Raw genomic sequence first — 288,358 nt, 5'->3', positions numbered from 1 at the left:
CAAAGCTGCAATGAACATTGGAGCACACGTGTCTTTATGTATAAATGTTTTCAGATTTTTTGGGTAGATACCCAGGAGAGGGATTGCTGGGTCATATGGTAATTCTATTCGTAATTTTTTGAGGAACCTCCACACTGCCTTCCATAACGGCTGCACCAGTCTGCATTCCCACCAACAGTGTATGAGGGTTCCTTTTTCTCCACAGCCTCTCCAACACTTGTTACTATTTGTCTTGTTGATGATAGCCATTCTGACTGGGGTGAGGTGATATCTCATTGTGGTTTTGATTTGCATTTCTCTGATGATTAGTGATGTTGAGCATTTTTCATATGTCTATTTACCATTTGTGTATCCTCTTTGGAGAAATGTCTCTTCAGGTCCTCTGCCCATTTTTCAATTGGGTTGTTTGTTTTTTGTTGTTGAGTTGCATGAGTTCCTTGTATATTTTGGATATTAGCCCTTATCGGAGGCACTGTTTGCAAAAATCTTCTCCCATTCAGTTGGTGGCCTCTTTATTTTGTCGATGGTTTCTTTTGCTGTGCAGAAGCTTTTAAGTTTCATATAGTCCCATTCGTTTATTTTAGCTTTTACTTCCATTGCCTTTGGAGTCAAATTCATAAAATGCTCTTTGAACCCAAGGTCCATAAGTTTAGTACCTATGTTTTCTTCTATGCAGTTTATTGTGTCAGGTCTTATGCTTAAGTCTTTGATCCATTTTGAATTAATTTTGGTACATGGTGACAGATAGCAGTCCAGTTTCATTCTTTTGCACGTGGCTATCCAATTCTCCCAGCACCATTTATTGAAGAGGCTGTCTTTGCTCCATTGTATGTTTTTAGCTTCTTTGTCAAAAATTATCTGTCCATATTTATGTGGTTTTATTTCTGGGTTCTCAATTCTATTCCATTGGTCTATGTGTCTGTTTTTCTGCCAATACCATGCTGTTTTGATTATTGTAGCCCTGTAGTACAAGCTAAAGTCAGGGAGTGTGATACCTCCAGTATTGTTCTTTTTTCTTAAGATTGCTTTGGCTATTCAGGGTCTTTTGTGGTTCCAAACAAATCTGATGATTTTTTGTTCTATTTCTTTAAAAATGCCATTGGGATTTTGATGGGGATTGCATTAAATCTGTATATTGCTTTGGGTAATATGGCCATTTTAACTATGTTGATTCTTCCAATCCATGAGCACGGAATGTCTTTCCATTTCTTTGTGTCTTCTTCAATTTCTTTCAAAAATGTCTTATAGTTTTCAGCATATAGGTCCTTCACATCCTTGGTTAAGTTTATTCCTAGGTATTTTATTCTTTTGCTGCAATTGCAAAAGGAATTGTTTTTTGTATTTCTTTTTCTGAGATTTCATTGTTAGTATATAGGAATGCAATGGACTTTTGTATGTTGATTTTGTAGCCAGCAACTTTACTGTATTCATTGATTGTTTCTAATAGCTTTTTGGTGGAGTCTTTAGGGTTTTCTATATATAGCATCATGTCATCTGCAAAGAGTGACAATTTAACTTCTTCATTCCCAATTTGGATGCTTTTTATTTCTTTCTCTTGCCTGATTCGTTTGGCAAGGACTTCCAACACTATGTTGAAAAGCAGAGGTGATAGGGGACAGCCCTGTCGTGTTCCTGAACGTAGAGCAAAGGGCTTCAGTTTTTCACCATTAATTATGAGATTAGCTGAGGGCTTGTCATATATGGCCTTTATTATGTTAAGGTATTTTCCTTCTACACCTATTTTATTAAGTGTTTTAATCGTAAATGGATGTTGTATCTTGTCAAATGCTTTTTCTGCATCAATTGATATAATCATATGATTTTTGTCCTTTATTTTGTTTATGTGATGTATCACATTGATGGATTTGCGGATGTTGAACCATCCTTGTGCCCCCGGGATGAACCCCACTTGGTCGTGATGAATAATCTTTTTAATGCATTGTTGTATTCGATTTGCTAGAATTTTGTTTAGGATTTTTGCATCTGTATTCATCAGAGATATTGGTCTGTAGTTTTCTTTTTTGTGTTGTCCTTACCAGGTTTTGGTATCAGGGTAATGTTGGCCTCATAAAATGAGTTAGGGAGTACTGTCTCTTCTTCAATTTTTGGAAGAGTTTGAGCAGGATTGGTATTAGATCCTGTTTGAAGGTTTGGTAGAATTCACTAGTGAAGCCATCTGGTCCCGGACTTTTGCTTTTGGGAAGGTTTTGGATGACTGATTCAATTTCCTTACTGGTGATCGGTCTGTTTAGATTTTCCAGTTCTTCATGGTTCAGCCTTGGAAGGCTATATGTTTCTAAGAACTTGTCCATTTCTTCTAGGTTATTGAATTTGGTAGCGTATAGTCCTTCATAGTATTCTTGGATGATCCTTTGTATTTCTGTGGTGTCCGTGATAACTTCCCCTTTTTCATTTCTGATTTTGTTAATTAGTGTCTTCTTCGTTTTTATCGTAGTTAGTCTAGCCAAAGGTTTGTCAACTTTGTTAATCTTTTCAAAGAACCAGCTCTTTGTCACATTAATTTTTTCTATTGTCTTTCTGTTCTCCATTTCATTTAGTTCTGCTCTGATTTTTGTTATTTCCTTTCTTCTGCTCACCTTGGGTTTCACTTGTTCTTCTTTTTCTAGTTCTTTAAGGTGTAACATGAGGTTATTTATTTGGGAGTTTTCTTGTTTCTTGAGATAGGCCTGTAATGATATAAATTTCCCTCTTAAAACTGCTTTCGCTGCATCCCAAAAATTTTGGTAGGATGTATTTTCATTGTCATTCGTTTCTATGTATCTTTTGATCTCTCCTCTAATTTCTTCTTTGACCCAGTCCTTCTTTAAAAGTATGTTGTTTAATCTCCATGTATTTGTGTTTTTTCCTGCTTTCTTTTTGCAGTTGATATCCAATTTCAAAGCCTTGTGATCAGAGAATATGCTTGATATGATTTCAATCTTCTTAAATTTGTTGAGACTGATTTTATGTCCCAATATATGGTCTATCCTTGAGAATGTTCCATGTACACTAGAAAAGAATGTATAGTCTGATGTTTTAGGATGAAGTGCTCTATAAATGTCAATTATGTCCATTTCATCTAATGTGTCATTTAGGGCTGCTATTTCGTTATTTATTTTCTGTTTGGATGATCTATCCATAGCTGTCAATGATGTATTTAAGTCCCCTAGTATAATTGTGTTTTGGTCAATTTCTCCCTTTAGTTCTGTTAGTAGTTGCTTGGTATATTTCGGTGCTCCCTGATTGGGGCATAAATATTGATGACTGTTATGTCTTCTTGTTGTACAGTCCCCTTCACTATTATGAAATGTCCATCTTTGTCTCTTGTTATCTTTTTCACCTTGAAGTCTGTTTCATCTGATATCATTATGGCTACACCTGATTTTCTCTGGGTACCATTTGCTTGGAGTGTCAATTTCCACCCTTTCACTTTGAGTCTATGCTTGTCCTTGTAGCTGAGATGTGTCTCTTGGAGACAGCATACGGTTGGGTTTAGTTTTTTGATCCAATCTGCTACTCTGTGCCTTTTTATTGGTGAGTTCAGTCCATTTACATTTAGGGTGATTATTGATATGTGAGGATTTCCTGTCATTCTATCTTTAGTTTTCTGGTAAGGCTGTGTCTCCACTGTTTCTTTGCCTTTTTGTTGTTGTCTATTATTTCTATGTGGCAGTATTCTATGATGTTTCCCTCTGTTTCTTCTTTTATTTCAGTGTATATTTCAGTTCTGGATTTATTTTGAGTGGTTACCCTTAAGTTTATGTAAAAGAAAGTTTGATATTTAGAGTATTCCATTTTCTTCATCACGCTTACTTTCTCCATTCCCATATTCCGGTTCAGGCCTTTACTCTCCCCTTTTTTATGTTTTGGTTGCCACAAATTATCCCTGTTGATGGTGGTCGAATATTTCTTTCAGAAAGAAAGAAATAAAAGTATATGCAGGATCCATTTAACATTACTATATAAGAACAGTAAAATAGTAGAAAGTGTGTTCTCAGCATTTTAACAATAAAAAGCAGTGGACAATATTTTAGTAGTCACTCTAAACAGCAACCCACTGGATTGTAATTCTTCATAGTTGTTTATAGGGCACAACAGAATACAGAATAGACTATTCTTGTAGAGAGATTTCTGTGAGTCCATTTCCAAAACCAATCTGGGGTGCAAAGTAAATCTTGCTGGGCTATGGTGGAAATAGAATAAGCAGGTGTTGTAGGCACTGGTTTAAAGAAGACCAAGGCATATCTCTACAGAGGCTTTAAGGATGGTCACACTTGTCCATGTGTGGTGGGAGAAGAGAAGATTGGTTCTTAGAGGTAAAGTGTCTACACTCTGAGATCTGTGGGTCCAAAATATTGAGAGACAACTTACTTCAGGATGATTGAGCCCCAAATAACTGACAGACTATTCCAAATCTTAACTGCACCAAAATCCAAGCCTGAACTGCCTGTTTTCTATATAGGTTACCTCCTTGGCTGGGAAATCCATTCAGAGAAAGAAGTTACTGGATAGATTTGGTATCACAGTGTAATTTAGTGATATAAAATCAGAATAAATAAAGTAAGGTAGCTCTAAGAGGTCTTGTCATCTCCGTAATCAAGCAACCTCTACCACCTAAATATTTCTTGCCAGAGCTGTGCCCAGTTATCTAAAGTCAGAACATCCTCTCCCTGGAAAGTGCTGAAGATACTTAATATAAACAGACATACTAGTAACCGAGAAAAGATGGGTCCCCTTTTGAACTTATACTTGCCTCAACTTCAGAAGTAGGCAAAGATGAAAGGACTACTAGTAGGAAAATCTAAGAGAGCAACAGCTTTATAAGGGGAGCTGGAATTTTCTGGTCCATCTCAGTGCTGTGTATGCAACAGGTCTTTCCTTTTTTTTTTTTTTTTTAAAGATTGTATTGGGGAAGGGGAACCGGACTTTATTGGGGAACAGTGTGTACTTCCGGGATTTTTTCCAATTCAAGTTGTTGTCCTTTCAATCGTAGTTGTGGAGGGCGTAGCTCAGCTCCAGGTCCAGTTGCCGTTGTTAGTTGCTGGGGGCGCAGCCCACCATCCCTTATGGGATTCGAGGAGTCGAACCGGCAGCCTTGTGGTTGACAGCCTACTGGCCCATTGGGAATCGAACAGGCAGCCTTCAGCATTAGGAGCATCGAGCTCCAACCGCCTGAGCCACCAGGCCGGCCCCAGGTCTTTCTTTAACTTTGGGTGGACTGGTCAATCAGTTGACTTACTAATTCCTTTTCTAAATCATTTACATACCCACCACACATTATTCATAACTTCTTTTCACACCCCTCCTTCTTAAGGTATTTATTGGCAATAATATTAGACACTATTAGTTACTAATTTATGAATGCAGAGGTCTGTAAGCGTCTTTTTTTCTTACTATTTCCAACTCTGTTTATAGCTTTTTAAGCCAATGTCTGAATTGGGCTCTTTTCCAAGAGACATCAGTCTTTTCACATCACAGAGGAACCTTTTCCTCAAAGATGATTGAAGCGAACTTACTTGTATTTTATTTCAGCTTCTCAAAATGTCTAATTTACTTTCCAATGTTCCTCACAATTGCTAATATGGCTACCTCGATATTATGAAAATGTGAATTTCAAATCATTGGAGTATAAAATGTATTACGCTAAAACATCAAGACCTTAAAACAGCATTGTCAAATAAGGAGCCCAAATAAAATTATTAAATCAGAAAGACAAGCATAATTTATGTAATTCATATGAAGGAGGAGCTACTTTCTTCCACGTAAGTAGCCAGATGTGATGAAAGGAGGACTAAAAGAAGAAATTGGGAAGGGAAAGAGACATAAATATAATTTATTATATATCTATTATGTTCCATGTCATTTAATTTTTTTCCTACATGAAGGCTGATATTTGGCTGTGTAGCAATTATGCATCACTATGTTCAAGCCAATTGTTTCCAGCAGCTGTTGCTCTGATTGTTCAGTGCCCGCAACCTACCAGTTGTTAAATGCTTGCAATATCATTTAAAACCTCTCCAAGCTTACAAAATAGGTATTAATCCTACAAAATGGTTAGTTTTGTCTACATTTAAAAGAAAGCCTCAGAGAAATTAAGTGAATCTGCAGCAAGCAGTGGAGCTTTATGTGAATTATCTCATTAACCCCCTTTAAAATATCCCTTATGAGGTATTATCCCAATTTTATAGATGAGGGAGTTGAGCCTCAGAGAGATTAAGTAAATTGCCCCCAGGCTGCACAGGTGGAAGAGCAAGAGCTCCAATTCAAATGTAGATTTTTCTGATTCAGAGGTCCATTCATGCCGTTATATGACACTGCCTTCCAAGGACTTTGTCCTAAATTGCCACTGAGCCAGCTCTATGTTCGTAGGTAAAATGTCCAGTGTTCTTAGCTTTTTTTGTATTTGTCTCAAGAATCTCTAAGTTTCCTTACAGTCATAACCATCTATATAAACATCTAAGTTAAGATCTTTGTTTAAGGATTCAACAAGACATTTGTGTACACTCTGGTAATTTTCATACAGAGAGTAGTTTCATTAGATGATCAGTTGTATCATCTTCCTTACCAAGCTTTCTCTTGTACAAAGAGAGAAAGAACAGTTCAACAACTCTGTCTCTGTACTTACAAGTGTGGCCTTCAGGAATCGAGCTTATTGAATTTCCCAGGATGCAAAAGAACTTTCTGACTTCAGTGTCTGTGGTGCCCAACCAACATTGCTTCTGAGGAACTTTTCATTATTTTGCAGTAGAACGAAATTTTGAGAAACATTGTAATATAGTAGAGTGGAGACTGGATAAGCAAGCAACATCAGAAGACCTGGGTTCCAGTCATGGTTCTTCCATTCCCTAGTTGCAGATGCTTAGGCAAGGGGTTCCCCTTTTCTTGATCTCTCATTCTTTAACCCTCAAAGGGTCATTTTGGGTATCAAATTATATAATCATGTCAAAGTGATTTTTAAGCTATTTTCCTTTAGAAATACATTATTACATTCAATATTTTACTAGTTACAGAATTCATTTAAAACCATGGAATTGTAGCATGAAAATAAGTCTTAGATATCTACTTCAGTGGTTAGAAAAATATTTAATAAATAAAACCATTATTTCAATAGCAGTCTATGAGAAAGCAAGAAACAAAAGATGGAAGCAGGCTTTAGTTGCTTTGGTCAAAGCAAAGGTGGGTGTTCTCAATTGCCTGCCATTTCTGCTCTTCTTGACCCTCATAAATCCCCATGAGGCCCCTGCTCAGAAACCACAGAAACTGCATTTGAAAATCACTTATATAATCCACACACTCATGTTCAGATGGGCCTGAAATTCAGAGAAGGAAAAGGACTTGCCTAGTATCTTCCAACTCACACAAAGGAAAGCTTGGACTAGAAACATATACCACACATATAATATGACAATGTATTTTTCTTATGTAGTAGTGATTTCAATCTGGAGATAGGCAAGGATATTGTATTGGACATAAAGTCTCTGAATTAGGATAAATGTATTTTAAGTAGGTTGTTTTGATTCAGATATGTTTATGCAAAATATTTTGGCCATAAGAACAAATGAACAAAAAACTTTTCAATTCAAATAAAATATTGTCAAGCAGACAATATCTTTTGCCCAATATGTCTTCCCACTCTATATCCTCTTTTCCAAGGCTTACCTCTCTCAAACACTAGTTTGTATCAAATGGCTGGTCAAAATGGAAATTGAAAGTGATACATTCTCATTTTTGAAATCAGTTTCATATTTTGTTAATTTTTCTATAAACTTTATCATAGTAAGTTCAAAGTAGTATATGCATGCGGTAATAAATCAAGGCATGTGGAATAATTTGTGATGAAAAGCAAGTATCTCTTCCCATTCCCCAGTGCCACTCTTAGATGGAGCCAAGGACAGTGTCAAACTACCTTGGATCACAACAATCATTGGGCGTTGAATTAGAAGGGCTTACAAGCAACAGTCACTGGCTGTAGTTACCATAATGTTCTTCCTATTTACATCTGTCTCTGGTAGCCCAAGATAGAAACCCTTGAGGATAAAGCTGTGGACCTCTATAATACACAAAGAAGAGTCATACTTTAATCCTTGGGAGGCAACAGTTGAACTAGAACCTAGACTGTCTTATTTATTCTTAGATTCTGGGGATTTAGCACACAGTGCTCAATAAATGTTTGTTCAGTATTTAATTAATTAGTTAACCAGGAAAAGTGTTAAACCAATACAATATCACTTTACTAAATGATGTTCCTCAATTTCAAGACTGCAGCACTGTTGGCAATCACTAGGAGTGACCAAGACAGCCTACTCATGTATTAGAATTCTATGGCCCTAAGCAGCTAACCTGTAAGGAAAGACAGAAACCTGCGCATGGAGGTAGGTCCTGACACTGATCATGTCTCAAACCAGGAATCAGTCAACAATTAATAGCTGCCATAACAACACTCATTTATTGAGTACCTAATACAGCACATATAGGATCTGTGATAAGCACTTTACATGTGTTATTAAGTGAGTCCTGTACACAACTCTGAGATAGTTACAATTATTATCCACATCACTGATGAGGAAACTAGATTCAGAGAGAAAATGCATCCTGACCAAGGTAATATGGTTAGTATAAAGTGATGGAGGGTAAAGGGTAGCTTAAAATCTAAACCATCTGACTCCAGAGCCTATGAGGTCGGACAATTAAGTTTGTGAACTCAACCTAGAAAAAGTGCTACATACCTCATTGCTGAATATCACTATGGTCACCTTCGAAGTACTCCCCTTGGGAAGCTATGCACTGACACCAGCACCTAGTCTACCCTTCAAAGCAATTTTGGAACTCTTTTTCTGGAATGGCCATCAGCGCTGTCGTCGTATTGCCCTTGATGTCCTCAATGTCATCAAAATGTCTTCCTTTCAGTATTTCCTTTCTCTTCGGGTAAAGAAAGAAGTCATTGGGGTCCAGATCAGGTGAGTAGGGAGAATGTTCCAATACAGTTATTTGTTTACTGGCTAAAAACTCCCTCACAGACAGTGCCGTGTGAGCTAGTGCATTGTCATCATGCAAGAGCCATGAATTGTTGCCAAAAAGTTCAGGTTGTCTAAATTTTTTACACAGCCTTTTCAGCACTTCCAAATAGTAAATTTGGTTAACTGTTTGTCCAGTTGGTGCAAATTCATGATGAATAATCCCTCTGATATCCAAAAAGGTTAGCAACATCATTGCAACAAGTTCACGAACTTAATTGTCAGATCTCGTATGTTCTTTATATTTTCAAAGCACATACATGTTTTAAAAACACATATCATAGTGTCTTTCACATCGTAGATGTAATATTTGTTAATTATCTTCTGGTCTTATTGGAAACAGAAAATATTTGGATAACCATAAGTCAGGGAGGTAAAGAAAGGACAGGAACTCAAACACTTAAACAATCAAATAATATTGAGAGGCAAACATGAAGTTAATATTACTGTTCTTAATCACCTTCCCGATTTCCCACTCTCCTTAGCATCCCCCCTCCAGCCTTGAAAGTTATTCAGGTTGATCTTCAAGTCAGTGTATTAGAGCTGGCTATCTTCCTGTTTTAGGACTTCATCCAAACCTACACCCACAAAAGCCATGTGTCTACTCCCTTCTGCATCTTATTAAAGGCCATGCTGATGATCCAAACAGAAGGGGGAAATTATGTTTGGGGAGAGGACTATATGCCTGGATACACTTGGCTAGGGCAGAACTTGCACATCTTCAGAAGTTTTCTGAGGTTCCCTCCAACAAAAGAGTGAATTCTGCTTCCTAGTCTCTCAGTATATAGTCTGTAACAAAGTTGCATTTTGTTGCACTTTATACTCTCCAAAGAACTTTTGCAGATGTTATCTCATGTGACACTCACAACAAACTTGTTAGCTAGGCAGAACATCCATTCAGTAAGTATTTATTTAATGCATCCTACTGTGGGCCAGGCCTTGTGCTAGGCCTTGGCTTGAGCATATGAATAACATTAACTCCTATTCATCCTTTCAGTCTCAACACAAATACCATTTTTTTCAGAGAGAACTTTGCTTCCTCCCCCATCATATCCTGCTTGTATCCATCATAGGACTTATCACAATTTAATTATAGATTTATTTATTTTTTGTCTGGCTTCCCTATTTGCACTATAAGCTTAAAGAGGGTTGAGACTGTCATGTTCCCCACTGAATTCCCCACACATAGCACAGCAGAGATGAGTTCAGAGCCTGGTAAAGGGAAACAGACAAGTTTATTCTTATGAGCACAATAAGTGCTGATGTCTTGGAAAATGTCTGTTTAGAGTAGGGGCCTAAAAACAGGAGGAACATACTCTATTTCTATGTATCAGAAAAAGCTTCTGTATTAGAAAAGCTATGTATCAGAAAAACCCCTGATGGCGTTACACTTGAGTTGAATGTTGAAATATTATAAGGGAACAAAGATGGATAAATACTCCCCAAAAGAGAAAGCAATATAGACAGTAGCTTAGAGGCATAAAACAGCATGCCTCATTCCAGGAACTGTATTTTGGTAATTTCTTTTTTTTTTTTTTTTTTTTTAATTAAATTTATTGGGGTGACAATTGTTAGTAAAATTACATAGATTTCAGGTGTACAATTCTGTATTACATCATTTATAAATCCCATTGTGTGTTCATCACCCAGAGTCAGTTCTTCCATCACCATATATTCGATCCCCCTTACCCTCACCTCCCCCCCCACCCCCCTTAACCTCTGGCAACCACTAAACTATTGTCCGTGTCTATGAGTTTCTGTTTCTCATTTGTTTGTCTTGTTCTTTTGTTGTTTTTGGTTTATATACCACATATCAGTGAAATCACATGGTTCTCTGCTTTTTCTGTCTGACTTGTTTCGCTCAGCATTACTCTCTCAAGATCCATCCATGTTGTCACAAATGTTCCTATATCATCTTTTCTCACTGCCGAATAGTATTCCATTGTGTATATGTACCACAACTTCTTTATCCATTCATCTATCGAAGGACATTTTGGTTGTTTCCATGTCTTGGCCACCGTAAACAAAGCTGCATGTAAGAATGAAGCGAAGGGTGTGAGTTGGTGATAAATGAGCTTGAAGAAGTAAGCAGGAGCCAGGTTAGCAAGAGGACTTTGAATGCTGTGCTACCCAATTTGAACTTTATTCCATTCACAATAACAACAGCTACTGTTTGTTGACTACTTCCATTCACAATAAAAAACTATTATTTATTGACTACTAATTTTGAGCTGAATACTTTATATACATTTTCTTTTAAAACAAACTATTATGGAAAATTTTACACATATAAGAGTAGAAAGAATGATATAGTGAACTTCCATTACCCAGCTTCAACAATTACCAGTGCATGCCAATTGTTTCAGTTATCTATTGCTGCATAAAAAACTACTCTCCAAACTTAGCAGTATTAAAAAAAAACTAGCCATTTTATTATATCCCATTATTTTGGGGGCCAGATTGGGCAGGGCAATTCTGCTTCTTATAGCACTGAGTCCACTCAGTAGTACTCAACTGGTGGATACATTGGTATGGAGGGTCCAAGACAGTTTCACACCTATGTTTGGTGGCTTTATGGGAAACGCTGGAAGGCTAAGATGAGCTCGGACATGGACTGGAATACATACAAATGTAAGCTCTCTGGCACGGCCGTCTCAGGGTAATCAGACTTCTTGCTGGTTTCTCTCTGAGCAAGTGTTCCAAAAGAACTAGGTGGAAGCGTCATGACCTTTACTGACCTCATCTTAAAAGTCACACAGCATCACTTCTGACACTCATTAGTTATGAGTGAGTTACAAGGCTTGCTAAGATTTAAAGGAAGTGGAATTAGATTCAGTTGCTTAAACGTTGCCTCTGGCAACTACCAATCTGCTTTCTGTTTCTATGGTTTTATTTATTCTAGATATTTCATTTAAATGGAATCATGTGACGCTTTCTGTGTGACTTCTTTCACTTAGAATAATGTTTTCAAGATTCATCCATCTTGGGCCAGCCCGGTGGCTCAGGAGGTTAGAGCTCCACGCTCCTAACTCCAAAGGCTGCCGGTTCAATTCCCACATGGGCCAGTGGGCTCTCAACCACAAGGTTGTCGGTTAAACTCCTCGAGTCCCGCAAGGGATGGTGGGCAGCGCCCCCTGCAACTAAGATTGAACACGGCACCTTGAGCTGAGCTGCCGCTGAGCTCCCGGATGGCGCAGTTGGTTGGAGCATGTCCTCTCAACCCCAAGGTTGCCAGTTCGACTCCCACAAGGGATGGTGGGCTGTGCCCCCTGCAATTAGAAAATGGCAACTGGACCTGGAGCTGAGCTGCGCCCTCCACAACTAAGACTGAAAGGACAACAATTTGAAGCTGAATGGCACCTTCCACAACTAAGATTGAAAGGACAACAACTTGACTTGGAAAAAAGGCCTGGAAGTACACACTGTTCCCCAATAAAGTCCTGTTCCCCTTCCCCAATAAAAATTCTAAAAAAAAAAAAAAAGATTCATCCATCTTGCAGCATATATCAGTTCTCCATTCCTTTTCATGACTAAATAATATTCCATTGTGTGGATATACCACATACCACATTTTGTTTATCAACTCATCAGTTGATGGACATTTGAGTGTTTTGGGGTATTTTTTTTCCACTTTTTGGTTGTGAATAATGCTACTATGAATATTCCTGTATACTTTTTTTGTGACCTTTTATGTCTGGCTTCTTTCACTTAGCATAACACTTTTTATAGTCAACAAGTGTTTGTTCAGTTTCTCATCTTAAAGTAGGAAGGTGGCAAGGTCACACTGTAGAAGAGCACGTGGGATGGGAGATATTGTTGCAGTCATATTTGGAAAACAAAATCTGTCACACCAATCTTGTTACAGCCCTCCCCACTGCCATGGACTGTTGGGAAGTAAATCTCAGACATCACATTTTCATCTGCAAAAAATTCTGCATATAAGCACTTATTTAATCCTCATCCTGCCTCTATGATGTTAGACATTTTTATTGCCATTTTATGAATGAAGAAACTGAAACCAAGAGAAGTTTGAATCACTTATCAAAAATCACAAAACTAGTAGGTAGTCCGGGCAAACCTTGACCCTAATGTTTGATTGTAGTGCCTATGCTCTTTCTGTATTGCTATTTCATAATAGGGAGCTCCTGAGGGACGTTGTATAGGGAAGTAACAGAATCAGCTTAGCCTTTTGGAAAGCACTTCCTAATCACAATGTAGAAGGTGGATTGGAAGGGGCCACAGTTAAGACAGAGAAATCAGCTAAGAGGCTATGATTAGTCTAGGCCACTGCTTCTCAAGTTTTAATGTTCATAAGAGTCACCTAAAGATCTTGTTAAAATGCAGATTGTGTTTTCATAGATCTGAGGTGGAGTCCAAGATTCTGAATTTCTATCAAGCTGCTCCTTGGCTGCAGACCATATTTTGGTTAGCAAGGGCCTATGCTAAGGATGGTGAGAGCCTGAACTAGGGAAGTGATACTGGAAAAAAAGGGGTAACAGAAAAAACAAAATAGGAAGAACCTGTAAGAATTGTTTATCAACAGGTAAAGCATCCCCATTTTCCAATTGATTCATAGGGAGAGTTAAGGTAGCTCAAAAATTATATACTTATTTAGCAATGAAAACCATGATGAACTCAAACCTGCTGATTTCTCATCCCACTTATTTGACCACCCAAGGGAAGTCAAACAACATAGCTACAAAGCAGTAGTGTTCCAACTAAAATCAAACAATGAAAGTCTTTTACCAATGCATTATGCACAAATTTAGTTCACATTGCTCCATATTAAATTTATATCCCTTAAAATGATTTATTTAACTATACTGTTAAAATACCAAAGCATTGTATGATGTTTAGTTAAGAGTACTATGATATCCAGGAGTTATCCTACTGAGTCACAGGGCACTTCTATCCTGAGTTTGATTAAGGGAAAACTTTACAGAGTGGGTGATATTTGATCTATATCTCACAGGATGGGAAGAATCTAGACAAGATGAAAGAAATGAGGGAAGTCTTTGCAGAGGTAGAATGGAGGGAATAAGATACAGAGGCAGGAAAATACATACTGTGAACTGTACATCTGAGTTACATGGTAAGCTTATGCTAACTCTTCCAAAAAAATCAGTTATCACAAAAAAGGGGAAACCACAGGTGACTTTTTCTGTATTAGCTGTTTGGGAGAGAAGAATTACTATTGCAATAGAATGACTACTATTTGGGGAGATGCGAAGTGGAGGTAGTATTGGGGATGGGATGTGAAAAGACACCAAAGAGATGAATATCATATCCATATATCCATCTGTCTATCTCAATGGGCATTATTTAATGAATGACTAGCCCACCCCTGAGAGAGAGGGGAAGATCTCTAGCTATTCTGTTCAGACCCTGACCACTCCCCACCCCAAGCCCAGAAAACATTCACAACTGTTTAACCACTTGAGGAAGTGCAAGACAGTTTTCCAAAGCATCTGCAGCATTTTACAATCCTACCAACAATGTATGAGGGTTCCCATTTCTCTACATCCTCACCAATACTTGTTATTGACTTTTTAATTATACCCATCCTGGTGGGTGTGAAGTATTATCTCATTGTGGCTTGCATTTGCTCTTGGGGAAGGTAATAAAAAAGACGTGACTGCTGGTTTGGCTGAAGAGCTACATCTGGCAACTGGAGTTTCCCAACCCATTCCCCTATACTTGGAATGTGCACTTCGCTCAACTTCCCTGCTCCCAGAAGCTGCTCCAAGGACACAGACTTGAGAAAGAACCCTGGTTTTGAGATTATCTTGACTGTGTATGTGATTAAACCCGGTTAAGGTATGCTATATGTGAGTTACAGTTAAGGCCTCTGTATGAACTTTTAAGATTTGGCTGGTGGGTGTGGAAAACTACATGTCTTGAAACTGCCCAAGACAAACCTTGTAAATTCCCTTGCTTATCAAAAATGTTACTTACAAATATGCAGTGGTCTGTCTTTTTCTTCAGCTTAGCTTGCCCTCCCTCAGCTATGGGGGTTGCTTTCTGATTGCACCTGGGAAGCTCCCTGCCATGAGGCTGGGATGCAACATTTGTATTTTCCTGATGGATAATGATGTTGAATATCTTTTTATTTTTAATGGGAACTATTTTCTTTAGTTGTCCTTCAATTCTAAATCATAGCTTTCCTGGGTAGAGTAAACTTGATGGTAGGTCCTTACTTTTTCATCACTTTGTATATTTTCTGCCAATCCTTTCTGGCCTGCAAAGATTCTGTTGAGCAATCAGCTGACAGTATTATGGAACCTCCCTTTTAGGTAACTAACAGCTTTTCTCTTGTTACTTTTAAGTTTCTTTCAATTAAATCATAAAAATGGCAGTGTGAGATGAGCCTCTTGAAATCTCCCCTGGAATTTACAACAAATGAACAACTATAATTCCATAAAGGATTCCTTGCGCAGCAGACAGGCAAGACTAAGAGGTGCACAATGGAAATCATCGAAAGGTGGGCAAATTGGGAGAGTGGGGGAGGAGGGAAGTGGGAAGTGCAAAGACTAGGGCTGCGCAGGTGCAAGAAGCAGACTGCAACTCGTAACTTCGAGCTTGCTGCATTCCAGAACTACTGCAGCCACGGGAGAGGAAAGAACTCGAACTGCTAGGGCTCCACTTATGGCCCAAAGACCCGCCTGAGGGATGAGCATATAACACGACTGAGTCCAGCGCTCACAGCAGAGACCTCGGAGCAAAGACTGAGGGAAGAAGGGTGAAAATGGTGATTTAAGCCAGTGCTGCCAAGCAGAGAACAAAAGGTTTAGGCACTGAGCCTAGCGACCCCTTCCCCACCTTCCAAGAGCTCACTCTACCACCACACTTCCAGTACTAGAAGTGGTAGCTAGGAACAGTAGAAGTGTCAGACCAAAAGAATAGAATATTTGCAGTTCTGAGAACTGTGGCCCATAGCAAGGAACTCGCAACAGAACTAGTTCCAGTGAAGGACAGGGAGCCTTGGGTGCAGGACTGGCTGTAGTGGGGATCACTGCCATTGCCCTGGGTCACCTCTCACAACCCACTCCACCCCTGTCCCCACCATTCTGGGTGGATCCCTGCAAGAGTAAACAGAGCCGCTGAACCACACAGGTTTTGAATCTGGTGCACAAAGAACTTTGGAACTTCAGAAGCTCTCCACATCCCCCCCATGGAGGTGGTGCCCTGTGACCCAGGCAAACTGCTGACAGAGGAAAAGCCCGCGCTCCTGGGAATCCCCCCCATTGTGTGATAAGCCAGAACAGTGCAGAGAAAATATAATACTGTCATGTAGGTTGTCATGTGGGGTCTCAGGTCCCACTCCTCATATAAGAACACAGGACACGGTGAGGCCAAAAAGGAACACCCACGGAGCCATGGGTAGGGGAGTCATACCACTATAGGCTCACTGGAGGCTGGATTCACATGACGTTCGACCTGCTGTCCGCTTTTCTGCCAACCAGCCGACTCCCCATTTGCTAGCTGTAATCCGCCTCTCTGCAATCCGCAATCCACACTCCGCTGCTTGCTAGCTCAGCCACGATCTTCTTGCTCGCCCCCATTTTTCTGCTAGTGTAACCACAGGCAGTTATATTAGTGGCCAATGGGTCACTGGTTACAGCTGACGGCCAACTAGCCACAGCTGATGGCCATCCAATCACAGTTGATGGCCATTTCCTACCTGAGTGAGCACCTTTCCACGTGAGGGCCAGAGCCTCGAAACTGCATTCCTGGTTCTGTCCCCACACTCCACCCCTATAGGGTCTTGCCTCACAAGTTACATGACAAGCATCTTCTGCAAGGGGCCCTGTGTGAGGAGCCTGGAGGTGAATGCAATATCCTGGACACAGCCAGGCTCTCTGAGCACAGACATGGTTTCTCAGGGCACCACCAGTCCTTCTGGGCACAGCCAGACTTCCTGGGCTTCTTAGGGTACCACCAGTCTCCCTGAACACAGCCAGGGTTTCTCAGGGCACCGCCACTCTCTCTCTGGGCACAACCAGACTTCCTGGGCACAGCCAGGGCCTCTCAGGGCACCGCCACTCTCTCTCTGGGCACAGCCAGACTTCCTGGGCACAGCGAAGGCTCTCAGGGCACTGCCACTCTCTCTCTGGGCACAGCCAGACTTCCTGGGAACAGCCAGGGCCTCTCAGGGCACTGCCACTCTCTCTGGGCTCAGCCAGACTTCCTGGACTCAGCCAGGGCCTCTCACATAGTCTCAACGGCAGCTGGTCAAGACACAAAAGCAAACATCCACCAGTTCCACTACATGGTGGTACATTCCCAAGCAAACAGTCAAGCGGTCCATTAAATTAGGGATGGAGCCCATTTCACATAGTCCACAGTCATTAGCCAGGGCTCTGACCCTCACAATCTGTGCCCCCTATGCAGGGTGAGGGTTCCAAGTCCTTCCCAACCTGGGGGTGAAGGCCTCAGCAAGCACTTCCCAGCCCACAGGGCCACAATGAGCTTCGCTTTCTTCAAATTCTGCTGGTCAGAGACCGTCCACATCTTCCCATTCCTCCACGGGGGTCCAGCTCTCCAGCAGCTGCTCCTCCTGGTCTTCATGGGACTGAGTGTTCATACGCACAAACTGCTCCACTGCCCTTTGGAGAGCTTTGGCCGGCACCATACCCCGCTTACGAAACTGAGCTTTTATACGTATAAACTGCTCCATTACCTTCCGGAGATTTTCAGCCAACATCACACCTTGCTCGCTGCGCCAAGTGTCATGCGGGGCAGCTGGCAGGGTCTCTGGTCCCGCTCCCCACATAAGAACACAGGACACGGTGAGGCCAAAAGGAACACCCACGGAGCCATAGGTAGGGGAGTCATACAACTGTAGTCTCACTGGAGGCTGGATTCACATGACGTTCGACCTGCTGGCCGCTTTTCTGCCAACCAACCGACTACTCATTTACTTGCTGCAATCCACTTTTCTGCAATCCGAAATCCACACTCTGCTGCTTGCTAGCTCAGCCACCATCTTCTTGCTAGCCCCCATTTTTCTGCTGGTGTAGCCATGGCAGTTATATTAGTGGCCAATGGGTCACTGGTTACAGCTGACGGCCAACAAGCCACAGCTGATGACCATCCAATCACAGTTGATGGCCATTTACTACCCGAGTGACCACCTTTCCACGTGAGGGCCAGAGCCTATAAGCTGCACTCCTGGTTCTGTCCCGACAACACTACAGTGTGAGAAAGAATAAAAGGCTGCAGTTGGAGACAAAGTACAACATTCTACCAACACCTACTGGAAAACAAAAGACCTCTTTCTATCAACCTGTTGCAGAACCCACACCTGCAGATGCCTAGGAAGAGAAATAACAATTCATTAATTACCATGAATAACCAGGGTAACAAGAGAGCTCAGAAAGAAAATGAAAAGTCTCCAGAAAATGAACTTAAAATTTTCAGCAAAACTCTACAAGCCAGGAGGGAGCGGAATCAAATATTCAAACTATTGAAAAAGAGAAATTATGAGCCAAGAATAATATATCCAGCAATGATATCCTTTAGATATAAAGGAGGGATAAAGACCTTTCCAGACATACAGAAGCTGAGGGAATTTTCTAACACGTGACCTGCACTACAAGAAATACTGAAAGAGGCGATTTGACCGGCATAAATAGGGATAATTTGCCACAACAAAAACGAAAAACAGGACAGAGTAATGGCCTGAACCGGAGTAAAGGAATGGAGGATATAAGCATGCTGAAGAAAATAGAATACTCTAAAAATAGGAAACTTTCTTTTACATAAACTTAAGGGTAACCACTCAAAAAAATTGAGAAATGAAACATACAACATAATAAAAGAAGAAATAGAGGGAACTATAATAGGATACCACCACACTGAAATAATAGACAGCAACAAAAAGGCAAAGAAACAATGGAGACACAGCCTTACCAGAAAACTAAAGATAGAATGATAGGAAATCCTCATATATCAATAATCATCCTAACTGTAAATGGACTGAACTCAGCAATAAAAAGGCACAGAGTAGCAGATTGGATCAAAAAACTAAACCCAACCATATGCTACCTCCAAGAGACACATCTCAGCTACAAGGACAAATATAGACTCAAAGTGAAAAGGTGGTAATTGACCCTCCAAGCAAATGGTATCCCGAGAAAGGCAGGAGTAGCCATAATGATATCAGATGAAACAGACTTCAAGGTGAAAAAGATAACAAGAGACAAAAATAGACACTTCATAATGAAAAAGGGGACTACATAACAACAAGACATAACAGTCATCAATATTTAAGCCCCCAATAGGGAGCAATAAAATATACCAAGCAACTACTAACAGAACTAAAGGGAAAAATTGACCAAAACACAATTATAGTAGGGGTCCTAACTATATCATTGACAGCTCTGGGTACATCATCCAGAGAATAAATAAAGAAATATCAGTGCTGAATGACACAATATATGAAATGGACATAATTGACATTTATAGAGCACTTCATTCTAGAAAATCTGACTATACATTCTTTTCCAATCTACATGGAATGTTCTAAAGGATAGACCACATATTGGGACATAAAACTAGCCTCAGCAAATTTAAGAAGATTCAAATAATGCCAAGCATATTCTCTGATCACAAGACTTTGAAATTCGATATCAAGTGCAAAAAAAGCAAGGAAAAGCACAAATATGTGGAGATTAGAAAACATACCATTAAAGAATGACAGGGAGAAAGAAGAGATAAGAGGGGACATCAAAATTTACATAGAAACAAATGAAAATGAAAATATATCCTACCAAAATTTTTGTGATGCAGCAAAAGCAGTTTTAAGAGGGCAATTTATATAATTACAGGCCCATCTCAAGAAAGAAAACAAATCCCAGACAAACAACCCCACGTTACACCTTAAAGAACTAGAAAAAGAAAAACAAATGAAACCCAAGGTCAGCAGAAGAAAGGAAATAATAAAAATCAGAGTAGCACTAAGTGAATTACAGAACAAAAGACAACAGAAAACATTAATGTGACAAAGAGCTGTTTTTTGAAAAGATTATTAAAATTGACAAACGCTTGGCTAGACTCACTAAGACAAAAAGAGAAAAGACACAAATAAACAAAATCAAAAATGAAAGACGGGAGCTATCACGGATATTACAGAAATACAATGAATCATCCAAGACTATTATGAAGGACTTCATGACACCAAATTCAATAACCTAGAAGAAATGGACAAGTACTTAGAAACATATAGCCTTCCTCGGCTGAATCACGAAGAACTGCAAAATCTAACTGGACCGATCAACACTAAGGAAGTTGAATCATTCATCGGAAACCTTCCCCAAAGCAAAATTCCAGGGCCAAGTGGTTTTACTTGCGAATTCTACTGAATATTCAAAGAGGATCTAATACGAGTCCTGCTCAAACTCTTCCAAAAAAATTGAAGAAGAGACAGTACTTCCTAACTCATTTTATGAGGGCAACATTACCCTGAAACCAAAACGTGGTAAGGGTACACACAAAAAAGAAAGTACAGAGCAATACGTCTGATGAATACAGATGCAGAAATCTTAAAAAAAATTCTAATTTATCGAATGCAACAATGCATTAAAAAGATTATTCATCACAACCAAATGGGGTTCATCCCAGGGGCACAAGGATGGTTCAACATATGCAAATCAATCAATATGATACACCACATAAAATAAAGGACAAAAATTATATGACTATGTCAATAGATGCAGAAAAAGGTTTTGATGAGATACAACATCCATTTGTGATTAAAACACTTAACAAAGTGGCTGTAGAAGGAAAATACCTGAGTATATTAAAGGACATATATGACAAATTCTAGCCAATATCATAATTTTTAAAAAAATTTTTATTTTATTAAATTTATTGGGGTGACAATTGTTAGTAAAATTACATAGATTTCAGGTGTACAATTCTGTATTACATCATCTATAAATCCCATTGTGTGTTCATCACCCAGAGTCAGTTCTCCTTCCATCACCATATATTCGATCCCCCTCATCTCCCACCCCCCACCCCCCAGCCCCCTTACCCTCTGGCAACCACTAAACTATTGTCTGTGTCTATGAGTTTCTGTTTCTCATTTGTTTGTCTTGTTCTTTTGTTGCTTTTGGTTTATATACCACATATCAGTGAAATCACATGGTTCTCTGCTTTTTCTGTCTGACTTATTTCGCTCAGCATTACTCTCTCAAGATCCATCCATGTTGTCACAAATGTTCCTATATCATCTTTTCTTACTGCGAATAGTATTCCATTGTGTATATATACCACAACTTCTTTATCCATTCATCTATCGAAGGACATTTTGGTTGTTTCCATGTCTTGGCCACGTAAACAAAGCTGCAATGAACATTGGAGCACACGTGTCTTTATCTCTAAATGTTTTCAGATTTTTGGGTAGATACCCAGGAGAGGGATTGCTGGGTCATATGGCAATTCTATTCGTAATTTTTGAGGAACCTCCACACTGCCTTCCATAATGGCTGCACCAGTCTGCATTCCCACCAACAGTGTATGAGGGTTCCTTTTTCTCCACAGCCTCTCCAACATTTGTTACTATTTGTCTTGTTGATGATAGCCATTCTGACTGGGGTGAGGTGATATCTCATTGTGGTTTTGATTTGCATTTCTCTGATGATTAGTGATGTTGAGCATTTTTCATATGTCTATTTGCCATTTGTATGTCCTCTTTGGAGAAATGTCTCTTCAAGTCCTCTGCCCATTTTTCAATTGGGTTGTTTGTTTTTTGTTGTTGAGTTGCATGAGTTCCTTGTATATTCTGGATACTAGCCCCTTATCGGAGGCACTGTTTGCAAAAATCTTCTCCCATTCAGTTGGTGGCCTCTTTATTTTGTCAATGGTTTCTTTTGCTGTGCAGAAGCTTTTAAGTTTCATATAGTCCCATTCGTTTATTTTAGCTTTTACTTCCATTGCCTTTGGAGTCAAGTTCATAAAATGCTCTTTGAACCCAAGGTCCATAAGTTTAGTACCTATGTTTTCTTCTATGCAGTTTATTGTGTCAGGTCTTATGCTTAAGTCTTTGATCCATTTTGAATTAACTTTGGTACATGGTGACAAATAGCAGTCCAGTTTCATTCTTTTGCACGTGGCTATCCAATTCTCCCAGCACCATTTATTGAAGAGGCTGTCTTTGCTCCATTGTATGTTTTAGCTTCTTTGTCAAAAATTATCTGTCCATATTTATGTGGTTTTATTTCTGGGTTCTCAATTCTATTCCATTGGTCTATGTGTCTGTTTTTCTGCCAATACCATGCTGTTTTGATTATTGTAGCCCTGTAGTACAAGCCAAAGTCAGGAAGTGTGATACCTCCATTATTGTTCTTTTTCTTAAGATTGCTTTGGCTATTCGGGGTCTTTTGTGGTTCCAAACAAATCTGATGATTTTTGTTCTATTTCTTTAAAATATGCCATTGGGATTTTGATGGGGATTGCATTGAATCTGTATATTGCTTTGGGTAATATGGCCATTTTAACTATGTTGATTCTTCCAATCCATGAGCACGGAATGTCTTTCCATTTCTTTGTGTCTTCTTCAATTTCTTTCAAAAATGTCTTATAGTTTTCAGCATATAGGTCTTTCACATCCTTGGTTAAGTTTATTCCTAGGTATTTTATTCTTTTTGCTGCAATTGCAAAAGGAATTGTTTTTTGTATTTCTTTTCTGAGATTTCATTGTTAGTATATAGGAAGGCAATGGACGTTTGTGCGTTGATTTTGTAGCCGGCAACTTTACTGTGTTCGATGATTGTTTCTAATAGCTTTTTGGTGGAGTCTTTAGGGTTTTCTATATATAGCATCATGTCATCTGCAAGAGTGATAATTTAACTTCTTCATTCCCAATTTGGATGCCTTTTATTTCTTTCTCTTGCCTGATTGCTCTGGCAAGGACTTCCAACACTATGTTGAAAAGCAGAGGTGATAGGGGACATCCCTGTCGTGTTCCTGAACTTAGAGCAAAGGGCTTCAGTTTTTCTCCATTAATTATGAGATTAGCAGAGGGCTTGTCATATATGGCCTTTATTATGTTAAGGTATTTTCCTTCTATACCCATTTTATTAAGTGTTTTAATCATAAATGGATGTTGTATCTTGTCAAATGCTTTTCTGCATCAATTGATATAATCATATGATTTTTGTCCTTTATTTTGTTTATGTGATGTATCACATTGATGGATTTGGATGTTGAACCATCCTTGTGCCCGAGGATGAACCCCACTTGGTCGTGATGAATAATCTTTTTAATGCATTGTTGTATTCGATTTGCTAGAATTTTATTTAGGATTTTTGCATCGGTATTCATCAGAGATATTGGTCTGTAGTTTTCTTTTTTGTGCTGTCCTTACCAGGTTTTGGTATCAGGGTAATGTTGGCCTCATAAAATGAGTTAGGGAGTACTGTCTCTTCTTCAATTTTTTGGGAAGAGTTTGTGCAGAATTGGTATTAGATCCTCTTTGAAGGTTTGGTAGAATTCACTAGTGAAGCCATCTGGTCCCGGACTTTTGCTTTTGGGAAGGTTTTGGATGACTGATTCAATTTCGTTACTGGTGATCGGTCTGTTTAGATTTTCCAGTTCTTCATGGTTCAGCCTTGGAAGGCTATATGTTTCTAAGAACTTGTCCATTTCTTCTAGGTTGTTGAATTTGGTGGCATATAGTCCTTCATAGTATTCTTGGATGATCCTTTGTATTTCTGTGGTGTCCGTGATAACTTCCCCTTTTACGTTTCTGATTTTGTTAATCAGTGTCTTCTCTCTTTTTATCTTAGTAAGTCTAGCCAAGGGTTTGTCAATTTTGTTAATCTTTTCAAAGAACCAGCTCTTTGTCACATTAATTTTTTCTATTGTCTTTTTGTTCTCTATTTCATTTAGTTCTGCTCTAATTTTTGTTATTTCCTTTCTTCTGCTGACCTTGGGTTTTACTTGTTCTTCTTTTTCTAGTTCTTTAAGGTGTAACATGAGGTTATTTATTTGGGAGTTTTCTTGTTTCTTGAGATAGGCCTGTAATGAGATAAATTTCCCTCTTAAAACTGCTTTGGCTGCATCCCAAAAATTTTGGTAGGATGTATTTTCATTGTCATTTGTTTCTATGTATCTTTTGATCTCTCCTCTAATTTCTTCTTTGACCCAGTCCTTCTTTAAAAGTATGTTGTTTAATCTCCATGTATTTGTGTTTTTCCGCTTTCTTTTTACAGTTGATATCCAATTTCAAAGCCTTGTGATCAGAGAATATGCATGGTATGATTTCAATCTTCTTAAATTTGTTGAGACTGATTTTATGTCCCAATATATGGTCTATCCTTGAGAATGTTCCATGTACACTAGAAAAGAATGTATAGTCTGATGTTTTAGGATGAAGTGCTCTATAAATGTCAATTATGTCCATTTCATCTAATGTGTCATTTAGGGCTACTATTTCGTTATTTATTTTCTGTTTGGATGATCTATCCATAGCTGTCAATGATGTATTTAAGTCCCCTAGTATAATTGTGTTTTGGTCAATTTCTCCCTTTAGTTCTGTTAGTAGTTGCTTGGTGTATTTCGGTGCTCCCTGATTGGGGGCATAAATATTGATGACTGTTATGTCTTCTTGTTGTACAGTCCCTTCACCATTATGAAATGTCCATCTTTGTCGCTTGTTATCTTTTTCAACTTGAAGTCTGTTTCATCTGATATCATTATGGCTACACCTGATTTTCTCTGGGTACCATTTGCTTGGAGTGTCAATTTCCACCCTTTCACTTTGAGTCTATGCTTGTCCTTGTAGCTGAGATGTGTCTCTTGGAGACAGCATATGGTTGGGTTTAGTTTTTTGATCCAATCTGCTACTCTGTGCCTTTTTATTGGTGAGTTCAGTCCATTTACATTTAGGGTGATTATTGATATGTGAGGATTTCCTGTCATTCTATCTTTAGTTTTCTGGTAAGGCTGTGTCTCCATTGTTTCTTTGCCTTTTTGTTGTTGTCTATTATTTCTGTGTGGTGGTATTCTATGATGTTTCCCTCTGTTTCTTCTTTTATTTCAGTATATATTTCAATTCTGGATTTATTTTGAGTGGTTACCCTTAAGTTTATGTAAAAGAAAGTTTGATATTTAGAGTATTCCATTTTCTTCAGCTTACTTTCTCCATTCCCATATTCGGTTCAGGCCTTTACTCCCCCTTTTTATGTTTTGGTTGCCACAAATTGTCCCTGTTGATGGTGATCGAATAGCCTCCTTTACTATTTCTTGTAGTGCAGGTCGTTAGAAAATTCCCTCAGTTTCTGTATGTCTGGAAAGGTCTTTAGTCCTCCTTCATATCTAAAGGATATCTTTGCTGGATATATTATTCTTGGCTCATGATTTCTCTCTTTCAATAGTTTGAATATTTGGTTCCACTCCCTCCTGGCTTGTAGAGTTTCTGCTGAAAAATCTGATGATAATCTAATGGGCTTTCCTTTGTAAGTTACCGTCTTCTTTTCCCTGGCTGCCTTGAGGATTCTTTCTTTGTCGTTGATTTTAGACAGCTTCAATACAATGTGCCTTGGAGAAGGCCTGTTGGGATTGAGGTAACTAGGTGTTCTATTTGCTTCTTGGATTCGAGGGTCCAGTTCTGTCCACAAATTTGGGAAGTTCTCATCGACAATTTGTTTGAATATATTCTCTGTTCCTTCTCTCTTTCTTCTCCTTCTGGTATGCCCATTATTCTTATATTGCTCTTTCTGATGGAGTCAGAAAGTTCTTGTAAGTTCTTTCATTTCTTTTAAGTCTCAAGTCTCTTTCTTCTTCTCTCTGTGTCATTTCCAGGTTTCTATCTTCGATGTCACTGATTCTTTCCTCCATCTGGTCAACTCTACTACCTAAGCTGGTTATTTCATTCTTAATTTCTTCTATTGAGTTCTTAATCTCCAGAAATTCTATTTGGTTCTTTTTAAGATTTCAATCTCTTTCGTAAAATGCTCATGCTGTTCTTTGATTGAGTTTCTGAGTTCATTTAACTGCCTATCTGTGTTTTCTTGTATCTCGTTGAGTTTTTCAGAACTGCAATCTTGAATTCTCTGTCATTTAAGTCACATATTTCTGTATCTTTAAGTGCCTTCTCTGGAGATTTTTCACTTTCTTTCTGAGCTATCTTGTTGCCTTGGTTATTCATGGCGATTACTGGTTTACTATTTCTCTTCCTAGACATCTACAGGAGTGACTTCTGCAACAGGTTGCTAGAAAGCGGTCTTTCTTTTGTTTGCCAGTACTTGTTGGTAGAATGTTTTATTATTTCTCCAACTGCAACTTATTTTTCTTCTCCCACACGGTAGTGCTGTGTTTTCTCTGCACTATTCCAACTTCTCACACAATGGGGTATTCCCTGGGAGACGGGCTTCTCCTCTATTAATAGTTCGTCTAGGTCACAGGGCGCAGTGTCCCGGTGGGTATGCGGAGAGCTTTTGATGTTCCAAAGCTCTTCCAGCTCCTGATTCAGAGCCCGTATGTTTCAGCAGTTCTGTTTACTCCTGCAGGGATCCGCCCAGATAGGTGGGGTCAGGGGCGGGGTGAGTTGTGAGAGGTGGCCCAGAGCAATCGCGGGGACCACCACCACAGCCGATCCTGCTTCCACAGATCTCTCCCCTTTGCGGGAACTAGTTGGGCTGTGAATTTGTGTCTGCGGTCACAGTTCTCAAAATAGCAAATTTTCTGTTGTTTTGACCTGACACTGCTACTGTTTCGCTTCTAGCACCGGGCAGGTGGGGGCGGGGCGAGCTCTGGGAGGGGAGGGAGGGGGCGGCTAGTCTCAGTGCCTAAGGCTCCGTTCTCTGCTCGGCAGTGCGACTTAAACTACCATTTTCAGCCTTTTTCCCTTAGTCTTTTCTCCGAGGTCTCTGCCATGAGCGTTGGGTTCAGCTGTGTTATATGCTGTCCCCTCAGCCCTGTGGAGCCCTGGCGGAGCCCTAGCAGTCCGAGTTCTTCCCTCTCCCGCAGCTGCGGTAGTTCCGGGAAGCTGCGGGCTCGGCGCACTGAGCTAGGTCTGCATCCTGCACCCTCGCAGCTCTGTCTCTGCTCACTTCTCCCTTTCCTCCTCCCTCCACTCGCGCGAATCTCCCACCTGTAGGTGATTTCAGTCGGTAGTGGGCCTCTTCGTCTTGCCTGTCTGCTGTGCAGGGAGTCCTTTGTGGAGTTTTTGTTGTTCGATTCTTTGTAAATTCCAGGGGAGCTTTACAGAGGCTCACCTCACTCCGCCATTTTTCCGGAAGTGATATATTTGTATGTTTAAGTGCCTTTCTGAGATTTTTCACTTTCTTTCTGAGCTAGCTTGTTGCCTTGGTTATTCATGGCGATTACTGGTTTACTATTTCTCTTCCTGGACACCTACAGCAGTGGCTTCTGCAACAGGTTGATAGGAAGCGGTCTTTCTTTTTTTTCCCAGTACTTGTTGGTAGAATGTTTTATTTTTTCTGCAACTGTAGCTTATTTTTCTTCTCCCACACGGTAGTGCTATGTTTTCTCTGCACTATTCCAGCTTCTCACACAATGGGGGGGGTTCCCTGGGAGATGGGCTTCTCCTCTGTTAATAGTTCATCAAGGTCACAGGGCGCAGTGTCCCGGTGGGTATGCGGAGAGCCTTTGATGTTCCAAAGGTCTTCCAGCTCCTGATTCAGAGCCCGTATATTTCAGCAGTTCTGTTACTCCTGCAGGGATCCGCCCAGATAGGTGGGGCCAGGGGCAGGGTGAGTTGTGAGAGGTGGCCCAGAGCAATGGTGGCGACCACCACCGCAGCCGGTCCTGCTTCCACAGCTCCCTCCCCTTGGCCGGAACTAGTTGGGCTGCAAATTTGTGTCTGTGGTCCACAGTTCCCAGAACAGCAAATGTTCTGTTCTTTTGCTCTGATACTGCTTTTGTTCCATTTCTCGCACCGGGCAGGTGGGGGCAGGGTGAGCTCTGGGAGGGTAGGGAGGGGGTGGCTAGTCTCAGTGCCTAAGGCTCAGTTCTCTGCTCGGCAGTGAGGCCTTCAACCACCGTTTTCAGCCTTCTTCCCCCAGTCTTTTTTCCAAGGTCTGCCGTGAGCGTTGGGTTCAGCCGTGTTTTATGCTGTCCCCTCAGCCCTGTGGGCCATAAGTGGAGCCCTAGCAGTCCGAGTTCTTCCCTCTCCCTTAGCTGCAGTAGTTTCGGGAAGCAGCAAGCTCAGAGCACTGAGCTAGGTCTGCGTCCTCCACCCGCGTGTCTCCGTGTCCACACTTCTCCCTTTCCTCCTTCCCCTGCTCATGCGAATCTCCTACCTGTAGGTAATTTCGGTAGTGGGACTCTTCGTCTTGCCTGTCTGCGTGCAGGGAGTCCTTTGTGGAGTTTTTGTTGTTCGATTCGTTGTAAATTCCAGGGCAGCTTTACAGAGTCTCACCTCACGCCCCCATTTTTCCAGAAATTCCAGGCTGACTTTCATTGTGCACTTTGACGCTTTGTTTCAGGGTCGTATTGGTACACCCATGTTTCACCAGTGATAACATGGGCCAAAACATCATCCTGCGTCTCCAAAGGTCTTGGCAAACTTTGACTCTCCTTTGCTTTTGTTCGTCAGTGAGCTACTTTGGAACGATTTTTGTAGACACCTTTCTCATGCCAATATTTTCAGTGAAGGTTTTCCTCTTTCTCTATCAATGTTTACTTGATCTGTTATGCTTGTCACAGTTAGCAGATGCTTTTGACACACAATTTTATTAATTTTTGGAATGTTTTCATCAGTTCTGCTCATTACTGGTCACCCTGACCTCTCTTCATCAGTGACGTGTTCTCTCCCCTCGTACAAACGTTTAATTCAGTTGTATACTGCCATTTTCTTCATGGCATTATCCCCGCCAACTTGGACTAACATGTCCCTGATTTCACTTCCACTCTTGCCAAGTTTAACAAGAAATTGAATGTTTGTTCGTTGCTCTAATTCAAACTCAGATATTCTCGCAACAGCACACAAAAATACACAACAATAAGGAACGCCACTCAGCAAGACACCACCACAAACACAGCTGTGAGACATTGATATACCAAGTTTATGAAACCTTACCAAGCTGTTTGTACAGTGCTGCCAATGTAAGAGCACAATGGCAAGTTCACAAACTTCATTGTCAGACCTCATATACTATCAGCTGGATGAATCTTGTAAATAATATGCTAAGTGAAAGAAACCAGACAGAAAAGGACACATGATTCCATTTATATGAAATATCCAGAATATGTAAATATATAGAAACAGAAAGCAGATTGGTGGTTGCCAGAAGTTACCATGTTTCCCTGAAAATAAAACTGGGTCTTATATTAATTTTTGCTCCAAAAGACGCATTAGGGCTTATGTTCATCCTGAACAGATATCATCCTGAAAAATCATGCTAGGGCTTATTTTCCATTTAAGTCTTATTTTTGGGATAACATGGTAAGGGTAAGGCAAATAGAGGGTAGCTTCCTAATGAATATAGGGTTTTATTTTGGAATGATGGAAGTGTTTTAGAACTAGATCCATGTCACTGAATTGTTCATGGTAAAATGGTTAATTTTATACTAAGTTCATCTCAAGCAAAATAACAAAGAGCCAGGTAGAACTGACTCCAGCATACTATTGCTTGAATACTTTGTCCCCTCAAAGTCAGGAAGATCCTACTGTTTATGCCTTATAATAGCCACATGTCACTGCCTGAGGAAATAAGTACAGAAATGACTAGCAACTCAAATAGGAAGGGGATGCACCCCTGGAGGGCAACAATTCAATAATATCTCAAAGTATTATTTCATCACTTCTCTGTCTACATTTCTACTCATATTTATTATCTTACTTAATTCTCACAATTTTATATATGGGGAAATTAAGGACTGGAAATAATGTAACCAAGATCACACCCAGCTAAAAAGTGTCAGAGATGCGATTTCAATGTAGGTCTACCACAGCCTTAGCTCTCATATTCAAATGAAAGCCTAGGGGAGCCATGGAAGTGGCACATAGCCATGTTCCTTGGGTAACCCCAGGCCATAGGGAGACATCCACAGAGAGTATGGCTGCTTGCTAAAGACTTCAGTCCCATTCAAGAACTGGTGGCCTTTAGGCCCTCTGAGGAACTGTGAGGCTGTAGAAGTATTTAGCTGTAAGAAATGATCTGGTCAGGACCATGGGGTTTGCTCTGAGGCTTCCTTTGGCATATTTTTCAGAAAATTCAAAGAGGAATTTAAATATTTCAGGGTGTTACAAGTAGCTGAAATATGTATTGCTTGCAGGGACCTAAGAGACTATCTTTTCTAAAGATCTCACCAGATGAAGAAACTGATGATTATAGAAAGAAAATGACTTGCCTAAGATCACACAGCTGGTTCAGTCAAGAACCAAGACTAGATGAGGAAGTAACTGGAAAATGTCCTCATCCTCAACTCTCCATTTTCCGTTCTTCCTTTTCTTATGTTCCTTCCTCAGTTCTCTAATCTGAATATACTTTAATAAGAGAGAGTCTAATATACTTATTCAAAACAAGGTATAATAAGGTATACTTTTAAAAATGCTTTATTATAGAATTTTCATGTATGTTACTTATTTATAAATTTAAGATAGTTATATTTTACTTGTTTATTTATTGCTGGAATATTTAAAGCACGTTCTAGGCTGCAAGGTATACATTCTTAAAGAAAAGCAGCATGATACAGCAAAACAGAAGCAAATGTAAAGCCTACGCTTGGCTGAAGATAAGGGACCTAGGCTTTATTTTACTTAACTTTGCCACTAACTAGCTATATATGATCATGGGAAAGTTATTGAATTCCTTAGTGTCACACCTCTTTTCCTAAGAAAGAAAAAAATCTAGATTTTATAACTTTCTAGCATTAAAATTCTGTGTTTATTAGAATTCCTGTAGTGATAACTGAAATTTAAAAGGGGATAAGTATTTAATGTACCTCAGTTATATGGCAAAGGAAAGTGGTTTGGCAGAGCATTGGTTAGAGCTGTGCGGATGGGAGAGTAATTGTTCAGAGGTCTCCAAGGCAGCTGTCACAGAAGGCTGGTCTTGACTACAACTATGAAGTGTGGCTCTGGGAAATATAAAATTATGCCATCATTCCTTTTTACTAGTGGACTTTCAGGATTATTTGTTTAAATAGCCCGAAGATCCATCTGTCTGAATTAAACTGCGAAACTGCTGTAGGGATAAAGTGTTTTCCAGCTTCAAACAAATGTCCATTTCCTGAAATATCCAAACAATCCACAACTTGGTTAACCATAAAGGTTTCTTCCTCACCTTCCTCCCCTTCTTCCCCTTCCTTCCCTTTTTGACCTTCCCTTTCTTTCCTCCCTTCCTCCCCTTCTCCCTCTCTTCTTCTCTCCCTCCCTCCCGTCCTCCTTTCCTCCCTTCCTTCTTCCTGTTTTCCTTTCTTTGGAATTTGCAGGTTAGTGAAAGGCAATTTTTTAGAAGTTGAATGCTTCCATCTGCTGGTTGAGTAGCAGTACTGAGCTGGAGCAACGAAATTTTTCTGCCAGACCCACAGCAAAAAAATGAATAAAAACTCCCGACAACACTAAAGGCACCAGATTTACAAGCCAAAAAACAATGTAAATACTTTTATGACGTATTATTTTACTCACAACTGTATTTTTACAGGTATAAGTAACGTGATTTTTCCAGAAAATTTGTAAAATCTGAAAAAGTGATGTGGGAAAACACCAATTTCTTATAGTTCCCAAATTTAAACAAATGATGGTACATTTTTGCCAATCTTTGTTTAGTGGACTTTTTGTAATATTCTGATTTTTGTTCAAATGCAATTTTTTCATGACTCTGACTTTCCCTTAACAAATACTTATTACTACCTTCTACATAAAAGGTATTTTGTTAGGTACTGGAGTTAAAACAGACAAAAAAGAATCAAGAAAGCCCCAGCCGGAGAGACGTCATCAAAATGGCGGCATGAGGTGAGCCTCTGTAAATCTCCCCTCGAATTTACAACAAATGGAACAACTATAACTCCACAAAGGACCCCCTGCACAGCACAGAGGCAAGACAAAGAGGCCTACTATTGAATTCACGTAAAGGTGGGCGAATCGCGCGGGTAGGGAAGGTGGGAAGGGAGAAGTGAGGAGATGGAGCTGCGTGGGCTCAGGATGCAGATCTAACTCAGTGTTCCGAGCACACTGCACCCCAGAACTACAACAGCTGTGGGACTTGGAAGAACTCGAACTGCTAGGGCTCCGTTTATGGCCCACAGGGCTGAGGGGACAGCATATAACACGGCTGAACCAATGCTCACGGCAGAGACCTCGGAGCAAAGACTGAGGGAAGAAGGCTGAAAATAGTGGTTTAAGCCCTCACTGCCGAGCAGAGAATGGAAGCCGTGGGCAATGAGACTAGCCGCCCTCTCCCTAACCTCCCAGAGCTCGCCCCACCCCCATCTGCCCAGTGCCAGAAGTAGAAGAGTAGCAGTGTCAGATCAAAAGAACAAAATATTTGCTGTTCTGAGAACTGTGGACCGCAGACACAGATTCAAAGCCCAACTAGTTCCGGCAAGTGGGAGGGAGCTGTGGAAGCAGTACCAGCTATGGTAGTGGTCACCGCCATTGCTCTGGGCCACCTCTAACAAGTCACCCCACCCCAGGCCCTACCAATCTGGGCGGATCCCTGCCGGAGTAAACACAACTGCTGAAACATACGGGCTCTGAATCTGGTGCAGGAAGAGTTTTGGAACTTCAGAAGAACTCCGCATACTAAAACGGACACTGCGCCCTGTGCCCCAGGTGAACTATTAACAGAGGAGAAGCCCATCACCCAGGGAATCTCCCCATTGTGTGAGAAGCTGGAATATTGCAGAGAAAACATAGCTCTACCATGTGAGAGAGGAAAAAAAGGCTGCAGTTGGAGAGAAAATAAAACATTCTACCAACAACTACTGGAAAACAAAAGAAAGACCTCTTCCTATAAACCTGTTGCAGAAGCCACTCCTGCAGAAGTCTGGGAAGAGAAATAATAAATCAGTAATGGCCATGAATAACCAAAGCAAAAAGACAGCTCAGAAAGAAAGGAAAAATTCTCCCGAAAAGGAACTTATAGATATAGAAATATGTGACTTAAGTGACAGAGAATTCAAGATTGCAGTTTTGAAAAAACTCAACGAGATGCAAGATAACACAGAAAGGCAGTTTAATGAACGCAGAAACACAATCAAAAAACAACATCAACATTCTACGAAAGAGCTTGAAATTTTAAAAAAGAACCATATAGAATTTCTGGAGATTAACAACTCAATAGAAGAAATTAAGACTGAAATAGCCAGCTTAGGAAGTAGAGTTGACCAGATGGAGGAAGGAATCAGTGACATCAAAGATAGAAACCTGGAAATGCCATGGAAGGAAGAAGAAAGAGACTTGAGACTTAAAAGAAATGAAAGCACTCTAGAAGAACTTTCTGACTCCATCAGAAAGAGCAATATAAGAATAATGGGCATACCAGAAGGAGAAGAAAGAGAAAAGGGAACAGAGAATATATTAAAATAAATTGTCGATGAGAAATTCCCAAACTTGTGGACAGAACTGGATCCTCGAATCGAAGAAGCAAATAGAACACATAATTACCTCATCCCCAATATGCCTTCTCCAAGGCACATTGTATTGAAGTTGTCTAAAATCAACGACAAAGAATCGTCAAGGCAGCCAGGGAAAAGCAGACGGTAACCTACAAAGGAAAGCCCATTAGATTATCATCAGACTTCTCAACACAAACTCTACAAGCCAGGAGGGAATGGAAACAAATATTCAAACTATTGCAAGACAGAAAATATGAGCAAAGGATAATATATCCAGCAAAATTATCCTTTAGATATAAAGCAGGAATAAAGACATTTCCAGACATACAGAAGCTGAGGGAAATTTCCTCTTTTTTTTTTTTAACCTTATTGGGGTGACAATTGTTCGTAAAATTACATAGATTTCAGGTCTACATTTCTGTATTACATCGTCTATAAATCCCATTGTGTTCACCACCCAGAATCAGTTCTCATTCTTTCACCATATATTTGATCCCCCTTACCCTCATCTCCCAATCCCCACCACCCTTACCCTCTGGTAACCACTAAACTATTGTCTGTGTCTATGAGTTTTTGTTTCTAATTTGTTAGTCTTGTTCTTTTGTTGTTTTGGTTTATATACCACCTATTAGTGAAATCACATGGTTCTCTACTTTTTCTGTCTGACTTATTTCGCTTAGCATCATACTCTCAAGATCCATCCATGTTGTCACAAATGTTCCTATATCATCTTTTCTTACCGCCGAATAGTATTCCATTGTGCATATATACCACAACTTCTTTATCCATTCATCTATCGAAGGACATTTTGGTTGTTTCCATGTCTAACCCACCGTAAACAAAGCTGCATTGAACATTGGAGCACACATGTCTTTATGTATAAATGTTTTCAGATTTTTTGGGTAGATTCCCAGGAGAGGGATTACTGGGTCATATGGCAATTCTTTTTTTTTCTTTTTTTAAAATTTTATTTTATTAAATTTATTGGGGTGACAATTGTTAGTAAAATTACATAGATTTCAGGTGTACAATTCTATTCGTAATTTTCTTTTTCTTTTTTTTAAATTTATTTTTTAAATTTATTGGAGTGACAATTGTGAGTAAAATTACATAGATTTCAGATGTACAATTCTGTATTATGTCATCTATAAATCCCAATGTGTGTTCACCACCCAGAGTCAGTTCTACTTCCATCACCGTATATTTGATCCCCCTTACCCTCTTCTCCTACCCCCCACCCCCCTTACCCTCTGGCAACCACTAAACTATTGTCTGTGTCTATGAGTTTCTGTTTCTCATTTGTTTGTCTTGTTCTTTTGTTGTTTTTGGTTTATATACCACATATCAGTGAAATCACATGGTTCTCTGCTTTTTCTGTCTGACTTATTTCGCTCAGCATTACACTCTCAAGATCCATCGATGTTATCACAGATGTTCCTATATCATCTTTTCTTACCGCCGAATGGTATTCAAATGGACAGTTCTTAGAAACATATAGCCTTCCTAGGCCAAACCATGTATAACTGGAAAATCTAAAGAGACCGATCACCAGTAACAAAATTGAATTAGTCATTCACAACCTTCCCAAAAGCAAAAGTCCGGGAACAGATGGCTTCACTAGTGAATTCTACCACACCTTCAAAGAGGATCTAATAGCAATCCTGCTCAAACTCTTCCAAAAAATTCAAGAAGAAAAAAATGGTGGAGTGAGGTGAGCCTCTGTAAAGCTCCCCTGGAATTTACAAAGAATCGAACAACAAAAACTCCACAAAGGACTCCCTGCACAGCAGACAGGCAACATGAAGAGGCCCACTACCGACTGAAATCACCTACAGGTGGGAGATTCGCGTGATTGGAGGGAGGAGGAAAGGGAGAAGTGCGCAGAGACGGAGCCGCGCGGGCGCAGGACTCAGACCCAGCTCAGTGCGCGGAGCTCGCTGCTTCCCGGAAATACCGCAGCTGCGGGAGATCGGACTGCTAGGGCTCCACCAGGGCTCCACAGGGCTGAGGGGACAGCATATAACACGGCTGAACCCAACGCTCACGGCAGAGACCTCGGAGAAAAGACTGAGGGAAAAAGGCTGAAAACGGTGGTTTAAGCCCACACTGCCGAGCAGAGAACGGAGGCTTAGGCACTGAGACTAGCCGCCCCCTCCCTCCCCTCCCAGAGCTCGCCCCGCCCCCACCTGCCCGGTGCTAGAAGCTAAACAGTAGCAGTGTCAGATCAAAACAACAGAAAATTTGCTATATTTCAGAACTGTGGCCCACAAACACAAATTCACAGCCCAACTAGTTCCGGCAAAGAGGTTGGAGCTGTGGAAGCAGGACCGGCTGTGGTGGTGGTCGCCGACATTGCTCTGGGCCACCTCTCACAGCTCACCGCGCCCCTGACCCCACCTATCTGGGCGGATCCCTACAGGAGTAAACAGAACTGCTGAAACATACCGGCTCTGAATCAGGAGCTGGAAGAGCTTTGGAACATCAAAGGCTCTCCGCATACCCACCGGGACACTGCGCCTTGTGACCTAGATGAACTATTAACAGAGGAGAAGCCCGTCTCCCAGGGAATCCCCCCATTCTGTGAGAAGTTGGAATAGTGCAGAGAAAACATAGCACTACCTTGTGAGAGAGGAAAAAAAAAAAAGCCTGCAGTCGGAGAAAAAGTAAAACCTTCTTCCAACAAGTACTGGAAAACAAAAGAAAGACCTCTTCCTATCACCTTGTTGCAGAAGTCACTCCTGTAGATGTCTAGGAAGAGAAATAGTAAACCAGTAATCGCCATGAATAACCAAGGCAACAAGCTAGCTCAGAAAGAAAGTGAAAAATCTCCAGAAAAGGCACTTAAAGATACAGAAATATGTGACTTAAATGACAGAGAATTCAAGATGGCAGTTCTGAAAAAACTCAACGAGATACAAGAAAACACAGATAGGCAGTTAAATGAACTCAGAAACTCAATCAAAGAACAGCATGAGCATTTTACGAAAGAGATTGAAATTAAAAAAAAAAACCAAATAGAATTTCTGGAGATTAAGAACTCAATAGAAGAAATTAAGAATGAAATAACCAGCTTAGGTAGTAGAGTTGACCAGATGGAGGAAAGAATCAGTGACATCGAAGATAGAAACCTGGAAATGACACAGATAGAAGAAGAAAGAGACTTGAGACTTAAAAGAAATGAAAGAACTTACAAGAACTTTCTGACTCCATCAGAAAGAGCAATATAAGAATAATGGGCATACCAGAAGGAGAAGAAAGAGAGAAGGAACAGAGAATATATTCAAACAAATTGTCGATGAGAACTTCCCAAATTTGTGGACAGAACTGGACCCTCGAATCCAAGAAGCAAATAGAACACCTAGTTACCTCAATCCCAACAGGCCTTCTCCAAGGCACATTGTATTGAAGCTGTCTAAAATCAACGACAAAGAAAGAATCCTCAAGGCAGCCAGGGAAAAGAAGACGGTAACTTACAAAGGAAAGCCCATTAGATTATCATCAGATTTTTCAGCAGAAACTCTACAAGCCAGGAGGGAGTGGAACCAAATATTCAAACTATTGAAAGAGAGAAATCATGAGCCAAGAATAATATATCCAGCAAAGATATCCTTTAGATATGAAGGAGGAATAAAGACCTTTCCAGACATACAGAAGCTGAGGGAATTTTCTAATACACGACCTGCACTACAAGAAATACTAAAGGAGGCTATTCGACCACCATCAACAGGGACAATTTGTGGCAACCAAAACTCAAAAAGGGGAGAGTAAAGGCCTGAACCGAATATGGGAATGGAGAAAGTAAGCGTGCTGAAGAAAATGGAATACTCTAAATATCAAACTTTCTTTTACATAAACTTAAGGGTAACCACTCAAAAAAATCCAGAACTGAAATATATACTGAAATAAAAGAAGAAACAGAGGGAAACATCATAGAATACCACCACACAGAAATAATAGACAACAACAAACAGGCAAAGAAACAATGGAGACACAGCCTTACCAGAAAACTAAAGATAGAATGACAGGAAATCCTCACATATCAATAATCACCCTAAATGTAAATGGACTGAACTCACCAATAAAAAGGCACAGAGTAGCAGATTGGATCAAAAAACTAAACCCAACCATATGCTGTCTCCAAGAGACACATCTCAGCTACAAGGACAAGCATAGACTTAAAAGTGAAAGGGTGGAAATTGACACTCCAAGCAAATGGTACCCAGAGAAAATCAGGTGTAGCCATAATGATATCAGATGAAACAGACTTCAAGGTGAAAAAGATAATAAGAGACAAAGATGGACATTTCATAATGGTGAAGGGGACTGTACAACAAGAAGACATAACAGTCATCAATATTTATGCCCCCAATCAAGGAGCACCGAAATACACCAAGCAACTACTAACAGAACTAAAGGGAGAAATTGACCAAAACACAATTATACTAGGGGACTTAAATACATCATTGACAGCTATGGATAGATCATCCAAACAGAAAATAAATAACGAAATAGTAGCCCTAAATGACACATTAGATGAAATGGACATAATTGACATTTATAGAGCACTTCATCCTAAAACATCAGACTATACATTCTTTTCTAGTGTACATGGAACATTCTCAAGGATAGACCATATATTGGGACATAAAATCAGTCTCAACAAATTTAAGAAGATTGAAATCATACCATGCATATTCTCTGATCACAAGGCTTTGAAATTGGATATCAACTGTAAAAAGAAAGCGGGAAAAAACACAAATACATGGAGATTAAACAACATACTTTTAAAGAAGGACTGGGTCAAAGAAGAAATTAGAGGAGAGATCAAAAGATACATAGAAACAAATGACAATGAAAATACATCCTACCAAAATTTTTGGGATGCAGCGAAAGCAGTTTTAAGAGGGAAATTTATCTCATTACAGGCCTATCTCAAGAAACAAGAAAACTCCCAAATAAATAACCTCATGTTACACCTTAAAGAACTAGAAAAAGAAGAACAAGTAAAACCCAAGGTCAGCAGAAGAAAGGAAATAACAAAAATTAGAGCAGAACTAAATGAAATAGAGAACAAAAAAAAAACAATAGAAAAATTAATGTGACAAAGAGCTGGTTTTCTGAAAAGATTAACAAAATTGACAAACTGTTGGCTAGACTCACTAAGATAAAAAGAGAGAAGACACTAATTAACAAAATCAGAAACGAAAAAGGGAAGTTATCACGGACACCACAGAAATACAAAGGATCATCCAAGAATACTATGAAGGACTATATGCCACCAAATTCAACAACCTAGAAGAAATGGACAAGTTCTTAGAAACATATAGCCTTCCAAGGCTGAACCATGAAGAACTGGAAAATCTAAACAGACCGATCACCAGTAACTAAATTGAATCAGTCATCCAAAACCTTCCCAAAAGCAAAAGTCCGGGACCAGATGGCTTCACTAGTGAATTCTACCAAACCTTCAAAGAGGATCTAATACCAATTCTGCACAAACTCTTCCAAAAATTGAAGAAGAGACAGTACTCCCTAACTCATTTTATGAGGCCAACATTACCCTGATACCAAAACCTGGTAAGGACAGCACAAAAAGAAAACTACAGACCAATATCTCTAATGAATACCGATGCAAAAATCCTAAATAAAATTCTAGCAAATCGAATACAACAATGCATTAAAAAGATTATTCATCACGACCAAGTGGGGTTCATCCCGGGGCACAAGGATGGTTCAACATAGAATCCATCAATGTGATACATCACATAAACAAAATAAAGGACAAAAATCATATGATTATATCAATTGATGCAGAAAAGCATTTGACAAGATACAACATCCATTTATGATTAAAACACTTAATAAAATGGGTATAGAAGGAAAATACCTTAACATAATAAAGGCCATATATGACAAGCCCTCTGCTAATCTCATAATTAATGGAGAAAACTGAAGCCCTTTGCTCTACGTTCAGGAACACGACAGGATGTCCCCTATCACCTCTGCTTTTCAACATAGTGTTAAAGTCCTTGCCAGAGCAATCAGGCAAGAGAAAGAAATAAAAGGCATCCAAATTGGGAATGAAGAAGTTAAATTATCACTCTTTGCAGATGACATGATGCTATATATAGAAAACCCTAAAGACTCCACCAAAAAGCTATTAGAAACAATCAACGAATACAGTAAAGTTGCCGGCTACAAAATCAACGCACAAAAGTCCATTGCCTTCCTATATACTAACAATGAAATCTCCGAAAAGAAATACAAAAAACAATTCCTTTTGCAATTGCAGCAAAAAGAATAAAATACCTAGGAATAAACTTAACCAAGGATGTGAAAGACCTATATGCTGAAAACTATAAGACATTTTTGAAAGAAATTGAAGAAGACACAAAGAAATGGAAAGACATTCCGTGCTCATGGATTGGAAGAATCAACATAGTTAAAATGGCCATATTACCCAAAGCAATATACAGATTCAATGCAATCCCCATCAAAATCCCAATGGCATATTTTAAAGAAATAGAACAAAAATCATCAGATTTGTTTGGAACCACAAAAGACCCCGAATAGCCAAAGCAATCTTAAGAAAAAGAACAATAATGGAGGTATCACACTTCCTGACTTTGGCTTGTACTACAGGGCTACAATAATCAAAACAGCATGGTATTGGCAGAAAACAGACACATAGACCAATGGAATAGAATTGAGAACCCAGAAATAAAACCACATAAATATGGACAGATAATTTTTGACAAAGAAGCTAAAACATACAATGGAGCAAAGACAGCCTCTTCAATAAATGGTGCTGGGAGAATTGGATAGCCACGTGCAAAAGAATGAAACTGGACTGCTATTTGTCACCATGTACCAAAGTTAATTCAAAATGGATCAAAGACTTAAGCATAAGACCTGACACAATAAACTGCATAGAAGAAAACATAGGTACTAAACTTATGGACCTTGGGTTCAAAGAGCATTTTATGAACTTGACTCCAAAGGCAATGGAAGTAAAAGCTAAAATAAACGAATGGGACTATATGAAACTTAAAAGCTTCTGCACAGCAAAAGAAACCATTGACAAAATAAAGAGGCCACCAACTGAATGGGAGAAGATTTTTGCAAACAGTGCCTCTGATAAGGGGCTAATATCCAAAATATACAAGGAACTCATGAAACTCAACAACAAAAAAACAAACAACCCAATTGAAAAATAGTCAGAGGACCTGAAAAGACACTTCTCCAAAGAGGACATACAAATGGGAAATAGACATATGAAAAAATGCTCAACATCACTAATCATCAGAGAAATGCAAATCAAAACCACAATGAGATATCACCTCACCCCAGTCAGAATGGCTATCATCAACAAGACAAATAATAACAAGTGTTGGAGAGGCTGTGGAGAAAAAGGAACCCTCATACACTGTTGGTGGGAATGCAGACTGGTGCAGCCGTTATGGAAGGCAGTGTGGAGGTTCCTCAAAGAATTACGAATAGAATTGCCATATGACCCAGCAATCCCTCTCCTGGGTATCTACCCAAAAAATCTGAAAACATTTAGAGATAAAGACACGTGTGCTCCAATGTTCATTGCAGCTTTGTTTACGGTGGCCAAGACATGGAAACAACCAAAATGTCCTTCGATAGATGAATGGATAAAGAAGTTGTGGTATATATACACAATGGAATACTATTCGGCAGTAAGAAAAGATGATATAGGAACATTTGTGACAACATGGATGGATCTTGAGAGAGTAATGCTGAGCAAAACAAGTCAGACAGAAAGAGCAGAGAACCATGTGATTTCACTGATATGTGGTATATAAACCAAAAACAACAAAAGAACAAGACAAACAAATGAGAAACAGAAACTCATAGACACAGACAATAGTTTAGTGGTGGCCAGAGGGAAGGGGGGGTGGGGGGTGGGAGATGAGGGTAAGGGGGATCGAATATATGGTGATGGAAGGAGAACTGACTCTGGGTAATGAACACACAATGGGATTTATAGATGATGTAATACAGAATTGTACACCTGAAATCTATGTCATTTTACTAACAATTGTCACCCCAATAAATTTAATAAAATAAAATTAAAGAAAAATAAAAGCGTCTTAAAATTTAGAAACTTGGCTAAGAAGTTCAAATTTGGGATTATAATTTTGCTATCATTTTGAAACACCTACTCTCAAATAAATACAAGGTAAAAGAGCATCTAAACAATGAAATTGGGGAAACAATCAGTTAAACGTGTTCCCTTTCTTATCCCTTGTGTTTTATTCTGTGGCATTAAAAAATATACATTTCATAATCATGTTTGCTAAATCAATTCACAAATCTTCACGATGTCACCATAAGGTTTTTAATAAGCAAGATGCTTCACATGTTCTTATCTGTTTAAAGCTATTGTCTTTGCCTCTTTTCTCTCTCCACTACATTGGACATGGCACCTGTCCTCCCCGCCCCCTGCCTTTTTTGTGTGTGTGTAATCTCATTTAGTATTGTAGGTTTATGAGTTCCAACATGTAAGCTCAGACAGAGACAAGAGATGTAACTGAGGTCCTTCCTAAAGAGTAGAGCCCAGAAACTTCATTTTCTTTCTTTCTTTTTTTTTTTTTTTTTTGGTTTGGTTCTTCGTCTTTCCCATGAAATGTGTAGGAATAGTTTGTGGCTGATCCCCCGTGCTCACACACTCTGATACACAGCTGGTGAATTGTTTAGCGCTCAGCATGTAGCCTGACCTATACCAACACCCAGAGTTGGGGCCAGAGCACAGAGCTCCTGTCACAGCTGCATGAAAAAAATGCACAAAGATGAATTTTGAAAGTGAGAAAAAGAATAAAAATGTATAAGTATCAAATATTTGAATCCCTTTCTGTTGATCCACTTTCATTACACATGGGAAATCTTACATTCTTATTAGTCACTTAACTACAACTTCCAGTTCATCAACCAGGGTATTTTGCTATCTTCCACTTGAAATAAAAAATGAAACATCACGATAAACCTGTTGTCAGAGATTTGTTTTTTTGTTGACAAAACAAGTAAACAAACACAAATTCATGTTCTATATCTAGACTCCTGGAGAGTGATTATTGTTCAAAATGGTAATCCAATCATGCACCACATGTTCAAGTATAAAAAAAGCTTAAATTGTGTTTTTTATTAATCCAATTCAATTGAATTTGGTTTTATAAATTCAACAGAAAAATAATATCCTTTAGAATATTTCTATTGAACAAAAATTAGAACAAAACTCAATTTAGCTATATTTCATCAGAAAATCGATTTGGTCAAGACACCTTATTCCCTGAATAAGCATTTTTGTTCAGGTTCCATAATTTTATATCTATCCCTGAAGCTCCTTTCAGACATGGTATTTAAGAAAACTTCATTCCTATAAAATGTAAAGAAACGCATACTGTTTTAAATAGAAAAAATATTTTTCGGGCCGGCCCGGTGGCTCAGGCGGTTGGAGCTCCTTGCTCCTAACTCTGAAGGCTGCCAGTATTGCAGAATCCAAGACCGGAAAGAACCCAAGCAGCACTCAGAGAGTTGGGAGAGTCAGCTTTATTACACAGGCGGGCTCAGCGGGATCCTTCCCAAAATACTGAGCCCCTAGCAAGGTTTTGAGCAGGTTTTTATGGGTTGGGGACCTCCTTGAGTTGGGGAAGGGGTAGGTGTCCTCTGGTGATTGGCTCAAGGTGTGGCTTGGAGGGGGTTATGCAGAAATGGGCTGGGGCTTAGGCTGGGGACTTCTCTTTCTTCTGGGGCCACCATTTTAGCTCAGTTCCACTTGGCAGGGAACCATTTTAAGGTCAGTTTCCCCATCACCGGTTCGAGTCCCACATGGGCCAGTGGACTCTCAACCAAAAGGTTGCCAGTTCCACTCCCTCAAGGGATGGTGGGCTGCGCCCCCTGCAACTAGCAACAGCAACTGGACCTGGAGCTGAGCTGCACCCTCCACAACTAAGACTGAAAGGACAACAACCAGAAGCTGAACAGCATCCGCTACAAGTAAGATTGAAAGGACAACAATTTGACTTGGAAAAAAATCCTGGAAGTACACACTGTTCCCCAATAAAGTCCTATTCCCCTTCCCCAATAAAATCTTTAAAAAAAATATTTTTCAGTTTTGCCATATTTTTCAACTGTGATATCAAACATCTTATATTTTCTTGGTAAAATAATGCATTTAGTAAGAGATCTATACCTCTCATTGATGTGACTGCTTTATTTTTTGGGCTGAATCCTGTCTGTTGCTCTTCTGTATTCAGATATTCAGACAAATCATCTACTTTCACAACTTAGTGAAGTATTACTGAAACGGGTTAGTTAGCATGTTGCTAGGTAGACAGGGTGAAATAAACAAAAAGCAGCCATATCCTGAAATGCCAGGTTCTGGAATGTCTCCTTAACTCCAAGACAAAGATATGAACGCACCTTGAGGTTAGTAGATAATCTCAAATCCCTTCTGGCCAGACAAAGGATCAGATCTAGTAGATAGGAATGGGTTCCTTCGTTAATCCCTTCAGGATGGGCAAACACGACAAACCTGATAGATGAATTCAGTTAGAAGGCTCCCCAGCCCCTTTCCCCAAGCAGGCAAGGGAAGGTATAAAAGAGCTTTTGCGTCAGTCACTTGGCTTCCCAGTTTCGGGTACCTCCCTCCCGCTCGAGAGCTGCAATCTCTTCCCCTGCCTCTAATAAACTATCTTCCTTTACAACTCTTTGCCTCTCCCTGGTCCGTGTGCCCATTCTTGGTCTTCACGAGACACGATCCCGGCCCACACGCAGAAACTGTCGACAGATCCAACATCATTTACATCATTTGGGGACTCACAGAGAAATATTCCTACTTTATTACTAGCTATGTACTTAGGCATGTTCAGCAACTCTGAAATTTTCTTAGGAATATATGAGCTCTTTGTTAAGAACCTTCTGCAAATGAATAGGAGGGAACATTTTGTAGTTTCTCTGCTATTATATAAAATACCACATAATAATCACATTTAGTTTTTTCTTTTATTAAACATTTCACTGAAAATCCATTCATGCTCAAGTACTCTGTTAAGTAGCATTCACCATTTTTTTTTCTGATTTTTAATACAAAAAGTGTTTGCCATAATTGCAACCTTACATACCAAAGTGATGAGGGTAAGGGGGATCGAATATATGGTGATGGAAGGAGAACTGACTCTGGGTGGTAAACACACAATGGGATTTATAGATGATGTAATACAGAATTGTACACCTGAAATCTATGTAATTTTACTAACAATTGTCACCCCAATAAATTTAATAAAATAAAAAAAGATAGTTGCAAGGTCTTCTGGTTTTCTTATTTCACAACACAGAAACAGGTAAAAAAATAAAGGAACTGCACCACCTTTAAAAGATATCAAATCAACACCTTCACCTTTAGCTTTTGTATTTAGCTTTAAAGTCCCTTGGGCTTATTCTTTTGTGGACAGAAAAGGGGCCACATATTAAACCTGTCAAGTTCAGGAGACTGAAAATAACCACATAAGATGGCGTGAGCATAAAAAATTTCAAAACTAAGTGGGCCATGGCGGGAAGTCACATCTTTGGCTTCCTTCACAAAGTTAATCTGTGCCTTTAAGTGGGCCTGTCTGTTGTCTTTTTGCACCTAGATAACATCTTTGGAATGTCAGTAATCCTTTTTCCTGAGCAGAGCTGGAAACTGCAAAATTCCTCATTATTATGCTTGTCTCCTGGTTACCATTCTATGTGCTGTAAAAACCGAACTGTTAACTATCCAGCACCCACCTATATAAAAGAAGTACCTGTCTCTCCAATTTACTTTTATCCAATCCCAGAGATCTCCCCGCTTTGCTTTCTCCCACCCCATTAATCTATCACCAATGGATTTCATGTAACCTTCCTCCTTTGATTTTATGTATAAAATAAGCTGCAAACCACCATTTCGTGGAGTATTTTCTCAATCCGTTGAGATTTTGCTTCCCTGCAATTGTTGACAGTTTGGCTCAAATAAACTCATAAACTTTCTCTTAGGCTGGATGTTTTTCATCGACACTTTGGTATTGATACGAGCCAGTGCTTGCTTTTCAGATGTTGCTATTGCTTTACATTCATGACTCATAATTTTGCAGTAGCATTCGTAATGCTATTTGTGCACATACTTTGGTAATAGTACAACCTAACTAATAAATGAGAATACGGTTTCTAGGACATAGCAAAATACTACCAAGTCCCCATCACCTGCAAAGGTTCTTATAGGCTTGCCTTTTCCCCTAAAAATGGTAGATTGTTTACAGCTACTGTAGGGGAGGAAAAACAATTTTCCCTCTACTTTTCTGATTTCTTGGCTGAGAACCCCTGTAATAAAAAACACATGAACAGGAGGAGAAAAACAAACAACTTTATTAACAGCTTGTTATGCAGATTTAAGTCATTGCTAGAGTCACCCTTCTCTTCCTGGTACAGAGAGACATCCTTACAAATGGAGATTTCCTTTATAAATGTAAATTTCCCTTACAGAAGGGCAACTTTGTTTTCAGAGTTTCTCCTGTGTCTGCTGTTTCTCAGAATAACTAGCTTAAAATAATCCTTAGGCCAAAGAGGCGTACTTGGGGTGTCGATGGAAAAGGGGCCACATGTTAAACTTGACAAGCTCAAGAGACTGAAACTAACCACACAGGATGGCGTGAACATAAAAATTCATGACTAAGGTGGGCCATGGCAGGAAGTCACATGCTTGGCCTGTGGCTTCCTTGACAGAGGTCAATCTTTACCTTAAGTGAGCCCGTCTGTTGTCGTTTTGCATCTAAGGTAACATACCCTTGGAATGTCAGAGTAATTTCTTTTTCCAGACCCCTCAGCGGGCACAACCCACCACACCAGAGCAGGAAACTACAAAATCTCTCATTGTTATCTTGTTCCCCAAATATCATCTCTATGTGCTGTAAAATGCTATTAACTATCCTGTACCCACCAATGTAAAAGAAGTGTGTGTCTCTCCATTTGCTTTTTATCCAATCCCAGAGATTTCCCTGCTTTGCTTCCTCCCACCCCCTTAATCTACAACTAATGGATTTCATGTAACCTTCCTCCTTTAATTCTAATGTATAAAATAAATTGCAAAACGGCCATTTTGCGGAGCATTTTCTCAACGCGTTGAGACTTTGCTTCCCGGCAATTGTTGTCAATTTGGCTCAGATAAACTCTTCTAAGATTTCTCTTAGGCTGGATGTATTTTCAACAACAGGGGTGGCACTTTCTGGTAAGCTAAACTATCTTAGTTCAGTTTGTGTGGTAGAATGTGGACTATATTTAACTCTGTATGAGTTTGACTACCTTATGTGATCTGTATATCAATTTTAAACATGTAACTATAAATGTTCATTTGAACATTTTGCATTCAAATGAAAAGCCTGTACACACAGAATCACTATATGTATACCAGCTTTTTCAGCAAAAAAAAAAAAAAAAAAAAAGAAAGAAAGAAATAGTCAGTGAATGATAGAACTGTACCCCTTGAACAGGAATTCAGCTCCCAGAAATTTCCGTTGTTCTGTATCCGGAAGTAATAGACAGCAGAGTCTCTGGGTGTGTATACTTCAGAATGAGAGGGAATCAGTGGCACAGATTCCCTTAGAGATGGTACAGTTGTAAAACTACAATTGCACATTTTATTTGTTAATATTAATATAGGAAGACAAAATACTATAATGAAAGTGAGGATCCTGATTTAATGTATGATTTTGATTTAACATGTAGCTTCTGCACTCTAATTCAGTATCTTTACAGCATTCCCTCAGCCCTTTCCCTTACATTTATTAATCCCTAAGGCAGCAAGAAATGATGGCCAGGCCCTGACTAATGGTCACAAGGTGTGGGTTTTGTTAAGCTTGAAGATAACATCATGCCCTAAGTTGTACTTCAGCTCCTGAGCCCTAAAGCCAAATGACCCCCTGACCACATTCCCATGAAACCAGACTAAGGGATGCCTGCCACAGCTGACCTTAAACCTGAAATCAGGATTTACTGCCCTTACTTCACTCTTGACCAATCAGTTTCACCCATGAACCCAAACCCCTTACTCATGATGACTTATGATTTTTTTTTTAATTTTTATTGGGTAACTGTTTTTTCCAGGAGCCATCCCATGCGGGAATCCAACCGGCAACCCTGTCACTAAGAGACCTGCTCTAACCAACTGAGCCATCAGGCTGCCCACCGGCAGGCAGCTCAGCAGCAGCTCAGCTCAAGTCGTTGTCTTCATTCTAGTTGTGGAGGGCACAGCCCATTGGCCCATGTGGGAATCCAACCAGCAGACCTGTTGTTAAGAGCAAGCGCTCCAATCAACTGAGGTAACCAGCCTCCCAACTTATCATTTTTGCTCCATAAAACCTCTTGCCTGTAAACCATTGGAGAGTTCATGTTTTTCTAGCACAAGCTGCGCGCTCTCCACTGTGTAACACTATACAATCAACACCACTTTCTTTCACAGCCCCCAGTGTCAGCTTAATTGGGTATTTGCAGCACCAGGTGGACAAACTATTTGGTTACAATAGAGACAGAAATTAGCACCTTGGATTGCCATCAGAAGCAAATATGTGAACAGAGTACATTATAGTTCACAGTTGTTAGATGCTCCACATAGTCAATGTCTAAAAGCAATCAAGGTGCTGTGTCTGGTCTTATTAAACTTTTGGATGATTTTCAGAAATATGCTTAAGAATGCCTAGTGGTAAAGGATGCCTAGTGGTAAAGGGAAAGAAGAACCTAGAGAATGTTATTTCCATATTAAGATATATAGAAAGGAATGTTCTCAGCCAAAAACATCGCTTCATGTGCTTCATTCATTCATTCATTCATTCATTCAACAAATACATATTCAGCCAGATACTGTTATAAGTTGTGTGGATATAGCAGTGAATAAAGAACAAAAAATCCCTGCCCTCATGGAGCTTACATTCAAGTGAGGGCAGATGGGCTATAAGCAAAACAAGTAAATAAAATACATTTATAAGTGAAAAGTGCTATGGGGAAAAATATATATAATGAGGAAGTACAGGAAGCTGTGTGTGTGGGGGGGAGGTTGTAGTATTAAATAGGGTGGTTAGGAAACACCTTGATGAAAAGTGACATTTGAACAAAGGCCTGAAAGAGAAGAAGGCTTCAGCTATGGAGGAATCTGATAGACGAGTGTCACAGGGAAAGTAAATAACCAAAGACAAAGGCCCTGAGGTTGGGAGAGTAGCTAGTGCATTTGGAGAACAGATTAAAGTAGACTGAGTAGAGTGAGAGAGAGGGGAAAGTAAAGGAACATGACATCAGAGTAGACGAGCAGAAAATAGAAACTTGTTTATGGGTCTGAAGGAGCCATCATAAAATTTTTGGCTCCCTTACCTTCATCCCCCCCTTGCCTTCATCTCCCACCCCCCACCCCCACCCCCCTTATCCTCTGGTAAGGGGGATCAAATATATGGTGATGGAAGGAGAACTGACTCTGGCTGATGAACACACAATGGGATTTATAGATGATGTAATACAGAATTGTACACCTGAAATCTATGTAATTTTACTAACAATTGTCACCCCAATAAATTTAATAAAACAAAATTTTTTTTTGGTTTTTTATGTGACTAAGATGGGAAACCATTTGCAGGGTTTTGAACAGAGGAGTAAAGTGGTGATTTGAGTTATGTTTTAAATACGAATCACTCTGGCTACTGTGTCGACAAAGGACTATAGGGGGGAAAACTGGAAACAGGAAATAGGGAGACCTGTTATGTGCTATTGCAATAATCTAGGTCAGAGATGATGGTAGTTTGGAACAGGATAGTGGAACGTTCTTGGATTTGGAGTAAATTTTGAAGGAACAAAATTAGATGTAGAGTGTGAGACAAATGGAGATACCAAGATTGTCAAATGTTCTACATATTTTTACATTATTCTTCACTTTAAGTATTAGAAACATCTTTTAAAAGATGTTATGTAACTAGTTCACATTTAAAATCTATTAGAGTAATTTATTGTTTGCGAGAAACATACAACAAATCTATTATATTTGGCATTATACTTGGTACATAGTTATCCCTTTTAATACTAACAACAGTGGATGCCAGAGTCCCCATTTTATGGATTCACTATTCAATTAACAAATATGAAAGATGGCTGTGAGGTAGTAATCAGAAAGCAGGTGGTAGTCATAAGAAACTTTGCATCAGAGATAAAAGCTAGTTGGACACTAGATAAGCAAGTAGGGTTACAGAACATTGCTGCTGAAAGTCAGAGCAAGAGACTGTTCTGTTTACTAAGGAAATTATCAGAAAACCAATTAGTCAAATGGGATGAGTGCATCTTAATGTACACCATATCATTATTAGAATTCAGTGGCTCACAAAAAGAAATATAAAACAACACAAACAAATGAATAAAAAATCTGGACATTTTCAGGGTTCTTTGCAGGCACTTTTTTTTTCATCTGGTAGGTTAGTTGTTTGTTTTCACAGGGATTTGTCCTAGATTCTCTTCTCACTTAATGTATAGTTGGCCCTCTGTATCCACAGGTTTCACATTCATGGATTCAACCAACCATAGATCAATAATATTCAGGCAAAAAACCCCAGAAAGTTCCCCAAACCAAAATTTGAATTTGCCATTCTATCTCTACAGACAAGCACAGTGTTCAGCATACATTAGTTGTCACAAATGAATGCTAAGTAAAGGAATGATCAAAGAGACCAGATTATCAACTTTGGAGGCCATGGCATAATCTTAAATGGTTTGAAGCTTGTATAAATTCTTTAAATGTACAAGCTAGAACTACAGGGACTCAAGAAATCACTTTGTTAAAACTTCCGCTCAATGTAAGAATCTGCCCCGACCAGCGGGGCATTCAACAGGGACCGAAGGGAGACACCCTGAAAAGAGAAAATAGGAGGCGCGAAGAAATGGAGGCAAGACAAAGTTCTGATCAAGCCTCAAATTTTTTATTGCAGCTACAAGATTATATGGGTTAGGGTAAACTGGGCGGGGAGTGAATGAGGAAGGAGAGAGCGGAATGAGGAAGGAGCTTTACTTATCAGAGACGTGACCTTTTAAGGGCAAACTGACGGTTCCAGGAATTAGGTCATGTGCTGCCGGATAGCATAGTTTCTCTGAGTCAGGCTCCTACATCTCCTCTCTCTTTATCTTTTTAAGAGAGTGAGCCTTAACCAAGACGGGAACTCAGGGGTCTCAGACGGCCCGAATAACGCGCAAGGCGTAGCCTCTGGTGTCTTTTTTGGACCAGGGGTGAGGCAATTGTTTTGACTTAGGCACCAACCCCTAAGTAGTCTGGACATGAGTTCAGGGAGAGCTGAAATTGGGTCAGTTGGGACCCTCCCTTTCAGTACCCAGTCGCTGCAGCCGTCAGGTGCTCAAGCCCTTTAGATCGGGCTGACACGTTTTCAGCCACCGTGTCTGCTACAAGTTTATATAGCTGGAGCCCGTATGATTACCTTCCGAATGGTCATTTGTGGCCAGACGTTGATAATGAATATGGATAGGTTTGGCCAAAATGTTGTCTATTTGTTGTTTGATGAATCCTGTCAGTTTATTAAATGCCCAAGGTCCGAGGGAGACAAGTAGGAGTAATCCTAGAATGGGACCAAGGATGGGGAGGAGGACAGGCAAGAGACCATTAAAACTGGTTAGAAAGGGGTTGTCAAGAAGTTGTTTTTTGCGTTGAAGAAGATCTTCTTGGAGTCTCTTGACCTTGTCTCGCACTATGCTGGATTTGTTGGCATAGAAGCAGCATCGTTCCTGTAAAGCTAAACAGATCCCCCCTTGTTCCGCCGTTAGAAGATCAAGCCCTCGTCTGTTTTGGAGTACCACTTCTGCTAAGGAATCGACCTGGTCTTGAAGGTCATTAATAGTATCTGATAGTGTGGTAACATCATCAATAAGTTGGAGAGAGAGCCGTTGATAAGTGTCTACGGACACTCCTACCCCGGCAGCACCTGTGGCCATAGCGGCGGTTATACCTAGTCCTGCCATAAGGGGAATAAATGCGAGAGCCCGTTTTTGTCATCCAGGGAAAAGATCAAGGGCTGGTATAGGAAGTGACTGATCTCCGGGTAGAATATCTATATCTGGCAAGAGAAAAGCCAGTGCACAGAGGCCAGTCCAATTGGTGGGGAGGGCCATGAAGGCCAGGCCGTTGCCGCAGATGAAAACATGATTAGGAGCGGGGCAGGCAGGAGCAGTGGAATTAACAATAGCCAGCCAAAACGCAAGAAGTTATCAGGAGTAGATATCCAACGGGAATGGTTGGGTGTAACATCTGTAGAAAAAAAGGAAATATCTCAGGGATTAAGTCCCTGGTGGTGATGGATTAGTGATAGGGGGGTTAATGGGTTTAACCAGACGAGCGGTAGCCAACGGGGATTGTTTTCTTGGGTATCATATATGCAGGCAGATCCTCGCGCCCAGATGAGAACTGGGTCGGGCCCGTTCCATTTTGCCGTGAGGGGATCTCTCCACATGACCTTGGCGTATTGATGTTTTGTTTTTTGACGCCAAAGGCGGTCTGCAGCGGAGTTACCCTGGTCATCTAGTTGTAGAAAATTGAGGACGAACAGGGCGTGATTTAGAATATTACGAGGAGAACCTTTAGTGGGGTAGGAAGTGGATGTTTTGAGTTTATTTAAGGTGTTTTTTAAGGTTTGATGAGCTCGTTCAACAATTCCTTGTCCCTGGGGATTGTACGGGATACCAGTGACATGTTGAATCTGAAATTGGCATAAAACTGTTTAAAGGCCTGGGAAGTGTACCCAGGGCCATTATCAGTTTTTATCTTTTGGGGCTTTCCGAGTACAGTTAGACACTGGAGGACATGGGCAATAACATTTTTTGTAGCTTCTCCTGTATGGAGGCTGGAGAAGATAAACCCACTGTAAGTATCGATGGTGACATGAGCATATTTGAGGGACCCGAACTCTGGGATATGGGTAACATCCATTTGCCAGATTTCATTGGCGAGAATTCCCCGAGGGTTGACCCCAAAGTGGGGTGTTGGGAGAAGAGTAACACATCCAGGGCAGCTCTTGACTATTTCTCTGGCCTGATCCCTAGTGATTTTGAACATGAGGCGGAGTGTGCGGGCATTTAAATGATGGAGGGCGTGACACTGTTGAGCTTTGGTTAGGGGGTCGGTGAGAACGGAGAGGACGAGTCGGGTGCCGGCATCCGCAAGGGCGTTACCCTGAGTTAGTGGGCCAGGAAGGTCGGAATGGGCCCGTAAATGGCCGACAAAGAAGGGGTGATGTCTTGAGGTAATGAGCCGTTGAAGGCGGCAGAAAAGAGGGACTGCATTACTGGAGGGTTTGATGTAGGGCACGGTTTCTAGAAGGGGAAGGGAGAAGGCGATATAAGCACTATCTGTATATAGGTTGAATGGAGTATCTGGGAGTTGGATAAAAACCTGTAGGATAGCAAACAGTTCAACTAGCTGTGCAGATTGATAGGGTGAGGGGACTGTAAAGGTTTGGCCATTGATAACATAGGCAGCCTGACTGTTGGAGGAGCCGTCAGTGAAGACTAAGGCAGCCGCTAATAGGGGCTTGGCACTGGTAATTTTTGGAAAAATGAATGGGTGTACTCGTGTAAATTGGAGCAACCTATTGGCAGGATAGTGGTTGTCTATAGTACCCGGAAAGGAAGAAAGTACTACTGTCCAGTTATCATCGTTTTGCATGAGCCAATTAATTTGATTTTTAGTATAAGGGAGGATGATCCGGTTAGGGTCCTTCCCAAAATGCAGTCGACTTTTTTCTCTCCCTATTTGGATGATGTTGGCTGTTAATGTGGGATAGGGAGTAAGAACCTTGGCGGGCGAGGAGGGTAAATGAATCCACAATAGGGGGGCCTCTTGCCATAGTACCGCCGTTGGAGAGTGAGGGGTGGCACATATGATAAGAGAAAAGGGTTGGTGGTAAGATATGTGTTTAATCTGTTGTTGTTCAATGGCTAATTGTATTATTTGAAGGGATTGGTGAGCTTCTGGAGTAAGCGAGCGAGAGAGTAGGATCTCCTGTAAGATATCAAATAATGGTTTTAACTGTCCTGTAGTGAGCCTGAGATATGGCGAGCCAGTTAATGTCTCCCAAGAATTTTTGAAAATCATTGAGCGTCGGAGATGGGATGTTTTTAGCACAATCTTTTGAGTGGTAATAAGATTGGAATTGAGCTCGAAGCCAAGATAATAGTAGGGATCTTGTATTTGAATCTTGTTAGGAGCGATTTGGAGACCAAATTGGGCAAGATTTTTAGTAAGTTCCAGGCAGCATTGGAGAACCTTTTCGGAGGATGGCCCGGCCAAAAGGATGTCATCCATGTAATGGATGATGTAAATAGAGGGCCACCGAGTGCGAAGAGGGTCAACTGCTTGGGCCACAAAATTTTGGCAAAGTGTAGGGCTATTGGCCATGCCTTGTGGAAGGACCTTCCATTGATAGCGAGGCATGGGTCCTTTGAAATTAATGACTGGGAGACTAAAGGCAAATCTCTCTTTGTCTTGGGGATGGAGGGGAATGGTGAAAAAGCAGTCTTTTAGATCAATAATAATTTTGGCGTGATTGGCTGGTATGGCAACAGGGGAGGGGAGGCCAGGTTGAAGAGCCCCCATGGCAAACATAGTTTTATTAATTTCACGGAGGTCTTGGAGAAGTCTCCAGGCTCCACTCTTCTTTTTAATAATATAGGAGTGTTCCACGGGGAGGTAGTAGGCTCAAGATGGCCGGCCGCCAGTTGTTCCTGTACTAACTGTGTGGCGGCTGTGAATTTTTCTGAATTAAGTGGCCATTGGTCTACCCATACAGGCTCATCCGATTTCCATCTAATTTTGTCTGCATGGGGTACAGGGAAGTCAATGGCCGCTAGGAGAAATTTTGGTCGGGATGTCCCAGACCTGTCCGATTATTGTTGGTTATAACAGTTATGGGATGTTTGATGCCTTGTCCCGACTTTCCAAGCCCCTGTCCTGGGACAAAGCCTTGGTTGAGCATTTGTTGTGTGACTACTTCATTGGGGCTACACATGATAAGCTTTAACTGGGAAAGTATATCGCGTCCCCAGAGGTTAACGGGCAGCCCTGGGATGATATAAGGTTGAACGTGGCCGGTATTACCTTCACTGTCTGCCCAAGTGAGAAGTTTTGTACTCTGTCTAGGGTTAGTAGACTGACCAATGCCCTTTAGATGGGTGGAGGCAACAGTGGTAGGCCACGAGGCAGGCCAGAAATGAGAGGCGATGACCGTAGCGTCAGCCCCAGTGTCAATGAGTCCCTCAAAGGGTTTATTGTCTAATTTTAGGGTGAGTAGGGGTCTGTCAGGGGTAATTTGTTGTATCCAGTAGGTATCCGAGGCCCCAAAGGCAGAGTGTAGTCTGGGGTGAGGGAGGTTAGACTTAGTGGAGGAATCTAAGGGAAGTAAAATAAGTTGAGCTATTCTTTGGCCTTGTTGAATAGTAACTGGCCCGTTAGGCGCTGAGGCCAGGAGAGTAATGATCCCGTGTAATCTTGGTCAATTACTCCCGGATAATATTAATCCCGCTAGAGCTGAACTACCGCGCCCAAGGACTAGCCCGAAGGTATTGGGTGGTAGAGGCCCATGGGCATTGGTAGGGAGGAGTTGTATGCCTTGATCAGGGGTTAATAATGTTGGGGTGGGGGACAAGAGGTCCAATCCTGCACTGCCTGGGGTGGCTCTGCAGAGGGAGGTAATGGAGACTGGGACTGAGGAACAAACCGTATTGCCCCTGGTTTGTTCTGGGGACTTGGGGCCAGGGGCTGGCCCCGTTGGGGGTTTCTCAACCTGGGGCGAATTGGGTTACCCATAGCATCTACCTTGGAGTGACAGTCTCTAGCCCAATGTTTGCCGCGTTTACAGCGAGGACAGATAGTGGAAGGTGGCTGACGGGGCTGTTTGTCTATAGGGCATTCCCGGACAAAATGACCAGGTTGTTTACAATTGTAACAGGATTTTTGATTGTCCTGTGGGAAGCTTTTTAGTGCGGCTCCAATGGCTAGACCGATGGCGTGAGATGTCCCGACACCAGAACAAAGTTTAATATAGTCTGAGAGAGAGCCATTGCGATAGGTGCGGATGGCATCTTGGCAGGTGGCATTGGCATTTTCAAATGCAAGATGTTTAATAAAGGCGCTATCTGACTCTTCTTTTCCAATTAAGTGCTCGGCAGCCTCAGTTAGGTGGCTGATGAAATCGCAATAGGATTCGTCAGGCCCTTGATGGATTTTGGCCAAGGAGGTGCTGGCGGGCCCTTTGGGTGGGAGTTTACGCCAGGCCTTGAGGCCGGCATTTTGGACCTGAGCTAACAAGCCTGTGGGGAAGGCGGCCTGAGTCTCATTGGTGTTATAGGGTCCTCGACCGAGAAGTCGATCCCTGGTCCAGGCGCGGGAAGACTGGCTTTGAGTATTTTGTTGAGCCATTTTTCGTGCATTTTCCGCATACTCTGTGCGCCATAAAACAAAATCACCGCCAGACAGGGCAGCGGGAGCTAGAGTGAACCAATCATTTGGTGTTAGCCAACGGTCGGTGAGGCTTTCCAGCAAGGCTACCGTGAAGGGAGCTACAGGACCATAAGCGTGGACCGCAGCCTTTAAGTCTTTTAAATACTTAATGTTTAAAGGGCAGTAGCGCTGTCTGTCTCTTAGGGGCCCCGCCTCTTCCTCTGAGGGGGGGTTATCCTGTTCCTCAGCTTCATTATTGGACCCCTCCGCGGTATCCTCCTCTTCGGGTTCTTAGGGGTCTGAGTATCGGGACCTACCTCTACAGCCTGTCTGCGAGTGACCGGAAAGGCGAGGACAGGTTTTTGTTTAGGAGCTCGTTTTAGGGGTAGACGGGGGGAAAAGGGCAGCCCAGAGAGTGCAGCGAGTTCAGCCTCGAGGGCACGGAGTTCTTTGAGAAGCCTAATGTGTTGGCGTTTTTCCTGGAGGGCCTCTCGAAGAGAGGCAATCTGTTGTGTTAGGGAAGCGGCTGTTTGAGTAGGGGATTGGAGTGAGGAATAGTAGAAGGGGACCGTGGACGATGGGAGCGAGGAATGGAGGGTGTTGAGGGATGATATAAGGAGGTGGCCGGAAGGGTGGAGGAGACGATACAGAGGGGTCCTTCTGATGGTAACGAGCGGCCGCATCCTCAAGGGTAGCCTGGTCCTCGGGAGGGAGGGTTGTGTCTGAATCTTGGGGAAGGTTTTTAAGGCAGGGATAAAGTCTTAATGAGGGATGACTAGGGGTTCAGCCGAATTTTGGGTAGGGCCTTCCTCGAGACAGGGCTTGGGCTTAGGGTCAGTAATAGGGATATCTATAGACACGGAGTCATTTTCTGACGGGGACGGACGATTCCTTTAAGAGGCTCTCCCCTTTTATAACTTCTCTAACATCCGGGTCATGGGAGTGAACCCTGAGGACGTCATTTATGAGATTCCAGTAAGTAAAAGTAGAAACGGGACCTTTTCAGGCCCAAAGGCTTTATAAAAGTCTTGGAACGCATCGCCAACGCGCTTTCAAATTCTAATATCAATCATTCCTTCTTGGGGAACCAGGGACAAATATCTGTCAGAAACTCGAAAAATTCACGGAGATCCTTTTTCTAGCCTTAATTCCACGCACCTTGAGGGAACTCTTTAACCCAGAAATGAACAGTTCATGAGAACTTAATGTCTGACCCATGGTCCCCTTTCGGCCCTTCAATCAACAAGGAAACAATCAGATGCCCATCTGGCCGTGACCCTCATGGGACTAAATCTGTCTTAGCTAAGGCGCTTCGGTATAAACCCCGAACTGGTGGACCGGAGTCCAGTCGCCTTATGCCGTATGACAGAACCGGAACCACAGATTAGGGCCCAAGCAAGCTCCGTGATGAGAAGTCGTGGAACTATCACTCATTCACACATTCATTCGACCGAGGGTAATATTAAATCTAAAATCATCCCAAAACATCTATTTTCGTCTGTCTGCTTACCTCTATCAGATCAGGCTCACGGATCGGCTTGTATCCGCAGAGATCAGGAAACGAGTCAGGCTCGCGCGGTAAAATCGCGCGGAGACTCAGCAACGCGTACGGCCGGACTTAAGGCAGACAGTTTTTCAAGGGGTCTGGGATCTTCGGGCCCCACGTTAGGCGCCAGAAATGCCCTGACCAGCGGGGCATTCAACAGGGACCGAAGGGAGACATCCTGAAAAGAGAAAATAGGAGGCGCGAAGAAATGGAGGCAAGACAAAGTTCTGATCAAGCCTCAAATTTTTTATTGCGGCTACAAGATTATATGGGTTAGGGTAAACTGGGCGGGGAGTGAATGAGGAAGGAGAGAGCGGAATGAGGAAGGAGCTTTACTTATCAGAGACGTGACCTTTTAAGGGCAAACTGACGGTTCCAGGAATTAGGTCATGTGCTGCTGGATAGCATAGTTTCTCTGAGTCAGGCTCCTACAAGAATCCCCACTAGGTTATCCTTTAAAGAGAGCCCTCTAAAAAAAAAAAAAAAAAAAAAAAAAAAAGGCCCTCTATCCTCTTTATAGGAACACTTCCAGGGATGGAAAATTGGTTATTTTGCAAGACAGTTACGTCTACTGATTGCTACTATGTTTTATTGTTTAAAAAATATCTTCCTCATATTTGAACACTTTTTGCTATTGCTTTCATATATAGTTTAAATTCTGCTTTCCTGAGCAACACAAAACAGTTTTTTTCCTTTTTTGAGCAACTCAAAATTACTCTTTTCCTTTTTCCATTTAAAAGCCCTTCCAAACAATTGAAGGCCATTATTAGGTACTTTCTGAATCATTAGTTTCTAAACTTTACTGCAAAACAGAACTGCCTAGAGGGCATGTTAGAAATGTAGATCTACTGGCTCCATACCCAGAACTCTGTTTCAAGAGTGGGATGGAATTTAGGAATCTGAAATTTTAATAAGCATCCTGCATAATTCTGGTGCAGATAACCTATAGATTATTTTTCAAGGAACACTGCCCTTTTATTTATTTATTTCCTTTTATTTATTGGGGTGACAATTGTTAGTAAAACTACATAGATTTCAGGTGTACAATTCTGTATTACATCATCTATAAATCCCACTGTGTGTTCACCACCCAGAGTCAGTTCTCCTTCCGTCACTATATATTTGATCCCCCTTACCCTCATCTCTCACCCCCACCCCCTTTCACCTCTGGTAACCACTAAACTATTGTCTGTGTCTTTGAGTTTTTGTTTCTCATTTATTTGTCTTGTTTTTTTTGCTGTATTTGGTTATATACCACACATCAGTGAAATCACATGGTTCTCTGATTTTTCTGTCTGACTTATTTTGCTTAGGATTATACTCTCAAGATCCACCCATGTTGCCACATTTGTTCCTATATCATCTTTTCTTACCCCCGAGTAGTATTCTGCTTTTTGGAAGGTTTTGGATGACTGATTCAATTTCCTTACTGGTGACCGGTCTGTTTAGATTTTCCAGTTTTTTATGGTTCAGCCTAGGAAGACTATATGTTCTAAGAACTTGTCCATTTCTTCTAGGTTATTGAATTGGTGGCATATAGTCCTTCATAGTATTCTTGGATGATCCTTTGTATTTCTGTGGTGTCCGTGATAACTTTCCTTTTTCCATTTCTGATTTTGTTAATTAGTGTCTTCTCTCTTTTTATATTAGTGAGTCTATCCAAGGGTTTGTCAATTTTGTGAATCTTCTCAAAGAACCAGCTCTTTGTCACATTCAGTTTTTCTATTGTCCTTTTGTTCTCTATTTCATTTAGTTCTGCTCTGATTTTTGTTATTTCCTTTCTTCTGCTGACCTAGGAGTCACTTGTTCTTCTTTTTCTAGTTCTTTAAGGTGTAACATGAGGTTATTTATTTGGGATTTTTTTTGTTTCTTGAGATAGGCCTGTAATGATATATTTTTCCCTTTTAAAACTGCTTTCAATGCATCCCAAAAATTTTGGTAGGATGTATTTTCATTGTCACTTGTTTCTATGTATCTCTCTCTCTCTTTTTTTTTTTTTTTTAAAGATTTTATTGGGGAAGCGGAACAGGACTTTATTGGGGAACAGTGTGTACTTCCAGGCCTTTTTTCCAAGTCAATTTGTTGTCCTTTCAATCTTAGTTGTGGAGGGTGCCGTTCAGCTTCAAGTTGTTGTCCTTTCAGTCTTAGTTGTGGAGGGCGCAGCTCAGCTCCAGGTCCAGTTGCTGTTTCTAGTTGCACGGGGCACAGCCCACCATCCTTTGCAGGAGTCGAACTGGCAACCTTGTGGTAGAGAGGACGCACTCCAACCAACTGAGCAATCAGGGAGGCAGCTGAGCTCAAGGTGCCACGTTCAATCTTAGTTGCAGGGGGCAGATTCCACCATCCCTTTCAGGACTCGAGGAGTTGACAGCCCACTGGCCCATGTAGGAATCGAACCAGCAGCCTTCCGAAACAGGAGCATGGAGCTCGAACCGCCTGAGCCACCGGGCCAGCCCCCTGTTTCTCAGTATCTTTTGATCTCTCCTTTAATTTCTTCTTTGACCTGGTCGTTCTTTAAAAGTATGTTATTTAATCTCCATGTATATGTGTTTTTTTCCTACTTTTTTCTTTGCAGTTCATATCCAATTTCAAAGCCTTGTGATCAGAGAATATGCTTGGTATGATGTCAATCTTCTTAAATTTGCTGAGGCTGATTTTATGTCCCAATATATGGTCTATCCTTGAAAATGTTCCATGTAGACTAGAAAAAAATGTATAGTCTGATGTTTTAGGATGAAGTGCTTTATAAATGTCAATTATGTCCACTTCATCTCATGTGTCATTTAGGGCTGCTATTTCGTTACTTATTTTCTGTTTCGATGATCTATCCATAGCTGTCAACGATGTATTTAAGTCCCCTAGTATAATTGTGTTTTGGTCAATTTCTCCCTTTAGTTCTGTTAGTAGTTGCTTGGTATATTTGGTGGTCCCTGATTCGGGACATAAATATTGATTGTTATGTCTTCTTGTTGTATAGTCCCCTTTACCATTATGAAATGTACACCTTTGTCTCTTGTTATCATTTTCACCCTAAAGTCTGTTTCATCTGATATCAGTATGGGTACACCTGATTTTCTCTGGATACCATTTTCTTGGAGTGTCAATTTCCACCCTTTCACTTTGAGTCTATGCTTGTCCTTGTAGCAGAGATGTGTCTTTTGTAGACAGCATATGTTTGGGTTTAGTATTTTGATCCAATCTGCTACTCTGTGCCTTTTTATTGGTGAGTTCAGTCCATTTACATTTAGGGTGATTATTGATATGTGAGGATTTCCTTTCGTTCTATCTTTAGTTTTCTGGTAAGGCTGTGTCTCCATTGTTTCTTTGCCTTTTTGTTGTTGTCTATTATTTCTGTGTGGTGGTATTCTATGATGTTTCCCTCTGTTTCTTCTTTTATTATGGTGTATATTTCAGTTCTGGATTTTTTTTTGAGTGGTTACCCTTAAGTTAATGTAAAAGAAAGTTTGATATTTAGAGTATTCATTTTCTTCACAACGTTTTCTTTTTCCATTCCCATATTCTGGTTCAGGCCTTTACTCTCCGCCTTTTCATGTTTTGGTTCCCAAAAATTGTCCCTGTTGATGGTGGTCGAATAGCCTCCTTTAGCATTTCTTTTCTTTTTTTTTAATTTATTTGTTGGGGTGACAATTGTTAGTAATATTACATAGATTTCAGGTGTACAATTCTGTATTACATCATCTATAAATCCCATTGTGTGTTCACCACCCAGAGACAATTCTCCTTCCATCACCGTATATTTGATCCCCCTTACCCTCATCTCCCACCCCCACCCCCCTTCCCCTCTGGTAACCAATAATCTATTGCTGTGTCTATGAGTTTCTGTTTCTCATGTTCTTTTGTTGTTTTTGGTTTACATACCACATGTCAGTGCAATCATATGGTTCTCTGCTTTTTCTGTCTGACTTACTTCACTTAGCATTATACTCTCAAGATCCATCCATGTTGTCACAAATGTTCCTATATCATCTTTTCTTACCGCCGAATAGTATTCCATTGTGTATATATACACCACTACTTTTTATTTTATTTTATAAATTTATTAGGGTGACAATTGTTAGTAAAATTACATAGATTTCAGGTGTACAATTCTGTATTACATCATCTATAAATCCCTCTGTGTGTTCACCACCCAGAGTTAGTTGTCCTTCCATCACCATATATTTGATCCCCCTTACCCTCAAACCCACCCCGCACCCACCTTACCCTCTGGTGACCACTAAACTATTGTCTGTGTCTATGAGTTTCTGTTTCTCATTTGTTTGTCTTGTTCTTTTGTTGTTTTTGGTTTATATTCCACATATCAGTGAAATCACATGGTTCTCTGCTTTTTCTGTCTGACTTATTTCGCTCAGCTTTACACTCTCAAGATCCATCCATGTTGTCACAAATGTTCCTATATCATCTTTTCTTACCACCGAATAGTATTCCATTGTGTATACATACCACAACTTCTTTATCCATTCGTCTATTGAAGGACATTTTGGTTGTTTCCATGTCTTGGCCACCGTAAACAAAGCTGCAATGAACATTGGAGCACACGTGTCTTTATGTATAAATGTTTTCAGATTTTTGGGGTAGATACCCAGGAGAGGTATTGCTGGTCATATGGCAATTCTATTCGTAATTTTTTGAGGAACCTCCACACTGCCTTCCATGATGGCTGCACCAGTCTGCATTCCCACCAACAGTGTATGAGGGTTCCTTTTTCTCCACAGCCTCTCCAACACTTGTTACTATTTGTCTTGTTGATGATAGCCATTCTGACTGGGGTGTACTCTCCCCCTTTTTATGTTTTGGTTGCCACAAATTGTCCCTGTTGATGGTGGTCGAATAGCCTCCTTTAGTATTTCTTGTAGTGCAGGTCGTGTATTAGAAAATTCCCTCAGCTTCTGTATGTCTGGAAAGTTCTTTATTCCTCCTTCATAGCTAAAGGATATCTTTGCTGGATATATTATTCTTGGCTCATGATTTCTCTCTTTCAATCGTTTGAATATTTGGTTCCACTCCCTCCTGGCTTGTAGAGTTTCTGCTGAGAAATCTGATCATAATCTAATGGGTTTTCCTTTGTAGGTTACCGTATTCTTTTCCCTGGCTGCCTTGAGGATTCCTTCTTTGTCGTTGATTTCAGAGAGCTTCAATACAATGTGCCCTGGAGAAGGACTGTTTGGGTTGAGGTAATTTGGTGTTCTATTTGTTTCTTGGATTCTAATATCCAGTTTTGTCCACAAGTTTGGGAAGTTGTCATCGACAACTTGTTTGAATATATTCTCTGTTCCCTGCTCTCTCTTCTCCTTCTGGTATGCCCGTTATTCTTATATTGCTTTTTCTGATGGAGTCAGAAAGTTCTTGTAGAGTTCTTTCATTTCTTTTAAGTCTCAAGTCTCTTTCTTCTTCCATGTGTGTCATTTCCAGGTTTCTATCTTTGATGTCACTGATTCTTTCCTCCATCTGGTCAACTCTACTACCTACGCTGATTATTTCATTTTTAATTTCTTCTATTGAGTTCTTAATCTTCAGAAATTCTATTTGTTTCTTTTTAAAAATTGTAATCTTTCGTAAAATGCTCATGGTGTTCTTTGATTGTGTTTCTGAGTTCTTTAAACTTTCTTTCTGTGTTTTCTTGCATCTTGTTGAGTTTTTTCAGAACTGCAATGTTGAATTCTCTGTCATTTAAGTCACATATTTCCATATCTTTAGGTTCCTTTTCTGGAGACTTTTCACTTTCTTTCTGAGTTGTCTTGTTGCCTTGGTTATTCATGGTGATTACTGATTTATTATTTCTCTTCCTGGACATCTACAGGAGTGGCTTCTGCAATAAGTTGATAGGAAGAGGTCTTTCTTTTGTTTTTTAGTACTTGTTGGTGGAATGTTTTGTTTTCTCTCTGACTGAAGCTTTTTTTTCTCTCTCACATGGTAGTGCTATGTTTTCTCTGTAGTATTCCAGCTCCTTACGCAATGGTGGGATTCCCTGGGAGATGGGTTCTCCTCTGTTAATAGTTCGCCTGGGTTACAGTGCGTATTGTCCATGTGAGTATGCAGAGAGCTTTTGAAGTTCCAAAGCTCTTCCTGCACCAGATTCATAGCCCATGTGTTTCAGCAGTTCTTTTACTCCTGCATCGATCCACCCAGGTAGGTGGGGCCAGAGGCAGGGTGAGTTGTGAGAGGTGGCCCAGAGCAATGGTGGAGACCACCATTACAGCTGGTCTTGCTCCATAGCTCTCTCCCCTTCGCTGGTACCAGTTGGGCTGGAAATCTGTGTCTGCGGTACACAGTTCTCAGAACAGCAAATATGCTGTTCTTTTGATTTGACACTGCTACTATTCCACTTCTAGCACTGGGCAGGTGGGGGCGGGGCTTGCTCTGGGAGTTTAGGGATGGGGCGGCTATTCTCAGTTCCTAAGGCTTCCATTCTGTGCTCGGCAGTGAGGGCTTCAACCATCATTTTCAGCCTTCTTCCCTTAGTCTTTTCTCTGAGGTCTCAGCTGTGAGCGTTGGGTTCAGCTGTGTTATATGCTGTCCCCTCAGCCCTGTGGGCCTTAAGCGGAACCCTAGTAGTCTGAGTTCTTCCCTCTCTCTCAGCTGTGGATATTTCAGGGATGCAGCGAGCTCGGAGCACTGAGCTAGTTCTGAGTCCTGCACCTGCGTGGCTCCATCTCTGCACTTGTCCCTTTCCTCCTCTCCTGATCGCGTGATATGCCCCCTTTAGGTGAATTCAGTAGTTGGCCTCTTCATCTTGCCTGTCTGCTGTGCAGGGAGTCCTTTGTGGAGTTATAGTTTTTCGATTAGTTGTAAATTTCAGGGGAGATTTACAGAGGCTCACCTGTGACCGCCATTTAGATAGCAAAATATATTTTTTAATTTTCCCAATAAATGGTGTTCAAAAGTTTTGATCTTCAAAGTCACTGAATATTTGTGGATATTCTCTTCAAATGCAGCCCCAGTGTTGGAAGCAAATAATCAAGTGTATTTTGATTAATAAAAAGTAGAGTGAAGTGATTATCTTCTTTAACATGATTTATGTACTTCTATTGAAATAGTACACAATTGTGCCACCAAATTGTAGTGGACATGTCACATTATTGAGTGTGATTTTTGTTGTTAATTAAAACCTGTTAGGGCAGGAATGCATTACAGGGAATGGATGACCCAGAGGTCACAGATGAGAAACAAAGAGACTGAAAGAGAGAGAGAGAGAGAGAGAGAGAGAGAGAGAGAGAGAGAGAATTGAAGGAAGGATGGAAGGAAGGAAAGAGAGAAGGAAGAGAGGGAATGCGAGGAGATGACAGTAGATGAAGGCATATCCTGAAGAAGGGTAGCAGTATATTGTATTCCCACCAAAGGGACTTCTCAATAATGTCAGTTTCCTTCTCCCACACCCCATGAGATTTCCTACTGCCAGACATTTGCAAGAGCTGCTGTTCACTGTCACCTACTGATCCTCTCTCTGAAGTCAGTGGATTAATAACCTCTTTTTCCCCTTCTTAGACAGCTGGTAGACCTGCTGTCCATCCTCTTAATCCACAATAAGAATTAGCATTCTGTAATCAGCCCTGCCACATCAGAAGGAATTGGAACCTTGGCCCACTTCTTTGGAAACATTTTTGATTTCTAACACTGTTGAGGGTACCTTGGCATATTTGTGGAAGATGAGCTAAAACTCTAAAAATAGCTACGAGCACAGTTCTCCCACATGAATACAATTTGAATAGGTCTGAAAAGATGCTTTTAAGTTCACAGAATGTTATAAATTGGCTTTACATGCTTAAGTATACCCGATGTACAGATTAACAGTTTCTGTTATGATACCCAGGCTCTGTACCCTCTATTCCAAACAGCAGGAAAATTTTATGAGCCATAAAACCTTTCTTGGATTTGGCCTTAGGGCAGTAAGCAGTGGAATTTAGTTGCTCACAGGGATGGAGACTAATGTTCCCAGAAAGCGGGGGGGGGGGGACTCACATTAAATGCAATTAGTTGTTAGTCATTAGTGTCTTCAGATGAAATTGAAAGTCTGAGAAGGGACCCAGGGTTTCAAATAACAAAACTTTGAAACATGACAGCATTGTGTTGAATGCAAAGATAAAGCTGATCCCAACTATGATGTAGAGAGAATTGAGGTTAGCATGTGATTTTGAGAAGAAAAAAAAAGGATCTTTCTATTGCAGATATTAGGATTAAATGATTAAAATTCTCACAGACATATATGTGTGCCTCAACAAGGATTGTGACCAGACTTTTTAAAGTGGTACCCAGGAGCCAAATAAGAGGTGGTAATCCTGAGGCTTATATGGTAGTCATCTTTATGTTCTATTCATGAAACAAAACATTTTTTTCAAGGAATTACAAAGCTAGTTTTAGTACTTGGGATGAGCTCCACAGAAATAAAAAAGCACTGAGCACAGGGGGAGAGAACACCTGAGGGGAAGGAAGCACAAAATGGACCCACTGCAGACTCAGAACAAAGGGCATGCCATCGATGCTGGGACCTGTGAGCAAGACAAGAGGAAACTCGAGCACGTAGTGGGACTGGTTCCAAGCACACAGGCAAAGGGCAAGAGGGTTGACACGAAACCACAAAGCTCCATGGGTTCCTCCTTCTTCTCATTTGCCTTTTTCAGCTTCTGCTGCATGATCCCTGAGTCCCTCTGCTTCCCGGTGGCAGGAGAAAGCGCGTCATCTCAGTGCTTTCCCTTAATCGAGAAGCTCTGCTTTTTCATATTCTGGTAGGCGAGCTCATGCAGGTTATCGCAGGTCATGGCGATTGCAGCAGCTCTGAAACAATATATTTTTGCATATCTACTGTGTGCCAGAACACAGACATAAATTTGACAAAGTCCCTGCCTTTTAGGAGTTCACATTTGAGTGAGAGGAAACAAAACAGAAAGGTGATACTATACTGTAACAACTAATACGATAATGACAAGCACAGAGGGTTTTGAGAACACAGTGAACTGGATAGAATCCAACTGAAGAGAGATTAAAGGAAAGCTTTTTGGAAAAGTGATGCCTGAACTGAATTCTGAAGGATGAGTAGGAGTTACCCAGAAGAAACAGTGTGAGGAGGTCAAACCTGTCAAGGGGAACAGCATGGTATGTTGCAGGAAATGTAAGTAATTCAGTATGGCTACACTAGACCATAAGGTACACAGCAAGTGAGTGGTGAGAGATGAGACTGCAGAAATAGGCAGGAGTCAAATCATGAAAGGTCTTGTATGCCATACTAAGGCAGATGGACTTGCTTCTGTAGGCAGTAGGGAAGTTGGTAAGTGACCATTTTTGGTAAATCACTCTGACAGCAGCATGGAGAGTAGAAAGGACCAGAGGCAAGACCAGAAACAAGGAGACAAGTTAGAAGGCTGTTGTAATAGTCCAAGGGAGAGATGACTAGGGTCTTGACAAAGGGGATATATTGGGGAATGATAGGAAGGGGGTGTGTTTGAGTTTGAGACTGTTGAGGAAGAGTTTTGTTGTTCTTGTTTTGTTTTGTTTTGATCCAAGACAGAGTTTGACCTTAAGGTCAAAGTGGCTGATGTGGTGGCAGTAGAAAGAGGGTAATGGGATGGTGTGATAAAGCATCATAAAGCTTAGACATTTGTTGGAAATTCCTTCTGAAAATGATCTTTTCAAACACTACTCTTTTTTGTGAAGCTTGCAAGAGTAACCATTTGGTGAAGATTGGTTGTTTAGCTTGTTGAGGATTAATAACTCATATGGTTTAGCATGCTCTACGCAATTGTGCACTGGGAATAAATCAAGTTAGGGTCAGAGTGAGAGAGAAATGCCCTGCCAGCTCTCTCATTTTTCCTCTCTCCAAAAGCACAAATACCCTCTAAGCAATCCCACAAAAAAAGAAGGCTTTCTGTGCCAAGAATCACACAATGGGATTTATAGATGATGTAATACAGAATTGTACACCTGAAATTTATGTAATTTTACTAACAATTGTCACCCCAATAAATTTAATTAAAAAAAGAAAAAAAAAAGAAAGAATCTGTTTATTTTGCAAAGGAAGCATCCAGAAGACCATATAAAATGTAATTGATGATGACATTTAGTATAGAATGTACAAGAACAGTAAGAAGAAATAACAAGAATACATGTTAAATTATTAAGGCATAATACAGAGAATTAAAATTTAAATACTAAAGAAAGTTTTTAAAATTACAGATTGACATATCCATTTAAAAATGACTCTTGTATAAAAAGAAAATCAGAATAAACAGTATATCCGATTATGAAATAAGATTATAATAGAACACAATTATACGAAGAACATTAATGAATCCAAACTTTATTCAGAATTCTTAATACTGAATAAATGAATCAGGAAAAATTAGATGATACATTACGCTTGAATAAGAATAGAAAAGATCTATTCTTTATCTTTAAGTTTATTGGGGTGGCAATTGTTAGTAAAATCACATAGGTTTCAGGTGTACAATTCTGTAATACATCATCTGTGTATATCACATTGTGTGTTCACCACCCAGAGTCAGTTCTCTTTCCATTACCATACATTGGATCGAAAAGATCTATCTTTATAGATAAGTGTTTTCAGATTTTTTGGGTAGATGATGTATTATAGAATTTTACACTTGAAACCTATATAATTTTACTAACCAATGTCACCCCAATTAATTTAATAAAAATTAAAAAAAATACAACAGAGAAGATCCCAGGCTTAGATTACATAAATATGACTTTGTATTCTTAAATATGGATGTGAAAGGAGACTTAAATGTTAAATTAGCACTAGATATCAATCAAATGTCAAGGAGACAAGGAATAGAACTAACAATGTGAGGGAAATAAGCGTCTAATCTGTCTCCAAGTCCTGTTGAGTCCTCCTATAAAATCTTTCTTAAATTTGTCTCCTAAACATTTCTAATACCACTACCTTAGTCTACCGTAATAGTTAATCTCTCCCACTCCAGTTTCCCTCAGCTTAATCTCATTGAACTTAATGATGCCAGATCTTCTTTGAGAATTGTCTAATGAATCCAATATAATCACCTCCTTCTGACTTCAAGACCATCCATAACCCAGTTCCATCCTACATATGCAAGCTTATTTTCCATTCCCCCCAACAGGTCCCAATTGCTCTGGTCAGGCCAAATTGAATACTGTCCGCCAAACACTACATGCTCATTTCTGTCTTTGTCCCCTCCTAAGGTGTCATATCCTTTCTGCTCTGTCCGTGCCATCATCCTTCCAGGCTCAGGTCAAGTTCCAAACCCTCCATAAAGATTTCCTTTAGCTGTTACTTCTCTGATTTCCCAATAGAATTATAAGTGGAATTACATACTCTATAGAGAATTTAATTATTATATAATGATTTATTATACACAAGTCTTGTTTCTCCAACTATGTTGTAAACTCCTCAAGGGTATATAACTCAATATTACCTCAATTATCCCAATTGGGTATAGACCCTTTTTATTCTAACATTTTGACCCGTTTTGATAGAGTAGATATTTGGACCTTAAGGACATGTTGATTTCTTGCTTATATGTACAAGCATTAGATTTGAATTATATTTCACTGATTATTTTTGTTGAGAAAGTATATTAAGAGTGACCTCAACTCACCCAATTTAATTATTTGATTGATTTCCTACTAAATAATGTTAAAACATTTAAATATTTTTTGTATTAATTTTTATTTTACTGAAATTTTGATCTTAAACAATCTTCTCCATGTTCATTTTACAATGAATATTTATCAATTTTAACATTTTTATAGTGGAATAATTGACATACAATAAACTGCACACATTGAAAATGTACAATTTGATAAATTTTGGCATATGTAGACACCCATGCAACCATCACCACAATTAAGATAGTGAATATACCCTTCAGCTTCAAAAGTTTCCTTGTGCCTCTTTGTAATTTCTCTCCCCACACTCCCACCACATGACCCCCAGAAAACCACTAATCTGCCCTCTGTCTGTGGAGATTAGTTTGGATTTTTTTAGTTTTATGTAAATGAAATCATACACTATGTACCTTTTTTCTGTCTTTTTTCACTCAGCATGTTTATTTTGAGATTCATCCACATTGTTACATTATCATCAATAGTTCATTCCTTTTATTACTTAAATGTATTCCATTGTATGGACATAACTAATTTGTCCACTCTGCTACTGATGGACATTTAGGTTGTTTTCAGTTTTTGGATATTCCAAATAAGTATGCTAGTAACATTCATGGTTAAGTCTTTGTACGTACATGAGCTTGCATTTCTCTTGAGTAAATACAGTAAATCCTCACTTAACATTGTCAGTAGGCTCTTGGAAACTGCCACTTTAAGCAAAATGGTGTTATAACTAAACAAATTTTACCACAGGCTAATTGATAGAAATAGGAGTTAAGATCCTATGGCATATTTCTGGTCACAAAAACATTGCCAAATTTCTCAATAAAGACCCCAAAACACTTCTAATATTAAATATTGAAGTAAATGTGAGTAATACATACATTTAAGAATAATTAATAAGAACAACTAAGGTAATCATTTTCCAACCCACTGATTCCAGTTCAATGTCGTGGGTGGCTGAAGCCTCTCCTGGCAGCTCAGGATACAAGGCAGGACCCACATTGGACAGGAGAGAGAGAGAGAGAGAGAGAGAGAGAGAGAGAGAGAGAGAGAGAGAGAGAGAGAGAGAGAGAGAGAGAGACACTTACCAAAACTGGGACAATTTAGACATATTAATTCACCTAACCTGCGTGTCTTTGGAATGTCGGAGGACACTGGAGTACATGGAGAAAACCCATGCAGACATGGGGAGAACGAGCAAACTCCACACACAGTGGCTCCAGCCTGGAATTGGTATTTTTTTCTCATCAACATTGTAATGAAACAATGTTGAATGAAACAATGTTATTTGAGGACTTGCTGTACCTAGGAGTGAAATAGGTGAATCATATGGTGGGTGTATGTTGAACATTTAAAGAAATTGACATACTGTTTCCAAAGTGGTTTTACTATTTTACATTTTAAATAGCAATATCTGAATTCTGGTTATTGCACATTCTTGTCAACACTTGGTATGGTTAATCCTTCCAATAATAGCCATTCCAATAGGTGTGTATTAGTATCTCATTGTAGTTTTATTTTTCATTTCTTTTTAAAAAATTTTTTTATTGGGGAATATTGGGGAACAGTGTGTTTTTCCAGGACCCATCAGCTCCATGTCAAGTCGTCATTTTCAATCTAGTTGTGGAGGTTCAACTAGCAGCTCAGCTCCAGGTCAAGTCGTCGTTTTTTCTCAATGTAGTTGTGGAGAGTGCAGCTCACCAGCCCATGTGGGAATCCAACCAGTGACCTTGGTGTCATGAGCACTGTGCTCTAACCACTGAGCAAAGGGGCTACCCTTCATTTCTTAATGACTAATAACATTGAGCATCTTTTCATGTGCTTGTCTGCCATCTATATATCTTTTTTGGTGAAGTGTTCAAATCTTTTGTGATGAGGGAAAAAAGGGGTTAATAAAAGTGAACCTGAAGGGGGACTGTCCAGGCCTGCATCCCCTCCCCAAGCACTGCCCAGGCTCATCCCCTAGAAATAAATCTAAGATGTCTAAACCCTCATAAAAAGAGGAGATAAGACAGAACTGGTTTTAACTGGTTCTTCAGACATGTGCAAACTGCCAAAACCTGCCCATTAATTGAACTCTAGCCTAATTATAATGCAATTAGAATGGAATGAACATTAAAGCTTGGCCTCCCCATGGGTTTTTCCGTATGCATTCTGGGTAAGAGCATGAACAGAAAGAAACTAGTTATATAACCAATATGTCAATCAAATGACTTCAGTCTATACGTCACATCTCCTGCCATAAGGAAATTTGCCTACACTTTCTATATAAGAAAAAGCTAACGTAAAGTTAGGTGCAATCCTCTACCCTGGCAATGTCTAGGCTGGCTTCCTTCTTCTTGAATGAATTTACTTCCTTGCTCTCCTCATTTCAGGTTGTCTGTGAATTCTTTTCACCTTTTGCGAACGACCAGGGGTTAATGCCAATGACACACCATTTTGCACATTTTTTATTGGGTTGTTTGTTTTCTTATTATTACTTGTAACCCATAACTCTGGAAAGTTGTATACACAGTATAGATACAGGTCTTTATCATATATATATGACTTGCAAATATTTTTTCTCATTCTGTGGTTCGTCTTTTCATCCCCTTACAGTGTCTTTCAAAGAAGCAGAGGTTTATAATTTTGATGAAGTCCAACTTACCAATTTTTCTTTTATGGATTGTGCTATAGGTGTCATACATAAGAAATTTTTGCTTAACTCAAGGCCACAGATACTTTCTCCTATGTTTTATTTTAAACTTTAGGTTTACATTTAAGTCTATGATGCATTACTGGTTAATTTTTGTATGTCATGTGAGGTATGGATATAGATATTCAATTGCACTAGCAGCATTTGTTGAAACTCTTTTTTTCACTGGCTTGTATTTACACCTTTGTCAAAAGCCATTTGTCATGTGTATCATTTTATTTCTAGACTTTCTCTTTTGTGCCATCAATCTATTTCTCTATCTTTACACCAGTACCGCACTGTCTTGATTAGTGTCGCTTTGTAGTAAGTCTTGCATTTTGGTAGTCTTAGTCTTCCAACTTCGTTTTCTTTTTCCAAATTGTTTTCACTATTCTAGATCCTTTGCATTTTCATATGAATTTGAAAATTAGCTTGTTAGTTTCTACAAAAATGCCTGCTGTGGCTTAAGGGAACTGACATCATAACCATAATGCTTTCCAACCCATGAAGATGATATATCTTTCCATTTATTTATGTTTTATTTAATTTCTTTTAGCAATAGTTTGCAGTTTTCAATGCACAGTTCTTTCACATCTTTGTCAGATTTTCTATCCTGCAACTTTGTCAAACTCACTTATTTATTCCTGTAGCTTTTTGTTATTGTTGTTCTATTGTATTTTGTGCATAGATGACCATACATATGACCTTGGACAAGTTACTTTATTTCTCTGAACCATGGTTTCCTCAGTTGTAAAATAAGAATAAGAATAATGCCTACCTCACAGAACTCTTGTTCAATTAAAAGGTAATTTATCTTTCAATGCTAAGTATTACTAGCAAGCAGAGTATGTTAATGATAATGACAATGAGAATGATACCAACTAATGTTCTTTGAGTACTTACTATGTGCTAGATACTCTTCTAGGTGCTCTACATATATATCATGAAATTCTAATCCTCACGATAACATTATAAGGTAGTTAGTATTAGCATCCCTATTTTTCAGATGAGAAAATGGAGGCACTAAGAGGCTAAGGTGCTTGCTCAAGGCTACATAATTATTAAGTGGTAGAGTAGTAGAAGCAGAAAGGCCAGTTAGGAGGCTACTGTAGTAGTTCAGACAAAATAGAGACTTGAATTAAGGTTATGGAGTGGGGATGATGCTAGTAGTCAAACAGTATGGTACATTTATGTCTAGTTTTGCCAAACTATCAAAAGGCTACTGCCTATGATCAGTAGGAGAAGCCATCGTCAGCTAAGAACGTTTTAAAGTCCCCTGGAACTATATGCATGTATACTGAAAAAAAAAAGTTTTAATCTAAGTAGAGGTACTAAATAAAGATTTTAAGGAATATTTAAGACATACAAAATGGAAGTGATGAAGTCACCAAGGATAACCTAGTTGTTTACTAATTAGTACCTTTGATTTATCTCTTCCATTATTTAATGACTGTGGTTAGCTGTCTTAATAAACAGACTTTTAAAATTACAACAGAGTGAGAAAGTATGTTATTTCCTACATTAACTACAGCTGTTAGAGCCTGGAAGTATGAAACATGAGGTTATTACAACCCACATATTTTCTCCTGCTTTGTGGAATCATACCATAAATGTAGACAAAATACTTAAGCAGAAATAAATATCTTCTTGAGGGTTAGCATTGCCAACCTAAACCTATAATGTAAGTGAAAGCTGAAATTTCTGACTGCCTCATCAAAACAAAACGCATCTAAAATATCTTACAATATTTGATCACATAGTCTCTTGTTTAGGGAACAAAGCTTTGAACCTTTCTTCTAACAACCTACAAATAGGCTGACTGGGGCCATGATCATGATCATGGTCAAGAAGAAACAATCCTGTTGCCACATAGAGAGAAAAACCAGTCAGACTTTACATGAAATAAATGATATATAATGATGAAGATTTGAGGCAAAATTTAAGGGAAACAAATATAATTAGACATTGGTAGCCGCCCAACTTGATTATTCATCATTGCTTTCCAATCTCCATTTTGTATATAGATTTTGGTCCAAATGTTTTTATGTCATTTCTGTTTAAGGAAATACCGAATCTAAACCCTCTGGGACTTGTGTTTTCTCTGGGGTTTTAATCTAGCTTGATTGTCATAATTTCTTTAATATGCTTTCCTGAAATGCCATTAATGTCTGTTTTTCTCTCTTAAAGGTATAGCTTGTTTAAGGTAGCATATAGTGGCTTAGGTTTTCCTTTTAGGAATTTGGATTTTGTTTGAAAAGGCCCTATTTCATCATTCTCTCTCACATTCTATCTTACTGCTAGAACAGGAAGATAATTAATTATACAAAACAAGCTTACCCAAAAAGCATAAGGCATGTTTCCATGTTTATATATAAAGAGGAGGCTTTCCAAAGTAATACTGAAGACTAAAAAATCTTTCTCAACCTTATGGTTTCTAGCTGTATATAACAGGTTTAATAATTTTATGTGATGTTTTATTTACTTTCTGTGGGGACACAGCCAGAAGTGCAGTTTCTAGGCTCTCAGCCTCACATGGAAAGGTGCTGGCTCAGGTAGTAAATGGCCATCAACTGTGGCTAGTTGGCCGTCAGCTGTAACCAGTGAGCCATTGGCCAGTAATATAACTGTCGGGGCTACGCTAGTAGAAAATGGGGGCTAGCAAGAAGATGGTGGCTGAGCCTGCAAGCGGTGCAGTGAGGGTTGCGAACAGTGTGGCTCCTGCTTCCTGTTTCTCCAACCCAGCCGCCAGCGAGAATATAGTAGTATGACTCCCCTACCTATGGCTCCGTGGATGTTCCTTTTTGGCCTCACTGTGTCCTGCGTTCTTATGTGGGGAGCGGGAGCAGAGACCCCACAGGCCGCCCTGCGCGACAAATGGTGCAGCGAGCAGGGTCTCCTGCATGACGCTCCACATGACAAATGGCGCAGCGAGCAGGGTCTCCCGCATGACACCCCACACGACACTTTCTTTTGGTTAAACTAGCAAAATTCAGCAATCTGTATCTTTTACAAACTTTACTGTATTCGTTTATGTATTTGTTCTCTAATAAGAAAGCTCTTCAGAATTTTTAACTGTCCTTTGTCACTTACACAAAGCAAAGCATTTAAGATCTATTTTTAAGGAGGATTTGGAACAGATATTTAAGTGGATTTCATGATATCAGGTAAACAGGCTAGAAACACAGAGTTCAAAATCTGGGATTGCATTAGAGACAGTACACAGGAATTGAAATCAGGTGATTGGATCAGAGTGAAAATACAAAAGTTAGGAGAGGCAGAAACTTGGGGAAAGTTAATAAGAATGTAACTTCAACAATAGCACAGAGGAAAATATTTATTAGCACTGGTAGCACAATAGTGCAGAGGAATTTAAAAATCGACATGCTGATAATTCATGGTTCACTCAGCTCTATAGGCAAAGTAAACCTAGAAAAAAGTAATAATAAGCATTATAATATGCTAGGTGTTTTGTATAATTATCTCATGTAATCCTCACTACAATCCTATGAGATAGCTAATAATGTTATGATCTCAGGTTTATAGATGAGGAATCTGAGACTTTGAGAAGTTAAATGACTTGTCCATCTCGTATCTTGTAAGTGACATGGCAGAATTCTAACCAAGATAGAACATAATAGTGCTTGTTGACATCAACATTAAAGATTAGATATGTAATCGCTACTTTTAAGTAATAGTAATCATTCATACATTTGTCCAAATCCTTTTTGTGTTAATACATATTAACTTTAGGATTAATGAGTTTGTTAGGATTAGTCAAAGCGGTGCAAAGGATTATCTGTAGGGGTAGAACCAAGGACAAAAAAGGGAAGGAGGATCAAGGCTGTCACACGTAGTGTGCTATAAATTATGCTAAAATAACTTAATGTATAGTCCTCTGAAGTTCCCATGCCAGAACAGGGATTTTGGAAGTGACTGAAGATGAAGTTACTAGAGAGATGAGGGCCAAGTCAGCTTCCTCTTCCCCCATTTCTCTATCATTTTAGTTGTACTACTGAGGATTTTGTTTAATTCAGCACTTGTGCTGAGAACTGGAGTGAGCAGAACTGCACATCTCATTCTAGTGGCAGTTGTGGAACAGTTTAGTGTGGTGTAAATTAATATTTTTTTAGGGTTTCTGATATGTCTTGATGATACCGAACATTTCATTCCCCCCACCCCAAATTTAGCATTTAATTGAGCTGATGTTTTCAGGGAACAAACTGCAGAAACTTCCATGTCCCTTTCCTGAATCCTGATTAGGATTGAAAAAAAATTCACATTACAGTTTGATCTATTTAATCCCCAAGGTCATTGCCTTGTTCTAGATCCAGAGATAAAACATACCTCACTTTTCATTTATTTATATAATAGACAGGTAAGAACATCCTGTAGTTAGCCCAGTAATCTTGATCTATAATAGAAGAATTTGGAGCTTTGAACTATGCCTTTCTTCCTCTACATTATTTATAAATGTTGGGTAACTACCAAAGTGATTGGAATATTGGTAACTATAAACTGGCCTGGAATTTCAGAAGTCCCCTCTAGAGTTCTGAATACCAACTACATTTGTAGTCTGCCAGTGCTTTATTTAATGGAGGCTGTATGTTTTGTTTTCCTTCTTTAATTTTAATATATGTCCTCTAGGCCTCGTGATTTATCAACATTCATTTTGTATGTTTGGCTTGTAATTCTGAGTATTGACTATAATTTAACCAATTACTAACGTGTCCATATCAGGAATAACATTGAAGTGGTAATCATTGTAAAATATCCTCTAGTATAGGCTGAAACAAAAAATTGGTGCAATAAATGATGTTATTTATTTACCTGCAGTTATCAGAGAATTAACTGATTTCTCCTTTGGCTTCCTCCATTTTGTATATTCTTCATTATTTTACTATTTTCTTGACAGGGCAGGGATGTAGTAAATAAAGAGACTAACATTTATTGAACATCTATTAGTTTCTGGAACAGAGTAATTACTCAATAAATATTTACTAAATGAATTAATGAATGCCAGGTATTGTGGCATTCCTTTACATTTGTGATTTTATTTATTGTTACAACAATCTTATATGAAGTATATACTAGTATTCCTCATCCATGAAAAGGAAGAAAAATACTACTTATAGGATTTTTATGAGGATTGAATGAGTTAATATGTAAAGCAGTTAGATTAGTTCTTAGTAAATAGTAAGCACTAATTACCATGTTTCCCCCAAAATAAGACCGGGTCTTATATTAATTTTGCTCCAAAAGATGCATTAGGGTGTATTTTCAGGGGATATCTTATTTTTTCATGTACAACAATCTATATTTATTCAAATACAGTCATGTCATCTTCTGGAATATTGTCATAACGTACTACATACATCTGTCTGGATGACGATCCTAACTGGGGCTTATTTTTGGGGAAACACGGTATTATCATTATTATTATTATTATTATTATTATTATTATTTTCCTCAGTTACCTATGAGGAAACTGAGATTTAAAGTCATTTTTCCATACCTTAATATAATAAAGGCCATATATGACAAATCCTCAGCTAATATTAGGTTGGTGTAAATGTAATTGCGGTTTATGCACTTATTTTTAACTTTTTAAACAGCAATTACTTTTGCACCAAAGTAATATCACAATTAATGGTGAAAAACTGAAGCCCTTTGCTCTACATTCAGGACTGTCCCCTATCACCGCTGCTTTTCAACATAGTATTGGAAGTCCTCGCCAGAGCAATCAGGCAAGACAAAGAAATAAAAGGCATGCGAATTGGGAATGAAGAAGTTAAATTGTCACTTTTTGCAGATGACATGATGCTATATATAGAAAACCCTAAAGAATCCACCAAAAAGCTATGAGAAACCATAAACGAATACAGTAAAGTTGCCAGCTACAAAATCAACGTACAAAAATCCATTGCATTGCTATACACTAATAATGATATCTCAGAAAAAGAAATGAAAAAAAACAAACAAACAATTCCTTTTGCAATTGCAACATAAAGAATAAAATACGTAGGAATAAACTTAACTAAGGATGTGAAAGACCTATATACTGAAAACTATAAGACATTTTTAAAAGAAATTGAAGAAAACACAAAGAAATGGAAAGATATTCCAAGGTCATGGATTGGAAGAATCGACATTGTTAAAATGGCGATATTACCCATAGCAATATACACATTTAATGCAATCCCCATCAAAATCTCAATGGCACTTTTTTTTTTTTTAAGATTTTATTGGGGAAGGGGAACAGGACTTTATTGGGGAGCAGTGTGTTCTTCCAGGCCTTTTTTTTTTTTTTCCAAGTCAAGTTGTTGTCCTTTCAATCTCAGTTTGTGGAGGGTGCTGTTCAGCTTCAAGTTGTTGTTCTTTCAGTCTTAGTTGTGGAGGGCACAGCTCAGCTCCAGGTCCAGTTGCAATTGCTAGTTGCAGGGGGCACAGCCCACCATCCCTTGCAGTAATCGAACCGGCAACCTTGTGGTTGAGAGGATACGCTCCAACCAACTGAGCTATCTTGGGAGCTCAGTGGCAGCTCAGCTCAAGGTGCCGTGTTCAATTTTACTTGCAGGGGGTGCTGCCCACCATCCCTTGCGGGAGTCGAGGAATTGAACTGGCAACCTTGTGGTTGAGAGCCCATGCTCCAACAAACTGAGCCATCCGGGAGGCAGCTCAGCTCAAGGTGCTGTGTTCAACCTTAGTTGCAGGGGCAGAGCCACCATCCCTTGCGGGACTCGAGGAGTTGAACTGGCATACTTGTGGTTGAGAGCCCACTGGCCCATATGGGAATCGAACCGGCAGCCTTCGGAGTTAGGAGCATGGAGCTCTAACCGCCTGAGCCACTGGGCCGGCCCCTCAATGGCATTTTTTAAAGAAATAGAATGAAAAATCATCAGATTTGTATGGAACAACAAAAGACCACAAATAGCCAAACCAATCCTAAGAAAAAAGAATAATGCTGGAGGTATCACACTACCTGACTTCAGCTTGTACACAGGGCAACAATAATCAAAACAGTACTGTATTGGCAGAAAAACAGACACACAGACCAATGGAATGGAATTGAAAACCCAGAAATAAACCCATATAAATATAGACAGACGATTTCTGAAAAGAAGCCAAAAACATACACTGGAGATAACACAGCCTCTTCAATAAATGGAGCTGGGAGAATTGGAAAGCCATGTGCAAAAGAATGAAACTAGAATGCCATTTGTCACCGTGTACCAAAATTAACTCAAAACGGATCAAAGACCTAAACATAAAACCTGAAACAATAAACTGCATAGAAGAAAACATAGGTACTAAACTTAGGGACCTTGGGTTCAAAGAGCATTTTATGAATTTGACTCCAAAGGCAATGGAAGTAAAAGCAAAAATAAACAAACCGGACTATATGAAACTTAAAAGCTTCTGCACGGAAAAAGAAACCATCGACAAAATATAGAGTCTACCAACTGAATGGGAGAAGATTTTTGCAAACAATGCCTCTGATAAGGGGCTAATATCCAGAATATCCAAGAACTCATGCAACTCAACAACCGAAAAAACAAACAACCCAATTGAAAAATGGGCAGAGGACCTGAAGAGACATTTCTCCAAAGAGGACATACAAATGGCAAATAGACATATGAAAAAATGCTCAACATCACTAATCATCGAGAAATGCAAATCAAAACCACAATGAGATATCACCTCACCCCAGTCAGAATGGCTATCATCAACAAGACAAATAGTAACAAGTGTTGGATAGGCTGTGGAGAAAAAGGAACCCTCATACACTGTTGGTGGGAATGCAGACTGGTACAGCCGTTATGGAAGGCAGTGTGGAGGTTCCTCAAAAAATTACGAATAGAATTGCCATATGACCCAGCAATCCCTCTCCTGGGTACCTACCCAAAAAATCTGAAAACGTTTATATATAAAGACACGTGTGCTGCAATTTTCACTGCAGCTTTGTTTACGGTGGCCAAGACATGGAAACAACCAAAATGTCCTTCGATAGATGAATGGATAAAGAAGTTGTGGTATATATGCACAATGGAATACTATTCTGTGGTAAGAAAAGATTATATAGGAACATTTGTGACAACACGGATCGATCTTGAGAGTGTAATGCTAAGTGAAATAAGTCAGACAGAAAAATCAGAGAACCATGTGATTTCATTGATATGTGGTATATAAACTCAAAACAACAAAAGAACAAGACAAACAAATGAGAAACATAAACTCCTAGACACAGACAATAGTTTAGTAGTTACCAGCGGGTAAGGGGATTGGGGTGTGGGAGATGAGGGTAAGGGGGATCGAATATACGGTGATGGAAGGAGAACTGACTCTGGGTGGTGAACACACAATGGGATTTACAGATGATGTAATACAGAATTGTACACCTGAAATATATGTAATTTTACTAACAATTGTCACCCCAATAAATTTAAAAAACAAATTAAAAAAGAAATCTTCTGCACAGCAAAAGAAACAATCGACAAAATAAACAGGCAACCAACTGAATGGGAGAAGATTTTTGCAGACAGTGCCTCCGATAAGGGGTTAATATCCAAAATATACAAGGAACTCATGAAACTCAACAACAAAAACACAAACAACCCAATTGAAAAATGGGCAGAGGACTTGAAGAGACATTTCTCCAAAGAGGACATACAAATGGCAAATAGACATATGAAAAAATGCTTAGCATCACTAATCATCAGAGAAATGCAAATGAAAACCACAATGAGATATCACCTCACCCCAGTCAGAATGGCTATCATCAAAAAGACAAATAGTAACAAGTGTTGGAGAGGCTGTGGAGAAAAAGGAACCCTCATACACTGTTGGTGGGAATGCAGACTGGTGCAGCGATTATGGAAGGCAGTGTGGAGGTTCCTCAAAAAATTATAAATAGAATTACCATATGACCCAGCAATTCCTCTCCTGGGTATCTACCCCAAAAATCTGAAGACATTTATACATAAAGACACGTGTGCTCCAATGTTTATTGCAGCTTTGTTTACAGTGGCCAAGACATGCAAACAACCAAAATGTCCTTCGATAGATGAATGGTTAAAGAAGTTGTGGTATATATACACAATGGAATACTATTCGGCAGTAAGAAAAGATAGTATAGGAACATTTGTGACAACATGGATGGATCTTGAGAGTATAATTCTAAGCCAAATAAGTCAGACATAAAAAGCAGAGTACCATGTGATTTCACTGATATGTGGAATATAAACCAAAAACAACAAAAGAACAAGACAAACAAATGAGAAACATAAACTCCTAGACACAGACAATAGTTTAGTGGTTACCAGAGGGTCAGGGGTTGCGGGTGGGAGATGAGGGTAAGGAGGATCAAATATATGGTGATGGAAGGAGAACTGACTCTGGGTGGTGAACACACAAGGGGATTTATAGATGATATCATACAGAATTGTACATCTGAAATCTATGTAATTTTACTAACAATTGTCACCCCAATAAATTAGAAAAAAAGAAAGAAAAACTCATAGACATAGACAATAGTTTAGTGGTCACCAGAGGTCAAGGGGGGAGGAGGGTGGTAGATTAGGGTGAAGGGAATCAAATATATGTTGATGGAAAGAGAACTGACTCTGGGTGTTGAACACACAATATAATGTATAGATGCCGTAGGACAGAATTGTACACTTGAAAGCTATGAAACTTTACTAACCATTGTCCCCTAATAAACTTTAATTAAAAAAAATGAGTTGCTTTTTTGAATGTTACAAAGGCAATTAAGGGGATGGAACTAATTTCTGAATTTTACGCTCTTTCTTGTAAATCCTTTTCGTACTGTTAATTTGATGAAACAAGGAGGGCATTAGACTGAGGTGGCTCTAATGCTCTGATGTTGTTTGGTACATAAGCCAACCACAATCTAAGCTTGTAGTAAATGCCTCAAGGTTATGTAATCAAATGCTAAGGACAACCAATCATAAACAGACAACTATACTTTAAGTTCTAGCCAATCAAATAATTTCCTTTCATTGCTTCCTTACTTTTTCTGTATGTCTTTCCCCTGGTTACTGTCAGCAGAGCGCTCATAACCACTTCTAGTTTAGCAGTGTCCAATTCCAATAGATAAATGTTGAAATAAATTCTTAAACATTTGAATATGCCTTAGTTTATCTTTTAACACTCCTTATGGCCTTGGTGTTGTTGTCAAATGTGTTATTTTGCCTGATTTTCATGTATACCTAGCTTATTAGTTTTCCTGCTTTTTTACCTATACTGTTTTTTAATTCTTTGAAATATTACTTTCGTTCTTAAATTTGGTTGTATATGGCCTTTTTCACCTCTCAGGTATCCTGATCCCTAGGGCTCATTTTTCCTGGAGTCTAGTGCATTGTTTTAAATAATCACAGAAATTCTTATTTGCTAATTATTAAAACAGTACCTTTCCTAATATTTCTTCTAAGGAATTTAGTTTCCCTTTTCACTCCTCTTGATTCTGGAAGTTCTCAATTAATGTTTGATTTGATTTTTGATATAAGGAAGATGAGATATAAGGTACAACATTTCTTTCTGACACCAGTGGGTTTAAATAATTTGATTTCACTTGCTAATTCATTGTAGAGTCTGGTTTTCTGTTTTGTTCCTTCTGTGTGTCATGCATATGGCAAATGTAATTTTGTAACTGGAGGCCAAACGAGTCCGGGACTCATTGCTCAGCCAATAGACGGACACAGGAGTTGGGTCATAGAATAAGCGTTTATTATCAGTTTATTATCGGAGCACCAGTGGTCTGAGAATGCAGTGGGTTAACACCTCCAAAAACTGCTTTAACATTCTGAGACCAGCCTGGGCTATTTAAGGGAAATCTGGACATTCCTCCAGAGGCCACGTGATGTTCCAAGGGTCTGCATGGAGTCTTCCCTCAGGCGATGTAGCTCTCCAATGTGGTCATCAACCCAGGAGCAGTGATGACAGTAACCTGGAAAGAATCCTAGGCCATAGAGATTGTGATCAGTAAGCAAGGGGTATTGTGATCATAAGCAAGCACAAGTTTCGGGGTAATTGTTTAAAGCAATGAACTGGACAGGGGACAGTTCAAGCTCAAACCGAAAGGAGGGGGTTTTTCAATTGTTAAGCTCTAGGGCAGGGAGAGGCAAGGCCAGAGATATTGCAAGGCCTGTTTTGTGGGGGTCCCAACCCCGCCGGTTCAATTTCTTGCAACATGATCATTTTCATTAACCTGTATGGCCACAAAGCAATTTAGACAAGTCGTAAATCATATATGTGTGTGTGTGTGTGTGTATACACACACACACACACACACACACATATATATAACATATATACATATATATACACATAAAATATACACATATATATAAAATACATACATATATAAAAATGTTTTCCGAAGTAGCATCTATGGCAGATAAACTTTTGTGGAGGTTTTGCTAAAACATGAGATTGTTGACAGCTTTATTCGGCAACTTTACTGGCTATTTGTGAAAATGATTTGGTTGGGTTCAGGTTCTGAGATTGAACTCTTAAAATCCAAGATTGATTAGTGTCATAGCCCCAGTGCTGAATCTTCAGAATTCCACCTAAAACCAAAACCTGTATTTGAAAAATAAATTTTAAGGTTGTTTCATGATCAAAGAGTTTTCCACCAGCTATACCGACATGATGGGAAGAAATTGATGGGAAGAAATTCGAGATATTTTGGAGATTTTGGCACAACTTCAAAGAATGATAGAACAGAATGCAGAGAACTTTTCCAAGGTTTGGAAGGCAGAGACCCAAACACACTGAAACGAGAGGCTTTCTTGACAATATTTAAAAAGTCTTTTCTTATTTTGGAATTCTAAATTATGGCAAAACTTATACATGCTTAAAACTCAGTTCTGCACCAGTTTTCCTCCCAACGTGTTCCCAATCATTTCTCTCCTTATAAACACTGGTAAACGATTCTTGAGGCATTTGCGGTAAGCGTTTCAATAAGGTGGCTGTTAGTCCGAAATGCGGTTTCAATATATTCTGAAACGAACCCCTTTCATCCCTATCTAATGTATTTCCCTTTGTTTCGCAGAACGAAAAAGGGGAAGCAACTCAGAGATTGGGGTACACATCGCTAATGACGTATAGTTAAGCTGGTGTCACTTCGCAAGATGTTGGTACCCAAAGCAGCGGAACCAGGATTCAGCATCCTTCCTCTGATCACAGATTTCTTAAAGCAATCGTTTTGCACATTTCAACATCCTCTCTTTCCTCCCCAACACCTCCTCCAAGCCCGCCCCCTGGTTCCTTCCCCCTCTACCTCGCCCCCGCCACGCTGACCCCAGCCTGCGCATGCGTTCTAGGAATCCCCTACACTCACGGCGCACGCTGAGTATTGTCGGGGGCTATTCTCTCTCTCAGGAACATGGCGGCGAGTCAGGGAGGTGGTGGTTGTAGTGGGGGCGGCGGTTGTGGTGGAGGTGGAAGTAGCGGTGGCGGTGGAGCGGCCGGAGGAGGTGGTGGAGCCGGAGGGGGAGGCGGCGGCGGCGGGACCCTGGTGGTGCCCATCCCGGTACCGACTCTTTTCGGCCAGCCGTTCCCTAACGGGCCGCAGTGGAACCCGGGGAGCCTGCAGCCTCAACACACCGCAAGGAGCCTGGACCGGGCCCTGGAGGAGGCGGGCAACTCCGGCATCCTCAGTCTCAGTGGTAGGAAACTCCGAGACTTTCCCAGCAGCGGCTACGACCTGACCGACACCACCCAAGCAGGTGACAAGGCGGGCACGGGGTGGTGAGGAGACGCTGGGCTGAGAACAAGGAGGTGGAGGGAGTGGGTGAGTGGGTGGCTGCGTGGCTGCGTTGTTGGACTCTGCTGGTCTGGGCGGGTGCGCGGGGGAAGCGAGACTGACGAAGTCGGAGCTGCCTGTTCTGAATGTGGGGGGCAGACAAGGGAATAGGGGAGTCGGGGAAGGAATGCGGATTGAAGGATGTGTGGAAAGCCGGTGGGCTCTGAGGGGTGAAAGAGCATTATTGTTAAAGCTAGGTTGCGCAGTAAGGGGAGGTAATGACACCTTCCTTAACGCAGTTCTTCCAACTCTCCTGAATGTACCCATCTTTCCCGGGGGGTGGGTGGGGGGGAAAGAGTGCATAAAATAAAAATTTATACATATTATATTCTGAAAAGGCATACGTGCCTGCAAGAATGGTATATCGCTTTTCATAGTACAGCAGCAATATTGCCACGGTTTTTCTGTATTCTTATTTTGTGTGTTTTAATCATTTTAGAATATTCTTGCCTTCTTGTCACGTATGCCTTGAAGACTGAGATTTTTCATTTTCCTGATGTTGAGAAGGTAGTGGTGGTTAAATTAGTGTTTGCTGCAGTCAAATTAAATCATCAATCACTTAGGTGTCTCCTTACCCAGGGCAAGAATCCTTGTTTTGAATTATGTTAGAGTCTTAATTTTTATAGCAGAAATAGCCAGAAATTTTAAGGGCATTTTTGAGAAACATAATTAACTCTCTTGTCTATGGAATTGTGGGTTAATGGTTTATCATTTTGGATGAGAAATTGGCTATTGTAATGTTCTTCAAATACTCTCTGGGACTCTTTGTTGTGGATGGCATTTTTTTGTTATGAACACACTCCGCTCTGCCTTATAAACCAATGCTGATTATTTTAGGTATGTTTTGGTGTTACGGAAGGGTTTTTTTGCTTTTTATATCTTTAAATTTGCTATTTATATGTCTGTTTTCATCTGCTTTGCTGAAACAAATCATGGACAAAATTATTTCAATAGATGTAGTAAGTTTCAAACAATATAGTAAGTAAATTCACACATAATGAGAAGTTAATAAAAGGCTTCCTATTTTCAGAATAACACTATTTCAGTATATGCAGTTTCTGGATTTTAAATCAAGGTATGGGTTTGGAGGAGGGTGGGGAGGAAGAAAACCGAAAATTGAAGCCTTCCACCCAATCATTCTTTTAGGAATTATCCTAAGAACTATGAATACATACTTTTTTAAAAAATTTATTGGGGTGATAATTGTTAGTAAAATTACATAGATTTCAGGTGTACAATTCTGTATTACATCATCTATAAATCCCATTGTGTGTTCACCACCCAGAGTCAGTTCTCCTTCCATCACCATATATTTGATCCCCCTTACCCTCATCTCCCACCCCCTATCCCCCTTACCCTCTGGTAACCACTAAACTATTGTCCTGTCTATCACTTTTTGTTTCTCATTTGTTTGTCTTGTTCTCTTGTTGTTTTTGGTTTATATACCACATTATCAGTGAAATCATATGGTTTTCTGCTTTTTCTGTCAGACTTATTTCGCTTAGCATCATACTCTCAAGATCCATCCATGTTGCCACAAATGTTCCTATATAATCTTTTCTTACTGCCGAATAGTATTCCATTGTGTATATATACCACAACTTCTTTATCCATTCATCTATCGAAGGACATTTTGGTTGTTTCCATGCCTTGGCCACCGTAAACAAGCTGCAATGAACATTGGAGCACACGTGTCTTTATGCATAAATGTTTTCAGATTTTTTGGGTAGATACCCAGGAGAGGGATTGCTGGGTCATATGGTAATTATATTTGTAATTTTTTGAGGAACCTCCACACTGCCTTCTATAACACCTGCAGCAATCTGCATTCCCACCAACAGTGTATGAGGGTTCCTTTTTCTCCACAGCCTCTCCAACACTTGTTACTATTTGTCCTGTTGATGACATCCATTCTGACTGGGGTGAGGTGATATCTCATTGTGGTTTTTATTTGCATATCTCTGATAATTAGTGATGTTGAGCATTTTTTCATATGTCTATTTGCCATTTGTATGTCCTCTTTTGAGAAATGTCTCTTCAAGTCCTCTGCTCATTTTTCAATTGGGTTGTTTGTTTTTTTGTTGTTGAGTTGCATGGGTTCCTTGTATATTCTGGATATTAGCCCCTTATCGGAGGTGTTATTTGCAAAAATCTTCTCCCATTCAGTTGGTGGCCTCTATATTTTGTCGATGGTTTCTTTTGCTGTGCAGAAGCTTTTAAGTTTCATATAGTCTCATTCGCTTATTTTAGCTTTTACTTCCATTGCCTTTGGAGTCAAATTCATAAAATGCTCTTTGAACCCAAGGTCCATAAGTTTAGTACCTATGTTTTCTTCTATGCAGTTTATTGTGTCAGGTCTTATGCTTAAGTCTTTGATCCATTTTGAATTAACTTTGGTACATGGTGACAAATAGCAGTCCAGTTTCATTCTTTTGCACGTGGCTATCCAATTCTCCCAGCACCATTTATTGAAGAGGTTGTCTTTCCTCAATTGTATGTTTTTAGCTTCTTTGTCAAAAATTATCTGTCCATATTTATGTGGTTTTATTTCTGGGTTCTCAATTCTATTCCATTGGTCTATGTGTCTGTTTTTCTGCCAATACCATGCTGTTTTGATTATTGTAGCCCTGTAGTACAAGCTAAACTCAGGGAGTGTGATACCTCCAGTATTGTTCTTTTTTCTTAAGATTGCTTTGGCGGGGCCGGCCCGGTGGCTCAGGTGGTTAGAGTTCCATTCTCCTAACTCCGAAGGCTGCCGGTTCGATTCTGACATGGGCCAGTGGGCTCTCAACCACAAAGTTGCCAGTTCAATCCCTCGAATCCCGCAACGGATGGTTGGCTCCGCCCCCTGCACTAAGATTGAACACAGCACCTTGAGCTGAGCTGACTCCTGGATGGCACAGTTGGTTGGAGCGCGTCCTCTCAACCACAGGGTTGCCGGTTCGACTCCCGCAAGGGATGGTGGGCTGTGCCCCCGACAACTAGCAATGCAACTGGACCTGGAGCTGAGCTGCGCACTCCACAACTAAGACTGAAAGGACAACAACTTGAAGCTGAACGGCACCCTCCAAAACTAAGATTGAAAGGACAACAGCTTGACACACTGTTCCCCAATAAAGCCCTGTTCCCCTTCCCCAATTAAAAAAAAAAAAAAAAAAAGATTGCTTTGGCTATTCAGTGTCTTTTGTGGTTCCAAACAAATCTGAAGATTTTTTGTTCTATATCTATAAAAAATGTCTGGGATTTTGATGGGGATTGCATTAAATCTGTATATTGCTTTGGTTAATACGGCCATTTAAAATATGTTGAATCTTCCAATCCTTGAGCACAGAATGTCCTTGCATTTCTTTGTATCTTCTCAATTTCTTTAAAAAATTTTGTATCTTCTCAATTTCTTTTAAAAAATGTCTTACAGTTTTCAGGATATAGGTCTTTCACATCCTTGGTTAGGTTTATTCCTAGGTGTTTTATTCTTTTTGTTGCAAATGCAAAAGGAATTTTTGTGTTTCTTTTTCTGAGATTTCATTGTTAGTATATAGGAAAGCAATGGACTTTTGTACGTTGATTTTGTAGCCAGCAACTTTATTGTATTCGTTGATTGTTTCTAATAGCTTTTTGGTGGAGTCTTTAGGGTTTTCTATATATAGCATCATGTCATCTGCAAAGAGTGATAATTTAACTTCTTCATTCCCAATTTGGATGCCTTTTATTTCTTTCTCTTGCCTGATTGCTCTGGCAAGGACTTCCAACACTATGTTGAAAAGCAGAGGTGATAGGGGACAGCCCTGTCGTGTTCCTGAACGTAGAGCAAAGGGCTTCAGTTTTTCACCATTAATTATGAGATTAGCAGAGGGCTTGTCATATATGGCCTTTATTATGTTAAGGTATTTTCCTTCTATACTTATTTTATTAAGTGTTTTAATCATAAATGGATGTTGTATCTTGTCAAATCCTTTTTCTGCATCAATTGATATAATCATATGATTTTTGTCCTTTATTTTGTTTATGTGATTTATCACATTGATGGATTTGCGGATGTTGAACCATCTTGTGCCCCGGGATGAACCCCACTTGGTCGTGATGAATAATCTTTTTAATGCATTGTTGTGTTAGATTTGCTAGAATTTTGTTTTGGATTTTTGCATTTGTATTCCTCAGAGATATTGGTCTGTAGTTTCCGTTTTTGTGTTGTCCTACCAGGTTTTGGTATTAGGGTAATATTGGCTTCATAAAATGAGTTAGGGAGTACTGTCTCTTCTTCAATTTTTTGGAAGAGTTTGAGCAGGATTGGTATTAGATCCTCTTTGAAGGTTTGGTAGAATTCACTAGTGAAGCCATCTATCTGGTCCTGGACTTTTGCTTTTGGGAAGGTTTTGGATGACTGATTCAATTTCGTTACTGGTGATCAGTCTGTTTAGATTTTTCCAGTTCTTCATGGTTCAGCCTAGGAAGGCTATATGTTTCTAAGAACTTGTCCATTTCTTCTAGGTTATTGAATTTGGTGGCATATAGTCCTTCATAGTATTCTTGGATGTTCCTTTGTAATTTCTGTGGTGTCCGTGATAATTTCCCCTTTTTCATTTCTGATTTTGTTAATTAGTTCTGCTCTCTTTTTATCTTAGTGAGTCTAGCCAAGGATTTGTCAATTTTGTTAATCTTCTCAAAGAACCAGCTCTTTGTCACATTAATTTTTTCTATTATCTTTTTGTTCTCTAGTTCATTTAGTTCTGCTCTGACTTTTGTTATTTCCTTTCTTCTGCTGACCTTGGGTTTCCTTTGTTCTTCTTTTTCTAGTTCTTTAAGGTGTAACATGAGGTTATTTCTTTGGGATTTTTCTTGTTTCTTGAGATAGGCCTGTAATGAGATAAAGTTACCTTAAAACTGGTTTCGCTGCCTCCCAAAAATTTTGGTAGGATTTATTTTCATTGTCATTTGTTTCTATGTATCTTTTGATCTCTCCTCTAATTTCTTACTTATCCAGTAGTTCTTTAAAAGCATGTTGTTTAATCTCCATGTATTTGTGCTTTTTCCTGCTTTCTTTTTGCAGTTGATATCCAATTTCAAAGACTTGTGATCAGAGAATATGCTAGGTATCATTTCCATCTTCTTTAATTTGGTAAGGCTGATTTTATGTCCCAATATATGGTCTATCCTTGAGAATGTTCCGTGTACACTAGAAAAGAATGTATAGTGTGATGTTTTAGGATGAAGTGCTCTATGTATGTCAGTTATGTCCATTTCATCTAATGTGTCCTTTAGGGCTGATATTTCGTTATTTATTTTCTGTTTGGGTGATCTATCCATTGCTGTCAATGATGTATTTAAGTTCCCTAGTATAATTGTGTGTTAGTCCATTTCTCCCTTTAGTTCTGTTAGCAGTTGCTTGGTATATTTCGGTGCTCCCTGATTGGGGGCATAAATATCGATGACTGTTATGTCTTTGTCTTTTATAGTACCCTTCACCATTATGAAATGTCCACTTTGTCTCTTGTTAACTTTTTCACCTTGAAGTCTGTTTCATCTGATATCATTATGGCTACACCTGATTTTCTCTGGGTACCATTTGCTTGGAGTGTCAATTTCCACCCTTTCACTTTCAGTCTATGCTTGTCCTTGTAGCTGAGATGTGTCTCTTGGAGACAGCATATGGTTGGGTTTAGTTTTTAGGTCCAATCTGCTACTCTGCCTTTTTCTTGTTGAGTTGAGTCCATTTACATTTAGGGTGATTATTGATATGTTTGGATTTCCTGTCATTCTATCTTTAGTTTTCTGGTAAGGGTGTGTCTCCATTGTTTCTTTGCCTTTTTGTTTTGTCTGTTATTTCTGTGTGGTGGTATTCTATGATGTTTCCCTCTGTTTCTTCTTTTATTACAGTATATATTTCAGTTCTGGATTTCTTTTGAGTGGTTACCCTTAATTTTATGTAAAACAAAGTTTGATAGAGTATTCCATTTTCTTCTGCACGCTTACTTTCTCCATTCCCATATTCCAGTTTAGGCCTTTACTCTCCCCCTTTTTATATTTTGGTTGCCAGAAATTGTCCCTGTTGATGGTTGTTGAATAGTCTCCTTTAATATTTCTTGTAGTGCAGGTCGTGTATTAGAAAATTCCCTCAGCTTCTGTATGTCTGGAAAGGTCTTTATTCCTCCTTCATATCTAAAGGATATCTTTGCTGGATATATTATTCTTGGCTCATGGTTTCTTTCAATAGTTTGAATATTTGGTTCCACTCCCTCCTGGCTTGTTGAGTTTCTGCTGAAAAATCTGATGATAATCTAATGGTCTTTCCTTTGTAGGTAGCTGTCTTCTTTTCCCTGGCTGCCTTGAAGATTCTTTCTTTGTCGTTGATTTTAGACAGCTTCAATACAATGTGCCTTGGAGAAGGCCTGTTGGGATTGAGGTAGTTAGGTGTTCTATTTGCTTCTTGGATTCGAGGATCCAGTTCTGTCCACAAGTTTGGGAAATTCTCATCAACAATTTTTTTGAATATATTTTCTGTTCCCTTCTCTCTTTCTTCTCCTTCTGGTATGCCCATTATTCTTATATTGCTCTTTCTGATGGAGTCAGAAAGTTCTTGTTGAGTTCTTTCATGTGTTTTAAGTTTCAAGTCTCTTTCTTCTTCCATCTGTGTTATTTCCATGTTTCTATCTTCGATGTCACTGATTCTTTCCTCCATCTGGTCAACTCTACTACCTAAGCTGGTTATTTCATTCTTGATTTCTTCCATTGTGTTCTTATACTCCAGAAATTCTATTTGGTTCTTTTTAAAAATTTCAGTCTGTTTCGTAAAATGTTCATGTTGTTGTTTGATTGTGTTTCTGAGTTCATTAAACTGCCTTTCTGTGTTTTCTTGCGTCTCGTTGAGTTTTTTCAGAAGTGCAATCTTGAATTCTCTGTCATTTAAGTCACATATTTCCATATATTTAAGTGCCTTTTCTGGAGAGTTTTCACTTTCTTTCTGAGTTGTCTTGTTGCGTTGGTTATTCATGGCAATTACTGAATTATTATTTCTCTTCCTAGACATCTACAGGAGTGGCTTCTGCAACAGGTTGATAGGAAGAGGTCTTTCTTTTGTTTTCCAGTACTTGTTGGTAGAATGTTTTCTTTTCTGTCTGACTGCAGCCTTTTTTTTCTGTCTCACACAGTAGTGGTATGTTTTCTCTGCAATATTCCAGCTTCTCATACAATGGTGCAATTCCCTGGGAGACGGACTTCTCCTCTTTTAATAGTTCGCCTGGGTCACAGGGCACAGTGTCCGTGTGGGTATGCAGAGAGCTTTTGAAGTTCCAAAACTCTTCCTTCTCCAGATTCAGAGCCCATATGTTTCAGCATTTCTATTTACTCCTGTTGGGTTCCACTCAGTTAGGTGGGTCCAGGGGCGGGGTGAGTTGTGAGAGTTGGCCCAGAGCAATGTGGGCGACCACCACCACAGCAGGTCATGCTTCCACAGCTCCCCCGCTTTTGCTGGAACTTGTTGGGCTGCAGATCTGTGTCTGCGGTCCACAGTTCTCAGAACAGCAAATATTCTATACTTTTGATCTGACACTGCTACTGTTCTGCTTCCAGCAACGGGCAGGTGGGGGCGGGGCGAACTCTGGGAGGGTAGGGAGTGGGCGGCTAGTCTCAGTGCCTAAGTCTTCTGTTCTCTGCTCGGCAGTGAGGGCTTAAAGCACCGTTTTCAGCCTTCGTGCCTCTGTCTTTTCACCGAGGTCTCTGCCGTGAGCATTGGGTTCAGCCATGTTATATGCTGCCCCCTCAGCCCTGTGGGCCATAAGTAGAGCCCTAGCCATTCGAGTTCTTCCCTTTGCCGCAGCTAGAGCGTTTCCAGGATGCAGCGAGCTCGGAGCACTGAGCTAGGTCTGTGTCCCTCAAGAAAGCATAATTGATCATTGATTTTGTGGTATTTGGAAAGCATGCTTGAGTATTTACTCCTTTACTCTGAACAGATTTCCTAAACAATACGTTTACATGTTTATGAATACATTGGCAAGATATTGTACTACTTTGTATGTCCTTCAAAGGCTTCAAGAAAATTGGTTTCAGACTGCATCATTATTGGGATATATTGTTTTGCTTATTTTCCTTCATAACGTATAATGGATCTGCCTAGGAGAAAGTTCAAGCATCCTGCCTTGGCATTCAGGGCTTTCACTCTTTCTGGCTCCAATTTATCACTGCAACCTTACCTTCCCCAAAGCTCTTACATAGTACCCTCTGTTACAACTAGGTCTACTTCCTGTCCCTCAAATATGTTTTCTGAATTTCTGCCTCATTTTTGTAGAAGGACATCCACATGCTTCCGATTTCCTTCTTTTCTCGACCTGTTCAAGACCCAGCTTTCCAAGTAGCTGTCTCCAACTCCTTTAGTCCATAGCAGTCTCCTGTTTCTTTGAATTTCCATGGTACTTATTGTCTGTAGTCTTTACTTGCTAGTGCTGGCTTTATTTTCTTTTTATGTTTGTCTTACTGTCCCTGAGAAGATGGATAGCTCCGTAAAGGCAGGGAATAAGTCATGTACTTGGTCAGTCTTCTCATTATATATTGTACTTGATAATATTTTTCATAAATACAAATATCATGTGGTTATAATCTTTCATTTTTAAGCCTTCAGTTGGTGTTTGGAGGCAAGCATGAACAGAACGCAGAACCATGTTTGTTCTTGGTAAAGCATTTGTTCATTATAAACTTTATCAGGGTCTACAGTAACACAGGACTTTGTGAGATAAGTCCACTTCATTTTACTTTTTTTCCCCTGTAGAATGTATGTTCCTTGTGGGAACACTTCAAAATTTAAATGAGAAATCTGAGGGACTCATATGCCATTTTTGGACAAACTTCAGGCATGAACTGTTTAGGGGCAATGTTTTGGTATCTAAAGAGAATAGTATCCATTATGTATAAATGAAGGTAGGTACACTGGAATTGAAGAAAAATGGAGCATGTCTGAGATTATACATACGTACAAAGACATACACACAAACATACACATATATACTTTTACATTGCATATCCTTTGATGAAAATAGTTTCTTGTTCATGCTGTTATACTTAAAATGACTCTCATTGCGATAATGTTTCAGATTAGACAACCATATAATGGTTTATTGGCTTGGGAAGAGACTGGAGGAAGGAAAAATAGGTAGGAAGCTATTTTATTAATCTAAGTGTGAGGTGGTGAGAATCCGGGTTAAAACAAAATTGGTAAGAAGGGGAAATTGATAAATTTCAACGGAAGTGGGGAGGGCTTTTTGTATTATTTTGCTGCTCCTTATATATACATAAGATGAAATAGGCCAGTGGTTCTCCACCTTGGCTGCACATTAAAATCTCAAGGGAGTGTTTTTAAAAAACCTGTGCCTGGGCCCCACCCCGGACCAATTAAATCAGAGCCTCGGGGGCCAAGAGTCTTGTTTTATTTTTTTTTTAAATGTCTGCTCAGGTGTTTCTAATGAGGAGTCAGGGTTGAGAAACTAAAAGAGCTCACTTTTAGGCACTCAAGGAATATTTATTGTTTGAGTGATTGAGAATATTGCTAAAAGTCTAGTGACTAACATAAAGCCACTTGTCAAGAGAGTCAAAAACCCAGACTAGGAGCCAAGTATTCAAGTTCTAGTTCAATATTCTTTTTAATAGACTTGTGTGAAGCAGAGACTCATTTTATTTTCCATCATATTATGTCGATAGTGAATAGAAACATACCAGGAAGGTACAGTTTCTTCAGTTCTCCTGTATTACTCTGGTTTACATATAATACTGTTTGATAAGTTTGCATTAAGAAAATAGTGCCTCCAAAACATGTAGCAGCAAAATCTTGTTTTCTCTACTATTAACTGTCTTGCTATGAGTTAAAATGGATAGTAGGTAGCAAATGGATAGATAGCAAAATTTATCTCTTTGGTGTCTTTTACCTCTTTTTGCATTTCTGGTGTCTGTTCTTCACCTGCCCCGTTCCTCCTCCTGCTGCTGTCCTTGTTTCTTTTTTTCTCTTTAGCCTCACTGCCCCTTCCTTTGCTGGGATGGAGCTCACAGATAATTATGGCAATCTTTCTAGGAGATGAACATTTAAAAGAGAGAGTTTGCTAATTTACTTGAATCTCCAGTTGGTGGTTTGTGTTTGTGACCTTTTTGAGTAGATCTGCTTTCCAGATACTTTTTGATTAAAATCCTCACCCATATAAAGACATAAAAACAGAGATTAGAAAGTTGGTAAACCATTTCAGAAAAGTAGCTGACTCTTGCTGTAATGTCTTGTTTTTGATGGTCTGTAAATAAGCTTGGCAAGACGAAGGGAAATTGCCTAGATTTTTTTTTTTTTAGTTTGTCTGGATACTGTGATAATTTGTTGACTTTAAGAAAGCTTGAAAACAATTTTAATGGCTACCCTAACAAATCCTGAAACTTCATATTTGACTTTGTCACCAGTGCTATGAATAAGTATCAACCTACTTGCAGCTGTGCCATCTGCTTCTTCGTACCTTTTTATGTCTATAAACAATAGGTCTGTGAAACAGATTTAGCAATTCTTACATATATCAGATTTTGCTGTGTCCTGGTTAATCACATGTTTTCCTGTAAACCAGGAGTGAACTCTAGTATTTCCTACATGTGCTGGTTCACCTCTTCAACTGTGGGGCATGGTGCATTCATTGTATCAAGTTGTAAAATGGAGCCAGATAAACTTTGCAGCATCAGCTTTGAAAAAAAAATTGACCTTATTTTTTTAGGGCAGTTTTAGGTTCACAGCAAAATTGAGCAGAAAGTACAGAGAGTTCTCATATATTTCCTTTTTCTACACATGTATACCCTTCCCCATTATTAACATCCCCCACCGCAGTGGTACATTTGTTACAATTTATGAACCTATATTCACGCATGATAATCACCCAAAGCTCCTGGTTTACATTAAGGCTCACTCTTGGTGTACATTATATGGGTTTGAACAAATACATGACAACACATATTTCCCATTAAGTGTTATATGAAATATTTTTACTGCCGTCAAAATCCTCCGTGCTCCTCCTGTTGATTCCTTTCTCTCCCCTGGCCCCCAACTCCCGGCAATCACTCATCTTTTTATTGCTGCAGCATCTGATTTCCTTACATAGGTGAAGGCCCTCTCAGTGCATTCAGTGGAATGAGTTTCTGATTGTCATTTTGTGCCCTGATTCAAATATCTGCCTTCCTTTATTTAATAAATGTCTTCTTGAAAAATCTAATGTGAGGCATATTTTTGACAGTTGACTCACATTTTAATTGCTCTAGATTGAGTTTGATTTGATGGACTTTGTAATGATTTTATTCAGTAATTCTTCTGTAGCATAAATACTTGCCCTTTAATTTCTTTCTTTTACAAGTTAACATTTTAAAAGAAAATGTTCTCTTAAATTGGAGGGTACATCCATCATTCAAGTAATAACATTTATACAACTCTTTATAAATTTCGAAGCACTTTTCATGTACCATGTTTCCCCGAAAATAAGACCTACCAGGGCCATCAGCTGTAATGCGTCTTTTGGAGCAAAAATTAATATAAGACACGGTCTTATTTTACTGTAAGACCGGGTCTTATATTATATAAGACACGGTCTGATATTGTACCCAGTATTATATTATACCTGGTCTTATAATAAAATAAGACCGGGTCTTATATTAATTTTTGTTCCAAAAGACACATTAGAGCAGATGGTCTGGCTAGGTCTTACTTTCAGGGAAACGCAGTGTATTATCCTATTGTATCTTAGTAATAACCCTGTAAGCTTGGCAGAGTACATAGTAACTACTCCTAGTTGAGAGGGTTAAGTGATTTGCCCAAAGTTAAATGACTATTGTATGCGGGAGTGCGGGTCAAGCTAGGTTTTCCAATTCTGGCTCTCACCATTCAGTGTTAGTTCCATTGTAACACATTCTCTCCTTATAACAAAGCTATTAAAATAAGCACAGAGATGTGATCAAAATGGTGGCATGAGGTGAGCCTCTGTAAATCTCCCCTAGAATTTACAACGAATTGAACAGCTATGACTCCACAAAGGACTCCCTGCACAGCAGACCGGCAAGACGAAGAGGCCCACTACTGAATTCACCTAAAGATGGGCAAATCGCACCAGCGGGGAAGGAGGGAAGGGAGAAGTACGGAGATGGGGCCGCGCAGGCGCAAGACACAGACCTAGCTCAGTGCTCTGAGCTCGCTGCATCCCAGAACTACTGCAGCTGCGTGGGAGGGAAGAATTCGGACTACTACGGCTCCATTTATGGCCCACAGGGCTGAGGAGACAGCATGTAACACGGCTGAACCCAACGCTCACGGCAGAGACCTTGGAGAAAAGACAGAGGCACGAAGGCTGAAAACAGTGGTTTAAGCCCTCACTGTTGAGCAGAGAACTGAAGCCGTAGGCACTGAGACTAGCTGCCCCCTCCGTACCCTCCCAGAGCTCGCCCTGCCCCCACCTGCCCAGTGCTAGAGGGGAAAAATACCAGTGTCAGATCAGGAGAACAGAATATTTGCTGTTCTGAGAACTGTGTACCGCAGACAGAGATTCGCAGCCCAACTAGTTATGGCAAAGGGGAGGTAGCTGTGGAAGCAGGACTGACTGTGGTGGTGGTCGCCGCCATTGCTCTGGGCCACTTCTCACAACTCAGCCTACTTCTGTCCCCACCTATATGGGTGGATCCCTGCAGGAGTAAACAGAACTGCTGAAACACACGGGCTCTGTATCTGGCGCAGGAAGAGCTTTGGAACTTCAAAAGCTCTCCGCATCCCAACAGGGACGCAGAGCACTATGACCCAGGAGAACTGTTAACAATGGAGAAGCTGATCTTCCAGGGTATCCCCCCATTGTGTGAGAAGTTGGAATAGTGCAGAGAAAACATAACACTACAGAGTGGGAGAGAAAATAAAACAATCTACCAACATGTACTGGAAAACAAAAGAAAGCCCTCTTCCTATCAACCTGTTGCAGAAGCCACTCCTGTAGATGTCTAGGAAGAGAAACAGTAAATCATTAATTGCCACGAAAAACCAAGGCAAAAAGACATCTCAGAAAGACAGTGAAAAGTCTCCAGAAAAGGAACTTAACGATATGGAAATATGTGACTTAAATGATAGAGTATTCAAGATTGCACTTGTGGAAAAACTCAATGAGATGCAAGAAAACACAGAAAGGCAGTTTAATGAACTCAGAAACACAATCAAAGATCAAAATGAGCATTTTACGAAAGAGATTGAGATTTTAAACCAGAACCAAATAGAATTTCTGGAGATTAAGAACTCAATAGAAGAAATGAAGAAGGAAAAAACCAGCTTAGGTAGTAGAGTTGACAAATGGAGGAAAGAATCAGTGACATCGAAGATAGAAACCTGGAAATAACACAGGTGGAAGAATGAAGAGACTTGAGACATAAAACAAATAAACGAACTCTATGAGAACTTTCTGACTCCATCAGAAAGGTCAATATAAGAATAATGGGCATACCAGAAGGAGAAGAAAGAGAGAAGGGAACAGAGAATATATTAAAACAAATTGTTAATGAGAACTTCCTAAGCTTGTGGACAGAACTGGATCCTCGAATCCAAGAAGCACATAGAACACCAAATTACTTCAATCCCAACATGCCTTCTACAAGGCACATTGTATTGAAGCTGTCTAATATCAACGACAAAGAATGAATCCTCAAGGCATACAGGAAAAGGAAGACGGAAACCTACGAACAAAAGCCCATTAGCTTATCATCAGATTTTTCAGCAGACACTCTACAAGCCAGCAGGGAGTGGAACCAAATATTCAAACTATTGAAAGAGAGAAATTATGAGCCAAGAATAATATATCCAGCAAAGATATCCTTTAGATATGAAGGAGGAATAAAGACCTTTCCAGACATACAGAAGCTGAGGGAATTTTCTAATACACGACCTGCACTACAAGAAATACTAAAGGAGGCTATTCGACCACCATCAACAGGGACAATTTGTGGCAACCAAAACATAAAAAGGGGGAGAGTAAAGGCCTGAACTGGAATATGGGAATGGAGAAAGTAAGCATGCTGAAGAAAATGGAATACTCTAAATATCAAACTTTCTTTTACATAAACTTAAGGGTAACCACTCAAAAAAATCCACACTGAAACATACACTGTAATAAAAGAAGAAACAGAGGGAAACATCATAGAATACCACCACACAGAAATAATAGACAACAAAAGAAGGCAAAGAAACAATGGAGACACAGCTTTACCAGAAAACTAAAGATAGAATGACAGGAAATCTTCACGTATCAATAATCACTCTAAATGCAAATGGACTGAACTTACCAATAAAGAGGCACAGAGTAGCAGATGGGATCAAAAAACTAAACCCAACCATATGATGTCTCCAAGACACACATCTCAGCTACAAGGACAAGCATAGACTCAATGTGAAAGGGTGAAAATTGACACTCCAAGCAAATGGTATCCAGAGAAAATCAGGTGTAACCATACTGAAATCAGATGAAACAGACTTCGGGGTGAAAAAGTTAACAATAGACAAAGATGGATATTTCATAATCGTAAAGGGGACTATAAAACATGAAGCCATAATAACAGTCATCAATATTTATACTCCCAATCAGGAACACTGAAATATACCAAGCAACTACTAACAGAACTAAAGGGAGAAGTGGACCAAAGCACAATTATGCTAGGGGACTTAAATACATCATTGACAGCTATGGATGGATCATCCAAACAGAAAATTAATAACGAAATAGCAGCCCTATATGACACATTAGATGAAATGGACATAATTGACATTTATAGAGCACTTCATCCTAAAAGATCAGACTATATATTTTTTCTAGTGTACACGGAACATTCTCAAGGATAAACCATATATTGGGACATAAAATCAGCCTCAGCAAATTTCAGAAGATTGAAATGATACTCAGTATATTCTCTGATCACAAGGCTTTTAAATTGGATATCAACTGCAAAAAGAAAGCAGGAAAAAAGACAAATACATGGAGATTAAACAACATACTTTTAAAGAATGACCCAGTCAAAGAAGTAATTAGGAGAGATCAAGAGATACATAGAAACAAATGACAATGAAAACACATCCTACCAAAATTTTTGGGATGCAGTGAAAGCAGTTTTAAGAGGGAAATTTATATCATTACAGGCCTATCTCAAGAAACAAGAAAATCCCAAATAAATAACCTCATGTTAAACCTTAAATAACTAGAAAAGGAAGAACAAATGAAACCCAAGGTCAGCAGAAGAAAGGAAATAACAAAACTCAGAGCAGAACTAAATGAAATAGAGAACAAAAAGACAATAGAAAAAATTAATGTGACAAAGAGCTGGTTCTTTGAAAAGATTAAGAAAATTGACAAACCCTTGGCTAGACTCACTAAGATAGAAAGAGAGAAGACAGTAATTAACAAAATCAGAAATGAAAAAGGGGAAGTTATCACGGACACCACAGAAATACGAAGGATCATCCAAGAATACTATGAAGGACTATAAGCCACCAAATTCAATAGCCTAGAAGAAATGGACAAGTTCTTAGAAACATATAGCCTTCCAAGGCTGAACCATGAAGAACTGGAAAATCTAAACAGACCGATCACCAGTAACAAAATTGAATCAGTCATCCAAAACCTTCCCAAAAGCAAAAGTCCGGGACCAGATGGCTTCACTAGTGAATTCTACCAAACCTTCAAAGAGGATCTAATACCAATCCTGCTCAAACTCTTCCAAAAATTGAAGAAGAGACAGTACTCCCTAACTCATTTTATGAGGCCAACATTACCCTGATACCAAAACCTGGTAAGGACAACACAAAAAAAGAAAACTACAGACCAATATCTCTGATGAATACAGATGCAAAAATCCTAAACAAAATTCTAGCAAATCGAATACAGCAATGCATTAAAAAGATTATTCACCACGACCAAGTGAGGTTCATCCCCGGGGCACAAGGATGGTTCAACACCCACAAATCCATCAATGTGACACATCACATAAACAAAATAAAGTACAAAAATCATTTGATTATATCAATTGATGCAGAAAAGCATTTGACAAGATACAACATCCATTTATGATTAAAACAATAAAATAGGTATAGAAGGAAAATACATTAACATAATAAAGGCCATATATGACATACCCTCAGCTAATCTCATAATTAATGGTGAAAAACTGAAGCCCTTTGCTCTACGTTCAGGAACACGACAGGGCTGTCCCTATCACCTCTGCTTTTCAACATAGTGTTAAAGTCCTTGCCAGAGCAATCAGGCAAGAGAAAGAAATAAAAGGCATCCAAATTGGGAATGAAGAAGTTAAATTATCACTCTTTGCAGATGACATGATGCTATATATAGAAAACCTTAAAGACTCCACCGAAAAGCTATTAGAAACAATCAACAAATACAGTAAAGTTGCTGGCTACAAAATCAACGTACAAAAGTCCATTGCATTCCCGTATACTAGCAATGAAATCTCAGGGAAAGAAATGCAAAAAACAGTTCCGTTTGCAACTGCAGCAAAGAGAATAAAATACCTAGGAAAAAACTTAACCAAGGATGTAAAAGACCTATATGCTGAAAACTATAAGAGATTTTTAAAAGAAATTTTAGAAGACACAAAGAAATGGAAAGACATTCTTCCTCATGAATTGGAAGAATCAACATAGTTAAAATGGCCATATTACCCAAAGCAAAATATAGATTTAATGCAATCCCCATCAAAATCCCAATGTCATTTTTTAAAGAACTAGAACAAAAAAAATCATCAGATTTGTTTGGAACCACAAAAGACCCTGAACAGCTAAAGCAATCTTAAGAAAAAAGAACAATATTGGAGGTATCACACTTCCTGACTTTAGCTTGTACTACAGGGCTACAATAATCAAAACAGCATGGTATTGGCAGAAAAACAGACACATAGACCAATGGAATAGAATTGAGAACCCAGAAATAAAACCACATAAATATGGACAGATAATTTTTGACAAAGAAGCAAAAACATACAATGGAGGAAAGACAGCCTCTTCAATAAATAGTGCTGGGAGAATTGGATAGCCACGTGCAAAAGAATGAAACTGGACTGCTATCTGTCACCATGTACCAAAATTAATTCAAAATGGATCAAAGACTTAAGCATAAGACCTGACACAATAAACTGCATAGAAGAAAACATAGGTACTAAACTTATGGACCTTGGGTTCAAAGAGCATTTTATGAATTTGACTCCAAAGGCAATGGAAGTAAAAGCTAAAATAAACGAATGGGACTATATGAAACTTAAAAGCTTCTGCACAGCAAAAGAAACCATTGACAAAATAAAGAGGCAACCAACTGAATGGGAGAAGATTTTTGCAAACAGTGCCTCCGATAAGGAGCTAATACCCAAAATATACAAGGAACTCATGAAACTCAACAACAAAATAACAAACAAACCAATTGAAAAATGCGCAGAGGACCTGAAGAGACATTTCTCCAAAGAGGACATACAAATGGCAAATAGACATATGAAAAAATGCTCAACATCACTAATCATCAGAGAAATGCAAATAAAAACCACAATGAGATATCACCTCACCCCAGTCAGAATGGCTATCATCAACAAGACAAATAGTAACAAGTGTTGGAGAGGCTGTGGAGAAAAAGGAACCCTCATACACTGTTGGTGGGAATGCAGACTGGTGCAGCCGTTATGGAAGGCAGTGTGGAGGTTCCTCAAAAAATTATGAATAGAGTTACCATATGACCCAGCAATCCCTCTCCTGGGTATCTACCCAAAAAATCTGAAAACATTTATACATAAAGACACGTGTGCTCCAATGTTCATTGCAGCTTTGTTTACGGTGGCCAAGACATGGAAACAACCAAAATGTCCTTTGATAGATGAATGGATAAAGAAGTTGTGGTATATATACACAATGGAATACTATTTGGCGGTAAGAAAAGATGATATAGGAACATTTGTGACAACATGGATGGATCTTGAGAGTATGATGCTAAGCGAAATAAGTCAGACAGAAAAAGCAGAGAACCATATGATTTCACTGATATTGGTATATAAACCAAACACAAGAAAAGAACTAGGCAAACAAATGAAAAACACACACTCATAGACACAGACAATAGTTTAGTGGTTACCAGAGGGTAAGGAGGGTGGGGGGTGGGAGATGAGGATAAGGGGATCAAATATATGGTGATGGAAGGAGAACTGACTCTGGGTGGTGAACACACAATGGGATTTATAGATGATGTAATACAGAATTGTACACCTGAAATCTATGTAATTTTACTAACAATTGCCAGCCCAATAAAAAAATGTGAAAAAAAAACACTATTCTAATAAATAGGTTATTCTGAAAAATAAATGCTTGTTTAACTTCATAGATTATATAGTTTTGTTTGCGTACAGTGTGTTTTGTGCGTTGGTATAGCTTGTCTTTATAGTTTGCACAGCTTGTCGTCATGTCTCTGGTGATGTTAGAATAGATTCATTAAGGAAGCATTTATTGAACTTCAACTTTGGAAACATGATTATGACTAATAGAAAAGAAAGACATGGCTCTTCTCCTTGGGTTTATAAAGTAGTTGAATGTGTTCAGTTATACGTGTAGGAATTAGAAATGAATTAAAATATGTAGCAATGTTCAAAACTGTACAGTTTTATGTACTATACAATAAGTGATATGGAACTCGGGTATAAGGCTTCATTTTATTGGGGGTTAAGTTTTTTTGAGAAAGCTTCCTATAAAGTTAGGTCTTTTCTGAGTCTTGAGGTAAACAGTCAGTATGGGATCAAGTTTTGATTAGGCAGGAGGGACAGTTGCAGAATTTCAGGGGAGAATTCGTAGGGACAAGAAGTTGACAATGACATTGTGTGTTAAGGGCTGATGTTAAGTAAGGCTTACTCTGTGTTTTCTCAAACATACTTGGAGACCAAGAGGAGGGAACTGGTGGAGAGTTCATTGTTTAAATTCCATAGGAGAAGGGAGGACATTCATTTGAGGACAAAGGAAGCAAGGATAGGGTGGGGAGCTGTTAGTGGTGGAAGGAAGGATTAACCTGATCTTTGCTAAGATAAAGGTGAAGGTCGATGTCTGGGACATTAATATCTTAAGTTTTAACCTTAAAATAGTGAGGCAATGTATTCAGTGAAAAGCTTGATGAGCATAGGAAAGGTATTCAGTGCAAAATTCTTTAAGGAATCAGTGTGGAGAATTGTTGTGGAAGAATGATGAGGACCGAGAGACTCTAGCGGCACGCAGAGATCAGGGAGAACACAGCTTTATTACGCCAGCGGGCCCAGTGGGATTGTTCCCAAAGAACTGAGCACAAATTGGGGTCAGGCGCTTTGTTTTATAGGGTTAGGCCTCAGGTTAGGGGGAAATCTGGCCGGGGTGCTGGGGAGGTCCGTCCCTAGCAGATGTGATCGCTCAACATTGTTTTGACAGGGAGGCCTCTAACCATAGTGCCCGCGGGAGACATCTCCGATAAGGGGATGGAGGGAGGCAGCTCCGATCAGGGGATGGAGCTTTTGGGGGGGGGCGGGGGAGCTGCAGGAAAAAACCGTCCCCACAGAATAAGTCACAGTTTAGAATTAGGACTGTGGTAAGCACTGAATTAGTTGGTTTTTGAATATATGAGCTTATGTTTTCTGAAAAAAATGATCATATATACTGTATGACAGGCAAAAGGACAGAAGTGGTTGGTTGGGATATTTCAGAATTGGGGTTATAGGGACACTTTGCTTAAAGTTTAACATTTAATATTTTGATTTAGATTATTTGTAACATAAGCTGAAGCATTTGTATATTTATCATCAGAATTATAAAGGTGGGCAAAACCCAGAACCTTATTTACAAAAGATGATGCTAGGGACACTTTTCACAAATACAAGTAATTGAGAACTTATAGCTTATTTATTTCTTGGGAGTTAGTAGTTGTTTAAGTTCCAACACACACAGTGAAACTTTGCAAAAGGACATATCATTTTCAATGTCTGGCCCAATAGCCCACACTAAGGGATACTTAAACTGTGTCATGCCCACCCTCATTCTACAGAGGCTGTTTATCATAGTGACCTAGAAGGGGACATATTTTAGTTTTCTCTTTTTCTCTACACTTTGGGTATATTTAGATACTTCTTGAAGCATTGTTAATACTCTTAATCAGTTCTTGAAAGGTTTCAGAAAGTTTTATCTGAGCTTCTCTTTTATAGAAAAAAAAAAAAAAAACTTACGCTCCAGCGAACCATTTAATGTAATAAAAGAAAACTATACCAGTCAATTTTATAACAATAATAAGTTTGTGTTTAGTCTTGTTTTAAACTAGTGCACTCAGGTCAAACTTTTAACTTTTAATCTTTACATTTCTCCTATTTCAAATAAATTATAAATTGATAGCATTCTACTTACAGAATAACAATCAATAGACTGTAATGGATATTAAATGATGGATATTTTCTAAGGTATTTTTTGATACAAAATTTTTTAAAGAAAAATTTTCTTTTTTCTAAATAGGGATGTAACTCCTTTCCTATTTGTGGAAATTGTTAATTCTGTGTACTCTTTTATAATTTGTGTCACTTTACCTTTAAATTAATTATTTCAGTCTCTTTCTGTAGAATTTTATGGATAATATTCGGGATTCAAGGTGACAAAAGACAGAAATAAAATAACTGGCATAAACTTTTATTTGAACTCTACAGAGACTAACCAATTACTAACCAAATTCTAGAACATTTGTGAATTTGGATTTCACTTAGAAATGACTGTTAGGTCAGCCGGATGGTTCAGTTGCTTACAGTGCGAGCTCTGAACAGCAGTGTTGCCGGTTTGATTCCCTCCTGGGATGGTGGGCTGCACCCCCTGCAGCTAAAGATTGAAAACAGCAACTGGACTTGGAGCTGAGCTGCACCCTCCACCACTAGATTGAGGGACAATGACTTGGAGCTGATGGGCCCTGGAGAAACACAATATTCCCCAATTAAAAAAAAAAAGGAAAAAAGAAATGACTGTTATACAGTTGTGCCCCTAAGAGACTCTAGAATGTGCAGCCTTGAACTTTTCCCCTCTTAAAAAAGTAATTACAATATGTAAATCCTTTATTCTTTGAGCGAATTAGTTGGGGATGTCTGTGTCACTGGGAAATCAATTACCTTTAAAGACATTTATAAATTAAAAATAGGAAATTGAACATAGATAATTGTCTCCTTAAACTGCCTTAATGAGTTTGTAAAACTGGATTTGTCGTATCTATTTTATGTACATGGGCAAGGTATAAAGTTGCTGCCTTTAAGGAATTTATGATTTCATTGTAGTATAAAATAAGTACTCATGTAACTATTATATAGGCTAGATCAATGGTTCACCACCAGGGGAAGACTTGCCCCCAGAGGATATTTGGTAATGTCTTGATACACTTTTGATCATCATAACTTGGGGTTGTCACTGACGTCTAGTGGGTAAGGCCAGAGATGCTCCTAAGCCTCCTACAGTGAACAGGACTGGCCCATACAACAAAGACTTACTTATTTGGTCCACAATGTCAATGATGCCAAGATTGAGAAATGCTGGGCTACAGTAAGATAAATGTCGTAAGTGAAAACAAAGTGCTAATGTAGGTTCAAAGAGGAAGAGATGACATCTGATTGTGTTGGTAGAACATCAGAGAGGGCTTAATAAAGGGGACTGAGGTTGGGCCTTGAGGAAGAGTCAGATTGTATAGTTACTCATAAAGACAGGAAACTACATGGATACTGACATCCCAGAATCTCTTTAAACTCAAAATATCCAACAAGACAAGCAAACAATCAAAGAAACTAACTAACTAACTAAACCAACTCTTGTTATTGAACCTAGCCCACCTGGTCAGCCAAACCAGAAACTTGGTAATGATTCTGGACTCTTCTACTCCCTTACTCTCCATATCTAGTTAGGAACCAAGGCCATAGCTCTTTGAATAGCTTTCATATCTGTTTCCTTCCTGTCTATTCTCACTGCCATTGTTGTTGTTCAAGTCCTCACCTTTTACTGGACCCATCAAAGTTTTCCTGAGTGCTCTTTCAGCCTTACTTTTGCTTCAAGTCCTTCACACTCTGTAGACAGAGTACTCTTGAATATGCAAATCTGATTGTCAACTTGTACTAAAACACCTGGAGTCGGTAAGCCAGCTCCTTAATAATACACTGCTTATTTCTTGTTTTGAACATTAAAAAAAATGAAAAAAACAAACTAATATATATACTATGCTTTATATAACTTATAATTTTTATGTTACTTAACATTAAGTTGCTAAGATTCATCCAAATTGTCTTAGTTCATTCTTTTTGATGGCTGCATTATCTTTCATTGTCTGACTACCACACTTTATCCACTTTCTCACTGATGGCCATTTAGGCTGTTTCCACATTTTGCTTTTATGAATAGTGCTGCTGTAAGTATTATTATGCATGTTTCCTGTTATACATGTGTAAGAATTTCTCTTGTGTGTATACTTAGAAGTGGAAGTACTGGCTTATGTGGTATGTCAATGTTCAACTTAAGAGATAATGCCAAACTTGTTTACAATTTACATTTACATTGACACATGTAAGAGATCCTATGAATTTATATCCCTTTTAAGAATAGTATTGTCAGATATAAACATTTTGGCCAAATGAGTTTAAAATGGTATTTCAGTAAAGTCTGTTTTAATTTACATTTCTCTGATCACCAGTGTTAACATACCTTCAAATGTCTCTTGGCCATATGTGTTTCCTGTACTGTAAACTTCATTTATTTTACCCACTTTTTATTGGTTGGTTGTCTTTTTCTTGTAGAATTCTGTGAGTTAAAAAATATTTCTTATACTAATCATTTACTCATTTTTATATTGTGAATATTTTCTCTTAGTTTATAACTTGTTTTTTGCTTTTTAAGGAGTCCTTTGTGAACAAATGTCATACATTTTGATACAGTCAAATTTATCAGTCTTTATAGTTACTGCTGTTTTGTGTCTTTAAAATTGCAAAATATTTCATCTACATATTTTGCTAAGAGTTTTAAAGACTTGTTTTGGGCATTTATGATCCTTATCAATACAGAATTGATTTTTATATATAGTGTGGATTCAAGTTCATGCTTAATACACAAATGATCTTTCTCCAGATCCATCCTTGCCTACTTATTTTGTTTTTAACACTTTAAAAAATTCACCCATTTGAAGTGTATAGTTTATTGGTTGTTACTTGGGCACCCAGCAATCACTACAATCTAATTTTAGAATATTTTCATCATGCGAAGAAGAAACCCCATATCCATTAGCATTCCCTTCCCATTACACCCCGCAATCTGGATTTGGCAACTACTAATCTATTTTCTGTTTCTATAGATTTGCCTATTCTGGACATTTCATATGAATAGATTCCATAAAATTTGTGGTCCTTACATCAGGTTTCTTTCATTACCGTAAAATTTTGGAGGGGTTTCATTCTTTTTAAAATTATTGTTATTGATTTCAGGTATACAGAACAAAATAGTGATTAGATATTTGCACTAACCCCAACAAATCTAGCACCTGTCTGACACCGTACATAGCTATTACAATACCATGGACTATATTTCCTATACTCTACTCTGATTACATATATTTTTTAAATTATAGTTGACAGTCAATATTATTTTATATTAATTTCAGGTGTATAGAGTAGTGGTTAGGCATTTATATAATTTATGAAGTGATCCCCCTGATAAGTCGAGTACCCATCTGACACTATACATAGTTTTTACAATATTATTGACTATATTTTCCATACTGTATTTCATATCCCTGTGAGTATTCTGTGACTACCAATTTGTACTTCCAATAATTTCACCTTTCTCACCTATCCCCTAAGCCCCCTTCCCTTCTAGCACCCATCAGATTGTTCTCTGTATCCATGAGTATATTTCTATTTTGTTTGCTCATTTATTCGGTTCTTTAGGTTCCATGTAAAAGTGAGATCATATGGTATTTGCTTTCTCAATCTGATTTATTTCACCTAGCATAATACCCTCTGGTTCCATCACAAATGGTAACACTTCATTCTTTTTTATGGCAGGGTAATACTTCATTGTATATATATATACCACTATTTCTTTATCCAATCGTCTATTGATTGGTTCCATATCTTGGCTATTGTGAATAGCACCGCAGTAAACATAGGTGTGCATATACTTTTTTGAATTAGTGTTTTGGATTTCTTTGGATGAATACCCAGGAATGGAATTACTGGGTCATAAGGTAGTTCTATTTTTATCTTTTTGAGGAACTTCCATACTATTTTCCATAGTGGCTGCACCAATTTGCAATCCCACTTACAGTGCAGGAGGGTTCCCTCCTTGCCAACACTTGTTGTTTGTTGATCTATTGGTGATGGCCATTCTGACAGGTGTGAGGTGAAATCTCATTGTGGTTTTTATTTGTATTTCTCTGATGATTAGTGACATTGAGCACTTTTATATGTCTATTGGCCATCTGTATGTCCTCTTTGGAGAAATGTCTCCTCAGGTCCTCTGCCCATATTTTAATTGCATTGTTTGTTTTTCGGTGTTTAGTTGTGTGAGTTTCGTTTTTTCTTTAAATAAATTTTAGATGTTAATCCCTTATTAGATGTGTCATTGGCAAATATCTTCTCCTATTCAGTCTTTTCATTTTGTTGATGGTTTCCTTTGTTATGAAGAAACATTTTCATTTGATGTAGTCCAATCTGTTTATTTTTTCTTTTGTTTCCCGTGAGATTTATCAGTGAAAATATTACTAATTGTAATGTCTGAGAGTTTGCTTCCTATATTTTCTCCTAGAATTTTTATGGTTTTGGGTTTTATATTTAAGTTGTTAATCCATTTGTTCTTGTATATGGCATAAGAAGGTGGTCCAGTTTCATTTTTTTCATGTTGATCTGTCCAGCTTTACCACCACCATTTATTGAATAGAATGTCTTTACTCCAATGTATATTCCTGCTTCATTTGTCATAGATTAATTGACCATATAGGCATGGATTTATTTCTTGTTTCTCTATTCTGTTCCATTGATCTATGTATCTGTTTTTATGCCAATACCATGCTGTTTTGATTATTATAGCCTTGTAGTACAATATGATATCAGGTAGCATGATACCTCCAACTTTGTTCTTCGTTCTCAGGATTTCCTTGGCTCTTTGGCGTCTTTAAACATTTTAGGATTATTTGTTCTAGTTCTGTGAAAAAAATGACATTTGTGTTTTGATAGGGATTGCATTGAATCTATAGATTGCTTTGGATAGTATGGACATTTAAACTATATTAATTCTTCCTATCCATGAGCGTTTTATATGCTTCCATTTATTTGATCTTCTTTAAGTTCTCTTTTCAGTGTCTTATAACTTTCTTTTCTTTTAATTGCTAGTTTTATTTTTCAATGATTTTCGTTAAAACATAGCTAAGATACAATATTATGTTAGTTTCAGGTGTATACAATAGTTATATATGTGTGTGTGTGTGTGTGTGTGTGTGTGTGTGTATAGTATAGATGCATACAATAGTTTATATACTTAAAGAAGTGATCACCATGATTTAAGTCCAGCAACCATCTGACACTGTACCTTTTATTGGCGCTATTAATGCAATATTATTGGCTGTATTCCCTATGCTATATGTTACATCCTCATGACGTATTTGTTTTATACCTGGAAATTTGAACCTCTTACTTCCTTTTAACTGTTCCTTTTTTTTTAAAAGAAACTTTAAATTACAGTTCACATTCAGAATTATTTTACATAAATTTCAGGTATACAGCATCGTGGTTAGATATTTACATAATTTAAGAAGTGATCTCCCTGACTAGTACCCACCTGACACTATTCATAGTTATTACCATATTTTTGACTATATTCCCTTCACTTTACATCCCCATGACTGTTTTGTAACTACCAATTTTTGCTTAATCCCTTCCACTTTTTCACCCATCTCCAACCCTCCTCTGGTCTGGCAACCATCAAAATGTTCTCATAGATACAGAGTTTGTTTCTGTTTTTTGGTTGGTTGTTTTCGTACTTTAGATTCCACATACAAGCGAAATCACATTGCATCTGTCCTTCTTTGTCTGACATACTGCACTCATGACAATACCCTCCAGGTGCATCCATGCCACTGCAGATGGAAACAACCCATTCCCTTCCATGCCCAAGCAATATTCCATTGTATATATGTACCACCTCCTCTTTATCCATTCTTCCATCGACGGACACGCAGGCTGCCTCCACATTTTGGCCATTGTAAACAGTGTTGCAGTGAACACATGGATGTACACGTCCCCTAGAAGTAGCATTTTGGGGTTCTTCGGATTAATACCCAGAAGTGGGATTGCTAGGTCTTTCTTTGTCTCTTGTTATATCCTTTGTTTTAAGTCTATTTTGTCTGGTATAAGCATTGCTACCCCAGCTTTTTTTCTTTCATTTCCATTTTCATAAGTTGTCTTTTGCCATTCCTTTATTTTCAGTCTGTGTTGCTTTCAATCTAAAGGGAGTGTCTTCTAGGCAGCATACGAGGTGTGACAGTTAAGTTTGCAAACTTGTTCCTAACCTTTTGTTGATATCAGAGGGAATTTTCATTATGAATTTGTACCAATTGGACAGTTAACCAAGTTTACTATTTGGAAGTGCTGAAAAGGCTGCATGAAAAAGTTAGACGATCTGAAATTTTTGCCAGCAATTCATGGCTCTTGCATCACGACAATGTACCACCTCACACGGTGTTGTCTGTGAGGGAGCTTTTAGCTAGTAAACAAATAACTGTATTGGAACACCCTCCCTACTCACCTGATCTGGCACCCAATGACTTCTTTCTTTACCCAAAGATAAAGGAAATCGTGAAAGGAAGACATTTTGATGATAGGACATCAAGGGTAATACGATGACAGCTCTGATGGGCATTCCAGAAAAAGTCCCAAAAGTGCTTTGAAGGGTGGCTTAGGTGCTGACATTGGTGCATAGCTTCCCAATGGGAGTACTTTGAAGGTGACAATAGTGATATTCAGCAATGAGGTATGTAGCACTTTTTCTAGGATGAGTTCGCGAACTTAGTAGTCAGACTGTGTATGTAAGCATCCTGTTTTCTTATGCATTCAGCCACCATGTCTGTTTTTATTTTTTTTTAAAGATTTTTTTATTGGGGAAGGGGAACAGTGTGTACTTCCAGGATTTTTTCCAAGTGAAGTTGTTGTCCTTTCAATCGTAGTTGTGGAGGGCGCAGCTCAGCTCTAGGTCCAGCTGCCATTTTTAGTTGCAGGGGGTGCAGCCTGCCATCCCTTGTGGGAGTCGAACCGGTAACGTTGTGGTTGAGAGGATGCACTCCAACCAACTGAGCCATCCGGGAGCTCAGTGGCAGCTCAGCTCAAGATGCCATGTTCAATCTTAGTTGCAGAGGGTGGAGCCCACCATCCATTGTGGGATTCAAGGTGTCGAACTGGCAACCTTGGGGTTGAGAGCCCACTGGCTCATGTGGGAATCGAACCGGCAGCCTTTGGCATTAGGACCACAGAGCTCCAACCACCTGAGCCACCGGGCTGGCCCCCAGCCACCCTGTCTTTTGATTGGAGCGTTTAATCTGTTTACATGGAATGTATTTGCTGATTGATATGTAGTTATTGCCATTTTATTTATTTATTTATTTAAGAAGTCCCTCTAAGTTTCCTTATATTTCTGGTATCAGCTGAAGAACTTCTTTTGCTTTTTCTTGTCTGAGAAGCTCTTTATCTGTCCTTCGACTACAAATGATAGCTTTGCTGGGTAGATTGATCTTGGTTGTAGGTCTTTGGTTTTCATCACTTTGAATATTTCATCTCAGTCCCTTCTTGTTTGCAAATTTTCTGTTGAGAAATCAACTGATAGTTTTATGGGGAGCTCCCTTGTAGATAACTGCTTTTTTCTTGCTGCCTTGTAAGATTCTTTGTCTTTTAACTTTTGGCATCTTAATTATGATGTTTCTTTTTTTTTTTTTTTTTTTTTTTTTTTTGATTTGCATAGCATATCTTTTTATTCTAAATTACACATTTTTTTCCATGAAAAAGGAAGTTTTAAATCCAACATAACCGAGGAAAGTCTCAATTTTGTCTTCAAGAAATAGATTTACCTGAGCCCAAAGCATAAAAGAACAACTTAAAATTTTGAGTTATTTTTCATAGAATGAAGTTGGGAACATCAATTTTAAATCCAATTACAAGATTTCCTAAACATCTCTTTGAGCCATTTCTCATTTTCCTCAAAGTTTATTTCTGATGTTTGCAAATATCTCTTCTCACTCTCCTGCCCAAAACACTTCTCTCAACACCCCTCCTCTCCAACACCCCCCTCCCACCACTGCTCTAGCTTAGTCCACTTCACTCCCACACTTCTGCCTGTACCCTTGAATTACCCTCAGGTTCATCTACACCCTCCTCATACCTTTTTATTTTATACCATAATTCAACCTTTTTTTACTTTTCTCATGTGAATTCTCATCCATCTTCTCAGCAAAACATTATATCCTCCTCTAGATCCAATTTCTTTGAAGAGTGTAAGAGAAAGAGAATGCAAATATTTACAATTTGATATTTTCCTTGTTATATATCAAAAGAATAAAGGAAAAAGAATAGAGGACACCTGAAAAACTGATGGAAAATAGGAGAGACAAATGTTATCTCTCATACATGTAAACCTGGCAAAGGTGAAACGACTGACAAAGGTCCCATGGACACAAGAATTTAAAAACAGCCTTACAAGTCTGGGGATTTGCCTCTGTGAAATCAAAAAGGGGAAGGAAACCGATCAGATATCATGGCAGGCAACATGCCTCCAGCAGCGGGGCAGCGCTTTCCCAGCAGGGGGTCTCTCTCGTGTCTTAACCTCTCAGAATCAGTGTTCATAATCATTCTCTATTGAACAGGGACAATTTCAGTCTCCCAAGTGAATCTTTGAAAATCTACTAAAGAGAATCTCCAAAGAGGGACTTACTGCAGCACAGAGACCCTGACAATGGTAAAGAAAGGTCATAGGCGTCTCACAGGATGGCAACCCACCACCAACGCCTTGGGGTGATTTTTTCATTTCTTCTGCCGGCCACTGAGGGCATCAGATCAGTAACGCTAGCGGTAATAATTATTTTTTAAAAACATAGACAGACACTAGAATATCAAGAGTGATAAAAATACAAAAATAAAAAAGAAGAAGCAAATGCAACTGAGTTTTTGCAAGAGAGCTATATCCCACGCTGTGGAAGTAGTGAGATGGTACATTATTATCTTCTGTTGGTCAGGACAGAGATGATATGAAAGCTAGAGGTTGCATGTGAGCACTGCACTTGAGCATAGAAAAAAAGAAAATGAATCTATCTTTGGGAAGGCCTCATCTATTCTTCTAAATCAAAGAGAGAAGAGTGGGCTGACAGTTGATAATGAAGCTACTGGCAGAATGAAGCTTGTTAACTATGGGGTTTATCATTAGAAATCTCCAGTGGGTGCAGGGGGAGCCAAGACTGAACTCACTTCTGAAGCTATACGAGGGTATATATCACGAATGAATGAAGGTAAAGGGGCAGGTGGGAAAGAGCAAATACATATATGCTTGCATACAGCTGAAAAACATCAGAAACAGATACTAGTTCCTTGAAAAAAAGGAATCGCACATTGAAGATGTTTCCATGAAATTGCCAAACACTAACAAATAATTCAGACACTAGTGGAATCTTAAATGTAGTTTAAAGAATATTATTCAAACTTGTACTCCACACAAATAATATTGTAGTATGAAAGGGAGAAGTACATGGATCTATGGCAAAATAAGGCTGGCGTCTCTCTCAATTTAGTGAGCATCAGAGTGCCCTGGGGAGTGGGCTTGTTAATACAGATTTCCCGGCTTCATTCCTAAGACTCTGATTTCAAGAGCTTGCATTCCTGTCACCTTTCGGGTAATGGAGAAGCTTCTGGCCTGTGACCATATCTTGAGTAGCACTGATCTGAAATATGCAGCCATATCATGGATATTTTGGTTTTCTGTAAATTCAGATTTATCACCAGCCATCAGTCACTGGAGGCCTTAATTTCAGAGTCGTTTGTTGAGACATCCAACATCAATTTCTTGATTTCTATGCTCCTCAGTTTCCCTTTATGTGGCATTAAGATAGCTATCCTTAATTTTCTAGCAGTTTGATAATTAGGTGCATTCTTAATGGTAGGCGAGGCCCCTAATTACACAATTAAGGTTTTAAAACCTTTTGAAATCTGTTCGTGGAGAGTGCTTTCACACAAGTGTCCTCATTATTATTTTTAAAACCCCTGTAACATCAACCAAATCCAGCAGAAGCAATTCTGCAGTCTATAGCCAATTCACACTTGCCCCAGATAGCAATTATAGAAAATTTATGACTTTTCTGTTTGTAAAGGCTGAAGTTTTTGAGGAAATAAGCAGCTTCCAAATGTCAAGCACTCAACAGAGCCTGCTCTTCTACAAAGAGGTTGTTGCAGCTGCGTCTAATGGTAGGAGAATTTCTGATATTAGAAAAGGGGTTGACTCTGACCAGGCTTGAATTGACCTGTGTGGCACAGAGTCATTTGTTCAGTTGGCTTTTCCTTGTTTCTCTTTCTTTCTTTGCCTTCCGTTCCCACTTTCCCTTCTCTTCTCTCTTGCCTTCTGTCTTCCTCCTAGGTGGAGTGTTTGAGAGAAAGAAGTGACCACGTTTTCTCAGTTCCTTTCTGTTTCTCTCTTGAAAGCAGCCACCTTGGACTCCAGCGGAGGGGCAGTGACTCGGGGGGATATCAGAGGCATACAGGGAGCAGACCAAGGTGTGTGGCTTCGAGGCCAGAGTTCAAGAACAATCCCATTTTCCTTGTAAGGAACAGAGTACTTAGAAGGAACAGAGATCTTCCTCCCATCAATTATGATGTTTCTTGGTGTGGGCCTGTTTGGATTCATCTTGTTTGGGGCTCTGTGCTTCCTGGGTTGTATGTCCGTTTATTCAAATAGGTTTTCAATGCATTGCTCTCTCTTGTCTCCTTCTGGTACCTCTATAATGCAAATGTTATGTTAGATGTTGTTCCAGAGGTGCCTTAAAGCATCCTCATTTAAAAAAAAAATTCTTTCTTGTTTTTGCTGTTCTGATTGGGTGTTTTCTGCTACCTTATCTTCTAAATCGCTGATTTGATTCTCTGCTTCATTTAATCAACTGTTGATTCTCTCTAATGTATTTCTCATTTCAGTTATTGTATTCTTTATATCTGATGGGTTCTTTTTTATGTTTTCTATATCAATTTCTATATTTCTTATCTCTTGAAGTTCTCACTGAGATCATTGAGTATCCTTGTAACCAGTGTTTGGAACTCTGCATCTGGTATAGTGCTTCTCTCTATTTTGTTTAGTTCTTTTTCTGGAGTTGTGGTCTGTTGTTTCATTTGGGACATATTTCTTTGTCTCCCCATTTTGGCTGTCTCCATGCATTTGTTTCCATGTATTAGGTAGGGCTGCTATATTTTCCAGTCTTAGTATAGTGTCCTTATGTAGTAGGTATGCTGTGGGGTTCAATGGCGCAGTCTTCCTGGTCACTTGCCCTGGGTAATCCATGTGTGTCTCTTGTGTGTATCCTCTTGTCTTTGAGCTCTAGTTGCTGGTTGCACATCAGTGGGAGGGATTATTCCTCAAGCCAATTGCTTGTGAGGGCTGGCTGGGCTTACAGTGGAGGAGCTGTTGTGCAGGGGCTGACCCTATGGAGCAGAATTCACCTTAGGAGTGCTTTCATGCTTGCCCAGTATGCCCTTTGGGTGTGTTATGACTGGAAGTGGCCAGGTGATGCCCTGACTGGGTCTGAAGCTGACCACCAGGTATGCCAATCCTGGGGCATCCTGAGAAGGGCCCCACCGAGGCCAAGTTCAGCCTCAGCCTATGCCCTGCCCAGGGCCACCTGGGATGAGCCATAAAGCAATCCACAGATGGCTATCACTTGTGCTGGCATTGGAATTTCCTTAAGAGTCCCGAGTTGCGAACTGAGGCTGGCTGTCGATAGATATTGCCGGGCTTAGGGCTGCTCAGCCAGAGGTAAAGGACACGTCCAAGCCAGATGCTACTTATTTGGGTTTTGTGAACTTTTGAGGGATTTTAAGTAGGTCTGCAGCATGAGCTAAGACAAGCCGTTCATACAGGAAAGCCACTGGAAGTGGCTTGAATGGGCCTGAATGTGGGTGGGGTGGGGTCTCAAGGAATTAGAGCAAATGAATGGTGTTAGGTAGGCTGATGGAGACTCAGATATGGTGGTTGCCTGCATTTGCATGCTGGGAGCGGGCAGGGCTCAACAAAGAAATAATGGCTTCCACCAGCATCTCCGTCTGGGAGAAAGCTGCGCCTATAACCCTGCTCTGAAGCCAGACAATTCCCTGTATGTCCCTGGCACCTTTCAAGCCACTGCCCCAACGTTGGAGCTCAGAGCGAGTGAGTCCGTCCATGATTAAGTCAATGTATGGGCCCTTTAAGAGGAGTACCTGGGACTGTAGCCACCTTCATCTCACTCAGCCACAGTCTCCCCCAGTTTTCATAGCCAGAAGTTATGTGGACTTCTCTCTTTCGCACCGGATACCTGGTCTGGGGATCCTGGTGTAGTGCTGGGACCCCTTGCTCTTCAGTGGGCACCTCCACAGCTGAGATATCTCTCTTGACTTTTAATGATCAAACGTGGATGTGAGACCAGCGTGTTCCACATCTCTGCCTTTCCTACCTGTCTTGAAGTGACTTCTTCTGTATATCCTTAGTTGTAAGGCTATGGTTCAGGTAGACTTCATGTGATTCACAATGATGGTTCTGTATTTTAGTTGTAATTTTGATATGGTTATGAGAGGAGGTAAGCACAGCATTTACCTACTCCACCATCTTTACCAGATCTCTCATGACTTATAACTTTCTAAGTACAGGTCTTTGACTTCCTTAGTTAAATTTAGTCTTAGGTTTTTTTGTTTTTTGATGTAGTTGTAAATCTGATTGTTTCCTTGGTTTCTCTTTCTGTTAGTTCATTATTGGTGTATAAAAATGTAACTGATTTCTGAACATTAATTTTGTATCCTGCTACTTTACTAAGTTCATGTATCAGCTGTGATAGATTTTTTGGTGGAATCTTTGGGGTTCTCTATATAGTATCATGTCATCTGCAAATAATGACAATTTTAATTCCTCCTTTCCAATTTGGATGCCTTTTATTTCTTTTTCTTGTCTGACTGCTGTGGCTAGGACTCGAGTACTATGTTGAATGAAGCAGTGAAAATGGACGTCCTGATCTTAAGGAGAATGCTTTTAGCTTTTCTTCATTGAGTATGATATTAGCTGTGGGTTTGTCATATATGGCCTTTGTTATGTTGGAATATGTTCCATCTATTTCCACTTTGCTGAGAGTTTTTTTTTTTTTTTTTTTTTTTTTAAATTAAATTTATTGGGGTGACAATTGTTAGTAAAATTACATAGATTTCAGGTGTACAATTCTGTATTACATCATCTATAAATCCCATTGTATGTTCATCACCCAGAGTCAGTTCTTCCATCACCATATATTCGATCCCCCTTACCCTCACCTCCCCCCCCACCCCCCTTACCCTCTGGCAACCACTAAACTATTGTCCGTGTCTATGAGTTTCTGTTTCTCATTTGTTTGTCTTGTTCTTTTGTTGTTTTTAATCATAAATGAATGCTGGATTTCGTCAAATGCTCTTTCTGTACCTATTGATAATGACCATACAATTTTCTTTTTGTTTATGTGGTATATCATGTTGATGGATTTGTGGATATTGAACCAATGTTGCCTACCTGGAATGAATTCCACTTGATTGATGGTGTATGATCTTTTAAATGTATTGCTGAATTTGGTTTGCTAATATTTTGTTGAGCATCTTTGCATCTGTGTTCATCAGGGATATTGGCCTATAGTTTCATTTTTTCCCCCCATTTTTTAAAATTAAAGTTTATTGTGGTGACAATTGTTAGTAAAGTTACATAGATTTCAGGTGTACAATTCTGTATTACATCATCTAAAATCCCATTGTGTGTTCACCACCCAGAGTCAGTTCTCCTTCCATCACCATATATTTGATCCCCTTTTACCCTCATCTACCACCTCCTCCCCCTTACCCTCTGGTAGCCACGAAACTATTGTCTATGTCTATGAGTTTTTTGTTTTTTCATTTGTTTATCTTGTTCCTTTGTTGCTTTCAGTTTTATGTCACACATATTAGTGAAATATATATATATATATATACATACATATATATATATGTGTGTGTGTGTGTGTGTGTGTATTTTTTAAATTAAAATTTATTGGAGTCACAAAGGTTAGTAAAGTTACATAGGTTTCAGGTGTACAATTCTGTAAGACATCATCTATATAACACTTTGTGTGTTCACCATCCAGAGTCAGTTCTCCTTCCATGACCATATATTTAATCCCATTTAGTATATTAATTGGGAAGTCTTTGAATGTAATTACTTTGTTACCACCCCAACACTTAGTATAGTGTGTAATGAATAGTAGGTGTTTTGAACACTTATTCAATTAATCCTTCTTACCCTGGGTTCCTTTTCTGGTCCCTCTACAATTTGTCTCTTTCCTTTCCTCTGTGTTTCCCACTCTTTCTCATGTATGTACCTTGTTCTTAATTTGGATTGGGCTCCTGATTGTCTCCCTGAGTTTTGTTTTTATTGCTTTGTTCCATTACTTAAAAAAATGAAAAAGTATTAGAACAAACAGCTTATTATTACTTTATAAACAGAGATATGATTATTATGATTAACTTTAACTGTTGCAAATTAGGTATTGTTTTTGATTATTGTGTTGCACCGTTGGATATGTTTTTATTTTAGGACAGTTGGCTGCTTTTAAATATTAGGTTAATAAATAAAATTGGATTTTCAGTAATGTTTATGACATTAAGTAATATGTTTGGCATTGAAAACATTAAATAATAAAATGTTTTGGTGATTAATATGTTGTTTTAAATAAATTCTGTCTTGAGAGTCATTTGTAGATGTAATTTAGGAAAAATTGGGAGATGAATGCACATTTTTGTGCTTAGGTTTTAGCAGTTTTCCTAGTAGTGTAGCTCTAAATTGTTTAAAATTGTTTTTTCGCATGTCTTAGTCTAGTTTTATCTTTTTACGTTGGTCTAATGTATTCTATTTGCCATTAGCAAAGCTAAGATCATGAATCTGCTACCTTCAGTTGCAATGTTTATTATCTTCGGTAGGATCAGAGCTTAAAGGACCTGACTGTTCTTTTCTAAAAAGCCTCATCACCTCATGACTGAATTTTCTTAACATTTATCTATGTAATGCTGTTGCCTTAAGTATTCTTGATATAGTCTTGTAAATTCTTTTTCCAAATTGTTCTTCCTGAGTTTCCTTATGCCACTGTTCTGTGGAATAAAAATAGTTTAGATTATGATTTTAAGGACTGCCTAATAGTCTTTTTTGTGGATGTATCATATTTAATTTAACCATTCTTCTGTTAGATGTTTAAGTTACTATTCAGTATGAGCACACAGCCATGTGCAGGTGTGCTCTTAGCTGTACATTACTTCCCCCAAGAGGAATTTAAATTTGAGGGCAGATAATGCATTTTTTAAACAAAAATTCCCTATAGTGTTTGCTTCAGTGCTGTGCCCCTCTGCAGTAGTTGATAGTAAATGCTTGTCAAATTTCTAAACTTAAAATTGTGGGAAGGAGAATGGTCATTTTATATACTGACTATTTGTGTAACATAAGCTAGTGGAATGGCTCTGCTACAGTATCTTGGCATCTTGCACATATCCACAAAATCCACATAGGCAAAGCTCAATCACAGTCTGACTCAAATCTTGGAGAAGAGTCTGTGATCCTCCCTGGTACGTGGCAAGACGGACATGACATAATGTCATTTCTTAATCACCTTCCTATCTTGTGGGAGGCTGCCCCAGGGCAGTTTGTTGTCTCCTTCCCTCTTTCTGGTAATATGTGGGGCATTCTTTTAGGTACAGCTGCAAGTATAAAATTGCAAAGTTGCAATGTAGAGTTGACTCCTCAGTAACAGAGCAACCCACTGTGCATGTTGTCTGTCACTTGGTCCCTTCCTCCAGTTTTGTTTTGTGGGACTGGGGACATGGGGAACTGACACTCTACTTAGATCATGCCTTCTCTATTAGTAACAATCTGAATCCATTTGGTGTTACGGTAGCTGCCAGTGTGCTGTTGTCTAGGGGCCTCTTGACCACTTAAACTAATAGGATTTTCTTTGGCATAGTTTGTGGAATTTGTCAATACTTTGTGATTAGTCAATGTACTCTAACTGGCTTTTAATTTCAGCATATTTAGGGCTTTGTGGTTAAATAGCTCAAGTAAGGATGATCCTTGTGCTCTAAATCCAGTATTTTTCTAAATCCAGCTAGGAGTATACTAGCTTTAAAATCTGTCTTAATGTGGATATATTGAGATGAAGCATTTTTCACTTAGCTTTGTAGCTTGTACTTGGTTGTTTTTTCATTTTTGTTTTGTTTTGTTTTGTCTTTTTACTCTCCTCAAGGATTACTTTTGTTTTGGAATCCAAAGCCTACTAGAGCTATCCTGGGGAGTCAGTTTGATGCAAAGTCTTCTCATATTACGTTAGACTTTCTTTTTCATGCAGTAGAAAGGTACTTAATTAAGGCAAATAAAAAGTATGCTGTATAAACATATTCGTTTGATTTTCAGTGGCTTAGGTGATCTTCACCTAGTGTTGTCACACAGCAGCCTACCCGTTTGTCCCCTCGTACCTACCCCTAAAGAAAGGAGAGTCTGTGAGACTGATCCTTTCAGGGACTTTGCTTCACCTTTGTGCGTACACCTTATGTCTCCCTGTTTGGCCCCAAAGGTTGGCTGGTTAGTCAATGACGGGTAAGATTCCTCAAGGGAGGAACAACCTAAGACAGGCACAGTCACATAGGGGCCATCTGGAGAACTCACAGGGTTGATAGAGGTGGTCATAGACCCCCTCCTTACCCTGGCTAAGGAGAGCTTCTGCCTATATGGCTATATTCCTTCCTGGAACCTGGTTGGGAAGAGATTCAATGATATGATAACATCAGTTGTCCATCTATTCATATCAGTAAGTTTCAGCATAAAGGTTATGTCCCTTGGGGAGGCACATACAACAATTACTAAGACATCCTGGGACTTTTGGTTCCGGCCACTTGCAGGCAAGGGTGATTGGTTTGAATCAGTTTCCTAGTATAATGTATGAAATTCACAGACCGTGGAGAAAACAATGTTACTTCCTTGTGTGTACATCAATAAAAGCCACAAGGAGACCCGATTCGGGGCTCTCAGTCCTTTGAGGCTGTGAGACCCTAGGCTCCTAGTGCATAAATCCCTTGACTTCTGTTTCTTTCTTAACCCTTCACCACCCCTTCTTGTTCTCTCATTCCCCATGTTGTGCTGGACGCCACAACCTAGAAAGAAAAAAAAAAAATTAATGTCAGGTTAGTCATGCATCAATTGAGATGTCTTCGAGATGGTCAAGATGACATAGTTTGCTATTGCTTACTTCATTAATCGGACTAATTATAACAATTCAGATTTTATAGTTTTAGTTTTATGCTTTAAAAGTAATTTAGGGGCCGGCCTGGTGGCTCAGGCGGTTGGAGCTCCATGCTCCTAAATCTGAAGGCTGCGGGTTCAATTCCCACATGGGCCACTGGGCTCTCAACCACAAGGTTGCCAGTTTGATTCCTCGAGTCCCGCAAGAGATGGTGGGCAGTGCCCCCTGCAACTAAAAGTTGAATATGTCACCTTGAGCTGAGCTGCCGCTGGGCTCCAGGATGGCTCAGTTGGTTGGAGCAAGTCCTCTCAACCACAAGGTTGCTGGTTCGACTCCCGCAAGGGATGGTGGGCTGTGCCCCCTGCAACTAGCAATGGCAACTGGACCTGGAGCTGAGCTGTGCCCTCCACAACTAAGACTGAAAGAACAACTTGAAGCTGAACAGCACCCTGCACAACTAAGATTGAAAGGACAACAACTTGACTTGGAGAAAAGTCCTGGAAGTACACACTGTTCCCCAATAAAGTCCTGTTCCCCTTACCCAATAAAATCTTTTTTTTAAAAAAAGTAATTTACATTAAACCATGATTTTGACATTGAAAGTTACATGATTTCACAGTAATTTCCATTTAAAAAATTATGACGTATAGTAGAATAGCAATGAAACATCACTCAACATAGTGATAGATGTTTGGTAGCAGACCAAGTTGTGCCCATAGAAATAAAATGATTATATATGATACCAACTTATAATTAGCTTGTAATTGGAGTGTATGATTCTTTTTTCTAATTAGAGTGTATGATTCTTATGAATAGTATCTATGTGGTTAGAATTCAGTTTACCTTGTGAAGCATAATACATTAAAAATAGTGTAATATTAATTGTGTTTTTCTTATGACAGATGCAGTGTCTGCTTATTGTACAAACTTTAAAAAATAAAAGCATAGAGACGAAAATACAAATCACTCCTTATTCTACCAACCTTGAGTAAATATTAACATTTTGTTATAGTTCCTTCATACTACCACACACATCACCTTGCACATACATCTAGGTTTTTATATGTGTGTATAAAACGTACATTTTTATGGGAAATAATGGATTCATACTATTTATGCAGTTATATATATATATATATATATATATATATATATATATATATTTTAATTGAAGTTTATTGGACTGAAAATTGTTAGTAAAGTTACATAGATTTCAGGTGCAAAATTCTGTAATACATCATCTCTCTATATATCACATTGTGTGTTCACCACCTAGAGTCACTTCTCTTTCCATCATCATGTATTGGATCCCCTTTACCCTCATCTGCTACTCCCCAGCCCCTTACTCTCTGGTAACCAGTAAACTATTGTCTGTTTCTGAGTTATTGTTTTTTCATTTATTTATGGTTTTTTTTGTTTTCATTTTTATATACCACATATCAGTGAAATCATATGGTTCTCTACTTTTTGTCTGACTTACTGCGCTAAGCGTTATAATCTCGAGATCCATCCATGTTGTCGCAAATGGGTACTATTTCATCTTTTCTAATGGCCGAATAGTATTCCATTGTGTAGATGTAGCACAACTTCTTTATCCGTTCATCTATCGAAGGACACTTTGGTTGTTTCTAAGTCTTAGCCTCCGTAAATAAAGGTGCAGTGAACATTGGAGCACATATTTCTTTATGGATAAAGGTTTTCAGATTTTTTGGAAGATACCCAGGAGAGGGATTGCTGGGTCACGTGGTAATTTTTTTTTTTTAATTAAAGTGTATTGGGGTGGCAAATGGTAGTAAAATTACATAGATTTAAGGTGTATAATTCTGTACTACATTGTCTATATCTCACATTGTGTGTTAACCACCCAGAGTCACTTCTCTTTCCATCACCATACATTAGACCCCGTTTACCCTCTTCTAGAGCCTGCTTCCCCTCTTACCCTCTGGTAACCCCTAAACTATTGTTTATATCTATGAATTTTTGTTCCTTCATTTGTCTTGTTCTTTTGTTGTTTTCAGTTTTACATAGCACATATCGGTGAAATCACATGGTTCTCTGCTTTTTCTGTCTGACTTATTTCGCTCAGCATTACTCTGCCAAGATCCATCCATGTTGTCACAAATGTTCCTATATCATCTTTTCTTACCGCCGAATAGTATTCCATTGTGTATATATACCACAACTTCTTTATCCATTCATCTATTGAAGTATATTTTGGTTGTTTCATGTCTTGGGCACCGTAAATAAAGCTGCATGAACATGGGAGCGCACATGTCTTTATGGATAAATGTTTACAGATTTTTTGGGTAGATACCCAGCAGAGGGATTGCTGGGTCATATGGTAGGTAATTCTATTCTTAATTTTTTGAGGAATCTCCACACTGCATTCCATAGCAGCTGCACCAGGCTGCATTCCCACCAACAGTGTATGAGGATTTCTTTTTCTCCACAGCCTCTCCAATACTTGTTACTATTTGTCTTGTTGATGATAGCCATTCTAATTGGTGTGAGGTGATATCTCATTGTGGTTATTTGCATTTCTCTGGTGATTAGTGATGTTGAGCAGTTTTTCATATATCTATTGAACATTTGTATGTCCTCTTTGGAGAAATGTCTCTTCAGGTCCTCTGCCCATTTTTTAATGGTATTGTTTGTTTTTTTTGTTGATGAGTTGTATGAGTTCCTTATATATTTTGGATATTAGCCCCTTATCCGGAGGTGTTATTTGCAAAAATCTTCTCCCATTCAGTGGCTTGCCTCTTTATTTTGTCGATGGTTTGTTTTGGTTTGAAGAAGCTTTTTAGTTTGATATAGTCCCATTCATTTATTTTAACTTTTACTTCCCTGGCTTTTGGAGTCATATTCATAAAATGCTGTGTGAACCCAAGGTTCATGTGTTTAGTACCTATGTTTTCTTCGATGTAGTTTATTTTTTCAGGTCTTCTGTTTAGGTCCTTGATCCTTTTTGAGTTAATTTTGGTACAGATAGCAGTCTAGTTTCATTCTTTTGCACATGGCTATCCAGTTCTCCCAGAAACATTTATTGAAATGGCTGTCTTTTCTCCATTGTATGTTTTTGGCTTCATTGTCAAAAATTATCTGTCCGTTTTTGTGTGGCTTTATTTCTGGGTTCTCAATTCTATTCCATTAGTCTGTGTATTCGTTTTTTTGCCAATACCATGCTGTTTTAAGTATTGGTGCTCTGTAGTACTAACTGAAGTTAGGGAGTGTGATACTTGCAGCATTGTTCTTTTTTCTTAGCATTGCTTTGGCTATCCGGGGTCTTTTCTGGTTCCATATAAATGTGATGATTTTTTTGTTTTATATCTTTAAAAAATGCCGTTGGGATTTTGATGGGGATTGCATTAAATCTGTACAATGCTTTGAGTAATGTGGCCATTTTAACTATGTTGATTGTTCCATTCCATGAACACAGAATGTTTTTCCATACCTGTGTGTCTTCAATTTATTTCAACAATGTCTTTTAGTTTTCAACATACAGGTCTTTCACATTCTTGGTTGTTTATTCCTAGGTATTTCATTCTTTTTGTTGCAATTGCAAAAGGAATTTTTTTTTTAAATTTCTTTTTCTGAGATTTCATTGTTAGCATATATGAATGCAATGTCTTTTGTACGTTGATTTTGTAGCCCGCAAGTTTACTGTATTCGTTTATTGTTTCTATTTGCTTTCTGGTGGAGTCTTTAAGGTTTTCTATATATAGGATCATGTCATCTGAAAAAGTGACAATTTGAATATTTCATTCCCAATTCGGATGCTTTTTATTTCTTTCTTTCTCTTGCCTGATTCCGCTGGCTGGGACTTCCTATACCGTGTTGAACAGCAGAGGGGATAGGGCCAGGCCTGTCGTGTTCCTGAACATAGAGCAAAGCACTTCCGTTTTTCATCATTAATTATGAGATTAGCTGAGGATTTGTCATATATGGCCTTTATTATGTGAAGGTACTTTCCTTTCATACCTATTTTGTTAAGTGTTTTAATCATGAATGGATGTTGTGTCTTGGGAAACACTTTTTCTGCCTCTTTTGATATAACAATGTGATTTTTGTTCTTTATTTTGTTTATGTGGTTTAACACATTGATCAATTTGCGTATTTTGAACCATCCTTGTGCCACTTGGTTGAATCCCACATGGTCGTGATTCATAATCTTTTTAATGCATTTTGCATTTGACTTGCTGGAATTTTTTAATGATTTTTGTGTCTGTATTCATCAGAGATATTAGTCTGTTACTTTTTTGTGTTATCCTTCCCAGGTTTTGGTCAGGGTAATGTTGGCCTCATAAAATGAGTTAGGGAGTATTGTCTCTTCTTCTGTTTTTTGGAGGAGTTTGAGTTGGACAGGTATTAGAGCCTCTTTGAAGGTTTGGTAGAATTCACTAGTGAAGCCATCTGCTCCCAGTCTTTTGCTTTGGGTAATGTTTCAGATGACTGATTCAGTTTCCTTACTGGTGATTGGTCTAGTTAGATTTTCAAATTCTTCCTGATTTAGCCTTGGAAGGCTGTATGTTTCTAAGAACTTGTCCATTTTTTCTAGGTTATGGAATTTCGTGTCATATAGCGCTACATAGTATTCTTGTTTTTTTTTTGTTTGTTTGTGTGGTTTTTTTAAAAAAAGATTTTATTGGGGAAGGGGAACAGTTCTTTATTGGGGAACAGCGTGTACTTCCAGGATTTTTTTCCAAGTCAAGTTGTCCTTTCAATCTTAGTTGTGGAGGGTGCCATTCAGCTTCAAGTTGTTGTCTTTTCAGTCTTAGTTGTGGAGGGCGCAGCTCAGTTCCAGGTAAGATTGCCGTTGCTAGTTGCAGGGGGTGCAGCCAAACATCCCTTTCAGGAGTCGAAGTGGCAACCTTGTGGTTGAGAGGACTTGCTCCAACCAACTGAGCCATCCTGGAGCCCAGCGGCAGCTCAGCTCAAGGTGCCGTGTTCAATTTTAGTTGCAGGGGGCGCGGCCCACCGACCCTTGAGGGACTCGAGGGATTGAACTGGCAACCTTGTGGTTGAGAGCCCGCACTCCAACCAACAACTGAGCCATCCGGGAGGCAGCTCAGCTCAAGGTGCCGTGTTTAATCTTAGTTGCAGGGGGCAGAGCCCACCATCCCTTGCAGGACTCGAGGAATTGAACTGGCAACCTTATGGTTGAGAGCCTACTGGCTCATGTGGGAATCGAACCGGCAGCCTTTGGAGTTAGGAGCATGGAGCTCTAACTGCATGAGCCACCGGGCCAGCCCCTACATAGTATTCTTGAATGATCTTTTGTATTTGTGTGGCATCCATGATAGCTTCCCATGTTTCATTTCTGATTTTGTTCATTAGTGTCTTTTCTCTTTTTATCTTAGTGAATGTAGTGAATGGTTTGTCAACTTATTAATCCTCTCATAGAACCAGCTCTTTGTCGTGTTAATTTTTTATATTGTCTTTTTGTTCTCTAGTTCATTGAGTTCCCCTCTGATTTTTATTATTTCCTTCCTTCTGCTGACTTTCGTTTTCATTTGTTCTTTTTCTAGTTCTTGAAGGTGTAACGTGAGGTTATTTATCTGGGATTTTTATTCTTTCTTGAAATAGTCCTGTAATGATATAAATTGCCCTCTTAAAAGTTCTTTCTCTGCATCCCAAAAAACTTGTTAGGGTGTATTTTCATTGTCATTTGTTTCTATGCATATTTTGATCTCTCCTCTTATTTCATCTTTGATCCAGTCATTCTTTAAAAGTATTTTGTTTAATCTAATATTGTGTTTTTTTCTGCTTTCTTTATTTGCAGTTGATATCCAATTTAAAAGCCTTGTAATCAGAGAATATGCTTGGTATGATTTTAGTCTTCTTAATTTTGCTGTGACTTGTTTTTTGTCCTAATGTATCCTCTATCCTTGAGAGTGTTCTATGTGCACTAGAAAAGAATGTATAGTCTGATGTTCCACGATGAAGTGCTCTATAAATGTCAGTTATGTCCATTTCATCTAACGTGTCATTCAGGGCTTTTCTTTCCTTATTTATTTTCTGTTTGGTTGATCTATTTATAGGTGTCAATGATATATTTAGGTCTACTACTATAATTGGGTTTTGGTCAATTTCTCCCTTTAGTTCTGTTAGTTGCTTGGTATATTTTGATGCTCCGTGCTTGTGGGCATAAATTTTAATGACTGTTATGTCTTCTTGTTGTATAGTCCCCTGTACCATAATGAAATGTCCATCTATGTCTCTTGTTACCTTTTTCACACTGAAGTCTGTTTCAACGGATATCACTATCGAAAGGCCTGTGTTTCTCTGGGTAGCCTTTGCTTGGAGTGTCAACTTCCACTCTTTCACTTTGAGCCTATAATTGTTCTTGTAGCTGAGATGTGTCTCTTGGAAGTATCATATGGTTGGGTTTAGGTTTTTGATCCAATGTGGTACCCTGCGCCTTTTCATTGGTGAGTTCAATTAAGGTGATTATTGATATATGAGGATTTCCTATTATTCTATGTTTGGTTTTCTGGTAGGCCTGTTTCTTCATTGTTTCTTATTTCCGTGTTGTGGTATTGTATGATTTTTCCCTCTGTTTCTTCTTTTATTATGTTATATATCTCAGTGCTGGATTTTTTTGTTGTCGTTACCACTAAATTTATGTCTAAGAAAGTTTCGTATTTAGAATATTCCATTTTTTTAAGCATGCTTACTTTCTCCATTCTCTTATGCTGGTTCAGACCTTTACTCTCACCCCATTTATGTTTTTTGTTGTCACAAATTGTCCGTATTTATGCTGGCCGAATAGCCTCCTTCAGTATTCCTAGTAGTGCCGGTCGTGTGTTAAAAAATTCCCTCTGCTTCTATCCGTCTGGAAAGGTCTTTATTGCTCCTTCATATCTAAGGGATATCTTTGCTGGATGTGAAATTCTTGGCTCATTATTTCTCTCTTACAGTAGTTTGAGTATTTGAGTCTACTCCCTCCTGGCTTGTAGAGTTTGTACTGAAGGATCTGATGATAACCTAATGTAATGGGATTTACTTTGTAGGTTACATACTTCTTTTCTCCAGCTTCCTTGAGGATGTTTTCTTTGTCTTTAATGTTTGACAGCTTCAGTACAATTTGCCTTGGAGAATGCCTTTTGGGTTTCAGGTAATTAGGTGTTCTGTTTTCTTCTTGGTTTTCAGGGATCCAGTTTTTTCAAAAAGTTTGGGAAGTTCTCGTCAACTATTTGTTCGAATATATTCTCTGTTCCCGTCTCCCTTTCTTCTCCTTCTGTTATGCCTATTATTCTTATATTACTCTTTCTGACTGAGTCAGAAAGTTCTTGTAGAGTTGTTTCATTTCTTCTAATTCTCAAGTCTCTCTGTTTTTCATCTGTGTCATTTCCAGATTTCTGTCTTCGATGTCACTGATTCTTTCCTCACTCTGGTCAACTCTATTACCTAAGCTGGCTATTTCATTCTTCATTTCTTCTATTGAGGTCTTAATCTCTGGAAATTCTATTTGGTTGTTTTTTAAAATTTCAGTCTCTTTGGTAAGATGTTCATCTTATTCTTTGATTCTTTTTCTGAGTTCATTAATCTGCCTGAATTTTCTGGTATCTCGTTTTTTTGGTGTTTTTTTTTCAGAACAGCAATCTTGAAGTCTCTGTCATTTATGTCACATATTTTTTGTCTTTAAGTTCGTTTTCTGTAGACTTTTCTGTTTCTTTCTGATCTTTATTATCTTGTTTATTGATAGCAATTAATGAGTTATTATTTTTTTTCCTTGGCATCCACAAGGGTGGGTTCTGCAACAGGTTGATAGAAAGTGGTCTTTCTTTTGTTTTCCAGTAGGTGTTGGTAGAATGTTTTGTTTTCTCTCGGACTGCATCCTTTTATTCTCTCTCATGTTGTATTGTTATATGTTCTGTACTGTTCTGGCTTTTCACCCAATGGGGGGTTTCCCTGGAAAGTATGCTTTTCCTCTGAACAGGTTACCTGGGTCACAGGGCTCACAGAGCACCACCTTTGTGGGGAGATGTGGAGAGCTTCTGAATTTCCAAAGCTCTTCTTGCTGTAGTTTCAGTATCTGTGTGTTTTAGCAGCTGTGATTACTCCTACAGGTATCTGCCCAGATAGGTGGGTACCTGGGCAGGGTCATTTGTGAGATGGCTGTGAGCAATGGTAGCGACCACTAGGACAGCCAGTCCTGCACTCAAGGCTCTCTCCCCTTTGTGGGGACTAGTTGAGCTGGGAGTCTGTGGCTGTGGGCCACAGTTCTCAGAACTGCAAATATTTTGTTCTTTTCATCTGACACTGCTACTTTTCTGCTTCTAGCACTGGACAGATGGGGCCAGGGTGAGCTCTGGGAGGGTGGGAGGCGGCAACTAGGCTCTGTGCCTAAGCCTGTGTACTCTGCTCAGCAGTGAAGTCTTAAACCACCATTTTTACCCTTCTTTGCACAGTCTTTGCTCCAAGGTCTCTACTGTGAACGTTGGGTAAGCCGTGTTATATGCTTACCCCTCATGTGGGACTTCAGGCCATAAGCGGAACACTAACCGTCCAAGTTCTCCCTCTCTCCCGGCTGCAGTATCTCCAGAATGCAGGGAGCTCGTCACTCTGTACTCGGTCTGCCTGTACGGCCCGGGTCTCTGTAGTTGCTCCTTCCCTCCTCTGCCTCCTTCCCCACTCCCCCAATTTGACGACCTTTAGGTGACTTTAGTTGTGCGTGTCTTAGTCTTGCCTGTCTGCTGTGCAGGGAGTCCTTTTTGGAATTACAGTTGTTCAATTTGTTGTTAATTCCAGGGGATAGTTCAAGAAGCTCGCCTAACGCCGCCATGTCTATGACGGCATTCTAGTTTTTTTATTAATTTTTAAAATTTTATTGGGGAATATTGGGGAATAGTGTGTTTCTCCAGGGCCCATCAGCTTCAAGTCATTGTCTGTCTAGTTTCGGAGGGCACAGCTCAGCTCCACGTCCAGTCTAGTTGGCATTTTCGACCTTTAGTTACAGGGTGCACAGCCCACCATGCCATATGGGATTTGAATTGGGAACCTTGTTGTTGAGAGCTCGCGCTCTAACGAACTGAGCCATCCGGCGGACCCTCTAGAAGCTCAGCGGCAGCTTGTCTTCAATCTAATTTTGGAGGGCGCAGCTCACTGGCCTGTGTGGGAGTCCAACCTGCAACCCTGCTGTTGAGAGCTCACTTTCTAAACAAGTAAGCCATCCGGCCTCCCCTAGTTTTATATTTTTAATGTTGCAGTTATTACCCGTTGAACATTCTTTATTCTATATTAGGTAATCAAGTGTATAATGTCAGTTTTCTGTTTTTTAGATTTTTTTATTGGGGGATGGGGAACAGGACTTTATTGGGGAACAGTGTGTATTTCCAGGAGTGTTTTTCCATGTCAAGTTGTTGTCTTTCAATCGTTGTTGTGGAGGGCGCAGCTCAGCTCCAGGTCCAGTTGCTGTTGTTAGTTGCAGGGGGCGCAGCCCACCATCCCTTGTGGGAGTCAAGGAGACAAACCGGCAACCTTGTGGTTGAGAGCCTGCGCTCCAACCAACTGAGCCATCTGGGAGCTCAGCGGCAGCTCAGCTCAAGGTGCCATGTTCAATCTTAGTTGCAGGGGACATAGCTCACCATCCCTTGAGGGAGTTGAACTGGAAACCTTGTGGTTGAGCCCACTAACCCATGTGGGAATCGAACCGGCAGCCTTTGGCGTTAGGAGCATGGAGCTCCAATCACCTGTGCCACCGCGCCGGCCCCTATAATGTCATTTTTAAAGGCTGTAAGACATTTCATTTTAAGGATGTATCATGTTTAGCCTTTACCTATTGTTAGACATTAAATTATTTCTAATTTTCTATTTTAAATAATTCTAAAGTGCACATAATTTTCTATGCATATTTATATGGTTTCAAAAACTGTTAGAGATATGATTCTTGGATCAATGGATAGGAACATTTTTAAAGGACATTGATTCGTATTCCCAAATTGCTTTCCAGACGAGTTACCTCATTTCGAATTCCCGTGTGTGATGAATGGAAGTACCCCATTAAAAGTAGCCTTGCCAACACTCAGGAATATCTTTAAAACCTTTCAATTTTAGGGGTAAATTATAATATCTTCTTCATCATATTTCTTTTAACACTGAAGTTAAACAGTTTCATATGTGTCTTCGTCATTGACAATTTTCGTTTTTTAATCTGTTTATGTCCTTGTTCAAGGTTTTATCTATGAGTTGGTGATATCTTTTTGCTTTTTGGTAGACTGTAATTTTCTTTGTCTTGTTAAAAATTTTTATTGGGTAACAGTGTGTTTTTTCCAGGATCCATCAGCTTCAAGACAAGTCATCGTTTTCAATCTAGTTGTGGAGGGCGCAGCTCAGCTCCAAATCCAGTCGCTGTTTTCCATCTAGTTGCGGGGGGCACAGCTCACCACTCCATTTGGCAATTGAACCGGCAACCCTTGTTGTTAAGAGCTCATGCTCTAACCAACTGAGGCAACCGGCCGCCCTGCAATTTTATTTTTATATAGCTAAATCTAGAAATCTTTTCATTTGTGAATTATTCCTTTATTTGATGGTTTGAAAGCTAATCCCCTTTATAATATTAAATGATTATTCACTAGAATGTTTTTCTGGGTTTTTAAAATAACGTTTTATTTTTATGTTTATCTTTTTCCTCCATGTGGAGTTATTTTAGTAAAAGTTATATGATGGGGTTGTAACATTTGTCATTTGAAAATATGAAGTTTTTCAAGAGCCATTTAATAAGTAATAGTACATTGATTTGAAATGCCAAATTTATACAGTATAATAAATTTTATAGGAGTTGACATATATATATATATGTCACATATATATATGTCATATATAGTGCCACTCTTTTTATTTATTTATTTAAATTAAAGTTTATTGGGGTGACAATTGTTAATAAAGTTACATAGAATTCAGGTGTACAATTCTGTATTACATCATCTATAAATCCCATTGTGTGTTCACCACCGAGTCAGTTCTCCTTCCATCACCATATAGTGCCATTCTTAAACATCAGTTTGATACTTAAATGTCATTATACTGTTCATTAGACTATTTCTTGGTTAAACTGAAACACAGTGTAGAATTTCTTATAGACGGCTGTTCATAGAGCTGCCTTTAGTCACACAACAGCCTAGCCGTCTGTCCCCCTGCACCTTTCCTTAAGGAAAGAAAAGTCTGTGGGACTGTGCTTCTCTGGGATTGAGTTTATTACATCTTATGTGTCTCTGTCTGGTCTCCAAAAGTGTGGCGAGCCAGCCGCCACAAGTCGATCAGTACCTGAATGGGGGAGTGGAAATGGATAAAAGACATACAAATGCTAATGCGGCCGGTCTTCAGTGATGCTGAAGCGCCGAGTTTATTCTTCTTCACCAATATGTGCAGTTTGAGTACGTGCAACTTAATAAAGAAAGTATGCATTACCTTAGCAAATGTAAATTTTTAACTTTTACATAGAGGATACAAAATCACTGAAACTCCCAAAAGTAATTATCCTATCAATTACCCTGATAGCCATCAGTCTTCTGTGTCCTGGAACTGGCCGCTCCCACATTCCTCAGCAGCCTGCAAGCTTCCCCCAGGTGCAGGCAGAGACATTGCCTCAGGGGAGGAAACAGGTTAAGCATAAACCGAGCCATTCTATTAAGGCTTGGAGTTAGCTGTAACCATGGCTCCCCACACAAAAGAGGGTCTGCAGCCAATGATGAATAAGATTCCCCACGGGGGGAACAACTCAAGCCAGGCGAGACCCTACAGAGACCCCCGATGAGCTGCCTTATGAGATCTGGGAAGGGGCCTTGTCTCCCCTTTCCCCATGCTTGAGAAAAGCTGCTGCTGACTCATTGTTCCCTCTCACCTAATTGTGAGAGAGGTCTTTGGAGCGATAAGATCAAGCTCTTTCTGCTCAGCTCATGGAATTGTTTCACCACGAGAGACTTTGCCCCCCAGGGAGGTGCATACCGCACCTTTGTCATCATGGGACTATATGCTTTGGGTGTTTTGGGACAAATAATTTTGGTTTGAGGTAATTTTTTGACGTGAAAGAGTTTCACCGACCGTGTCTAAGACAATGGCACTTCCTTGTGTGTAATCAATAAAAGCCATCAGTCGGTCCGATTTGGGGCTCCAGTCTTTCGAGGCTGCGAGACCCTTGGCCCTCTGAGATTTAACCACATTGAGTCTCTGCTTCTTTCTTAAAGCTTAACCCAAAGCCGCCTCTTCTCGCCTCCCCACAGCCTGTGTTGCGCTGGACGCGACAGCTGCCCATTCCCACCCCCGTTGTTTTCAAGTCTTATCCTTCCACATGGCTCAATACTTGTATGACTCAGTCCTTTCCTCACTGAGCATGTGTGTAATCTGCCCTCTGGTTAGCAGCTGTGGTTTCTCCTTGCAGTATCTGTTTTTGTTAGCACCCTTGCTTCTCAAAGTGCTTGTGCGCAAACAGAACCTTGCATTTTTGGTTGCTGCAGGTCAGTGAGGTCTGCTTATTGTTTCTCATAATTGTTGGTTTTAAAGCAGTTTTTTCTTCATTTTTTCTAATATCTGCTTTACATTTTTTTCTCTTCATTGTACTTATGGTTAATATTTAAACTCTTCATGGAACAGCTTAGAAATTCTGTGATCTGTACATCTTACTCATTCAACAAGGCTTCAGTGTTATATAGACTGACTTTTCATTATCTTGTCCTGAATGACAGGACAACACCCTTTTAGGGAATACTGAGTCAAGAAATCATCAGTTTTTGCAGAGGGCATCTATTGAAAGCAGATGCCAGAGCCATGGGATTGTCATTTCCCAGTAGGCTCCAACGTCGTCAGAGTCTCTAATACTTTAAAGACACTCTCTATTCTTGCTTCGACAGACAGTTTTGGTGCCTCCTGTTTTCTTGTTGCTTTTGTTTTTAGTCCTGACATTTCTTTTAAATGGAAAAGTAGATAAGCATTAATATTTGAGAGTATATTAATCAGATTTTATGTACTGTAACTGCTCGCATTTAAGTAATACCAGTTACTGAAGAGCACAGAAAATTTAATTTTTTTATTCTCATGTTAGGAAATAGCTAAGTTGATTGATCTTATGCACTCCTAAAGACATGTAATTCTGGTATATATTTTCCATGTCATAAGAACTGAATATACTAGTTTTTATCACTTTATTTTGTATCTTTATGAACATGATATATCATTATGTGCAAATTGATAACTTCCCCCTCATTTCTGTTGCTTACTTCCTCTAGAGATTTTAGATTGTTGTAGAAAGTTACTGATTTTCAATAGTTCTGAGATAGTGAGGAAGAGTAATTAAGTGATTTTGACAATGTTTTGTAGGTAATAATCAGTAGAATCTGAATATAGGTGAGATCCAGTCTAGTGGTAATCTGCTAAATAACAGTTATCCACCCGTTTTCAATCCTTAAGAGTTATGTAAACTGTGAGATATACCCCCAACTGGTGCAGTACTAGTCCCACCACAGCAGCTTTGTAAAAATTACAATTTCAGTAGAACTAAGTGGGGGTGATTCTTTCTGCATGGTTCCTTTCACTCAAGTGTTATCTAAGCAGACAGTATTTAGTGTTAGCCTGGAACAATGATTGGGATTGCTTAGGGTTGGTGTCTGATTGGTCTTTTTGCCTACCCTGACACCTAGTGCCTAATTTATAATGCTTAATGGAATTTTGTTTGAATGAATGGCATAGGGTGTGAGTCAAGCCAGGATGTTGCCTGGAAAATAAGTTGAATGAGACTTGGAAGGTGAGGAGAGGATCATGATATGCCTGCCTTTATCCCGGACTCTAAGTGCAGTAGCACAGAGAATTGGATACTTAAGATATATAATTTTACCTTATATATTCTTTGTGATGAGGCTGCAGCTTCTAATCCCTGCTCAATAAGGAATGCACATGGTATTCTTGGGAGATAATTTCCCATGGTTCTCATGTTTCTGCACATCTTGTGAGTGAGGTTCTAATTGTCCTTTGTTCAAGACTGTCTTTTTGGAAGAATGAGATAGTTTCTCTCTCCAGAGCAAAGGAAAATCATGCTTACTATTGAGTAATAAAGATGACAGCTCCCTTCGAACAAAGTGCGGGCATGTTTATGTCTGTTATAGGAAATTTGGTTCCCTTCAGTTCAGAGTTCCTCTCCTATAATGTGATGTAATGTGTGTGCAGGCATCCATGTATACCAATCAGCATTGCAAGGGGAATTGATACAAATACGTCACTCATGCCATTTGCTGTGCTGTTAGTAATAAAGTCCTTTGTAGTCTCATGCCTTTTGTCAGCATCCATACAACTACGTTAGGCTAACTTGTTGGCTTACAAATAGGGTAAAGTCTCAGATCTTTCAGTTCTTCACAGGTAGGTACGCCATACAATAGTTTTGCCTATGAGATGTTACCACCCTTTTAAAAAAATTTGTTTAATGAATTGTTTTTAACCCTTATTTATTTAATTGGTTGAAAATATTGAAAAACTAATGAGTCTACTCTTTAAGGAGCCAAGAAAGCTATGTGTTGACTCAGACTAAACAGTTCTGAATTGGTAAATTGACAAGAGTTGAGAGATTTATAATGGTGCTCATTATTTTCTTAACTGAAAATTGGGACTTGAAGTAAGATTTATGTTCTCCTTCCAATTGCAAGAAGCAATCTAGAATATGAATGTGGTTAGGAGTTTTAGAATTACTCTGCCCCTGTTTTGTGATTCCAGTGGAACAGGATTTTTGAAATTTGGGACAGGATGTCATAATAGTGTGTTGGAGGAGTGGGAAAACATACATAGAAGAACACGGGATTTCATTATCTTGATGGTCACAGAATTTCTAAGCTATTCCATGATGAGTTAAAGTATTCACCATAAGTACAATGGAGAGAAAAAAATGTAAAGTAGATATTAGAAAAAATGAAGGAAAAATGCCTTAAAGCCAACAATTATGAGAAACAATAATAAGCAGACCTCACTGAGTTTGGAACCCTAGTGCTGTCAGTTATCACTAGTTACTATTTTTAACATTGGGCATGCCCATATTCAATCGGTCTTTGCTTTATATGGATAATGAGGAATAGTAGCTACGTGATAAGGTTGTTATGACGGTTAGAAATAATTATGGAAAGCTTATAGAATTCTGATCTAGCATGTGTGGGGTGTATGGGTGTGTGTGAGATAATTGTCCCACTTACACTTAGGTCGTTGTTGATGTAAATTTAGAGTTAGGATTTCAAATTATCTATTTAGCACTCAAGTTTCTTTAAGCAGAATATTCTAGGATGATATCTTTGCTAATGATGAGGATGTGTTCTAACAACACACTTCATTAAAAGTCTTTCCAGAGGTAAAAATGTGTCAGATTTTCAAATATTATCTAGGCTTTTTTAAAAAATAAGAGGGACTACTGTAACAATCTGGATTATTCAATATTACCCGAAGAAGACTCATGTATCTTAGTTTAAGTTGTAACAATTTGTAACAAAAACTGTATGCTCTTTTGTATACTGAATAAGATAAAACTATAATTAGTATAAGTAGTATAGTATAATTTCTGAAAGTCATTTTTTTATACCTTGGCAGAAATCTAGCCAGTGGGCCAGGAATTGCACTGGGTGGCAGGTGGACCTGTCTGTGGTGCTCATGGGGCTGCAGCTTGGGAGGAAGCAAACAGATTTCCATGCATCTGACTCCTGGCCTCGCTTCCTTACTGTGTTTTCCCCAAAATAAGACCTACCTGGACAATCAGCTCTAATGCGTCTTTTGGAGCAAAACTTAATATAAGACCTAATATTATATTATATTTATTATATTATACTATACTATAAAATGTATTATATTATATTATGTTATATTATATTCCCAGTCTTATACTAAAATAGGACCAGGTCTTATATTGATTTTTGCTCCAAAAGACGCATTAGAGCTGATTGTCCGGCTAGATTTTATTTTCAGGGAAACACGGTAGCTTCCCTAACCGCTGAACTAGGGAGTGATACAGAACATAATTTAGATTATATTATTTAAAGTGATCTATTAACGTCTTTAACAGGCTTCTAGCAGTTTTACAAGGAGCCTTTAGAAAGAAGGCAGGAAAGAGTATACAACAGTCTGTCTACTCTTGAGTTATTGCCAATACTGCTATGATTTATGATTAAAACCAAACAAAAGAGAAACAGTTCAGTGTTTATAAAGGTGCTTATTCCCAGGGATACTAATTAACTCAGATATCCCCTAACTGCTTAAGAAAAAGAAATACACAGCTATTTAATTTTTCAAAATTTTTGCAGACATGCTCTCATTAATTCTGATAAACAAGTTTTGAGAAGTGTATTAATTTCCTGTGACAGCTGTAACAAATTACCACAAACCTGGTGGTTTAAAACAACAGAAATGTTTTCTCTTTACAGTTCTGGAGAGCAGAAGTCTGAAGTGAGTCCTACGGGCCTAAAATCAAGGTTTCACCAGGGCCGCATACCCTTTATTCCTGCCTCTTTCACCTTCTGGAGACTGCTGGCATTCCTTGGCCACATCCCTCCAACGTCTGCCTTCACTTTCACATGACTTATTCAGTGTATCTGTCTAATTTCGCTCTGTCTTCTTATAAGGATACACATGATAGCATTTAGGGCCAACCTGGATGATCCAGGATAATCTCCTCATTTCAAGATTCTTAATTACATCTGCAAAAATTTTACTCTATAAACCAACATTCACAGATTCCAGGAATTAGGAACCGACATCTTCAAGGGCCACTATGCAGCTCACTACAGAAAAATAAGGCACAGATTTTAACTTCTTTTTTTTATTTGTCTTCTCCGAGTTCCCCTGAGAAGGCAGGCTTTAAAGTTTTTGTGAAATGAATCTCCCCATAAAGAATAAACAGCTTCTTTTCCCATCTTTAGATGACACCATATGAAATAAAATACCAATTTTGCATATACGAGTATTTCTTGAATATTAGTTCATTATTAGTCATATTATTCTAATTGCTGTAGTGCACATGTTAAATTACTTTTAATGTTATAGAAACTCCCTTATGGTTTAATTGTAAATCACAAGATAAAAAATTTAAATGAGTTTATATTTATCCATTATATCTATATAACAATTTTCACTTCTTGAGGGAAGATATGTGATGCTGTTTAGTGCGAGATAGTTCAAGAAATTAAGATACAAATATTATGTGTTATTTCCCATCTTTCCTTTCATGGTTACATTTTTTCTTTTGTCCCTGTTATTCTGTTTACCCAATTCCTAAAAAGGATGTTTATACAGATTCAAAGTCTCAAACACCCTAGAAAAAGACATCTTTAATTAGAGGCTTTATAATAGCTTCAGTTTTCATTTTGACTTTATTATGCTTTATTTGATTTGACTCAATTAAATTAGAATAACATTATTTTTAATGTGCAAAATTTTTTTTTAAATTAAAGTTTATTGGGGTGACAATTGTTAATAAAACTACATAGATTTCCGGTGTACAGTTCTGTAATATATTATCTATATATCACATTGTGTTCACCACCCAGAGTCAGTTCTCTTTCCATCACCATATATTGGATCCCTTTACCCTCATCTACCACTCCCTTCCTCCCTTACCTTCTGGAATCCACGAAACTATTGTCTGCGTCTATGAGTTTTTGTTCCTTCATTTGTGTGTCTTGTTTTTTTTGTTGTTGTTTTCAGTTTTATATACAACATATCAGAGAAATCTGCTTCTCTCCTTTCTGTCTCACTTATTTCGCTCAGTGTAATCTCAAGATCCATCCATGTTGTTGCAACTGGTACTATTTCATCTTTTCTTGTGGCCGAATAGTATTCCATTGTATATATATCCCAAAACTTCTTTATCCAATCATCTTATCGAAGGACACATTGGTTGTTTCTATGTCTTGGACACCATAAATAAAGCTGCAGTGAACATTGGAGCACATATATCTTTACCGATAAATGTTTTCATAGTTTTTGAGGAGATACCCAGGAGAGGGATTGCTGGGTCATATGGTAATTCTATTCTTAATTTTTTGAGGAACCTTCACACTGCCTTCCATAACGGCTGCACCAGTCTGCATTCCCACAAACAGTGTGTGAGGGTTCCTTATTCTCTAGAGCCTCTCCAACACTTGTTATTATTTTTCTTGTTGATGATAGCCATTCTGACTGGGGTGGGGTGATATCTCATTGTGGTTTTTTTATTTGCATTTCTCTGATAATTAGTGATGTTGAGCATTTTTTCATGTCTATAGGCCATTTGTATATACTCTTTGGAAAAATGTCTCTTCAGGTCCTCTGCCCGTTTTTTTTTAAATTAAAGTTTACTGGGGTGACAATTGTTAGTAAAATTACATAGATTTCAGGTGCACATTTCTGTATTACATCATCTATGAATCCCATTGTGTGTTCACCACCCAGAGTCAGTTCTCCTTCCATCACCATATATTTAATCCCCCTTGCCCTCATCTCCCAACCCCCACCCCCCTTACCCTCTGGTAACCACTAAACTATTGTCTCTGTCTATGAGTTTTTTGTTTGTTTGTTTGTTTTTTGTTTGTTTTTTGAATTTAATTTTATTAAATTTATTGGGGTGACAATTGTTAGTAAAATTACATAGATTTCAGGTGTACAATTCTGTATTACATCATCTATAAATCCCATTGTGTGTTCACCACCCAGAGTCAGTTCTCCTTCCATCACCATATATTTGATCCCCCTTACCCTCACCTCCCACCCCCCACCCTCATTACCCTCTGGTAACCACTAAACTATTGTCTGTGTCTATGAGTTTCTGTTTATCATTTGTTTGTCTTGTTCTCTTGTTGTTTTTGGTTTATATACCACATATCAGTGAAATCACATGGTTCTCTGCTTTTTCTGTCTGACTTATTTCGCTCAGCATTACACTCTCCAAGATCCATCCATGTTGTCACAAATGTTCCTATATCATCTTTTCTTACCGACGAATAGTATTCCATTGTGTATATACACCACAACTTCTTTATCCATTCATCTATCGAAGGACATTTTGGTTGTTTCCATGTCTTGGCCACCGTAAACAAAGCTGCAATGAACATTAGAGCACACGTGTCTTTATGTATAAATGTTTTCAGATTTTTGGGTAGATACCCAGGAGAGGATTGCTGGGTCATATGGTAATTCTATTCGTAATTTTTGAGGAACCTCCACACTGCCTTCCATAACGGCTGCACCAGTCTGCATTCCCACCAACAGTGTATGAGGGTTCCTTTTTCTCCACAGCCTATCCAACATTTGTTACTATTTGTCTTGTTGATGATAGCCATTCTGACTGGGGTGAGGTGATATCTCATTGTGGTTTTGATTTGCATTTCTCGATGATTAGTGATGTTGAGCATTTTTTCATATGTCTATTTGCCATTTGTATATCCTCTTTGGAGAAATGTCTCTTCAGGTCCTCTGCCCATTTTTCAATTGGGTTGTTTGTCTTTTTGTTGTTGAGTTGCATGAGTTCCTTGTGAATTCTGGATATTAGCCTCTTATCAGAGGCAATGTTTGCAAAAATTTTATCCCATTCAATTGGTGGCCTCTTTATTTTGTCAATGGTTTCTTTTGCTGTGCAGAAGCTTTTAAGTTTCATATAGTCCCATTCGTTTATTTTAGCTTTTACTTCCATTGCCTTTGGAGTCAAGTTCATAAAATGCTCTTTGAACCCAAGGTCCATAAGTTTAGTACCTATGTTTTCTTCTATGCAGTTTATTGTGTCAGGTCTTATGCTTAAGTCTTTGATCCATTTTGAATTAACTTTGGTACATGGTGACAAATAGCAGTCCAGTTTCATTCTTTTGCACGTGGCTATCCAATTCTCCCAGCACCATTTATTGAAGAGGCTGTCTTTGCTCCATTGTAAGTTTTTAGCTTCTTCGTCAAAATTTTCTGTCCATATTTATGTGGTTTTATTTCTGGGTTCTCAATTTTATTCCATTGGTCTATGTGTCTGTTTTTCTGCCAATACCATGCTGTTTTGATTATTGTAGCCCTGTAGTACAAGCCAAAGTCAGGTAGTGTGATACCTCCATTATTGTTCTTTTTCTTAAGATTGCTTTGGCTATTCAGGGTCTTTTGTGGTTCCAAACAAATCTGATGATTTTTTGTTCTATTTCTTTAAAATATGCCATTGGGATTTTGATGGGGATTGCATTGAATCTGTATATTGCTTTGGGTAATATGGCCATTTTAGCTATGTTGATTCTTCCAATCCATGAGCACGGAATGTCTTTCCATTTCTTTGTGTCTTCTTCAATTTCTTTCAAAAATGTCTTATAGTTTTCAGCATATAGGTCTTTCACATCCTTGGTTAAGTTTATTCCTAGGTATTTTATTCTTTTTGCTGCAATTGCAAAAGGAATTGTTTTTTGTATTTCTTTTTCTGAGATTTCATTGTTAGTATATAGGAAGGCAATGGACTTTTGTACATTGATTTTGTAGCCAGCAACTTTACTGTATTCGTTGATTGTTTCTAATAGCTTTTTGGTGGAGTCTTTAGGGTTTTCTATATATAGCATCATGTCATCTGCAAAGAGTGATAATTTAACTTCTTCATTCCCAATTTGGATGCCTTTTATTTCTTTCTCTTGCCTGATTGCTCTGGCAAGGACTTCCAACACTATGTTGAAAAGCAGAGGTGATAGGGGACAGCCCTGTCGTGTTCCTGAACGTAGAGCAAAGGGCTTCAGTTTTTCTCCATTAATTATGAGATTAGCAGAGGGCTTGTCATATATGGCCTTTATTATGTTAAGGTATTTTCCTTCTATACCCATTTTATTAAGTGTTTTAATCATAAATGGATGTTGTATCTTGTCAAATGCTTTTCTGCATCAATTGATATAATCATATGATTTTTGTCCTTTATTTTGTTTATGTGATGTATCACATTGATGGATTCGTATGTTGAACCATCCTTGTGCCCCGGGATGAACCCCACTTGGTCGTGATGAATAATCTTTTTAATGCATTGTTGTATTCGATTTGCTAGAATTTTATTTAGGATTTTTGCATCGGTATTCATCAGAGATATTGGTCTGTAGTTTTCTTTTTTGTGCTGTCCTTACCAGGTTTTGGTATCAGGGTAATGTTGGCCTCATAAAATGAGTTAGGGAGTACTGTCTCTTCTTCAATTTTTGGAAGAGTTTGTGCAGGATTGGTATTAGATCCTCTTTGAAGGTTTGGTAGAATTCACTAGTGAAGCCATCTGGTCCCGGACTTTTGCTTTTGGGAAGGTTTTGGATGACTGATTCAATTTAGTTACTGGTGATCGGTCTGTTTAGATTTTCCAGTTCTTCATGGTTCAGCCTTGGAAGGCTATATGTTTCTAAGAACTTGTCCATTTCTTCTAGGTTGTTGAATTTGGTGGCATATAGTCCTTCATAGTATTCTTGGATGATCCTTTGTATTTCTGTGGTGTCCGTGATAACTTCCCCTTTTACGTTTCTGATTTTGTTAATCAGTGTCTTCTCTTTTTATCTTAGTAAGTCTAGCCAAGGGTTTGTCAATTTTGTTAATCTTTTCAAAGAACCAGCTCTTTGTCACATTAATTTTTCTATTGTCTTTCTGTTCTCTATTTCATTTAGTTCTGCTCTAATTTTTGTTATTTCCTTTCTTCTGCTGACCTTGGGTTTTACTTGTTCTTTTTCTAGTTCTTTAAGGTGTAACATGAGGTTATTTATTTGGGAGTTTTCTTGTTTCTTGAGATAGGCCTGTAATGAGATAAATTTCCCTCTTAAAACTGCTTTCGCTGCATCCCAAAAATTTTGGTAGGATGTATTTTCATTGTCATTTGTTTCTATGTATCTTTTGATCTCTCCTCTAATTTCTTCTTTGACCCAGTCCTTCTTTAAAAGTATGTTGTTTAATCTCCATGTATTTGTGTTTTTCCGCTTTCTTTTTGCAGTTGATATCCAATTTCAAAGCCTTGTGATCAGAGAATATGCATGGTATGATTTCAATCTTCTTAAATTTGTTGAGACTGATTTTATGTCCCAATATATGGTCTATCCTTGAGAATGTTCCATGTACACTAGAAAAGAATGTATAGTCTGATGTTTTAGGATGAAGTGCTCTATAAATGTCAATTATGTCCATTTCATCTAATGTGTCATTTAGGGCTACTATTTCGTTATTTATTTTCTGTTTGGATGATCTATCCATAGCTGTCAATGATGTATTTAAGTCCCCTAGTATAATTGTGTTTTGGTCAATTTCTCCCTTTAGTTCTGTTAGTAGTTGCTTGGTGTATTTCGGTGCTCCCTGATTGGGGGCATAAATATTGATGACTGTTATGTCTTCTTGTTGTACAGTCCCCTTCACCATTATGAAATGTCCATCTTTGTCTCTTGTTATCTTTTTCACCTTGAAGTCTGTTTCATCTGATATCATTATGGCTACACCTGATTTTCTCTGGGTGCCATTTGCTTGGAGTGTCAATTTCCACCCTTTCACTTTGAGTCTATGCTTGTCCTTGTAGCTGAGATGTGTCTCTTGGAGACAGCATATGGTTGGGTTTAGTTTTTTTATCTAATATGCTACTCTGTGCCTTTTATTGGTGAGTTCAGTCCATTTACCTTTAGGGTGATTATTGAAATGTGAGGATTTCCTGTCATTCTATCTTTAGTTTTCTGGTAAGGCTGTGTCTCCATTGTTTCTTTGCCTTTTTGTTGTTGTCTATTATTTCTGTGTGGTGGTATTCTATGATGTTTCCCTCTGTTTCTTCTTTTATTTCAGTATATATTTCAGTTCTGGATTTTTTTGGGTGGTTACCCTTAAGTTTATGTAAAGGAACGTTTGATATTTAGAGTATTCCATTGTCTTCAGCATGCTTACTTTCTCCGTTTTCATATTCCGGTTCAGGTATTTACTCTCCCACTTTTTGAGTTGTGGTTGCCACAAATTGTCCCTGTTGTTGGTGGTCGAATAGCCTCCTTTAGTATTTCTTGTAGTGCAGGTCGTGTATTAGAAAATTCCCTCAGCTTCTGTATGTCTGGAAAGGTCTTTATTCCTCCTTCATATCTAAAGGATATCTTTGCTGGATATATTATTCTTGGCTCATGATTTCTCTCTTTCAATAGTTTGAATATTTGGTTCCACTCCCTCCTGGCTTGTAGAGTTTCTGCTGAAAAAGCTGATGATAATCTAATGGGCTTTCCTTTGTAAGTTACCGTCTTCTTTTCCCTGGCTGCCTTGAGGATTCTTTCTTTGTCGTTGATTTTAGACAGCTTCAATACAATGTGCCTTGGAGAAGGCCTGTTGGGATTGAGGTAACTAGGTGTTCTATTTGCTTCTTGGATTCGAGGGTCCAGTTCTGTCCACAAATTTGGGAAGTTCTCATCGACAATTTGTTTGAATATATTCTCTGTTCCTTCTCTCTTTCTTCTCCTTCTGGTATGCCCATTATTCTTATATTGCTCTTTCTGATGGAGTCAGAAAGTTCTTGTAAGTTCTTTCATTTCTTTGAAGTCTCAAGTCTCTTTCTTCTTCCATCTGTGTTTCCATTCCAGGTTTCTATCTTCGATGTCACTGATTCTTTCCTCCATCTGGTCAACTCTACTACCTAAGCTGGTTATTTCATTCTTAATTTCTTCTACTGAGTTCTTAATCTCCAGAAATTCTATTTGGTTCTTTTTTTTAAATTTCAGTCTCTTTTGTAAAATGCTCATGCTGTTCTTTGATTGTGTTTCTGGGTTCATTTAACTGCCTATCTGTGTTTTCTTGCATCTCGTTGAGTTTTTTCAGAACTGCAATCTTTCAGTCAGATATTTCTGTATCTTTAAGTGCCTTTTCTGGAGATTTTTCACTTTCTTTCTGAGCTATCTTGTTGCATTGGTTATTCATGGCAGTTACTGATTTACTATTTCTCTTCCTAGACATCTACAGGAGTGGTTTCTTGAACAGGTTGATGTGAAGCCGTCTTTCTCTTGTTTTTCAGTACTTGTTGGTAGAATGTTTTATTTTTTTCTCCAACTGCAGCTTATTTTTCTTCTCCCACACGGTAGTGCTATGTTTTCTCTACAATATTCCAGCTTCTCACACAATGGGGGGATTCCCTGGTAGATGGGCTTCTCCTCTGTTAATATTTCGTCTAGGTCACATGGCGCAGTGTCCCGGTGGGTATGCGGAGAGCTTTTGATGTTCCAAAGCTCTTCCAGCTCCAGATTCAGAGTCCGTATGTTTCAACAGTTCTGTTTACTCCTGCAGGAATCCGCCCAGATAGGTGGGGTCAGGGTGGGGTGAGTTTTGAGAGGTGGCCCAGAGCAATGGCGGCGACCACCACCACAGCCGATCCTGCTTCCACAGCTCCCTCCTCTTTGCCGGAACTAGTTGGGCTGCGAATCTGTGTATTTGTTCCACAGTTCTCAGAACAGCAAATATTCTGTTCTTTTGATCTGACACTGCTACTGTTCCGTTTGTAGTACCGGGCAGGTGGGGGTGGGGCGACCTCTGGTAGGGTAGGGAAGGGGCGGCCAGTTTCAGTGCTTAAGGCTCCATTCTCTGCTCGGCAGTGCGGCTTAAACCACCGTTTTCAGCCTTTTTCCCTCAGTCTTTTCTCCGAGGTCTCTGCCGTGAGCGTTGGGTTCAGTCGTGTTATATGCTGCCCCCTCAGCCCTGTGGGTCATAAGCGGAGCCCTAGCAGTCCGAGTTCTTCCCTCTTCCACAGCTGCCGTAGTTTCGTGAAGCAGCGAACTCGGAGCACTGAGCTAGGTCTGAGTCCTGTGCCCACCCAACTCCGTCTCCGCAGTTCTCCCTTTCCTCCTCCCCTGGCTCGCGCAATTCTCCCACCTGTAGGTGATTTCGGTAGTGGGCCTCTTCGACTTGCCTGTATGCTGTGCAGGGAGTCCTTTGTGGAGTTTTTGTTGTTCGATTCGTTGTAAATTCTAGGGGAGCTTTACAGAGGCTCACCTCACACCGCCATATTTCCTCCTCCTCCCGGAAATCTACTTGGTTCTTTTTTAAAGTTTCAATCTCTTTGGTAAAACATTCATTTTGTTCTTTGATTGTGTTGCTGAGTTCATTAAACTGCCTGTCTGTGTTTTCTTTCATCTCGTTGATTTTTTTCAGAACAGCAATCTTGAATTCTCTGTCATTTAAGTCACATATATCCATGTCTTTAAATTTGTTTTCTGGAGAGTTTTCATTTTTGTTCTGAGCTGCCTTGTTATGTTGGTTATTCATGGAAATTAATGAATAATTATTTATCTTTTTGGGTATCTATAGGAGTGTTTTCTGCAGCAGTTTGATATGAAGAGCTCCTTGTTTTACTTTGCAGTAGTTGTTGATGGAACGTTTTATTTTCTCTCTCGCCTCAGCCTTTTATTTTCCCTCGTAGTATAGCATTTTATTTTCTCTGGCACTATTCCTGCTTTCCTCATAGGCAAGTTTCTTGAAAGTGGGCTTCTCCTTTATTTGCTGGTTGCCTGGTTGTCAGGGTATTGCCTTCGTTGGAGGATGTGGTGGGTGATAGAGTTCTGAGCTTCTGAAATCCCAGTGCTGCCCATGCAGCCGGATGCAGACCCTGTGTCTTAGTGACTCTGGTTGCTCCACAGCAGTCTGCCCAGAAAGATGGGGGTGGAGTGGGCTGTGAGTGGCAGCTGGTGCATTTGTGGTTCTTTGCGACTACCAGCCCACAGCTGTCTCACCCCTGCAGCTCTTTCCCTGTTGCCAGAATTAGTCTGTCGCGTGGTGCATCTGCTAGTGGAGGCCATCACTCCTGTTCCTAGTGCTGTAGGTATTCTGTTCTTTAGTCTTATACTGCTACCGTTTCTTCTGGAGCCTCTTTCTAACAGTGGGAGAGTTGTTGTGGGTTGAGCTCTGTAAGGGTCGGGGGTGAGTCAGCCATGCTCCAGGTCTTTCTTTTCTGTTTTCTGCCTGGCAGTAGGGCTTAAGCTACAGTTCTCACCCAAGGTCTCTGCCCCAAATGCTGGGTTCAGTTGTATTGCATGCTAATCCCTCAGGCAGAACTGTGGGCCACAGGGGGTGTACCTGCATCCTGAATTCTTCCCTCTCCCGAGACCACACTGAGCTCTGGACTGGGGCCTATGGCCTGCATCTCTGCACTTCCCCCTTCACTCCTTCCCTGGTCACCCGATTTGCCCACCTTCAGATGATTTGATGTGCGGATCTCTCAGACATGCTTGTGTGTTGCTTAAGTTATCCTTGTTCAATTATTGCTGTTCCATTTGTTGTAACTTATAGAGGAGATTTCACACTACCATTTCTATTGTGTAATCGCAATGTTGGCTTTTCTGATGGGCCATTCTTGAACCCTCTTTTTAACTCAGTTATTGTGATGTTAGGTCAAGTCTTCCATTTCTATGATTTTACAGTACTAACCATATTCCTACAACTTTTAATGTTATATATTTATCCAAGACATTACTTCTGATATCTAGCATCATCTGACTAAAAATTTAACCACCACTCCATTAGATCTTTTTCAGATCTCTCAGTGTTTTACAAATATAAAACTGAACCCTTGATTATAACCTCTGCTTCAAAAAACAAAACAAAACCCCCAACAGCAACAACCACAACAAAAATTCTGTTCCACTTCCTACTCCTCTGTTGAACAGCATCTTTTAGGGGCATAGGCCAGAATCCTGGGTGCCATCCTTCATTCTTACCTCTTATTTATACACGTAGACAGTCACTTGCTCAATTCCTATAAGTACCAATATCAAAATATAGTTGAAATTCTATCTACTTTTCTTATCCCTATTCTTTTTTAAAAAGATTTTTGTTAAAAATATCAATAACATACAACATATCAGTTTCAGTTGTACACCCTAGTTATTAAACATCTATATACCTTTAAAGATGTGGTCACTATGATAAGTCCAGTAACCATCTCACACCATACCATGCTATCACAATATTATTGACTATGTTCCCCATTCTGTACATTATATCCACATGACTTACTTGTTTAACACCTGGAAATTTGCACCTGTTACTGCCCTTCACCTTTTCCCTACCTTTGTCAATTTTTCTATTACAGTTGGTATTCAATTTATTTTATATTTCAAATGTACAACATAGTGGTTAGATGTTTATATAATTAAGAAGTGAACCCCTAACTGTCACTATACCTAGTTACTTCCATTTTATTAACTATATTCCCTATGCTTTACTTTACACCCCCATGGCTATTTTGTAACTACCAATTTGCAGTTCCTAATCCCTTCACCTTTTTCACCCTGTTCCCAAACTCCCCTTCCATGTATCAGCCTGATAAGTCCAGTACCCATCTGACACCATACATATTACAATATTATTGACTACATTCCTTATGCTATACCCTATGACTAATTTGTAACAACCAGTTTGTACTTCTGAATTACTTCCCCTTTTTCACCCACCCCCTCAAACCCCTTCCCATCTGGCAGCCATCAGAATGTTCTCTGGATCTATGAGTTTGTTTCTGTTTTGTTTGTTTATTTTCTTCTTTAGATTCTACATATAAGCGTTGCATCTGTCTTTCACTGTCTGACATACTCCATTTGGCACAATACCCTTCAGGTTCATCCATGCCGCTGCACATGGCAACAATACATTATCTTCCATGGCCAAGCAATATTCAATTGTATATATGTACCACCTACTCTTTATCCATTTATCCATTGATGGACACCCAGGCTGCCCCCACATCTTGGCCACTGCAAATAATGCTGCAATGAACATATGGATGCACATGTGCTCTCGAAGTACCATTTTGGATTTCTTCAGATAAATACCCAGAAGTGAGATTACTGGGTCTGTCTCTATGTTATAGCCTTTGTTTTGAAGTCTATTTTTTCTGGTATAAGTATTGCTAGTCCAGCTTTTTTTGTTTTTCATTTGAATTCTCATGAAATAACTTTTCCAACCCTTTACTTTCAGTCTCTGTGTGATTTTCCATCTGAAGTGAGTCTGTTTGGGCAGCACATGTAAGGGTTTTATTTTCTTATCCATTTAGGCACCTTATGTTTTTTTATTGGAGCTTTCGATTTACATTGAACATAGTTGTTGATAGATAATGTAGTTATTGCCATTTTATTATTTATATTTTTGAATTTTTCTTATTTTTGGTCTTAAAGATGTCCTTCTACCATTCTTTGTAATACTAGTGCTGGTGATGAACTCCTTTAGTTTTTTCTTGTCTGGAAAGCTCTTTATCTCTCCTTCAATTTTAAATGATAGCCTTCCTGGGTAGACTACTCTTGGTTTCAGGTCACTGATTTTTGTCACTTTGAATATTTTGTACCAGTTCCTTCTGGTGTGGAAAGTTTCTGTTAAGAAATCAGCTGACAGTCTTATGGGAGCTCCTTGGTAGGTAACTAATGGCCTTTCTCTTGCTGCTTTTAAGATTCTCTCTTTGTCTTTAACCTTTGCCATTTTAAATGTAATGTGTCTTGATGTGGACCTCTTTGGGTTCATCTTGTTTGGGACTCTCCGTGCTTTCTAGGCTTTCATGTCTATTTCCTTCCCCAGGTTAGGATAGTTTTCCGTCATTATGTCCTCAAATAGGTTTACAATTTTTTGCCGACTCTCTTTTCCTTGTGGTACCCCTATGATGCAAATATTGTTATGCTTGATGTTGTCCCAGAGGTCACTTAAACTATCCTCATTTTTTAAAAATCGTCTTTTCCTTTTGCTGTTCCAATTGGGTGTTTTCTGCTATGTTGTCTTCCAAATTTCTGATTCAATCCTCTGCTTCATCTCATCTGCTGGTGATTCCATCTAGCACATTCTTCATTTCAGTTATTGTATTCTTCACTTCTGACTGGTTTTATTTTTTTATGGTTTCTATATCCTTTTTTATGCTCGCTATCTCTTTGTTGAAGTTCTAAGTTCCTTGAGCATCCTTAGAACCAGTGTTGTGAACTCTGCATCTGGTAGGTTGCTTGCCTCCATTTTGTTTAGTTCTTTTTCTGGAGTTTTATCTTGTTCTTTCATTTGAGATATTTTTCTTTGTTTCCTCATTTTGGCTGCCTTTCTGTTTGTTTCTATGTATGAGGTAGATCTGCGATGTCTCCTAGTTTTGCCGGGCGGCCTTAGGTAGTAGGTGCCCTGTGGGGTCCAGTGGCACAGTCTCCTTGGTCACCTGTTCTGGGTGCTTCAGGAGTGTCCCTTGTGTGGGTTGTGTGTGTGTTCTTGTTATAGTTGAGTCTTGAGTGCTATTGGCACATCAGTGGGTGGGATTGACCCTCAGTCTGACTGGCTGTGGGGTTTTGTCATGTCCACAGCTTTTGGTGTACTGTGCCAGTGGTTTACCTCACTGAGTGGGATTAGCCCCAGCTGGCTGTGGTGCTTGTTGAGACTGCCCTTCAGGTGTGTCACTTGTGGGGCTAATTGGGTGATCCTGTTTTATGGCCTGAAGCCAACCTCCAACTATGTTGATTCTGCGGCTTCTTTGGAGGGTCTCCAGTGCAGCATAAGGTCAGCCACTGCCTATGACTGGCTGGCAACTGTGTGGTAGGAGCTACAAAGCAATACATGGCTGGTTGCTGCCTGTGTTGGATCTGGAGGCATGTGGGAGAAGCCACTCTGTGAACTGAGGATGGCTGCCACCAGTTCCATGTCTGGAATAGCTCCGCAAAAAGACAGGACATTTTGAGGCCTGCTACTAGCTGCTGCATCCTGTAGGGTTCTGCTGCTGATAAAGACTTTCGGGGTAAGCAGTTGGGTGTGGCGGGGTCTCAGTGAGTCACCAGGGTGTAGCAAGCAGACCTCACCAGACCAATTTAGGTTTAGAATTGGCCATGGGCATGGGTAAGGGGCTCAACACAGGAAAGATGGCACCTGCCTGCTGGCGGCATGGGAGAAGGACCTCACACAGGGAAAATGACAACTGTCCTTCCAGTCCTCACCGTGAAGCCAGACAACTCAGTCTTCCTTTGTATGTCTCTGACACTCCCAAGTCACTGTGTCTCTGCTGGAGCCCAGGGTGAGTGCCTGCAATTGAGTAAGTCTGTGTACAGCCCTTTTAAGAGGATGTCTGGGTTAACCACAGCCTTCCCTTTTACCCAGAGGGTTGGAATCCTCACTGGTTTTCACAGCCAGATATTGTGGGGACTCCTTTTCCTAGCACCAATACTCTGGTCTGGAGAGCCTAGTGTGAGGCTGGGGTCCCTCATTCTTCTGGGGGTAACCTCTGTGATCAAGGCATCCCTCCCAATTTTCAACCACCACACGGAGGTTTGAGGCCAGTCCGTTTTGTGTCTGCCCCTCCTACCAGTCTCCACGTAGCTTCTTTATATCTTTAGTCATTAACCTTCTGTTCACCTATACTTCAGATGGTTCTCCAGGTTGATTGTTCTATAATTTGGTTGTAATTTTGATGTGTCCACAGTATGTGGGAAACACAGTGTTTACATACTCTACCGTCTTGGATCTCCCCATATTGGCTTTTTATCTCTATTCTTGCTATCTTAATTCAAGCTATCATCATCTATCTCTAGGACCATTGTGTTATTTATGGGTACTTAATACTAGATATTATACAGAATAACAAACTGAGCATAATTTTGTTTTAGGATTGCAAATTCATTGTAAGCAGTAATTTTTGACTACCAGGATTCTGAGTTTACAAGACTGAGAGTCAAAACCCTGAATGTAAAAGAAACATCCTAAACTAAAAAAAAAAAAAACAACAACAATGACTTAATTTTCTCCTTAATACAACTGCATGATGCTTGAGTATTTAGAGGAGGTAAGAAAGGATGTTGAGAAACTTCTATTTCAAATTCAGATTTTGGTTTCTTGTAATTCTATCGTTTTATTTAGTTGTTCAGAATCTTATGGTATAAGAAAGAAAAATCCAAGTTAGTTTATATATTATATAATCATAACTAATATTTTCTTTTGCCAATTATAAAATTTTGCATTAGGTGAGTGTGTATGTGTATACACATATATAAAGCATGTATTAATACTTATGTATTAATGTTCTAAGTAAGGAATTTACTATATTGCTAAATAAATGGAACTCATCCCTCAGAGTGAGAAAGTTGAGCATTTGTAGGAGGCTGTTCTTATTAGGACATATCAGATGGTACATGAGGTACTGTGGGCTGAGCTATACCCTAGATGTTCTCCCTGACAGACGTAAATAATAATCTTATGTTTTTAACCAAATAAATATAATGAACTATTGTCAGCTAAGTATTTTACTATGATAAGTAGCTAGTTTGATAATTCTTTAGGCAGTGGTTCTCAACAGAGGTAGGGGGATTTCTAGCCCAGGGGACATATTTTGGTGCTACCATCACTAGAGGATGTTACTGGCATCTAGTAGGTAGATGCCAGGAATGCTGCTAAATATTCTACAATGCCCAGGATAGCCCCACACAACAAATAGTGCTACAGCCCAAAAGGTCAGTAATGCTTTGGATGAGAAACTCTTTTAGGGTAATTTTTTTTTCGACCTGCCACATGATATCCTAAATATTTTTCAAAATTTCATTTAACAAATAAACCTTTAATAGAGGTGTAATAGTTATAATTATTTTTGTGAAAACTTCAATGAATGGAAGTATATTTGTGAGTACTTGGAACAATTTTTGAGTGGAAGGAATAAAGGATGAATGCCAAGTATCTGGCTTGAACAACTCACCGTGAGGATGTTGGTGACATCTGAGATGAGAGAAATAAATGTGTGGAGTAAAATCTTCAGTTCAGATTTTACACTTGTAGAATTTGAAGTGTCTGAGATATATCAAGAGGAAGTCCTGAAGATCAGAACTTAGTTGTTCAGACATATCTTTAAATTGAAATTTGTCAGTATAGGAATATAAATTACCCCTTGGATTGGCAGAGTATCTTAAGAAGGAAAGAGTACCGCATATCATAGCCCTTAGGAGCACCAACATTCATAATATGGGTAGAGGAGAAAACAGCAAGAGAGTAAGAAGTAGACAGAGAGATAATAGGAAGTGATCCAGAAGTGTAGACTTCCAAGCCAAGGGAAAAGAAATGTTTCCAGGTGGGTAAGTGATTATTGATATGGAGGCTGTTGCTGACTTTGGTGGAGTGACTGGAAACCTAATTACAGTCGGTTGAGAGTTCCACTGTAAGTAAGAAGTTTAGTTGTGTTGTAGATTTATGTCAATTTGGCTGTGAAGGAGGAAGAGGTCTTGGAGGAAGATGTAAGATCAGGAGAGGTTTTAAAAAAAAAAACATTTTTAAAGATCATAGAGAATTCCTTATTGGTATTTGAAAAGATATATTTTAAAGATATTAAAGCATATCAAGTATAATTTGTTAATGAGTGGACTTTCCATGAATGTATTTCTTTTTTCTTTAAAGATTTTATTGGGGAAGGGGAACAGGACTTTATTGGGGAACAGTGTGTACTTCCAGCGCTTTTTTCCAAGTCAAGTTGTTGTCCTTTCAGTCTTAGTTGTGGAGGGCGCAGCTCAGCTCCAGGTCCAGCCACCGTTGCTAGTTGCAAGGGGTGCAGCCCACCATCCCCTGCGGGAGTCAAACCGGCAACCTTGTGGTTGAGAGGATGTGCTCCAACCAATTGAGCCATCTGGGAGATCAGTGGCAGCTCAGCTCAAGGTGCCGTGTTCAATCTTAGTTGCAGGAGGCACAGCCCACCATCCCTTGCCGGACTCAAGGAAATTGAACTGGCAACCTTGTGGTTGAGAGCCCACTGGCCCATGTGGGAATTGAACTGGCAGCCTTCGGAGTTAGGAGCATGGAGCTCCAACTGTCTGAGCCACCGGGCTGGCCCTCCATGAATGTATTTCTGTATGTCTGTTTGTTTTTTACCTTCAAGTTCATGGTGAATAATATTTTAAATAATTACTTGGATTCTAAGTGATTCAGCAAGTATGAAAATAGTTCTGTTTATTACATTAGATATAAGTGTATGTTTAACACTCAAACATTACATTTGTTTTTCAGATCTTTCAAGAAATCGTTTTACAGAAATTCCTTCTGATGTCTGGTTATTTGCACCTCTTGAAACATTAAATTTATATCATAATTGCATCAAAACCATTCCTGAAGCCATTAAAAACCTGCAGATGTTAACATACCTTAACATTAGGTAAGGAAGAATTTTGGGGGGTAAAATTTTTTAATTATAGTTCTAATCCTTTTTAGTAGCAAAGGAATGTGTTTGATTTGGCTATGTAGCCTATATTTACCTTAATGGTCTCATATGAATTTTTTAATATGTCCACACTGCTTTATAAGCTTTTGGTCTTGTTGTTGAGATCAGTGCTTCTCAAACTAATGTGCACAGGAATTATCTGGGGATTAAAATGCAGAATCTCACACCATATGTCTGTAGTGGGGCCTGCATTTATAACAAGCCTCCTAGTAATGCCCATGCCTGCTGGTCCTTAAATCATTTTGAATAGCAAGGCTTCACATCAGAAATATTTTACTGAAATCATAGCACCACAATACGGATTCATTTATATGCATCCTCAGTTAAAGTGAAACATTAAAAAGAAACAGTTCTTGAGTTATATTTTCACACTCTTGTGACTTTTTGTTGCTACCTCAAGGATGGATAGATTGGATAGATTGGGATGGGAGTGTTGGAACATTAGGAAGTGGATGATAGTTAATGGTAATACTGAATAAGTGCTTACTATGTTCCAGGCAGTGTTACAGGTACTTTACACATATTACCTTGTCTTCACAACAGCAATTTGAGATATGTACTTTTATTATCCCTCCATTATGGATGAGGAAACTGAAGCACAGAGAGGTTAACTTTTCAGCCCAAAGTCATATATATAGTATATGTCATGGTAGAGCCAAGATAATAATCAAAACAGTATGGCTGTAAAAGTTACCTGTTTAAATTCCCATATAGGAAAGGAGTAAGTATAATTAATATACATAAGTAATAATGCTCATTTCTTGCTGTGATATATTAATTCTTATGTATGTCTCCCCTAGTGGTGTCACCTGGCAGTACATCCTATTTTAACTGAAACCATTTTACACCTTAAAATATGTGAGAAGAATTTCCTTCATTAGATGTCAGTCATTTGGGTTTCTCCTTTCTCTAATTGCATACATATCTCCTTGGCCTGGCTTGGGAAAGGTTTGAGGAAAGTGAGGTATTTTTACATTTGTTTCTTTTTGTTTTTTATGGAAAAAAGTGATTTGTCCAAAATTGAATTACATTTCTATATTAACATGTATGGCATATCAGGATACAGGGACACCTCAGTGATATTGCAGGTTCAGTTACAGATCACTGTAATAAAGTGGGTACTGCAATAAATGGAGTTGTACTCTTTTTGCTGGTAGAGGGTCTTGCCTTCAATTTGTAAAAAACGCAACACTTGTGAAGCGCAATAATGTGAAGCACAATAAAATGAGGTATGCCTGTAGTTTTATCAAAATTTTCTGATTCTTTCCTGGTTTTATCTCCAAAAGTTAACTTCTGAGTTTTGTTTGCAGTCACAAAAATTTTTGAACAAACTATATTGAAATAATAATTGTTCTAGTGACTGACTTCCTTTGACCATCTCTAAAACATGTCAAAAATGTAAGGATTAATGACTTACTAGCTATGTATAAAGAAATCAAATTCTGGAGAAAGCTGACTGTACTCATTCAATGAACCTGCTTCTTAAGGGAAGAAAATAAGCCAATTTTGAACTTTTTTGGGCTGAGGGAGATTAGGATGTGTTTGTAACGTGCTTTTCTTTTTCCTATTTATTTTATTTTTTATTTTGGTTAAATATTTTGAGGAACTTGTAAGACGACTTTTCAGGCCTGGCCAATCTTCTTGGTCTAGGGACATTGTCTTTTTTTTTTTTTTTTAAAGTCTGTGCCAGGTCTAAAGCCAGTCTAGTGTTTCTGGATGTCCTCTGCAGGCATAAAATGGGGTGAAAGGTCTTGAAATCTCCCCTGGGCCTTTACTGTGCACATTTCACAAAATGATATGTACATACAGGTTTATAAATGTCACTTTGAAAAACAGGAAAAAATGATAGCTCATTGCTTATGACTACTTGGTATAGTATGTAAATGTAATGGTAAACTTCATATATTTTGGTATTAGGATTGTCTTAGTCCATTTGGGCTGCTATAACAGAATACCATAGACTGGGTGGCTTATAAAACAACAGAAATTTATTCTTCATAGTTTTGGAGGCTGAGACGTCCAAGATCAAGGTGCTGGCAAATTTAGTGTCTGGTGAGGACCCACTTCCTGGTTCGTAAATAACTGTCTTCTAGCTGTGTCCTCACATGGCAGAATGGGCAGGGAGCTCTGTGGGGCCTCTTTTATAAGGACCTGATCCCATTCATGAGGGCTCTGCCCTTATGACCCAATCACCTCTCAAAGGTTCCACCTGATATCATCACCTTGGGGATTAAGTTTCAACATTGTAATTGTCGTGGGGAACACAAGCATTCAGTCTATAGAGTTAGTCAATCTGTATTGGCATATCAATTTGACCACAGTAGCTTGTGGGTAAGGGACCCAGATGTAGATCACCTGGTTTTGAATGCTAGTTCTCCCACTTAACTAGCTGTGTGACTTTGAGCAGTATATTTAATCTCTTTTTGACTCTTCATCTGTGAAATGGGCATCATGATAGTACCTATCTTCCTAAAGTAGGGTGTTGTGAATGTTAGTCGAGTTAACTCATGTGAGGTGCTCTGAACATGCCTGCACATAGTAAGCACTCAAGAAATGTTAGTTGTTGTTATATTTAAATGTATCTACAGAGATAGGACTGTTGTATCAACTTTGAGATGAGATAAGGCTGCTAGTAGGCTGTTCTACCAGAAACTTGTAACAAAAGGGAATGCGTTAAGGTTATTACGTGTTTTTGAAGATATATTCCTATTCCTTCTTTCATGAATTTGAACATAGTGCATGCGAATTTATCCTTGGAGCCTTTCCCCCTAGTTAGAGGCATGGAGCTATTTAATATAGTGAAATTACAGTAGAGAGCAAGGTTCTGGTATTCATTCTCTAGCTCAGAAGATGATTCTGGGTTTTGAGAACTGGTGGTTTGTAGAACAGTATCATAGGTAACAGCACAGGGTTTGTAGTTTGCTGTGCCTGGGCCAGTCACTTAACCAGTTGTTTCCTTATGTGTATAATGGAGCTAATAACACTACCTATCTTGTGGGGTTAACGTGAGGATTAAATGAGATAGTTAGTGTATGTAAAGATTTTAGCTTGACCGCTTCTTGGCTTTTTGGCTAAGATCAAGTGAAGATTTTATCTTGATACAAAGTAAGCACTTGTTAAATGATAGTTATTATTTAGTCAAAGCTTCCGTTTAACTTTTTTTTTTTTTTTAAGATTTTATTGGGGAAGGGGAACAGGACTTTATTGGGGAACAGTGGGTACTTCCAGGATTTTTTTCCAAGTCAAGTTGTTGTTCTTTCAGTCTTAGTTGTGGAGGGCGCAGCTCAGCTCAGGTCCAGTTGCCGTTACTAGTTGCAGGGTGCGCAGCCCACCATCCCTTGCGGAACTTGCGGAACTTGAGGAACTTGAGGAATTGAACTGCAACCTTGTGGTTGAGAGCCCGTGCTCCAACCAACTGAGCCATTCGGGAGCTCAGTGGCAGCTCAGCTCAAGGTGCCGTGTTTAATCTTAGTTGCAGGGGTCACCATCCCTTGTAGGACTCGAGGAAATTGAACTGGCAATCTTGTGGTTGAGAGCCCACTGGCCCATGTGGGAATCGAACCTGCAGCCTTTGGAGTTAGGAGCATGGAGCTCTAACTGCCTGAGCCACCGGGCCGGCCCCCTTCCTTTTTACTTTTGAGGTGATTTGTTCTTTTTTAGCATAAAATGTCAGGTTTCAGACATATTTCTCATAATGAAACTTTCTTATTCTTTTCAGTCGAAATCTTTTATCAACATTGCCAAAATACTTATTTGAGCTTCCCCTTAAAGTTTTGGTCATCAGTAATAATAAACTGGTATCCATTCCAGAAGAAATTGGGAAGTTAAAAGGTTTAATGGAATTGGTGAGTAAAATAGTTGTATTGATTGTATATAATATGCATAATATATACCTTTATGTTTTGGAAGACTACTCATTCTTTTATGTAATTTCACTGTAATTTTTAAAAAAGAATAAGTTGGTATATGCCTAAGTTCACTTTAGGAAAATTTTGAGATACCATTGCTTATGTCTGATTTTAACTCACAGCCACAATAAAAGCCTGGTTGTTCCTTAGTCCTAGTGAAGTCAGAGGCTTGCTTATAAGTCTTAAGAAATACTTTTCAAACAAATAAGCATTTGCCTATCCATTTTATGAAAAGTAAAGGTCCTACCAGGAAAATACAAGTTTTCTTTAAGGTTTTTACGGGGCTACTATAAGAGCCTCAGAGAAAGGGGATAAAAGAAGAGAATACAATGACTGCAAACAGTAGAATCAACAAAGTAACCCTTCCTCTCCTGTGTACTCATGTGATTTTATAACCCTTTTGGGACCAAGATAAATGGAAAGAGGCCATTATATACAATTGATTGTGGGACTACCGTGTCTCTCTGAAAATAAAACCTAGCCGGACAATCAGTTCTAATGCATTTTTTTTGGAGCCAAAATTAATATAAGACCCGGTCTTATTTTACTATAAGATCGGGTCTATAACATCACATCACATCACAACATATAACATACCGGGTCTTATATTAATTCTTTCTCCAAAAGACGCATTAGAGCTGATTGTCGGGCTTAGGTCTTATTTTCGGAGAAACACGGTAGTGAATCTGTGGGTGTTATCTGTCATTGTAATATTTTACCATGACACTGTTCTACAAGAATGTGGTAACGAATTGCAGTGAAATTCTGTCATTAGCAGCTTACGAAATACTCTCAGAACTCCAATCCCCAGCAGAGTGCTTTGTAGAGTAAGTACCTTTTTGTTGAGTGGGTCAGTTTCCTGTGCCTGGGTTTATTTCTTCTGGGAAATAGCAGTTACCTATCAAATTGCTATGGATTTTCTATATGGAAATCTTCAGTATTAGACACATTTGGGAGGAAGCAATAAAGTATTTAAAGGTCATTTTCACAAAGTGTTATTATCCGTCATTTTGATAATAGCCTGTTTTCAACATAGCAGCTAAGTTGCTCCTGTAAAAACAGAAGTCAGGTCATGTCATACCTCTGTTTAAAAGTTTCTGGTTCCTGCCCACATCTCTCTGAGTAAAATCCCAAGTCATACCCTTCCCCATCTTAGTCTTCCCCTTGCCTGCTACCTTCTAGTTACACGGGATTCTTTGCTGTTCTTAGTACAGGTCAGGCGTGCTTTGCCTAAGTGCCTTTTCATTTATTGTTCCTCTGTCTGGAATATTCCTTTCTACATATTGGCATGGCTCACACTATCAGCTCTGACAACACTACCCAAATAACAGCTTCTCCATGTGACAATCAAAATTGCTAATATCCCTCTCCAATACTATTAGTAGCACTGCCATTTTCCTTTATTCTGTGTGTGTGTGTGTGTGTGTGTGTGTGTGTGTGTTTTAATAGTACTTAACACCTTCTAGCATATTATATAACCTACCCCCCTTGCTAGAATGTAAGTTCCATAAAAAGCTGTGAGGGCAGGAATTTTTGCTTAATGTCTCCTGTGGGGGAGGGAGAAACTTTCCCCTACCCTTAAAGTTATCCTGGATTATCTAATAATCAAATAGATGTGAGACAGGTTAGCAAGAGAAAATAACCACATTTAATACACAGATATGTATGGGGACCCCATAGACATGAGAGAGTCACAGACTCCACACGCACAAGAGATTCAGAGACAGAAAGGGAACATGGGTATATAAGCCATTCTGAGCTAGGGATGAGGTAATGAACCTTAGGGCTTCAGAGCGTCACTGCAGGTAGAGCATGTGTTCAGTAATTATTAGTTTGCCCTGCCATATAGATAGGTAAAAAGTCTGGTGATAACTCTGGTGATAGGTGAAAATTTCTGGTGATAACTCTTACTATGGCCCAGCCTCCTACTTTAAATTCTTCTAGAAAGTTAAGGTGGGGGGCAAAAGTTTCTCTTGATCCTGCAGTGTCTTGGTTGCCTTTAGCTCAAAATAATCCACATACCACTGAGCCACATCTTGGAGTGGCTCGTTCTGAACCCCCACAATTGTTGGTTGAATGAAGATGTCTTAGATATATGAGTAGTTTGAAAGAAATATGTAGGATACATTTTTTGAATCATCTGTGGATCAGATGATTAGATATTCTTTAATATTCTTTTGAATTTACCTTCCTGCCTTTTTTAGTTTTGATAAGACTGTATATATGTGCCACTCCTCTCCCTCCAAGCTAATGTAATTTCCAGTGAAAATTAGACATTGGGGTCAGTTGCAGTGGAAAGTGAATTTCATTTGCAGTGTGTATGGAATGAGTGCTGAGATCTTGTTGCAGTTTTTTTCTTCCCTTTTTGTTGATGTGATAATAAGAAAGGGGAGGGAGAGGTGAGCACAATTAACTCAAGCTGTTCTTTATCCTCTTTTTATGGAAATGAGGCATAGTTTATCTTTAAATCAGGGCTTGCATTTTAACTTAACTCTGAGACATTTCCGATTCCGATGTCCTAGAATGTCTTTGGGTTGTGAGCCTCAAAACTTTGTGCTTGTAACCCTTCATATTTTGCATCCTTTTGAGGAAGAGGCTTATTAGTTAAATTGATCCTGGCTATAGTCTTTAGTTCTTCAGCTCATGTATAAGTCCTGGACTTTTCTCAGCTTCTGCCCAAGTATCTCAAAACAACTACTATAATTGGTAGATTATCAGTGATTGATGTCTTTTATTTTACCTCTGAATGAAGAGCACTTGAATCCTTTTGGTTTTAGTCGATTAGAGTGGTCTTCATTGCGATTTTCAGATGGCAGACTTATATAGTACTAAGTTACAACCTCAAATTTTTGCACAGAAAAATTTATGTCAACTGTATTAGGTTGACTTCATGATGTAATACAAATAGAAATCTTCCAGATAATTCATCTTTAGAGAAACGACATTAAAGGTAACTTTTGCTAGCTATTGGCTATGCACTTTAAGAATTGAATTATATCTGTATTTCTCAGTTTGTTTGTTACAATTTTATTTTCTTGTCTTCCTTAGGATATCAGCTGCAACGAGATTCAGGTCCTTCCTCAGCAAGTGGGAAAATTACATTCACTTAGAGAGCTAAATATAAGAAGAAATAATCTTCATGTGTTGCCAGATGGTAAGATGCTCACTGTTTTTACTGACATGAATGAAAGAGTAACTCTGTAAAACTGAATTTAATTATTTTTCATTTCTGAACAGAATTAGGAGATCTTCCCTTAGTCAAGCTGGATTTCTCTTGTAATAAAGTGACCGAAATTCCAGTTTGTTACAGGAAGCTGCATCATTTACAAGTAATGATTTTGGATAATAATCCATTGCAAGTACCACCAGCACAGGTTTGTAATAAAAATATGATATTGTTTCTTCTATTTTTCTTCAGAATTATATCTGTTACTGGTAAATCAAAAATGCATCAAAATTAGGAGTTAATTTGTTGTTGAAGTATTGTCTAAAGGAGTTTTTCTGAGAAGTGGCTTTTTTACTTTGGTAAGCATTTTAGCTTTTGTTAGGAGTTTTAGCTTAGCTTCTACAGAATAAGATTTAGAAAACCCAGGTATCAACTTCCTGCTTGTGAACTGATAATTCTGGTTGTCAGCGTTATTTTGAAAGGATAAACTATGGAGTCTCTCTACCTCTATCCTACTCAGGTGTGTGTATATGTATATATATATATATATATATACTTTAGATTTGTTGTGTGATTGATTGAAGTACATTCTTAACACTGATAGATGGAATCATAACAGAAAGAAAAGTGTAAAATGTTAATTTAGACTTTTAGTTTGAGGATCAAATTCATTTGGAAGCTACTGAAATTATATTAAACGCATACACTAAGATATAAACCGATATGGACAAAGAATGAGAGAGAAGAGGATAGCAGGGGAGAAATGGCAACAGAATTTTGGAGAATGGGAAATAGATGGATTAATGGTAACCAGGGTCTCTACTTACACTACACAAGAGCATCTGGCTGAGGGAGACCATTTCATGGATGGTATAGATGCCTGACCACTGCAGCATATACCTGAAGCTGAAGCTGAATACTACTGAATGTCAACTATAATTTAATATATATATATATATATATATATATATATATGTATAGTCACAGGATGTGGAGTATACAGCACAGGGAGTAGACTCAATGGAATAGTAACAGCTATATATGATGTCAGAGGGGTAGTAGATTGGGGGAGGGGGATTATCACTTTGTGAAAGGTGTAAATTTCTAACTAGCACGTTGTTTTATACACCTGAAACTACTACTACTACTAATACTACTACTAATAATAATAAAAGAGTATCTGGCTGAGGAGGCATGTGGCAGTGAAACTCCAGTCTGTACTCTACTTCCAAGCTATGTGCCCTGACATTGGGTTTGTATACATTCAGAAGAAGGGTTGAGCTTTTCCTCCTACAAAGGTACATTCCACTCATTCCAATGGAGGTACCTTTCCTGATTCAGATAAAGGCTGGTAGGGGTCCTTAGCAGGACAGGGAAAGCTGAAACTTGTTTTTGCTATGGGAGAAGGCAACAAGAAACAAATTGATTTACTGTGTTAAACTTGGGAATGGCTTGCATATTTTTTTGTTGTTGTTTGTTAGAGGAAACATGTAACTCTGAATACAGGGATGAAAGACTGAAAACATGAAGGTTGGTAGAATGTCTAAGGCACTGATGTCCAGTTTCTGAATGATGGTATGTGGGAGGAAAAATAATTTTCCTTCTCCTCTTCTAAGTTCTTCTCTCTGGTCTAATAACCAAATTGACATGAGGTAGATTAACAGGAGAAAATAGCCAAATTTATTATGTATGTACATCTGGAGGTTCTGTAAGAATATGGAACCCAGGACAAATCCAGCAGTTGAGGCTTATATGCCCTCTTAAGGAGAAAAGAGGTAATGGTTTGGACTTCAAAGGGAAGGTAGGCCATTCACAGCTAGATGAGAAGCAAACATAGGGTAAACAAATTCTTGCCTGGCTACCCAGACACAGAGGGGAGTCTAACAGACTTTGCAGTTCCTGTCTGCCACAGTTAGTTCATATTATGCTAAGGAGATCTCCCTTCCTGGAGCAGTCTTTTTTATCTGAATTCTTTTAAACAGATAAGGAAGAGGTAAAATGATATTTTTGAGTCTTTTGTTTCTTAGAAATAACTAGCTTAAAATATTATCCCCAAAAGGCATATTTTGGGATGGTAAACTCTGTACCCCCCTCTTTATGGGAATGTTCTATAATCTATGCTGTCCAATACCATGGCCACTTGCCATGTGTGGCTACTGAGTACTCAAAATATGGCTAGTACAACTAAAGAATGAAAATTTTAATTTTATTTTGATTCATTGAAATTTAAATAGTTTCATATGATTAGTGGCTCCCATATTGGATGACAGGTCTAAGATTTACACCCTCAGATTCTTGCCCTTAGCTCCACAGCCACATGACTGTCCCTCATTTGCATTAGCAGAAGCCTGGGGTTTACTCTGAGGGTAAGTAGATTCTCTCAGATTCTCTCCCTCAGCTCTTTAGCCAAATGATTATCACTTCTTGCCTCAGCAGAAGCCTGGCATTTACTCTTTAGAGCAGCACTGTCCATTAGAACTTTTTGAGGTGATGGAAATGTTCTGTATCTGCATTGTCCAATATGGTAGCCACAGGTGGTGATTGAGCACTTGAAAGTATATAGTGTGACTGAAGATTTGAATTTTTAGTTTTATTTATATGTCATAAATTTAAATTTAAATAGCCACATGTGGCTAGTAGCTACCATATTGAACAGCACAATCGCAGAGAGACTGAAAACCAGAATCGGGTCCAGGTACAGCTATGGGCAGGAGTGAAACCCCATACTGAAAACAGCGAATGCTTATATACTGAGTGTTGGGACCCTCAGGTAGACTTGTCTTGCTTGGCTCTCAGAATCCTTTTAGCCCGTCTTATTTATCTCAGGCAGGATTGGTGGATTTCTCATTGAACTAGAGAAGTAAACACATACACACACACACACACACACACACACACACACATCTTTGGGAGGTTCTCCTGATGTAATGGCCAGTCCCAGTCTGATCACTAGACAGTGAGGCTCACCATTTGTAAACTTCCCCCTCATATAGAGCGATTCTAGTTGGCCTCTTACTGCTTCATTTTTTTTTACACTGCTTCACTCTTAAAAATGCACAGATAGCCATGGATCACTAGACATTTGCAGGAATAATCTCTAATATGAAAGACAAGAGACCAAAAGACTGAAAGGCTTCCACTAAAACAAAATGAGTCACATTCATAGGAGTGATAATCAGAATTTTTCAGCAGCAGCACAGGAAACTGGAAGATGTTAGAACCATACCTTCAAAGAGTAAGGCAACATTTCCATCTTTCTATACTCAAACTATCAGTCAAGTGTGAGGTAGAAAAAAGACTGTTTCAGACGTGCAGGGTCTCAGAAATTTTAACTCTCATGTACCCTTTATTCTAGCAGAGGTTGTACTGTATCAAAATGAGAGAGTAAATTAAGAAAGAGGAATTCTTCTTGTCCAAGATTGACAAGTATGCATAGGCCTAGAGAGCAACCATCATTTTGGAGTACGGGGGTCGTCTCCAAAAAGAAAAAAGAAAAAGAAGAAAGAAACGGATGGATGATTTGATGTATTTGTCAATATGGAGAGAGTTTTGCAGTTCTGTCAGAGAGTCAGGCGTTAATTAGTAATAGCCATACAGAAAATTATGCAAAGGAAAAGGTGGGGTAATTAGTCACTTTAGGAAAAAAAAACCTTATAACAGAAAGGAAATGTAACTGTCGAGGAAAAACATCCAGCCTAAGAGAAAACATGTAAGAGTTTATTTGAGCCAAACTGACTACAGTTGCCAGGAAGCAAAATCTCAATGGATTGAGAAAATGCTCCGCGAAATGGTGGTTTGCAGCTTATTTTATACATAGAATCAGAGGAGGAGGGTTACATGACATCCATTGGTGATAGATTAAGGAGGTGGGAGAAAGCAAAGCGGGGAGATCTCTGGGAATGGAGTGACAGGTACTTCTTTCATATAGGTAGGTACAGGATAGTTAATAGTTCACTCAGAGATGTTAATCAAGGGACAAGGATAATAATGAGGGATTCTGTACTTTCCTGCTCTGGTCCAGAAAAAGGGATTACTGACATTCCAAGGATGTTGTTTTAGGTGCAAAAAGACAATAGACAGGCCCACTTAAAGGCACAGATTAACTTTGTGAAGGAAGCTAAAGATGTGACTTCCCGCCATGGCCCACTTAGTTTTGAATTTTTATGCTCACGCCATCTTATGTGGTTATTTTCAGTCTTCTGAGCGCTTGTCAGGTTTAACCTGTAACCCCTTTTCTGTCCTCATAACTATCCTATGTGGTTCATCTGTGAATATTTTCTTAGTCATAATATTGTAAATACTGGATTTTGATGTAATGAAAATTTGTGACATAGTTATAATAATAGTAAAGATTTATGTAACACTTACTGTACTCCAAGCACTATTGAAAATGCTTTGCATGCATTAACTCATTTCTTACAGCAACCCTATAAAACAGGTACTGTCATTATACCTCATTTTATATAGGAGGAAACAGAGACATAGAATTTAAATGACTTGTCAAAGGTCACATGGCTTGTATGTGGTAAAATCTATTTCAAACTAAGGCAGTCTGACTCAAGTTTATGCTCTAACCACTATGCTATGCTTCTGGAGAGGGAGGAAGTATGTTTATGTGAATTTATGGGGTTGGAGATGGGAGGATGGTAATAGTGGTATATGTGAAAGTGGTGGTAGTGGTAATGTAAGAAATCTAAGTCCTCTTCTTCCTTAGTAAGACCTTAATAAATAAAACCTATACGTGAAAAATAAAAATAATAGAGCCATGTTATTTATAAGTATGAAGGTAAATAGCAGAAAAACAACTAAGAGTTGAATGAGGGACTGGGTATTAGAGATTGAAAGGGATGGAAAGGGGGATTGATTTTTTGTTATCAGTTTTAGAATTTTCTATGACTTAAAACTAGGTACATGAATTACTACGAAAAAATTAAATTTACAAAAGAAAATCAGCATTTAATTTGGTAATGAAAGGTAATATTTTACTTTGGACAGATAATGGGATACATTTTAATTGGTAATGTGATACATAATTGGTCATGTATTTATGTCCTAATAGCTCAAAAGTTTTAATTTTTCTTTCAAATGAAATTTTTCAGTGGTGAAGTCAGACATGGTGTCTATTAGAATTATCTTAAGAAATATTTTTCCTTTATATTTGACATGATAATTACTTAATGTACTTTTCCTTTTTCTTTGTTGATTAATTTTTGCATGTGTTGTTAGGTTATGTGATCCCATAAAACAAAATATTTTTGTTACAAGTTTTGAGAACTATTTATTTGACATCACTTATGGTGACTGTAGTTAACCTTTGTGAAACTGACTTATTTCTTTACTGCTCATTAACTATCTTTTTTATATAGACTACTTTCTTCCACATGGCATTTTACCCTTCATTATTCCTTTTCTCTATCGCCAGTGAAAATAACTTTTCAGGATACTATCTTAGTTGAATTTACCATTTTTAAAAATTATTTTATCCTGATTGGCCTTTCAACAAATTCATTTTTCCTACACTTAAATTCTTTTGATTCACTTTTTTCCAGTGTTTAGACCAAACAACTTAGTGATTCTGATGAGATTACTTTAAAGAATTACATGGATAATGTTTTTTTCTGTTCTCACCAGTCACAAATTATTCAAATATGCAAAGTGTCTATCATGATTGTGATATCTCAGCGTAATTTGAAATTATTAAATAAATTGGTATAAATAAATTGGTAGATGGCATTTATATTTGGACCTATTTGATTAAATATTCATTATTTATTGACAGATATGTTTAAAGGGTAAAGTACACATATTTAAATACTTAAATATCCAAGCATGTTGCAGAATGGATAAGAAACCAGATTCCCTGGATCTTCCATCATTGAGTAAAAGGATGCCCTCCCAGCCTCTCACAGACAGGTAATGCAATATTCTTACAGTCTCATTTCATGATTGGTGTCTTCTCTATATATAAAAGTTATTTATTTCCCACAACTGAAAGCAGCAGGTGAATAAGACAAACAAAAACTCATAGACACAGACAGCAGTTTAGTGGTTACCAGAGGGTAAGTGTGGAGAGGGGATGGTAGAAAAGGGTAAAAGGGGTCAAATACATGGTGACTGAAGGAGATTTGACTTTGGGTGGTAAACACACAATGCAGATAATGTATTATAGAACTGTATACTTGAAACCTATATAATTTTACTAACCATTGTCACCCCAATAAATTTAAAAATAAATAAATAAATTTTTCTTGAGTGTACTGAATATGTTTTGGCTGATTGGCTCAGTGTTAAAATCAATAATAGATGATGTAATACAGAATTGTACACCTGAAATCTATGTAATTTTACTAACAATTGTCACCCCAATAAATTTAATAATAAAAAAAAAATTTGTAGACACTTAAAAAAAAATAATTGGCTGAAGTGAAATATCACAATCATAGAATGAACTTCTGGGATACTAGAATCAATTTGGAATTTTCTCAAAAAGTATTATTAAAGCTTTAGTAGTATAATGTAAACATTTGACATTATATTGCAGAAGCACTAATTTCTTAGCACTTGACAACTATTAATTTAATACTGTGATCACTCTGTTGTACATTTGTAGTAACAAGTAGAATTTGACTTTGAACTGAATTTAGTGGAAGAGCAAGACATTTTGGGGTACTTTCTTACTTCATATTCTTTATATCCTTTATGTCTAGATCAAAGATGATTTATCATTGATGTTTTGTATGATATTGGTGTTTTTCTCCTTATGAGATTTTGAAGTGGTAGATTTGATATTCTGTTTTTAATTCATCCTTTCAATATATATAGATTGGTCTGATTTTATGAAAACATAATTTCATCCAGGATTATGGAAAATAATTGGAATGCAGTGAGACTACAGAAAGGGAGACTATGCCCCCGCTTAAAATATTTAAAAGTTTGTCATTGTATTTACGATAGAGTTTAGACTAGTTGGAATGGCAGTATTGTGAGTACTGTTAATAGTGCAAGTTCTGGAATTCCCAAATAGAACTTTTTAATGAATAATTTCTGTTGCCTAAGTAGAATTAAATATCTAAACATTAAATTTAGTTCCTAAAGGTTCTTTGTTTACTATTATGAATGATAAGTATACCAAACATTTCTACAAAAATTAGATTTAATTCATATTCTGATCTCTATTAGTCTGCTTTATATTTATTTAAAAATGAATTTACTTTAGTAACAGCATTTATTTAGTTTACAAATACCAGTTGGGTGCCTACTGGTAGGTTCAGGTATGTTTTGTTGAATGACATACCCATTGGTCTCAGCCTTCATGTAGCTCACAGTCTGATGGAGTAGGAGTCAGTCAGTGAGCAAAGCAAGGGAATAGAACACACACTCGCACAATTTCAAATTGCTGTGAGTGCTATGAAGGAAATGAACATGTTTCAAGAGTACAGTTAAGGAATGTCTCCTTGGGGAGGTGAGGGTTTAAGTCAAGACCTGAATGGAGAAAAGTGAACTATGTAAAGAGCAAGGGGAAGAACATTTCAGGCAGAAAGAATGACATGTGCAGAGGTCTTAAGTTAGGAAGAAACTTCGTATGTTTAAAAAAAGCAGAAAGGAGGCCAGCGTGTTTGATGCAGAGTGACTGAGGATAGAGTGATACAAGTTGATGTTAGTTAGTCAGGGCTCAAGTCATGTGGGGGCTTTGGAGGCTGTGATAAGGAGCTTGAATTGTATTTAAAATACAGTGGGAAGTCAGTGGACATTTATAAGCAGGGGAAATACATGATCTGATATATGTTAAAAAAAAAACAACACAACTATTTGTCTCTTTTAGGGAGAACAGATTGGAAGTAAACAAAAGTAGAAGCATTGGGACTAGTTAGGTTGTTGCAGTACTGCCAAGAGATTAAGGGGCCCTGAATAGGGTGATTGCAGTAGAGATGAAAATGAGTGGACAACATCTAGGTGTATCTTGGAGATGGTCTTTAGCAGTGCCCTCCAATAGAAACCTAATGTGAGCCACATAAGGGATTTTAAATTTTCTTGTAACCCATTTTTAAAAAGTGAGAAAGAAATAGGTGAAATTAATTTTATAATACATGTTATTTAACCCAGTATATCCCAAATATCATTTCAACATGTAATTAAATATAAAAAATTATTGAGTTATTTCACATTCTTTTTTTCCTATTAAATCTTTGAAATCTGGTGTGTATTTTACATTTACAGCACATCTCAACTTGGACTAGCCACATTTTAAGTGCTCAATAGCCATATATGGCTGGCTAGTGGCTACTGTATTGGACAGTGAAAATCAATAGAGTTTACTTATGAGTTGGGTGTGCTAGAGTCCCACTCATAGCCTGTATTGAACTACCTAGAAAATTATCCTATGTACTTTTCACTTTCACACTCATGCCTTTGAGAGTATGGTTCTTACTACTTTGTAGAATATGCTTCCACACCGTGACTATTTTGTAAACTCTTCATTCCGTATAGATAAGCATTACAGTAGTTAAGAATATCAGCTTCTGGTGTCAGACATAACGCGCCTGTGAAACTTCTCTGACTCTTAATAACTGTATGTCCTTGTGTCATAATGTCTCTGGTGCTGTTTTCTTTCTTCCTTTTTTTTTTGATCCTCGCTTTTCTTATGTGTAAAAAGGCAAATAATCATTTGGAAGATGTCAGGATTAAATGAAATAATGCATATAGAGTGCTTAACACAATGCCCTACCCATAATAATTCCTCAACAATAGCTTATTATCATTGTCATCTGTTAGAAACACATGGATGTATTTTAGTATAGTACATAGTGTTATTGTGCAATGGAGTCAGATGGATTTTGGTTCTAATCATGATTTAACCTCTTAATTTCTCTGTGGCCTGTGTAAATTATTTAATCTCTCTGAGCTTGTTTCTTTATTTAAAATGTTGACAATACCCACTTCATAAGCTTGTTGTGAGAATTAGATGTGTGCTTGGCAACTAGTTAATAAATGATAGTCAGTAAATGTTATTATTTTTCTGCTTGGAAAATTAACTTTTATAAGACTTATTATCCTCATTTGTAAAAAGAAATAATGCATAAATTGCAGAATGTAAGGATTATAAATAAAATATGAGGTGCACCTGGCACAGTACCTAACACAGTGTAGACACTCAACAAATGCTAGCAATTATTGCCTCTTTTCATCCTTCAAGACTAAGCTCAAATGCCATTTTTTGGGGTTGAGGCCTTTTCTAACCTAACCAGGGAGAATTAGTTAAATCTCTCTTTTCTCACAGCACTTTTATATTTACCTTTGTCAGTCTTCAAAACATATGAATGTACTCATTTTTCCTCTGGGCTGAGAGTCCTTTGAGAACAAACATTTTTAATTCATCTCCTCTCAGGCATTCAGCATAGTGCCAGACACTTGGTAATTGCTTCCCTAAGTTTATTGATATACTCCAGAAAAGTACAAAAATCAGTATTGGGGGAGGAAATATAGTAATTAAGATCAGGGACTTGAGTGTTAAATAATATTGGGATCAAATGTAGATTTCCATTTGTGAGTTGCGTGTCATTGGGTAAATTGTTCAACCCCCTCCCGGCTTCAGTTTTCTCATCTGTAAAATGAGAAAACAACAACCTGCTAGAGTTTTCACAAGGAATGTATGAGGCTTGGTCTTTAAAATATTTATCCCAATTCCTGTCACATAAATGTAGAGTGTATGGTAAATTTGCAAATTAAAGTGAACAGTACTTTGCAACCTGGGTGGCATACTGTGTAATTCAGAAATTTGCAAGGACAGCACTGATCTCACACCAAAACAAGTGTTTATTCAATTCTTTGCAGACATTTTTTGTGTGCATATTCTCTTAATTATGAAATGGGCATTAGTTGTAAAGCTAAAGCATATGAAGAAGAAACTGTATGAATTAAAGTTAAAAATATTTCAGCATTCTATGATGAAATTTGTCAAACCAACGAGCAAAACAGTTCTTTCTGCCTGACTCTCTTGGGCAGGAAAGGGGGGAGGGTCAAAGGTTCTTTCTGAGTCTTTTGTTTCTTAAGAAACAGCTTAAAATCAATATCCCAAAAAGGCAGCTTCAGGGTGGCAAAACTTTGGTTCCCTTCAAGTATTTTGTAGAAAGATGTCTGATATTTCCCCACTTATGTTCGTAAGGATGTTAGATATCAAAAGTAAATATTCTTTATTATCTAGGGAAATTTTAGGTCAAGTCTGTATTATCTATTTAAGAAGAAAACCCTAACTATCCTTAGAATTTCTGTTTCCATAGTATGGAAGACTTTTATCCAAATAAAAATCATGGCCCTGACTCTGGAATTGGAAGTGATAATGGAGAGAAACGATTATCTACAACAGAAGTGAGTATTTTTTTTATTACAGATCTATTTTATTTTAAAAATTTATTAGAACTTTGAAATAAACACTTGCACATAATTTATTTTGCTTAAAAATATAATCATCATTGTATTTGATGACTTCAAATGAAAACAAGACATGCACATTTTTAAAAGCAGAACATTAAACCTTCATATAAATTTTTGGTTTGAAAACTGGAGATGTATCTTTACAACATTATTGATTATATTCCCCATACTGTATTTCACATCCCTGTGACTATTTTGTGACTACCAATTTGTACTTTCTAATCCTTTCACGTTCTCCCCAATCCCCACCCCCTCCTATCTAGCAACTATCAGTCTTTTCTCTATATCTCTGAGTCTATTTCTGTTTTGTTTGCTCGTTTATTTTGTTTTTTAGATTTCACATATAAGTGAGATCATATGGTATTTGTCTTTCTCAGTCTGGCTTATTTCACTTAGCAGAATATGGGTACTGGACTTCTCAGGGGCACCACTTCATAGATGGTGTAGATGCCTGGCCAATGTGCTATACACCTGAAGCTGAAGTAGAATAATATTGAATGTCAACTATAATTACATATATATGTATTTATATTTTCGTGGGATATAAAGTACAGCATAGGGAATATAGTCAGTGATAATAGCTGTATACTATGTCAGAGGGGTGGTAGATTGGGGAGTTATTACTGTGAGGGGTGTAAATGTCTAACTATTGTGTAGCTTTGTACATCAGAAACTAATTTAAAAAAGAACTAGAGATGTAAAGCAAATAATTCTACACTTCACGTGTGAAATTAAAGCAATGTAATCCTTAATATGTATAAATGCCTCATTTGTTCTTGGGCTTATTTCTTTCAGCCATCGGATGACGACACAATCAGCCTTCACTCTCAAGTCTCAGAATCAAATAGAGAGCAGACATCAAGAAATGACAGTCACACAGTAGGAAGTAAACCTGATTCTCAGAAAGGTAATTCATATGGTGTTTTGCTATTATTTCATGGACATAGCCCTTGTTGAAAATGGGCTTTGAAAAATTATATTATTTTTGGCCAGCTCTTTTATTAAGAAAATGTACTTTTCCCCTAAGCACTGCAGTGTCAGAGCACACTGTTTACTATTCATATTTTCTAATAAATATTAATCTGTACTTAGACCAAGAGGTGTATGATTTTATTGATCCCAACACAGAAGATATAGCAGTTCCTGAACAAGGCGATGCACATATTGGATCCTTTGTCTCTTCCCATAAGGTAAAGAAAACTTTGAAACAATATTAATAATGTGTTCACGTTAATCTCACAAAAAATGGACCATATAATTTAAAATGATAACTTTCTTTTATATAAGGGAAAAGAAAAACGTCCTGAAAAATCTCAGAAAAATGAAGAATTGGGAGATGAAATAAGGTAAGCAAACATGAATTTTCAAATTGAAATGTTACCAATAAATATTTGAAATACTCATTAGATATTTACTTGAAAGGGTACTTGAAAGAATATAAATTTTTGTTCATTTACCTGTTATGTTCTGATAGTTAATTTGTAAATACTTCATCTGCCTGCATTCTTCAATCAAACTGAAAATTATAGTAAAGCATTTACATTTGAGTGTCATATACACACTGTTTTTCCCCTAGAAGTGTAATAATAATGTCTCCTATGATTATTACTGAGAAGGACTATACCTTCACATACATTGCTTCATTTGAGCTATTTAACAGCTCTTTAAAATAGATGGTATTGGCATTATTTGACCAATAAGGAAACTGAGACCCAGCTTTTCAAATATTTGCAACTCAGGTGTTCTGACTTTTAGTCTAACTCTTTTATTGAGAAACTATACTTTCCATTTCATCACACTGGTTATGGTAATTATAAGGGTATTTGCTTTCATATTTTATTAAAATAATTGTGCTTTGGATCTTTCATGTATCATTTATCTTAGGAAATGATGGAGTATGACATTTTCAGTCTCATTTTTCAGTCACTCCTTCCAGTTGCTTCATAGTTGCAGGAAGGAAGGAAGGAGCATTTGTTGAATACCTATTATGTACCAGAATTTGTGCTATGTGCTTTCCCATGTTTCTTGTTTAATTTTCACTAAATCCTGCAGGGTAGATATTGTCCAATTTACAAAGGAGCAAGGTGAAGCTTGGAGACTCTAAAGTTTCTTGCCACAACCACTTAGCTAGTGTATGTAGAACCTAGCGTGTGAACCTAGCTCTCTCTGATCCCTGACCTTTTCTCTTTCCTCTACATGTGCTTTCTCCAAATTACCTCATTGATAACTTTTTAGACAGTCATTAATCATCTTTCGTACCCCATAGGAGGTACATTGCTTTGTCTTGTACTCTTTATATTTCATTCTTTTACTTTGTCACCTTATCTTATGAAGACAGTTGCCTAAACTTGACAGTCACCAGAGGCATGCAAAATATGGTAAAGATACAGTCTTAGGGCTTGATACTGTTTTATAAATTAAATATCTTTGGGATAAAATTACTAGAGTTTAGAGAACAGTTTATTATAAAATTTCTTTGGTCTATTTGAGTGATAAAAATTATATATTTTAATGAGTAATGTTTTGGCAAGTTTGCCAATCTTATCTGAACCTATTTTGCATTTCCTCTACTTGAACATTTTATATACAGTTTTTTTTATATCAAAATGAACTGATAAAAGCAGGGTAGTTTAATAAAATGTAATTTTCATAACATTTTATATTTATTCATAAAGACAGGCCACACAGAACTCTGCAGTTTTTACTACACTCAAGATTAGGGACTATTCATTGTTAACTTACTATGGCCATTACACATTTTGGAAATTACAAAATGATAATACTACAGTTCACTTTACTAGCCATTAATTATATTAATATAACCAGTGTGCCACATTTTCTGTTGAGTGGAGAGGACAGGTATGTTGTTATATTCCTTAAATAATCCTATGTCTTATTTTAAATTTTTAAATACAAGGACATTAAGATTTTAGCTTTCACCTCATATTAAAAACAAAAAAATGGTTTCTCCTTTTGCAAGCTGGCATAAAATATCTTCTGCCTTACATTTTGGTTAACCATGTTTGTATCATCTTTCAGACTGAGGAAAGAACAGTTACTTGCAGAGGAAGAGGATGATTTGAAGGAAGTAACTGATTTGAGGAAAATAGCCGCTCAGTTATTGCAGCAAGAGAAGAACAGGTATTTTTTTCAGTAATGAGATTTAAATGAGCAAATTATCGTTAAATCTGACTATTTAAAGATGATCAAATAAAGTATATGAAGTTTCCAGTAAACAATAAGACCATCTTAATATTTATTTCAAGTTACTAACTACTAAAAGACAATAGGAAATACTTAGGAGAGGACTGTGAAGTTACATATATACAATTAAGAGAATGTACTCACATTGTCATATTTAATTATTGCTTTGGTATCTCTTTTTAATTCCTATGTACTAAATAATAATAACTGATTTATTTGTACATATTCATTTTAGATCACAATAGCATTAGATATTTTATAAACATTTTTTTCCAGGCATGTGTCATAAGTAAATAGTGTGTTTCGCATCAGATTCCAAATTCTTTGGGATATGGGTAAACTCCTTAGAATTGGATTGTATGATGGTTGATTAAATCAGTGTGATGATGTGCTGGTCACACATTCACCTTGGTCTGTTTCTTGCTCAGCGAGCATTTCTCCCTCTGGCTAGGCTTTCTCCACATGCATGTCTTTGGCAATGGGAAGGACAGTGTGAATGAGTATAAAATCAGTGCAAGTTAATTTTTTTTTTTTTTTAAGATTTTTAATACAGGAAAAGTTCTGTGTGCTTCTTAGGGTCAACTATTATTGCCACGTTCATGTACTGAGAATATCACATCTTTGGTTGTGAAATAATAAAAGAGATTATTTATGGGAGGTGTGGGTGGGGGTATGGGGGGAATGGGTGAACTGCCTTTCTTTTAGTTAAATTGAATACAATTTTTTTTTAAAGAGGAGCATCAGTATTTATAGGGAAGACCTAATTAGGAGTACCTGACAAAGGATTATAAACCTCATAATAATATGCTTGTTTTTGATATGAATATTGTTGCTTAGTTCAACCTAAACAAACAAACGAAAAAGATCTGAAATATTTTTTTGTTTTCAGAAAAATTAAAAGAATAATTTTGGTACCATTAATATGGATAATTAGTAAAAGTTATTTACTTCACTTACTCAAAACAATAACTATTTATGGAGCACATGACCATGCTTTGGGACGTTTAAAATTTATTTTTCTTTTTTTTTTTAAATTCCTTGGGGTGACAATTGTTAGTAAAATTACATAGATTTCAGGTGTACAATTCTGTATTACATCATCTATAAATCCCATTGTGTGTTCACCACCCAGAGTCAGTTCTCCTTCCATCACCATATATTCGATCTCCCTTACCCTCATCTCCCACCCCCCACCCCGTTACCCTCTGGTAACCACTAAACTATTGTCTGTGTCTATGAGTTTCTGTTTCTCATTTGTTTGTCTTGTTCTTTTGTTGTTTTTGGTTTATATACCACATATCAGTGAAATCATATGGTTCTCTGCTTTTTCTGTCTGACTTATTTCGCTTAGCGTTATACTCTCAAGATCCATCCATGTTGTCACAAACGTTCCTATGTCATCTTTTCTTATGGCCGAATAGTATTCCATTGTGTATATATGCCACAACTTCTTTATCCATTCATCTATCGAAGGACATTTTGGTTGTTTCCATGTCTTGGCCAACGTAAACAAAGCTGCATTGAACATTGGAGCACATGTGTCTTTATGCATAAATGTTTTCAGATATTTTAGGTAGATACCCAGGAGAGGGATTGCTGGGTCATATGGTAATTCTATTCGTAATTTTTTGAGAAACCTCCACACTGCCTTCCATAACGGCTGCACCAGTCTGCATTCCCACCAACAGTGTATGAGGGTTCCTTTTTCTCCACAGCCTCTCCAACACTTGTTACTATTTGTCTTGTTGATGATAGCCATTCTGACTGGGGTGAGGTGATATCTCATTGTGGTTTTGATTTGCATTTCTCTGATGATTAGTGATGTTGAGCATTTTTCATATGTCTATTTGCCATTTGTATGTCCTCTTTGGAGAAATGTCTCTTCAGGTCCTCTGCCCATTTTTCAATTGGGTTGTTTGTTTTTTGTTGTTGAGTTGCATGAGTTCCTTGTATATTTTGGATATTAGCCCTTATCGGAGGCACTGTTTGCAAAAATCTTCTCCCATTCAGTTGGTTGCCTCTTTATTTTGTCGATGGTTTCTTTTGCTGTGCAGAAGCTTTTAAGTTTCATATAGTCCCATTCGTTTATTTTAGCTTTTACTTCCATTGCCTTTGGAGTCAAGTTCATAAAATGCTCTTTGAACCCAAGGTCCATAAGTTTAGTACCTGTGTTTTCTATGCAGTTTATTGTGTCAGGTCTTATGCTTAAGTCTTTGATCCATTTTGAATTAATTTTGGTACATGGTGACAGATAGCAGTCCAGTTTCATTCTTTTGCACGTGGCTGTCCAATTCTCCCAGCACCATTTATTGAAGAGGCTGTCTTTTCTCCATCGTATGTTTTTTGCTTCTTTGTCAAAAATTATCTGTCCATATTTATGTGGTTTTATTTCTGCATTCTCAATTCTATTCCATTGGTCTGTGTCTGTTTTTCTGCCAATACCATGCTGTTTTGATTATTGTAGCCCTGTAGTACAAGCCAAAGTCAGGAAGTGTGATACCTCCATTATAGTTCTTTTTTCTTAAGATTGCTTTGGCTATTTGGGGTCTTTTGTGGTTCCAAACAAATCTGATGATTTTTTGTTCTATTTCTTTAAAAAATGCCATTGGGATTTTGATGGGGATTGCATTAGATCTGTATATTACTTTGGGTAATATGGCCATTTTATCTATGTTGATTCTTCTAATCCATGAGCACGGAATGTCTTTCCATTTCTTTGGGTCTTCTTCAGTTTCTTTTAAAAATGTCTTATAGTTTTCAGCATATAGGTCCTTCACATCCTTGGTTAAGTTTATTCCTAGGTCTTTTATTCTTTTGCTGCAATTGCAAAAGGAATTGTTTTTTGTATTTCTTTTTCTGGGATTTCATTGTTAGTATATAGGAATGCAATGGACTTTTTGTACGTTGATTTTGTAGCCAGCAACTTTACTGTATTCGTTGATTGTTTCTAATAGCTTTTTGGTACAGTCTTTAGGGTTTTCTATATATAGCATCATGTCATCTGCAAGAGTGATAATTTAACTTCTTCATTCCCAATTTGATGCCTTTTATTTCTTTCTCTTGCCTGATTGCTCTGGCAAGGACTTCCAACACTATGTTGAAAAGCAGAGGTGATAGGGGACAGCCCTGTCGTGTTCCTGAACGTAGAGCAAAGGGCTTCAGTTTTTCACCATTAATTATGAGATTAGCTGAGGGCTTGTCATATATGGCCTTTATTATGTTAAGGTATTTTCCTTCTATACCTATTTTATTAAGTGTTTTAATCATAAATGGATGTTGTATCTTGTCAAATGCTTTTTCTGCATCAATTGATATAATCATATGATTTTTGTCCTTTATTTTGTTTATGTGATGTATCACATTGATGGATTTGTGGATGTTGAACCATCCTTGTGCCCCGGGGATGAACCCCACTTGGTCGTGATGAATAATCTTTTAATGCATTGTTGTATTCGATTTGCTAGAATTTTGTTTAGGATTTTTGCATCTGTATTCATCAGAGATATTGGTCTGTAGTTTTCTTTTTTTGTGTTGACCTTACCAGGTTTTGGTATCAGGGTAATGTTGGCCTCATAAAATGAGTTAGGGAGTACTGTTTCTTCTTCAATGTTTTGGAAGAGTTTGAGCAGGATCGGTATTAGATCCTCTTTGAAGTTTTGGTAGAATTCACTAGTGAAGTATCTGGTCCCGGACTTTTGCTTTTGGGAAGGTTTTGAATGACTGATGCAATTTTGTTACTGGTGATCGGTCCTTTTAGATTTTCCAGTTCTTCATGGTTCAGCCTTGGAAGGCTATATGTTTCTAAGAACTTGTCCATTTCTTCTAGGTTATTGAATTTGGTGGCATATAGTCCTTCATAGTATTCTTGGATGATCCTTTGTATTTCTGTGGTGTCCGTGATAACTTCCCCTTTTTCATTTCTGATTTTGTTAATTAGTGTCTTCTCTCTTTTTATCTTAGTGAGTCTAGCCAAGGGTTTGTCAATTTTGTTAATCTTTTCAAAGAACCAGCTCTTTGTCACATTAATTTTTTCTATTGTCTTTTTGTTCTCTATTTCATTTAGTTCTGCTCTGATTTTTGTTATTTCCTTTCTTCTGCTGACCTTGGGTTTCATTTGTTCTTCTTTTTCTAGTTCTTTAAGGTGTAACATGAGGTTATTTATTTGGGATTTTCTTGTTTCTTGAGATAGGCCTGTAATGATATAAATTTCCCTCTTAAAACTGCTTTCGCTGCATCCCAAAAATTTTGGTAGGATGTATTTTCATTGTCATTTGTTTCTATGTATCTTTTGATCTCTCCTCTAATTTCTTCTTTGACCCAGTCGTTCTTTAAAAGTATGTTGTTTAATCTCCATGTATTTGTGGATTTTCCTGCTTTCTTTTTGCAGTTGATATCCAATTTCAAAGCCTTGTGATCAGAGAATATGCTTGGTATGATTTCAATCTTCTTAAATTTGCTGAGGCTGATTTTATGTCCCAATATATGGTCTATCCTTGAGAATGTTCCATGTACACTAGAAAAGAATGTATAGTCTGATGTTTTAGGATGAAGTGCTCTATATATGTCAATTATGTCCATTTCATCTAATGTGTCATTTAGGGCTGCTATTTCGTTATTTATTTTCTGTTTGGATGATCTATCCATAGCTGTCAATGATGTATTTAAGTCCCCTAGTATAATTGTGTTTTGGTCAATTTCTCCCTTTAGTTCTGTTAGTAGTTGCTTGGTATATTTCGGTGCTCCCTGATTGGGGCATAAATATTGATGACTGTTATGTCTTCTTGTTGTATAGTCCCTTTACCATTATGAAATGTCCATCTTTGTCTCTTGTTATCTTTTTCACCTGAAGTCTGTTTCATCTGATATCATTATGGCTACACCTGATTTTCTCTGGGTACCATTTGCTTGGAGTGTCAATTTCCACCCTTTCACTTTGAGTCTATGCTTGTCCTTGTAGCTGAGATGTGTCTCTTGGAGACAGCATATGGTTGGGTTTAGTTTTTGATCCAATCTGCTACTCTGTGCCTTTTTATTGGTGAGTTCAGTCCATTTACATTTAGGGTGATTATTGATATGTGAGGATTTCCTGTCATTCTATCTTTAGTTTTCTGGTAAGGCTGTGTCTCCATTGTTTCTTTGCCTTTTGTTGTTGTCTATTATTTCTGTGTGGTGGTATTCTATGATGTTTCCTCTGTTTCTTCTTTTATTACAGTATATATTTCAGTTCTGGATTTTTTTGAGTGGTTACCCTTAAGTTTATGTAAAAGAAAGTTTGATATTTAGAGTATTCCATTTTCTTCAGCACGCTTACTTTCTCCATTCCCATATTCCGTTCAGGCCTTTACTCTCCCCTTTTTATGTTTTGGTTGCCACAAATTGTCCCTGTTGATGGTGGTCGAATAGCCTCCTTTAGTATTTCTTGTAGTGCAGGTCGTATTAGAAAATTCCTCAGCTTCTGTATGTCTGGAAAGGTCTTTATTCCTCCTTCATATCTAAAGGATATCTTTGCTGGATATATTATTCTTGGCTCATAATTTCTCTCTTTCAATAGTTTGAATATTTGGTTCCACTCCTCCTGGCTTGTAGAGTTTCTGCTGAAAAATCTGATGATAATCTAATGGGCTTTCCTTTGTAAGTTACCGTCTTCTTTTCCCTGGCTGCCTTGAGGATTCTTTCTTTGTCGTTGATTTTAGACAGCTTCAATACAATGTGCCTTGGAGAAGGCCTGTTGGGATTGAGGTAATTAGGTGTTCTATTTGCTTCTTGGATTCGAGGATCCAGTTCTGTCCACAAGTTTGGGAAGTTCTCATCGACAATTTGTTTGAATATATTCTCTGTTGCCTTCTCTCTTTCTTCTCCTTCTGGTATGCCCATTATTCTTATATTGCTCTTTCTGATGGAGTCAGAAAGTTCTTGTAGAGTTCTTTCATTTCTTTTAAGTCTCAAGTCTCTTTCTTCTTCCATCTGTGTCATTTCCAGGTTTCTATCTTCGATGTCACTGATTCTTTCCTCCATCTGGTCAACTCTACTACCTAAGCTGGTTATTTCATTCTTAATTTCTTCTATTGATTTCTTAATCTCCAGAAATTCTATTTGGTTCTTTTAAAAAATTTCAATCTCTTTTGTAAAATGCTCATGTTGTTCTTTGATTGTGTTTCTGAGTTTATTAAACTGCCTTTCTGTGTTTTCTTGCATCTCGTTGAGTTTTTCAGAACTGCTATCTTGAATTCTCTGTCATTTAAGTCACATATTTCCATATCTTTCAGTTCCTTTTCTGGAGACTTTTCACTTTCTTTCTGAGCTGTCTTGTTGCCTTGGTTATTCATGGCAATTAATGATTTATAATTTCTCTTCCTAGACATCTACAGGAGTGGCTTCTGCAACAGGTTAATTGGAAGAATTCTTTCTTTTGTTTTCCAGTAGGTGTTGGCAGAATGTTTTATTTTCTCTCCGACTGCAGCCTTTTTTTCTCTCTCACACAGTAGTGCTATGTTTTCTCTGCAGTATTCCAGCTTCTCACATAATGGGGGGTTCCCTGGGAGACAGGCTTCTCTTCTGTTAGTAGTTCGCCTGGGTCAGAGGGCAGTGTCCTTGTGGGTATGCAGAGAGCTTTTGAGGTTCCAAAGCTCTTCCTGCACCAGATTCAGATCTGGTATGTTTCAGCAGTCTTGTTTACTCCTTCAGGGATCTGCCCAGATGGGTGGGGCCAGTTGCGGGGTGAGTTATGAGAGATGGCCCAGAGAAGTGGTGGCGACCACCACCACAGCCGTTCCTGCTTCCAGAGCTCTCTCTCCTTTTCCGGAACTAGTTGGACTACGAATCTGTGTCTGCGGTCCACAGTTCTCAGAATAGCAAATATTCTGTTATTTTGATCTGACACTGCTACTCTTCCTCTTCTAGCACCGGGCAGGTGGGGGCAGGGTGAGCTCTGGGACGGTAGGGAGGGGGCGGCTGGTCTCAGTCCCTAAGGCGTCCGTTCTCTGCTTGGTAGTGAGGGCTTAAACCACTGTTTTCAGCTTTCTTCCCTCAGTCTTTTCTCTGAGGTCTCTGCCGTGAGTTTTGTGTTCAGCCGTGTTATAGGTTGTCTCCTCAGCCCTGTGTGCCTTAAACGGAGCCCTAGCATTCCAAGTTATTCCCTCTCGTGCAGCTGCGGTATGTCCGGGATGCAGCACGCTCAGAGCACTGAGCTAGGTCTGAATCCTGAGCCCTCGCGTCCCTTTCTCCGCATGTCTCCCGTCCCTCCTCCCCTGCTCGTACGATTCACCCACCTTTAGGTGAATTCAGTAGTGGGCCTCTTCCTCTTGCCTGTCTGCTGTGCAGGGAGTCCTTTGTGGAGTTGTAGTTGTTCCATTTGTTGTAAATTCCAGGGAAGATTTACAGAGGTTCACCTCATGCCGCCACTTTGATGACGTCTCCGGATTGTTTGTTTTTTCTTGTTCAGTTTCATCAGTTGTTTTTTTTTTTAAATAGATTTTGGATATTAACCCTGTATGAGATGTGTCTTTTACAAATACCTTCTCCCATTCAGTAGGCTGTTTTTTGGTTTTATTGATGGTTTGTCTGCTCTTTAAAAACATTTTAGTTTCAGGCAGTCCCTTTTGTTTATTTTTTTCTTTTGTTTCCCTTTCCTGAGGAAATGTATCATTAAAAATTTACTAAGAGTATTTAATGTCTGAGAGTTTACCACCTGTCTTTTCTTCTAGGAATCTTACAGTTTTGGGTCTTACATTTCAGTTTTTCATCCATTTTGAGTTTATTCTTCTATATGGCATAATTAGGTGGTCTAGTTTCATTTTCTTACATATATCTGTCCAGTTTTTCTATCACCATTTGTTAAATAGGCTGTCATTACCCCAATGTAAATTCTTGCTTCCTTTGTCATAGATTAAATGACCATACAGGTATGCATATATTTCTGGGCTCTCTATTCTATTCCGTTGATCTTTATGTGTGTTTTTATCCCAATGCCATGGTGTTTTGATTACTGTAGGCTTGTCATATAATTTGATATCACATAGTGTGATGTCTCCAGCTTTGTTCTTCTTTCTGAGGATTGCCATGGCTATTTGCGGTCTTTTATGGTTCCATGTAAATTTTAGGATCATTTGTTCGAGATCTGTGAAAAATGCCTGTGGTATTTTAATAGGGATTGCATTGAATCTATAGATTCCTTAGGTAGTATGGACATTTTATCTGTATTAATTCTTCCTATCCATGAGCATGGTATATGCTTTCATTTGTTTGTATGTGCTTTAATTTCTTCAATGTTTTATAGTTTTCTGAGTAGAGGTCTTTTACTTCCTTGATTAAATTTATTCCTAGATTTGAGAACAATTTTTTTAAATTAAATTTATTTGGGTGACATTGGTTAGTAAAATTATATAGGTTTCATGTGTACTTTTCTGTAATACATCATCTATATATTGCATTCTGTATTCACCAGCCAGAGTCTGTGCTTCTTCCTTCACCACGTATTTGATCTGCTTTTTCCTGTTCTACCACCACCCATTTTCCCACTGGTAACCACTAAACTGTTGTCTGTGTCAGTGAATTTTTGTTTGTGTTGTTCCTTTATGACTTTCAGTTTTATATCCCACATATGAGTGAAGTCATATGGTTCTTGACTTTTTGTCTGATTTATTTTGCTCAGCATGATAATCTCAAGATCCATCCATGTTTTCGCAAATGTCTGTATTCCATCATGTATATATACCACATCATCTTGGTCCAATCATCTATCAAAGGACACTTTGATTTTTTTTCTGTGTCTTGGCCACCCTGAATAATGCTGCAATGAACATCAAGGTACATGTTTCTTTATAGATAAATGTTTCCCAGTTTCTTGGGTAGATACCCAGGAGAGGGATTGCTGGATCATATGGTAATTTTATTCCTTTTTTCAGGAACCCCTCCATAGGGTTTTCCTTAGTGGCTTCACCAATTTACATTCCCACCAGCCATGTATGAGGGCTCCTAATTCCGTATAACCTCTCCCACACTTTTTATTACTTGTTTTGTTGATAATAGCCATTCTAACAGGTGTGAAGTGGTATCTCATTGTGGTTTTGTTTTGCTTTTCTGTAATAGCTAGTGAATTTCAGCATTTTTTCATATATCTGTTTCCCTTTTGTATGTCTTCTTGGGAGAAGTGTCTGTTCCATACAAATCTGATTTTTGTTGTTGTATTTCTTGAAAAAAAAAAACCTTTGGATTTTTGATCTGGCGGGGCTGTTACCTTAAATATGTATATTGCTTTGGGTAATGTGGCCATGTTAACTACACTGTGTGGATTCTTCCAATCCATGAGTATGGAATATCTTTCCATTTATTCATGTTTTCTTCAATTTCTTATAATAATGGCTTATACTTTTCACTGTATAGGTCCTTCACATCCTTTGTTAAGTTTAGTACTAGGTACTTTGTTTATTTATTTATTTTGGCTGCAATTTGCAGAATAAATTTTTTTATTTCTTTTTGTGAAATTTTATTGTTAGTATATAGGAATGCAATGGATTTTTGTACATTGCTTTTGTGTCCTGCAACTCTACTACATTCGTTTTTTGTTTGTAAAAGTTTTTTGGTAGACTCTTTAGGGTTTTCTATATAAAGATAATGTCAGCTGCAAAAAGTGACAGTTTAACTTCGTTCTCAATTTGGATGCCTTTTATATCTTTCTCTTGCTTGATTGCTCTGGCTAGGACTTCCAATACTATGTTGAGTAACAGTGGTGACTGTGGCATCCCTGTGTTTTCCTGATTTTAGAGGAAAAGTTTTCAGTTTTTAACCATTGGGTATGATATTAGCTGTGGGTTTGTTGTATATGGTCTTTATTATGTTGAGGTACTCGTATACTCACTGATTTAAAAATAAATAGATGTTATATCTTGTCAAATGCTTTTGCTGCATCTATTGATGCCATCGTGATTTTTATCTTTAAAATTATTTATGTGGTGTGTCACAGTGATCAATAGACACATGTTGAATCATCCTTGTTCTCCTTGAATGAACCCTTGTTGATCGTGATGTATAATGTTTGTAGTATATTGTTGTACTTGATTTCCTAGGATTTTGTTTAGGATTTTTGCATCTGTGTTCATCAGCGATATTGGTCTGCAGTTTTCTCTTTTTGTGTTATTCTAATGTGGTTTTTGTATAAGGGTATTATTGGCCTTATAAAATTATTTAGGAAGTATTGCATCTCCTTCATTTTCTTTAGAATAATTTGAGAAGGACAGGTATTAAATCTTTGAATGTTGGGTATAATTCACTAGTGAAGCCATGTGGTCCTGGACTTTTCCTGTTGTGGATTTTTTTTTTGGATGATTGTTTGAATTTTCTTATTCTTGATCAGTGTATTTGGATTTTCCAGTTCTTCGTTATTCAGTCTAGGAAAGTTACATGTTTCTTATAACTTGTTCATTTCTTCTAGGTTATTGAATTTGTTGTTATATAGTCATTCATAGTATTCGTTTGTAATCCTTTGTATTTCTGTGATACCTGTTGTAATTTCTCCTCTTTTTAGTTTAAAGTAAAGTTTATTGAGTGACAATTGTTAGTAAAGTGACATGGATGATGTATTACAGAATTTCTCCTCTTTCATTTCTAATTTTGTTAGTGTCTTTTCTCTATTTTCCTTAATGAGTGTAGCGAAAGGTTTGTCAATTGTATTATTCTTTTCAAAGAACCAGCTCTTTGTTGCATCGATTTTTTTCTATTGTCTTTTTCTCTATTTCATTTAGTTCTGTGAATATTTTCTTTCTTGTTAACTGTTGTATCCTGAAGTCTGTTTTGTCATATACATGAGGTGTAATCACAAAATATCGTGAATGTTTAAATTTTAATAAAATTATTACAGTAGAAGACACATTGCCATTAGTCCTTCTCAAATTACTTCCCCTCTCATCAAACACACTCATGCCATCATTCTTGCCATTTTCTGAAACAGTTCTGGAAGTCCACTTTCGTGAGTGTCTTTACTTCATCCTTTATCATGACAATGCTCCGTTTCACACATAACTTTTTGTTGGGCAATTTCTGTCGAATAAAAACATTACAGTGTGTCCTCTTCCACCTAATTCACCGGATCTGGCACTGTGCGACTTCTCGCTCTTCTCCAAAGTCAAAATAACCATGAAAGGTAAGCGTTTTGAATCAATTTAGGACATTAAGGCAGCCACAACCACGCAAGTAAAGAAATTCACGAAAAAGTACTTCCAGAAGTGCTTCAGAAAGTGGCAAGAGTGATTGAATAAGTGTGTTCAAAGTGAGGGGTGGTGTTTTGAGGGGTATTAGTGGCAATGTGTCTTTTTCTTCAATAATTTTTTTTTAAATTTAGGCAATCACCATAGGTTTGATCAAACCTTGTAAGTATGACAACAACCGCTTTCATTTGGATGCCGTTTGTTTGGAGTATCGTTTTCCACCCTTTCACTTTGAGTCTGTATTTGTCCTTGTAGCTGAGATGTGTCTCTCGGCGGCAGCATATGGTTGGGTTTTGTTTTTTGATCCAATCTGCTACTCTGCGTTTTTATTTGTGAATACAGTCCATTTACTTTTGGGGATGATTATTGATATGTGAGCATTTTCTATAGCCATTTTACCTTTTGTTTTCTGGTAGCTCAGTGTCTTCATTCTTTCTTTGCCTTTTTGTTTCTCTCTGTTATTTTAGTGTGGTGGTATTCTATGATTTTTTCCCCTCTATTTCCTCTTTTATATGTTATGTGGGTCAGTTCAGGATTTTTTTTTTTTTTTGAGTGGTTTCCATTACATTCATGTAAAAGAAAGGTTTATATATACAGTAGTCCTATTTTTTCAGCATGCTTTTTATCTCCATTCCACTTTGCAAATTCAGACCTTTCGACTCTCCCCTTTTATGTTGCTGTCACAAATTATTCCTATTTATGCTGTGAGTTCATTTCTGAGTTGCAGTAGCAAATTGTCTTGTTTTATTCCTTTTTTATGTTTTCATCTTTTTACCCTTTATGTTATGTTTCAGTGTACAGTCCCCTATTCTGTGTGGGGGTTGACATTTCCTGCTTTTGTCTGTCTGTTAGTAATCTTGCTGGTGGTTTTGTATTCTTTTGTCTTTATGTTTCACGTCAGATAGCCTCCTTCAGTATTTCTTGTAATGCAAGCCTTGTGGTAGAAAATTCTCTCAGCTTCTGTATGTCTGGGAAGGTCTTTATTATCTAAACGATAACTGCGGGATATATTATTTTCACTCGTAATTTCTCTGTTTCAGTAGTTTGAATATTTGATTCCACTCCATCCTGGTTTAAGAGTTTCTGCTGAATAGTCTGTTCATAATCTAATGGCCTTACCTTCCTTGGAGAAGGCCTGTTCGTACTGATATAATTAGGTGTTGTGTTTGCTTCTGGAATTCGAGGATCCAGTCCTTTCCATAGTTTTTGACGGTCTCCTCAACTGCTTGAATAGTCTCTCTGTGCCCTTCTCCCTCTCTTCTTCTGGTATACCAATCATGGTTATATTGCTCTTTTTGATGGTGTCAGAAAGTTCTTGTATAGTTTTTTTGTTTCTTTTAACTCTCAAGTCTCTCTCTCTTTTTCCATCTGTATCATTTCCAGATTTCTGTCTTTGATATCACTAATTCTTTCCTTCATCTGGTAAGTTCTATTTCCTACCATGGCTATTTCATTCTTCATCTCTTTTATTGAGCTCCTCAGCTCCAGAATTTCTATTTGCCACTTTTTAAATATTTCAGTATCTTTGGTAAAATATTCACTACGTTCATTGATTTTTATTTCTGAATTCATTAATCTGCCTATCTGAGTTTTCTTGCATCTTGTTGAGGTTTTTCAGAAATGGAATCTTGAATCCTCTGTCTTGTAAGTCACATATTTCCTTGTCTTTAAGGGTTGTTTTTTTGGGGTTTTTTTTTGAGATTTTCAATTTTTTTCTTGAGCTGTCTTGTTTCCTTGTTTATTCATAGCAATAGATGAATTATTTTTTTCCTGAGCATCTGCAAAAGTTGCATGCAACAGGTTGATATGAAGAGCTCTTTCCTTTGCTTTCCGGTAGATGATGATGGAGCATTTTATTTTATTTTCTGTCTTGTTCCAACTTCTCCTTGGTGGGACATTTCCTGGAGAGGTGGGCTTCTCCTCTGTGACCAGTTTGCCTTTGTCTCAAGGCACCACCCCCATGGGATGATGTGGTGGGTGATGGGTTTCTGAGCCTCTGAAATCCCCGTGCTACTCCTGCAGCCAGATGCAGAGGTGTGCGTTACAGCAGCCCTTGGTGCTCGTGCTGTGATCAGCCGGTAAAGGAGGGGGCAGGTTGGCTGGGGATGCGGTGGGCACATCTGTGGCCGTGCTCTCTTTCAAGCACTGGCCTCTGCCAGACCACAGCTGCCTCCATCATAGAGTTCTTTCCCTGTCACCAGAATTAGCCGCACTGTGCGTCTGCTAGTTAGGAAGTGTCTCCATTTTCCAGGGCTGTAGATATTCTGCTCTTAAGTGCGACACTGCTATCTCTCTTTCTCTCTCTTTTTTTTCTTTCTTTCTGGGGCTTGCTGCTAGCTCTGGCAGGGTACCATGGAGGGAGCTCTGGGAAGGTGTTGATTGGTAGTCAGGCTTTGTAGCTTTGTTTTCTACCTGGCAGTTAAGGCTGTTACACCACAGTTATCAGAGCCGTTCTGTATTTTGTTTTTGCCCCATCACATATAATACATAACTTATTATATGCTGATTCCCTCAGGTAGGATTTTTGGGGCCACAGAAGGTGCTCCTGCACTCAATCCTCCCTTTTCCCAGGACTGCAGTGGGCTCTGGTCTGTGTCTTATGACCCCTGTCTCTGTACTTTGCCTTCCCTCCTCCCATGTGTGCCCCAGTTCACCCACCTTAAGATATCTAGATTCGCAGAACTCTCAGAGATGTTTGTGTGTTGTATTGGGAATCCTTTGTTGAAATGTAGCTGTCAATCTGTTGTAACTTCTAGGGGAGATATCAAGGAGTACCCCTTAATCATCATGTTTTTGACAGCTGGTATTTTATTTTTTTGATGCAGTTATAAATGGGATTGTCATCTTAATTTCTCTTTCTGATAGTTCATTATTGGTGTTTAAAATGCAACCAGTTTCTTAATAATTCATTAATTGCCGTGAAAACCAAGGTAACAAGACAGCTCAAAAATAAAATGAAAAGTCTCCAGAAAATGAACTTAAAGACATGGAAATATGTGACTTCGATGACAGAGAATTCAAGATGGCAGTTATGAAAAAACTCAAGGAGATGCAAGAAAACACACAGTCAGTTTAATGAACTCAGAAACACAATCAAAGAACAAAATGAACATTTGACCAAAGAAACTGAAATTTTTAAAAAGAACAAAATAGAATTTCTGGAGATTAAGAACTCCATAAAAGAAATGAAGGATGAAATAGCCAGCTTAGGTAGTACAGTTAACCTGATGGAAAGAATCAGTGACATCTCAGATAGAAATCTGGAAATGATACAGATCAAAGAAGACAGAGACTTGAGAGTTAAAAGAAATGAAACAACTCTACAAGAAATTTTGGACTACATCAGAAAGAGCAATATAAGAATAATGGACATACTAGAAGAAGAAGAAAGAGAAGGGAACAGAGAGTATATTCAAACAAATAGTCGACGAGAACTTCCCAAATTTCTGGAAAGAACTGGATCCTCAAATTCGAGAAGCAAATAGAACCACCTAATTACCTCAATCCCAACAGACCTTCTCCAATGCACATTGTATTGAAGCTGTCAAAAATTAACTACAAAGAAAGAATCCTCAAGGCAGCCAGGGAAAAGAAGATGGTAACTTACAAAGGAAAGCCTGTTAGATTATCATCAGATTTTTCAGCAGAAACTCTACAAGCCAGGAGGGAGTGGAATCAAATATTCAATCTATTGAAATAGGGAAATTATGAGCCAAGAAAAATACACCCAGCAAAGATAACCTGTAGATATGAAGGAGGTATAAAACCTTTCCTGACCTATAGAAGCTGAGGAAATTTTCTAATACATGACCTACACTACAACATATACTGAAGGAGGCTATTTAGCCCGCATAAATAGGGATAATTTGTGACAACCAAAACATAAAAGGGTGGAGAGTAAAGGCCTGAACTGTAATAAAGGAATGGAGAACTTAACCATACTGAAGAAAATGGAATACTCTAAATATGAAGCTTTCCTTTACATAATCTTAATGGTAACCACTCAAAAAATCCAAAACTCAAATATAGAACATACTGAAAGAAGAAACAGGGAAGAATCATAAAATACCAGCACACTGAAATAATAGACAGCAACAAAAAGGCAAACATTGGAGACACAGTCTTACCCGAAAATCAAAGATAGAATGATAGGAAATCCTCACATATCAATAATCACACTAAATGTAGTTGGAATGAACTCACCGATAAAAAGGCCCAGAGTAGCAGATTAGATTGAAAAACTAAACCCAACCATATGCTGCCTCTAAGAGACACATATCAGCTACAAGGATAGACATAGATTCAAAAGGAAACAGTGGAAATTGACACTCCAAGCAAATGGTATCCAGAGAAAATCAGGTGTAGCTATACTGATATCAGATGAAACAGACTACAGGATAAAAAAGGTAACAAGAGACAAAGATGGACATTTCATAACTATAAAGGGGACTATACAACAAGAAGACATAACAGTCATCAATATTTATGCCCCCAATCAGGGAGCACCGAAATATACCCAGCAACTACTAACAGAACTAAAGGGAGAAATTGACCAAAACACAATTATACTAGGGGACTTAAATACATCATTGACAGCTATGGATAGATCATCCAAACAGAAAATAAATAGCAAAATAGCAGCCCTAAATGACACATTAGATGAAATGGACATAATTGACATTTATAGAGCACTTCATCCTAGAACATCAGACTGTATATTCTTTTATAGTGTACATGGAACATTCTTAAGGATAGACCATATACTGGAACATAAAACAAGCCTGAGCAAATTTAAGAACATTGAAATCATACCCAGCGTATTCTCCAATCACAAGGCTTTGAAATTGGATATCACCAAGATATTGGAAGAGAAAACAGGAAAATCCTCAAATAAGTGGAAATAACCATCATACTTTTTAAGAAGGACTGGGTCAAATAAGAAATAAGAGGAGACATCAAATGATGCATAGAAACAAATGTGAATGAAAATACATCCCACCAAAATTTTTGGAATGCAGCGAAAGCAGGTTTAAGAGGAAAATTTATATCAATACAGGCTTATCTCAAGGAAACAAGAAAAATCCTAAGTAAGTAACCTCACGTTACACTTTCAAGAACTAGAAAAAGAAGAACAAATGAAATCCAAATTCAGCAGAAGGAAGGAAATAATAAAAATCAGAGCAGAATTAAATTGAGAACAGAAAGACAATATGAAAAATTAATGTCCCAAAGAGCAGTTTCTTTGAAAAGATTAATACAATTGACAAACCCTTGGCTAGACTCAGCTAAGATAAAAAGAGAAAAGACACTAATAAAGAAAATCAGAAATTAAAGAGGGGATATTATCATGGATGCCACAGAAATACAAAGGATCATCCAAGAATACTATGAAGGACTATATGCCACCAAATTCAATAACCTAGAAGAAATGGACAAGTTCTTAGAAACATATAGCCTTCCTAGTCTGAACCATGAAGAACTGGAAAATCTAAACAGACCGATCACCAGTAAGGATATTGAATGAGTCATCCAAAACCTTCCCAAAAGCAAAAGTCTGGGACCAGGTGGCTTCACTAGTGAATTCTACCAAACCTTCAAAGAGGATCTAATACCCGTCCTACTTAAACTCTCTCAAAAAAATTGAAGGAGTCCATACTTCCTACTTCATTTTATGAGGCCAACATTACCCTGATACCAAAACCTGGTAAGGATAACACGAAAAAAGAAAATTACAGACCAATATCTCTAATGACATATGTGCTCCAATGTTCATTGCAGCTTTATTTACAGTGGCCAAGACATGGAAACAACCAAAGTGTCCTTTAATAGATGAATGGATAAAGAAGTTGTGGTATATATACACAATGGCATACTATTCAGCCATAAGAAAAGATAAAATAGTACCATTTGCAAAAACATGGATCTTGAGATTATAATGCTAACTGAAATAAGTCAGACAGAAAAAGTAGAGAACCATATGATTTCACTGATATGTGGTATATAGGATTGAAAATAACAAAAGAAGAAGACAAACAAATGAGAAAACAAAAACTCATAGACACAGACAATAGTTTAGTGGGTAACAGAGGGTAAGGGGGGAGGGTGGTTGTTGAAGAGGGTAAACGGGGTCAAATATATGGTGATGGAAAGAGAACTGATTCTCGGTGGTGAACACACAATGGGATTTATAGATGATGTACTACAGAATTGTACACCTGAAATCTATGTAACTTTACTAACAGTTGTCACCCCAATAAACTTTTAATTTAAAAAAATGCAACCAATTTCTGAATTTTAATTTTGTATCCTGCTATTTTACCAGATTTATTTATCACTTCTAATAGTTTTTTGGTGGAATCTTTGGGATTCCCTATCTGCAGTGTCATGTCATCTGCAAATAATGACAGTTTTACTTCTTTCTAATTTGCATACATATTGTTTCTTTTTCTTTTCTGATTTCTGTGGCTAAGGACTTTCAATAGTATGTTGAATAAAATTTGTGCATGTGGACATCCTTTTCTTGTTCCTGATCTTAAGGGGAATACGTTTAGGTTTTCCCCATTGAGTATGATGTTAGCTGTGGAATTGTCATATATGGCCTTTATTATGTTTAGATATGTTCCTTGTATTCCCACTTTAATGAGCGTTTTTATCATAAATGGATGTTCGATTTTGTCAAATGCTTTTTCTGCATCTGTTGAGAGAATCATGATTTTTTTTTCTTCTGTTCATGTGGTGTATCTTATTCATTTATTCGCCGATGTTGAACCAACCTTGCATACCAGGAATAAATCCACCTTGAGTATGGTGTATGATCTTTTTAATGTATTGCTGAATTTGGTTTAGTAACATTTTGTTGAGGATTTTTGCATCTATGTCCATCTAGGGATATCAGCCTATAATTTTTTTTTTGGTAATGTCTGAGTCTGGTTTTGGAATTAGGGTAATGGTGGTGGCATAATCTTGTGGGATTTTTTAAAAAATAGTTGAACTTTAGTACTATCTTTGCGTTTAGAATTAATGTTTATTATTTGGCTTTTGATAGAATGATTGTGTATTATATTTATATAACCCTATCCTTTGTATTGGTGGGAAAATTAAATCAGCCATGATGGTACCTAAATGATCTGCATCTCTGTATCTTCTCTCTCAGTAAAAGTTAGAAATACACAGGACAATAGCATGGCCAGAAGATTTCCAAGCCCAGAGAAAGGGTTTATGAAAGAATATACATGTAGGCGTGTGTGAGGTTAATTTCATTATAATAGCTAGTGTGCTCATGGGCATGTGATCTAAATAATATTTAAACATGTTTTCTTGTAAAGATCTTCATGGACCAGATGTAGTTTTTGTGGCAATCTTTATATCATGTGTATACACTATTCTCTTTAATAAGTTTTGGAATTAATGCTTTAATTTACTTCTAGGATTCTTAATCATTCAACTTATGGTACAACAAGCAAGCCAAAACAAACTGTGGAATGCATAAAGAGGTATAAAAATATCTTAGTCCTTACATTTAGTAGTCTGCCATAATGAAGTGACCACTTGAGGTAAAACCGACTCAATAGTTAATATTTTATATTGAGACTTGATCCTCCAACAGTGCTCTTCCTGTATATGGGCTTTACTTGAATAATTGATGTTGATTTAATATAACTACATAATTGATCTCTTTTAGTGCTCATACCTGTATTTTGTCTTGATGGTAGAATTATTTATTCATTTATTAATTCAGCATACATTTATTTTATTACTATTACTGCTAGGAATAATGTGTTTCTTTATCATTGATTGTGTTTATTCTCTATAGTTTCCCTTTTTTTTTTTTAAATTGGGTATTACTAAATTCTATATGAATACATGGTCTAAGTCCACATATTTTAATTGTAGAGAAGTAGAAAATTTGTGTTCACTCTTTTGGTGGGTAGAGAAGTACACACAGAAAGAATTAACATTTGTTGAATGCATGTTACATGTTTGCTTTTCTGAGTTCTTTAAATGTATTTTCTCATTTAATCCTCACAATAACTATGAGTTGTTATCCCTATTTTGTGAGAAGACTGAGACTCAGAAATTATCATAACTTGCTCCAGGTCCTACAACTAGTAAATGGTACAGTGAGGATTCAAACCCAGTTGTTTGGCTCCAGACCACCAAGTCTGAACTTGGTTCCAAGAACACTTTGCTTCTTCCACTTCCACACATCCCACTGATGCCTTTTCCTACATACCTCATAGTCGAAACTGAACTTTCTTTTCCCCAAACCTATTTTTTGTCCTCTGTGGTTGCTTGAGTGAATGTAACAGTATGTAGTCACTCAAGTGACTTTGGAGCAACTTTGGAATCATCATATATTCCTCTCTCTTATGCCTCCCCCCATCCAGTCAGTCACAGATAATTATTGCTTCTTAATATTACTTGCATCTATTTCAACCTCTTGTTTTCTATTGCATTTGTGTTGGTTCAGGCCCTATCTTTCCCCACTTGGATTGCTGCAACAATCTCCAGACATTTCCTTTCTTCACTTTTACTTACCTTTAAATCTGTATTCTGCACTGATGTAAGAGTGATAGATCTACGACACAAGTCTGCTACGTGGCTCCCATTTATTATCTTTTAATGGTTCTTTCTTTTAGGATAAAGCTTAAAATGTTTGGCATAACCCATAGGATTGAAGCGAGTTTCTGCCTGCCTCTAGAGCCTCATCTCATGAACTCTTCCACTGGCACCTTTTGCACCTAGGAATAATCCTTCCTTTATTCCAGCATAGTTTCACATCTTTGTGTTCTGTATGGTCTCTATGCTGGGACTGTCTTCTTTTCTTTTTCACTTAGGCTTTCAGAATTCAGTTCAAGCACAAGATGACTTTTTATATCCATGTCTAGAAGCATTCATCTATGTCAAATTTCATTTAACTGGATTTAACCCACTTTCCCCTTTTGCATACTGATTCTGTTCACTTACATATCTCCTTAATGTTTCTGTTGTTACCTTCACTCTCGTTTCCTATCATTACCATCTTAAGCCTCCCCCCCAGGTCCCTCATATTCTCTAGAAAGATCCAGCTGCCTCAACCTCAAAACTGTGATATCCAATCCTGGCCTTTTTTTCACAGGGTATTACTTCAACTCATTTTCAAAACAGTCACCCAATTCCTTATTTGAAACAAAAAATACTTTAGTTATTTCTGATGATAAGACTAATATAGCTTTATTGTTGAAAAATTGGAAAATTTAAATACAAGAAGAAAATAAACAAATAAACATCACCCATTATTCTGTTCCTCAGAGGTGACAAGTCATAGTATTTTGGTAATTTTCTCTTTAGACCTTTTATTCTATATGTGTGCGTGTATATTTGTTTGTGTGTATACACACACACACACACACACACACAATGCAGAACTATATTACCTGTTGCCTATTCAACTCTCTCCCGTGGATGTACAGTAGCCCCCCCTTTATTGTGGTTTCACTTTCTGCAGTTTCAGTTATCCACAGTCACCAACAGTCTGAAAATGTTAAATGAAAAATTTCAGAAAGACGTGATTCATAATTATTAAATTGTTTGTTGTTCTGAGTAGCATGATGAAATATTGAGCCGTCCCCTTCCATCCTGCCTAGGATGTGAATCATCTCTGTGTCCAGTGTATCCCTGCTGTATATGCTACCTTCTCATCAGTCATGTAGTAGCCGTCTCTGTTATCAGATCAAGTATTATGGTATTGCAGTGTTTGGGTTCAAGTAACCCTGATTTTACTTAATAATGTTCTAAAGCGCAAGAGTAGTAATGCTGGCAATTTGGATATGCCAAAGCTATAAAGTATTTCCTTTAAGTGAAAAGGTATGTATGTAAAGGAAAACCTAATATAGATAGGGTTCAGTACTATCTGCTGTTTTAGGCATCCACTGTGCATCTTGGAATGTATATCCCGTGGATAAGGGGGGGATTACTGTATAACAGGCATATGAAACTTAACTCTTTCAAACCATACTCTTAATCTCCCTGCTTGTACCTCTAAACATGTTCATCCTGCATTTTTTCGCATTTTAGAAAATGTCAACTTTAACCTTCTAGTTGCTCAGCTCAGAATCCTCAGAGCCATCCTTAACTTGTCACTTTCTTTCACAGCCCATGTCTAATCCTTAGCCAATCTTATTGATTGTACCTTCAAAATATACCCAGAATCTAATCAGATTCTTACCACCATCTCCACACCTACCACCCTAGCACTAGCCCTCTTTTACTTCAGTTATTACAAAGGAGCCTCCTAACAGGTCTCCTTTCTGCACTTGATTTCCTTTAGTCTGTTTTCCAAAAACCATCAGATTGATATTTTTAAAATGTAAGTCAGATCATGTCGTTCTTCATAATTCTCTAATGACTTCTCATCTCATTTAGGATAAAAACTAGAGTCCTTTAAGGACTTGTAAACCTCTACATTATTTGGCTCCCTACTGTCTTCCTCTCTTGCCTCACTCTTCCTAGTTAGTTCTTCTCCAGCTGTACTGGCGTCCTTGTGAATCTCAGTACACCAGGCATTTTTGCCCTCCTCAAGAATTCTGCCCTTGCCTAGAATGATTTTCATTCTCAGATAAACATATGGCCTATTCCCTTGCCTTCAGGTTTCTGCTCCAATGTTACTTCATCAGCAAAGTATTCCATGAGCAACTTACATAAAAGAGCATGCCTCCCCCATGCCTTTGTACCTTTTCAATACCTTGTTTTATTTTTCTCCGCAGAGCGTAATACTGTCTGACATTCTAAATGTGTACTTTTGCCATCTGACATTCTGAATGTATACTTCTTCTTTTTATTGTTTATCATTACCACCCACCCCCCAGGCACACTATAATGTTGGCTTTATCAATTATTAAGACTACTAAAATCTCCAAAACTACTTGTGGATTTCTCCTTCTTACAGTTCTATCATTTTTCCATTGTCAATTCTGAAGCTGTTATTGATATAGAATTCTGATGTCTGGTTTTTTGCGAGCGCCTGTAAGGGCAGTCGCCACATTTCAGTCTATTCCTGAAAGCCAAGGGGACATTAATCCCTCTGCAGGGCCCTAAGTCCCTGTGTGGTACTCGTGACATGAGGGGAACAGAATCCCTGCACACAGGTTCAGATAGAGTGAGTAACAGCTTTATTTGGGAGCCAATGCCCCTCCAGAGGCCAAAGCTCTGGTAAGCACAGAAAATTATACAGAATAGAATAGAATTTAATAACAAACCAAGTCCCAGAGTCAGTTGAGGTGGTGAAGGTCCCTGGTCCAGGAGAGGCGACTGGGCCCATGACGGGTCCGAGGCAAGCTGGTCTTGCAAGGAAGAACTTCAGAGAGTCCCGGAGTATTGTGGTTTGCCCCTTGCAGATGACTCTGTCGGACAGTGTCTCACTCAGAGCCTCGCAGAGGATCTTAGCCGAGCGCTCAGTCAGACTACTCATAGCATTGCTCTGGAGTTCTGCTTTTATCCTCTTTTCCTTGGACTTGTTTACTTCTTACATGATAACCAAAAGTGGTTTTCCAGGAGTTATTTCTTAGGTGATAACCAGAAGTTGTTTGGAAAATGTGTTTATCACTCAATTTTGTTATGCTCAGTTTCACACAAAAACATGTTTTTTATTTCACTCTTATACATGTGTGGCCATTGTCTTGTCCCTACTAGTGAACAACTTGTTTTGCACACCTCAATCCAACATATATATTTTATATGCTCTATATACTGGTGCCTGGAGTTCATGGTCTCACGTACTTGAAGAATGAGAACGCGGACTCGGAGAGGTAGTTTTAAGCAGTATACAGTTTTATTGCAAAAGCGAAAAGCACTAGAGTAGAGCTCTCCAAGTGTGGGGGGGAGGTGGGGGGGGTGTGTGGGGGGATCCGAATGGAATGCCCCGCAGCCTGCACTGGAGACCAGGGGACTGTACATCCTTGAGTCTGCAATCTTTAAGTTGTTTACCAGAAGTAAAAGCTGATTGCCCCCCACCCTGCACCCCACCCGCCTGCACCTGGACTGGTGCCTTGGCTGACTCTGCAGTTTGATGCAGTAGCCCCTAGTTCCCTTCTCTACATTTTTTTTTCCTGTCAGCTACTGTTCTCTTTGGCCTTGAGTTCCTCTGCCATGTGTCCCTGACTGCCTATGATTTTCCTATCTCATTATCAGATACATAAATTTTAGGATTGTGATGTCATCTCGGTGAATTTACACCTTTGACATGATGAAATCACTTTCTTTATATTCCTGGTAATAATCTTTGCTGTGAAGTCTATTTTTCTGATATTAATATATTCATACCAGCTTTCTTTTGACTGGTGTTAATAGTTTTCTCCATCCTTTTATTTTTAATCAGTTTGTGTCATTATGGAAAAAGTGGGCTTCTTTTATTTAGTATATAGTAGCATTTTTTAAATCAAATCTGCCAATCTGACATTTAATTGCAATGTTAAGATTGTTTATATTTAATGTGATCATTGATATTAATGGGTTTAAATCTACTGTCTCATGGGTTTCCTTTTAGTCTTATCTATTCTTTGTAGCTGTCTTTCCTCTTTTTCTGCCATCTTTTAAACTGTATTTTAAAATTCCTACTTATTGGAGTGATTTCAAGATGGCAGAATAGGTAAACGCTAAGCCTGCCAATTCCCGGGATCACATTAAAATTACAATTAAATTATAGAATATGTCTGACTGAGAAAGACAAACACCATATGATCTCACTTACATGTGGATTGAAAAGAACAAAATAATCAAACAAACAAAACAGAAACAGTCTCATAGATAATGATTACAAACTGATGGTTACCAGATGGGACAGGGGTGAGAAATGTGAATGTATTAAGAAGTACAAGTAGGTAGTTACAAAATAGTCATGAGGTTGTAAAGTAATGTATGGGGTATATAGTCAATAATATTGTAAGAGCTATAATGTCAGAGGGGTGCTACTTATTGGGGGGATCACTTCATAAATTATATAAGTGTCTAACTGCTATGGTGTACACCTGAAACTGATATAAAATAATGTTGAATGTCAAGTATAATTGAAAGAAAATAGTCATGGGGATGTAAAGTACTGCATAGGGAATATAGTCAATAATGTAATAACTATGTACAGTGTCAGGTGGGTATTAGACTTACTAGGGTTATCACTCTGTGTGGTATATAAATGTCTAATCACTATAGTGTTTTGTACACCTGAAACTAATGTAATATTGTATTTCAATGGTAATTGAAACATAAATTTTTAAAAATTAAAAATGTAATAAAATTTCTATTGACTTTCTGGCCTCATTCACTATAACTTTGTTACATTAGTGATTGTTTTAGGGTTTAAAGTATAATATTTAACTTTTCACAGTGTACCTTCAAGTACTATTACACCATTTCATATATAGTATAGGAACCTTCAGTATATTTCTATTTCTTTTCCCTTGGCCTTTGTTGTATTGTTGCCGTACCTTTTACTTCTGTATATGTTACAAATGCTACAGTGCCTTATTATTTTTGCTTTAAACAGTCATTTGTTTCTTTAAAGATATTTAAATAATTGGAATAATGTCTTATGTTTACTTCCATAGTTACCATCTCCTTTATTCCTTTGTGTAGATCCATGTTTCCATGTACATTATTCCCCTTCTATCTGAAAGAGATACTTTATCATTACTTTTATTGCTGGTCTGCTTGTGTTATTTCAGTTTCTGCATGTCTGAAAGTGTCTTTATTTTGTCTTCAATTTTGAAAGATACTTCTGCTAGTACAAAATTCTAGGTTGACATTTTTTTTCCTTTCAGTACGGAACTTTAAAGAGGTTTCTCCATTGTTCTCTGGGTTGTGTTGTTTCCAGTGAAAACCATGTTGTCAATATCTGTTTTACTGAACCTAATGTGTCGTTTTCTGGCTGCTTTTTCCATTTTCTTTTTATCGTTTGTTTTTAAGTAGTTTGATTGTTATGTATCTTTGTGTAGTTTTCATGTTTCTTTTGCTTGGAATTCATTGAGTTTCTTGAATTTGTGGGTTTATTATTTTCATGATATTTGAAAATTAGGGGCTGTTATTTCTTCAAATATATTTTCTGTCACCCGAGCTATTCTTCTGGAACCCTAATTATATGTATATTAGGCCACTTGTAGTTTTCCACAGAACACTGATGTTCTTTCTATTCATTCTTCTTCAGTATTTTTCTTTCTGTGTTTGATTTTTGCTAGTTCTTTTATGATGGCTTTGTGTTCACTGATCATTTCTTATGAAATGTCTAATTTGCAGTTAATCCCATCTGGTTTATTTTTAATTTCCAATGTACTTTTTATCTCTTGAACTCTGATTTTTATCTATTTTATATCTGTCATGTCTGTGCTGAACATGTTCAGTCTTTTCCTCTAGCTTCCTGAAAATTACCTGGTTGAATTTTTGATTGGATACCACATATTGTGAACTTTACCTATGTTGGTACTGGATATAGTAGTATTGCTATAAATATTCTTTAACTTTTTTCCTGGGATGTGGTTAAATTATTTGGCAATAACTTTATGTTTTGGGGACTTGATTTTATGACTTGTTATGTGGGATCACATGACAAGTGATTACATTGAGGTCTTAGTCTATGACCAGATTTGCCCCCGCTACTGTGGTAAGACCTTGCTTAATATTCTTACCTGATGCCCCTATGAACTATAAGGTTTTCTACTCTGGTTGGTAGAGACTGGTACTACTCCTAGTCCTCTGTGATACTGAGAACTACTCTCTCATCTTTCTGGTGATTCTTTTGCCTAGGGTAGTTTCCTCACACATATGATCAGCAATCATTACTTAAGTGAAAATTTGAAGGATGCCTCTGTAGAGCTCTTAAGTTCTTTCTCTGTGCATTGCTCTTTTCTTTGCTGCTTTCTCCTGTTAAGTACATCCTTTTTCTCCTTGGCTCCCAGCTTTGTTTCCTCAATTCAGGGAGCCCCCTGGCTCCGCCTTTGTTCCCTCTCTCTGGCCTGTGGCCTGGAGACTCTCTTCCTGCAGCAAACTGACTCAATTGTGGGGTTCACCTTGTTTATTACTTATGTCTAAGGGATAAAGCCTTTTTTTTTCTCCCTGATATTCAATGCCTTAAAAAGTATAATTTTGTGGATTTTGTCTGTTGTTTTTTTTTATTGTTTTCAGCTAGGGTATAAATCTGGTCTCTATTAATTCTGTCTTGGCCAAATGTAAATCTAATTTTTACGTTTTATGTAGTTCATCAGTGTTTAATTTTGATTGTTTCTTTCATATGCCCTCTCTACCACAACATATAAAAAAAACTACTGACCATAGTTTTCATATACTTATATGATTTCATCTTTATTTATATTTTAATATTTCAGTCCATTAATTTGGTATTTAATATGCCATAAGAAATCTAATTATTTTCCTTCCTCTCTTCCTCCCTTTTTCCTTCATTTTCTCACTCCCTCACCTTCTCTCCCTCTCTTTTTCTTTTTTCTTTCTGTGTATATTTTACATTTGGTTAACCAGTTGTCTCAACACTAGGATTCCCAGGCGGGAATTCCCTCCCATTCTCAGGATTTTTTTTCTCTTTACCATTCCCAAATCCCGAGATACAAACTGTTTTCTGTTCTCCACAATGAATCATTTCCACAAAATGACAGCTGATACTACCAACCACCTGGGTTCAAGGAGCTGATTTTCCCGATTTCCCGACCAACTTTTCTTGGGATTCGGAACGGAAAAGCGAAAAAAAATAAAATTCCCGAGAATGGGCGGTAATTCCCGCCTGGAAACCCTAGCGATAAATAGGAAAAATGTCTAAGAGATACATTGTGAGTAGTACATCTATTTCCTATTGTGGGTGTTACTGGGTTCAAGGAGCCAATTTTCCCAATTTCTCAACCAACTTTTCACGGGATTGAGGAATGGGAAAGCGAAAAGAAATTCCTGCGAACGGGAGGGAATTCCCCGCCTGGAAACCCTACTCAACACTATTTGTTACATAATCTATCATTTCAACAATGATTTTAAATTTCATTTTTATCTTAAGTTGTTCTACTTATAGTCCTGTACTTCTCTTCCATTTGAAAATCTATAGATTTTGGAGGTAGTACTAATTTATTTCTGTAATTTAGTAGATTATATGTAATTTCCCATTAGGGAAGTCCCCTTTATTATATAACTTTTTCTTCTTGATTATCTATTCTTTCAAGTAACTTTGTAACACTTTTATCAAATTTCTAAAACAAACCCAAAAACACTTCTTAGGGTATCTTCTTTTAACTACAGTCCATTTCAGCTATCAGTTTGAAGGAGAAGTTATACTTATAATATTTAATTTTTCTGTCTGAGAACTTTCTAGTCATTCAAGTCCCTTACTAGACATTTGTAGTTTTTTCTTGTAGTTCTTGTGCATGTGCAGTTAAGTTTCTTCCTAGGTATTTTTTACTTTTCCTTCCTTATATAAATGAGATTTTTTTTCCTAATCTATTTTATTACTTGTTATAGTTGATATATAGGAAAGCTACTATCTTTTGTATTTTTATTTTCCTGTAACTGCTAACCTTTCTTCTCTTAATAGACTTTTTGCGTTTTATTTTCCTTGGGTAATTATATTTTCTATAAATTGGGGGAATTTGTTTCTTTCTCTCTAATTTTTAAATATTGTTTTCTTACTGTACTGTAGAGAAGTTCCACAGTAGTATTGAATAATACCAGCTCTAGTGGATGTTTTGTTTGTATATTTATTTCAATGCAACTCCTTGTTCAAATTTGCTACCTAACAATAGCATGTACAGTTTACCTTACTCCACAAACACTGAATGAAAAGAATTTCTACCATTGCCCCTATGTGTCAGAATTAAAGGTTACAGACTCATAATCAGTAATTCACAGGTCAAAAAGAATTAACTCCCCTAAGCTCTTTGGCATTTAGACCAAACAAATTTGTCTAAAGAAATTATTAGTTGTTTCTTTTTTTTTTCCTTTTTGTAGTTTTGGGTAATGGTTTTAATATAATAAATATCCTGTAAAGTTCTTTAGATATTTCCTTTGGCCTCTAAAAAGTCCTTGGAATAGTCCTATGCATATAGGGTGATATTAAATAAGCCCATTTGATATTTTTTTAAAACAACGTAATTGGTTGGGGACTTAGGTATATTTTTGTCAACTGTAAGTTTTATGTTATTAGTTCAAGGCACAGGCCGGGGTAAATTCTTTAAATTTCTAGTAAAACAAAGAGACAGCTTTATAATATAATATTCATAATGTATACCTGAGGGTAATTCTAAATATTTTAACATATGAAGCCATCTTTTTTAGTGTCTCTGCAGAGGAAGTTAATTCACCATTATCACCTCTCACATGGCAGGTAAGAGGAAATTAAATTACTACTATATCTAATATTTTGTTCTCATTTATTTAGTTAAAAGAAATTGTTTCATTACAGCCCTTAGAAAGTCAGAAGGATCAAATAGACGAACAGCAGTGGCCAGAATCTCAACCTATAATCTGGCAGAGTGAAGAAAGGAGGCGGAGCAAACAGATTAGAAAAGACTATTTCAAGGTACTTTATTAAAATTGTAAAATTACTTTGTAATTATTAGTTTTTATTCTATCAGTTTTGTGTTAACAAAGTAGAATATAACTCTAGTTAAATATAGTAAATGTGTTATTTTATCTTGATTTCCCACATATGTGTAGTATAGATAACATGATCCAGTTATATCCATAAAATTTGAGCAATTCAGAATAATTAAAAATGAGCTCAGTCTGAATTGTGATTTACTAAATACTTTACAAGAAAGATTAATGTTTGCTACACTGCTAATTGTACTAATATGTAGTAACGTTTTAAAAGAATTGCCCAGAAAAGGTCTTTTCATTGGATTTGTTTCAATAAATAGTTAACACATATTAGCAATTAACATATAACTGTTTCTTTGTAAATATATGCCCTTTATGTGGTTTTAAAAATGATTGAAAGCATTTTCCCTGCCATTTTTTTTCTTGTTATTACATTAGTAGATTTCTTAAAGTGGTCTTTGATCTTAACTAAATTAAAAGCTCAGACCATCTGAATTATCCCAAATTTCTAGTAGTTAGCATAGTTCTAATGAAATATTACTGTATAGACCATTGTAAATATTGTAATATTATCTATTTGTGGTAAAGGTCTGCTATATTTGCAGATGCCATTCATTGGAATTGAAATAATCTTGAGTACTAATCAGAATCAGTCACTGGCATTTCTGACTCAAATGAACAATGCAAACAATGTAGCTCCTGATCCATTAGTAGCAAAATCTGTTGTCTTTGTGCACCTTTTCTATTCCAAAGTCCAATTTTTATTTAATAATAATACTTTCATCTGAATAGTTAGTTATAAGTTAAATTATATGTAATTTGAGGTTTATATCACTAATAAATAGGAACATATTTCATGTTTTTCTCTGTTTGCTGGAAGTGGGTCCTTATGCACATTGATCTGGTTTCTTATATGGGAGTATAACATATTTGGATGTAGTATCATATGTTACTCCAAAAAATGTTATATCTCTTAGCAAGTCTGTGATAAATTTAATCCTTCAACAAATAATTACTGAATCTTTTTTTTTTCTTTTTAAGATTTTATTGGGGAAAGGGAACAGGATTTTATTCAGGAACAGTGTGTACTTCCAGGATTTTTTCAAAGTCAAGTTGTTGTCCTTTCCATCGTAGTTGTGGAGGGCGCAGCTCAGCTCCAGGTCCAGTTGCTGTTGTTAGTTGCAGGGGGTGCAGCCCACCATCCCTTGCGGGAGTCAAACCAGCAACCTTGTGGTTGAGAGCCCATTGGCCCATGTGGGAATCGAACCGGCAGCCTTTGGCGTTAGGAACATGGAGCTCCAACTGCCTGAGCCACCGGGCCAGCCCTACTGAATCTTTTGAATGAGCCTCATGTCAATATAAGAAGTAACGAAGAAATTAAACACATAGGGAAAAAGGGAAGGACATTGTAATCAAGAACCCTGATCATTAGGGTGTAAGTCTATTATCCCAATCCTTTACAGATTTGCAGTTATGTTGATATTCTGGCATTTATTTTAAAGTCCCCTCTTTTAGTTTATGGGGCCTTGAACAAAGGCACTGAATAAACTTTGTTAATAGATAAAACTTGATGAACTACTGATGATGTGGGGGGAATTTTAGTATTCCTAACTAAGAAAAGAGATTTTAATATTTATTTTGTCTTCTGGTATAGTAAAAACAGACAAAGTCTATTTATCAAAACACTTGCATAGCACTTACTAAGTGCCAGGTACTGTTCTAAGTACTTTGAAGTAAATACAATTATTATCATTTCTATTTTACAGATGGGGAAATTAAAGAACAGGGAGGCAAAGTAATATGCTTCACATCACTTTGCTAATAAGCAGCTGAGCCAAGATTTGAACCCAGAGCCTATGCTATGTTGCCTGTTTACCTACTGTGGGTAGCCTAATATCAAATGAACAAACACTTTCAAATCAATACAGTTTTATTGTCTTTTAAATATTTTACAGTAACTCAGGTGAACTTCTCAATAATGTCTTAATAGAGGCCTCAGTGACCCTTTAAAAAATAGGTTGATTTAAAAGCATCATTTGTTAATAAGCATTTTATTTTTATGGCTTAAACATATGTTCTATACTATTGCTATTTTGTAAGTTGCTATGAGATCGTCTCTGAAGTGTCCATTATGTAATCATCGTTTGACAGATGTTAATTTCTTCCATACTGAGTAAAGTGGGTGCAAAGATAAGCTTCAATCACTGGAAAATGTTTTAAGGAGATATGTAGTTCTGCTCAATAGTCAGAAGATGTCAGTGTTAGGACACTTGAGAAAAATTGAATGTCAACGATTTTTTCCCCCTAAAATGTGAAAAATAAATTATAAAGTTGAGATACTGCTCTCTAAATTAAGTCAAAACCATTATTCAGCATTGTCAGTATTTTCATGATTAAAAATCATCGATTCCTATGAAATGTTGTTCTTTCAAAATGAAAATTTCTCTTAATCACCTGTCACCTGAGATGCAAACTGATTATTCAGAGGATGTGTTACTGAACTTAATCTGGACGTTAAACAGTAAAATGTACTACTCTGGAAATTTATATCAAATTATCTCTGAGCTTGCTCAGACATGGCTCCTTTAGCTTTGCTTTATTATGAAACATACAGAGCTATCGTGCAAATTTATCCTAACAGGTATAAATGACTGAGCCATAGGATTTCTTTGTTTGTGTTTCATGATAAATTATTCATGATGCTATTATTCAGTATATTTCTCAAAAGTGTTTGTATGTGTGTCACTCTGTTACTGCTTCTTAGTTGACAAGACTAATTTTGGTTAGTATGTTTTTCAGACAACCCCCTGAAAATAAGTAAAAAATGTTTCAACATATTGGCCAGATTACGTGAGCAAAAGAAGATAAACTAGGTCAGATTATATTAGTAAGTAAATGAATTTAGGAGAGTTAACATTAATTCTTCTAGACTCCCCTGCACTGTCATGTTGATTACTACTCTAGTAAATAAAATTTAATGTCCTTGGTGTCAAAATAAAATCACTGCATTTCTCAAAGTACAGGTATTCCAGGAAATACACTACTTATTAAAAATCTTTTACAGAAATGTATTAATATTATCTTAATAAGATATACAACAACATATAAAAATCTAATCTGTTGATAAATTGTTTAATGTAAATTAGTAGCTTTAATTTCTGGTAAGAATAATAGCACATGAATTTCTAAATGCATTTCGCAATTGATTTCTAAACCAGAAAAGTTAAAAAAGCATTAGAATAACTATACCAAGTTAATTTTAAGGATTATTTGATTTATTGAAATGTCCTATGTAATTGCCTTCAAATGTATCTCGTTACTATTGTGATAAAACATTGTGACTTAAAATACTCATCTGATTTTATAAATATAGTGCAATATTTTAATTTCAAGGCTAACCCCAAAGGAAAGTATTTTATGTATTTTTTATGATCATGGTTAATTTTATACTGGAATAAGGAAGCTAACTGGGCTTGTGAAATTACCTGATTTGTTCTGAGTCAGAGCTTGTCCACAGTTATTGTCTTTCCTGTGAAATTAATAAAATCTTCAGAGATGAAATGACATTTTTGTTTCTGAAGAAGCCTTTATTGTGGTATTTCAATTTAGATATGATAAAACTTTAGTTATTCAGACTAATATTGAGGACAGCAGAGTTCAATTAGTAAAAAGGTTGAACTTATAGAATACTTTAAAATCTATATATATATTAAGTTTTGGGTTCTAGGACCTTTAAATATGTGCACTAATGCAAACTAAGTACTGTATTTCCCTGAAAATAAGACCTAGCCGGACAATCAGCTCTAATGTGTCTTTTGGAGCAAAAATTAATATAAGATCCAGTCTTATTTTACTATAATATAAGACCAGGTCTTATATATTATATACTATATTATTAATTTTTGCTATATTAATATTTGCTCCAAAAGATGCATTAGAGCTGATTGTCTGGCTAGGTCTTATTTTTGGGGAAACACGGTGTCTTTCTAAGTTTTCATGTGTAATGGATATTTTTAATTAGAAGAGTAGTTGAGTACCAATAATACAAGTCTTGTTATCTAAGTTACTGACTGCATCATCCTGTTTCTTTCCTTTATCAATTATCCACTCACACCTCTATATCCTTTTTATCTCTTTACTTTCCATGCTAAGACCTCTACCATTCTACCTGATTCCCCTTTCAGCTGTTGCCTTATCTCTTTGCATATATTTAAGGCCAAATTTTCCATTGCTATGTCTCCAGAGTCTTAACCCACTACAGTCTGGCTTTCACTTCCATTTCTCCATTGAAGTAGCCCCTCACTAGAGCGTCACATATGGCAAAATCCAGTGTAGCATATGAAGGTGATGACCATGTCTTTCCTCTTGAAACTCCTTTCTTGGTTTATGCCTCACATTTTTCTTCCCTAATTCTTCTGTTTTATTTTTGATGTTCTTGTCTCACTTTTCTTCTGCTTGCTCTTTAGGGTCTCATCCTCTCTTTCTTACTCTAAAATCTCTGAAGCTTTTATGACTCCAGATGTCTCTTATATTTATCTGGGTCTGAATTTACATCCCATAACTTTTTTTCTGGTCTCCAGACCTGTGTTTCTAATTATCTAGATACCCGACATTCATTTCACATTCAGTATGCCTCCCGTTCCTGCCCACCACCTTTTTTTCTATTCTTAATTTTACTTAATGGTAGTGGTATCTGTTCTATTGTCTGAGCTTTATAACTCACTCCTTTTCATTTTTTTTTTTTTTTAAATCTTCACATTTTATTCATGGCTGCTTAGAATGGAGGGCTTCTTAGGAACTGAGGTTACAGCACAGAGTTGGGTGTGCATGACCTTGGAGTTACCCTTGATTCCTCTTCCCCTCACACTCCACATCCAATCCTTTGGCCAATCCTGATTCAGCCACTCATTACGTCTGCTGTCACCACGCAGATCCAAGCCCTCATATTTCACCTGGATTCCTGCAGTAACCTCCTGACTGGCCTCCCTTCTTCCTTCCTTATACGATCAAGTCTATTCTTAACTTCACAGCCAGGATGACGCTGGCCAAACATAAATTTCTTTTTTTCTTTTTTTTTAAATTTTATTTTATTAAATTTATTGGGGTGACAATTGTTAGTAAAATTACATAGATTTCAGATGTACAATTCTGTATTACATCATCTATAAATCCCATTGTGTGTTCATCACCCAGAGTCAGTTCTCCTTCCATCACCATATATTCGATCCCCCTTACCCTCATCTCCCATCCCCCCCCCCACCCCCTTACCCTATGGCAACCACTAAACTATTGTCTGGGTCTATGAGTTTCTGTTTCTCATTTGTTTGTCTTGTTCTTCTGTTGTTTTTGGTTTATATACCACATATCAGTGAAATCACATGGTTCTCTGCTTTTTCTGTCTGACATTTCTCTCAGCATTACTCTCTCAAGATCCATCCATGTTGTCACAAATGTTCCTATATCATCTTTTCTTACCGCCAAATAGTATTCCATTGTGTATATATACCACAACTTCTTTATCCATTCATCTATCGAAGGACATTTTGGTTGTTTCCATGTCTTGGCCACCGTAAACAAAGCTGCAATGAACATTGGAGCACACGTGTTTTTATCTCTAAATGTTTCCAGATTTTTTTGGTAGATACCCAGGAGAGGGATTGCTGGGTCATATGGCAATTCTATTCGTAATTTTTTGAGGAACCTCCACACTGCCTTCCATAACGGCGACACCAGTCTGCATTCCCACCAACAGTAAAATTCTAGCAAATCGAAGACAACAATGCATTAAAAAGATTATTCATCACGACCAAGTGGGGTTCATACCCGGGGCACAAGGATGGTTCAACATACGCAAATCCATCAATGTGATACATCACATAAACAAAATAAAGGACAAAAATCATATGATTATATCAATTGATGCAGAAAAAGCATTTGACAAGATACAACATCCATTTATGATTAAAACACTTAATAAAATGGGTATAGAAGGAAAATACCTTAACATAATAAAGGCCATATATGACAAGCCCTCTGCTAATCTCATAATTAATGGAGAAAAACTGAAGCCCTTTGCTCTACATTCAGGAACATGACAGGTATGTCCCCTATCACCTCTGCTTTTCAACATAGTGTTGGAAGTCCTTGCCAGAGCAATCAGGCAAGAGAAAGAAATAAAAGGCATCCAAATTGGGAATGAAGAAGTTAAATTATCACGCTTTGCAGATGACATGATGCTATATATAGAAAACCCTAAAGACTCCACCAAAAAGCTCTTAGAAACAATCAACAAATACAGTAAAGTTGCTGGCTACAAAATCAACGCACAAAAGTCCATTGCCTTCCTATATACTAACAATGAAATCTCAGAAAAAGAAATACAAAAAACAATTCCTTTTGCAATTGCAGCAAAAAGAATAAAATACCTAGGAATAAACTTAACCAAGGATGTGAAAGACCTATATGCTGAAAACTATAAGACATTTTTGAAAGAAATTGAAGAAGACACAAAGAAATGGAAAGACATTCCGTGCTCATGGATTGGAAGAATCAACATAGTTAAAATGGCCATATTACCCAAAGCAATATACAGATTCAATGCAATCCCCATCAAAATCCCAATGGCATATTTTACAGAAATAGAACAAAAAATCATCAGATTTGTTTGGAACCACAAAAGACCCCGAATAGCCAAAGCAATCTTAAGAAAAAAGATCAACAATGGAGGTATCACACTTCCTGATTATACATGTTTTCTGCAAATCATCACCTCTTCTCCATCTCTACCACCCTGACATTTGTTGGAACCCTCATTTTTTTCTTGTCTGGGCAATTGCAATAACTTACTTTTATTATATATTTTAATTAAACTTTATTGGGGAGACAATTGTTAGTAAAGTTACATATGTTTCAGGTGTACAATTCTATAATACAAAATCTATATCTCACATTGTGTGTTAACCACCCAGAGTCAGGTCTCCTTCCATTACCATATATTTGATCCCCTTTACCATCTTCTACCACCCCGTCCCCCCTTACCCTCTGGTAACCACTAAACTATTGTCTGTGTCTATGAGTTTTGTTTCTCCATTTGTTTTTCTTGTTCCTTTGCTGTTTTCAGTTTTATATCCCATATATCAGTGAAATCATATGGTTCTCTACTTTTTCTCTCTGACTTATTTCGGTTAGCATAATCTCAAGATCCATCCATGTTGTAGCAAAAGGTACTATTTCATCTTTTCTTATGGCAGAACAGTATTCCATTGTGTAAATATACCACAACTTCTTTATCCAATCATCTAATGAAGGATTGTTTCCATGTCTTGGCCACTGTAAATAAGGCTGCAGTGAACATTGGAGTGCACATATCTTTATGGATAAATGTTTTCAGATTTTTTGAGTATATACACAGGACAGGGATTGCTCGGTCATGTGGTAATTCTATTCTTAAATTTTTGAGGACCCTCCACACTGCCTTCTATAGTGGCTGCACCAGTCTGCATTCCCACCAACAGTGTATGAGGGTTCCTTTTTCTCCACAGCCTCTCCAACACTTGTTATTATTTGTCTTATTGATGATAGCCATTCTAACTGGTGTGAGGTGATATCTCATTGTGGTTTTCATTTATATTTCTCTGATAATTAGTAATATTGAACATTTTTTCATATGTCTGTTGGCCATCTGTGTGTCCTCTTTGAAGAAATGTCTCTTCACGTCCTCTGCCCATTTTTCAATTGGATTGTTTGTTTTTTTTGTTTTTCAGTTGTATGAGTTGCTTATATATTTTGGATTTTAGCCCTTTATAGGAGGCGTTTACAAAAATATGCTCCCATTCGGTTGGTTGCCTCTTTACTTTGTCGATGGTTTCTTTTGCTTTGCAGAAGCCTTTCAGTTTGCTATAGTCCCATTCATTTATTTTAGCTTTTATTTCCCTTATCTTTGAAGCCAAATTCATAAAACCCTCTTTTACTGATAAACAGTAAGGAAGTTGAATCAGTCATCCGAAACCTTCCCAAAAGCAAAAATCCGCAACCAGATGGCTTCACTAATGACCCTACCAAACATTCAAAAAGGGTTTAATACCTGTCCTACTCAGTCTTCCAAAAAATTGAAGAAGAGGCAGTACTCCCTAACTCATTTTATGAAGCCAGCATTACTCTTATACCAAAACCTGATAAGGATAACACAAAAAAAGAAAACTACAAACCAATATATCTGAAGAATGCAGATGCCAAAATTCTAGCAAATCGAATGCAACAATGCATTAAAAAGATTATACATCACGGCCAACTGAGGCTCATGCCAGGGGCACAAGGATGGTTCAACATCCGCAAATCCATCAATGTGATACATCATATGAAATAATGGACAAAAATTACATGATTATATCAGTAGATTCAGAAAAAGCATTTGTATGGAACCACAAAAGACCCTGAATAGCCAAAGCCATCCTACGAAATAAAGAACAATCCTGGAGGTGTCACACTCCCTGACTTCAGCTTGTGCTACAGGGCAACAATAATCAAAACAGCACGGTATTAGCAGGAAAAACACACACAGACCAATGGAATAGAATTGAGAATCCAGAAATAAACCCACATAAATATGGACAGATAATTTTTGACAAAGAAGCCAAAAACATACAATGGAGCAAAGACAGCCTCTTCAATAAATGGTGTTGGGAGAATTGGAAAGCATTGTGCAAAAGAATGAAACTGGTCTGCTATCTGTCACCATGTACCAAAATTAACTCAAAATGGATCAAAGACCTAAACATAAAACCTGAGACAATAAACTGCATAGAAGAGAACATAGGTACTAAACTTACGGACCTGGGGTGCATGCGGTAACTTAGATTTTAAGTTAAAGTATATTTTACTGTGATAACTTCTTAATGGTCCCTCTTCAGTTTCACAGCTTTCGCATAGATCCCAGACTTAAATTTCTTTATTGGCTTCCCATTTTTAATAACATAAAGTTGGGGTATCTTAAAAACTTCATCGGCCATATTTACTTCTCTAAGTTTTATTGCCTGTCACAATTCGTTCTCCTCAACTAGCCACGTTATTTTTTGTTTTCTACGTAGACTGAGGTTTTTCATTCCTTTGTGTTTTCCTTTTTCTGGGAATGCCCATTAGCTCTTTTATTCTTCGCGGATTCCTACTGTTTATTGAGAACTTAGAGATGGGACTATAGCATAGTGGTTAAGAACCTGGGCTTGTAGAATCAAATTGGGTTCTAGCTGTTACTTGGAATATCTACTAATTGTTTGACTTTGGGAAATTACCTAACCTTACTGAGCTTAATTTTTTTTAATCTTCAAAGGACTCTAATAGTTGTAAGGATTATTACAACTATTGAATGATTTAATGTAAAGTGCTTAGAACAGCACTTGCCAGAGAGTATGCACTTAATAAATATTAGCTTATTATTCACTCAAATGTCATTGTTTTATGTTTGTTTGTTGTTCCAATCATTTATTGAATGTTAATTCTCAAATATGATATGAAAGGATTTAGCAAAGATCAGAGGTACTGGGCAAAGAAGGCCATGGTCAGGAATAACTGTGCCCTCCACACTGGGCCCTCTTCATTGGTACTTGTGTAGCTGTTACTGTTGAGTTCCTTGCAAGAAAGACAGTAGTTCAAAAGCCTATAAGCTGCCAGCGCTATAGAAACCCCAGTGATGCTCCCTTTCTTCACATTGACATACTTGTAATACTGATCAATAGTAACCTCTTAGAAATTCTTCAACAGTCCCTTTAGTGGTAAAATCCTGCATTAGTTTCTAGCTTGGCAGCTCTCCTATTTTGACATCCATGAGTTTCTTCTTCTTTACTGGTATGACTGATTCCATCTTGGAGTTCTGGTGTGTGCTGTCCAAATGTCACTCTTGTTGAAGTAGAATGAAGAACAGGTGCCGTAAGCCAGCATTTGCCTAGGGATAGCAGATAGGTTTATTCACACATGCCAATTCCATTCGGTGGCTGCCTAGAACATTGGATTGAAAGCAAATTGAGGCTATGTTTGGGATTACTTGGAAAGGGCACCCTGGTAGGTTAGTTGTCTTAAATCACAGGAGACACAGTGGAGGAACTTAGGTTTTGTATTTGTCATCCCTAATACTGCTTAGCCCCTAATTTGTGGTTGAGCTATCAGATAGGTTATCTATCTATTTTTCCAAGACTTATGGAAGATAAAGCTGCATAAGTAAAGGGAGCTGTTAAATAGCACCTTGAATGCCAGGCAAAAAAATTTGGACATACCAGAAGTTAGTGGGTTTTTCAACCGGAGAGTCAGGAGTTGCAAGTAGTGTTTTGAGAAGGTTAGTCTGCCACTGATTTGCAGGATTATTTGTAGTGAGCAGGAATCAGAAGTAAGAACTCTAGTGGTTGTCATACTTTATTTCCTTGATTCTAAGAAAACTATAATTTTTTCACATACTAGCCATTTTGATATTGACCATATTACCTCTGCATCTCAGTATAAAATAAACATAATAGTACTCGCATTTACCTCAGGGTTGTTATGCAAATTAAATGGGCTAATACATATAACACACTTCAGTCAGTGCCTGACCTGTAAGACGTTTCAGTCAGTGCCTGGTATATAGTAAGCTCTAGCATAAATGTTAGCTTTTACCACTATTACTATTAATGTACAGTCAATATATACATTTAATATAGTATTTTTTAAAACTGAAATCAGTAGGTTTCTTAATAATAGACATTTTTGAGTGGTGAGATTACAGACTAGGTATGAAAGAATGGGGGCCTATGATAGGGTGAGAGTTGTGAGAATTCAGAAGAAGTCTGAGATAACAAAAGCAATTGACTTGATGTATTGGAGACAACCCTCACATTGCAGAACTGAGTGGAAAATGGACTGATTTAGGGAGGAAATGTTAATAGATACATGTAAAGTCCTTAAAATTATGCCTTGCATATAGAAAGTACTGTATATGTTAGCTATTAATAAGTAGTAGGACTCTATAAACTGGTTATGTATTTCAGTGTACTATCAGATAATTTAATAAAAATACCAAAATATGAATAAACCTCACATATAATTTGCTACGATAGAATTCATATGTTCAAGAAAAAATAAAGTATGTCTTTTAAATATTTTTCAGTATAAATCATCAAAGAAGAGTTCAAGTGGCCATGAAAACCATGAGGTGAGAAAAGAGGATAATATTAGCAATTACTTCAAATGTTTACTTTTCATATGTAGTTGGCTCAATCAGAGTAAAAGGTAGTCCATATTTTAGTTTCTCTGTTATTGATTCAATGCTGGGTTTTCTCCAACAATAAAAACAGGATCATCATATAATTATTAATTTTTTTAAATTAAGGTTTATTGAGGTGACAATGGTTAGTAAAGTTAGATAGATTTTAGGTGTACAATTCTGTATTACATCAGCAATGTATCACATTATGTGTTCACCACCCAGAGTCAGTTCTCCTTCCATCACCACATATTTGACCCTGTTTACCCTCTTCTAGAATCCCCCTTACCCTCTAGTAACCACTAAACTATTGTCTGTGTCTATGACATTTTGTTTCTTTATTTGTTTGTCTTGTTCATTTGTTTTCAGTTTTATATACCACCTATTAGTGAAATCATACGGTTCTCTACTTTTCCAACTTATTTCGCTTAGCATTATAATCTCAAGATCCATTTAAAATGTCACAAATAGTACTATTTCATCTTTTCTATGGCAGAATAGTATTCCATTGTGTATATATACCACAACTTCTTTATCCATTCATCTATCAAAGGACATTTTGGTTGTTTCGTGTCTTACCCACTGTAAATAAAGCTGTAGTGAACATTGCAGCACATATATCTTTGTGGATAAATGTTTTCAGATTTTGGGGGTAGATACCCAGGAGAGGGATTGCTGATTCCATTGTTAATTTTTTGAAGAAGCTCCACATTGCCTTCCATAGCAGCTGCACCAATCTGCATTCCCACCAAAAGTGTATGAGGGTTCCTTTTTCTCCACAGCCTCTCCAACACTTGCTATTATTTGTCTTCTTGATGATAGACATTCTGACTTGTGTGAGGTGATATCTCATTGTGATTGTTACTTGCATTTCTCTGATGATTAGTGACGATGAGCATTTTTTCATATGTCTATTGCTAATTTGTATGTCCTCTTTGAAGAAATGTCTCCTCAGGTCCTCTGCCCATTTTTTAATTGTTTTTGTTGTTGTTGTTGTTCTTGTTGTTGAGTTATATGAGTTCCTTATGTATTTTGGATATTAACCCCTTATCTGAGGCGTTGTTTGAAAATCTCCCATTCAGTTGGTTGCCTCTTTATTTTGTCAATAGTTTCTTCTGCTGTTCAAAAGCCTTTTAGTTTGATATAGTACCATTCATTTATTTTAGCTATTAGTTCTCTTGACTTTGGAATCAAGTTGATAAAATCCATTTCGAACCCAAGGTCCATAAGTGTACTAACTATGTTTTCATCTATGCAGCTTGTTTCAGGTCTTATGTTTAGGTCTTTGATCCATTTTGAGTTAATTTTGGTACACGGTGGCAGAAGCAGCCTAGTATCATTCTTTTGCTTGTGCCTTTCCAATTCTCCCAGCACCACTTATTGAAGAGGCTGTCTTTTCTGCACTGTATGTTTTTGGCTTCTTTGTCAAAAATTATCTGTCCGTATTTATGTGGGTTAATTATGTGGTTCTCAGTTCTATTCCATTGGTCTATGTGTCTGTTTTTCTGCCAGTACTATACTGTTTTGATTATTTTTGCCCTGTAGTACAAGGTGAAGTCAGGGAGTGGGACACCTCCAGCATTGTGCTTTTTTCTATAGATTGCTTTGGCTCTTCGGGGTGTTTTGTGGTTCCATACAAATCTGATGATTTTTTGTTCTATTTCTTTAAAAAAATGCCATAGGGATTTTGATTGCACTAAATCTGTGTATTGCTTTGGGTAATAAGGCTATTTTGACTATGTTAATTCTTCGAATCCATGAGCATGGACTGTCTTTCCATTTTTTTGTGTCTTCAATTTATTTTAAAAATGTCTTATAGTTTTAGCATATAGGTCTTTCACATCCTTGGTTAAGTTTATTCCTAGGTATTTTATTCTTTTTATTACAATTGCAAAAAGAATTGTGTGTTTTTTAACTTCTTTTTCTGACATTTCATTGTTGGTATGTAGGAATGCAATAGACTTTTCTACGTTCATTTTGTAGCCCGCAACTTTACTGTATTCGTTTATTGTTTCTGATAGCTTTTTGGTGGAACCTTTACCGTTTTCTATGTATAGCATGATGTCATTTGCAGAGTGACAATTTTACTTCTTCATTCCCAATTTCGATGCCTTTTATTTGTTTCTATGCATGATTGCTCAGGCGAGGACTTGTAAACCTATGTTGAAAAGCAGAGGGGGAAGGGGTCAGGCCTGTCGTGTTCCTGAATATAGAACAAAGGGCTTCAGTTTTTCACAGTTAATTATGAGATTAGCTGAGGGTTTGTCATATATGGCCTGTATTATGTTAAGGTATTTTCCTTCTATACCTATTTTATTAAGTGTTTTAATCATAAATGGATGTTGTGTCTTGTCAAATGCTTTTTCTGCATCAATTGATGTAATCATATGATTTTTGTCCTTTATTTTGTTTATGTGATGTATCACATTGATGAATTTGCGGGTGTTGGATCATCCTGTGCCCCGGGGATGAACCCCACTTGGTCGTGATAAATAATCTTTTTAATGTATTGTTGTATTCGATTTGCTAGAATTTTGTTTAGGATTTTTGTATCTTTTTTCCTCGGATATATTCGTCTGTAGTTGTCTTCTTTTGTGTTGTCATTACCAGGTTTTGGTATCAGGGTAATGTTGGCCTCATACAATGCGTTAGGGAGTAGTGTCTCTTCTTCAGTTTTTGGAAGAGTTTGAGTAAGACAGGTATTAGATTCTCTTGGAATGTTTGGTAGAACTCACTAGTGAAGCCACCTGCTCCCGGACTTTTGGTTTAGAGAAAGTTTCAGGTGACTGATTCAATTTCCTTACTGGTGATCGGTATATTTAGATTTTCCGATTCTTCGTGTTTCAGCCTAGGAAGGTTTTATGTTTCTTACAACTTGTCCATTTCTTCTAAGTTATTGAATTTGGTGGCATGTAATCCTTCATAGTATTCTTGGCTGATCGTTTGTATTTCTGTGGCATCTGTAATAACTTCCCCTCTTTCATTTCTGATTTTATTAGTGTCTTTTTTTTATCTTAGTGAGTCTAGCCAACTGTTTGTCAATTTTATTAACCTTTTCAAAGAGCCAACTCTTTGTCACTTTAATTTTTTCTATTGTGTTTTTAGTCTGTATCTCATTTAGTTCTGCTCTGATTTTTATTATTTCACTTCTTTTGCTGACCTGGATTTCATTTGTTCTTCTTTTTCTAGTTCTCTAAGGTGTAATATGAGGTTATTTATCTGGGATTTTTCTTCTTTCTTGATAGGTCTGTAATGATATAAATTCTCCTTTAAAACTACCTTTGCTGCATGCCTAAAATTTGGTAGGATGTATTTTCATTCTCGTTTGTTTCTATGTATGTTTGAATCTTTCCTCTTATTTCTTCTTTGACCCGTTGTTCTTTAAAAGTATGCTGTTTAATCTCCACATATTTGTGGTTTTTCTTGCTTTCTTTTTGCAGTTGCTACCCAATTTCAAAGCCTTGTGATCAGAGAGTATACTTGGTATGATTTCAGTCTTCATCAATTTGGTGAGGCTACTTTTATGACCCAATATATGGTCTATCCTTGAGAATGTTCCATATACACTAGAACAAAATGTATAGTGCAATGTTCTAGGAGGAAGTGCTCTATAAATGTCAGTTATGTCCATTTCATCTAATGTGTCATTTAGGGCTGCTGTTTCGTTATTTATTTTCTGTTTGGATGATCTATCCATAGCTGTCAATGATGTATTTAAGTCCCCTAGTAGAATTGTGTTTTGGTAAATTTCTCCCTTTAGTTCTGTTAGTAGTTGCTTGGTATATTTCAGTGCTCCCTGATTGGGGGCATAAATATTGATGACTGTTATGTCTTCTTGTTGTATAGTCCCCTTTATCATTATGAAATGTCCATCTTTGTCTCTTGTTACCTTTTTTATCCTGAAGTCTGTTTCATCTGATATCAGTATGGCTACACCTGATTTTCTCTGGATACCATTTGCTTGGAGTGTCAATTTCCACCCTTTCACTTTGAGTCTATGTTTGTCCTTGTAGCTGAGATGTGTCTCTTGGAGGCAGCATATGGTTGGGTTTAGTTTTTTGATCCAATCTGCTACTCTGTGCCTTTTTATTGGTGAGTTCAGTCCATTTACATTTAGGGTGATTATTAATAAGTGAGGATTTCCTATCATTCTATGTTTGGTTTTCTGGTAAGACTGTGTCTCCATTGTTTCTTTGCCGTTTTGTTGTTTTCTATTATATCTATGTGGTGGTATTCTATGATTTCCCTCTGTTTCTTTATTACATTATATATTTCAGTTCTGGATTTTTTTTTTTTAGTGGTTACCATTAAGTTTATGTAAAAGAAAGTTTCATTTTTAGAGTATTCCCTTTTCTTCAGCATGCTTACTTTCTCTATTCCCATATTTCGGTTCAGGCATTTACTCTCCTCCCTTTTATGTATGGTTGTCACAAATTATTCCTATTAATGCTGGTGGAATAGCTTCCTTCAGTATTTCTTATAGTGCAAGTCATGTGTTAAAAAATTCCCTCAGCTTCTGTATGTCTGGAAAGGTCTTTATTCTTTCTTCATACCTAAAGGATATCTTTGCTGGATATATTATTCTTGGCTCATAATGTCACTCTTTCAATAGTTTGAATATTTGCGTCCATTATCTCCTGGCATATACATTTTCTGCCCAAAACTCTGATGATAACCTAATGGTCTTTCCTGTATAGGTTACTGTCTTCTTTTCTGTGGCTGCCTTGTGTATTCTTTTTTTAGTTAATTCCTGACAGCTTCAATACAATGTGTGTTGGAGAAGGCCTGTTGGGATGAGGTAATTAGGTGTTCTATTTGGTTCTTGGATCAAGGAAGCAGTCCTTTCCACAAGTTTGGAAAGTTCTCATCGACTCTTTGTTTGAATATACTCTCTGTTCCCTTCTACCTTTCTTCACCTTCTGGTGTGCCCATTAATCTTATATTGCTCTTTCTGATGAGTCATAAAGTTCTTGTAGAGTTGTTTCATTTGTTTTAAGTCTCAAGTCTCTCTCTTTTTCCTTATGTGTCGTGTCCAGATTTCTATCTTCAATGTCACTGATTCTTTCCTCCATCTGGTCAACTCTACTACCTAAGCTGGCTATTTCATTCTTCATTTCTTTTATTGAGTTCTTAATCTCCAGAAATTCTATTTGGTTCTTTTTTAAAATTTCAATCTCTTTGGTAAAATGTTCATTTTGTTCTTTGATTGTGTTTCTGAGTTCATTAAACTGCCTGTCTGTGTTTTCTTGCATCTCGTTGAGTTTTTTCAGAACAGCGCTGTTGAATTCTGTGTCATTGAAGTCACATATTTCCATGTCTTTAAGTTCATTTTCTGGAGACGACTCATTTTCTTTCTGAGCTGCCTTGTTATCTTGGTTATTCATGGCAATTAGTGAATTATTTTTTGTCTTCCTAGACATCTACAGGAGTGGGTTCTGCAACAGGTTGATAGGAAGAGCTGTTTCTTTTGCTTTCCTATAGGTGTTGGCAGAATGCTTTATTTTCTTTCCAACTGCAGCCTTTAATTCTTTTTCATGCTGTAGTGTTACATTCTCTCTGCACTTTTCTGGCTTCTCACACAGTGGGGGGATTCCCTGTAAGGTGGTCTTCTCCTCTGTGAGTAGGTAGCTTGGGTCTCAGGGTACCGCCTCCGTTCAGGTATGTGTAACGCTTCTGAAGTTCCGAAGCTCTTTCTGCGCTGGATTCATGGCCATGTGTTTTAGTGGCTCTGTTTACCCCTGCAGGTATCTGCCCAGATAGGCAGGGGCTGGGGTGGGATGGGTTGTGAGAGGTGGCTATGAGTAATGGTGGCGACCACCAGTACAGCCCATCCAGCACCCAAGTCTCCCACCCCTTTGCCAGAAGTGGTTGGGTTGAGAGTCCATGGCTACGGGCCACAGTTCTCAGAACTGTAAATATTCTGTTCTTTTGATCTGACACTGGTACCATTCTGCTTCTAGCACTGGGCAGGTGGCTGTGGGGCAAGCTCTGGGATGGTAGAGAGGGGTCGGCTAGGCTCTGTACCTAAGCTTCTGTCCTCTGCCCGTCAGTGTGGTCTTTAACCGCCGTTTTCACCTTTCTTCCCTCAGTCTTTGCACCGAGGTCTCTGCCCAGAGCATTGGGTTCAGCTGTATTATATGCTGATCCTTCATGCAGGACTGTGGGCCATAAGGGGATAGCTATCATTCTGAATTTTTCCCTCTCCCGTGACTGTGGTAGCTGTGTAATGCAGAGATCGGAGCTTCGAGCTAGGTCAGTATCCTGGGTCCCATGTCTCCACACTTCCCCTTCCCTCCTCTCCTGCTTGCCCTATTTGCCCGCCTTTAGGTGATTTCAGTTGCTCGTCTCTTAGTCTTGCTTGTCTGCTGTGGAGGGAGTCCTTTGTGGAATTATAGTTCAATTTGTTGTAAGTTCCAGAGGAGATTTCAGGAGGCTCACCTCATGCTGCCATTTCTGTGACTTCATCTATTTAATTATTAATTTAATCATGTAATTTCCATGTGTCCTTTGTTTAGAACAGACTTTTCATAATTCAGTTTTAGAATTTTATTAATATTCTTGAAACTGTAATTCGTGAATTCAGAATTTTTACATTTTCCCATCTTTTTTCTTCCTAAATCAACCTGGTGGTGAGTTGAGGTTTGTTTGTAATTTATTAATCTCTTTCCACAAATTCTGTGTAGTGCATTTAAAATTAGATTTCTACAGTTTGTGCATTTTTAATTTTTTTGCTTCACCATTTTAAGCTATGCAGCTTCCCAGTATTTTTCAAATGGTGTAGTCTCATCACCACAAAAACTGTACCTTTCTGTATTTTTGTTTCAAGGGCTTGGTAGTTAATTTAATATTTGTTCTTGGCAAAGCTTCTGAAAAGTCCTTTAATTTTTGGAAATGGAATCACACAGAAAACATTTGCTGAACCCTGAGCTTGAGGTTCAGCTTGGCTGTTCTCCCTGTCCCTTTATATTTTATATCCACTTTTGTCCTGCCTACCTCAATATCTAATCAGTTAGCAAGACCTACTATTGTTTTTTCTTTTTTGATACTGAAATATTTTGAATATATCCCCCATCTGCATTTCTGCTATTTCTGCCCTGGCATAGGCCCTCATCACTTCTGGCCTGTACTACTGCAGTAGCATCCTTTCTCTTCTCTCCCTTTCTCCAGTCCACTCTCCCTGCAGCCACAATGATTATTTCAAAGAATACAAGTATGATCAGGCTATTCCCTTGCTTTGAAATCTTCAGTGTCTCCTTATCACTTACAACGTAAATTCTAGGTCTGTCTTGGTCAATCCCTTGTGGTAAATCAGCCTCAACTCCAGATTTGCTGTCCTTTCACTGAACTCTCAGCAATACAGAACTGCTCAAAGTTTTCTACACTCATCCTTTCATTTATTGCTCCTGTGCTTTTCTTGTCCTCTCATCTTGGAATTTTGTTCCCTTCTTTTTTCTTTTTTCTAGTACACACTTACTCACTTTTTGCTTTGTCAGGAAACTTGCCTTTCTCTACCACCCTCACCATTTCCCCACGTGCCCTTTATCTGTGCCTTGTTATTGCCATTCAAAGCTCTGTTGTTTTACTGAGAAGGTTGTATTACCTGTATAAATGAATCTGTTTTTCCTCTAGACTGAGAGATCCTTGACTGGATGATATTTTACTAAATTTCAATATTCCCTATGTCTAGCACAGTACCTGGCATATAGTAGGTAGTCAGTAATCATTTGTTGAATGGTGTGAATAAATGTACTATGTGGTATACATATTCAAGATTAAATATTAAGATTGTTGTGTTTGTTAGTAGTCATTCAAAAAAAAACATGGGCCATTTAATATTGTTTTATGCAATTAAATTCTGTTTAATTATTTCTAAGCGTATGTTAGATACACATAATTTTCCAGGTAAACACTCTTATTTGGAATAATGGAATTTTTACATACCTCCAGTTACCTGCTCATATTGTAACATATTGTTGTCATTTCCCATCAGGAATTAATCTGAACACATGGATCTTTCTAAGAACTATAAAAAGTTTTTCTTTTGTGATATTTAAAGGAAATAAATTTATAGAAAAATATTTGGTGTGAGTAGATAGTACTTCTAAAACTTTTACGTGATTATGAATCACCTGGAGATCTTATTGAAATACAGATTCCTATTCAGTAGGTCTTGGGTGAGACCCGAGATTCTGCATTTCTAACAAGCTCCCAGAGGATGCTGATGTTGCTGGTTCACAGACCACACTTAGAGTGGCAAGGGTGGTAGATGGTATTTCCTAGATTCTTCCTTTAGCAGTTGATCAGAACAATTTTCAGTTTTCTTTTTATATGTCTAAATCATCATCCATGTTTTAATTTCATATTTCATCTTGTTTTTATATTTTAGCAAGACAGTGATAATGCTAATATGTCACCACAATCTCCAGTATCATCTGAGGTACAAGTTCCATTTTTATATGTGTTTATATAAGTTTCTTTCTTCTCTCTTCTCTAAACTCATCTTTCTTTTTTGTTTTTTTTTACAGTAATTTATTCACCCATATTTAAAAATCCACATAGGTTAATTTGTACAAACCTAACCGATAAAAAATTCTCAGAACACCATCTTTTTGTACAAATATTCATAATAAATATAACTTGTTACTCATTGGAAATTTCTGATAGATCACAGAAAAGAATTCATTTTATGTGATTTATATTTTGTTGAATTAATCCATATTTTCACATAAATGATAGAAACAGCTTTAAATTTTTAAATTTGAAAAAAGTACTTCAGCATTGTGCAATGACCTTTGGTTTTTCTCATAACCATTTAGGTCTGAAAGCAATGCAAGAGAAACTTCCTTTTTCCACGAGAAACATCCCTGCAGTGGGTTGTTCCTATCGACAGGAGGGTACACATTTCCTAGGATCTTAGATCTGGGAGGTCATGGGAAGAAGGGGTAGATGAGTTTTTGTGAGCTCTCAACCAAAGACTCTGATGATTTGAATAACTGGTTTTTGAAATTACTTAAACGTACTGTTTTACAACAAAAGATAAATTTTAAAAATTCTAAACAATATCTTTACTTCAGATTACCGTATTTATTACTCTACAACTATACTGGTATTAGTAAATAAATGAGTATACATTCATTTGGTGAATTCAGGACTTTGTCTAAATGTTTGAATGATTCAAATTCATCATTTGTTAATTAGATAGTATTTCATTTTATATAGGTAGTGTGAAATATTTTTAAAAGCTAGGATTATTTGTCTATTGAGTTAGTTGTATTATAAAACTTTTAGATAGACTTGGACATTAGTTTTATAAGCATGTTTCTAAATTATTTATGGCAGATAAAGTGGTTTACATTCTTTTAGAAAATAATTTAGGATATCCTAAAAGTAGTCTTTGTCATGCTTTTGTAAGTCTTTTACTTTCAGTTACAGCAAATGTAAGCATCTAAGTGACTACTTATTTGCCTCGTTGCTTTGTGATTTTATGATCTGTGGTCATGGGTAGAGCATTAGTGTCAGTTTTCTCAAGTAAATTACATACTAATATACTAGTTGCTTATATATTAATGCATTTTGCTTGCATTTGGATAAGTAAAGTTTTTGTCAGAAATTCATAGCATTTGAACCAAAAAAATAAAGAGAAACTGGGACTTGTAGACGGATAGGGTGGTGAGCATGTGTTTTGGTAGCTCAACTAACATTCAGCTTGAACTGCGTATCTCATCTTAATCAGCAGAAGATTCGAGATTCAGCATAATTCTGATTGCTTCAATTTTATCTGTGAAAGAAAAATGATAAAAAATAATTCATGCTTTACTACTAACAAAGGCTTACCTGTACATTTACCTATGAGCAGTCCCATGAACTGGATATTATCCTCATTATTTCACAGCTGAAGAGACTGATAACTGCCCAAAGAACTCAGTCAATAAATGGTAGAAAACTGACTGAAACCTGGACTTGAGCTACGTCATGGTTGTTGCGCAGATCAAATAAGATGCTGCTAAAATTATATTATCCTACCACTTTACATTTACAATGTGCTTTCTTTTATTTATTTCAATTAATCTTTACAACACCCCATTTTAAAGATGAAGAAACAGTAACAGAAATTAAATGTTTTGTTCAAGACTTAGCCTAAGATTTCTGACTCCAATTTCAGATTTTACAAAATATACCACAGTTCTTTCCACAGTGTACGACTGTGTGAAAGCACTTTGAAGCAATGTGCATTCAAATAGAAGACACAATAATTTATCACCTATCATTCTGCAGCCCCTATTAGTATGAATGTGCAGATTTCTCTCAGATTATCCACTGTTGAGTCCATGATAGATACTGAGTACATGTTGCTTATTTCACTTATCTTTTCATTGAAGTTTACTTCATTTTTGGAGATACTTTAATTTGGTTATTCACTCAAAAATAAGATCTATTTATATACTTCAATAATTTTCTTTTTCATTTTTCTTAGGCTGTGAGTAAGAAGTATTAAGTATTTAAAGGCTTATGTAGTTAGGTCAATTAGAAAATATTTATAGACCTTATAAAAGTGAAATTATTAATTTGAGTTGAAGCATTTTACCTTTCTCTACTTCATTAATCATGGAAAAAATAAATACTTCTCAAAATTGGAATTGATATAAATAACTACTTTGATTATTTTGAAAGAAAAGAGGTTTTATCTGTTTTCTGTTTTAGGAATATGATAGAACTGATGGTTTTTCACATGGTCCTTTTGGCTTGAAGCCTAGATCAGGTAAATACATATTTTGTAAATAAAATTTTTGCTTATAGTATATGAAACTAGAGATTCCCAGCTTAAATGGGACTTGATTCCACAGTTTTAAGTATACATAGATTATTTCCCTTCTCCTAAAAGTAATTTTCTCTTAACGTTATTTGTCTTTCCAATTCCCATTCCCCATTTCTTTCTTCCTCTTTACCTTCAAGCTCCTGAAACCTCAGCTTTTTGCCTTAGATATACTGCAGTCTTATTTCTACTCTACTGTGACTGCTATTAGAATGACCACTCTGCCAGCAGACCAAACACTGTTTGAAATTATAGCACTCCATTATATTGTGGTTTTAAAAAGGGATCTTTTCGCATTTGGCAAGCCCAAAAGAAAATGGATCCATGTTACTTGGCAAGGTATTGAATTATAGTTTTTATTCCTGAATAACTGTATTGACCTTCAAGATTAATTTCCTTTTTCTATAAAGATAATAAAGGCTAACTTATATTCAATAATATTTTTAACCTGGATCATACATTTCTAAAAACATTTATTTAAATAAGAACATGTATAGATGGGAGAAATCATTACACTTGTTTTCCCTGTTGTTGCTTTCAATTATGCAGATAAGTAGATTTCTGTTATATTCTGTGGAAAACATTTAGAATGTATTAATAAGTAATGGCGTTTTATGTAGTTTTGATTCTTTTTATCATGCCTCTTTCCATATCGATGGTTGATCCTATTAGTTTTGTAATAAGGTGGAAATTTCTGTTTTTGTAGCTTTTAGCCGCTCATCTTGCCAGGAATATGGGGCAGTAGATCCCGGATTTACAATGAGAAGAAAGATGGAACATCTACGAGAAGAAAGAGAGCAAATACGACAACTTCGCAATGTACGTCAGATGGCCCTTTCAGATCTGCTTTGCAGAAATGGGTTTAACTTGGAAAATTAACAACATATGTGGATTTTATTTTCAATGCTCTTTTGGGTTATGTAATGATTAGTAATCTAAATATATAACAGTTAGGTAGAATATCTGTGATTTATACCCATTTCTTTATAGAATCTCGAGTCCAAGTTAAAAGTAATTTTGCCTGATGACATTGGAGCTGCACTAATGGATGGGGTTGTTCTCTGCCATTTAGCCAATCATATAAGGCCGCGCTCCGTAGCTAGTATTCATGTACCATCACCAGCGGTGGTAAGTTTTCTCTGCAATTTGTTGTTTCTCTAAAGGAAAATAGAGCCTCTTCAAACTGTCTTAAATAATATACCTACATAAATTAAATTTTCATTTTGATTAATTTCTATATAAGTATGTCTGAAAATGTCTTTTTTTCTTACTTCACAGCCTAAACTGAGCATGGCAAAATGTCGAAGAAATGTAGAAAATTTTCTTGATGCTTGTAAAAAGTTGGGTGTCTCACAGGTAATTGTTATTTTTCTATCAAAATGATCATTTAAGTATTAATTTATTACATGCACACTGGGGTTCTTACTCTTCACAGTAGGAATGAATAATGCTTTTTGAACACGAAAATGAATACCTTCTGAAAATGAATACATGGTACCTTCTGTTGAGTTCCAGCTTTAACTGTAGCAGATCTCTAATGAATATTTTTAAGCTGCTTTTTGAAAGTCATTTCCAAAACAGCTACATATATGGGAAAATTTACTCATCATACACATCATTGGATAAAATAATGTAGTGGCCATATTACAACTTAGTTTTAATGTCATTGCTCCTCATTTTTCCTGGTGGAGGACATTTGGATTCCTTTACACAGTAAATCCATGGACAGACTCTGAAAGATTTACATTCACCTTGAACAGTGTATTAAACTTGAGTGGTGAACACAATGCAATATGCAGATGATATATTATAGAACTGTATACTTGAAACCTGTATAATCTGATTAACCAATATCACCCCAATAAATTTATTACAATTAAAAATAAAATTAATTTAAAATGTCAAATTAGAAATCTTAGTAACATTATAATATTTTACTGGGTAAACTTTGAAAATTGTAGGAATTGGCTTATGCTTCATATAATAATTGTAATACTATAAAATTGACAATTAAAGCTATATTGGAAAATGTTCATGAAAATGCATCATCAAAACATTGTTTTTTGGAAAACATAAGCCTAATATCAACATGATTAACTGCTGAGAGGACATGACATTGGTAGCAGATCACAATCTAGTTGTGCTTTTCTAAATTTAATTTAATTTTAAAATTATTTTTTATTGAGAAATAATTGACATATACCATTGTGTAAGTTTAAGTTGTGCAATGTGTTGACAACTCATATATAATGAGTTGTGCTTGTTAAGCTCTCTTTTTCAACAGTGTCATAATCGTTTGGTCTGAATATTCCACTCTAACCTCTTTCCTCAAGTGAATAAATATTTATATAGAGAGATCAGTTGAATTGCTGTATAATTTGGAAACTGTATCTTGTTCTCTAATTATATCTTTTCTATGCTTCACATGTCTGAAAAGTTTAATTCTTAACCGTTTTTACGTTCTTTCTTTTTTGTACTCTTAATCTTTTAGAATATATAAAAATTAGAAAGGTCTTTTTTTCTACTTATTGTATTACATACATTTTCCTGTATTGCCATTTTTAAATTTTTTTGGGGGGAGAGTTCTCAATAAACATTTATTAAGTGAATTCATGTTTTACACATGAGGAAACTGAGGCACAGACAGGTTTGGGAACTTGTCCAAGGTCACACCTTTAGTAAACAGGAGCCATGCTGTGAACCCAGGTGGTCTAACTGCAAAACCTACCCTCTAACTTGGATACTCTTTATTTCCGTTCTTTTACATGAAAGAAAAGACAGTCCAACATACTGCAGACACTTTTTTGATACAATAGGCAAGAAGCATAAATGGAAACATCTTACAAAACTATTCTTAGTTCTCTTAGTACTCTTGTCTTCTCTCTCCAGTTCATTCTAGGTCAAGGTTAGTGCACCACCCATCCTCACCATAAGGGGAGCTATGGAGGGATCAGTCAACAACTCCGTTTTTTCTAAACTAGCTCCTGGCAGTGAGGGAAGTTTTATTTTTAGCTTCAATTTGCTATCCCCTGACGTAGAAATAGTAATATTTAGTCAATTTTTTCATTTACTTTTTGTATTTTACGATATTTTTGTCAATTTTAACAGCTTTATTAGGTAAATTAATATACAATAAAGTTCATATAAATGAAATATACAATTTGATAAGCTTTTACATATGCATACACCATGAGAACATCACCATAGTCAAGATAATAAATGTGAACATTACCCCTAAAAGTTTCCTTGTGTGCCTTTGCAATCCTTCCTTTCCCCAAAAGCAGTAATCTGCTTTCTATTATTAATAATTTTGTTTGCATTTTTCTTTCTAGAGTTGTATGTAAAGGGAATGATACAATATGTGTAATTTTTGTAACTTCGTACACTCAGTAAAATTATTTAAGACTCAATGTTGTTGTATGTATAAATAGGTCATTCCTTTCTATTGCTGAGTAGTATTTTATTATATGAATATATAAGAGTTTGTTGGTCCATTGATTGGTTGATGGCCATTTGCACTGTTTCCAGTTTTAGGGATTTCTACAAATAAGGAATCTGTGAATATGTATATACAAGTCTTTGGATATATGCCTTTATTGCTTTTTTATTTCTTTTTTTTTTAAGTAACGTTTATTGGGGTTACAGTTGTTATTAAAGTTACGCAGGTTTCAGGTGTACAATTCTATAATACATCATCTGTATATCACATTGTGTGTTCACCACCCAGAGTCAGTTCTCCTTCCATCACCATATGTTTGATCCCTTTCACCCTCATCTACCACCTCCCTCCCCCATAACACTCTGGTAACCACTAAACTATTGTCTGTGTCTATGAGTTTTATTTCTTCATTTGTGTGTCTCTTTCCTTTGTTGTTTTCAGTTTCATATCCCACATATCAGTGAAATCATATGGTTCTCGACTTTTTCTGTGTGACTTACTTCGCTTAGCATAATAATCCATCCATGTTGTCGCAAAAGGCATTATTTCATATTTTCTTATGGCAGAATAGTATTCCATTGTGTATATATACCACATCTTTATCCAGTCATCTATCGAAGGACATTTTGGTTGTTTCCATGTCTTGGCCACGATAAATAAAGCTGCAGTGAACATCGGAGCACATATATCTTTATAGATAAATGTTGTTAGATTTTTTTGGTAGATAGCCTGTAGAGATATTGCTGAGTCATATGGTAATTCTATTCTTAATTTTTTGAGAAACCTCCACACTGCCTTCCATAGCAACTATACCAATCTGCATTCCCACTAACAAGTATATGAGGGTTCCTTTTTCTCTACAACTTCTCAAACACTTATTTGTCTTGTTGATGATAGCCATTCTAACGGGTGTGAGATGATATGCCATTGTGGTTTTTATTTGCATTTCTCTCATGATTAGTGATATTGAGCATTTTTTCATGTGTACTAGCCATCTGTATGTCCTCTTTGGAGAAACGTCTCTTCAGCTCCTCTGCCCATTTTGTAATTGGGTTCTTTAGTTTTTGTGCTTGAGTCGTATGAGTTCCTTATATATTTTGGATACTGTGTTTCCCCGAAAATGAGACCTAACTGGAAAATAAGCCCTAGCATGGTTTTACAGGATGACATCCCCTGAACATAAGCCCTAATGGGTCTTTTGGAGCAACAATTAATATAAGACCTGGTCTTATTTTCAGAGAAACATGGTATTACCCCTTATCAGAGGTGTTGTTTACAAAAATCTTCTCCCATTCGGTTGGTTGCCTCTTTATTTTGTCGATGGTTTCTTTTGCTGTGCAGAAGCTTTTAAGTTTGATATAGTCCCATTCATTCATTTTAGCTTTTACTGCCCTTGCTTTGAAGTCAAATTCATAAAATGGTCTTTGAACCCAAGGTCCATATCTTTTCTAGTATGCAGTTTATTGTTTCAGGTCTTATATTTAAGTCTTTGATCCATTTTGAGTTAATTTTGGTACTTGGTGACAGACAGCAGTCCAGTTTCATTCTTTTGCTCGTGACTTTCCAGTTCTCCCAGCACCATTTATTGAAGAGGCTGTTTTTTCTCCATTGTATGTTTTTGGCTTCTTTGCCGAAAATTATCTGCCCCTATTCACGTGGGTTTATTTCTGGGTTCTCAATTCTATTCCATTGGTCTGCTGTGTCTGTTTTTCTGCCAATACCATAGTGTTTTGATTATTGTTGCCCTGAAGTCAGGGAGTGTGATACCTCCAACATTGTTCTTTTTTCTTAGGATTGCTTTGGCTATTCCGGGTCTTTTGTGGTTCCATACAAATCTGATGATTTTTTGTTGTATTTCTTTTAAAAATGCCATTGAGATTTTGATGGGGATTGCATTAAATCTGTGTATTGCTTTGGGTAATATGCCCATTTTAACTATGTTGATTCTTCCAATCCATGAACACAGAATGTGTTTCTATTTCTTTGTGTTTTCTGCAATTTCTTTTTAAAAATGTCTTATAGTATTCAGTGTATAGGTCTTTCACATCCTTGGTTAAGTTTATTCCTAGGTATTTTATTCTTTTTGTTGCAATTCAAAAAAAAAATTTTTATTTATTTCTTTTTCTGAGATTTCATTGTTAGTATATGGCAATGCAATGGAATTTTGTGCATTGAGTTTGTAGCTGTCAACTTTACTGTATTCGTTCATTGTTTCTAGTAGCTTTTTGGTGGAGTCTTTAGGGTTTTCTTTTTTTCTTTCAATTATATTGGGGTACAGTGTGTTTCTCCAGGACCCGTCACCTCCACGGCCCATCAAGTTGTTGTCCTTCAGTCTGGTTGTGTACGGCGAAACTCAGCTCCAAGTCCAGTTACCGTTGTCGATCTTTAGTTGCTGGGGGCGCAGCCCATCATCAAATGCGGGAATTGAACCGGCAACCTTGTTGTTGAGAGCTCGCGCTCTAACCAACTGTGCCATAATGCCGTCCCTAGCATTTTCTATATATAGCATCGTGTCATCTACGAAAAGTAACAATTTAACTTCTTCATTCCGTAATCGGATGCCTTTTATTCCTTTCTCTTGTTTGATTGCTCTGGCTAGGACTTCCAATACTGTGTTGAAAAGCAGAGGTGATAGGGGACAGCCCTGTCGTGTTCCTGCACATAGAGCAAAGGGCTTCAGTTTTTCACTGTTAATTATGATATTAGCTGAGGTTTTGTCATATGTGTCCTTTATTTTGTTAAGGTATTTTCCTTCTATACCCATTTTATTAAGTGTTTTAATCATAAATGGATATTGTATCTTGTCATCTGCTTTTTCTGCATCTGTTGGTATGATCACATGATTTTTATTCTTATTTTTATTTGCTGTATCACATTGATCGATTTGCATATGTTGAACCATCTTTTTGCCCCTGATCGTGATGTATAATCTTTGCAATATGTTGTTGTAATCAATGTGATAGTATTTTGTTTAGGATATTCGTGTTTGTATTCATTGGAGATACTGGTCTGTAATTTTCTTTCCTGTGTTATGCTTACCAGGTTTTGGTATCAGGGTAATATTGGCCACATAGAACAATTTGGGAAGTATTCTGTCTTCAAATTTTTGGAAGAGTTTGCGAAGAACACTTATTAAATCATCTTTGAATGTTTGTTAGAATTCACTAGTGAAGGCATTTAGTCCTGGACTTTGCTGTTTGGGAGGTTTTTGATAATTGTTTCAGTTTCCTTACTGGTGTTCATTCTATATAGATTTTCCAGTTTTTCATGATTTAGTCTAAGAAAGTTATTTGTTTCTAAGAACTTGTCCTTTTCTTCTAGTTTGTTGAATTGGTGGCATATAATCTTTCATAGTATTCTTGTATGATCCTTTGTATTTCTGTGGTACCTGTCATAACTTGTCTTACATTTTTTATTTTGTTTGTACCCCTTCTCTTTTTTCCTTAGTGAGTCTAGCCAAGTGTTTGTCAATTTTATTAATCTTTTCAAAAAATCAGCTTTGTTGCATTAATTTTTTTCTATTGTCTTTTTGTTCTCTCTTTCACTTAATTTTTCTCTGATTTTTATTATTTCCTTCCTTCTGCTGACTTTGAGTTTCATTTGTTATTCTTTTTCTAGTTCTTTAAGATGTAATATTATTTTGCTTATTTTGGATTTTTCTTGTTTCTTGAGATAGGCCTGTAATGATATAAACTTCCATCTTATTACCGCTTTTGCAGTATCCCAAGAGTTTTGATATGGTGTATTTTCATTCTCACTTGTTGTTATGTGCCTTTTGATCTCTCCTTTTATTTCTTCTCTGATGCAGTCGTTTCTTTAGGAGCATGTTTTTAAATCTCCACATATTTTTAGTTTTCTCTACTTTCTTTTTGAAGTTGATCTCCAATTTCAAAGTATTGTGGTTCAGAGATTATGCTTGATATGATTTCAGTCTTCTTAAATTTGTTGAGACTAGTTTTGTGTCCCAACGTATGGTCTGTGTTTGAGAATGTTCCATGTGCATTGTAGAAGAATATATAATCTGGTGTTCTAGGACGACATGCTCTGTAAATGTAAATTTTGTCCCTTTGGTCTAATGTGTCATTTAAAGCTGATATTTTCTTATTGATTTTCTGCTTGGATGATCTATGCATCTCTCTCCATGGCGTATTTAGGTCCTCTGCTAGAATTGTGTTTTTGTCACTTTCTTCCTTCAGTTCTGTTAGTAGTTGCTTTATATATTTCGGTACTCCCTGATTTGGAGCATATACGGTCTGACAACTAAGTTCACAAACTTGTTGCAGTGATGTTGCTAACCTTTTTTTGATATCAGAGGGATTGTTCATTATTTATTTGTACCAACTGGACAAACAGTTAACCAAGTTTACTATTTGGAAATTGTGAAACACCTGCGTGAAAAAGTTACACGACCTGAACTTTTCGCCAATTCATGGCTCTTACATCACGACAATTCATGAGCTCATACGGCACTGTCTGTGAGGGAGGTTTTAGCCATTAAACAAATAATTCTATTGGGTCACCTTTCCTACTCACCTGATCTGGCCCCCAATGACTTCTTTTTGAAGTCTGTTTCATCGGATGTAAATATGGCCACACCCGCTTTCTTCTAGATGACATTTGCTTGGAGTATAATTTTCCACCCTTTCACTTTGAGTGCATATTTGTCCTTGCAGGTCAGATATCTCTTGAAGGCAGCATATGGTTGGGTTTAGGTTTTTGATCCAATCTGCTACTCTGTGCCTTTTTCTTGGTGAGTTCAGACCATTTATATTTAGGGTAATCATTGATATATGGGACTTCACATAGCCATTTTAGCTTTTGTATTCTGATAGCATAGTGTCTCCATTGTTTCTTTGCCCTTGTGTTTATGTCTGTTGTTTTTTGTTTGGTGGTATTCTATGATTTTTTTCCCTCTGTTTTCTTTTTTTCTTTTTGTGTCTTCATTCTGGAATTTCTCTGTGTGTGTGTGTGTTTACCAATAAATTTATTTAATAGAAAGTTTCGTATGTACAATAGTCCATTTCCTCTGCGTGCATCTTATCTCCATTCCCTTTGGAACTTCAGACCTTTATCCCCTCCTGTTTTATGTTTTTTGTTGTCACAAGTTATCCCTATTTATGATGAGTTCATTTATGAGTTGCAGTAGCTATTGTCTTCTCTTTTTTTTTAATGTTTTAACGTCCAATAGCCTTTATGTTATATTCCTCTACATAATGCACTATTCTGAATAAGGGTAGCTAGTTCCTACTTCTGTTTCTCTGTGTGTCATCTTACTGTTTTCTTTTTTACCCTTCTCCCTTTTTCTTTCAGATAGAATAACCCCCTTGAGTATTTCCTACAGTGCAGGCCTTGTGGAAAATTTTCTCAGCTTCTGTATATCTGGAAAGGTCTTTATTCCTCCTTCATATCTAAAGGATAACATTGCTCGATACATTATTATTATTTATTTTAAATTAAAGTTGATTGGGGTGACAATTGTTAGTGAAGTTCCATAGACTTCAGGTATACGATTCTGTATTATATCATCTATAAATCCCATTGTGTGTTCACCACCCAGAGTCAGTTCTCCTTCCATCACCATATATTTGATCCCCTTCACCCTCATCTACCACACCCATCCCCCCTTACCCTCTGGTAACACTAAACTATTTTCTGTGTCTATGAGTTTTTGTTTCCCATTTGTTTGTCTTGTTCTTCTGTTGTTTCTGGTTTATATACCACAAATCAGTGAAATCATATGCTTCTCTGCTTTTTCTGTCTGCTTATTTTGCTTAGCATTATATTCTCAAGATCCATCCATGTTGTCACAAATGTTCCTATATCATCTTTTCTTACCGCCGAATAGTATTCCATTGTGTATATACACCACAACTTCTTTATCCATTCATCTATCGAGGGACATTTTGGTTGTTTCCATGTCTTGGCCACCGTAAACAAAGCTGCAATGAACATTGGAGCACACGTGTCTTTATGGATAAATGTTTTCAGACTTTTTGGGTAGATACCCAGGAGAGGGATGGCTGGGTCATATGGTAATTCTATTCGTAATTATTTGAGGAACCTCCACACTGCCTTCCATAGCGGCTGCACCAGTCTGCATTCCCACCAACAGTATATGAGGGTTCCTTTTTCACCACAGCCTCTCCAACACTTGTTACTATTTGTCTTGTTGATGATAGCCATTCTGACTGGGGTGAGGTGATATCTCATTGTGGTTTTGATTTGCATTTCTCTGATGATTAGTGACGTTGAGCGTTTTTTCATATGTCTATTTGCCATTTGTATGTCCTCTTTGGAGAAATGTCTCTTCAGGTCCTCTGCCCATTTTTCAATTGGGTTGTTTGTTTTTTTGGTGTTGAGATTCATGAGTTCCTTGTACATTTTGGATATTAACCCCTTAATGGAGGCACTGTTTGCAAAAATCTTCTTCCATTCAGTTTGTTGCCTCGTTCTTTTGTCAATGGTTTCTTTTGCTGTTCAGAAGATTTAAGTTTGATATAGTCCCATTCGTTTATTTTAACTTTTACTTCCCTTCCCTTTGGAGTCAAGCTCATAAAATACTCTTTGAACCCAAGGTCGCTAAGTTTAGTACCTATGTTTTCTTCTATGCAGTTTATTGTGTCAGGTCTTATGCTTAAGTCTGTGATCCATTTTGAATTAATTTTGGTACTTGGTGACAGATAACAGTCCAGTTTCATTCTTTTCCATATGGTTTTCCAATTCTGCCAACACCACTTATTGAAGAGGCTCTTTTCTCCATTGTATGTTTTTAGCTTCTTTGTCAAAAATTACCTGTCCATATTTATGTGGTTTTATTTCTGAGTTTTCAATTCTATTCCATTGGTCTGCATGTCTGTTTTTCTGCCAATAACATGCTGTTTTGATTATTGTTGCCCTGTAATACAACTAATGTCAGTAAATGTAAAACCTCCAGCGCTGTGATTTTTCTTGAGTTTGCTTTGGCTATTCGGAGTCTTTTGTGGTTCCAAACAACTCTGATGATTTTTCGTTCCATTTCTTTAAAAAATGCCATTGGGATTTTAATGAAGATTGCATTAAATCTGTATATTGTTTGGGTAGTAATGCCATTTTAACTATGTTGATTCTTCCAATCCATGAGCACAGAATATTTTTCCATTTCTTTGTGTCTTTCAATTTCTTTCAAAAATGTCTTATACTTTAAAGCATATAGGTCAGTCACATCCTTGGTTAACTTTATTCCTAGGTATTTTATGTTTTTATTACAATTGCAAAAGGAATTGTTTTTTTCATTTCTTTTTCTGAGATTACATTGTTAGTTTATAGGAATGCAATGCACTTTTGTACGTTGATTTTGTAGCCGACCACTTTACTGTGTTGTTGATTGTTTCTAATAGCTTTTTGGTGGAGTCTTTAGGGTTTTCTATATATAGCATCATGTCATCTGCAAAGAGGGATAATTTAACTTCTTAATTCCCAATTTTGATGCCTTTTATTTCTTTCTCTTGCCTGATTGCTCTGGCGAGGACTTCCATACTATGTTGAAAAGCGGAGGTGATAGTGAACAGCCCTGTCGTGTTCCTGAACTTAGAGAAAAGGGCTTCAGTTTTTCACAGTTAATTATAAGATTAGCTGAGGTTTTGTCATATATGGCCTTTATTATGTTAAGGTATTTTCCTTCGATACCTATTTTATTAAGTGTTTTAATCATAAATGGATGTTGCAGTTTTTCAAATGCTTTTTCTGCATCAATTGATATCATATGATTTTTGTCCTTTATTTTGTTTATGTGATGTATCACATTGATGGATTTGCATATGTTGAACCATCCTTGTGCCCCTGGGATGAGCCCCACTTGGTCGTGATGAATAATCTTTTTAATGTATTGTTGCATTCGATTTGCTAGAATTTTGTTTAGGATTTTTACATCTGTATTCATGAGAGATATTGGTCTGTAGTTTTCTTTTTTGTGTTGTCCTTACCAGGTTTTGGTATCAGGGTAATGTTGGCCTCATAAAATGAGTTATGGAGCACTGTCTCTTCTTCAAGTTTTTGGAAGAGTTTGAGCAGGATTGGTATTAGATCCTCTTTGAAGGTTTGGTAGAATTCACTAGTGAAGCCATCTGCCCCCAGACTTTTGCTTTTGGGAAGGTTTTGGATGACTGATTCAATTTCGTTACTGGTGATCTGTGTGTTCAGATTTTCCAGCTCTTCATGGTTCAGCCTGGGAAGGCTATATGTTTCTACAAACTTGTCCATTTCTTCCAGGTTATTGAATTTGGAGGCATCATACTATTATTGAATGATCCGTTGTATTTCTGTGGCATCCGTGATAACTTCCCCTTTTTCATTTCTGATTTTGTTTATTAGTGTCTTCTCTCTTTTTATCTTGGTGAGCCTAGCCATGGGTTTGTCAATTTTGTTAATCTTTTCAAAGAACCAGCTCTTTGTCAGATTAATTTTTTTCTATTGTCTTTTTGTTCTCTATTTCATTTGTTCTGCTCTGATTTTTATTGTTTCCTTTCTTCTGCTGACCTTAGGTTTCATTTGTTCTTCTTTTTGTAGTTCTTTAAGGTGCAATGTGAGGCTATATATTGGGGATTTTTTGTTTCTTGAGATAGGCCTGTAATGATATAAGTTTCCCTCTTAAAACTGCTTTTGCTGCATTCCAAAAATTTTGGTAGGATGTATTTTCATTGTCATTTCTTTCTATGTATCTTTTGATCTCTCCTCTAATTTCTTCTTTGAGCCGGTAATTCTTTAAAAGTATGTTGTTTAATCTCAGTGTGTTTGTGTTTTTTTCTTGCTTTCTTTTTGCAGTTGATGTCCAATTTCAAAGCCTTGTGATCTGAGAATATGCTTGGTATGATTTCAATCTTCTTAAATTTGCTGAGGCTGTTTTATGCCCCAAGACATGGTCCATACTTGAGAATGTTCCATGTACACTAGAAAAAATTATGGTCTGATGTTCTAAGATGAAGTGCTCTATAAATGTCAGTTATGTCCATTTCATCTAATGTGTCATTTAGGGCTGCTCTTTATTTTATGTTTGCATGATCTATCTATAGCTGTCAATGATGTATTTAGGTCCCCTAGTATAATTGTGTTTTGGTCAATTTCTCCCTTTAGTTCTGTTAGTAATTGCTTGGTATGTTTCAGTTCTCCCTGATTGGGGGCATAAATATTGATGACTGTTATGTCTTCTTGTTGTATTGTCCCCTTTATCATTATGAAATATCCATCTTTGTCTCTCTTTACCATTTTTATCCTGAAGTATGTTTCATCTGATATCAGTATGGATATATCTGATTTTCTCTGGGTACCATTTGCTTGGAGTGTCAATTTCCACCCTTTCACTTTGAGTCTTTGTCTGTGGAACTGCGATGTGTCTCTTGGAGTCAGTATATGGTTTGGTTTAGTTTTTTGATCCAATCTGCTACTCTGTGCCTTTTATTGTTCAGTTCAGTCCTTTTACATTTAGGGTGATTATTGATATGTGAGGATTTCCTGTCATTGTATCTTTACTTTTCTGGTACGTCTGTGTCTCCATTGTTTCTTTGCCTTTTTGTTGTTGTCTGTTATTTCTGTGTGGTGGTATTCTATGATGTTTCCCTCTGTTTCTTTTTTTATTTCAGTATATATTTCAGTTCTGGATTTTTTTGAGTGGTTACCCTTAAGTTTATGTAAAAGAAAGTTTGATATTTAGAGTATTCCATTTTCTTCAGCACGCTTACTTTCTCCATTCCCATATTCCGGTTCAGGCCTTTACTCTCCCCTTTTAGTTTTGGTTGCCACAAATTGTCCCTGTTGATGGTGGTCGAATAGCCTCCTTTAGTATTTCTTGTAGTGCAGGTCGTGTATTAGAAAATTCCCTCAGCTTCTGTATGTCTGGAAAGGTCTTTATTCCTCCTTCATATCTAAAGGATATCTTTGCTGGATATATTATTCTTGGCTCATAATTTCTCTCTTTCAATAGTTTGAATATTTGGTTCCACTCCTCCTGGCTTGTAGAGTTTCTGCTGAAAAATCTCATGGTAGTCTAATCGGCTTTCCTTTGTCGATTACCTCTTCTTTTCCCTGGCTGCCCTGGGGATTCTTTCTTTGTTATTAATTTTTGACAGCTTCAATACAATGTGCCTTGTAGAAGGCCTGTTCGAGTTGAGGAAATTAAGTGTTCTATTTCCTTTTTGGATTCCAGGATCCAGTTCTTTCCACAAGTTTGGGAACTTCTCGTTGACTGTTTGTTTGAATATACCCTCTGTTCCCTTCTCTCCTTCTCCTTCTATTGCTCTTTCTGATGGAGTCAGAAAGTTCTTGCACAGTTCTTTCATTTCTTTCAAGTCTCAAGTCTGTTCCATTCATGTCATTTTCATATTTATATCTTCAATGTCACTGATTCTTTCCTCCCTCTGGTCAACCCTACTACCTAAGATGGCTATTGCAGTCTTCATTTTTTTTTATTGCGTTTTTAATCCAAGAAATTCTATTTGGTTCTTTTTTAAAATTTCAATCTCTTTCATAAAATGCTCATGTTCTTTGATTGTGTTTCTGAGTTCATGAAACTGCCTGCCTGTGTTTTCTTGCATCTCGTTGGGTTTTTTAAGAACTGTACTCTTGAATTCTCTGTCGTTCAAGTCATATATTTCCATGTCTTTAAGTTCATTTTCTGGAGACTTCATTTTCTTTCTGAACCGTCTTGTTACCTTGGTTATTCATGGCAATTAATGATGTAATATTTCTCTTCCAAACATCTACAGGAGTGGGTTTTGCAGCAGGTTGATAGAAAGAGGTCTTTCTTTTTTATTTTCCAGTAGGTGTTGATACAATGTTTTATTTTCTCTGGCGCTGTGGCCGTTTATTCTCTCTCACACTGTAGTGTTATATTCTCTCTGCACTATTCTGGCTTCTCACACAATGGGGTAGTTCCCTGGAAGGCTGGCTTCTCCTCTGTGAACAGTTCACCTCGGTCCCCAGATAGGTGGGGACAGGGGCAGGGTTGGTTGTGAGAGGTGGCCCAGAGCAATGGCGGTGACCACCACCCCAGCCAGTTATGCTTCCATGTTTCTAAGACCTGCAAATATTCTGTTCTTTTGATCTGACACTGCTACTCTTCTGCTCTAGCAGTGGGCAGATGGGGGTGGGATGAGCTCTGGGTGTGTAAGGAGGTGGCGTCTAGTCTCAGTGCCTAAGGCTTTCGTTCTCTGCTTAGCAGTGAGGTCTTAAACCACCGCTTTCACCCTTCTTCCCTCAGTGTTTGCCTCGAGGTCTCTGCCATGAACGTTGGGTTCTGCCGTGTTGTATGCTGTCCCCTTTGCCCTGAGAGCCATAAGCAGAACCCTTGCAGTCCGAGTTCTTCCCTCTCCCGCAGGTGCAGTGGTTCAGGAATTCAGCGCCCTAGAGCACCAAGCTAGGTCTGCACCCCCGCGCCTCGTCACCGCACGTCCCCCTTTATTCATCCCCTGCTTGCACAATTTGCCCACCTTTAGATGATTTCAGTTGCGGGTGTCTTAGTCTTGCCTGTCTGTTGTAGTTGTTCAATTCGTTTTAAATTTCAGGGGATATTGCAAGAGGCTCACCTCACGCCGCCATTTTTATGACGTCTCTATTTTTTTTTTTTAATTTGTTTGGGGAACAGTGTGTTTCTCCAGGACCCATCAGCTCCAAGTTGTTGTCTTTCAGTCTAGTTGTGGAGGCCGCAGTTCAGCTCCAAGTCTGTTTACCATTCTTTAGTTGCAGGGGGCGGAGCCCACCATCCCATGGCAGAATCGAAAGCTCGTTCTCTAAACAATTGAGCCTCTGGCCGCCCCTCTGGAGGCTTGGCAACAGCTCGTTGTCTTCAATCTCGTTATGGAGGGCGCAGCTCACTGTCACATGTAGGAATTGAACTGGCAACCCTGCTGTTCAGAGCTCACACTCTAACAAACTGAGCCATCTGGCCACCCCTGTACATATTGTTTTGGAGAGAGATCTTTCCTGTGCCCATTTGATAATTCTATTATTTGCTGTTTTATTATTGACTTGTAGGAGTTCTTTATATATTCCAGATACAAGTCCCATGTGAGGTATATGATTTGCAAATGCTAGCTGTTCGTTTTCCATAAGTTGTCTGTATCAGGTTGAGGAAATTCATTTACATTCCTAGTTTGCTGTGTGTTCTTAGAGGAATTGGATGTTCAATTTTGTCAAATGGTTTTTCTATACTACTGAGATGATAACATTTATTCTTTCACAATATTGTGAATTACATTGGTTGATTTTTAGTTAACTCAAACGTGGATTCCTGGGATATACCCCACTTGGTCATAATGGATTTTGTTGTTGTTTTTATGTTATTAGGTCCAATTTCCTAATATTTTTCTTAGACTTTCTGTATCTATGTTCAGGGGGATATTGGTTTTTAGTTTTCTTTTAAATTTTGGCCTGGCTTTGATGTCAAGGTAATGCTGACCTAACTGAAAATGTGGAGTATTCCCTGCTCTTAACTTTTCTTAAAGATTTTGTATAGAATTGTTATTTTTTAGAAAGCATTTAGTTAAATTCATTTCTGAAGCAATCTGGGCCAGAGGTTTTCTTTGTGGGAAGGTTTTTAAGTACAATTTCAACTTCTTTAATAAATACAGAGATTTCTGATTTTTTATTTCTTTTTGCATGAGGTTTGGTATATTTATCTTTCAAAGAATTTGTCCATTTCATCTAGTTTGTCAAACTTATTCTTATAAAGTTATCTATCATTTTAGTACATGTAGACTGCTGTGATGTTACTTTTGTTATTTCTGATATTGGTCATTTGTGTATTTTCTCTTTTTTTTCCTGATTAATCATGCTAGAGTTTTATGGATTTAAAACAAAACAAAACTTCCAAATGAAATAAAATTTCTTTCATTGATTTTTTTTCCCTATTATTTTCTGTTTTATTATTTTATTGTTTTCCACTCTCATGTTCACTATTTCCTTCTTTTTTTTTCTTTTTTTAAATTAAATTTATTGGGGTGACAATTGTTAGTAAAATTACATAGATTTCAGGTGTGCAATTCTGTATTACATCATCTATAAATCCCATTGTGTGTTCATCACCCAGAGTCAGTTCTCCTTCCATCACCATATATTCGATCCCCCTTACCCTCATCTCCCACCCCCCACCCCCTACCTCCCTTACCCTTTCCTTCTTTGTGCTTGCCGTTGATTTAATTTGCTCTTTTCCTGGTTTCTAAGGTAGTGGATGAGATCATTGATTTCAAACCTTTTTTCTTTTGTAATATATACTTCAGCGGTTATTTGCATATATAAGGAAAATATTAGTAGGACAACTAATGTTGCAGTGAAAATGGAGATAAAAAGATAGTTTTTCCGAATTCTTTTGACAAATGGGATTTTATCAGTAGTATTTGGTGAATGGCTTATTAGAGTAAGGAAGAAATGGAAGAGTATTATGATTCCCAGGTTTTTGTTGAGAAAGACTGAAAAGTGTAATGCTGAACTGAGGTATAGAATACAGAAGGACAAGTTAGTTTAGTGAGGCAGTAGTTCTATAGTGGATACATTGATTTTGATATGTCTGTTGAACATCTATTTGGTTGCATCAAGTTCACATTTTTATCTGGAGCTCAATAGAGATCTGTGCAGGAAATTCACTTTTGAAAGTAATCAGGATTAAGGATAGTGTTACTGTTTAGGAATAGAGGTCCAGCTTTGCCAAGGCTTTCAGTGTTTAAAGAAGCACTGGATTTTTAAAATAATGGTAATGTTTCTAGAGTTGTAAAACACTGTGCTAGTCAATTAAAACACAGTTATGGATCATACATATGGGGCCTATAGATGGTCTCTTTGCCACCCACTCTGTCCATTACTAGTTTATTTTCTTGAGGTGAATGGTATCCCAACTGAAGCAGTTGACTGCATTGTTTCTTCAAAAATATCTACCAAATTTATTTGTTGTGCACATGCACACAAACCTTCAGTTAATCCTTGAAATTTTGATAAGGCTTTGGGAATACCAAGAAGAGGATATAGTGTAAAAAGAGAGGAGGGTTAAGACAGAACACTTGGAAACATTAGGATGTTAGAAGAAGATCAATGAAGGCTAATGAAACCTAATGCAAAGTTGTCTCTAAACATTTCTCATAGAGTTGTGAAGATCAAATGGCACATGTGATGTGCTTAGAAGAGGAGGCAGTTGTTATTTATCAAATCTAGACTACTGGAACTAATAAGCAGCACAACATCACTAGAAGCTGGAGGGAAATACCCTTAAGACAAGAAAAGTACTGACGTGCTACATATATCAGAGACCATGGAACCTCAGAACTGGTGAACAGAACCAGAATGGCCAATTTTGTACAGAATTGAACAGTTTACAAAGTGCTTCCACATACAGACTGTTTTGTGTGTTTCTCACAGTTTCATCTTCAGGACGAAGAAACTGAGTATCAGGGAATTTTAGTACTTCACATTACATGGCCCTTTGATCTCCTGGCTGGAAATGTCATGCTCTTTCTACTGTAGCACAAGAGCTTAGGAAAATATCTAGCATAATTGTCTCACTTAAAAATATTGGTTCAGGTGTATCAGATCAACCTCAGATCAAAACACACCCTGTAAAATACAATGCCATACCATAAAGGTCTACTGAAACAGACATTTTTAATTAGAATTGTGTGCTTTTTACTTGAAGCTTTACAGAAAGCATTTAAAAAAAACTGTTGAGACTTATTTAGGCTTTACTGCAATATTAAAAGGCAAATGTTCAGATATCACTTACTTTGTTTTTCAGGAAAGACTCTGTTTGCCTCATCATATTTTGGAAGAGAGAGGTCTTGTGAAAGTTGGTGTCACAGTTCAGGCTCTTCTTGAATTACCTACAACCAAGGCATCTCAGCTTTCTACAGCTTGAAATAAGATTTAAATATCATAAGTATATAGTTTCATTTATTGGAAGTGACTTCAAATATCTCAAATTCATGAATAAGAATGTCTAATCAAAAATAATTTTATTCTATTAAGCCTTAGGTTTAACAAAGTTATGTTAAAAATTATGTTAAATTAAATTTTGAATAGCCCAAACTTCCTTTGGGGGAAAACTGGATTAACTTAATAAGAGTTTTTGATAAATTCAGATTCTCTTTTTACTTAGTTGATAATCTTGATTATTTTTGGAAAATCAAAATGATACTAAATTTAAAATGTGCTTTCAATTTAATAATCTCATTAGGTGTAAATTTTCAATGCCATAGCATACTAGTGAACATCTAGATAAGGTAATCTTTTTTACCAATTTAAAACAATTGTATATTTGAGTTATTTAATACACTTCTAATTCTAGTTTATACACAATTTCTTTATTCTTTGGTCTTAGTTTTCTAGAAAGAAAAATTAGTAGAAAATATAGAACTCTGGCTTTATATTAAATTCTTTTAGTATTAGGTTGGTGCCAAAATATTTTCAGTTGTACTGTAGATTGTTTACATGTGAAGTGCCTGTGTAATTGATGACTCATATAGTCTTAAGCATTTTTGCAATTTCTTTATATGTGTTAATGGAATCAATGAAACTTTAAAATATTTTAGTAGATTTGTAAGGTCAGTAATATGTGAGGATTTAAGTGTGCCTCACATTGTGGTATTTGTGTTTTTTTTATTTAGTGCATTGCAGTTTTCCTTAAATTGGTTATTTCATGTCAAAAAAAACAATATTAATATGCTTAATTTATGCTATTTAATTTTGCAAATCTTAATCATCTTTTAAAATGTATTATTTGAAGAGTATTTTATTCTGTATTGAAAATGTTAAACAAAGCAGTAAGGTTTTTGAGAACTAGCAAAGTACTAATTATCAAAGACATTTTGATAAAACTGCCAAAGTTTGGATTTATGTCTTGACTTTCAAGGACATCATATCAGTGTGCTGCCTTTAGTTATATTCCAATTCAGAGAGCAACAATTGAGGAATAGGTTTTTGGCTTTTTGTGGGGGTTTTTTTTACCCGAAATCTGGCCACTTTTGGGTCCTGTAAATCTTATAATCCTCAACTAACATGCTGTTGAATTAAACTCAGACCGTTTTATAAATATTTTCATAAGTATATTATGTTAGATAAAGTGCTTGTTTAATTTGGAGTTGGATAAATTTACATTGGTAGTAGTGCAGGAATTTTTCAAAAACATTACTGTAATGAATAACTTTGTTTCCTATAGAAGAGTATAATTACTTTTGTAGTAGCCAAGCAAGTATCATATCTTAAATATGTGATTATTTGCACTTGTTACCTCTCAATATGGATGCAACTTATTAAAAATGTTGGCCTGGATGTTTCAAAGGGGATATATAAAAAGTAAAAACTAGTGTGCCAAACTAGTGGTTTAGTAAGGGCTGATTTAGGAACAACTCTACTTTTTTTGATCATATGGCATGAAGCTATATAATTAAATTTTGGCTTTAGAAAACAGATGTGATTTTTACATACCCCAGGGGTCAAATTGGAGCTTTTGAAGAATTAAAGTTTTTATTTTATGCAGTTTAAAAATTAAATTATTAGTAATTTATTACTTTAACTATTTGAGCTAATTAGTTACTATTTTTCAGTTGAATCTTTGAATAAAAATAACCTCATTGACATAATATTCCTTGTGAAAACTTGGGTAATAAAGGTAAGAAATGGCAAATAAATACTTTAGTTATTAGTTTTTATTGTAGAAATTTGACAATGTTACAAATAAAGTGACCATTAAAAGCTACAGCAGTCATTCATACTGCTTTCCTACTGAGCATGCTATAGGATTCTTCTTATTAATCAGTCTAGATGTTGATTATTTTGTATTTTCTGTTTCATATCACTGAAATATTAGTGAAATTATAGGCCATTTTCTTATTGCATTTTACTTGCTTGTTAATTATTACTTTAAACAGAAAATACACCAGAACTTCACTGTAGCACTTTTTACTACAAAGCAAAATTCCATTTAGGATGGGTCCATCTGAGGTCTATACCATGGCAGTTTATTTACTGTAGTACCAAAAGGCAACACCACCTCTAAGGCAGTTTCACAGCATAGTGCCTCAGAGTACATTATATCAATAAGGCTCTGATGTATTTCTTTTAGTAGTTTTAAATAACTATAAAATTTATTCTATATGATTTTTATGGTTATTACATATTTACTTCATCAGTTATTGAATTAAGAATGATTGTCATTATTTGAATTGGATATGTTATTTGAAGAGGGTTAAATAATCAAACTAAAATGTTTTATTAGGCCCTAAAAATGCAGTAGGTAGCTGCTTCTACACTTTATTACTGTATGGCACAAGAAAGAAGTGATGTTTGATATGTTAGAATTGAAATAAGGAATAAAAATGCATTGCCATTTGTTTAATAATTATCTTTACAGAATACTAGTTTATTGACTTTCTAACTGAATTTTTTGAAGAATTCAGTAATGTTTGTATTGGTCACAGATCTATCATGATTGATTTTCTGATGCATTTAAACATAAACAGAACCCTAAATGTATTTTACCGATGCAAACTGTGGATAAAGTTGAAGAAAACAAAGTCTGAGATTTATTTTCTATTCTACCTCTTCTCTCAACATCATAGCATCCATTTTTGGTAGATAATTGATAGCTTGTGTTTATGTTCTCTAGCATGGAAAAATAGACTTTGAGAGGATGTTCAAAGTAAGTTGTTTAAAAGTCCAGATTCTTTTACATCATGTTATTTTCAGTATGTAATGCTTTCTTTAAAAAATGGTAATTCCCTAGGATAGCTTCTCAAATAATGTCACCTTTATTTAAGATAGACTCTTTATATAAATAAATGTCAGATAAACCTTCACATAAAATCAAATTGTGATTATTTTTATTGCAGATTTTAGTTCGAGGTATGTGATTTAATTACCCTTAAGCTATTTGATAAAAATTTAATCTCTCATTTTCAAGTTATTCTAAATTTTTAAAAATCCACATATTTTATTAACATGACTTATTCATTCATAATTCTTATCATAAAAGTAGAAAGTTATTCAGGTAAATATTAAAAATAATATTGCCCATTTTATAATTACCCTAAAGTGTCAGATTTAAAGAAGTACTTATATAAGTAAATATTTGGCATAAGTTGTTTGAAAACTTGTGAGTTTATCACAGAATTTTGAATTATCTTTAGATAATGGTACTAATCTTGTTATTTGCTTTAGTAAATTTTGATATTCTACATGGAATTGTTCTAAGGTTCTCAGGAATCTATCCCAGTGTCCAGACCACTCCAAGGGACTGGATTCCCTTTGGTACATTACTGTATATTAGATTAATTTCGAAATGCCCAGATATTTTCTGTTCCTTAAGGTGTGATCTTTTCTTTTCCTGCATTTAAAACATTTTTTTAAAAAAGTCCCATGCTTGTGGTGTTTAAATAGCTTAGATCAGGGGTGTCCAAACTGCGGCCCACAGGCCAACTGCGGCCCACAATCCATTTTTAATTGGCCCGCAGCAAATTCCAAAAATATATTTAGTTTACTTAAATAAACCAGGAGAGGCAATACGTACTTCACCTCGAGTGAGTGGTCCGGCTGTTTCTGTATTTTACCACATATGGCCCTTGGTGAAAAACATTGAAAAAAGTTTGGACTCCCCTGGCTTAGATTGTCTACAGGTGTGTGTGTGTGTGTGTGTGTGTGTGTGTGTGTGTGTGTGTGTGTGTGTGTGTGTGTTTAGTGCAAGTCTCTAGCTGTTTTAGCAAAAGAGAATCATACTGCATTGTGCATTGGAAAACCAGAGTTTAGAAGTTACGAGAATTCTGATATCAATAGTTTAGTATGGAAAGTTGCTGATTGAATCATTTGAGTGTTACCAAAATTTGTAAAAAGAGGAGACTCTTTAAAATGTGATCTTTTGAAATGTGATTGTTTAAAGATTTAAAAGAAATTATTGCATCCTATTTTCTTAGACTCTCAAATTTATAATTTAGATTACCCTACCATTTAAGGTTATGAAAAATAAATTCGTTTTCTGTACTCCATTAATATGTATTAAGAATCTACCTCAGTGGGTGAGAAATGTATTAGGTATATATGTACGTAAATACATAAATAGCAATAGACTTTTTATATAGCAAATTGAATTTTCTAAAACTCTTCAAATATCTCAGTCACTTCTAATGGAATGAAGTACAAAGTAATGCTGTATAACATACCAAGTCATAATTAAAACTATACCTTAGGGCAGTGATTCTTTAGTATCTATATGAATCACCTTATTAACGAAATGCCAATTAATTGAATTGTTCAAGGATGGAGTTTGAGATTTGCATTTCTAACAAGGTTCCAAGTGATGCTAATCCTGCTGGCCCAATGACTAACTTGAGTAACAAGGCTTTATGGTCATTCAAGCTTCATATTAATACCAGTTTATTGTACAATAGTAGTTCAATATTTTAAGTGATGCTTCAAGGTCTTCACAATAGGTTAACATTTTTGAATAGGTCTCTATTTTACTTTATAATAAAATTTATTTTGTATATTTCTTCTAGGAGTTTTATGGTTTTGCGTTTTACCTTTATAATTTCTTAATAAAGAAATGTGTTTTGCTTTATTAAGGACTTTGGGGTTTTCTTTTATGGTTCAGAAGATGTGCTTTATGCTCTGATTAATACACTTTCATAATTTTATTTTATTTTAAACACACATGACCATATAATTTTAAAGACAAAGGAAATTAGTCACAAGAATAATAAGATACAGATTATGAAATGGTAATTTACATTCAAACAACTTAATATGTCCAGTTAGCAAATATTAACACATAACACCTTCCTCTTTTGGAATACTTAGAAAACGACATTAATTTTTTTTTTAGTTCTTTTTTAAAACTTTATTTCAGGTGTACAAAACAACATGGTGATTAGACATTTACACAATTCAGAAAGTGATAACCTCAGCAAGTCTACTACCCATCTGATACCGAACATAGCTATTACAGTACCATTGACTATACTCCCTACACTGATAGATAGTTCTCATTTCCATACAGTGGGAAGCTGTTGTACAGGGGCGGACCCTACGGAGCAGGATTTGTTTTAGCAGAGTTCTGGTGCCCAGTGTGCCTTTGAGTGTTTTGACCCCAGGGTCAGCCGAGTGATGCTCCGGATTGGTCCAAAGCTGGCCACTGGGCGTGTCAGCCTCAGGGGCCCCTCCTCAGGCCAAGTTCAGCTGCAGCCTGTGCCCTGCCCAGGACCATCTGGCATGAGCCACAAAGCAATCTGCAAGGTAGCCACCATTCAAGCTGGGCTTGGAGGTGCCTTGAGAGGTCAAGCAGGAACTGTGTTTGGCTGTCGCTAGTGCTGGGCTTAGGGCTGCTCAGCCAGAGGTACGGGATGCACCCGAAGCCAGGTGCTGCGTGTGTGGGTTTTGTGAACCTTTGAGAGATTTTACGAAAGTCTGTAGCATGAGCCAAGGCGGGTTGTTTATACGGAAAAGTCACTGGAAGTGACTTGGGTGGGGCAAAGTCTCAGGGAATCAGGGCGAATGAATGATGTTATCCAGGTTAATGAGGGCTAGGTATGGTGGCTGCCTGCATCTGCATGCCAGGAGAAGGGTGTGCTCAAAAAGAAACAATAGCTTCTATCTGCTTCTCCCTCCAGGAGAAAGCTACCCCTCCAGCCCTCACCCTAAAGTCAGACAATTCAATTCCTCCCTGTATGTCCCTGGCACCTTTCAAGCTGTTGCCCCAGCGCTGGAGCTCAGAGTAAGTAAGTCCTTGCACAGGATCTTCAAGAGGAGTGGCTGGTACTGCAGCCACACTAGTCTCACTCAGCCACAGTCTGCTGGTTTTCATAGCCCAAAGTTATGGGAACTTCTCTCCATGGCAGTGAGACCCTGGGTTGGGATACTGCTGTGGGGCTGGGACCCCTCACTTTTCCAGAAGGACCTCCACAGCCGAGATACCCCTCCCAAATTTTAATGGTCACACATTGTTGTGTGACCAGCCCGTTATGCATCTCTGCCCCTCCTACCAGTCTCAAATGGGCGTCTTCTGTATGTCCTTTGTTGTAGGGCTTTGGTTTAGCTAGTCTTCAGGTGATTCTCAATGATAGTTCTATAGTTTAGTTATTTTGATATGGTTGTGAGAAAAGAGATAAGCATAGCATTTACCTACTCCACCATCTTGTCCGGATCTGCAGCAAAGAAGGGTTTATGTGGATGGAGTAGAACGGGTCTGTGAGATGGTTGAGGAACTGATGTTTTGAGACTGGTAGAATGAGAATCCTGAAAATATTGTCAAGTAATATGGTGACCAAATTTATTTCAGAAATAGTCCTACATGACAAAATGTCCAGAGTGTTGTCATGGAAGTATGTGGCCTGGAAGTAATGAGTCCAGAAATAAATCCATCCCTATAAGGTCATTTAATCTATGAAAAAGGAAGCAAGAATTTACATTTGGATATAGACAGTCTATTCAATAAATGCTGCTGAGAAAACTGGACATATACATGCAAAGAAAAAAAGTGAAACTGGACCACCTTATGCCATGTACAAGAACAAACTCAAAATGGATTAAAGACTTAAATGTAAGATTCGAAACCATTAATCTCCTGGAAGAAAATATAGGAAGTAAACTCTCAGACATTACCCTTAGTAACATTTTTACTGATACATCTCCTCAGGCAAGGACAACAAACAAAATAAATGGGACTACATCAAACTAAAAAGTTTTTGCACAACAAAGGAAACCATCAACAAAACGAAAAGACATCCTACAGAATGAGAGAAGATACTAACCAATAATACATCTGATAAGGGGTTAAAATCTAAAATTTATTTTAAAAACTCACATAACTCAACACGAAAAAAATCAAACAATCCAAGTAAAAAATGGGCAGAGGACCTGAACAGATATTTCTCCAAAGAGGTAATACATGTGGCCAATTGACATGAAAAGATGCTCGATGTCACTAATCATTAGGGAAATGCAAATAAAAACCACAATATGATATCACCTTATTCCTGTCAGAATAGCCATCATCAATAAATCAACAGACAGCAAGTGTTGGTGAGGATATGGAGAAAAGGGAACCTTTGTGCACTCTTGATGGGATTGCAAATTGGTACAGCCCCTGTGCAAAACAGTGTGGAGGTTCCTCAAAAAATTAAAAATAGAGCTACCTTATGACCCAGCAGTTCCACTCCTGGGTAATTTATCCAAAGAAATCCAAAACAGTAATTTGAAAACATATCATGCACCCTATGTTTATTGCAGTGCTATTCACAATAGCCAAGATATGGAAACAACTGAAATGCCCATCAATAGACGATTGGATAAAGAAACTGTGGTACGTTTATACGATGGAGTATTACTCTGCCATGAAAAGAATGAAATCTTACCATTTGCAACAACATGGATGGACCTAGAGGATATAATGCTAAGTGAAATAAGACAGAGAAAGACAAATACCATATGATCTCATGTATATGTGGAATCTAAAGAACAATAAATGAGCAAACAGTACAGAAATACTCATAGATACAGACAGCAAACTAATTGTTGCTAGATGCGAGGGGATTTTGGGGGTGGGCGAGAAAGGTGAAGGGATTTGTAAGTACATATTGGTAGTCACAAGGATGTGAAATATAGTATGGGGAATATAGTTAATATGAAAACTATGTATAGTATCAGATGGGTACTAGACTTACCTGGGAGATCACTTCATAAATTATATAAATGCCATAACACTGTGTTGTACATGTGACTAATGTTAAATAATACTGAATGTCAACTATATACATGGAGATGAGGTTGGAAAGGTAGACTAGGATAGGTTATGGAAAACCCCGAACTCCATGATCAGGAATTTAGCCATAATTCTGTAAGTAAATAAACACTAATGAAGGTTTCTAAGCAAAGGAATATTCAGTTTGGACTTGCAGAGAGACGTGTGGATGGCAGTGTGGCAGATAGGATAAGAGGAAAGATTGGCAAGAAGTCTGAGAGGCACATTTTTGTGAGAAATGACACAAACTAGGTCAGTGGCAGTGTTGTAGTTGAGGAAGGGACTAATATGAGAGATTTTTAGGGGTGATGTTTCACCCCGTTGTTATGAAGCTTTTTTTCTTCTATTTTATTCCACATTCCTACTTGGATCACAGAGAGTAACTGGAGTGATATGAAACAACACAAGTTCCAGGTAGGCATGTCAGAGCAAAATACAGCCTTTGACCTAAAGATAACCAGGAATCAATCAATTAATTGTTTCCTTGGCTATATACTGACAGTCTCACTTTGTGATGTTTGAACAAACTTGGAATAAATGCCAACTATAGTTTAAAATATGTATAGTCACAGGATGTGGAATACAGCATAGGGAATAGAATCAGTGGAACTGTAACAGCTATATACGATGTCAGAGGGGTAGTAGATTGTGGGAGGAGGGTTATCACTTTCTGAGGGGTGTACATGTCTAACTATTACATTGTTTTGTACACCTGAAACTAATTTTTAAAATGGACAAAAGATCTGAACAGCCATCTCACCACAGAAGATATATAAATGGCAAATAGCATATGAAAAGATGTGCCACATCATGTGTCATCAGGAAATACAAATTACAGAAACTATGAGATACCACTGCACTCCTATTAGAATGGTCAAAATCCAGCACACTGACAACACCAAGTGCTGGTGAGGATGTGTAGCCACAGGAACTCTCATTCACTGCTGTTGGGGATGCAAAATGGTATAGCTACTTTGGAAGACAGTTTGACAGTTTCTTACAAAAGTAAACCTACTCTTACCATATGATCCAGCAATCTTGCTCCTTGGTATTTACCCAAAGGAGTTTAAAAATTATTTTGACACAAAAATTTGCACATGGATGTTTTTTTTTTTTTTCTTTTGTTTTTTTTTCTCACACTGCTTTTCTTTTTTTTCTTTTTTTTATTTTTTTTTAAATTAAATTTATTGGGGTGACAATTGTTAGTAAAATTACACAGATTTCAGGTGTACAATTCTGTATTACATCATTTATAAATACCATTGTGTGTTCATCACCCAGAGTCAGTTCTCCTTCCATCACCATATATTCGATCCCCCTTACCCTCATCTCCCACATGGATGTTTACAGCAGCTTTATTCAGAACTTCCCAAACTTGGAAGCCACTAAGATCTCCTTCAGTAGTAAAAGGAGAAATAAACTGTGGTACCTCCACACAATAGAATATTACTCTATGCCAAAAGGAAATGAGCTATGAAAAGATGTGAAGGAAACTTAAATACATATTACTAACTGAAAGAAGCCAATCTGAAAAGGCTACATACTGTATGATTCCAAATATATGACACTCCAGAAAAGGCATAACAATGGAGTAAAAAGATCAGTGATTGCCAGGGATTGTGGGGAGGGTGAGATGAATATAGGCAGTGCACAGAGGAATTTTAGGGCACTGAAATTAATACAACGGTACATGTCATTATACATTTGTCCAGTCCCTTAGATTACATGACATGAATAGTGAAACTTAAAGTAACTGGGTGATAATAATGTGTCAAGGTAGATTCCCCAGTTGTAACAAATGTACCCTCTGGTGAGGAATGTTGATAATGGGCGAGGCTGTGCATGTGTGGGATAAGAGGTATATAAGAAATCCATGTACCTTTCTCTCCATTTTGCTGTAAACCTAAAACTGCTCTAAAAAATAAAGTCTTTTAAAATTTTTCAAAAGTAAAAAAAACACAAAATCCTCCAAGGAAGACCTGTTATCAAAGGGTTTGTGTACTTACTCACTGATAATGCTTTATAAAGTCACTTGAGCCATTTACATTTCAGTCAAATGAGAAAAATCAATCCACAGATTGAATCTTATTTTTTAAAGATCTGCAAAGTTTAGTTATAGATACAATGTTTCTCTTTCCTTAGAAGCCAAGGATTTGTTTTACTATTCCCATCCAACATAAATCAAGTATTTTGTTTTTCTTGAATTTCTTTGTTTTTCTGACAAAGCTGTTTTTATTTATTATATCCAATTCCACTGAACTCTGTAATTTCAATAGATAATAAAAATGAATTCCGTAAAGGAGAAAAAATAATGAACAAAGACAGAAAAGAAGCCGACAGTATAACATGGAGCTGCATGCACAACTGGCTACAGACTAACAAACAATATCCAAGAAGATTGGGTTCTTAAGAACATTATCCTGATTATGATCATGATCTGTACCTTCCAAGAATAGCATAACGTGCAGTATTTTAACAAGGGTAGAGACACTGGTAACAAGATGTCTATTTTCATTAGAGTTTTTCAGGTAAACAGAGATGTCTATCTTATATATTCCTAGGAAAGTAGGATAAGAAATTTTTTTTTAATTAAAGCTTGTTGGGGTGACAATTGTTAGGAAAGTTACATAGATTTCAGGTGTACAATTCTGTAATACATTATCTATATCTCACATTGTGTGTTCACCACCCAGAGTCCGTTCTCGTCCATCACCATATATTAGACCCTGTTTACACTCTGCTAGAGGCCCCCTCCCCATTTACCTCTGGTAACCCTTATTCTCTATGTCTATGAGTTTTTGTACCTTCATTTGTTTTTCTTGTTCTTTTGTTTTCAGTTTCATATACCACGTATCAGTGAAATCAGATGGTTCTCTACATTTTCTGTCTGCCTTATTTTGCTTAGCATTATAATTTCGAATCCATCCATGTTGTCAGAAAAGGTACTATTTCATCTTTTTTTTTTTTAGACTTTATTGGGGAAGGGGAACAGGACTTTATTGGGGAACAGTGTGTACTTCTGGGACTTTTCCAAGTCAAGTTGTTGTCCTTTCCATCTTAGTTGTGGAGGGTGCAATTCGGCTTCAGGTCCAGTTGCCTGTGTTAGTTTCAGGAGGTGGATCCCACCATCCCTTGCGGGAGTCGTGGAGTCCAACCAGGAGCCTTCTGGTTGAGAGCCCACGCTCCAACCAACTGAGCCACTGGGAGCTGAGCGGCAGCTCATTGACTTCTTTTTAGTTGTGGAGGGCGCAGCGCACTGGCCCATGTGGGAATCGAACTGGCAGCCCAGTTGCCTAGAACTCACACTCTAACCAACTGAGCCACTCATCCGCCCCCATATCATCTTTTCTTACCACCGAATAGTATTCTATTGGGTTTATATACCACAAATTCTTTATGCATTCATCTATCGAAGGACATTTTGGTTCTTTTCCATGTCTTGGCCACCATAAATAAAGCTGCAATGAACATCGGAGCACACATGTCTTTATGGATAAACGTTTTCAGATTTTTTGGGTAGATACCCAGGAAAGCGATTGCTGGATCATATGGTAATTCTATTCTTAATTTTTTGAAGAACCTCCACGCTTCTTTCCATAGCGGCTGCACCAATTTCTGCATTCCTACCGCAGAGTATGAGGATTCCTTTTTCTCCACAGGCTCTCCAACACTTGTTACTGTTTGTCTTGATAGCCATTCTGTCTGAGGTTAGGTGATATCTCATTGTGGTTTCTATTTGCATTTCTCTGGTGATTAGTGATGTTGAGCATTTTTTCATATGTCTACTTGCCATTTGTATGTCCTCTTTGGAGAAATGTCTCTTCAGGTCCTCTGCCCATTTTTCAATTGGGTTCTTTGGGGGGTTTTGTTGAGTGTATGCGTTCCTTGTGTGTTTTGGATATTAGCCCCTTATCGGAGGCACTGTTTGCAAAAATCTTCTCCCACTCAGGTGGTTGCCTCTTTATTTTGTGGGTGGTTTCTTTTGCTGTGCAGAAGTTTTCAGTTTGATATAGTCCCATTCATTTATTTTAGCTTTTAGTTCCTTTGCCTTTGGAGTCACATTCATGAAATGCTCTTTGAACCCAAGGTCCATAAGTTTAGTACCTATGTTTTCTTCTATGCAGTTTATTGTTTCAGGTCTTATGCTTAGATCTTTGATCCATTTTGAATTAATTTTGGTACATGGTGACAGATAGCAGTCCAGTTCCATTCTTTTGCACGTGGCTATCCAATTCTCCCAGCACCATTTATTGAATTGAAGAGGCTGTCTTTCCTCCATTGTATGTTTTTAGCTTCTTTGTCAAAAACTGTCTGTCCATATTTATGTGGTTTTATTTCTGGGTTCTCAATTCTATTCCATTGGTCTGTGTGTCTGTTTTTCTGCTAATACCATGCTGTTTTGATTATTGTTGCCCTGTAGTACAAGCTAAAGTCAGGGAGTGTGATATCTCCAGCATTGTTCTTTTTTCTTAGGATTGCTTTGGCTATTCGGGGTCTTTTGTGGTTCCATACAAACCTGATGATTTTTTGTTCTATTTATTTAAAAAATGCCATTGGAATTTTGATGGGGATTACATGAAATCTGTATATTGCTTTGGGTAATACGGCCATTTTAAATATGTTGAATCTGCCAATCCTTGAGCACAGACTGTCCTTCCATTTCTTTCTATCTTCTCAATTTCTTTTAAAAATGTTGTATCTTCTCAATTTCTTTTAGAAATGTCTTACAGTTTTCAGGATATAGGTCTTTCACATCCTTGGTTAGGTTTATTACTAGGTGTTTTATTCTTTTTGTTGCAATTGCAAAAGGAATTTTTGTTTTCTTTTTCTGAGATTTCATTGTTAGTATATAGGAAAGCAATGGACTTTTGTACATTGATTTTGTAGCCAGCAACTTTACTGTATTCATTGATTGTTTCTAATATGTTTTTGGTGGAGTCTTTAGGGTTTTCTATATATAGCATCATGTCATCTGCAAAGAGTGATAATTTAACTTCTTCATTCCCAATTTGGATGCCTTTTATTTCTTTCTCTGCCAAGGACTTACAACTGATTGCCTGATTGCTCTGCCAAGGACTTACAACTCTATGTTGAAAAGCAGAGGTGATAGGGGACAGCCCTGTCGTATTCCTGAATGTAGCGCAAAGGGCTTCAGTTTTCGCCATTAATTATGACAGTAGCTGAGTGTTTGTCATATATGGCCTTTATTATGTTAAGGTATTTTACTTGCGAAGAAATCTTTCAGTTATAAAAGGTTGATATTTTTGAAAATATTTTTAAATGAAAATGTTAGATTTATGAAACTTTAAATAAGTCCTCAAGATTTCTCAGGAATTTCAAGGTGTGGATGTTTCCCCCCTCTAATACAAAGCAGTTTCTTTTGTAAAATCCACTATCAATTTCCTCGTTCTTTAATTTAGGTTATATGTTTAATGGGCAATGTATATAAGTCAAAATTCCCAGAAGCATTTTGTTTTAAAGTTCTCTCTCTGGACTACCTCCTAGCTTATTCTAGTTTAAAGATTGTTTAATGCAATTTTGATTCAAATTGTTACTTGGGGTGAGAAAACAGAGATGGAAGCATTCTAATGGGAAAAGACAAGAGCTGTAATGCCTACTTGCCTATACTTCATATTTTCTCACTTATGACTTGGCTTTCTACTTTTTTATTCCTCCTCTATTTGTGCCCAGAACTTTCACAGTGACTTTTTTTTTCTTTTTTTTTACACTTTACTTATTTATTTTGATATTCAATATTATTTTTTTTATTTATTTTTTAAAGATTTTATTGGGGAAGGGGAACAGAACTTTATTGGGGAACAGTGTGTACTTCCAGGACTTTTCCAAGTCAAGTTGTTATCCTTTCAATCCTAGTTTGTGGAGGGCGCAGCTCAGCTCCAGGTCCAGTTGCCGTTGTTAGTTGCAGGGGGCGCAGCCCACCATCCCTTGCAGGAGTCGAGGAGTCCAACAGCCAACCTTGTGGTTGCAAGCTCTCGCTCCAACCAACTGAGCCATCTGGCCACCCAGGAGCTGAGCGGCAGCTCATTGACTTCATTCTAGCTGCGGAGGGCGCAGCTCGCTGGCCCATGTGGAAATTGAAACAGCAGCCCTGTTGCCCAGAGCTCACGCTCTAACCAACTGAGCCACCCTTCCACCCCTTCAATAGTATTTTAATTTCTCATATACAACGTAATGCTTAAACATTTATATAATTTAAGAAGTGATCCCTCTGACTAGTCTAGTACCCACCTGGCATTATATAAACATATTACCATGTTATTGACTATATTCCCTAGGCTTTACTTTACATCCCCATGACTATTTTGTAACTACCAATTTGTACTTCTTAATGCCTTTACCTTTTTCACTCTGCCCCCAAATCCCCTCATCTATCAACCATTAAGTATAGTACCCATCTGATACCGTACATAGTTATTACAATATTATTAACTATATTCCTTGTTCTATTCCCTACATCCCCATGACTACTTTGTAACAACCAACTTTCCTTCTTAATACCTTCCCCTTCTTCCCCCCACACCCGCAACCCCCCAACCATCTGGCAACCATCAAAATATTCTCCATATCTAAGAGTGTTTTCTCTGTTTTATTTATTTTGTTCTTTAGATTCCACTTATAAGCGAAATCACATTGCATCTGTCTTTTCTGTCTGACATACTCCACTCAGCACAATACCTTCTAGGTCCACCCATGCTGCCACAGATGGCAAGAACCCATTCCCTTCCCTAGCCAAGCAATATTCCGTTGTATATATGTACCACGTACATATGTATCCATTCATCCATTGACGGACACGCAGGCTGCCACATCTTGGCTATTGTAAAAAATGCTGCAATGAACATATGGATGCACACGTCACTTCGAAGTAAAGTTTTGGGTTTCTTCAGCTAAATACCCAGAAGTGGGATTACTAAGTCCTTCTTTGTCTCTTGTTATAGCATTTGTGTTAAAGTCTATTTTGTCTGATATAAATATTACTACCTCTGCTTTTTTCATTCTGTTTTGTTTTCTTTTTTGTTTCCATTTTCATGAAATATCCTTTTTTTTAACTTTTTTTTAAATTTATTTTTTAAATTTATTGGGGTGACAATTGTTAGTAAAATTACATAGATTTCAGGTGTACAATTCTGTATTACATCATCTATAAATCCCATTGTGTGTTCACCAGCCAGAGTCAGTTCTCCTTCCATCACCATATATTTGATCCCCTTTACCCTCATCTCCCACCCCCCACCCTCCTTACCCTCTGGTAACCACTAAACTATTGTCTGTGTCTATGAGTTTCTGTTTCTCATTTGTTTGTCTTGTTCTTTTGTTGTTTTTGGTTTACATACCACATATCAGTGAAATCACAGGGTTCTCTGCTTTTTCTGTCTGTCTTATTTCGCTCAGCATTACACTCTCAAGATCCATCCATGTTGTCACAAATGTTCCTATATCATCTTTTCTTACCACCGAATAGTATTCCATTGTGTATATATACCACAACTTCTTTATCCATTCATCTATCGAAGGACAAAAATGGACAGAGGACCTAAAGAGACATTTCTCCAAAGAGGACATACAAATGGCAAATCAACATATGAAAAAATGCTCAACATCACTAATCATCAGAGAAATGCAAATCAAAACCACAATGAGATATCACCTCACCCCAGTCAGAATGGCTATCATCAACAAGACAAATAGTAACAAGTGTTGGAGAGGCTGTGGAGAAAAAGGAACCCTCATACACTGTCGGTGGGAATGCAGACTGGTGCAGCCGTTATGGAAGGCAGTGTGGAGGTTCCTCAAAAAATTATGAATGAAATATCTTTTCCCCATCATTTTCACTCTGTGTATGTCTTTCAATCTGAAGTGAGTCTCTTGTAGGCAGCATATGTAAGGGTCTTGTTTTCTTATTCATTCTTCTGCCACCCTATCTTTTGATTGGAACATTTAATCCATTTACACTTAAAATAATTGTTGATAGATAGGTAGTTAATGCCATTTTATTATACATAATTTTTTGTCTCTTTTTTGTTTGTTTTAGAAAAGTCCCTCTAACATTACTTGTACTACTGATTTGGTGGTAATGACTCCTTGAGCTTGTTCTTGTCTGGGAAGCTCTGTCCTTCAATTCTAAATGATAGCTTTACTGGATAGAGTAATCTTGGTTGTAGGTCCCTACTTTTTATCACTTTGAATGTTTCATGCCAATCCCTTCTGGCCTACAAAATTTCTGGTGAGAAATCAGCTGATAGTCTTATGGGAGCTCCGTTGTATTTAAGCAGCTTAACTCAAGTAGTTTGTCTCTTGCTGCTTTTAAGAATCTCGCTTTGTCTTTGACTTTTGGCATTTTAAATATGATGTGTCATAATGGTGGGTCAGTTTGGGTTCATCTTTTGGGACTCTCTGCGCTTTCTGGGTTTCTATACCTATTTCCTTCTCCAGGTTAGGGAAGTTTTCTGTCATTATTTCTTCAAATAAGTTTTCAATGCCTGGCTCTTTCTCTTCTCATTCTAGTACCCCTATGGTATGAATGTTAGTAGAGTCAATATTGTCCCAGAGACCCCTTAAACTCTCCTCATTTTTTTAAAATTCTTTTTTCCTTTTGCTTTTTTTTTTAAATTAAAGTTTATTGGGGTGACATTTGTTAGTAAAGTTACATAGATTTCAGGTATACAATTCTGTAATACATCATCTATATATCACATTTTGTGTTCACCACCCAAAGTCAGTTCTCTTTCCATCACCATATATTTTATCCCCTTTACCCTCATGTACCACCACCCTCCCCCCTTACACTCTGGTACCCGCTAAACTATTGTCTGTGTATATGAGCTTTTGTTTCTTCATTTGTTTGTCTTCTAATTTTGTTGCTTTCAGTTTTACATACCACATAACAGTGAAATCATATGAGTCTCTACTTTTTCTGTCTGACTTATTTCACTTAGCATCATAATTTCAATATCAATCTGGGTTTTCACAAATGGTACTATTTCATCTTTTCTTATGGCAGAATAGTATTCCATTCTGTATATATACCACAACTTCTTTATCCATTCACCTACTGAAGGACACTTTGGTTGTTTCCATGTCTTGGCCACCCTACATAAATCTGCAATAAACATTGCAAAACACATGTTTTTATGGATAAATATTTTCAGATTTTATGGGTAGTTACCTAAGAGAGGGATTGTTGGGTCAAAGGGTAATTATTTTCTTATTTTTTATTCAGGAACCACCACACTGCCTTCCATTGCAGCTACACCAATCTGCATTCCCACCAACAGTGGATGTGGTTTCCTTTTTCTCCACAGCCTCTCCAACACTTGTTACTATTTGTCTTGTTGATGATAGCCTTTCTAACTGGGGTGAAGTGATATCTCATTGTGGTTTTTATTTGCATTTCTCTGAAGATTAGTGATGTTGAGCACTTTTTCATATGTCTATTGGCCATTTGTATGTCCTCTGTGTAGACATGTCTCTTCAGGTCCTCTGCCCATTTTTCAATTGGATTGTTGTTGTTTTTTGTTGTTAAGTTATATGATTTCCTTATATATTTTGGATATTAGCCCCTTATCGGAGGTGTTGTTTGCAAAAATCTTCTCCCATTTGGTGGTTGCCTCTTTATTTTTTCAATGGTTTCTTTTGCTTTGCAGAAACCTTTTAGTTTGTTATAGTCCCATTGATTTATTTTTGCTTTTACTTCCCTTGCCTTTGAAGTCAAATACATAAAATGCTCTGTGAAGCCAAGGTCTGTAAGGTCAGTACCTATGTTTTCTTCTATGCCGTTTATTGTGTCAGGTCTTATGTTTTGGACTTTGATGCATTTTGAGTTCATTTTGGTACATGGTGACAGATAGCAGTCCAGTTTCATTCTTTTGCACATGGCTTTCCAATTCTCCCAGCACCATTTACTGAAGAAGCTGTCTTTTCTCCATTGAATGTTTTTGGCTTCTTTGTCAAAAATTATCTGTCCATATTTATGTGGGTTTTTTCTGGGTTCTCAATTCTATTCCATTGGTCTGTGTATCTCTTCTTCTGCCAATATTGTACTATTTTAATTATTGTTGCCCTGTAGTACAAGCTAAAGTCAGAGAGTGTGATACCTCCAGTATTGTTCTTTTCTCTTAGGATTGCTTTGGCTATTCAGGGTCTTTTGTGGTTCAATACAAATCTGATGATTTTTTTCTTCTATTTCTTTAAAAACTGCCATTGGGATTTTGATGGGGATTGCATTAAATCTGTATATTGCTTTGGGTAATATGGCCATTTTAACTATGTTGATTCTTCCAATCCGTGAACATGGAATATCTTTCCATTTCTTTGTGTCTTCTTCAATTTCTTTTAAAAATGTGTTATAGTTTTCAGTATATAGTCTTTCATGTCCTTGGATAAGTTTATTCCTAGGTATTTTGTTCTTTTTGTTGGAATTGCAAAAGGAACTATTATTTTTTATTTCTTTTTCTGAGATTTCATTGTTAGTATATAGGAATGCAATGGATTTTTGTACGTTGATTTTGTAGCCCACGACTTTACTGTATTCGTTTATTGTTTCTAATAGCTTTTGGTGGAGTCTTTAGGGTTTTCTATATATAGTATCATGTCATCTGCAAAAAGTGACAATTTAACTTCTTTATTCCCAATTTGGATGCCTTTTATTTCTTTCTCTTGCCTGATTGCTCTGGCAAGGACTTCCAATACTATGTTGAAAAGCAGAGGTGATAGGGGACAGCCCTGTCGTGTTCCTGAACGTAGAGCAAAGGGCTTCAGTTTTTCACCGTTAATTATGATATTAGCTGAGGGTTTGTCATATATGGCCTTTATTATGTTAAGGTATTTTCCTTCTATACCCATTTTATTAAGTGTTTTAATCATAAATGAATGTTGTATCTTGTCAAATGCTTTTTCTGCATCAATTGATATAATCATATTATTTTTGTGCTTTATTTTGTTTATGTGGTGTATCACATTGATGGATTTGCCATATGTTGAACCATCTTTGTGCCCTGGGATGAACCCCATTTGGTCGTGATGTACAATCTTTTTAATTCATTGTTGCATTCGATTTGTTAGAATTTTGTTTAGGTTTTTTGCATCTGTATTCACCAGAGATATTGGTCTGTAGTTTTCGTTTTTTGTTTTATCCTTACCAGTTTTGGTATTAGGGTAATGTTGGCTTCATAAAATGACTAAGTCGAGTATTGTCTCTTCTTCAGTTTTTGGAAGAGTTTGAGTAGGACAGGTATTAGATCCTTGTTGAATGTTTGGTAGCATTCACTAGTGAAGCCATCTGGTCCTGGACTTTTGCTTTGGGAAGTTTTCGATGACTGATTCAATTTCCTTACTGTTGATTGGTCTATTTAGATTTTCCAATTCTTCGTGATTCAGCCTAGGAAGCTATATGTTTCTAAGAACATGTCCATTTCTTCTACGTTATTGAATTTGGTGGCATATAGTCCTTCATAGTATTCTTGGATGATCCTTTGTATTTCTGTGGCATCCGAGGTAACTTCTACACCTTCATTTCTGATTTTGTTTTTTGTGTCTTTTCTCTTTTTATCTTAGTGAGTCTAGCCATGAGGTTGTCAATTTTATTAATCTTTTCACAGAACCAGCTCTTGTTGCATTAATTTTTTCTATTGTCTCTTCATTCTCTATTTCATTTAGTACTGCTCTGATTTTTATTATTTCCTTCTTTCTGCTAGACTTGGGTTTCATTTGTTCTTCTTTTTCTAATTCTTAAGGTGTTATGTGAGGTGATTTATCTGGGATTTTTCTTCTTTTTTGAGATAGTCCTGTAATGACATAAATTTCCGTCTTTAAACTGCTTTCGCTGCATTCCAAAAATTTTGGTAGGATGTATTTTCATTCTCAGTTGTTTCTGTGTATCTTTTGATGTCTCCTCTTATTTCCTCTTTGACCCAGTCATTTTTTAAAAGTATGTTATTTAATCTCCACATATTTGTGTTTATTCCTGCTTTATTTTTGCAGTTGATATCCAATTTCAAAGACTTGTGATCAGAGAATATGCTTGGTATGATTTAAATCTTCTTAAATTTGCTGAAGCTGGTTTTATGTCCAGCATGTGGTTTATCCTTGAGAAAGTTCAGTGTGCACTAGAAAATGTGTATACTCTGATGTTCTAGGATGAAGTGCTCTATAAATGTCAATTATGTCCATTTCATCTATTGTGTCATTTAGGGCTGCTATTTCTTTATTTTCTGTTTGGATGATCTATCCATAGCTGTCAATGATGTATTTAGGTCCCCTACTATAATTGTGTTTTGGTCAATTTCTCCCTTTAGTTCTGTTAGTAGTTGCTTGGTATATTTTGGTGCTCCCTGATTGGAAGCATAAATATTAATGTGTGTTATGTCTTCTTATTGTACAGTCCCCTTTATCATTACGAAATGTCCATCTTTGTCTCTTGTTACCTTTTTTATCATGAAGTCCATTTCATCTGAATTCAATGTGACTACAACTGCTTTTGACTGAATACCATTTTCTTGGAGTGTTAATTTCCACTTTTTCACTTTGAGTCTATGTTTGTCCTTGTAGCTTAGATGTGCCTCTTGGAGGCAACATATGGTTGGGTTTCGTTTTTTGATCCAATCTGCTACTCTGTGCCTTTTTATTGGTGAGTTCAGACCTTTCACATTTAGGGTGATTATTGACATATATCATTCTATCTCTGTTTTTCTGGTAGGATGGTCTCTCCATTGTTTCTTATCCTTTTTGTAGCTGTCTATTATTTCATTGTGATAGTATTCTTATGATATTTTCCCTCTGTTTCTTCTTTTTTTGTTGTCATATATTTCAGTTCTGGATTTTTTGAGTGGTTACCATTAAGTTTATGTAAAGGAAAATTCCATATTTAGAGTATTCCATTTTCTTCAGTATGCTTACTTTCTCCATTCCCTTATGCCAGTTTAGAGCTTTACTTTCTCCTGTTTTGTTTTTTGTTGTCACAAATTATCACTATTTATGTTATGAGTTTATTTGCTGCAGTAGCAAGTTGTCTTTTTCCTCCTTTTTTAAGTGTTCTTTTTCTTTTTTTTTTTTTCCTTTCCTTTCCTTACCCTGTATGTTATGTTTAAGTGTATAGTGTCCTATTTGGTGTAGGGGTTGCCATTTCTTGCTCTGTCTGTTCATAATACTACTCATGGTTTTCTATTCTTTTGGTTTTGTTTCAGGTTGAATAGCCTCCTTCAGTATTTCTTGTAGCACAGGTCATTTGTTAGAAAGTTCCCTCATCTTCTGTGTGTCTGGAACGGTCTGTATTCCTCCTTCATATCTAAAGAATATCTTTGTTAGGTATATTATTCTTGGCTCATAATTTCTCTCTTTCAATAGTTTGAATATTTGATTCTACTCTCTCCAGGCTTGTAAAGTTTGTGCTGAAAAATCTGATGATAATCTAATGGGCTTTCCTTTGTAGGTTACCACCTTCGTTTCCCTGGCTGCCTTGAGGATTCTTTCTTTGTTGTTAATTTTTAACAGCTTGAATACAATGTGCCTTGGAGAAGGCCTGTTCGGATTGAGGTAATTAGGTGTTCTATTTGCTTCTTGGATTCAAGGATCCAGTTCTTTCCACAATTTTGGGAAGTTCTTGTCGACTATTTGTTTGAATATACTCTCTGTTCCCTTCTCCCTTTCTTCTCCTTCTGGTATGCCCATTATTCTTATATTGCTCTTTCTGATGGAGTCAGAAAGTTCTTGTAGAGTTCTTTCATTTCTTTTAACTCTCAAGTCTCTCTCTTCTTCCATCTGTGTCATTTCCAGATTTCTATCTTTGATGTCACTGATTCTTTCCTCCATCTGGTCAACTCTATTACCTAAGCTGGCTATTTCATTCTTCATTTCTTTTATTGAGTTCTTAATCTCCAGAAATTCTATTTGGTTCTTTTTAAAATTTCAATCTCTTTGGTAAAATGTTCATTTTGTTCTTTGATTGTGTTTCTGAGTTCATTAAACTGCCTGTCTGTGTTTTCTTGCATCTTGTTGAGTTTTTTCAGAACTGCAATCTTGAATTCTCTGTCATTTAAGTCACATATTTCCATGTCTTTAAGTTCATTTTCTGGAGACTTTTCATTTTCTTTCTGAGCTGCCTTGTTACCTTGGTTATTCATGGCAATTAATGAATTATTATTTGTCTTCCTAGGCATCTACAGGAGTGGGTTTGTAACAGGTTAATAGGAAGAGGTCTTTCTTTTATTTTCCAGTAGGTGTTGGTAGAATGTTTTATTTTCTCTCTGACTGCAGCCTTTTAATATCTCTTACACTGTAGTGTTATATTTTCTCTGCACTGTTCCAGCTTCTCACACAATGGGGGGGATCCCTGGAAGGCGGGCTTCTCCTCTGTGAACAGGTCACCTGGGTCTCAGGGCACCCCCTCCATGGGGGGATGTGGAGAGCTTCTGAAGTTCCAAAGCTCTTCCTGCACCAGTTTTAGACCCTGTGTCTTTCAGTGGCTCTGTTTACCTCTGCAGGGATTCGCCTAGTTGGGTGGGGACCGGGGCAGGGTGGGTTGTGAGAGGTGGCCAGAGCAATAATAGCAATCACAAGAACAGCCAGTACTGTACCCAGGGCTCTCTTCCCTTCACCATGCCATTGGGGTTGTGAGTCCGTGGCTGCAGGCCACAGTTCTCAGAACTGGGAAAAATCTGTTCTGTTGATCTTCCACTTTTACCATTCCACTTCTAGTACTGGGAGTGTGGGGGTGGGGCGAGCTCTAGGGGGGTGAGTAGGGGGAGGCTAGGCTCCATGCCTATGCCTTCTGTCCTCTGCTTGGCATTGAGGGCTTAAATCGCCGTTTTCACCCTTCTTCCCTCAGTCTTTTCTCCGAGGTCTCTGCCGTGAGCATTGGGTTCAGCCATGTTATATGCTGATCCCTCAGGCTGGACTGTGGGTCATAAGAAGAGTACTAGCAGTCCGAATCCTTCCCTCTCCCACGACTGCTGTAGCTCAGGAATACGGGGAGCTCAGAGCTCCGAGCTCAGATCTGCTCCTGTGCCCATGCTGCCCCGCGTCTCTGCACTTCCCCCTTGCCTCCTCCCTGGCTCGTGCAATTTGCCCACCTTTATATGATTTCAGTTTTGCGCCTTAGTCTTGCCTGTCTGCTTCACAGGGAGTCCTTTGTGGAATTATAGTTGTTCAATTTGTTGTAAATTTCAGGGGAGATTTCAAGAGGCTCACCTCACTCCTCCATTTTAATGATGTCAACCTTCTTTTGCTTCTTGCATGTATGCCCTTGTCTAAGGGTTTATAAATACTACATATGTGATTGTGTATATGAATAGATATGTCTAATTAAATGATGATGAAATGCAACTTGTGAGCACTGAATAAATACTTCGAAATAAAGTGAAAGAAGTATCCAATAATTACAGTTGGATAAATTATACTTCTTATTTCTGTTTTTCACTTAATGATTTAAGTGATGATTGATGCCTTCACCATTGGCTTGTCATAGTGCCAATCTGTAAACTAGCTACCCCTCAGAGGTTTTGTTCAACTCATTCATTTGGAACATATTTATTGAACACTTAATGTGTCTCAGGTACTGTTTTAGGTACCTGGGTGTCACTAGTGAACAAAATAGACAAAAATACGTGCTGCATAGAGTTCACAGTCTAGAAGAGCAGGCTATAAATGACAAAATAACCAACTAAGTATATATTAAAAATAAATACATGCTTTGAAAAATAAGAACTAGTAGGGGCTCTGTGTGTGTGTTGGTGAGGGGTATTGGTACAGGTTGCAATTCTATAATAAATACAGTGCCTGCAGCATAGGTCTTGAGAAGGAGACATTTGAGAACCCAAAAGACCAAGTCAGTTACTGAACCAGACTGATCTTTTTTTTTTTTTTTTTTTCATAATTATTGTTTTTGTTTTTATTTTTATTTTATTTTATTAAATTTATTGGGGTGACAATTGTGATCTTTTAAGGCCCCTCAAATATCACTACAAAGGTGATACCTATTTTGCCTAGGTGTACTGTTGGTCCCAATTGTAGACCATGTTAGAGTTAAATCAAGAGAACATCGTTCCTTTCTCTTGCTGAGAGTCTGATTCAGCAATAGAAGACAGAAACTTTGGAGAGGCCTTAGTTCTTGTGCTATTTTATGTAATATACAGAAAAACAGCTTTTATATTGGCAGTACCTTCATACATTCCAAAAGTTCAAATTTCAAATATACAACATATGGCAATTAGGCCATAAAAATGCACATTGGGGTGCACTATGTAATTCTCCAAAGAACGTAACTTCACAAAATGATGTGGTCTGGAAATGAGGACGAGTATGTAGTGCTCAGCCAAAATATTTCTCTGGTGACATAAGAATTGGAAAGAGCCAAGAACTGCATCATCCACTCCAGATTTCTGGCTTCCTCCCATTAGTCTAAACATTTGTTTCTTGAGAAATACCTCTTGAATAATTTCTTGGCTTCTGGACAAGATACCACAAAGTTAATACTGTATTGGACTTATTTTATTTTGTGAACTGGAGTCAACACTTCTAATTTTTTTAATTTTTTTTTTGTATTGTGGTAATACAGCTGTATTTTGGATATTCTGGGCAATATTGCTCAATACTATTCTGGGAGATAAAATTTTAGGGAAGGAGCAGATTCTGTAGACCCCGTGGAAATTCTGAAGAGTTTTACAATGCAAACCATAAAAAGAGAAACTCAAATCCAGCCAGACCTTTCCAGAACCCTGAAGCAAGGCATTTACCTAGAGAAACACAAGATAGGTCACAGGATATAAGAGATGTACTCTGACGGGAATGTTGAGGAAACTATATTCATTAACCCAGAAGAAGAGAAACCTGACGGATAATGTAATAATTATCTTAAAATATCAATGACTCTAATGCAGAGAATGATCAACAAATGTTCTCTCTCTCTCTCTCTTTCTTTTTTTAGATGATTAAATAGACTTAAGAAAGGCCATGGGAAATTTGGTTGTATAGTGTATAAGCTTATAGAGTGTATAAGCAAAACCTATGCCTCTAAGGTTTCTTCTGTAAAACTACATTTGGTACACCAGCAATTTGGAATCATGTTACTCTGTATAATGTTGGAGTGTACTGGTATGATTTGCATTTAAACTATTGGTTAAGTGATAGTAAAAAAATCTTCTGTAAAAAAATTATAAACTTTAGTAGTTTCCTTTCATTTCCAAACACCACGACAATCCAAGTAATATCTCAGTATGTTTCTTTACTTTGTCAGTAATAATTATTTGCTTGGTGATGATTAAAATAATGTGAACTATTCCAGTCCATACACATTCTGTTACCTTAAATATTTGGTTAAAGAAAACAGTCTTTATTTGAATAACATCCATAGATATCATCCGGAGGTTACAACATTTAATATTATTTTTCTATAAGTTAATTTGCTTTTAATCGATATTATTCTCCTTAAATAGGGCTTGTAGAGAGAGTTCACAAGAAATGGCTGGATCTCACACACATTGGAAAGGTAACTTAATTTTCTTAAAATTTATAATAAAATTGTAAAATTAAATGTATTTGTAATAAAGCAAAATCTATTTTAAAGTATTTTTTGGAGAATAATTAAAGTTGGATATGACATTGAAGGTTATCAAGATTATTTTAGGGACGACCAGTTAGCTCAGATGGTTAGAGTGCAGTGCTCTTAACAACAAGGTTGCTGGTTCGATCCCCACATGGGCCACTGTAGATTGAAACAAGTAGATTGAAACAAGTACTTGACTTGGAGCTGATGGGTCCTGGAAAAACACGCTTAAAATAAATTTAAAAAATTTAAAAAAGATTATTTTACTGTTGAGGAAATTGAGGTCCTGAGAAAAGGAAGTTTGTATCCAATGTAACAGTGGTAGCATGAGGGCCAAAACTCAGGTCCCCTAACTCACAGTCTAGTGCTCTTTACAACACACATCACTAAATCTTTCCTTGTTTTGATGGTTGTCTGATAAGGTGGTATGAGTATGTGCATGTCTGTTAAAGCTAAGAATCTGTTGGTCCATAGAAATGTGACACCCATATGGAAATGAGAGATGATTGAGAAGAGTATATTCTTTAAAGAAGAGGGACACAAGAAAGTTACCATGATAGAGGGAGACTCATACAGAAGATATTTCCTATGACTTTAGAGATGACCTTTTCTTTTGGGACTTCTACAATAAGGGATGAGGAGGACAAGGGTGAGATACTAATCTACCATGCATGCAAATAGAAACAAATGGTTGGTATCATGGGAATTTGCCTCATATGAAATATCATAGATGATAGTTAAGAAATTAAATGTGGCATATGTTGGCCACAGCAAAATTACACCAAACCTTTTGAAAAAGGCTTCATAACTATTGAATTCCTCACAGTTATTGAATTTTTTTTCTAAGGTGTCTATACTATGCAGTATCTATGTAGCTTGGAATTAGATTCTGTCTGTGTCATTAAGTATTTCAGTAACATAGCAAATGAGAATTGTCAAGCAGTGTGACACTCTAAAATACTTATGGTAGTGTGGAAGGCCAGTATCACTGAAATGTTAAATTTGGGTAAAAGCAGATAACCCAAATTTACACACAATCAAGCTAAATTACCCTAAATAAAAACCATGTTTCATCTCAAGTTCTGCTGTCCCAGACAATTCAAGTTCTCCCTCATATTTTTTCTCCCCCTGATCCTTCCATCCTGGTCCCACCAGATATATATGGTGTATTAGACTCCAAGAACTCAAAGATGAATAAAAATGTATTTCCTTCCCTCAAGAAGCTCACAGTCCAGTCCAGGGAGGTAGAGAGATAAAGAGATAATTATGATGCAATCTACTAAATACTGTGATGGCAGGAAGCATTTTTTCATATGCGTTTGTGGAAACCCAGGCTACGGGTTTCAGCAAGAGGATGATGTCTTAGTAGAGTGTTGAATGATAAATAGGAATATCTCAATATCTTTTCCTTGGATTATTGAAAGTATTCGCTAGCTGGATTTCTTGCTAACTTGCTTGCCCTACTACATTTTGAGGGAGGTTCCAGTGCAAAGGCAACAAAGCGTAGGAAATTCATGGGATATCTGGGGAAATGGAAAATGTTTGATATGATTTTATTGAGGAGTGAAAGGATCCAAGTAAAGAAGCAGAGGCTAAATCATGTTTTGTGGAAATTGAAGAGCAGTAGAATATGTCGTAAGGAGAAGACTAACACAGTCCAATTTACATTTTGATCTTGTGGCTGCTAAGGGGTAGAATAGGTTGGAGGAGGGTAAGCATATGATGGCAGGAAGCCCAGTTAAAAGACATCATGAAGAAGATGAATGACATCTTCAGCTAGGGCCGTGATGGTGGGAATAGAGAGAGGTGAAGAGATTCAAGAGGCAATTAGGAAATAGTACTGACAGGACTTCAGGTTGGATTCATTGTGGTGGATGAAATAAAGGGAGAGAACAAGGATTATCTTATCTGGCTTGAACAGCTAGAGAGCAGTGTCATTCTCTGAAATCTGGAACATAGGAGGAGAATCAGTTCTGGATGGGTGAGGAAGATGACGAGTTCAGATTTGGACATGTTGAGTTTGACTTGCCTGTGAGACATCCAGGTGAAAATTTCTAGTAAGCAATTTGATATAATGGTCTGGAGCTCAGGAGAGTAGTATGTACTCTCCCTTCTTTGCCTCTTCTGAATACCCTTAGAGTCCGCCCTCGACAACTTAGCCCTTGATTCCATACTATCCTGAACCCGTCCTTTATTTTCCTTTGTTTTCTTCTACTTCCCAAAGGCAGGCATTGTATACCTATCTGTACGTTTTGCAATGCTTACCTGACTTATGGGCATATGAGTGAGGACTTTGTAAAGGTTTTTGAAGACTTGCATTTGGCTACCTCACCACTGAGGTCATTCAGTGAAAAAAAAATGACATTTTAATACTTATTAAAGGGTGCAAAGTATATCTGAGTGTTTATAAATAGCTACAAATGTCACAAGTCAGTTTACATGTGTGGCCAATTTTACTTGAAAGATTTGTAGGATATTTTCCATTACCCTTTTCCCCTAATTTAGGTTTCCCAACCTTTAGAAAGAAGTGGAAATGATAACTGCTTTTCTACACTGACTTCCTTATAATCCTTTATTCTAACTTCTGAGATTCTGCATCCCACTCTGGCATATGGAATTGATAAACTAGGGAAGGGATCTGGTCACTGTTATGTAATGTTTGCAGCCTTACAATTATCTGTGAATGTGGTATCCTGAAACATTCTCTGCTTCATTTTCTCCAAAGGAAAGACCTCTTTTTGTATCAACACTGGAATTTGAGGGATTTCTGTTAATCATTTACAGAAAATGGTTCCTCTTACTTAAAAAGAAAAATACAAGAGGCCTAGGCATAATTGCCAAGTCCGAGAATGAAGTCTTTGGTGGCTTAGCAATTCTTGCTTTCCCACCTACTTCCTTTTTGATACTTTTTCATTATATTTACCCTCCCTCTTCTAGGATTTTTAAAATCTCATTTATGCATACATCCATGTATTCACACGTTCATTCCTTACACATCACTATAATTTACCAGTCCTTAGTCTCTGTACTTTGCAAAATACTCAGGATAAAACATATAATCCTAAAATTTATATAGCACTATAAAAGACCCCAAATAGCCATGGCAATCTTGAGAAATAAGAACAAAAGTGGGAGGTATCATACTGCCTGACATCAAATCATACTACAAGTCCATAGTAATCAAAGCAGCATGGTACTGGCATAAAAACAGACACATAGGGCCGGCCCGGTGGCTCAGGTGGTTGGAGCTCTGTGCTCCTAACGCCGAAGGCTGCTGGTTCAATTCCCACATGGTCCAGTGGGTTCTCAACCACAAGGTTGCCGGTTCGACTCCTCAACTCCTGCAAGGGATGGTGGGCTGCAACTCCTGCCACTAACAAAGGCAACTGGACCTGGGGCTGAGCTGCACCCTCCACAACTAAGATTGAAAGGACAACAGCTTGACTTGGAAAAAATCCTGGAAGTACACACTGTTCCCCAATAAAGTCCTGTTCCCCTTCCCCAATAAAAATCTTAAAAACAACAACAACAAAACAACAACAACAAAAAAACCAGATACATAGACCAATGGAACAGATTAGAGAGCCCAGAAATAAATCCATGCCTATATGGTCATTTAATCTATGACAATGGAAGCAAGAATTTAAAATGGGATAAAAACAGTCTATTTAATAAAGAGTGCTGGGACAGACACATGCAAAAAAAATGAAGCTGGACCACTTTCTTATGCCATATATAAGAATAAATTCAAAATGGATTAAATTAAATGTAAGACCTGAAACCATAAAACTCCTAGAAGAAAATATAGGAAGTAAATTTGCAGACATTACCCTTAGTAATATTTTTACTGATATATCCCCTCAGGCAAGGGAAGCAAAACTAAAAATAAACATGTGGGATTACATCAAACTAAAAAGTTTTTTCACAGCAAAAGAAGCCATAAATAAAACAAAAAGGTATCTTATTGAATGGGAGAACGTATTTGCCAATGATACATCTGATAAGGGGTTAATATAAAAAATGTATTTAAAAAACTCATACAACTCAGCACCAAAAAAACAAATAACCCAATTTAAAAAATGGGCAGACAACATGAAGAGACATTTCTCTAAAGAAGACATGCAGATGGCCAACAGACATATGAAAAAGTGCTTAACATCACTACTCATTAGAGAAATGCAATAAAAACCACAGTGAGATACCACCTCACCCTGGTCAGAATGGCTATCATCAATACATCAACAAACAACAAGTGCTGGCGAGGATGTGGACAAAAGAAAGCCCTCGTGTGCTGTTGGTGGGATTGCAGATTGGTGCAGCTACTATGGAAAACAGTATGGAGATACCTCAAATAATTGAAAATGGAACTACCTTATGACCCAGCAATTCCACTCCTATCCAAAGAAATCCAAAACACTAATTTGAAAAAATACATGCAGCCCTATGTTTATTGCAGCACTATTCACAATAGCCAAGGTATGGAAACAACTGAAATGCCCATGGATAGATGATTGGATAAAAAATTGTGGTACATGTATACAGTGGAGTATTACTTGGCCATAAAAAAAGAATGAAATCTTACCATTTGCAACGACATGGATGGACCTAGAGAACATTATGCTAAGTGAAATAAGTCAAACAGGGAAAGAAAAATACCATATGATCTCACTTATATGTGGAATCTAAAGAGCAGAATAAACAAACAAACAAAATACAGAAATAGACTCAGAGATATAGGGGGAAAAGAACTGATGGTTGTGAGATGGAAGGAGGGTGGGAATGGGGGAGAAGGTAAAGGGATTAGAAAATACAAATTAGTACTCACAATATAACCACAAGGATATGAAATACAGTTTAGAGAAGATAATCAATAATGTCGTAAAGGTTATGTAGGGTGTCAGATGGGCACTGTACTTATGAGGGAGACCACTTCATAGACTGTGTAGATGCCTGACCACTGCACTATATACCTGAAGCTGAAGCTGAATAATACTGAATGTCAACTATAATTTAAAAAGCACATTTTAAGAAAAGAAAAAACTGTATTAAACTTGTAATACTCAATATATACCAATAACAAAAGATGACCACAAGTCATGTGTATACATTTTTTTGCACCCCTGATACACACACACACACACACACACACACACACACACACACATTTGGTCACAGGGAGTGGAGTACAACATAGGGAATATAGTCAATGGAATTGTAAGAGCTATATTAGATGTCAGAGGGGTGGTGGAAGATTGGAGGGGTTATCACTTTGTGAGGGGTGTAAATGTCTAACTATTACATTGTTTTGTACAACTGAATCTAAAAAAAAATTACTCATGCTGTGAAAATGTGAAAGACTAACACATACCTGCTTATTTTCCACACAGACCTCTTGAGTACTCTATGGGACTATCTACGGGTTTTTAGAAAAAATAATTCCTGCTTTGGGAGCTCTTCACAAAGGAATGATGCCAGTATTGTGACTTGTAACCCCAGTAGGTGGCAAGGGGTAAATCTTGGCAAGTAAATGTACAAGTGGAGCTTTATTTCATTCACCCCCCATCCACCCTTCTGATAAAAATCTTCCATCACCTAATTCACACATAGGCTACTGCATGCCAGGCAGGTACGTGCTTTACACATATCAATTCGTTTAATTCTCACTACAATCCTGTGAAGTAAGCCCTAATACTATCCCCATTTTAAAGATGAGAAAACTGAGATGTGGCGATATTTAGTACATTCTCCAGCATTGCACAGCTAGTAAATGATGGTGCTGAGATTCATATCCAGGCACTCTGACTCCAGATTTAATGCTCTTAGATAATGTACTAAGATATGAACCTGGTATGATGAGTTTAATATACTTATCTTCATTTTTCTCAGCTGTTTTGTGTCTTCTTTTAAATGTGTATCACATGTATATAGTAGAGAGTTGCTCAGGATCAAGGAAGATCGTACACAACTTCACTCTCAACATTTAAACACAGCACATAAGGATTAATGGGGAATCTACCAAAAAAATCAACTGAAACTGGTAGTAATAGGAAATCAGTGCAACAATTTGGTGACACAACAACAACAAAAAAACGAAGATGATTCTAAAAACTATTTTTAACAACTTAAAGAGGTATAATTGATATACAAAGCACTGCACATATTTAATGTGTACAATTTGATGAGTTTGGAGGTTTATTTAAGGGTGTCTTTTGAGTCCTGAGATTATGAGTCTTTGAGTAGCTTTCTCTTTACGGAAATCTTCAATTATTGACCCTAATTGTCACATGAGCACAAAAAAGTTTTTAATTGGTCTTCAAACTTGAATTGAAAAGGAAGGGAATGAGATGTCTAAAAGTAAGAAAGTTTCATAGTGTAATGTGATAATGCCACCAATCAGGCAAGGAAAAGTTCTTGAAAGTACAAGAGCTTCTGTAATCTAAAAGCTTCTAAAGTGAATGAAATACTATGTGGCTTTTTTTTTTAAAGCAACAATTATTTATTGCTTATTTATGATTCTGTGGGGTATAGCTCAGTTGGGTGGTTCTTGGCCTGGAACTCTTAGCTGCATATGGCAGGGATCCTCACTGGGGCTGGGACACTCTAAGATGGCCTCTCATCCTCCAGAGCCTCTTTCCATGTTGTGTCTCATCATTTCATAATTTATCCTGGGCTGTCATGTGGCTTTTAGAAGCTTAATGATTAGCAATGTAGTGTTAACATTGCTAAATCTTTGACTATTTAAAACAACTGAAAATAAAATAAAATAAAAAATAAAACAACTTAGAATAACTTTGAAAGATAAAGACTGATTCGTTCTAACAGGTGACCATGTGGGATAGTATACTTTTGTAATTGAGAATAAAGGACAAAAAGATTAAAACCAAATGTCATGCAGGGTTTCACGCGAGGTCTGAGCTCCTGCTCCCCACATCAGAACGCAGGACATGGTGAGGCCAAAAAGGAACACCCACGGAGCCATAGATAGGGGAGTCATACCATTATATTCTTGCTGGCAGCCAGGCGAGACACACAAAGGAGGATCCACACGATCCGCAATCCGCCGTCTGCCTTTCTGCCTGCCAACCAGCCAATCAACCAATGCAGTCATGGCAGTTATATCAACAGCCAATTGGCCAACCTGCTACAGCCAACAGCCAACCACCACCCAAGCCAGCACCCCACCACGTGAGGCCGAGAGCCTGGAAACTGCTCTCTGGGACTCTGTCCCCACACCAAATAACATCATTTAGTTTATCTAGTAATATTTGATAATTGGTTTAATCAGTAAATGTTCATCTTTCTTTAATGTTGTGTTAATTCTCCAGAGTTCCTAATTTTCTAGTTTTAGAACTACCCATGCCTAAACCTGCTGTACAATCCAAACAAATGTTCATCAGGAAATCTCATTCAGTCTCAGGGCTTTAAGTACCATGTATATACCATTAACTCTCAAATTTTCTCTCTAGTACTGAACTCTTCCCTAAGCTCCAGTCATGTATCCAACCATTTGCTCAGCATATGCACTGGGAAGTTTAATGAGCAGGTCAAACTTATCATGTCCAAAACTGAATTCTTCATTCCTGCACCAAGCCTGCTCCTTTTCCAGTATTCCTCCTTTTAACAAATGACAACACCATTTACTTAGTTGCTTAGACCAGGATTCTTGGCATAATTTTTATTATCCCCTCTCTTGCATACCCCACATCTAATCCTTTAGAAAAACACACCAGCCCTACCTTCAAAGTACATTCAGAATATGGCATTTCTCACTATCATAGTGCAAGCCACCATCATCTCTTGTCTAGACAATTGCAAGAGCTTCCTAAGTTATCTTCCTGCTTCCATTTCATACCTATCCAGTATATTGTCTACTCAGCAGTCAGAGTTATCTTTAAAACATAACTAATTTCATATACTCCCCTGATCAAAACCTTCTAAGGGCTCCCCATCTCAGAACAAAAGTCGAAGTCTAAAATGGCCTATGAGGCACCACACAAACTATCCCCTCTACCGCTCTGACCTTTCCTCTTACTACTTTCTTCCTTTCTTACTCTGTTCCAGCAACACAGGCTTCCTTGTCACAACCCATCAGTCAGAGTCCCTCTTCAGGGCCATTGCACTTGCTATTCCACCTGCCTGAAACACTTAGTTAACTTCATGACTCCCTCTGTCCTTTTATCAGGTCCTTCTTTAGAGAGGCCTTCCTGATCATCTTTTCTAAAATAACCTCTTTCCCTCCCTCCACCCATCACGATCTAGCCTCTTACTCTGCTCATTACCTAGCATATTTTTGCTTGTTTGTTTATGGTCTATCTGCATTACTGGAATGTAAGTTCAATGAGGGCAGGGATTTCTCTTTTCATATATTGTGTTACCCCAATTACCTAGCATAGAACTCAGTAACTATTTGTTGAATAAATGAATGGATGATGACTGAATGAATAACTCAGTGACAGTAATCAAGGGAGAAAGTAGGTCATAGCCTGAGGAAAGAAATAAAACATTTCTTTAAAGGTATACTGCCAATCTAAGATATAGTCACAAGATCATCTCAGTATTAGTATAAAAGTTCCAACTATTTTCATTTCATGCGACATAGCCACTTTGAAGTCAAATGTTAATATGCAGTAAATATGATCCATATGACCTGTGGTTTTCTTCTAAATTAAATGTAAAGATTAATAGATGAGATAGTTTTGAAACCCAATTTAGTAACCCATTTAAGAATTTTAACACCCATATGCCACTAACAGGGACAACTTGAGAAAATTAAAATGTATTGATGATCTTCATTTTTCCTGAAATTCTGGTGTGCTCTGGCTTTTACAAATTTTCTGCAGGTTGTCTAGTTTCCAGCTGGGACTTAACTTCCTAGTTTTATTAATGCTCAATCCAAGGACACACATGTGTACACTCTGGTTTCCTGCTGGTAGTTCATTAACAAGTTCATTATTTGTTTGTTCCTGTCTCAGCATTACTAAGATACAAATCAGGGAAGATAACAATGTTACAGTAAACTTCTATATGATTGTTTCTCTGAACTCTTTTGATTGAATAACTATTTACTTTATAATACATTTAGATGTTAAAGGGCATACATGGGAGAGTTGTTTGGTAACCTGTATTTTTGGAAAAAATAAATTAGGTAGAAAAGACTCATATCTAGAGCATAGCCTAGTCTGTTTGAATGAATTTATGGAGAAAAGACTATTACCATATTTCATCTATCATTTTCAAAGGATTCAAATAAATTAAAGAGTGATTAATACTAAATAGCTGTGTGATATAGTGGAAACTGATTCTTATATAGACTGTTACTAACTGAATGACCTGATTAGATCATCTCTCTGTTAGGACCTTGGTTTCCTTGGCTGTAAAAAGAGGGTATTAGACTAGAGTATTTAAATTTGTTTCAGCATTACCAGTTTAAGATTTTGTGAACATGATACTTCCTGATCTTTGAGAGTAGGAATATCAATTCTCATGATATGATTAATAAATATTTTATCTTGATAATTTTTGAATGTAGATAATGGGTATATGCAGTTTCATTGTACTATTTTGACTTCTATGTATGTTAGAATATTCTTAAACAATAGCAAATTTAGAAATAAAATTCATTAATAAAATGCTTGATAGCAGATAATATACTACATTCAAACTGATCTTGTGAAGTCTGTTTCATGTTTATGCTATTTTTTTCCATTGTCTTCTGAAGCATCTATACAAAATGACAGTTCCTCATCATCATTGCAGGGCAGTTTTCTTCAGTTTTTAGGTAACTGTGCAAAAGTTCGGACCAGATTATCAAATTCCTCCGTGTACATATTTTCAAGGTGATGATGGTATGCATTGATCAGGAAGCTAGCAAAATTTTCTTACAAACATGATATAATTTATATTGATTGGTAACTCACAACATGTCATTTAGATTGGCTTAATTATCTATAACTCATTTTTTTTTAAAGAGTTTATTGGGGAAGGGGAACAGGGCTTTACTGGGGAACAGTGTGTACTACCGGGACTTTTTTTTAAGTCAAGTTGTTGTCCTTTCAATCTTAGTTGTGGAGGGTGACATTCAGCTTCAAGTTGTTTGTCCTTTCAGTCTTAGTTGTGGAGGGCAGCTCAGCTCCAGGTCCAGTTGCCTTTGCTGGTTGCAGGGGGCTCAGCCCACCATCCCTTGCGGGAGTCGAGGAATCGAACTGGCAACCTTGTGGTTGAGAGGATGCGCTCCAAACAACTGAGCCATCCGGGAGCTCAGCGTCAGCTCAGCTCAAGGCGCCGTGTTCAATCTTAGTTGCAGGGGGCAGAGCCCACCATCCCTTGTGGGACTCGAGGAATCGAACTGGCAACCTTGTGGTTGAGAGTCCACTGGCCCATGTGGGATAGAACCGGCAGCCTTCGGAGTTAGGAGCACAGAGCTCCAACCGCCTGAGCCACCGGGCCGGCCTATAATTCATTCTTAAACGTAGGCTGAATTTTCCCCTTGCCACCCTACCCAGTACCAGGCCATTTCTAGAAGATAATGTGGCAGACTACCTTGTACTTAAGAAAGTGTCTTTTGATGTTAAACAATCCTGGGTTCAAATCCCTATTGCAATCGTTTTCCTAAATGTGAACTTTCTTAGGAAAGTTTTTTTAACTTCTCTGAGCCTCAGTTTTCTTTTATTTAAAACGGGAATGTCAGTAGTAGTATCGATATCATGGGGTAATTGTGAAGGCTAAAGAACATGGGTAATCATTAAACATACTGTCTGACAAGCTGTTTAAAATAACAATGTCAACCTATTTTGTCATTCTTCTTCTTCTTATTTAGTTATTGCATTATTAGAATAAAAGTTATGTGTGGAAGAATTAGAAAAAACAACAAGGGAGGAAATATGGTTGTTTTGGTTACCTTCACTAGAAGCATTCAAAACATATTTATTGAACATCTGCTATATTCTAGGAACTGTATTTATAGAGGCAAGTAAGGCACACTTCCTGCTCTTAAGGAAATCACATAAAGTAGGTCTTCCGCGACTTTGCTTTCCCTGGTTTCAGTCACCTGTGGCCAATGGAAATCCAAAGATATGAAATGGAAAATTCCAGAAATGAACAATTCATAAGTTTTAAATTGTGTGCCCTTCTGAGTAGTTTGATGCAATCTTGCATTGTCCTGCCCAGGATGTGAATCATCCCTTTGTCCAACATATCCATGCTGTATATGCTCTTAGTCACTTAATAGCTACCTAGGTTATCAGATCAACTGTCATGGTATCCACAGTGCTTGTGTTCAAGTCACCCTTATTTTACTTAATAATGGCCCCAAAACACAAGAGTAGTGATGCTGGCAATTTGGATATGCCAAAGAGAAGCCCTAAAGGACTTCCTTTAAGTGAATAAGTGAAAGTTCTCAACCTGATAAGGAAAGAAAAAAGAATCTGTATGCTGAGGTTGCTAAGATCTATGACAAGAATTACTCTTCTATCCATGAAACTGTGAAGAAGGACAAGTAAATTTCTGCTAGTTTTCTGTGCCAGCTCAAGCTGCAAAAGTTATGGCCACAGTGCAGGAGAAGTGCTCAGTTAAGATGGAAAAGGCATTACATTTGTAGATGGAAGACATGAACAGAAAATGTGTTCTGATGATGGCAACATGTTGCACCAGAAAGCATTGAGGCTTCAGCAAGGGATCCCCTGAAGTGTGTGACACCAAGCCATTTGCTACAAGTAAGGGATAGTTACACAGATTCAGGAATATGTTTAGACTGAAAACTATAAAATGTAGTGGAGAGAGAGACAGAGAGACCACATTCACGTAACTTTTATTACAGTATGTTGTTATAATTATTCTATTTTATTATTGGTTATTGTTAATCTCTGACTGTACCTAATTTATAAATTAAACTGTATCATAGGTATGTATGTATGTATGTATAGGAAAGAACATAGTATATATAGGGTTTGATATGATCCAAGATTCCAGGCAGCCACTGTGGGGTCTTGGAATATATTCCCCGTGGATAAGGGAGGACTACTGTACTAAGGGGAGAAACGGACATGTGAGAGCTTAGAGTCAGGGCGGAACTTAAAAGAGTGACAGAATAGCCAATTGCTGGTATGGTATGCTGAAATTTAAGGGAGGTATAAACAAAACAAAAACCTCTGTCCTGTCACTAGGTCTGAAACACCGTTAGCATATTTTTCCTTTGAACTTTATACATTCTTTGATTTGGAATCCATGTGCAAATGTCTTTGGGAAGAGTAATGTATTAAGTAATATGAACTGCACTTTAATGAAGATTTATTTCTCTATTATTTAGGATATATAGCAACAAGGTAATTTACTATAATTAAGAGACCTCAAAATATTATGGCTCAAGCAACAAACTAAAGGTGAGCAGGCAGCAGTACTGCACAAAGTCATCCAAGGCCCATTGTCCTTCTACCTATTGCTTTGCCATCTCCTAGTATGTTGACTTTGTCTGTGTGGTCAAATATGGCTCCCACTATCATGTCTGTGCTGGATGAGTGAGGGGAAAGAAAGAGGACAAGAGATTTTCTTGTCAAAACATGATCCAAAGGTTGCACACATCACTGCTGCTTACATATCATTGTCTAAAATGTCATTATATCTTTATACCAAACTGCAAAGAAGTCTGCAGGCCATGGATACAGCTAGAACTCATGAGTTTCTATTACTAAAAGGAAGGGTAGGAGAATGGATACTGAGAAACACTTAGCAGTGTCTGCCATAGTTTAACAGATTACTTTTTTTTAAAGTTTATTGGGGTGACAATTGTTAGTAAAATTACATAGATTTCAGGTGTACAATTCTGTATTACATCATCTATAAATCCCATTGTGTGTTCATCACCCAGAGTCAGTTCTCCTTCCATCACCATATATTTGATCCCCCTTACCCTCATCTCCCACCCTCCTAACAGATGACTTTATTTCGATAAATTTTCTGAAAGACCTAGGCCTTTCCAAATGAGTGGGCTATGTGATAAAGAAACTGTTATAAAGAAGGTTGACTTGTCTGAGGTATTTGCTGATATCAACCAATTATCTGGTCTCAGAATCTCTGACACTAACTGGTTATCCTACCATTCAATTAAATTCTGACACTAAGTATCTGTAGTTAACGAAGACCCCACAGATTAAGGGCTCTGTCCCACAAAACTGTCCTGACTTCACATGCTGGTTGAAGGTTTCAGTATTTCTGACCAACCAGCTATAAATTCAGGAGTTTCCATTACCCAATTCAGGCTTGATAATTTGCTAGACCAACTCAAAGAACTTAGGTGAACATTTTTCTTACTATTGAGATAGAAAAATCATAGGCAGTCAGGGACATGGCCACGGTGGAGGGGATTAAGGCGGAGACCATAACAAAGCCAGAGGAAATAACTTTAATAGCTAACAAAGCCATTCAAGCTGCAGAGCCAGCCAAAACTATCTGCCCAGGTGTAAGGGGGTGGGGGGAGGGCAAGGAGCGAATCAGCTTACATAGCCCACCAGAGTTAACTGCCCAAGTACAGGAGACCAATCAGCTCTGACTCAGAGACTTTATAGTTCCTAGCATACCCCTCTTCCAGGAACATTCCATTTTCAAATCCCCCCTCTCTCCTGAGAGCTTTTTCTCTTGAACTTTACAATAAAACTGTACTGCTTAACCCTTGCCTCTCCAGTCTGCATTCTCATTCTTCAAGTACGTGAGACCACAAATCCTGGGAACACACCAGACAGCGGATTCCTATATCACTATTACTGGTTTATTTTGAAGGCTACAACTCAGGAACAACCAAATGGAAAAGATACATAGGGCAAGGTATTGGGCATCGGCGTGGGGGTGTATTGCAGTACAGAGAGCTTCCATTCTCTTCCCAGGCATGTCGTCTTCCCAGTACTTTGATGTGTTCACCAGTATGAAAGCTCTCTGCACACAGTTTAGGGGTTTTTATGGAAGTCTCATTACATAGGCATGATTGATTAAATCATTGGCTATTGCTGATTGAACTCAAATTCCAGCCCCTCTCTCCTTCCTGGAGGTCAGCTGGTTGGTTCCTCTGGCAACCAGCCCTTGTCCTGAAGCTATCTCGGGGCTCACCAGTAAGTTACGTCATTCGTATAAACTCAGGTATGGTTGAAAGGGACTCATTACAAATAACAAAAGACACTCCTATAGCTCAAGAAATTCCAAGGGTTTTAGGACCTCTGTGCCCATAACTGGAAACAAAGACCAAATATATGTATTTTTTTTACTATACCACAATTTATTATTAGGAGCATGAGTGGCCACCCCCAAACCATCTCTGCCTGAACTTTTCACCACAACTCTCCTTTGAGTTCCCTTAGCTGCCAATGATTTTATCATAATATACTGTATACTGTTCTTATCATGCTGTATTATAATTATTCAATAGTTTCTAGTTTTATCCGTCTAACTAGAAGGGGAGCTACATGAGGTAGTATCTGTCGATGAAAAAACATCCAGCCTATGAGAAAGCGTATGAGTTTATTTGAGCCAAACTGACAACAATTGCCGGGAAGCAAAGTCTCAACAGATTGAGCAAATGCTCCGGAAAATGGCCATTTTGCAACTTATTTTATACATTACAATCAAAGGAGGAGGGTTACATGAAATCCATTGGTGGTGATTAAGGGAGTGGGAGAAAGCAAAGTGGGGAAATCTCTGGGATTGGATAAAAGTTAATTGGAGAAACAGGTACTTCTTTTATATAGGTGGATACAGGATAGTTAATAGTTCACTTTTAATCAGGGGACAAGAATAATAATGAGGGATTCTATAGTTTCCTGCTCTGGTGTGTGTGTGGGGGAGGGATTACTGACATTCCAAGGATGTCATCTTATGTGCAAAAAGACTAATAGACAGGCTCACTTAAGGTGAAGATTGACTAGGAAGGTAGCTTCAGGCTAAAGATGTGACTTCCCGCTATGGCCCACCTTAGTTATGATTTTTTTTTTAAATATTCATATCATCTTATGTGGTTATTTTCAGTTTCCTGAGTTTGTCACATTTAACCTGTGGCCCTTTTTCCATTCACATATCTAACTCACCTTTGTACCCCCAGCATCTAGAGCAATGCTTGGCACATTGTTGCTCTGTAAACTGTTGAATGAATGTGAGCGAATAAAAACCAGAGTCTGGCACTGCTGACCTCTGCCATTGGTGGGTCTGTGTTTAAGCCTGTTTGGTGTTAATTCTGGGCACTGGATCATGATGTTGCTAACTGTATTTCCCAGCTCATGTGGGTTTCCTGAGACTCCCAGCTCTGGTGCCCTGGGGTTGAATCTGTGGTTGTCTGGAGGGTAATTCAGAGTTCATAAATTAATTGGTTTCAGAATAATGAAAATTGGATTTCAGGAAAAGCAGGCAGTCTAGATGTCCTCTGTATCACAGAGTGTGATCCTTACAGGACACTGCTTTTCTGTATAATATGCCACCTCTACCAAATAGCTTTTCAAATCAGTTTTCTGGGGGTGTTGTGATAGAAAACAAAACAGAACAAGAAACTTAAGAACTTTAGAAGTTTGACGTATGCCTAAATGTTTAAAGTTGTTCTTAAATCCAGAGAATTTTGTTAAGAACCGTGTGTGTATACATATAAACTACGTATACAGCCAATTGTCATTTCTTTATTTTTTATGTTTATTTTTCTTGTTTTAGGTTCTTTGATGTCCTTTAACCTTACAAAGGAAATAACACTTTGGGACATTAAATACTGCTTTTGCTGACTGCCTCATTTGAAAAGCAGTTCAGGAATACTCATTTCCTGTTTTGATGGTCAACAGAAAGGGACTTCGGGGGGCTAAAAAAATAATACTTTCCCTCCCACCTTCTAAGTTCTTCTAGCTGGGCTGATAATCAAATGAATAAAGACAGATTAACTGGAGAAAATAAAAGTTTAATACATGTTTATGGGGAATTCACATATGCATGAAAATTCCAAATACAGTGAGGCAACATAGTGTAAATATATGACATTTTGGAAAAAGGAAAAAAGTGGGGAATGATGTCTTAGATTTCAGAAGTGAGAATGGGTGATTTACAGGTAGTTGAGGAAGAGTGGAACATAGGTGGCAGGAAAATTCTTGCTGAGCAACTCAGAAACAATGGGACACAGGGAGTACCTAGGTGACAGGCCCCTGCCTGAAGCCCTCCTATTTTCCAAACTTAATTCAAATCAGGCTGAGGCAACATCCTAAGATTTGCCTCCTGAAGCAGTTCTTTCTGTCTGAATCTCTTGGGCAGGAAAGGGGGGAGGGTCGAAGGTTGCTTCTGAGTCTTTTGTTTCTTAAGAAACAGCTTAAAATCAATATCCCAAAAAGACAGCTTCAGGGTGGCAAAACTTTGGTTCCCTTCAGAGTTATAGAGCTTTACACAATGAAATAAATATCATGATCACTGCTAGTCAACTATTTCAGCTACTGAGGTATCAGGAAGAATTCCAACAGTAATGTGAGTCTGCAGGAAAAACACTAGACTAGGTGTCAGGTCCATCTAGGTTTTATTTCTCCTGAATTTTTGACTTTTGGAAAGTAACTTAACCTATTGAAAATTGAGTGATATCCATTTGTAAAACTGAAATAGTATCTCCTTAGCTATCTCAGGGGGATAATGGATAAAATAAAGTAAATCTATCTATCTATCTATCTATCTATCTATCTATCTATCTATCTATCTATCTATCTATCTATTCCTGCTAGAGAGGCCAGGGATAATACTTGTCTATCCGAGGCCCATCCTAGCCTCACTCCATGGTGTCAGCCTAGGAAGTCTCAGTTCTGACTGAGCCCTGGCTCAATAAGAACCATTGTATTCTAGTAGATAGAAGTCTGGGAATAGTCTAGTGTGTGTTTTGCCTCTGGAATTGATTTGGGATCCTGAGAGACTTCCTAAGCATCAGGCTTATCAATGAAAAACATCCAGCCTAAGAGAAAACATGTAAGAGTTTATCTAAGCCAAACTGACGACAATTGCTGGGAAACAAAATCTCAACGGACTGAGAAAATGCTCCCCGAAATGGTGGTTTGCAGCTTATTTTATACATAAAATCAAAGGAGGAAGGTTACATGACATCCATTGGTGATAGATTAAGGGGGTGGGAGAAAGCAAAGCAGGGAAATCTCTGGGATTGGAGTGACAGGTACTTCTTTCCGCATAGGTGGGTACAGGACAGTTAATAGTTCTCATAGAGATGTTAATCAAGGGACAAGAATAATAATGAGGGATTCTGTACTTTCCTGCTCTGGTCCGGAAAAAGGGATTACTGACATTCCAAGGATGTTGTTTTAGGTGCAAAAAGACCACAGACAGGCCCACTTAAAGACACAGATTAACTTTAGGAAGGAAGCTGAAGATGTGACTTCCCACCATGGCTCACTTAGTTATGAAATTTTTTTATGATCACGCCCTCTCATGTGGTTATTTTCAGTCTCCTGAGCTTGTCAGGTTTAATATGTGGCCCCTTTTCCATCCACTGGCTTTCACTTTTATCTCTTACCCTGCCATCTGCTTTTGGTTGTTTAATTGGACTTTGGCTCTGATCTGGAAGCTCAATTCTTCCTCCGTGTCTCTGTTGAAATTGGGGCCCAGGCTTAAATCTTTTTGCCTAGTTTCTGCTGGCCACCTTCCAGGGATTGACTGTAGACTGCTCTCAGCACCATGTATTCCAACTATCCTGAAGAACTTTCCCACCCGGAGGCTTGGGTATACCTCTTTTTTCTACACCCCTTGGGTGACACTGATCCTGGC

The 288,358-nt window shown here is 37.7% G+C and overlaps 1 protein-coding gene and 1 non-coding gene across 9 annotated transcripts; both read left to right on the top strand.

Moving 5' to 3' along the window:
* The first annotated feature begins 84,249 nt into the window (after positions 1-84,249).
* LRCH2 (leucine rich repeats and calponin homology domain containing 2) lies at positions 84,250-249,861 on the top strand. Of its 8 annotated transcripts, none has more exons than XM_019718097.2 (21): positions 84,250-84,637; positions 155,142-155,286; positions 159,071-159,197; positions 162,309-162,414; positions 162,498-162,634; positions 168,206-168,339; positions 172,704-172,791; positions 173,653-173,764; positions 173,950-174,047; positions 174,145-174,203; positions 175,897-175,998; positions 194,690-194,755; positions 204,558-204,606; positions 204,685-204,801; positions 215,953-215,997; positions 224,435-224,485; positions 226,750-226,807; positions 227,568-227,680; positions 227,852-227,989; positions 228,140-228,217; positions 245,050-249,861. In XM_019718097.2, the coding sequence occupies exons 1-21, from the start codon at positions 84,295-84,297 to the stop codon at positions 245,167-245,169; spliced, it is 2,286 nt and encodes a 761-aa protein (XP_019573656.2). In that variant the 5' UTR covers positions 84,250-84,294; the 3' UTR covers positions 245,170-249,861. The 8 variants fall into 8 exon arrangements, 6 of the variants coding, with proteins under 6 accessions (XP_019573656.2, XP_074179665.1, XP_074179666.1 ...); XM_074323564.1 differs by lacking the exon at positions 245,050-249,861 and adding an exon at positions 244,404-245,030; XM_074323565.1 differs by lacking the exon at positions 194,690-194,755.
* On the top strand, positions 224,822-224,950 carry LOC141569792 (small nucleolar RNA SNORA35). Its single transcript, XR_012493587.1, has one exon. It is a non-coding gene; the product is annotated as a small nucleolar RNA SNORA35 (small nucleolar RNA).
* Positions 249,862-288,358: the final 38,497 nt, after the last annotated feature.

This window comes from Rhinolophus sinicus, chromosome X (assembly GCF_036562045.2).
Source record: "Rhinolophus sinicus isolate RSC01 chromosome X, ASM3656204v1, whole genome shotgun sequence".
NCBI lineage: Eukaryota > Metazoa > Chordata > Mammalia > Chiroptera > Rhinolophidae > Rhinolophus > Rhinolophus sinicus.
This window is presented reverse-complemented; position numbering and strand designations above follow the sequence as displayed.

Coding starts and splice junctions, on each gene's coding strand:
- LRCH2 (XM_019718097.2), top strand. CDS start 84,295: ATGGCGGCGAGTCAGGGAGGTGGTGGTTGTAGTGGGGGCGGCGGTTGT. Junction 168,340..172,703: donor TCCCAGCCTCTCACAGACAG/GTAATGCAATAT, acceptor CTGTTTCCATAG/TATGGAAGACTTTTATCCAA. Junction 175,999..194,689: donor TTGCAGCAAGAGAAGAACAG/GTATTTTTTTCA, acceptor ATTTACTTCTAG/GATTCTTAATCATTCAACTT.